This window comes from Caretta caretta, chromosome 5 (assembly GCF_965140235.1).
Source record: "Caretta caretta isolate rCarCar2 chromosome 5, rCarCar1.hap1, whole genome shotgun sequence".
Lineage (NCBI taxonomy): Eukaryota > Metazoa > Chordata > Testudines > Cheloniidae > Caretta > Caretta caretta.
The window spans coordinates 133,797,506-134,085,863 of record NC_134210.1 but is presented as its reverse complement, the minus strand read 5'-3'; the positions used below and the strand labels follow the sequence as shown (position 1 = coordinate 134,085,863).

At 44.4% G+C, this 288,358-nt stretch overlaps 5 protein-coding genes and 1 long non-coding RNA gene across 18 annotated transcripts; 2 read left to right on the top strand and 4 right to left on the bottom strand.

Annotated features, from left to right (window-relative positions):
• Nucleotides 1–22,146: 22,146 nt before the first annotated feature.
• Nucleotides 22,147–25,256, bottom strand: LOC125636890 (uncharacterized). The gene is made up of 3 exons (XR_007356770.2): nucleotides 24,945–25,256; nucleotides 23,196–23,309; nucleotides 22,147–22,364 (listed from the first exon to the last, which is right to left on the bottom strand). It is a non-coding gene; the product is annotated as an uncharacterized LOC125636890 (long non-coding RNA).
• Nucleotides 25,257–40,772: 15,516 nt separating this feature from the next.
• Nucleotides 40,773–91,842, bottom strand: TMEM38B (transmembrane protein 38B). The gene is made up of 6 exons (XM_048850678.2): nucleotides 91,686–91,842; nucleotides 69,834–69,990; nucleotides 59,147–59,331; nucleotides 50,317–50,404; nucleotides 47,993–48,110; nucleotides 40,773–43,678 (listed from the first exon to the last, which is right to left on the bottom strand). The coding sequence occupies exons 1-6, from the start codon at nucleotides 91,789–91,791 to the stop codon at nucleotides 43,469–43,471; spliced, it is 864 nt and encodes a 287-aa protein (XP_048706635.1). The 5' UTR covers nucleotides 91,792–91,842; the 3' UTR covers nucleotides 40,773–43,468.
• A 21,176-nt stretch (nucleotides 91,843–113,018) lies between these two features.
• Nucleotides 113,019–208,350, bottom strand: LOC125636884 (T-cell acute lymphocytic leukemia protein 2). 10 transcript variants are annotated; one of them, XM_075128916.1, is made up of 11 exons: nucleotides 208,015–208,154; nucleotides 204,152–204,341; nucleotides 201,360–201,419; nucleotides 193,165–193,368; nucleotides 189,950–190,227; nucleotides 186,468–186,600; nucleotides 184,076–184,205; nucleotides 182,706–182,839; nucleotides 181,437–181,564; nucleotides 129,560–129,715; nucleotides 113,019–113,055 (listed from the first exon to the last, which is right to left on the bottom strand). In XM_075128916.1, exons 2-11 carry the CDS (start codon nucleotides 204,254–204,256, stop codon nucleotides 113,034–113,036), a joined length of 1,350 nt encoding a protein of 449 aa, XP_074985017.1. In that variant the 5' UTR covers nucleotides 204,257–204,341; nucleotides 208,015–208,154; the 3' UTR covers nucleotides 113,019–113,033. The 10 variants fall into 10 exon arrangements, with proteins under 10 accessions (XP_074985017.1, XP_048706619.1, XP_048706620.1 ...); XM_048850662.2 differs by lacking the exons at nucleotides 113,019–113,055; nucleotides 208,015–208,154 and adding an exon at nucleotides 208,272–208,350 and having other exon boundaries at nucleotides 125,374–129,715; XM_048850663.2 differs by lacking the exon at nucleotides 113,019–113,055 and having other exon boundaries at nucleotides 125,374–129,715.
• Nucleotides 161,490–163,438, top strand: LOC125636889 (myb/SANT-like DNA-binding domain-containing protein 7). Its single transcript, XM_048850679.2, has 2 exons — nucleotides 161,490–162,319; nucleotides 162,909–163,438. Exons 1-2 carry the CDS (start codon nucleotides 161,737–161,739, stop codon nucleotides 162,992–162,994), a joined length of 669 nt encoding a protein of 222 aa, XP_048706636.2. The 5' UTR covers nucleotides 161,490–161,736; the 3' UTR covers nucleotides 162,995–163,438.
• Nucleotides 207,980–211,709, top strand: LOC125636886 (uncharacterized). Its single transcript, XM_048850676.2, has 2 exons — nucleotides 207,980–209,429; nucleotides 210,088–211,709. Exons 1-2 carry the CDS (start codon nucleotides 207,980–207,982, stop codon nucleotides 210,561–210,563), a joined length of 1,926 nt encoding a protein of 641 aa, XP_048706633.2. The 3' UTR covers nucleotides 210,564–211,709.
• Nucleotides 211,710–212,105: 396 nt separating this feature from the next.
• FSD1L (fibronectin type III and SPRY domain containing 1 like) lies at nucleotides 212,106–275,637 on the bottom strand. Of its 4 annotated transcripts, none has more exons than XM_048850672.2 (14): nucleotides 275,492–275,637; nucleotides 267,276–267,371; nucleotides 266,075–266,206; nucleotides 260,671–260,772; nucleotides 256,169–256,191; nucleotides 238,618–238,739; nucleotides 233,038–233,247; nucleotides 232,445–232,543; nucleotides 228,751–228,880; nucleotides 226,477–226,509; nucleotides 221,170–221,270; nucleotides 220,287–220,538; nucleotides 219,010–219,098; nucleotides 212,106–217,294 (listed from the first exon to the last, which is right to left on the bottom strand). In XM_048850672.2, exons 1-14 carry the CDS (start codon nucleotides 275,504–275,506, stop codon nucleotides 217,172–217,174), a joined length of 1,527 nt encoding a protein of 508 aa, XP_048706629.1. In that variant the 5' UTR covers nucleotides 275,507–275,637; the 3' UTR covers nucleotides 212,106–217,171. The 4 variants fall into 4 exon arrangements, with proteins under 4 accessions (XP_048706629.1, XP_048706632.1, XP_048706630.1 ...); XM_048850675.2 differs by lacking the exon at nucleotides 275,492–275,637 and adding an exon at nucleotides 275,154–275,235; XM_048850673.2 differs by lacking the exon at nucleotides 226,477–226,509.
• Nucleotides 275,638–288,358: the final 12,721 nt, after the last annotated feature.

Below are 288,358 nucleotides of genomic sequence, written 5' to 3'. Positions count from 1 at the left end.
TTGATCTAACACCTGGGGAGGCAAGCTAGAGACCAATATATTTAGCGCTGGATAGCGTATGTTGTGCGTGTTTGGATGTGTGTGGTTATTTCTGCCGTTTCATATGCATCTTGCATTCTGTTGCTTGTGCCATACTATCCACAGTATGCAGTCACTATTATTCAGTGTGAATTCAAGGGTGTTTAGTCCAAACAGCTGTTGCAGTCAAAACACCAAGTTCCATTTAAGTCAATAGTAGTTTATGTACTGCAGCTGGGACCATTTCCAAGAAAGCCTGAGGGACTTAGGCACCCAAATCTTATTGAAATGCAATGGGAGCTGGGCGTTTAATTCTCTTAGGCTCCTTTGAAAATCCCAGTCTACAGGCTTTGGCTCTTATCCGAGTCCTAACAATGAGCTGGATCCAAATTTGGATCCAGGATCTGAATCAAATGGCAGAAATCATGTAGGATTTCCATTGTTTATACACCTCCTTCCCCTACTCTGCTCCCCCAGCACACTACTCTGCCCTGGAGACCCTACTCACCATTTCTCTCTTCTATTATTATTTTTATTATCACAGCACATAGAACCACTAGTCAAGGACCAGGATCCCATTGTGCAAAGGCTCAATGTGATGGGCGCCACTCACCGCAATGGCTCCTCTTGTGGCCACCACCCTCTCCTGGTGGTGCCTTTCCTGTCATCTTCTCTGCCTGCAGATCTGCCTCAGTCCAAGTACTCACAGAATCATAGAATATCAGGGTTGGAAGGGACCTCAGGAGGTCATCTAGTCCAACCCCCTACTCAAAGCAGGACCAATCCCCAACTAAATCATCCCAGCCAGGGCTTTGTCAAGCCTGACCTTAAAAACTTCTAAGGAAGGAGATTCCACCACCTCCCTAGGTAACACATTCCAGTGTTTCACCACCCTCCTAGTGAAAAAGTTTTTCCTAAAATCCAACCTAAACCACCCCCACTGCAACTTGAGACCATTACTCCTCGTTCTGTCATCTGCTACCACTGAGAATAGTCTAGAGACATCCTCTTTGGAACCCCCTTTCAGGTAGTTGAAAGCACCTATCAAATCCCCCCACATTCTTCTCTTCCGCAGACTAAACATTCCCAGTTCCCTCAGCCTCTCCTCAGAAGTCATGTGTTCCAGACCCCTAATCATTTTTGTTGCCCTCCGCTGGACTCTTTCCAACTTTTCCACATCCTTCTTGTAGTGTGGGGCCCAAAACTGGACACAGTACTCCAGATGAGGCCTCACCAATGTCAAATAGAGGGGAACGATCACGTCCCTCGATCTGCTGGCAATGCCCCTACTTATACATCCCAAAATGCCATTGGCCTTCTTGGCAACAAGGGCACACTGTTGACTCATATCCAGCTTCTCGTCCACTGTAACCCTAGGTCCATTTCTGCAGAACTGCTGCCGAGCCATTCGGTCCCTAGTCTGTAGCGGTGCATGGGATTCTTCCGTCCTAAATGCAGGACTCTGCACTTGGTCCTTGTTGAACCTCATCAGATTTCTTTTGGCCCAATCCTCTAATTTGTCTAGGTCCCTCTGATCCTATCCCTACCCTCCAGCGTATCTACCTCTCCTCCCAGTTTAGTGTCATCTGCAAACTTGCTGAGGGAGCAATCCACACCATCCTCCAGATCATTTATGAAAATATTGAACAAAACCGGCCCCAGGACCGACCCTTGGGGCACTCCACTTGATACTGGCTGCCAACTAGACATGGAGCCATTGATCACTACCCGTTGAGCCCGACAATCTAGCCAGCTTTCTATCTACTTTATAGTCCATTCATCCACCCCATACTTCTTTAATTTGCTGGCAAAAATACTTTGGGAGACCGTGTCAAAAGCTTTGCTAAAGTCAAGGAACAACATGTCCACTGCTTTCTCCTCATCCACAGAGCCAGTTATCTCGTCATAGAAGGCAATTAGATTAGTCAGGCATGACTTGCCCTTGGTGAATCCATGCTGATTGTTCCTGATCACTTTCCTCTCCTCTACGTGCTTCAGAATTGATTCCTTGAGGACCTGCTCCATGATTTTTCCAGGGACTGAGGTGAGGCTAACTGGCCTGTAGTTCCCAGGATCCTCCTTCTTCCCTTTTTTAAAGATGGGCACTACATTAACCTTTTTCCAGTCATCTGGGACTTCCCCCGATCGCCATGAGTTTTCAAAGATAATGGCCAATGGCTCTGCAATCACATCCGCCAACTCCTTTAGCACTCTCGGATGCAGTGCATCCGGCCCCATGGACTTGTGCACGTCCAGCTTTTCTAAATAGTCCCGAACCACTTCTTTCTCCACAGAGGGCTGGTCACCTCCTCCCCATGCTGTGCTGCCCAGTGCAGCAGTCTGGGAGCTGACCTTCTTCGTGAAGACAGAGGCAAAAAAAGCATTGAGTACATTAGCTTTTTCCGCATCCTCTGTCACGAGGTTGCCTCCCTCATTCAGTAAGGGGCCCACACTTTCCTTGACTTTCTTCTTGTTGCTAACATACCTGTAGAAACCCTTCTCGTTACTCTTAACATCTCTTACTAGCTGCAACTCCAGGTGTGATTTGGCCTTCCTGATTTCACTCCTGCATGCCTGAGCAATATTTTTATACTCTTCCCTGGTCATATGTCCAACCTTCCACTTCTTGTAAGCTTTTTTTTTGTGTTTAAGATCAGCAAGGATTTCACTGTTAAGACAAGCTGGTTGCCTGCCATATTTACTATTCTTTCTACACATCAGGATGGTTTGTCCCTGCAACCTCAATAAGGATTCTTTAAAATACAGCCAGCTCTCCTGGACTCCTTTCCCCCCCATTTTATTCTCCCGGGGATCCTGCCCATCAGTTCCCTGAGGGAGTCAAAGTCTGCTTTTCTGAAGTCCAGGGTCCGTATTCTGCTGCTTTCCTTTCTTTCCTGTGTCAGGATCCTGAACTCGACCATCTCATGGTCACTGCCTCCCAGGTTCCCATCCACTTTTGCTTCCCCTACTAATTCTTCCCGGTTTGTGAGCAGCAGGTAGGTCTTCATGACTCGGCCCTCCGGCCAGGTCACCATCAGTGTTGTCCCCTTCCAGGGGTTAGGTATCTCTGTCCACCAACCAAGCCACTTCCTCTGGGACTAATGGGTGGGCCCAGGTCCCCCCGTTACTCCGCATCCTAATCCAAGGACCCTGTAGATAGCGGCCTCCTGCTGCGTCTCCTTAATTTCATTGAATGCTGCTTCAATTCCTTGGGCCACTTCCCCACAGCCCCAGCACCGTCTTTGCCCTCTTCTCAGGGCCTTTAGCCAGCAAGTCCCAGCAGCCAGCCCGCAGCTCCCCCTTGCTCCCCCACTCCCTGCCAGCAGCTGCTCAGTCCAAGGTGCTACCCTTGCTGCAGCCTGCGAGAAACACAGTCCTCTCTCCTTGGGCTTCCCGCTGCTACTGACCCTCCTCTGCCCTGCAGCTCCTTCTGTACTAGCCCACTGGGCCATGATTGGCTGCTCTGTGCAGCCTCTCCCCAGTTGGCTGCTTGAAGGACTCCCCACTACACTCCTTTCTGGGACAGGGTGTGGAAGGCCCATGAGGCCTCTATTAGCTCATTCCTCTCCGGTGTGGGGTAAACACCCCATCACACTCAACACACTCCGCAGAGGAAACACCAGCAAGCAAATCATGTCACTGCTCTGTGCCTCAGTTTCCCCATCTATAAAATGATAGTAATGATACTGACCTCCCTTATAAAGCACTTTGAGATCTACTGATGAAAAGCGCTATCTAAGAGCTAAGCATTATTATATGAGCAAGCTGCCTCATTCTGCACCAGCTGAAATTGCCAAATGGTTTTCAGAGGTAGCCTCAAGTAGAGCACATATCAGCAATCCAAGCCTGAAGTACAAAAATCATAGATCACTGTGGTGAGGTCTGCACTGGGGAAGAATGGCAGCAGTCTTCTAGTAAAATGCAGATAGAAAAAGCAATTTTGTGCACTGTCATTGGTCTAGATAGACATGGAGAAGGATGGAAATAGCTATCTATTGAGTGTGAAGGCTCCCCATTACTTCACTCCCCCACAGTGGCAGCTAAGCTCTACCCTGTGTAAAAAAGAGACACACACAATATTAAGGGCAAGCAAAAAGGCAAAGCTATTTATTGCACCCAAGTTTGACAGGCAGAATCATGCCCAGGGGAGGAAAATCTCACTGGTATATTGAGGCCAAAGTCCATCCTCACTGGCAAGTGGGCATCACTGGAACACATATTTAGCACAGATAAAACTCTTTATTTTAAAGAGACCAACACTCTATCTTTGAGTTAGTCTCTCTCAAATCTCCCGCTGTCAGTACAAGGAGTCTCTCAGCCTTTCACTCCTCCAGCGTTAGAGGTTACAAGACACTCTTTCCCCACATGCTGTTAAACTCTACGAGCCCCTTTCACTGCACCACGGTATCATCTGTAATCATCATCATTCCACAACGTCTAAGTCCAGAAGCATCAGGGCAGCCTCAGACCACGTGAAAATGACAGAACAAGCCCAGGGGAAAGCAGAAGAGAGAAGGAATATTCACTGCTGCAACACATGCTAGTACCCTCCTTTAGCCTGTTCACTTCGCTCAGCTAGCCTGTTACACTGGGGTGAGTTGGCATTGACCTCAATGGAGCAACATGGATTTACACCAGCTGAGGATCTGGCCCAGCTTTTTCCAAAGCCAGGTAATAAGGAATTTGGGGCAAAGTACATTGGCTGTAACCCTCAGAGCAGGGAACTTTTCGTGTGTTTGTACAGCATTGAATAAACCAATGGAGTTAAATGACTGTTGACGATCTTCAGCATTTCTTTCCCTATTGTTTCTTCTTAAATGATCCAGGCAAGAATGAACCTTTCACCTCAGACAAACAAACCCAAAATAACAGAATTTAGGAGAGCATACAGTGCAGCATATATCATTATAGGCGAACCCAAATTAGCAGACTGAACCCAAACCAATCCAGATTTGGATTTTGGAACTATTCATCTCTTGATATGAACTTCTCAACTTGGGCCTCTACATTTTACTACTGATATCTCAGGGATGGGTCCTTCAGCGTCGTATCTGTGCACTAAATACTCAGCTGCAATCCAGTCCATGTATTTTAGATACAAATGCGGTGTTAAATACCTCCTGCTTTCTCCAACAGACTCCATTGCAGCCGGTGATGCAGGGACCACCATGCAAAGTAGGGAAGGTGAGGTTGAACCCCTGGAAATTCCACCCCACAACCCAGCAGGGGCATACAGAAGGAAGGGGAAAACCCAGAGGCTCTTAACGACTTAGGCTGGGATTTTCAAACACATTGAAATGCACTGGTAGCTGAGGTGCCTAATTCCCTTTAGGCTCCTTTGAAAATCCCCATCCTCAGGAAGAGATGATCAGAGATAAAATGTTCTTAGAAGTGCAGAAGGAGATGAGGAAGGAGTTGGAAATGAAGCAGCAGCCGGAGGAGGAAAGAGTGCAGAAGGAGACGCTGAGCATGTAGAGGGAATTGTAGGATGCACAAGAGAGGCAAAGACTGAAGCTGCAGGTGGACAAAAAGGCCCAAAGATAAAGCAAACACATGGAGCACAAGATCTGTGTGAGGTGCATAAGAGAGCTGAAATGCCAGTTCATCTCAGACAGAAAGATATGGGCTTTACTGCCATCAGACAAACACGAACAGCAAGAATATATTAAGGCTTGGCAGCCTAACACCCCTTTATCCACTTCACATCCTAGAGACTGCCCTGGTCCTTATCACCCATCCCCCTGCACCCTCTCCCGAACCCGCTCCATGCTATGCTACCCCTTCCTCTTACTGCTCTGCTAAATCAGATACTACACATTGCAACTCTGCAGCCCTATCGACAGCCCCCTCAACTTACGTTTGTTTAATTGTTTATTTAAAGGTTTGTTATAAAATATGCTGAAGTGGGGGGGAGGGGTTAATTAGGCAACAAAAAGAGGAAACTGCTGCCAGAAGAGATTTAATGAATCTCCGCATTAGAGAAATCTCACCCAACTGATAATTATACCTCATGAAATCATCCTCATTTCCCTCATCCCCCACCTCTCCACTTAGGATGAAATTATCAAGTACTGCACATAATCAGGAAGCAGGTATCTAAAAATCAGTTAATACACAGCTTCATTTATAGTCCATCATTACCAATATTTGCTATTTGATTCCAGTTCAAGTTTCTCTCTCTTCCTGTTGCTGCACTTGCTGAGAAACGGCAGAGAGAACCTTGTACCACCAAGCTAGAACTCCTAACATCATTGCTGGACAATTCCACCCCACAGGCTGGGAGAGAAAACCTTCCCTCTCACAAATGTTGTGCAAACAAAACTCTGGAATAAGATCAGAGATGCAATCAATGGGCTTCACTTTGCTATGATAGCCCACGTTTTTGGCTTGTTCGCACTGAATACATGCTAGTGGTACACTATATTTGTCACAAGTCCCCATAAACCATTGGCTATTACTCTCCCACGGAGAACTGGACACCCTTCCAGAGAGATTCTTGTTCGAATGTAGGGTCATCCTCCATGTGAGCTAATCCTCCATGTGAGCTAATCACAGAGCTATCCTCATTCAGACATTCTTTAGCTGCTCCCTGCACCCCCCATTTCCTGCATGATAAGTGGATTTGGGGGCCTGCTCCCAAATCTGTGCTATACTTGGACAAGAATGATAGCGGTAGAGCAGGCCAAATGGGTGTTAACATCAGGCTGCTGGAATTGCTGCGTGTCTCAGGGCTTGTCCTGAGACCGTGCCATAAGCCTCATGCCACAAAATTCCGGTCCCCCACCTGTCGTGCCCTAGCAAATTCCACTCCCAGCAGCTGTGACTCTTCCCTTGCCACCCAACTGCATTTGAAATTGGAGGCCATTATACAAAGCATTCATGGCTGCTCTGCAATGATCTACTCACTTAGCCCTTGATCCTGCAAGCTATTCCGCACTTCAAAAGGGAGAGTGCAAAGCTGTTCTGCTCCAGCAAGCAGAGGCCACAGTGAACACAAGTAAGGCCCAGATCCTCAAAGGTGTTTAGGCACTAATTCCCATTGAAACCAATGGGAATTCGGTGCCGAAATGCCTCTGAGTAGCTGAGCCTAAGTGTAAGCCTCTGTACAGAGCAGATGTATCCAGACCCTAATAAGCCAGCTCCTTGATGGGAAATGGTGTGCATGAGGGGGCCTGGGTTTACGCCATAGACTTCAAAAGGCCTTAGCTGCACTCCCCTCTTTAGCCTTACTCATATTTCAAGGCAGGAGTAATGACAGGCATTGCAGCAGTTTTCTCGGTAAGTTCTCCAGTGAGCTCTACCCTGCTCTTCACTTTCTCCCTTGTCTGTATACACATAGCACGCTGCACCTGTGCTCTGACAATGTAAGCCTTTACTGCAGATGGAGCCTATGGGTGAAATTGTAGTTCAACCCCCAACTCACTCAACCTTTCTTGACTACCAACTAATGGCTGGTGATGGTAGCCTCTGTCCCATGGATGCATGTCCACAAGGGTATGTCTACACACTGGCTTCCCCTCGGGTTAACCTCAGCCAGACAGATCAAGGCAGAAGGTGCTAACCTGCATCTCCACTAACGTAAAGGTCAGGATTAGGACAAGAATAGCTCTGACACGTTAGCTAACCTCAACCTACCATCACTTTTCCTACCACAGAAAAACCTTGAGAAATGCACTTTTGCCAATTCATTCCACATAAGCCACTGAACATTCAAAAGATAATAATTACATACTATCCTGGGCTTTGGAGTCTTTAAAAAGTCGCCAAGGAACAGATTTCATGTTAAACTCTAACCTCCTGCAAATTTGCATTAGTAAAAACAAAGCCATAAAGCCCCACTCTTGCCTAGTGACAGGTTTCAGAGTAGCGGCCGTGTTAGTCGGTACTCGCAAAAAGAAAAGGAGTACTAGTGGCACCTTAGAGAATATATGCTCAAATAAATTTCTTATTCTTGCCTAGTGTTGCTCTGCCCATTGGTTAGTAGGAGTTACAGCATATGAAAGAAAACAAAAAAGGTCTGGAGCCCCTCTAAATCCTATTTACTTTAACTACCTCCAATTAAAAATGTTCAAATGGATTTCAACCAGATTTTCACAAAACTACTAATCTCAAGTGGTGACAAGCTTCAAACTGAAACAACATTTAACAGCTAATTTATACTGTTGAAAACCCAATAAGCAAAATATTTGAGGATGAGGGAATGAGGGAAGGTTATATAAATGGCAATCACTGACACAGCCCTTGCTGTGGTCACCTTGATTCACAAATAACACAAAAGTTTTCCCCTGGAGATTTAAGGCCTTGCCTGCACTGAAGTCCAATGACAAGTGGTCTTTGTTAACAAGAAAGCAAGCAACACTGGTGGGGTTAACCTTGTTAGTCACGGATGAGGATTTTTGATTTTTTTTTCAAACAGAAGCATAATATTTTTCATTGCTGATTCTGCCACTCATTAAATTAATGCCACTTAATGTCACGGCAAACCTGGTGGCTGAACTTTGTGACTTTGTCCTCACCCATAACTATTTCTCATTTGGGGACAATATATACCTTCAGATCAGCGGCACTGCTATGGGTACCCGCATGGCCCCACAGTGTGCCAACATTTTTATGGCTGACTTAGAACAACGCTTCCTCAGCTCTCGTCCCCTAACGCCCCTACTCTACTTGCGCTACATTGATGACATCTTCATCATCTGGACCCATGGAAAAGAAGCCCTTGAGGAATTCCACCATGATTTCAACAATTTCCATCCCACCATCAACCTCAGCCTGGTCCAGTCCACACAAGAGATCCACTTCCTGGACACTACGGTGCTAATAAGTGATGGTCACATAAACACCACTCTATACTGGAAACCTACTGACCGCTATTCCTACCTACATGCCTCCAGCTTTCACCCAGACCACACCACACGATCCATCGTCTACAGCCAAGCTCTACGATACAACCGCATTTGTTCCAACCCCTCAGACAGAGACAAACTCCTACAAGATCTCTATCAAGCATTCTTACAACTACAATATCCACCTGCTGAAGTGAAGAAACAAATTGACAGAGCCAGAAGAATACCCCAAAGTCACCTACTACAGGACAGGCCCAACAAAGAAAATAACAGAACGCCACTAGCCGTCACCTTCAGCCCCCAACTTAAACCTCTCCAGCGCATCATCAAGGATCTACAACCTATCCTGAAGGACAACCCATCACTCTCACAGATCTTGGGAGACAGGCCAGTCCTTGCCTACAGACAGCCCCACAACCTGAAGCAAATACTCACCAGCAACCACACATCACACAACAGAACCACTAACCCAGGAACCTATCCTTGCAACAAAGCCCGTTGCCAACTGTGTCCACATATCTATTCAGGGGACACCATCATAGGGCCTAATCACATCAGCCACACTATCAGAGGCTCATTCACCTGCACATCTACCAATGTGACATCATTGGTCATGCCGTCATGTGCCAGCAATGCCCCTCTGCCATGTACATTGGTCAAACTGGACAGTCTCTATGTAAAAGACTAAATGGACACAAATCAGATATCAAGAATGATAACATTCATAAACCAGTCGGAGAACACTTCAATCTCTCTGGTCACTCGATTACAGACCTAAAAGTAGCAATATTACAACAAAAAGACTTCAAAAACAGACTCTAACGAGAGACTGCTGAATTGGAATTAATTTGCAAACTGGATACAATTAATTTAGGCTTGAATAGGGACTGGGAGTGGATGGGTCATTACACAAAGTAAAACTATTTCCCCATGTTTATTCCCCCACCCCACCCCCCACTGTTCCTCAGACGATCTTGTTAACTGCTGGAAATGGCCCACCTTGATTATCACTACAAAAGGTCGCCCCCTCCCCCCCCCCCACTCTCCTGCTGGTAATAGCTCATCTTAAGTGATCACTCTTACAGTGTGTATGGTAACACCCATTTTTTCATGTTCTGTGTGTGTATAAACCTCCTCACTGTATTTTCCACTGAATGCATCCGATGAAGTGAGCTGTAGCTCACAAAAGCTTATGCTCAAATAAATTGGTTAGTCCGTAAGGTGCCACAAGCACTCCTTTTCTTTTTGCAAACACAGACTAACACGGCTGCTACTCTGAAACTAGACAGATACTGGATCCGATGGAAGAAGAAAGTTATGCTTGGCACCCACTGCATTACAGATTGCTCTGGTGAAATTTGGAGTTACAGCGATATGTCCAAAGAGCATGGTAAAAGCAGGAAGCTGCCTAGAGAAGATGTTTAAGTTTATTAATAATTTGGAATTAGGAATAAGCAAAGATTACTCTGTGGCTATCAGTGACCTCCTTCCTGAACAGCCGTGTTCATTGTGCACCATAAAATCAGAACTCGGTATGAATACACTGCAAGCTCTTTGGGGCAAGTGCTGTCATTTACTATGTGTTTGTATAGTGCCTAGAACAGTGGAGCTCAGCCTGATTGGCCTCTAGGTGCTACCACAATATAAATGTTTATAATAATCAATAACTTACAGAGCGCTGTGTTGCTAGAGATGTGTAAAACCAGCAGTGGTTTTGTTTTTACTTTTGCAAAACATCAGCTGTCAAGTTTTGGTTTTGCAAAAAGAAAAATCAATAACATGGGTGGCCTGGAATGAGCTTCTTCCCTTAAACTCCCAGAAAGCTTAGGGAGCTTTGGACATTAACCATATGATGTACTCAGATGGAAAAAGGACAACAGGCAGTATTTCAAGAAGCTAAAAGCAAAATGCATTACAAAAAAATCACCTCACAATGTTGTATTCAGTGTTACCAACTCTTGTGATAGCTTTTCCTTAAAAATTCCAATTCCTGGAGTCATGTGATTATGTGATAATATCAGCTCTTATTTTAAAAAGTAAGTTTCTTGTCTTCGTGTTTGCAGAGAAAAGCTTGAAAACATGAACCCTCTGGTTCAGAAAACAGAAGGCAAATTTTTAAAAAATGCAAATTTAATTATTTTTTTAAAAATATGTAAACCAATCTCATGATTTTGGGGCTCGAACGTGTAAGTTTTAAACATTTGGGATTGGCAATAACATGTACCAAAGATTCGTCAAGTCTAAGGCCAGAGGGGACCATTGTGATCATCTAGTCTGACCTCCAGTACAGCACAGGCCAGAGACCTGACCCAAAATAATTCTAGAGCAGATCTTTTAGAAAAACCTCCAATTTTGATTTAAAAATTCTTAGTGATGGAGAATCCATCACAACCTTCGGCAAACTGTTCCAATGCTTAATTATCCTCGCTGTAGCGTAGTAGAGACTCACTGGTGCGGCGCCTCCTGCTGGTTGCCCTGGGAATTAGCTCAATTCCAGCTGGGAGCACCCTCTGCTGGCCAATGGCTCACCTGTCTCAGGCCCCCGTGTCCCTACCGGAGCCTGGTGCCCCTTACCCTGGGGTTCTGCCCCAGCACCGCTCCCACTCTCTGGGTCTCCCCTCCCAGGGGAACCCCAACCCTCTAAGCCCACCTCACCTCAGTGGCTACTGCCAGTCATCATCTAGCCCCTGTTCAGAGGGGCAGACTGCAATATAATGGCCACTCATCATTGGCAAGGGGGTTTGGACCCTCTGCTTTTCCCTGCAGCCCAGTACCTCTCTAGGCCTTCCTGTCAGGCCGCAGCCTGGGAGGTTGCCAGGCCTGAGCTCCCCAGCACTGCTCTGTCCACGGTACCCTTTGCTCCTTCAGGCAGATAGGTCCATCTCTCTCCAAAGCTAGAGAGAGACTCTCAGCTCCTGGCTCACAGCCCTTTTGTAGGGCCAGCTGTGGCTGCTTCCCCAATCAGCCTAGCCTTTCCACGCTCACTGTCAAAAAATGACACCTTATTTCCAATCTGAATTTGTCTAGCTTCAATTTCCAGCATTTGGATTGTGTTAGACCTTTCTCTGCTAGGCTGAAGAGCCCATTATTAGATATTTGTTCCCCATGTAGGTCCTTATAGACTGTAATTAAGTCAGCCCTTAACCTTCTCTTTGTTAAGCTAAATAGATTGATTTCTTTGAGTCTGTCACTATACGGCAGGTTTTCTAATCCGTTAAGCATTCTCATGGCTCTTCTCTGAACCCTCTCCCATTTATCGACATCCTTCTTGAATTGTGGACATTGGATCTGGACTCGGTATTCCAGCAGTGGTCACATCAGTGCCAAATATAGAGAACAGAACATAAGAAAATAAGCTCTTTATTCCTACCCGAGAGTCCCCTATTTAGCTCTAGTCATTAGCTCATTAGGTTGCAGCATCACACTGGGGTCTCCTGTGCAGTTGATTATCCACCACAACCCCCAAATCTTTTTCAAGTCATTCTGTAAGTGTGGCCTACATTCTTTGTTCCTAGATGCTATATTTACATCTAGCCATATTAAAATTCATATTGTTCGCTTGCGCCCTGTTGACCAAGCAATCCTGATTGCTTCGAATCAGTGACCTGTCCTCTTCGTTATTTGCCACTTCCCGCATTTCTCGTGATATATGCAAACTTTTTCAATGATTAATTTATGTTTTCTTCCAGGTCATTGACAAAAATGTTAAATAGCGAAGGGCCCAGAACTGATCCCGGAGGGACCCCACTGGAAACACACCTGCTTGATGATGATTTGCCATTTACAATTACATTTTGAGACCTATCACTTAGCCAGTTTTTAATCCATTTTGTGTGTGCCATGCTAATTTTACACTGTTCTAATTTTTTAATCAAAACGTTGTACGCTGGCAAGTCCAAGCAGAAGTCTAAGTATGGCATGACAAGACTATTATTTTTATCAACCAAACTCATAATCTCATCAAAAAAAGTTACCTAGTTGACAGGATCAGTTTTCCATAAACTCATGTTGATTTGCATTAATTATATTGCCCTCCATTAGTTCTTAAATTAATCCTATAACAGCCTATAATAGCCACTCCATTTTCTAGCCCAGGTTTGATGTCAGGCTGACAGGCCTATAATTACCCAGGTCATCCCATTTACTCTTTTTAAAAATTGGCACATTAGCTGTGTTCCAGTCTTCTGGAACTTCTCCAGTGCTCCAAGACTTATCCAAAATCAGCATTAACAATCCAGTCAGCTCCTCAGACAGCTCTTGTAAAACTCCTGGACCTGCTGATATTAAAATATCTAACTGTAATAGCTGCTGTGTAACATCCTCCCAGGATACTAGGGGAAAGAAAAGAGTGAGATCATCACCATATGACACTAGGGCATCTGATATTTCCCAAAATCCAGAACAGGAATATTTATGGAACACATCTGCCTTTCCTTTACTATCAGTGGTAATTCTACCATTTCCAACTAGTAAAGGACCAGGACCCATTGTCAGGATTCTGTTTGTTCCTACACATCTGTATCACAGGGTATAATTTGCATAATTATTGCTCCAAAACATATTTTTAATCCAATCAAATGCATTTTAGTAGCTCTTGATTGCATCAGGTGACAAAAAAGGAGTGTGTTTTATATGCCGGATGGGTGGTCACCCGGCTTGGAAGCCAGTGGGCGTTTACAGCGAAGTTCATGGATTGCCTACTACCAACCTCTTAGAGTTCAAAAACCAAGGATCAGGCCTCATAAAACACATGGGACTTGCTTTCAAACCATGAGATTTTTTTACAACTATAAACGGGGGGCGCTCGCTGCTTGCCCTGGTGCGCGAGCCTTCAGGCTGCACATGAGTCATGGCTCCCAGCTTTTCTCCACAAGCGGGCAGGAAGGCTGGGAACCGTGCCCCAAGTACTCCGCCGACTCCAGCAAGCAGGGCCTTCGATGGGGCAACCCTCACGACAGCCCTGGCAGAAAGCGCGAGAGTGGGTTACACGCCCGGGAGCGAGCGTGCGCACGTGGGCGGGGGGGCGTGCAAGCGTTCGCGGCCGGCAGAGGGCGCTGTGGAGCCGACACGCTCTGCGCGGGGGCGGGGAGCTGCGCAGAGGCCCGGCGAGGAACAAAGGCAGCGGGAGCCCGCCGGGGCTCTTTGTGCCGCGGCCGCGTCTCCGGCCCCGCGAGGGCCGCGGGTCTCCGCGCCACGTGCCGCCGGCAAAACCCGGCCCCGGCCCCGCCCGGCGATGGGCATCGACCCGCTGCTGCGGCCGCCCGGGGGAGGCGCGGCGCGGCGCGAGACGCTGCGGCGCGGGAGAAGCAGCCGCGCGCCGGGGCCGCCACCTGCCGGCAGACACCGGCCCGGCCGCTCCGGGGTGCGGCGGGGGAGGCCCGCGGGGAGCAGCCCGGCCACGTGGCTCCCTCCCGCCGCGGGGGAGAGACCGGCCGGCAGCGCGCGCCGGGCTCCTGCGCTACTGCAAGGTGCAGCCCGGCCCCGGGGCCCTGCGGCGGGCTCCGTGCCCGGCCCCACTGCTCCCTGCCCGGCCCCACTGCTCTCTGCCCGGCCCCACTGCTCCCTGCCCGGCCCCACTGCTCCCTGCCCGGCCCCACTGCTCCCTGCCCGGCCGGGGCCCGGCCCCACTGCTCCCTGCCCGGCCCCACTGCTCCCTGCCCGGCCGGGGCCCGGCCCCACTGCTCCCTGCCCGGCCCCACTGCTCCCTGCCCGGCCGGGGCCCGGCCCCACTGCTCCCTGCCCGGCCGGGGCCCGGCCCCACTGCTCCCTGCCCGGCCCCACTGCTCTCTGCCCGGCCCCACTGCTCCCTGCCCGGCCCCACTGCTCCCTGCCCGGCCCCACTGCTCCCTGCCCGGCCGGGGCCCGGCCCCACTGCTCCCTGCCCGGCCGGGGCCCGGCCCCACTGCTCCCTGCCCGGCCGGGGCCCGGCCCCACTGCTCCCTGCCCGGCCGGGGCCCGGCCCCACTGCTCCCTGCCCGGCCCCACTGCTCCCTGCCCGGCCGGGGCCCGGCCCCACTGCTCCCTGCCCGGCCCCACGGCTCCCTGCCCAGCCGGGGCCCGGCCCCACGGCTCCCTGCCCGGCCGGGGCCCGGCCCCACTGCTCCCTGCCCGGCCGGGGCCCGGCCCCACTGCTCCCTGCCCGGCCCCACGGCTCCCTGCCCGGCCGGGGCCCGGCCCCACTGCTCCCTGCCCGGCCCCACGGCTCCCTGCCCGGCCGGGGCCCGGCCCCACGGCTCCCTGCCCGGCCGGGGCCCGGCCCCACGGCTCCCTGCCCGGCCGGGGCCCGGCCCCACGGCTCCCTGCCCGGCCGGGGCCCGGCCCCACGGCTCCCTGCCCGGCCGGGGCCCGGCCCCACGGCTCCCTGCCCGGCCGGGGCCCGGCCCCACGGCTCCCTGCCCGGCCGGGGCCCGGCCCCACGGCTCCCTGCCCGGCCGGGGCCCGGCCCCACGGCTCCCTGCCCGGCCGGGGCCCGGCCCCACGGCTCCCTGCCCGGCCGGGGCCCGGCCCCACGGCTCCCTGCCCGGCCGGGGCCCGGCCCCACGGCTCCCTGCCCGGCCGGGGCCCGGCCCCACGGCTCCCTGCCCGGCCCCACGGCTCCCTGCCCGGCCGGGGCCCGGCCCCACTGCTCCCTGCCCGGCCCCACTGCTCCCTGCCCGGCCGGGGCCCGGCCCCACTGCTCCCTGCCCGGCCCCACTGCTCCCTGCCCGGCCGGGGCCCGGCCCCACTGCTCCCTGCCCGGCCCCACTGCTCCCTGCCCGGCCGGGGCCCGGCCCCACTGCTCCCTGCCCGGCCGGGGCCCGGCCCCACTGCTCCCTGCCCGGCCGGGGCCCGGCCCCACTGCTCCCTGCCCGGCCCCACTGCTCCCTGCCCGGCCCCACTGCTCCCTGCCCGGCCCCACGGCTCCCTGCCCGGCCGGGGCCCGGCCCCACTGCTCCCTGCCCGGCCCCACTGCTCCCTGCCCGGCCCCACTGCTCCCTGCCCGGCCGGGGCCCGGCCCCACTGCTCCCTGCCCGGCCCCACTGCTCCCTGCCCGGCCGGGGCCCGGCCCCACTGCTCCCTGCCCGGCCGGGGCCCGGCCCCACTGCTCCCTGCCCGGCCCCACTGCTCCCTGCCCGGCCGGGGCCCGGCCCCACGGCTCCCTGCCCGGCCCCACGGCTCCCTGCCCGGCCGGGGCCCGGCCCCACGGCTCCCTGCCCGGCCGGGGCCCGGCCCCACTGCTCCCTGCCCGGCCGGGGCCCGGCCCCACGGCTCCCTGCCCGGCCGGGGCCCGGCCCCACTGCTCCCTGCCCGGCCGGGGCCCGGCCCCACTGCTCCCTGCCCGGCCGGGGCCCGGCCCCACTGCTCCCTGCCCGGCCGGGGCCCGGCCCCACTGCTCCCTGCCCGGCCGGGGCCCGGCCCCACTGCTCCCTGCCCGGCCGGGGCCCGGCCCCACTGCTCCCTGCCCGCCCGGGGCCCGGCCCCACTGCTCCCTGCCCGCCCGGGGCCCGGCCCCACGGCTCCCTGCCCGCCCGGGGCCCGGCCCCACGGCTCCCTGCCCGCCCGGGGCCCGGCCCCACGGCTCCCTGCCCGCCCGGGGCCCGGCCCCACGGCTCCCTGCCCGCCCGGGGCCCGGCCCCACGGCTCCCTGCCCGCCCGGGGCCCGGCCCCACGGCTCCCTGCCCGCCCGGGGCCCGGCCCCACGGCTCCCTGCCCGCCCGGGGCCCGGCCCCACGGCTCCCTGCCCGCCCGGGGCCCGGCCCCACGGCTCCCTGCCCGCCCGGGGCCCGGCCCCACGGCTCCCTGCCCGCCCGGGGCCCGGCCCCACGGCTCCCTGCCCGCCCGGGGCCCGGCCCCACGGCTCCCTGCCCGCCCGGGGCCCGGCCCCACGGCTCCCTGCCCGCCCGGGGCCCGGCCCCACGGCTCCCTGCCCGCCCGGGGCCCGGCCCCACGGCTCCCTGCCCGCCCGGGGCCCGGCCCCACGGCTCCCTGCCCGCCCGGGGCCCGGCCCCACGGCTCCCTGCCCGCCCGGGGCCCGGCCCCACGGCTCCCTGCCCGGCCGGGGCCCGGCCCCACGGCTCCCTGCCCGGCCGGGGCCCGGCCCCACGGCTCCCTGCCCGGCCCCACTGCTCCCTGCCCGGCCAGGGCCCGGCCCCACGGCTCCCTGCCCGGCCCCACTGCTCCCTGCCCGGCCGGGGCCCGGCCCCACTGCTCCCTGCCCGGCCCCACTGCTCCCTGCCCGGCCGGGGCCCGGCCCCACTGCTCCCTGCCCGGCCCCACGGCTCCCTGCCCGGCCGGGGCCCGGCCCCACTGCTCCCTGCCCGGCCCCACTGCTCCCTGCCCGGCCGGGGCCCGGCCCCTGCTCCTGCTCCCTGCCCGGCCCCACTGCTCCCTGCCCGGCCGGGGCCCGGCCCCTGCTCCTGCTCCCTGCCCGGCCCCACTGCTCCCTGCCCGGCCCCACTGCTCCCTGCCCGGCCGGGGCCCGGCCCCACTGCTCCCTGCCCGGCCCCACTGCTCCCTGCCCGGCCGGGGCCCGGCCCCACTGCTCCCTGCCCGCCCGGGGCCCGGCCCCACTGCTCCCTGCCCGCCCGGGGCCCGGCCCCACTGCTCCCTGCCCGCCCGGGGCCCGGCCCCACTGCTCCCTGCCCGCCCGGGGCCCGGCCCCACTGCTCCCTGCCCGCCCGGGGCCCGGCCCCACTGCTCCCTGCCCGCCCGGGGCCCGGCCCCACTGCTCCCTGCCCGCCCGGGGCCCGGCCCCACTGCTCCCTGCCCGGCCCCACTGCTCCCTGCCCGGCCGGGGCCCGGCCCCACTGCTCCCTGCCCGGCCCCACTGCTCCCTGCCCGGCCGGGGCCCGGCCCCACTGCTCCCTGCCCGGCCGGGGCCCGGCCCCACTGCTCCCTGCCCGGCCAGGGCCCGGCCCCACTGCTCCCTGCCCGGCCGGGGCCCGGCCCCACTGCTCCCTGCCCGGCCCCACTGCTCCCTGCCCGGCCGGGGCCCGGCCCCACTGCTCCCTGCCCGGCCCCACGGCTCCCTGCCCGGCCGGGGCCCGGCCCCACGGCTCCCTGCCCGGCCGGGGCCCGGCCCCACGGCTCCCTGCCCGGCCGGGGCCCGGCCCCACGGCTCCCTGCCCGGCCGGGGCCCGGCCCCACGGCTCCCTGCCCGGCCGGGGCCCGGCCCCACTGCTCCCTGCCCGGCCGGGGCCCGGCCCCACGGCTCCCTGCCCGGCCCCACTGCTCCCTGCCCGGCCGGGGCCCGGCCCCACGGCTCCCTGCCCGGCCCCACTGCTCCCTGCCCGGCCGGGGCCCGGCCCCACTGCTCCCTGCCCGGCCCCACTGCTCCCTGCCCGGCCGGGGCCCGGCCCCACTGCTCCCTGCCCGGCCCCACTGCTCCCTGCCCGGCCGGGGCCCGGCCCCACTGCTCCCTGCCCGGCCGGGGCCCGGCCCCACTGCTCCCTGCCCGGCCGGGGCCCGGCCCCACTGCTCCCTGCCCGGCCCCACTGCTCCCTGCCCGGCCGGGGCCCTGCTGCGGGGTCTGTGCCCGGCCCCGGGGCCCTGCGGCGGGGTCTGTGCCCGGCCCCACTGCTCCCTGCCCGGCCGGGGCCCGGCCCCACTGCTCCCTGCCTGGCCCCAGCTCCCTGCCCGGCCCCACTGCTCCCTGCCCGGCCGGGGCCCTGCGGCGCGGTCTGTGCCCGGCCCCACTGCTCCCTGCCCGGCCCCACTGCTCCCTGCCCGGCCGGGGCCCGGCCCCACTGCTCCCTGCCCGGCCCCAGCTCCCTGCCGGGGCCCTGCTCCCTGCTGCGGGGTCTGTGCCCGGCCCCACTGCTCCCTGCCCGGCCCCACTGCTCCCTGCCCGGCCGGGGCCCTGCGGCGGGGTCTGTGCCCGGCCCCACTGCTCCCTGCCCGGCCGGGGCCCGGCCCCACTGCTCCCTGCCCGGCCCCTGTTCCCTGCCCGGCCGGGGCCCGGCCCCTGCTCCCTGCCAGGGCCCTGCTCCCTGCTGCGGGGTCTGTGCCCGGCCGGGGCCCGGCCCCACTGCTCCCTGCCCGGCCCCTGCTCCCTGCCCGGCCGGGGCCCTGCTGCGGGGTCTGTGCCCGGCCCCTGCTCCCTGCCCGGCCGGGGCCCTGCTCCCTGCGGCGGGGTCTGTGCCCGGCCCCTGCTCCCTGCCCGGCCGGGGCCCTGCTCCCTGCTGCTGGCCCCATGCCCGGCCCCCCTGCTCCCAGCCCGGCCCCCCTGCTCCCAGCCCGGCCCCCCTGCTCCGGGGTCTGTGCCTGGCTCCTGCTCCCGGCCTGGCCCGCCTGGCTCCTGCTCCCGGCCTGGCCCACCTGCTCCCGGCCCGGCCCGGCCCCTGCTGCCGGGTCTGTGCCCGGCCCCTGCTCCCTGCCCGGCCGGGGCCCTGCTTCCTGCTGCTGGCCCCGTGCCCGGCCCCACTGCTCCCGGCCCGGGCCCTGCTCGGTCCCTGCTCCCTGCCCGGCCCCTGCTCCCTGCTGCTGGCCCCGTGCCCGGCCCCCTTGCTCCCTGCTGCGGGGTCTGTGCCCGGACCCTGCTCCCTGCTGCTGGCCCCGTGCCCGGTCCCTGCTCCCTGCTGCTGGCCCCGTGCCCGGTCCCTGCTCCCTGCTGCTGGCCCCGTGCCCGGTCCCTGCTCCCTGCTGCGGGGTCTGTGCCCGGCCCCTGCTCCCTGCTGCTGGCCCCGTGCCCGGCTCCACTGCTCCCTGCCCGGCCCCACTGCTCCCGGCCCCACTGCTCCCGGCTCGGCCCGGCCCCTGCTCGTGGCCCCATGCCCGGCCCCTGCTCTCTGCTGGTGGCCCCATGCCCGGCCCCTGCTCCCTGCTGGTGGCCCCATGCCCGGCCTCCCTGCCCGGCCCCTGCTCCCTGCTGGTGGCCCCGTGCCCGGCCCCCCGCTCCCTGCCCGTGGCCCCTTGCCCGGCCCCCCTGCTCCCTGCCTGGCCCCTGCTCCCTGCTGGTGGCCCCGTGCCCGGCCCCCCTGCCCGGCCCCTGCTCCCTGCTGGTGGTCCCGTGCCTAGCCCCTGCTCCCTGCTGCTGGCCCCGTGCCCGGCCCCCCTGCTCCCTGCCTGGCCCCCCTGCTCGGTCCCTGCTCCCTGCTGCGGGGTCTGTGCCCGGCCCCTGCTCCGGGCCAGGTCTGCTGGGTTCATGCCCTGCCTGGACTCTATTGCTGGCCCCATGCCCAGCCCTGCGCCATGCCCTGCCTGGCCCTGGATATGCTGGGTCTGTGCACAGACTGGCCCTTGCTGCTGGCCCCGTGGCCAGCCCTGCTCAGTGCCTGGCCATGGCACTGCTGGGTTCAAGTGCCCCGCCTGGCCCTATACCCAGCCCTGCACTCTGCCTATGCTGGGTTCATGCCCTGCCTGGCCCCTGCTGCCTCCTGGCTGTGGCTCTGCTGGGTTCAAGCCGTACCCACGCCTGAGGCTGCTGGGTCTATGCCCTGCCTAGCCATGAGGCTGCTGGTTCCTTACCGAGGCTAGCCCATGCTGCTGGCTGTGTGCCCGGCCCGCTCCATGCCCTCACTGGCCATGGTTCAGCTGGGCCTGTGCTCTAAGTGGCTCCTGCTGCTGAGTCTATTCCCTGCCCGGCCCCGATCTTCGCTCCTCCCTGCTGCTGCTGGGTCGGTGCCCTGCCTCGTGCCTGCTGCTGCTGGGTCGGTGCCCTGCCTCGTGCCTGCTGCTGCTGGGTCAGTGCCCTGCCTCGTGCCTGCTGCTGCTGGAAGGACAGCTCTGTGCTTTGAGCTCAATTTCCACCTCAAGCCCTGGCTGGGGAGGGGTTTTGCCCTCATAGTTATACATGGCTCGAGCCAGGGGGAGTTTACAGGGGCCCCTAAGGGGCCACTTCGGTTTTACTTTTGTGAAACATTTTAAAGGGATATTTTTGTGGAATGTTTTAGGGGCCTGTGCAGGTAGCAGCAGGCTCCAACATAGGGCAGCCATTTTCTACAGCACCAGATAGCCCACACCTTACTGGGTTTAAACCTTCCCGAGGAAGGTGTAGTTTCCAAAATAAACTTTACAGTTGTTTCCCCCACCCTCTTCACTTTTGGGGGGAAGAGGCTAAAGGGAAAGGGAGAGGGTGGAAGCCAGGCAATTACATGTTATAGGATTATGTCAAAACACACAACAATTTACCAATTGTAATCCGATAGGATAACTCCGCTTTCTAAACTCTCCTACAAAACTTGCAAAAAGAAAAGGAGGACTTGTGGCACCTTAGAGACTCACAAATTTATTTGAGCCTAAGCTTTACAATGCTGTGAGCTGAAGCTCACAAAAGCTTAGGCTCATATAAATTGGTGAGTCTCTAAGGTGCCACAAGTCCTCCTTTTCTTTTTGCGAATACAGACTGACACGGCTGCTCCTCTGAAACCTATAAAACTTGGAGCATAGTCATGCTCTGACGGATACATTTGAATCTCCCCCTCCCCCGCTGTTGCTTCCCTATAACGACCCGTCTCCACGCTCATGGCGGCATACAGAGACAGAAGCAGCAAAACAGGAGTTGAGAAAAGACCACCACTCAGGACTCCCCGCATCTCCGCTTAGGACCCAATCCTCTTAAGTGCTGACGGAAGCCAGTGCAAGTGGAGGCTTCTCAGAACTATGCAGGATCAGGCCCTGGAAGCAGCTTAGCTGAGTCCACACCTGAGGTTGCATTACAATCTCTGGCACAGATACCCCTGACTCTTGTCCAGCAAGTCTCCCTGCAGTGCTGAGTTTCAATCCCAGAAAAGAAATGCTTGGGCCTGAATTCTCAATTACATGAAGGTGAAAAGAGGCTTTAAAGTGCACGTAAATGTACCTTATACCCACTTTAAGGCCCTTCAGTTATCGAGCAGTACAATGAAACCTTAGTGTAAATGAGAATCAGACCTTTGTCCACACTTTCCCTTTGCTGTCACTTCTTCAAAGCAACATGCTCCCCCCATCCTTCTGGGGCATAGTGCTGAGGTGAAGACAAACGTATGTTTTCCCACCTTCATATCACAGATCACTTCTTATCCCTTTCTGCGGCAACATTTTCTCCTTGTCGCGCATGTCAAAGAGATAATTAACGTGCCACTGTTTCCAGCAGTACATTGGCCCAGCCAGGAGAGAATGATGTAGACTTTTCCCATGAACAGAGGGGTTTCTTGGTGGTCAGGTGGATTAGTGTAGCCCAAAAAAAACATCCCAGACAGTCTACAGGGGTCGGTAACTTTCCCCATCTCTCTCCCCCCAAGTTGCTTATATTCCAAACCCAAACTTGGTTTTTGAGTTGTTCTTTGTATTGCAACATTGGCTAATACTTTAATATGTGCTGTAATTTTTTTAATTGTTTTTTTCCCCATGCTTGCTTTATCTCGGAGCGTCTCTAATACATGTCGTCCCTCTTTTCATTCTGGGCCACCTAGGTATCCAATTTAGTGAGGTTATGTGAAAGAACTTCAGCTTTGCCATCCAGGGCCATCAGAGCCTTTGCCAGCCTGTTTGGCTAAGGAGATCTTCAGATATCTGTAATCACGGGCTCCTTAGTTTCAGCATCTGAAATCACATTGATAAGGCCAAAGATGGCAGTGGTTGTACTCTAAAATCCTCTCCTCTTTGGCTTTGGGTTTATTTTTTGGCACTGGTTTTTCTTTGTAGGTGTAAGAGCTCTGGGCTTTAAAGTACATAAATCCTGAAGTCTCACTTTACTTTTTCTTTTCTTCAAGTATTACATGATCACTGAGCATGAGCAGGTCTGGAGCAAATCCTTCTCTATGGTGGATATTGAGCTCTCGCTCTCTCGCAGTAGTAAACATTTTGGACTTGGTTTGTTTAAAAATAAGTATTTAAAGCATTTTGTTTTCATTCCAGTGATTTATAGTCTAACCAAATTCTGTAAAACTAAGCCAAAACTAGGTGAGAACTAAGCATGGGGAAATTTCAGCAAAAATAGGTTATTTCTGCTAAATTTATAACTGACTGATAGAAACACCATCTATGAAGAACCTCTGTAAAGTCTCAGCCTTAATTACAGTAGCACTAGTACAATGCCAAAACAAATGAGAAATTTAATACTATGGGCCAGATTCTCAGGTGGTGTCAATGAGCCTAGATCCTTCATCAGCTAAGGATCTGGCCCTATGAATTTTAGGGCGCATCTTTCATTATTCTATTAACTATTTATTTTTATGTTCTATACTATTCTGATAGAACAGTATAGGCTTTTGAGATCCTGCCTACATGCTGGTTTGCCAGTAATGCATTACAAAATATCCCCGTGCAGAATCATTGCTATAAACAGTTCTTTCATGCCACCATCTACATTCTTGGAATTGATATTGTGTTTTTTTTTTTTCCTTACGGGCATGGCAGAACAGATTAGGATACAGCCAATGAAGTCTTCTTCAGGTGTATAGTTCCAACTGGATCGTTGTGGAAGGCCTGGGGTTATCCAAAACATTGTGATATTTTTCTTAATCTTCTATGTCTTCCAGCTGTGGCCTGAAAAACACACTCACGTACAGGTGACACCAACTGTAAATACTCCACATTTGCCTCTCCAAAATGATTGGGGTACTACTATGGTACCTCCTAGTTCTAGGTAGGTACAGAAAGATACCATGGTTACTGCAGGCATCTCTGACAGTAAAGGTTGAATCTTTAATGGCACCCACTCTACAGTGTTAATATTTACAGATGTGTTAGCCATTGTGTGTAGAGTATCCATAATAACGGATTACCTTCTGTGAATTTGTTTCAGTGGCAATGTCTGTTCTTTTCAGAGCCAAGATAACACAGTAATGGGCACCATATAAAGACCTAGATTAGATAAATTCATTGTATGTTCAGGACCAGCTACATCCAGGTGGACTGAAGCCTGCTGCTGAGGGTTATATTTTTACATGTATTAGAGAATTGTGAGTACACAGGGGCAGGGGAATAGAAGTAAATGCCCCTACATGAGAGAATTGTAAGTTTGAAGGAACAGCTGATTGGGGTGGGGAGTCAAGCATATTTTGATGAAAGTGAAGCAAGGAGGCACAGAAGCAGTGGTTTAGCTATGTAGAGACCTGGGAGAACCTTGGATATTCTGTTTCCTGTGATTATAGAAACCAAAGGCACCCCCTGAGTTCATATGTCTAGGGATGGGTGCCAGACATCCTAACCCGAACACAGTGTGCTGGCCAGAAATGGCGGAACAACAGTGCTGTTCTCTCAGGGCGAGGGGGACATTCCAGCCTCCTGGGTCCAGAGTCTGTGATGAAACAGCAAAAGGAAAGCTGCTGAGCTCAGAACAAAGCACCACCAGTCAGCTGATCTGTGGGGTTTATTCTTAGCACAGGCAGGAAGCAGCCAGCTCCCCAAGCCAAAGGAAGGGGACTCAGTAATTGTCGCCATGCAGGAGAACTGAGGAGTAAAAAGTGCACGTGGCAGGAGGAAGAGGTGAACCCTCGGAGTGAAGAATCAGGTATTAATGCTTGACAGGAAGAGGGGTGAAATAAAAAGAAAGAGCAAAGGGAGATTTAAATCAGAACACCACTGCAAACTTAGCCAAGTACTTTATGTAAGTAACTTTTTACTCAGATTAAACAATATCTTGAGGCCCCTTTTAAATGTATTTAGGTGCCTAAGATCCATTGAAGTCAGTGGGTGCCAGGTACCTACTTTTAAAAAAAATCTGGCCCCTCGTTGATGAATGTACTATTCAGGCCCGCAGCCTCCAAAGCAGAGGGTTCTAAGTTAATTCTTCCTCCGTGCAGTGCTTACAGGTTAGAGCGGACGTGGCAGTCAGGACTCCTTTGTGGATTCAGGTTCTAGCTCTGATTTAGGACATTAGCCACAGCCCACTGAAGTCAAATGGAGTCTTTCCATTGATTGCAATGGGCTTTGGATCAGGCCTTTGCTGTGAAACCGTGGGCAAATCAATTAAACTCCCTGTGCCTCAGCTTCTTAATGTGCAGAGTACAGTAATGATTCTCTCATAGGGGGGTTGTTTAAGCTTAATTAATGTGTAAGAGGCACTTTGAGCGGCTTGGGGAAAGGTGCCATGTGTGTGCAAAGTGTCAGTCAGGGTGCAATTATTTCTAGGAATTCAAAGACGCATACAATCAATGGTGCCACTCCTTGTCAAAATACCTGAATATGAGCTGTGGTGCGCAGAACAACTGCTCATCTCTGGCCTCCTGCTCCAACTTTTCAATCACACGGATAGCCATAGGACACATACATTCCTTTGCAAAGAGAAACACGGGTGAGATCCCAAGCCCCAGTTTCCAGAAGTATCTTCCAGAGACTCCAATGAAGGCAGGTTCTTCTCCTTCAGATGATCAGAACTGTTGTAAAGGATTTTTTGGTTGGTTGGTTTGTGGCAGGGTAGTCCACACTTTTAAAGTGACAGCACTAAATTAGCAAAGATTGCAGATTATATCTGGAGATTTCAAAAGATTTCCTTTGAAGCTTCTTACTATCATTATTGGTAACCATAGACTGAGACCAAGCCAGCTGTGCAACAGCTGGAGACACATGGAACGACAGTGGCACAGAAGTTCTTAAAATTATTTGTGGACAGCATACAAATCCCGCCTTGACAAAGGTGTATTTACTTTAAATATAGATCCTTTCTGTGTTTGGAAAACAGGTGTGCAGACCTTCGGGTGGATTGACTCCCTGCCTCAGAAACAAATTTCTGTAGCCTCAAAAGGAAAGAAGTTCACAACAATCATCTGAATCAAATGTCAGTTTGTACTTCTGGGTGTTGGGAGAAGAGGGAATCTTTATGAACTCTCTGACATTCTCTGTTAAATACTTGTGTGCAGTTATGCATAGCTTAGCCAAGTTTGTGGTGACTGGCTCAGCCCAGTACGGAGCCAGCCAAAAAACATGACCTGCCAGGTTTTGCAACATAGATGGCCTCATATATTCAATTTGGTGATGAACAGTAGCCATAAAGTGTTTGTGGAGACTAACACAATAAAGTGTGTATATGTAGTTTGAAAAATAAATCACAATATTTATATATGCAGTTTGCCTAGAAATCAAATATCACAGTCTATGGGCAATAGCCCAGATTCAGTTATCAGGGACACCAGTATTATCAAATAAATCTCAACTGTATTTTAAACAGAGCACAGAGAAACACAGGGCATTTCTTTTTAGAATGTTAAGACAAATACCCTGTTTTTTATATTTATATTTTTATACATATGTACACACACATGCTTTATTCTCATTTCAAACATAAGGATGCAGAGTCAAAGCCTCTTCTAACAGTCAAACAGTATATGTAATTAGTATCTAAAGTGAATGCATTCGTCTACACATGCAAACCAAACTGACAACAGTGATACAGAAGGTATTCTGACCATTTTCTCTCTGGGATCATCCCGTCTGTCATTTGAATTATATATGAGCCTTGTGATTTAAACACATTTTAAGCTCATTTACCAGTAGTTACTAGAAAGGAAAGATGGCTCTGAACCAGAATTGCAGATTTGAATGTGGCAAGCTCTAGAAAAGTTCTGCAGAACAGTCTAGACCTGAATTTTCCTGCAGGCTGCTACCTTTAAAATGGATCCAAACACTTCTTGAGAAAGTTTTGGTCTGGCCTAACATTTCACAACTGGCCCCTTATCTCCATAATTGCTTCAACCAGAATCAAGCTCTGCACACCCTTGGGAGGATTGGATCTGTATACTGATCCAAACTTTGCAGCTCAAGGCCAATTTCAACCAAAAATTGCTAGAAAGGGAGTGGGGAAGCGGACAGGGTAGATGAAAAGCAGAAGGCGTAAGATATTTGCAATATTTACATAGAATTTATTGAGGCATTTCAATAGGTCTTGGTGGAGTTTAAAACAGTGAGGATGAAAAAAATAATTTCCAATAGCACAGCAGAAGGAAAGGAAAGGAAACTTGAGGGTAACAGGCAACAGAATAACATCTGACAGATACCTGCATGCTGCAGAGACTAAACTGATTCCGAGAGCTGATTGTAACTGAACAGTAATGACACAGGGCCTACTTCTGTTGAAGCCAATGGGAGTTTTGCCACTTACTTTAATGGGAGGAGGATTGGGCCGTGGGGATCAGAGTTGGTAGCCCAAGTGCCAGAGATTTTGAAATGGCCCCTTGGAAGGATTCCCAGTTGGTGTAAATCAGCTTGGCTCCATTGGCTTCAAAGGAGCTATGCCAGCTTACATTAGCTGTGGATCCAACCTCCTGTTTACTTACCGAATGGGATCATCATTAGGCATAACCATCAAGGGAAACAGCACTGGAATGAAAGGAACGTGTCCCAGAATGCGGCTGTCTCCAGTCATCTATAGTAGCAGTGTGTCCTTATCACAGTATAATGTTACACTTGTAACATACTGTAGCAATAGGATTTCCTTGCAGAAATACCACCTAGATATTATATAATGCTTTTTATCCATAGCACAAATATTTGACCCAAAAAGACACCAACTTTGGGGGCAATTGTTCACATTTGCCAGGTGCAGATATCAATTTCACCACTCAGCGACTGGATGTAAAGTGACAGCTGTGCTCTCAGGCTGTGTCTGCACTAGGAGCTCGGGGTGCAAGTCCCCTGCTCGTGTACACGTTGGTGCTCGCTCTCATGGAGCCAGCATGAGTAGAAACAGCTGTGATGCCGGGGTAGCCCTGGCTGTGCCAAGTACAGACCTGCCGGAAACCAGTGGGTCTGCACTCAGCACAGCTCAGCTGGGCCGCTGCTGCACGGGGATTAGGCCCTGTAGGTTGTGGTGCTCAAGGAAAAGCGTGGGTGGTGTGCGTGTGTGTCTCCAGTCCAGAGGGGATGATTTTGCAACCTTTGCTTATGCTGAACAGTTCTTACTGATGTGGAGTCGTACATACTCCGTTACAATGGGACTACTCACATGAATAAATACTAAGCAGTGTGAATAAGGGTTGTTGAGTTGGGCCAAAAACGTCTCCATTTATCGTGGGACTCTCTCTTTTACATAATACAGCACCCTGTTTCTCCTGACACAGATTTTAAGACAGAAGGGTCCATCAGATCTCCTGGTCTGACCCTCCGGTGTACACAGTCAATAGAATTTCATCATGTCTAAAAGCACTCTTCCAGTAAGGCATCCAGTCTCGATTTGAACCCTTTAGGAGCTGGAGATCCACGATAGCCTTAGATAGTTTCTTCCTATGGTCAGTCACCCACTCTGTTAAAAAATTGTGCCCTACATGTACCACATGGGTTTCCTCCCTATGCTGCCCCTTTGTTTTTCTTTCAGATATTTTCACCAACAGCAGCTCAGCCCTATGCAGAACAAAATATTGGATCTTAAAATCTTAAACCTGTTCCCCCTCCCTGGCCTCTGTCACATATTTTCCAGCACTTGAATGCTATAAATAGGGGCAGATAGAAAAGTAGGAAGGTGTGCATTTTTATTACTTTAAATTAATTGAACTAAAAGCTTTCAGGCAAAGTGGAAGACTGATCATTATTTTGCTTTAAAAACAGGGACTTGCTCCTCCTCAACAAGAACAGTTGATCTGTAAGGCAGTTAGCTATTTGAATACCATCTTGGAAGTGGCCAAGGAGCTGCTGAAATACTAATTCCTTTTGACGAAGCCATCTAAGATCACTCGAGTTACCACTGGAACTTCCCAAATGCTGCACTTCATCCCTGGCATATATTATACATATGAAGACACAGCGAAGTGGGCCGGATGTCTACATAATATTGCCATTTAAGGGCTCACAATTGGCATATGCAAGCGGGTTCAGACAAGGCAATTATCAACATGCACACTTGGCCAAATTCTCTGTCATACCAGAGCTATCCCATTGAAATCCATGAGGGCTGCATGGGTGTAATCCTTATGGAAAAAATCCTGTGGAATTTAATAGGGATGAGACTGAATAAAAATCACTCTGAAGGTCTATAGACTATCACAGAAAATGATCTCTTTCTATGGTCCTAATCCTTCATCCAGAGCTGCTAGTGCACTCTTCTGCACCTGAATGGAGTACCACTGAAGTCAATGGGATTGTGCGTGAATGCTCAGCTGATCCAATGCTACACTGGGCCTATAAAACTGAGGGATTTGTGTTTCTTTTTTAACTATCAGATAGATCAACAGAACGGATATAGTTCAAGGATGGTACAAGAATCCCTATAAAAAGGGGGGTCATTTCCCTTTAAATTCTAGAACTCTATTCCAGAAGGGTAACTTAGAGCAGAGTGAAAAGGAGGACTTGTGGCACCTTAGAGACTAACCAATTTATTTGAGCATAAGCTTTCATGAGCTACAGCTCACTTCATCGGATGCATGCAGTAGGAAATACAGTGGGGAGATTTATATACACAGAGAACATGAAACAATGGGTGTTACCATACACACTGTAACAAGAGTGATCAGGTAAGGTGAGCTATTGCCATGCATCCGATGAAGTGAGCTGTAGCTCACGAAAGCTTATGTTCAAATAAATTGGTTAGTCTCTAAGGTGCCACAAGGCCTCCTTTTCTTTTTTGCGGATACAGACTAACACGGCTGCTACTCTGAAACCTGTCATTAGAGCAGAATATGGCCCATTGTCTTTCCAGAGGAAATTGCTGTGGCACAAATAGATGATCGTGAAATGCGTGTTTGCTGCTAAATGAGATAGGCACTAACACTGAGCCATCAATTTTTATGCCAAACTCCTCATTGAAATCAATGGTGAAAAGAGCTTTAAAATCAACCAGCATCTCTCTTTGGTTGTTGAGACTTTCTGCTTTGCTTGTTGCGTAGCAATGCAACAGACATCTTAAATGTGCAAAGTTGAACGTCAGACTTCTATTCCGCATCATTTAAGAGCTTCTCTTGCTATAGGGACTTCACCCGTTCCTGGTTCAGGGAAAAAACAGACAAAATGGTTTTCCTAAATACTTTAGCTGAGATCATCAGCTGATGTACTTTGGCATTGCTCCATTGAAGTCTAAGTTGGTTTGCATTTCACTTTAATAAAGAGATAAGAATAAGCATGAATTCATCTTTGATCACATCAAAGGAAAGAATATATACAAAGTTTAATAAAATTATACTTGCGTGGGATTTGAGCTCACTCTCTTTTACAATACGGATCTGGTATTTGGGGCCAAACTTTCCAGCAGCAGCTTAAGTCCATGCTCAGACAATGAAAAATGTGCACAAGTCTGCATATGTATATTCCTTTTTATGAACATAGATGTGGTAATTATGTGCACTCAAGCTGCATGTGAACAATTAGAGACTGGGTTACGGTGTGTGTATTTTCTCACACCGGCTATTCTCTCTATATATTACCACCTTCTAGGGTGAGGGATTGATGATCTAAAACTAGCAATAGCCACACAATGTTTTTCCCAATGATAATTTTCAACAGAGGAGGGCTCCCATACGGTTCCATTTTTGAGAATTAATTTAACCACCCCAAAGACAAAAAACAATACCAACTAAGGGCTATTGTGGTGCTCTGGGGTTCAACCAGACCAGGAAGGAGTTGTGTAACCTTGGGTGCTTCTGTGCTGTGCAGCTTTGGCTCAGAGGCCTGACACCAGCAGCCTGCTCAGAGCACAGTGACCTCACCCTGCCTTCCACCAGCCTGGTTACTCCATGCAGGGTGATACTCACTGCCCCTCTGGTCCTGTGTCTACCCAAAACTGTCTCCCATGAAGTGCTCAGCCCTCCTCATTGTAGCACTCACAAAACCTTATCAAGTTTGCTTCTCCTTTAGACACACAGTACGCAGCATCCGCCTGTTAGCTTGGCTGAGGATTTTACTCTACAGTTTGTAATACCTCACTGAGATGGTTGTGCAATAAAACAAGATGAAGTTTATTAACAGAGGACAGATATTTAAATGATCCCAAGTAGAAGGAACTGGGATCGAAATCATTACAAACAAAAAACTAAAAAATACAGTAACTCCTCACTTAAAGTCGTCCCAGTTAACTTTGTTTTGTTATTAGGTTGCTGATCTATTAGAAAACATACTAATTTAAAGTCATGCAGAGTTCCTTTATAAGGTTGTTTGGCTCACTCTGCTCGCCTGGTGCTCCTGCCAGGGAGTGGGGTCAGGGCGCGGGGGCTTGCCCCGTTCTGCCCACCTGGTGCTCCTGCCGGGGAGCAGGCAAGCCCGCAACCTCACTCCCCGGTAGGAGCATCAGGCGGGTGGAAGAGGGCAAGCCCCATGCTCCAACCCTGCACCCCGGCAGGAGCAGCAGGAGGCAGAGCGGTGCAAGCCCCTGAACTCCACCCCGCTAAGTCCTGCCTCAACCAAGCTTCACAATCCTCGGTGAGTACAGTATTACATTGTTTTAAATTACTGTAAAAACGTATAGTGTGTGTGTGTGTGTGTGTGATAGAGAGTGTGTCTTTTGTCTGGTGAAAAAAATTTCCTTGAAACCTAACACCCCCGCCCCCCATTTATACTAATTCTCATGGGGAAATTGGATTCACTTAACATTGTTTCACTTAAAGTTGCATTTTTCAGGAACAGAACTACAACGTTAAGTGAGGAGTTACTGTATGCTTATAAGACTATCACCTAACCGAGGAAACTAGAGTTCTTTTGTGCAAAGTAGTTTTCTTACCACAGTCAATCTTCCAGCATGGCTGGCCAGTCCTTAGCCAGGATCCAACACAGCAGGAGGAACTAGGTTCCAGGGGGAGGTCACTGCTGTAAGCAGCTGCTGGTGTTGGGGGTTTGAGCCAAAGCTGCAAAGCTCAGAAGCATCCAGGGTTATAAGGCAGGCTGCGACAACCCCGTGCCCAGAACCCCGAAAGCGTCCCAGTTATAAACGGTTTCCTAGTTCATTCTAAGATCTGTGTGTGTAAAAGGTCATGAAAATCAGACTGTTTGCTTCGATAAAAATACAAAGTGTCAAGCGAATACTGTCCATAAATGCCTTTATACACAACACCTACCCTGTTAAAATGATGTTTATTGTGTATTATATTGGTCAGGTCAATATTAATGCACAAAGAAAAAAAGTTGTAATACTTAATATGGGCAGAACAAGTGCCCCCATTCCTTTCAGGCACACATAGATAAGAGGATGACGGTTCTTTTTGTGACTTGGAGTTGAGTCACTACAGTACTATGATTTTTTATAATTATGTATTATTATATAGGCTTAATAGATTTCATCATTTTTCCTCAACGTACAGAGGCAAATTCCTCCATTAGCTCAACTGGAGATACACCAGGGATAAATTTGGCCCACTGTCTTTAATAATATTAGTAAATCAGCAGCATCTCTCTAGTTACTAAATGTAAAATATACACGAAAGGCTACAACTGGTTGGGAATTTTTTGACAAAAGGGATTTTTTGTTGTTGGGAAATCTTGATTCATCTCAACTAAAACGGTTTGTGGGAAAGGGTTTTGATGAATTTCCCATTTTGAAATTTTTTTTGAAAAAAAGATTCAAAATGGTCATTCTGACATTTTTGGAATGAAAGCTCCTATTTTGGGTTGAAAGGTTTCACTGCAAAATCTAAGTTAACTTATTACAAAATGTAAAAAAAAGGGGGGGGTCAAAAATCAAAACAAAAACGGTTCAAAATGATTGAAAAGAACCATTTCAGTTGACCCAATCTATTTTATTTTGAGTTCACAAAGGATTTCAAGATTTCGACGTCTTGTCCCAATGCAGGTCAGGAAAAATGTTCAAAATCTCAAAAATTCTTGCAGGACAGGAAACCCGTTTGCTGCCCAGCTTTACTTGGGAGACGTTATGACTTTCCACATAGCAGCACTGCTCTCCAGCCCTTTCTCATGCCAATAGTCCTTATTCATGGAATTGCCCCCATTGACTTCAGTGAGACTGCTAACATGGGGGAAGGGTGGCAGGATCAAGATTACATCTTCCTCTCCCTTTAAGCCAATGCTCGAGTACATCTCACTGTCTAATACACATGGCCTGCAGCATTGTACTAGGAATGCTCAACATGATGGTGGGGAAACATACACTATGGCAGAACTGTTGAGGCTCTGAAAACCCAAATCAAGCTCTCTTAACTCCCATTGAACTCAATAGCAGGAGCAGAATTCACAAAATTATTCACCCCACTGGAATGCTCCAACTATGGGGCTCAGAGTGAATGGAACATAGGGAGTTGAAATTAAAATATACACACACACAGGGCAACCCAGAGCCAAGCTGCAAGTCCTTCACCCCCTTCAGATATGCAAGTTACTAGCTGTGCATGAAACAAATCCTCAGCTCCTCTTCCAAAGTGGTCTAGCGAGGAACCCCCAAGGGAAGTGAGCTGAGATACAAATGCCACACAGGAGGTTGAGAGGGCATGGGTTGAGAGAATGACAGCAGTATGGCTCAGGTGCCAGGGCACAGAGTGGTAGGCCTTTATATCATATAGTAAATGGGATGATTTCCAAAGAGAGTCAGGCACCCAACTTTGATCCAGGCCAATGGGAACTGGGAATCTGATTTCAATTTGTACCTTCGAAAAATCTTCCTTTCGATCGCTACAGGCAGCAAGATGTGGAGCCAGGAGTCACTGCAGCAGGGCCTTTCCTCCAGCTGGAGCCCCAGCATGCCCATATGGGCTTGTAGGTATATGTTGGAAAAGCTCCAAGTAGAATGTTTGAGCAGTTACATTCTGTTTCGTAAAGACGACTCACTGGAGAAATAAAGGCTTCAAAAATGCCTAAAATGTGCATTTACACAATAGCCTCTAATGGCTTCGCACACATGCATGAGCTGGCTCCCCTTATAAACTAGTACAATAAAAGAGGCATGTACATACATACTTTGGGCCAGATCCTGCAAGGTGCTGAGCACTGTCAATTCACCGGGAGCAGAAGGTGCTCAGCACCTTATGAGATGCGTTCAGGATTAGAGCTTCAGTCTGAGATTTCCAAAGCTTCCTAAGGGGTTTGGATGGACACCCAATGGAGGACTGGGTATTGAAATCCCTTAGATGTCTTTGAAAATCTCACCTTTAGTGTTCACATTAAAACCCCACTGAGCTTTGGTATGTCTGAGGTCTTCAGTGCAGCACAATGCCTAGACACTAAAGAGCATGATTAAGAGGGAGATTCATCTTTTGCTTTGATTTTTTTACCTTTCATAGTTTTAAGACACATCTTAAATATAATCTGATAACAGGGGACCAAATTCTTTGCTAGCATAAACTATTAAAGCCAATGGGTCACACCAGCAGAGAATGTAACCCTGGGCTTTTTTTGTGGTTTAGTACTGTAATGCCATTGGCAAAAAGCCTGAGCAACTGTTGCAAGAATTTGCAGAGCAAGCTCTACAAAGAATTCAGCCGCACTGTCAATGTTCTTCTGCAAACTACAGTACTGGGGCCCAGTGTCAATGTTTTATATTTAAGTGCCCTACTGCTTATACTGTACATAAAAATAGTAAATTAATGTCTTGGAAAGAAGAGGATTTTGAGAAGCTTTTAGCCAGAGAAACTACTGCATATCTACAAATCAAGTGCAACTATACAGTCAAAAGATATCAGCAAGATACAGAAAGGTAGGAGTACAATTTACAGTTTAGATTCTATACAATGAACCATTTTCCTATTTTTCTTGGTATGGACTGAAATGGGCAGCTCTTAATAGGCACCAGAAGGTTACAGTTCCATAGGAGACTGGATGGCTTAGAGCTTTTCTCCAGTTTGAATCCAGACCACGTAACTGAGTCAGCTCCCACAGAATGTAATGGCCCCCACTGATTCCAATGGAAGACGGATTGGGCCCCAGATCAGTAGCAACTTAAAGTTATTATAATCTGCAGGTTGTTCATGGGTCTATGTAAAAAAAGAGTTGATCATGTTAGTCTAATTTCCAGTGGACAGCTGTTCAGATCTCAAAGCACAGTCACAATGGTCACCAGTCAGCACTGTCTACAGAGGCACCAAGAATTGAATAGACAAGATGACTAACCTACCTTCAGTCTCACCCTACAGATGATCCTTTCAGGTTGTTGTAAAGGCACATTATTGGGGCAGAAGCTTGCACTGTGGTTGCTGCTTACTTCATACCTGTTTGTGGCTTGAGGTCGTGGTGCTGTATAGCCAACAACCTTCACATTTCACTTCCAATTGGTCTTTCAAACACGTCTGGTTTAAACCACTAGCCTCTTCCTCCTGCTCAGGAGTCAGATTGCTGCCACTCTTGCACAGTGAAAAGGATCGGGAGATTAATATGCACAACTGTATAACATCAACTCCCAGGCATTGATTAAAACTGTGAAAACCTGATTGTGCTGGATTCAGATCCACATATTCTACTTTAGCATCGGATTAGGATGAGAAGGAATATAGGCAAAATCATTTATAAAATACTAGGGGCTTCTCTAGATGGAGACAAAGCGTGTGGCAAGCTGGAGCATGAGCTACATCGCCCAAGTCTGCTGCATACTAACTGGCTGTATGGACCTTGCTGCCATGCTCCATAGGGAGTTTTGACTTACTGCTGTAAATAAGCCTTAAGGATAAAAATACCATACTCCATTATGTTCCTGGCAGTGATGCTCCATTCACTTGTTTTTACTGTGGTGGAGGAGCTTTTTGCTGCCTAACGGTGTAGTTACTACCTTTGTTTTCATGTAAGTCATGTAATATTTTAAAAATCAGAATGCAGTTAAAGGATTTTGTTTAATTCAAGCCATCAGTAATATTGCCAATGTAATCAAAATTAGCTGGTCAGAAAATGGATTTTTGTGTTTCTTACCTGCAGAATATTTTGATAAACATTTTCACTGAAATTTTTCACAAAATTTTGAATTTATAGCAAAAAAAATCAAGAACCAAAATATTTAGTTTGAAACAAAATTTATTATTTGTCAAAAGAAATCAATTTTCCACAGAAAGCAGATAGTTCAATTAAAAACCCAATTTTTAACTGTAAAACAGTTTCATAATAAACAATTTTCTACCAGCCCTAATCAAAAGCATTCAATGTAATCATTAGAGCTGGTTGAAAATACCAATTTTTCCATCATATTTTTTTAATTGATTCTCCGCCCTCCCCCAAGTCTCACACAGTATCTTCTTGGTTTTGGATGCAAAAATCAAACCAAATAACTATCTTCTAAAGCTATTTTTCGTTCCAAAAAATCAGTATTTTTAAAAAGTTTTCAAAAATCATAAGTGAATTTTTTTCAGTAAAACTGTTTTATTGAGGGGAAAAAATCCAATTGCAGCTTTTTTTTGCAAAAAGTTTTGTTTTGGTCAGAAATCCACTTTGTTGAAAAAAGGTCTTGGTGAAAAATATTGGACTAGCTGTATTAATACTTCACATTTCTAATAGTACCTTTCATGTCAGGATCTGAAAGCATTTCACAAACAATTCATTAAGCTACACAAAGCCCCTGTGAGGTGAAAAAGAATGACACCCATTTCACAGGTAAGAAGACAGAACAAAGAGGTTGATGGCCTCATTTCTAGAAGTGCTGAGCACTTTCATTTTCCTCTGGCTTCAAGGAGTTATGTGATGCTGGCTGGCACTTTGCACAGGGATACATTTCATTCCAAGTGCATTATTTAAGCTGGTTTTCTGCTTCCTGTATATTAGTAAGCATGTCAAGCACAAATCCATTTTTTAAGTCATTGCAGCCTGGTTCTTAACACCAGGGGGTAAAAAATTCAGCATGATGGAGGGGATTTTTGAAAACACATCTTATTAGTAATGTGATATGCTTGATTGCATTCCTGCACATCACACTGAAAATTTCTCCCCAGGGGTCTTACCCTGCTTGACCTCCTTAATTGTTGCTTTTCCTCATAATATTTTGATGTGTTCATTTCACGAACATTTGCACCGACCAGATTCACATTAAACGAGAAGTGTAGCATCTTCATCTAGGTCAGTAGGGATGAGACTGTGTGACAAGCATTAGGGTCCATGGTCTTAGTTTGTTCCTGATCACACCTTCTGGGTTCCCCCTCTTACATGGGGAGCATGCCAATACTGAAGTGAAACATGTCTATCGGCAGTTTCAGTAGCTGTTTATCTTTCTTTGTCCTCATTCCTTGCATGCTTTCAACTTGTTTCACTTTGGCCCGAACCTTGCTTTCCTTCTGCTCTGTATAGTTTGCATTCAAGGAGAGAGATTGCTCATACAGCAAATTGCAGTTTTGATGTGCCTGTTTCATCTAGCTTCATATGGTAACTTCTGTCGGTAAAATGAGTAGCTTTGTTTGTTGTCTACTTTTTAGTGGCTATCTTGAGTGACCATTTAGCATTTATTCATATCTTCTAGATTCTTTATTCAATAAAACTTTCACTGTTTAATATCTGTGTCTTATTCAAGAAGAAAAGACAACTTTTTTTTTTTTTAAATCCCAATGTCTTTCTGGTTTGTTCAGCTTATCAAAATTAGGGGACTTCTCTGGAAGTCCTTACTCAGGGAAAACGCCCATTTGAGATCAACAGATGTTTAGTTTAAGTAAGGACTGGGAACCCAAATCTGACATTAGGTTTTATTTAGGGGGTTTCATTTAAAGAGATAGCCTGGAACCAAAACCCAGATACAAACATGTGAACTGAAGTTTAGATTCCACGATCAGAACCAATATTGGTCTGGATCAGAACTCTAGGTCCTATATCTATGCTAGCTGAAATCAAAGCCTTGGGTTGTGAAACCCACCCCTAAAATTTTGAGGGAAGGGAACTTCCACAAAATTCAGGTCCAGATTTTGGTTCAGGCCAATCCCCATATTTTTCCATGCATTGTCAGACTTAAGTCCAAATCCAGACCCCCAAAAGAGTTCATAAGAAAAGCTATACCTATAAAGACATCAAATTCTACAAGGAGGATGGCACAGCTATGAACTGTAAGGTTATAACTCAAAAGAAGAAATAAAACTAAATAGATAACAGTGGAAATGGATAGGAGTAGGAAAATGGAAGATGTATTAAATGGTCTAAATGGTTTTTTAAAAGCTCATCTATGGTTAAAAACTCATTGGACCATCTGTTATGCCTTCATGCATTTCCCACATAAGGGCATGAAACTCTGCAGGTATCTGCTGATGGATTCACTGGTTCCTAAACTGTGGCCCATGGAGCACTTGGTGGATCCACTGTGAACTGGCAGATCACATGGTGCTGGCTCTCTTCATTTCCAGCTGCTACCTCACATTAGAGAGTGCTAAAAATACATTAAATACCATCCTAATAAATAGGATTGAAGCCATGGAGCCTGAAAGCTAGTACAAAACACAGCAGCCCATCTGCTCAGCAACACAGGTCTGTGAGAATACATCGCCTCAGAATGCTCTTCTAGTCATTGGCTTGACATCTGAATACCAGTTCAAGAACGCTCCTCTGCTGTTCAAAGTCTTTCACAGGATAGGACCTAGCTACGTAAGAAAACCCTTCCCCACTTGCAGCCAATCTTCCACTGGAACAATTGAACTAATGGCCAATAAGGGGAGGCTTGTACATTCAGAAGGTAAAGCTCTTGCAGGAGCAGGACCTAGACTATGGAACTCACTTCTGCAAGAGATGAGAGCAACCAAGGAACTAAATGCTTTCAGAAGAAATGCAAAACTCCTTGGATTTGACTTCCCTCAATATTTCCTTCTCACATGCAAACAAGAACCCTGTTGACCAAACTAATGATTTCCATAACCTGAGAAGGAAGATTTCTATTTTTAAATACTTGGAAGGCACATAGATACTATACGGACAGGAACCACACACATCAAATAGGAGTTCCACCAGCATCTTGGACAAAATTTGGCCTTTTTACAAAGAAATTCTCTTTGTTTGACAAAATGTACCACAGTGCACCATCTTATGGTAGTAAATTCTTCCCAGTTACTTACCTGATTTTCAACCAACTCCCATGAAAATCTATGCACCATTTCATTTTTGGAGGCCTTTTAAAAGTACCAAGTGCCACTGGAATTGGGTTTCCAACATTAAGAATTCCAGTACAAGTAATTGTTAGGTTTATGACTTAATGAACGGCTTCTCTGATCATAGAACATTCTCTGAATTCGTGATTCCCTCAAGTAAAAAACAGTCTTGACCTTCTTTGCAAGATTCGCAGCTCATCTGCTGGTCTCTCCAAAGAAGCTGTAAACACATCAGACTTGGTGGAAGCAGAGAGCTAGGTTAGGATGCTGGCTGTGTTTCTGAGATGCTGTTCTATGCAGCCTACATTCTTCTAATATGCGTTTGTTCACAAAAGCCACAAGATCCATTTTCAAAGCAGAATACAGGAGTGGGAACATACTATTCTTGAGAATATCTGTGTGTTCCTTCTGTACATCACTTTAAACAATTTACCCACATGATGGTACCTACCTTTTGATGGGTGTTCCCTTATCCTTGCTGAGGGTAGGCTTGCAATAAAGGTCTTTGCCTGTCTGTAGTGGCCATTTTATGAACACAAATAATTCCAAGCATTTTGTTTTACATCAAATGTTCTGATTGTTATTCTATTAAATGCTACTTTCGCTGGTGGCCATTCGTTTGGTTTTTTTAGAATCTAGTTAGAGGGATTTATTTTACTCTCCAGCTTCAACTGTTGTTCAAAAACCTTGAATTTGTATTTAGATATTAGTAATGGGCAAGACTCAGGGGTTCTATTTATATAGCACGGTGATGAGTACAGTATAAAAATCTAGATTATTCAGACCTACTTAACCTGGTAAGAGAGGCTGGAATTCTTGAGAGATCACATATATGTCTTTCCCACTAGTTTCTCGTTTTAGCCAAATTAGAAGCAGCAGCTGCTTTTCTTGTGGGCTTTCACTATTTCCACTTCAGTCCAAAAACGTCGTAGTACTGGAAAGAGTACAAAAAGGAAAAATGTATAATCTTCAAAAAAGCATTTGGGTCCAAGTTTTGAGCAATGGTTCTGTTTTGTTATGTTTATGTGAATCACTTCACCCAAGCCTTGATATTACTCTATAACTTTCTTCTATTGTCAATTTAGGCCTCGATTCTGCAATCTGATCCATGCAGGCTGATCCCTCCGCCCACACAGAACCTCAGAAGTCAGTGGGGCTCCCATGCAGATCACAGCCTTAGTTTGTATTAGCAAAAAGATACATTTAAGGAAACAATCTGACAAATGAAAGACAGGAAGTAATTCATATATGGCCCTTGTGCTGGATCTGGCTAATCGAGAATACTTGATCCTGAATCTAGCCAGCACAGCAATTACATTGAATACAGTGTCCGACCTTGCAGAGAAGCATTTAGCAAAGGTACATTAGGGATAACAGCTAAAGAAGGGGATACTTACCTGAACCAATCCACACCTAAGAGGGATGGGATTTGGGGGAGTATTTATAAAGCAAAGTATCCCCAAATTAACTTTTCCAGGACTGTTGAAAAAGTTACTTGACTATGACACAAGAAGATATCAGATTTGAAAGATTAACGAATGAAACAGATGATCAGTAAACTGAAGGACATGCAGGTAGACACCTTTTTACATTAAAAACCAGAGCTGACAAATGTGAAAAAATCTTGAGTGTAGGAGTAATGTTCTTTCTGCTGTTGTGGCTCCAGTATAAGTTCTTCCAAGAAACTGAAAAATTGTTCTTGTTATTCAGTATCAACACATGGCAATGCAGCTTTCGCAGCAAGGGTCAGATTCTTCAGGAGTGCTATGCACCAACAATTATAGCCAGATTTTCAAGAGTGCTCAGCATCGAGAACCTGAGAACAATGGGAGCTGCTGGATATTGGGCATTTTTGGAGTGGCCAGATTTTCATTTAGGTAGAATGGAAGCTGTTGTATGTAGAGTTCTTTTAGAAATCTGTCCTGCAAGATCATTCTCTAAAGTATTTTAATATGAAGAGGTTTCAAAGTTCCCCTGGAATGGGAACACAATTTATTATTAAGTTTTTCAGAAAGATTATACTGCATTTCTATTTGAAAGTAACATTACAGGCTTTGGATTTTATGTTCTTATATTTGTCTAAAACATCTAAATAAGAAAAATCAGGAAAAACAACTGTTTCCACTTATTTTATTAATGTAATTTTTATAAATCCACACTGAATATAAACACACCACATTTTCTGCTTCAAATTACTATAAACTTAAAGTAATTCTAAACATATTTTCACATATCCATTTGGGCTAAAAATAGCCAGATATTGGCCAGTATTTCACAGTAGTACAATAGTCACCTGGGGGGAAAAAAGCGTCTCATACCCACTGTGCCAAGTCTAGGACTATGAAGTATTTGAACACTTGTTCTCAATCTTAATACATTTCTTAGGGATGTAAGAGTTACCTGAAAGTTTTACATGTGCAGGAAGTACTGCAGTTACTGGTCTCTCATTTTTAGCGGCCTGTTAACTAGGTAATTAGTAGTTACTTTTAATGGCACACAAATAGCCCTGTAGAACCTAAAATCATATGGGTACTTAATATTCTGGTATGAGGAGATTCAATGCTCCTACCACTTATTACTGAAAAACAAACTGAGCCCCAAGGTTATAAGGCAAGAATCTGACATTATTTTGTCCTTTAGGCACTAGACTCATACGACTTTTACCCAATGATGAGCTGGATTTCATGTGTTTGTTTCCATGGTGAAGTAGGTTGTCGTTTTAGTTAATAAGACCTGAAATACATGGCCAGTTACCTGGATACTGCCTAAAATCTAAGGCTTACTATAAAGTTGGGTTCTTATCTGAGAAGAGACTTGAAGTAGCATCATGGCATTCTATCTGCATCTTTATTTCCATATCAGAGGTTTGTTGAATAAGGTGCCACATTTGCATATATCCGAACTCAGATTATCTCAAATTCAGAAGTCTACCTTGCAACTGGAATTTCATTTGCAGATTTTAGATCTGACCCCTCAGCAACTTGGATAACTGTTTACCCACAATCATTTTTCAGAGTTGAACTACAGTCTGAGGAGAAATGTACATTTTCTTTCCCTTTTGCCATTTTCACATGGAGATAACTGGTTTAATTTAACTACAGAAATGCTCCAAAAGTGCTCACGGTCAGACAAAAGTTAGGCTTTTGCAGACTGGTGTTGATAGAAGAAAACAGTTTTGACGACAAAATGATGACAGGCCAAATGAAAGATGCCACTCACAAAATGCAACATCTCTGAAACACTAATTCCACCGTCTAGAATTGAGAGACTTTCACTAAGACAATAGCTGCTAGAAATGAGTTACCCAACTGGTGTGCAACATATGCAAGGAACAGGAAGAGGCATTTCAGCAAAAGCTGATGGACAATTACAGCGCATCTTACACTAGGAGTACTCTTACTCATTACCATCAGCAACTAACTGCTCCACCCATCCTAGTGCCAGCATAAGTGGTAGAATAGACAGGGCACAAGTATTTTTATCACCACATCATATGCCCCTAATCTAAACAGGATTAAATGATAGAGGTATGAACACACAAGTTTGGCATCAGTGCTGTTGCCATTGCTACCATTGGTGCAGCTTCACTGGTAGCAGCAAAATGATGGGAGACTTTAATAGAAACACTAGTGCAGAAAAGGCAAGAGTATGGGAGGAGGCGACATTCATGTATTTACCCTACAGCCGCGGAGAAGGTTAAGGTGATAAACATTCTGGATTGGGAAAATGGGTATTTCTTGCAACATGTAATTCTTCTTTCACAATGATGGTCTACCTTAGAAAGCAGGAGAAGAGGTTAGATATTTGGGCTAAGATGCCATGCTAGAACACATCCAGTCACAGCAAAATGAAAATGGAAGAAATACTAAAAACCATATGCTTCAATATAAATGCACATTAACAATTTAACAACAGTAATATTACGTTACTGTCGGATATTACGTTACTGTCGGATTTACTGCCTACAGAACAGCAAACATAAATCAAAAGTTTTCAGCTGACAGTATCAAAGTGAGTTAGCTGGATAAACATTAGTACTGAAAATTTTCTATTTGCCAAATATCTTTTTTTTTTTTTTTTTTTTTGAAGTGCAAGAGAATTTACTTTTATTCTGGAAAGTAGAAAATGAAAAATATTCTCTAGTTTGTGACTAAGAATCAAGATCAGTGCAACATGAATTATAATAGTAATTCACATTTTTTTCTAGGGAACAAAGGCCTTGTTTTTGGCACATTTCCAGTGCAAACTATTTACAATGTTAATTTTTTATTCACGCAATGTGAACGTTTGGTAAAATTTTACTCTAACTCCATTGCTCAATTGAACACGACTACACGAGCCTTTCATACCTTGGAATATGCTACTGTGTGTAACTATCCATTTTATTCAGCTGAAAAACAAGAATCAAAACAGAAAATATATGCAAAAATAAACTATAAAGAAAAAAATAGTCAAATCTGATTGTCATTTTGTTACTAACTTCAGGGGGGTTACATTTAAAAGTTAGTTCTCCATAAATATAAAAACAAAATCACAATAAATCTCTCATTTAATAAAATCATCATCACTATAAAATCTTATTTAGTACCATTTAAGTTAGAAAGGTCTACCATGATACACACATTCCCAACATTTGAATTACAATTTACAAAATATACTTTAAATGCTTCATGGCAGCAGTGCACAAAGCTCATCACTGCTGCCAGTCTGTCACATGTATTTCCTTACATCCTGTTTTCTTTTCCCCATCATTTGAAATAGAAATGTTTCTAAGTGTTACGGTCACATGTAACAAGATAATTATTTGGCCACTTATTCTGTTTTCTTTGCCTGTCTTTTCTTAATGCTTTCACTGGCCTCTCCAGCAGAACGGTCACAGACTGAAGAGGTTCCGTTGGAAGATACTCTGGCCTCACCCTTTACTTTAGATGGAGTTTGTTGCCAACCAAAGAGTATACGGCCCAGCACAGACTCAAAAGGAGCAAATGGAGAAACTGCAGATTGTGTCAACATCATGGTTACCTATAAAGAAAGTGGTCAAATTTAAGTTAGAAAGCCTTAGCTCTCCAAATAAAAAGACTATTTAAGAAGAATCAGCACATATGGGCTGGTCTGCACACAAAAGCACACACTGAAATACCTAAACCAGTTTTAATTCACACTTCTGTTATTTCAGCACAAGTCTGCATGTGGACACTCCTCTAACAGAAGCACCCTATGTCAATTTTACATTACACTCATCTGGTAAAACACAAAGACCTGCACTGAAATAACAAAAGATATATATGAAACTTATTTATTCTGGTGCAAGTTTATGCAGACCATCTCTAAGCTTTCAGAACTCTGAATTCCGTATATCCCTAATTTGAAGACAGTGTTGTATTTTACATGTTATAAATATAGGGCATTTCTAGCCTCTGGTGCAAATCTTTGTCGAAAATAACTGCATTTCAACTAAAAATAGAAGTAAACAATCCTAAAAGTGTAACACTGTTGCAAAAAAAGCAAACATCATTCTGGGATGTATTAGCAGGAGCGTTGTAAGCAAGAAACGAGAAGTAATTCTTCCGCTCTACTCTATGCTGATTAGGCCTCAACTGGAGTATTGTGTCCAGTTCTGAGTGCCTTATTTGAGGAAAGATGTGGACAAATTGGAGGAAGTCCAGAGAAGATCATCATAAATTATTACAGGTCTAGAAAACATGACCTACAAGGGAAGATTGAAAAAAAAATTGGGTTTGTTTAGTCTAGAGAAGAGAAGAGAGGGGGGACATGATAACAGTTTTCAAGTACATCAAATGTTGTTACAAGGAGGAGGGAGATAAATTGCTCTCCTTAACTTTTGAAGATAGGACAAGAAGCAATGGGCTTAAATTGCAGCAAGGGCAGTTTAGGTTGGAGATTAGGAAAAAATTGCCTAGGGAGGTTGTGGAATCTCCATCATTGGAGATTTTTAACAGCAGGTTAGACAAACACCTGTGAGAGATGGTCTAGATCGGGGTGGGCAAACTACGGCCCATCAGGGCTTTGGATCCAGCCCATGGGATTGCCACCCCTGTGGAGCTGTGGGCCCCGCACCACTCCCCTGCAGCCCCTGGGAGAGGAAGGGGCAGAGGGCTCCGTGTGCTGCCCTCGCCTGTAGACATTGCCCACCGCAGCGCCCATTGGCCAGGAATAGAGAACCACGGCCACTGGGTGCTTCGGGCGAGGGCAGCATGCAGAGCCCTCTGCCACCGTGCCCGCCCCCAGGGCTGTGGTGCTGGCCACCTCTGGGAGTGGCGTGGGGCCGGGGCCGGCAGGAAGCCTGCCCTGGCCCCGGTGCATGTCACTGCCACCCCAGAGCCGCTCCAGGTAAGCGGCGCCAGGCCACAGCCTACACCCCAACCCCCTCCTGCACCCGAGCCCCCTGCCGCACCCCACACCTCTCCTGTGCCCGAGCCCCCGACACACCCCTCCTGCACCCCAACCCACTGCCCTGAACTCCCTGCCGCACTCCACACTCCCTCCTGCACCACTGTCCTGAGCCCCCTCATACACTCCGCACCCCTTCTCTGCCCCAACCCCCTTGCCCTGAGCACCTTCCTGCACACTGCACCCCCTCCCACACCTCTGCCCCAGCCCTACATTCATGGCCCGGCATGCAATTTCCCCACCCAGATGTAGCCCTCGGGCCAAAAAGTTTGCCCATCCCTGGTCTAGATAATACTTTCCTACCATGAGTGCAGGGGACTGAACTAGATGCTCTCTCAGGGTCCCTTCCAGTCCTATGATTTTATTTCAACTTAGGTTTATTCATTGCATTTCAGTCTAAGTGTACACACAGAAAATAAACTAAGCTTAATAAATGCATGAAGAGTAAGCCAATGAGAAAGATAAAACAGAAGCTCTCTGTTGACAGAGGAAAAAGTCAGTGGCCTGGTAGACTTCTTTACAATTTTCAGTGCATTGCAAGAATTATTTCACTCATAGTAACATAAAACCAAAATCTGCACAAAAGCCTTGCTATATTAAAACTCATTATGGATAGATGTTTCTAGCCACAATTAGCCACAAAGGATGAATTATTTACCTGTAGCCTTTTTCCAATTTATGGGTCCAAATCTGAAAAATCTCACACTAAGAGGAGACTGTTCATTGAAGTAAAGCTTTGTTGGGTCAGGCCCTAATTAGAAGTCTAAGGAGAACCACATTTCTAGTTCTCTTCTGACCTTGGCACATCTCCAGAATAATACTTCAAACCTTCCATACATTTCAGTCTATTCTGCCTACATAAGCAAGCATTTTCTAGCCTGTTAGATATAGATATGTGACCACATGTATTCGCATATAAAGGTGTAATATAAACTACTAAAATTCCAACTTTATCTTGACCACTGAAATAAAGTATCTTTAAAAAAGTGACATGTATAAAACAAAGCAATAAAGTTACTGTAAAATACTCTAGGGCCTTGTCTAGACTTGAATTATTAGTCTCGTTCTGTGCTAATTGGCAACTAATTAACATCTTAACTAATAAGATTTTTAAATGCTAATACAGACTCTTCATAAATATTTGTTCCAGCACGAATATTAGTTCCTGGTTGTAGTTTTCATCCTAAGGTTCAGCCATTCCTCCCCTGCCTGCTCCCAACACACCTACTGTGCCAGAGGCTGTGGGGAATAAGGCTATGTTGGTTCTACACCACTGAAGACTCCAGGCATTGGGGTAAATCCTCAGAGGGGGCCTGTGGCTGAATTCCACTCCCTTTATACTACTTGAGCAGATCAGAAGGAAGGAAAGAATCTGCCCCAGAGTGTTGTTTGTGGCCCCTTGACCTTGAATTGCCCCCAAGCTGTAAAGGTTGGACATCACTGATTTAGGTAGCATGTATCCTAAAAATCTCCCACATTAAAACCAACTTATTGGGAGAACTTCCTCCAGGACTGGGGGAAACTGACCTGTTTAATAGACCCAATATGGTATTTATAACCCAACACTAAAGACCAGAGTAGTACCCTGATTCTGAGAGAGGTTTCAGAAGTGTCTGGAAAGCAAGACACTACTTCATAAGTCTGTGTGTCAGACTTGCATGAACTGTGTCAGTCTAGCAGTGCATTAGTTACTAGCTGACTTCAAGCTCCTAACAAGTCACCAATGCAGAACTGGTGCCACAAAGCTGTGTGTCACCATACCTTGGGCTTCAGTAGTACAGGGAGTCTGAGGCTGCAGACCCCCTCCCCACACCTAACTATCTCCTAACACCACATCCCTTGTATCCTGAGCGCCTCTGATGTTTAGGTGTTTTAAGAAAAGATAAGTCTGAAGCATTAATGATGATTACTTGCATTACCGTAGCACCCAGGGGACCCAATATCTTAGTCAGATTTTAGAAACATAACGTTTCTAGGGATGCTTTGTGGGAGGCAGGCAGTTCTTTTTAAACCCTCCTCTACAGTTCACCCACTATTTTAACATCTCCTCAAGAACAGAGTGGCAACCTTCAAGATTGTTACAGCTCAGACGATATTGAGATTCCAACTTTGCCTTTTTTAGGGTTAACACAGTCCTGAATATAGCCCAGCTTTTTGGGAGAAGATAAATGCAGAACATGATAGATTAGAGTTCAACCATAAGAAGATTAAAGGGAAGAACAATAAGTGTGCATATATCTCACATGTGTACACATGCATGTGTGTGGATATACATATCCACTTTTTATAAACAAAGAGATAGTAAACACTTTTCATATTATTTTTCTCTTCTCCTTCACCATTATTTTCTATATAGCTGAAAGATGTGTCCAAAACCAAAACTTTTAAAAAACAGCATGAAGACAAACAGAGCATGTTCTATTCACTTATAAACAAACGTATTCGGTGACTAGAAACCCTTGGCCTTTGGCTGCAGTTCATTTTTGCTCTACATGTATTAACAGGTTGGCAAGACAACCTGTTGTGTCTTAATTGTATCTTTCTCTCAAATAATTTAGTAACTTGAAATATCAACTCCCTGTGCCAAATTCCTGAAATATTCTTTTAATACAACTAGCAAAGGTCACAATGCAAAGAGCTTCCTGTCGGTCTGCTTCAGATATGGAAGAGTTACTTAAGGCTCATGGGGGTAGGAGCCTCCACTGGTATTGGGGTAGCTCCGCTGACTTCAATTGAGCTATGTATGCCATTTTCACCAATTGAGTTTGACCAGATCTCTCCAGAAGAAGAAAACTGAAATTAGAATTCTGGTGGCAGGTATAAAGAGAGAAATATTCAACAACATACATCCTACTTTAGAAAGTACAGTGAAAAATATTGCTATATTGCATATGTTTAAATAATTATACATTTCCAAATTCTTACCTTTGTGACCACTAGAAAGGTGGTGTAAAAGAACATAAGGTTGTGTCTTGCTATTGGTAGATTCTGGGCATGTTGCAATGTGAAGAGTACTGCACCTACCAGAGTCACTTTTACAGGGCTGGAAACCAAACAAAATAAAGACAAGCATGTGGATTTTCTCTCCTCCCCCTCCTATGCTGATAGAATACCCCCGCATACAAAAATATAACTACAATATTTGCTTGGCTGAAAGTAAATGATAAAAAGCTTGTGGTAACAATACGGCAACATGTTCACAGGCTAATTACATGCTTTGTATACGTCTATCAGTTTTTAGTTTGCAAGCTTTTAATTTCTTAGATCTTTGTTCCTGAATTTAAAGACCACCACCCAATTTGTCTTCTCCATACTATTATTTAATTTATGCATCTGATATATCCCTTTATTAGTCACCTCTAAATTAAACTGTGCCAATATTTACACTCAGTTTTCTTATGGAAGTTTTTGCCACACCTCTAATCATTTTGTGATATTTTCTTCCCCCTGAGGAATTTCAGCTTAATTTTACTGTAGTTACTATTACTTAGTGACAGGTTTCAGAGTAGCAGCCATGTTAGTCTGTATTCGCAAAAAGCAAAGGAGTACTTGTGGCACCTTGGAGACTAAAATTTATTTGAGCATAAGCTTTCGTGAGCTACAGCTCACATCCGATGAAGTGAGCTGTAGCTCACGAAAGCTTATGCTCAAATCAATTTGTTAGTCTCCAAGGTGCCACAAGTCCTCCTTTTCTTTTTGCTATTACTTAGTGATTCAACTTAAATTATTACTTCAGTCAACTCCTATGTGTTACTTGGGACTGCGTTAAGAATAAGCTCTCCTCATTGTGCTCTAGAACAAGCTGTTCTAAGAACCAATCATTCAAGGTGTCAAGAAACTGCTTGTCTAAATCTTAGACCGCTGTGACATTTGAGCACTTTATAAGAGGCTGATCAGGAAGCCAGTAGTATAACTACTTGTATATTCTTACGATTTGGGATTCGTCAAGTTTCATTTCTTATCACACCTTTAATTAGATTCATGCATTTAGCTTTACGACCAAAGAAGAACATTTGAAAAAAATTGTCAAGGGAATTTTTAACCAAAATAATTTCAGGATGTGAGGACAGTGATCTGTGTCCAACACCTCTCTGTTCTGGCATCTTGCAATCTCAGCTTTTACCCTTCATGAGACTAGATGCAATACCACAATTAACATTTAAAACTCATTCTTCCTTCAGCTAGCACTTTTTTAAAGAAAGTGACTGCAGTGTTTTAAACTAGCAGAATTTACTTGTTTCACTGAGTTTGAAGTATTTAGGTGCAGCTGACACCATAAGCCTCACAATCCTTCCTTTTGGAAATAGTGCTGCTCATAATTTTTGTATTTCTCTTCTGTCATTCTTTACTACCCAGGACAGTTACATGAAACCAGCATCCCTAAATGTTTATCACATCAAAAGTCATAACGCTGGTTTTGAAATAATCATTTCCACAGAAACCAGCTGGGAAGTCACATGGGAGGGCAAAGTGGGCATTTTAAATCCCCTATGAGCTTATCTCCCTTTACAGCAGTAGTTTGTGGCCTGCCAGCCAATTCAAATTCTCTCTCTTGCAGAAGCTAAACTGAGTGCTATGTAATACTCCCAATTTAGCTTCTGCGAGACAAAGAATTGAAACCTGAAACTCAAGTAGCATCTTCTATCTTGCAATGCACCAGAGACATGTGTTGATGTTTTTTAATGCTATATATTTAACAGATGGCTTGCATGTGTGTTCAGAAGAGTGCAACTGTTTTTTCTTTTTTAAAGTATTTAGCGTTGGTAGAATATATCCACTAGAATGACAGTCCTAAAGTCATCTAACTACCTTCAGACTGCGTACCAGCACATGCAGGAATGTAAGTTTCCACTCACATTACCCTGCCACAATGTACTTCATTTCTGCCTTGGATGAACCAGAGCTCTGGGAGAGGTGGTTAATTTTTCTTGCCCATTCAAATGATTGTCCTCTTTGCACAAGTTGCCAACACGTTTACCAATTAGTTCCAATTCTGTGGTAATTTTGTAGTGGAGACAATTATTCATGAGGAAATCATTTAGACTAACTCCTCGTTCCACATAAGTCAAGCCAGCCATCACATAGTAAAGATTTGGACCCACTTTGCTTATAAATTCAAAGTGTCTACTAGCATCTGTTTATAAACGCTGCACCACAAAAATTACTCATGTAGGTATTTGAATGCGGGACCCGAAGAGAACAAAGTTATTACAATTATTCCAGTTCTACTATGGTTTACACAAACTTACTAGGACATCTTCAGAAGTTCATTGCTTTCAGGTTTCCAAACACCTCTCACCAACTGCTCAAAGTTAGAGATTAAGCCACCACCAGCTCCTGAAAATCCAATAAATTATAACAGGTCTCAATGGTATAGTCTCTTAGTGACTAAGGCCATGTCTACAACGGCAATTGAACGACAAAACTTTGTCTTTCAGAGCCATTAAACACCCGCCCCTCCCCCAAAAGACAAAAGGTTTGCCGCGACAAGTACCAGTGTGAACAGTGTGCTGTTGGCAGGAGAGCCGACAAACAGCAGCTACACTGCCCGACGTTTAGTGGCACGGCTGTAGCAATACAGCCATGTCACTAAAAGCTGTGTAGTGTAGACAGGGTGGATAAAAATCAATGACTTAAAAAAATAAAATAAAATAATCTGATTTTTTTGATAAAATGCTTTTTTCCTCAAAAAGCAATCTAAAGATAGTTTTAATTAAGATACATTATAGCTCAAAGATATCTCATCATGGAATAGGGATTATAAATTCTAATTCTATAGTATGAGACAGGTTTCAGAGTAACAGCCGTGTTAGTCTGTATTCGCAAAAAGAAAAGGAGGACTTGTGGCACCTTAGAGACTAACCAATTTATCTGAGCATAAGCTTTCGTGAGCTACAGCTCACTTCATCGGATGCATACTGTGGATGAAGTGAGCTGTAGCTCACGAAAGCTTATGCTCAAATAGTATGAGACAATATATTCACATAATGTTTAAAAAAAGTTTTGTAAATGAGTTCCAATAGTTCATGGATTAGGGACCCAATCTTATGGGGTCCAGGGGCTTCTGTATAGCTTATTTAGGTTAATCTTTCTATCTACCCAATGGGACTCAGTGCTCAGTCTAGAAGAAACCATCAGAGATGCTTAGTTTTGCGGTTCTCAAACTGTGGGTTTGTGTCGCCAGAGATAACATGCTTGTTAACAGCAAAAACGTTTTTAAATAAAATAAAATAAATAAATAAAGGTGAGAAATAACAGACCACAGCCCTATTGTCCCTCTGCAAATTTGTGTACACAGAGTCAATCCCTTATCTCTCTGTAAAAGTGCAACGTTTTAAAAAGTTCAATGAATAGAAGATTGTTAGGGGCAGAATAGATCTGGACAAGAAGCCTGGAGATAAATGTGAGAAGGGAGGGACAGACAGTAGAAACAAAAGTGAAACTGTTTGAGCAGCATATTCCAGAAGTCTTGAGGTCTTTCTGAGTGTAGCCTTCATTGATCTACCATACCATTCTCTCACTAGAAGGGAAAACCTACAATGGCAGCAGGCCGTAAAAGAGACCCAGTTTGGGAATATTTTAATGAAGTTCCTCTACCTGTGGGTAAGACAGGCATGTGTGCAAAATGCAAACAGTGCAACGAAGACATGCAAGGCCCGAATGAAACAACATCATGAGAAGTGTTCCTTCTCAGGAGGAAGTTGCACTGAAGATGATGAAAGGATCTGAACATGCAGGATCTTCAGGTTGGTAAACTTCTTTATTTCATACTTCTTTCTTAAGGACTGCCTGTCTTCCTTCTGGACTATTCTTGAATTCTCATGTTTGAGCAACAAATATAGTTGTTACTCTATGGTACTAGCATTTTAGATGCAGTTGTGATAAAAAATAAATAGCTGAAATAGGCAGATCTTCCTTTTACAATTTCACCTTTAAAGTAGTGCTGAGTGTCAGTGAATGCAATGAGGATTATTCAATGAGCAGTATGGTAATAATAATTAAACAACTGCATTGACTTATTTTGTTTAGGAGAATCCATCCTCAATGTACAGGATTCTGAAGACTATCCACCTTCAAGATCACCATCATTTTCTATAGTTTCAGAGTTATCTGCCAATGACAGTGTTTCAGTCACATCATGTATGTCACTGAGCCACAGTATATCACCTGTAGCAAAAAGAAAAAAAAACCATCATCCAGAGAAAACCATAGATAAGTTTGTGATCAGAACCAGCAGATTACAAAAAGATGAAGAAATTGCCCGGTTTATGCAACAAACTCTCCTCTCCGTATGATTGAAAACCCATACTTCATTAACATGGTTCAGGCATTAAGACCAGGATACAGTGCACCCAACAGAGCGGATGTTGCAGGCACATTTCTGGATAAAGTGTATGAAAGAGAAATTGAGCAGTGTGCAAAAGGTCTAGAGTTAACCTGAGTCTTGATGGGTGGAGCAATGTCCACAATGATCCTGTTGTATGTGCTTGTGTGACAACAGACAAAGGGAAGGTCTTTCTTCCAGAAACAATTGATACAACAGGAAATGCACACACAGCAGAATACTTACAGGAAGCAACAATAAAAGCTATAACAAACTGAAAAAAAATTCAAATGTCTACAACGCAGCTTGGTCACGGACAATGCTGCAAATGTATCCAAGATAAGAAGAAATTATTTAAAGAAGAGTGAAGAGAGTCCCAAGCTAACATACGGTCGCAGTGCTCATTTGATGCACCTCCCAGCCAAAGACTTCAGTGTTACAGTAATAAAGGCTAATGTTGAAATTGCAAAATACATCCGTAACAACCACTTTGCAGCAAGTGCTCTGAAAAAAGTGGGAGGAACCAAGCCAACTCTCCCACAAGACGTGTGATGGAACTCCGTAGTGGACTGTTTTGAGCACTGTATCAAGAACTGACCTAATCTGATGACAGTGTGTGAACAAAACTGTGAAAAAAATAGATGGCCCTGTCACAGCCAAAGATCTCAACAGCAGGCTTAAGAGAAATGTTGAACACATGCTGAGTACCATGAAGCCTATTTCTGTAGCCTCGAACAAAACGCAGGGAAATAGCTGTTTTATTGCTGATGCTGCTGAAATTTGGAAGGAACTGAGTGACATCTTAAAAAGAGAAATATGCAAAGACAGAGTTAAATTACAAGCATTTAAAAAAACAAATGGGACAAGCACTATCTTCAGCTTATTTTCTTGCAAAAATTCTCAATACTTGGTACCAAGGTCAAACTTTAACTGCTGAAGAAGAGGAGTTGGCTAGGACATGGACATCCAGCAATCATCCCTCCATAATGCCAACTGTAATAAACTTCAGAGCTAAGGGTGAACCATTCAAGAAATATATGTTTGCTGACGATGTTTTAAAGAAAGTCACACCAGTGAACTGGTGGAAGTCACTTCAGCACTTGGATTCAGAGACTGTTGACGTGATAATCTCACTTTTAACAGCAGTAGCTTCTTCTGCCGGTGTAGAAAGAATATTTTCTTCCTTTGAACTAATTCATTCCAAATTGAGAAATGGTTTTGGACCTGAAAAAGCAGGAAAGCTTGTTTTTCTTTTCCAGATTATGAACAAACAGGAAAATGGAGGTGAAGACGACAGAGTTAGCTGCAGAAGCCAATATTTTAAGTTTCTCATGCTGACCTGGCAGACAGTTGATTTTTTGTTTTGTTTTGTTTTTTTAAAAAAGTTTCATTTAACTATTTTAGTTAAAAACAATTTTAACAAAAACAAACCTGATTTTATAAAACTTTATATTATAAAAATGTTTTCTGTTGAAGAAAAACATCCAGAATACATAACATTGTTGTTTTAGTTAAATAAAACAATTTAAATATCTGTCTGGTGATGTTCTCCTCCCAATACAGCATGGCAAGAAAATCCTCCAAATATTAACGATTAACCTGTTGAACTGGAGATCGTTCACCTCCCAATGACTTCATAAAAATCTGCTTCAATTACCTTTGGTAAATGAAATAACCAAACAATCCTTCATTTTCTGATATAGCTGTAAAACTAATCTGAAAAGTTTTCAAAATAAATCACTTTAAAAATGTATCGTGTGTAGCTTCTAAAAATGAAACCTACACCCATCTCTGAGTTGTGAAGACTATATATTAAGGTTATAACAACTAATAAGAGTGCACTTTTATGTAGAAATCCATGATTAAATCGAGTCTTCCTGACTAGTGATTTAAATCAAATCCACCCTGAGTGTAGACAAGCCCTCACAGTTCAGTGTGCTCCTCCTATGGCTCTGCAAACTCCCTTTATTTAATGGGGGCAGGATCTGACCCCTAAAGTACAGATTTGAACATAGTCTAAAACTTTCAGTAGTGATTAGTGACATGGGTGACCCTGACACCTTAAAGAGACCTGATTGCCAAGCAGCCGCCATCTGAAAATCAGGCCCCGTTAAGGTGCCTGAAGTTGAGTACACAAAGCTTAGACACCGAAGTCATTTGTCACTTGACAATTTAGACACTGTATTCTTGTCTAACAGGAAACAAAGATTCAGTGTGGGAGAGGGTGCAGGGAGGAGGGTTTGAGGTTTATAAAAACTGGAGAACCTTTTTGGAAAGGAGAAGCCTATTCAGGAAGGGTGGACTCCACCCAAACTAAAACAGAACCAGATTGCTGGCTTGTAAAATTAAAAATGTTGTTGAGGAGGTTTTGAACTAAGGACTGGGGAAAGCTGACAGGTATGGAGGAGCATGCAGCTTAGATGGAACCATCCTGTAGGGAGGCTCTAGTCACAGGGATTCTCTATCCCAGTAAAGAGTAGAGGACAGAAGTTGACAAAGCACAGGTAGGAATTGAAAAGAAGCAGTCAACTGAGAGACAGTCCCATTCAATTACATCACATAATGGCAGACAATTAAAAAATGACAAATTTTATAAGTACTCTTATACAAATGCTAAGATGGGTGACCTTGAGTACCTGGTATTAAATGAGGATATTGATATAATAGGCATCACAGAAACTTGGTGAAATGAGGATAATCAATGGGACACAGTAATACCAGGGTGCAAAATATATAGGAATGAAAATGTAGGCTATACAGGTGGGGGAGTGGCACTGTATGTGAAAGCAAGCATAGAATCAAATATACTAAAAATCTTAAAGCAAAGACTACCATAGAATCTCTATGGATACAAATTTCATGCTTGAATAATAACAGTAGGAATATATTACTGACTATCTGCTCAGGAAAGCGATAGTGACTGTGAAATGCTCAGAGCGATTACAGAGGCTACAAGAATACAAAACTCAGTAATAATGGGAGATCTCAACTATATCCATACTGACTGAATACATGTCACCTCAAGATGGGATGCTGAGATCAAATTTGTAGACACCATTAATGACTGCTTCTTGGAGCAGCTAGTCCTGAAACCCACAAGGGGAGAGACAATTCTTTATTTAGTCCTAAGTGAAGCACACAATCTGATCCAAGAGGTGAATATAGCTGAACCATTCGGTAATAGCAACCATAATATATTCAAATTTAACATCCTGTGGGAGGGAAAAATATCAAAGAAGCCCACTACAGTAGCATTTAACTTCAAGGGAAAGAGGAACTACACAAAAATGAGGAAGCTAGTTACACAGAAATTAAAAGGTACATTCGCAAGAGTAAAAAATGCCTGCAAGCTGCATGGAAACTTGTTCAAGACACTATAATAGAGGCTCAAATTAAATGTATACCCCTAATTAAAAAAAAAATAGTAAGGTGACCAAAAAAGTGCCACTATGGCTAAACAGATTAAAAGAGATTAGAGGCAAAAAGGCATCCTTTAAAAATTTGAAGTCAAATCCTACTGAGGAAAATAGAAATGAGCATAAACTCTGGCAAATCAAGTGTGGAAGTATAATTGGGCAGACCAAAAAAGATTTTGAAGAGCTACTAGCAAAAGATAAAATATTTTTTGTTGTTAGTTTTTTTAAGTACGATCAGAAGCAAGTCAGCCAAACAATCAATCAGTGAAGCCACTGAACGATCGAGGTGCTAAAGGAAGACAAGGCCATTACGGAAAAGCTACATGAATTCTTTGCATTGGTCTTCACTGCAGAGGATGTGTGGGAGAGACCCACTCCTGAGCTCTTCTTTGTAGGTGACCAATCTGAGGAACTGTCCCAGATTGAGGTATCTATAGAATTGGTTTTGGACCAAACTAAAAAATTAAACAGTAATAAGTCACCAGGACCAGATGGTATTTACTGATTAGTTCTGAAGGAACTCAAATATGAAATTGCAGAGCTACTAACTGTGGTATAAAGAAAAGCAGGACTTCTGGCACCTTAGAGACTAACAAATTTGAGCATAAGATCTTGAAAGCTTATGCTCAAATTTGTTAGTCTCTAAGGTGCCACAAGTACTCCTTTTCTTTTTGTGGATACAGACTAACATGGCTGCTACTCTGAAACCTAAACCATGGTATGTAATCTATCACTTAAATCAGCTTCTGTACCAGATGACTGGAGAATAGCTAATGTGACGTCAATTTTTTAAAAAGGGTCCAGAGCAATGTTCCCTCTAATTTTTGACAGGCCGTGCGTGCAAAAAATTTCTTCTGTGCAATTTTATGGGCATGGTGTTTCACCATGTGCATGGGGTTTAGGATCTGTGTTCGCACGCACGTGTGCACAGCTTAGAGGGAACTGTGCTCCAGAGACAATCCTCGCAATTACAGGCCTAACTTCAGTACCAGGCAAACTGGTTGAAAGCATAGTAAAGAACAGAATTACCAGACACATAGATGAACATAATTTGTTAGGGAAGAGCCAACATGGCTTTTGTAAAGGGAAATCATGCCTTACTACTCAATTAGAATTTTTGAAAGGGTCAAACAAACATGTGGACAAGGGGGATCCAGTGGGTTTTGGACTTTCAGAAAGTCTTTGACAAGGCCCCTCCAAAGGCTTTTAAGCAAAGTAAGCAGTCATGGGATAAGAGGGAAGGTCCTGTCATGGATCGGTAACTGGTTAAAGACAGGAAACAAAGGGAAGAAATAAATGGTTAGTTTTCAGAATGGAGAGAAGTAAATAGTGGGATCCCCCAGGAGTCTGTATTGGGCCCAGTGCTGTTCAACGTATTCACAAATGATCTGGAAAAGGGGGTAAACAGGGAGGTGGTAAAATTTGCAGTTGATACAAAATTATTCTGATAATTAAGTCCAAAGCAGACTACAAATAGTTACAAAAGGTTCTTACAAAACTGGGTGACTGGGCAACAAAATGGCAGATGAAATTCAGTGTTGATAAATGCAAAGTAATGCACATTGGAAAACATAATCCCAACTATGCATACAAAATGATAGGGTCTAAATTAGCTGTTACCACTCAAGGAAGAGATCCTGGAGTCTTCGTAGATAGTTCTTTGAAAACATCCGCTCAATGTGCAGCGACACTCAAAAAAGCTAACAGAATGTTAGGAACCATTAGGAAAGGGATAGAGAAAATGACAAAAAGCGTAACACTATATAAATCCATGATATGCTACACCTTGAATACTGTGTGCAGTTCTAGTCACCCCATCTCAAAAAAGATATATTAGAATTGGAATAGGTACAGAGAATGGCAACAAAAATTATTAAGGGTATGGAACAACTTCCATATGAGGAGAGATTAATAAGACTGGGACTTTTCAGCATGGAAAAGAGATGATTAAGGATGGATATGATAGAGGTCTATAAAACCGTGACTGGTGCAGAGAAAGTGAATAAGGAAGTGTTATTTACCCCTTCACATAGAACAAGAACCCGGGGTCACCCAATGAAATTAATAGGCAGCAGGTTTAAAACAAACAAAAGGAAGTTCTACATCACACAATGCAGAGTCAAGCTATGGAACTTGCTGCCAGGGGATATTGTGAAGGCCAAAACTAACTGGGTTCAAAAAAGAATTAGGTAAGTTCACTGAGGATAGGTCCATCTATGGATATTAGCCAAAATGGTCAGGGATGAAACCCCAGGCTCTGTGTGTTTTAAGCCTCTAACTGCCAGACACTGGGAGTGGAAAATAGGGGATGGAGCAGTCACTAATTGCCCTGGTCTGTTCATTGCCTCTGAAGCATCTGACAGTGGCCAATGTCAGAAGACAGGACACTGGGCTAGAAGGACGACTGGTCTGACCCATTATGGCCATTCTTAGGAGAATCCATTTTCTTCCAGGATCATAGATGGCAATTTATATATAGGCATACACATATGAGGGAGAGAGCAAGCGCGCGTCCACACATCCCAAAATAAAATCTAGAAGACTTCCATTATAGGGAAAACAATCAAAGATTACTAGAAGTATGTGTGTGAGAGTGTAGAGGAAATAAGGCATAAGAAGAATGTGCCACTCTCTCTGTTCAGTAAATTCTATAAGAAACCCAACACAAGTTAGAATTACTTTTGTTAACGTGTCTGTGGGCTCCCAAGCAGAGTGGAAATAAACTATAATGCAGAGCTAAAAAAGTAAAGCCAGAGCTGAGCCAGTGATGTCTACTGTAGTGGGATATAAAGTACAAAAGTAAAGCAAACACTGCTGCTCTGAAGTGCACAATACATTTCTAGATATAATATATTGTACTTATTTAATTTAGGAGACAACTCGATTAGATGAGATTGAACACACTAGAGGAATTTTATCTGATTAAAGTATTGGGACATACAAAAAAATTAGAAAAGTAACAATCCTGCTATATAGAACCGCAACTTCTGTAAGAACAGTTCCATTGGAAAGTTAATGATTATAACGATCAAGTTATATAGTAGCCTTGTTGATTCCTTTTGTCATCAACCAGCAAATCCTAAAGATACTTACATGAGTACAGGCTTCTTCCTTCCTAAGGGCTAGACACGGTTCCCTCCAAAGCCAGTCAATGCCATCCCTCATCTAACCAGAGAAATTGCTGCACAGACACACATACCTCGAGGGATAACAGTCTGAATTTAAGGCTACCACTCCCACACTTTGATCATGGTGTTATTGCTAAGACCACATGGTTCACAATTTAAATACCACTTTAAAACTTCACAATTCATCAGAACAAGAGATTTTACACATTACCTCTGGCCCAGCCAACAGCTACCATGATAAGCCAGGCATTTTTGTAGTGACTGTTTGCATGTGCAATTCCAGCTGTTACTTTCCAAGTCCTTGTCACTTCTTTCATTCCTGCAACCATCAGTCGAAGAGGCAGAAAGGAAAAGCATCGGTAGACTATGTCATGTGGACAAAAAAATACAAGATACCTGAAATTTAGAAGAAAATTTCTATTTAAAAATCTCTTGGCAACAAAGTTACACTCCTAAAACAGCTTTTAAAAATAAATTTTGGAGTATAACTAAGAGTTCTTTAATATTATCCCTATACTCCATATATCTTTTAGTGCTTTAGGTCCAAACTGAAAATTAGAATATTCCCTTTTTAGAATTTACCTCATTAAATCTCTTTCTGGGTATTTATACTGCACCCATCACCTGATATTTGAGCACCTAAAATAAGGTCATTACACAAAATATATATTCCCAAACATCATAAATTGTTTATCAAGGCTTCCTTAAAGTACAATAAAACAAATTGAACCCATTCTTGGAATGGAACACATTTCTTTAAGCTTATAGATCACCAAGATTCCTCTCTTAAGTTGCTATCCAGCTTGAATGTTGGTTTATTGTTTAAAAAAAGTAAACTTTGTATAAACATTTGAGCTTCTTTGGATTGTTAAAACAGTATTGGAGCAGAATGAGAATTCATTTATATTTAGACACAGGGCTCTCATACTGCCAGTGACACAAAATTATATAACTTTAGCAAGACTGCCATCCCTTGTTAAAGTCAATACCAGTTGTGATTTAAAGCTATTTTCAAATACATTTCACTTCTTACAGTGAGTAGTGCTTTTAACTTTTTGGACTTTCAGATTATGGGGCTAAGCAAACTGGTGTTGTTTTCTTTAAAAGAAGAACGCTGGTATGCAGTGTTCAAAATTTAAGGACTCTACAGCCATGAGCTCCAATTTATCCAAAATGGGCTCTTTCACCCCACTTGCCATTTCCACCCCAAGCGGACTGGACTTCAAGATGGTCCTTTGTAGTCTCATGTTTTAACAATTCACGGACACTCATGTTCAAACAATTTACTTTTTATAACAATACCAAAATTGTAACAAAAATCTTATATCTTTTACTTTCATAGCCTTTTCATTTTTAGATTATACTACCCTTTTTTTATTTAACTGGGTTTGATTCACAGTCATAGGTCCAGTGCCTTAAACTGAGTGCACTATTGTTGTGGACTGTATACTTAAATCAGTCTTTACAGTTTCATTGCTGCTCAAGATGGGGAATCATGTACTGGACGTGAACTGCAGACCCTTAGCCCAGCCCTAGCCCCTTGGAAATCAGTATAGCTGCTCCAACACAATAGGACAAGAAACAGTTGGTGTGTGGAACTCCGTTTTGTCCCTACTCAGTTCTTCTGGGGAGCGAGTCTTTTGGCTAGGCCCTGAAAGGAGTAAGCACCCTCCTTGCAAAGCCTAAGATCTATCACATCTTCCTATTTCTTGAGACTTATGAAATAGGATTCCAGTACCATTGCCTGTGACTATTCTGAAGACAAAATGCCACATGAAAGCTGTGCTCGGTACTTGCTGGCAGAGGAGCGGATCTAGGTCTTTGCAGGAATTAAACCCATGTCCTTGAAATCCCAAGTGGGAGAAGAGGAGGAATAAAAGGGAGGAAACAGTGACGGGGAAGTTGAAACTGTTGAGGCACATATTCAAAAAATCTGGATCTGCCCCCTATAGTTTTGAATGCCTTCCTCCAGTGCAAGAGTAGAAGCCCTTTCCCAAACAACAGAATTGAAGTTCTGGATTCAATAATTATGACTGTGACTGTATGCAATCACTGAATATATCTGAATAGCAACATAGGATTGAGGATACTTTAGCATAATCTAAACCTTTAAAAATGAGACGTGAAAGGACTGAGTAAAATAATTTGTATGATTTCATCTGCACAATAACCCATTTCTTATGTGCAACAGATGTCACTAGTTGCACTACTGTGTGATTACTGTTCAAATAAGAGCACATCCGCATCCACTTTTTTCTTTTGCACTGACTAGTGATCTGTTTCCCCCCCTCTTATATATGAAAGCAATTATTGAACTTAATTGTTCCATGGTATATAAGAAAGACTGATCATGCATCAGTGCATGACAGTGTAGATGCAGATTGTATGCGCAAAAAGAAAGGGAGGACTTGTGGCACCTTAGAGACGAACAAATTTATTTGAGCATAAGCTTTCGTGAGCTACAGCTCACTTCATCATATGCATGCAGTGGAAAATATAGTGGGGAAATTTTATATACACAGAGAGCATGAAACAATGGGTGTTACCATACACGCTGTAACGAGTGTGGTCAGGTAACGTGAGCTATTACCAGCAGGAGAGAGAGAGAGAGGAAAAAAACCTTTTGTAGTGATAATTAAGGTGGGCCATTTCGAGTTGACAAGAACGTGTGAGGAACGGGGGAAGTTGAAGAATTGCAACTTTTAGGTCTGTAATCGAGTGACCAGAGAGACTGAAGAGTTCTCCGACTGGTTTTTGAATGTTATAATTCCTGACGTCTGATCATCATCAAGGATCTACAACCTATCCTGAAGGACGACCCATCACCCTCACAGATCTTGGGAGACAGGCCAGTCCTTGCATACAGACAGCCCCCCAACCTGAAGCAAATACTCACCAGCAACCACACTCCACACAACAAAAACACTAACCCAGGAACCTATCCTTGCAACAAAGCCCGTTGCCAACTGTGCCCACATATCTATTCAGGGGACACCATCACAGGGCCTAATCACATCAGCCACACTATCAGAGGCTCGTTCACCTGCACATCTACCAATGTGATAGATGCCATCATGTGCCAGCAATGCCCCTCTGCCATGTACATTGGCCAAACCGGACAGTCTCTGTGTAAAAGACTAAATGGACACAAATCAGATGTCAAGAATTATAGCATTCAAAAATCAGTCGGAGAACACTTCAATCTCTCTGCTCACTCGATTACAGACCTAAAAGTGGCAATTCTTCAACAAAAACAACTTCAGAAACAGACTCCAATGAGAGACTGCTGAACTGGAACTAATTTACAAACTGGACACCATTGACTTAGGCTTGAATGAAGACTGGGAGTGGATGTGTCATTACACAAAGTAAAACTATTTCCCCATGTTTATTCCCCCCCGGCCCACTGTTCCTCACACGTTCTTGTCAACTGCTGGAAATGGCCCACCTTAATTATCACTACAAAAAGGTTTTGGATTTTTTCCCCCTACCCCCTCTCCCCCCTGCTGGTAATAGCTCACCTTACATGATCACTCTCATTACAGCGTGTATGGTAACACCCATTGTTTCATGCTCTCTGTGTATATAAAGTCTCCCTACTGTATTTTCCACTGCATACATCCGATGAAGTGAGCTGTAGCTCACGAAAGCTTATGCTCAAATAAATTTGTTCATCTCTAAGGTGCCACAAGTCCTCCTTTTCTTTTTGCAGATACAGACTAACACGGCTGCTACTCTGAAACCTGGCAGATTGTATGGTGCAACTGCTATTTACAATAGCCAATTAAATCTCTGGATATTGAATATATTAACTCTGGCCATTGGTAAATTGTAGTCACATATTGGGGGTAAGAGTTCGATCCAGTACTAAGGCTTTTTTTAACCTGAAGCGTTCTGCAAAAGGCTGCAACTCTGCATGCCACTATGGTCAGTCATGCAAAATAAAAATCACAACTGAACTAAAATACTGAAGTTAAGAATGTTAAATGGTCAATGAACAACTGAAAATCAAGGAGTTCTGCTCAGATTAGTCTTCAGTTTCACAAAATGGTTATCTTTTTAAAATCAAATTAATAATTCAGTGACACTTGATCTGCATGTATGTGCGTATGTTTAAGAATTTGTTAATGAATAAGCCAAGCACTACCTATTGCAAGTGTTATAGGTATTTTTAATCCATTTTATAAAAATTCATGGTTTCCTCCATCCAGCCCAAGGGAACATTTTAATATTTTGTTTCACTATGCCATTTGTAAGTGATCAGTGTAATAATTACAAACTACATATGCAAAGTATTTGTAGCTGAATATTGAATTGCTAACCTTTACTTTCACAGCATTCTCCCATGCTAGTGGTTCCGTCATATAATACTACTGTAGAGTGACAGTATCTACACTGGACAAAATTAATTCTTTTGTAAGCAGGTGTTGCAGTAAATGGAATTTCACCTCTCTACTCCAAGGGATTAATTTGCCTTAATATTTTTGTACTACTCAGCCTGCTTAATAATTAACTTATTAATGGAAGTTATTAAAAAGCCCATAAATTGTGGGGAAATCTAAATGGATTTTACCAGTTTTAGGTGTTTCGTGTTCGTGCTGTAATTATGAAGCATAGTATTTACATTTTCAATATCAAAAACAGAATAAAATAGTTTATTGAAAAACTAGACCGTGCATAGCATTCTGTGGAACAATGGCAGAATCATCCACAGTTCTCTACTTCTTGTTATTTTCTACTATCCTCCAAACACTACTATTTTATGCAACTACCAACAGCTACCAGTAGATGTTGCTATGCCACATAATGTTTTAAAATGTTATTGATCCTAAATTACCAGATAGAGAAAACAAAGTGTCACATTACCAGTTTATATATTAAGGTATGAATTCTGCTTTATTTTACTTTAAGACCAAATAGGAATCATATAATAAGTCAATGTAAAGTTCTAGTAGTGAGCAAGAATGACAGGTTTTTTACATAACTAATAGTTCTAAAGGTTTCATAATGTTTGTACTGAGTCATGAGCAATACACACCATTTTCACTTAAGTCTGATTTAACAGTACATTTGGTTTATATACTGTTGTGTTTGCTCTTTCACATCTTTTGGTGCATTGTCAACATAAAAAAAGTCATTTGTGAAAAAGGTATACCTATTCTAGTCACATGTAACACTCAAGATTACAGAATATACATTTATCTATTTCTTTCCAGTTTGCATACCATTTTACTGTTTTCCCTGGATGCACCCAAACAGGTATCCGTCCTTTATGCATCTCATTCAGCAAGAGTACGAATTTTTTAAAATAAAGGTATTTACCATCCTGATTTTACAGAAGTGATTCTTTTTTACTTTTTCTTCTATTGAAATTCTTCTTTTAAGAATCTGATTGCTTTTTCATTGTTCTTAAGATCCAAGGGTTTGGGTCTGTGTTCACGTATGCAAATTGGTGAGGATTTTTATCAAGCCTTCCCCAGGAAAGATGGTGTAAGGGTTGAGAGGATTTTCAGGGGAAAGACATTTCCAAACGGACTCTTTCCCAGTAATATACCGGTTAGACATTTGGTGGTGGCAGCGATAAAGTACAAGGGCAAAAGGTAAAATAGTTTGTACCTTGGGGAAGTTTTAACCTAAGCTGGTAAAAGTAAGCTTAGGAGGTTTTCATGCACGTCCCCACATCTGTATCCTAGAGTTCAGGGTGGGGAAGGAACCTTGACAGATGGAGATTCCACAACCTCCCTAGGCAATCTATTTCAGTGCTTAACTACCCTGACAGTTAGGAAGTTTTTCCTAATGTCCAACCACAACCTAAACCGCCCTTGCTTCAATTTAAGTCCATTGCTTCTTGTCCTATCCTCAGAGGTTAAGGAGAACAATTTATCTCCCTCGTCCTTGTAACAACCTATTATGGACTTGAAAACTTATGTCCCCTCTCAGTCTTCTCTTCTCCAGACTAAACAAACCCAATGTTTTCAATCTTCCCTCATATATCATGTTTTCTAGACCTTTAATAATTTTTGTTGCTCTTCTCTGGACTTCCTCCAATTTGTCCACATCTTTCCTGAAATGTGGTGCCCAGAACTGGACACAATACTCCAGCTGAGGCCTAATCAGCACGGAGTAGAGTGGAAGAATTACTTCTCATGTCTTATTTACAACACTCCTGCTAATACATCCCAGAATGATGTTCGCTTTTTTTTTTTTGGGGGGGGGGGGGGGGCGCAACAGTGTTCACCGTTGACTAATATTTAGCTTGTGGTCCGCTATGACCCCCAGATCCCTTTCCACAGTACTCCTTCGTAGGCAGTTATTTCCCATTTTGTATGTGTGCAACTGATTGTTCCTTCCTAAGTGGAGTTCTTTGCAACTGTCCTTATTGAATTTCATCCTATTTCCTTCATATCACTTCTCCAGTTTGTCCAGGTCACTTTGAGTTATAATCCTATTCGCCAAAGCACTTGCAACCCTTCCCAGCTTGGTATCATCCACAAAACTTTGTAAGTGTTCTCTCTATGCTATTATTGAAATCATGAAGAAGATATTAAACAGAACCGGACCCAGAACTGGTCCCTGTGGGACCTCACTTGATATGCCCTTCCAGCTTCACTGTGAACGTCTGATAACTACTCTCTGTGAATGGTTTTCCAACCAGTTATGCACCCGCTTTATAGTAATTTCGCCTCGGTTGTATTTCCCAATTTGTTTATGCGAAGGTCATGTGAGACAGTATCTAAAGACTTACTAAAGTCAAGATATCACAAATACCACTTCCCTCATCCACAAAGCTTGTTATCCTGTAAAAGAAAACTATTAGGTTGGTTTGCCATAATTTGTTCTTGACAAATCCATGCTGCCGGTTACTTATCACTCTATTATCTTCTAGCTGTCTGCAAAGTGATTGCTTAATTATTTACTCCATTATCTTTCTGGGTAAAGAAGTTCATCTGACTGGTCTGTAATTCCTCAGGTTGTTCTTATTTCCTGTATTTGCCCTTTTCCAGTCCTCTGGAATCTCTCCTGTCTTCCGTAACTTTTCAAAGATAATCGCTAATGGCTCAAATATCTCCTCAGTCAGCTCCTTGAGTATTCTAGGATGTATTTCATCAGGCTCTGGCGACTTGAAGACATCTAACTTGTCTAAGTAATTTTTAACTTGTTCTTTCCCTATTTTAGCCTCTGATGATACCTCATTTTCACTGGCATTCACAATGTTAGATGTCCAATCGCTAACCAACCTTTTTGGTGAAAAAAACAAAAATGTCATTTAGCACTTCTGCCATTTCCACATTTTCTGTTTCCCTTTTCATTGAGTAATGGGCCTGCTGTGTCCTTGGTTTTCCTCTTGCTTTTAATGTATTGTACAATGATTTCTTGTTATCCTTTATGTCTCTAGCTTGTTTAATCTCATTTTGTGCCTTGGCCTTTCTAATTTTGTCCCTACATACTTGCATTATTTGTTTTTATTCTGATTTTGTAATTTGACCTTGTTTCCACTTTTTGTAGGACTCTTTTTGAGTTTCAGATCATTGAAGATCTCCTGGCTAAGCCAGGGTGGTCTCTTGCCAGACTTCCTTTTCTACGCAGTGAGACATTGCTAAGGGCACAAGAGCAAACTGTCTCTCTGAAAAGGGCCAACTCTCTCAAACTGTTTTCCCCTTGAACTTGCTTCCCATGCAATCTTAACTACCAACTCCGAGTTTGCAAAAGTCTGCCTTCTTGAAATCCATTATCTTTATTGTGCTGTTTTCCCTCCTACCATTCCTTAGAATCATGAAGTCTACCATTTCATAATCTGCTAAACTGCCTTCCACTTTCAAATTCTCAACCAGTTCCTCCCTATTTGTCAAAATCAAATCTAGAACAATCTCTCCCCTTGTTGCTTTCTCCATCTTCTGAAATAAAAAGTTACCTCCAATACATTCCAAGAACTTGGACAATCTGTGCCCTGCTGTATTATGTTCCCAACAGATGTCTGGGTAGTTGAAGTCCCCCATCACCACCAAGTCCTGTGCTTTGGATGATTTTGTTAGTTGTTTTTAAAAAGCCTCATTTACCACAAGTAGGTATATGGGACAAAGTTTCACTACATCGTATGGTAATTAAAGAAAGCCAAGGGTAAACAAAACAAAAAAGTCTCAGAAGCCAACACAAACCCCATTAAATTGATTCCAAGGGTCATCTGGCTCTTTGGTTGTGAAGTAGCCAGACCATGTTAATTAAATCAGACTCTAAATAGTCACAAGTTTTTAAAGTTCTCCAGAAAATAGGATTAGGATTTAAATTTTGCTGTCCAGTAGCAGTTTATCATTTCCATATACAAATATTGTGCTTTCCAAGTTTTATTTAAAAAAAAATACATTTAGAAAGTGCACTTTTCTTAAAGGTTTCAGAGGGGTAGCCATGTTAGTCTGTATCAGCAAAAACTAGGAGTCCTTGTGGCACCTTGAAGACTAAAAATGTATTTGGGCATAAGCTTTCATGGGCTAAAACCCACTTCATCAGATGCATGGAGTGAAAAATACAGTAAGCAGAACATATATTATAGCACATGAAAAGATGGGAGTTGCCTTACCAACTGGGGGGGGTGGGAAGGGGGTCAGTGCCATTTAAAGTAACTAGTGCCATTTTATAATTTGTGAAAGGTTCCAATCCATTTCTTGTTCCAAAGTTTAAATGAAACTTGCATTAGGCCCCCAGAAGATTAAGTGTATTTTGCTGATGATTGTCTGCAATGTCAACTACACCTCTACCCAGATATAATGCGACCCGATATAACGCAGGTTCGCGTGCAACGCAGTAAAGCTCCGACATGCTGCTCTGAGCAGCGTGTTAAGGGTGCCGGGCCGGGGGGTTTGGGTAAGGGGCAGAGGGTCTCGGGGGCGGTCAGGGGCTCTCCTCCACTCCCGGTCTGGGAGGCAGGAACTGTGGGGGGGCACTTTTGGGGGCCCCGTAGTCCCAGAGTGGCCCAGGGGATTAGCAGGGGGCCGGGAGCAGCCCGCTCCGCTTCCCTCAGCCCAGCCCCAGCTATGTTGCTTGGGGGAGGGGGCTTGGGAGAAGGGATCCCCCCCTGCACTCACCGGCAGAAGCAGAGTAGCCTGGCCCCAGCCCTCTCCACTCCACCAGCTCCCAGCCACAGTGCTCCGCTTCCCGCCGCCGGTGAGTACAGGGGGCATCCTTTCCTGAACCCCCGCACTCACTAGCGGTGGGAAGCGGAGCACCACGGATGGGAGGTAGCAGGGTGGAGCAGGCTGGGGCCATGTTGCTCTGCTTCCCGCCACTGCCGGTGAGTGCCTGTCAGGGGGCAGGGGTGTGGATAGGGATCGGAGCAGTCAGGGGACAGGGAGCAGAGAGGTTGAGTTGGGGGTCTCTGGAGGGGGCGGTCAGGGAACAAGGAACGGGGGGGGGGGGCAAAGCAAGTTCGATATAACACTGTCTCACTTATAATGCGGTGAAATATTTTTGTCTCCTGAGGACTGAGTTATATTGGGGTAGAGTTTTTTAAGGAACAGAAATTGATGCTATAAGTTAAGGTTTAGCTTTTGCAAAAATCCAAACAAGTAAAAGGATACTTTTTTTTTTTCTCCTTGAAAGTGGTCCAGTAAGGTCTGCATTCCTCAGCAACAAAATGGTTCAAACCCCATATCTGATAATGATGCATCTCACAGCAATTTAGATATACAATATAGGTTAACTATTGGAAAACTGAGGAATCAGGTTCTGAACTGAAATACTAAAGAAGAATAGATCCTCTGCTCTCCCCTCTCTACTGGAACTCTGCCTTCCTCCCAGCAGCCACTCTTTGGGTATACCACAAATAAAAGGTACATTCTTAACTTTGGTTAGCTAACTCTCATTAATGAACCTGGGTTAAAATAGCAGTAAGACACAGCAACTCTGCTTTTAACTTGAGTTAGCAGCTTAAATTCAACCCCAGACTTCCCTATAGGCTTTAATTTGAGCTGTTAACCAAATTAAAACCTAATTTGCCATGTCTTCAATGCTATTTTAATCCGAGCAAGCTAACCTGAGTTAATACTTTTTTGCAGCATTGACAGACCCTTAGGAACAAAACAAGATCTCCTTCACCCTTCAATCCCAAGATCTGGAACCTAACCCTTTCCCACAGCAAGCCAATTCACAGCCTCTTTCTTATCTGCCTTCCCATTAAACTTGCTGCCGATGTCCATGTAAATTTTTCCCTCACCTTCGTTCCCAAAATGACTCACGTCTCCTGTTAGTTTCATAAAGTCAAGCTGGGATCTGGCAGTAAACAAAGCAGATCACTGCCAGGACGCACAAGCTGAAGGAGAGGGGATGAAATCAGTCCCAGCAAACCCTACTTTCTAGCAGCAGAAAAACACCTACCTCTTGGTTTAATCTGGATGTTCAATAGCTACCTCAAAATCCTTTAAACATAGACAGGCCTCATGTCTCATCTTTCTAGAAATTAACTTACTTCTTAAAAGTAATGATAATAAACACTGCTTTGGACAAACTTACCCCTCTAGTTTCTTTACAAAACTTTGAAGAGACTGACTTATCCACTGACCCACTTGCCAATAATAAATAGAAAACGCCTAAGTCAAATGAATGGCCCTACATGAGAGGGCCTTCCAAAGACAGAGAAAGAAAGATAATCTTGCCCCCTCAAGAGAGGCAAGATGCTTCCATTAATTCCAATCAGCGTTCACTCTGAAGCCTCTCCGACTGTGTCCACAGCAGGGATTTTGTACCTAGGGAGGATTTTTGCTACCGTTACCACACTGTCGCTTACTATCGGTGGTGCTCTAGCAGTTGCATAGACACGACACTTTATAAGTGTGCACACAATACAAGTATGATTTTACTAATACTAAAAACAAATGTACTTATTTTATACTCGTGTGCATGCTTACCAGACTGAAGATGCCAGGAAGACATTAGTGCTGTTTGCAAGGAACCCTACAGGAGGCTCTGCAAGCATCAAGGAAGACAGAACAGACCCACCAAAGCAGTAAAGCATTGCACTAAACCAACATGCAATCGGACTCTGGCGTGACACTTCCACTGCTCCTGAAATAAAACAAAGTAAAAAGGCAACCTGAAAATGACATTTGTAAAAGACAAGTAAGAAGGTATCAAACATACCAAATTTTAAAACTTTTTTAAAATATCAGTAACATTCAAATAATTTTGACACGGGCTTGGTTTGTTTGATAAGCTTACACATCACTGAAGATAAGCACTGAATAGCAGGTAATATTATGAACGATGCTGCAAAATTCTACACATCAATCCCCTTCAAAAGGCAAACCTGCTAAGGAAAGATCAGGAAAAGAGAAACACCTGTGCATGAGACCTTGATTGTCAAAATATTGCTATGAAACCTACCAGCAATAACAAAGCTCTGTACTGTACTCAGCAGTGCCTTTCACAAGAAGATCCCAAAGCACTTTACAAGGGGTAGTATCTTCACCGTGCAAATGAAACAGAAAGTTGAGACACTTACAGTAACACTGGACTGACCTAGTATATTAAGTCCTGTGATCCATCTCACCTGATATCTAGTCTTTCAGTGGCTAGTAACAGATGTTTCAGGGAAAGGTGAAAGAAAAGTTAACCCTTAAAAATATTTACCCTATTTAACATTACTCTGGATGTTACTATTCATTTTAATAGCTAATCCTTGGCTTCACAAGCATCTTGCATCCACAAGTTCCATAGGTTAATTCGATGTTGCATAAAAGGGGTTTAGTCAGTTTAAAATCTTTCAAAGCCTTTTGTGTGTCCCCTTATTCTATTATAATGGATAAAAATGACTGCCCTTTTATACGTCATTTATTCTTTTATATCTGATATCCTCGCATTCATCTCGTCTATGAACTATATACTTTAAAACTGAGAAACCTTGCAATGCCTCTAATCATTGTCATTCCTGCCTCTCCCCCCCAGACCCTTTGTATTTCTGATATATCTAGAGCTGGCCAAATTTTCCAAAGTTACATTTTGATGACATTTCAAATCTTGACACGGTTTTGCATTTTCAACCAGTTCTAATTATATACTTTTTAAAATGAGGTGACCAAAACTGAACAATACACACCAGTAATTTATATAATTGGATCTGAATATTTTCAATATATACTATAATCACTTAATACAACCTAACATTGCCTGTTTTTCTGCCTCCTGCTGAGCATGGTGCAGATGTTTTCACTGGACTATTCACAGTGACAAAGATCTTTTTTCATGAGTAGCTAGAGCTCATTTAGAGCTTATTACTGAGATTAGTTCAAATTATTACTTTCAACATGAACCACCCTGCACTTAACTACACTGAATATCATTTGGCATCATGTCACCAAATTGCCTAGGTAAAATAGGCCATTCATTAATTCCTCATTGAATTCTTGTCACGACTAAACTAAATAACTTTATGCCTCCTTTTATGATGACCTAGATTGGTTCTACGAGCAGCTTCAATAGAAACAAAATTAAACTTAATTTGCCCTCTTGCCAGGTCAAACATAAAAAGGTCTGATATGTCTTCAAACCTCACAGAGCCAGACATACTAGTTTAATCCAGACATCATAAAAGCAATTAGGAACCTCTTATGATGACTGCATACATTTCTTTAGTGGCTAAGATGACATTTGCAAGCAAATGTAACATTCCTGCACAACACGGTCTACTAAAGGGAGATACCACAACCACCAACATGGTTGCTTCACAGATATAGTTCACTGTCATAATTCAAAGCCATGAGCAGCATCCTTTATGCGCCCTGAAGACAATGGGTGTATGACAAGACAAAAAAGTTACCCAGCACCAAAGTGCAAGGCAGATCTTGAAGCATCAAGAATGCCTGCTGAAACAAGACACTAAGGCCTGGACTACAGTATGTGGAATTAGCCGAGTTACCTCTAAATAAAACTGGTTCCGTCCACACGACCAAACCAGCCTCCAGGGGCTATCCCAGAATGCTCCCTTGTGACCGCTCTGGACAACGCTCTGAACGCCGACGCACTAGCCAGGTAGGTAGTAAAAGCCCCGGGAACTTTTGAATTTCCTGTTTGGTCACCATCAGCACAGGTGACCATCAGCACAGTCCACCATCACAGGCAACCATGCAGTCCCGGATTTGCGGACGAGCTCCAGCATGGTCCGAACAGGAGGTACTGGATCTCACTGCATGTTGGGGAGATGTATCTGTTATGGCAGACTACGCTCTGAAAAAAGGAACGCAACTACATATGCTAAAATCTCCAGGGCCATGACAGAAAGAGGCTACTCCAGGGACACAGAACAGTGTCGTACATCAATCAAGGAGCTCAGGCAAGCATACCAAAAAGCCAGGGAGGCGAACGGGGGCTCTGGGTCACAGCCCCATACATGCCGCTTCTACCACGAGCTGCAAGCAATTACGGGGGGGGGGGGGGCGGTGACAACACCACTACCCCACCATTGTCTCGTGGACACTTGCAAGGGGATGGGGGGGAGGAGAGTAGCACGGAGCGAGGAGGGTGAGTTTTTGGAGGACGAAGAGGAAGAGGACAACAACAGTGCACAGACGGCAAGTGGAGAATCAGTTCTGCCCCCTAGCTAGGAACTATTCTTAACGCTGGAGCCAATAGCCTCCCCCTACTCCCAAAGCATGCTCCCGGACCATGACCCTGGAGAAGGCACTTCTGGTGAGTGAGAGCTTGATCGGAGCCATGTAGTGGGGGGAAACCCAGCCATGCTGGGCTGTTCACATTTAGTTTACAGGGCTCATCCCTGCTCAGACCGTCATCAGAGCCCCGCAGTGGGGGGGGGGGGTGCGGGGGGCAGGGTGTTGTGTGAAGCAATCTTCCCAGAGAGCCCATGGGCTGCTTGCAAGCTGAATTCTGTTGCCTGGCGCATGTGATGGCTTACTCACACCCAAGTGGTAGGCACTTCAGTATAGGAGGCAAAATGAGACCTTGTACAGAAAGAATATGTGCTGTGTACTATGAATTGCCTGTTTCACTGAGAAACAGTGTCCCCTTTGTTCTCTAATATGTATCTTTTAAAATACTACTCTCCCTTTTTCTCCTCCTGCAGCAGGTGCAAATGTTTCAATGCAGCCCCTATCCACTCCGTCCCAGGGGCTGGTCCAGATTAGAAGGCGGAAAAAATGAACTTCGGAGAACATGTTTGCTGGGCTCATGCAGTCCTCCTGCACTGATAGGGCCCAGTTGAATGTGTGGAGGCAAACAATTGCGGAGTCGCTTAAAGCGTTACATGAATACGAAGACAGGAGGGATGCATGCGATGAGAGCAGACAGGATGCTATGGTCAAGCTCATGCGGGAACAAACTGACATGCTCCGCCATATGGTGGATCTAATGCAGGAAAGGCAGCAAGACCACAGACTGACCTGCAGCCCCTGAATAACCACCCTCCCTCCTCCCCAAGTTCCATAGCCTCCTCACCCAGACGCCCAAGAACACGGTGGGGGCAGGATACGGGGACCCACACAGTCAACCCCAGAGGATTGCACAAGCAGCAGAAAGCTGGCATATCCTAAATTTTGATTTGGTTTCTGGACTTGTCCTTCCCTCCTCCTCCACCCCCCTAAACCAATACTCCCCCTCCCCCATCTAGCTTCTGATTTCTCTCAATGTTTTATGCAACAAATAATAAAGAATGGTTTTTAAACAATTGTGACTTTATTTCCTTTCTATATATATATATATATATATGCGGGTAACTAAGAGAAACAAACAACTCTCACACCGTACCCTGGCCAGTCATGAAACTGGCTTTCAAAGCTTCTCTGATGTGCAGCATGCCCTGCTGCGCTCTTCTAATCACCCTGTTGTCTGGCTAGCTGTTGCACATTGCAAGCTTCCACAGGGCTATGGCCATTTGCTTCTCAACTGTGAGGGCTGCTCTCATTTTAGTGTCTTTGCGCTTCAGGGCAGGGGACAGCAAGTCACTAAGTTCCATGAAAGTGGCCCTATGCATACGAAAGTTTCTCAGTCACTAGGAATCATCCCATGCCTGCAACACCATGTGGTCCCACCAGTCTGCGTTTGTTTCCCGGGCCCAGAATCGGCATTCCACAGCATGAACCTGGCCCAACAGCACCATGATCTCCCAATCGCCGCATGCCGTGCTTCTAGAAACGTCTGTGTCCATGTCCTCATCAGTATAGTAATGGCGCTGTCATCGATTCCTCGCCCGGTTTTGCAGGTACTGCACATACTGCTGGATAATGCACGAGGTATTTACAATGGTCAAAACTGCAGCAGAGCTCTGATCGGGCTCCATGGCTATGGCGTCTGCACGGGTAATCCTGGAAAAAGGGCGTGAAATGTAGGAGAGCAGAGTGGCAGCAGAAGCTGTGCTGTTCGGTTCACAGTAGCCAAACAACGGCTGAAAAGGGCTGTCTTGTGTGGCTTTCATGGAGGTGGGAGCCCAGGACAGACAACATGGAGAAGCTCGGAAGCGTGGCAATAGCAGGAGAGCAGAGCTGGTGACAGAAGCTGTGCTGCTCGGCTCACGATGGCCAAGCACAGCTGAGTTGGAGAGGTGGACTCATAGTAGCAGGAGAGCAGTGGTGCACCATCTGCTGAAAGCAGTATGGTGTCTGCACGCCAAAAAGGTGCAAAACGATTGTCTGCCGTAGCTTTCTGACGACACACACCCAGAAACACCCGCAAGAATGATTTTGCCCCATCATGTACTGGGAGCTTAACCCAGAATTTCAATGGGCGGCGGGGACTGCAGGAACTGTGGGATAGCTACCCACAGTGCACCGCTCTGACATTCAATGCTAGCCTTGGTACTCTGGACGCAATCTGCTGGATTCACGTGCTTTAGTGGGGACTGTATAAATGCATAAAATACATAAATATAAAATAGCTTCCAAAAATTCGAATAGAATAATTTCTAAATAATTTCGTACTGTAGACGTACTCCAAAGCACATTAACTTAGGTGTTGATACTCTTATAAAATAGTCTCCCAACCTCTCTTCCAGAAGCTGAAATATTCAGGGACCAGTAATCTGGTAACATCAACATTTTAATGACTGCATACCATCATTTCCCTCTCCTGATACTTCCCAAACTACTGAAGTAATGGAGTTTTTCTTCCAGATCCTGGAATGCCGGACATCTGAGTGGTGCAGGCTTAAGAGAGGCTTTCCTAATAAAGGAATCCTTAATCTACTGAAGTTAGTTTTGGTGGTCCCATCTCAAAAAAGATACAGCATATTATAATTGGAAAAAGTACAGAGAAGGGCAACAAAAATTATTAAGGGTATGGAACAGCTTCCACATGAGGAGAGATTAATAAGACTAGGACTTTTCAGCTTGGAAGAGAGATGACTAAGGGGATATTTTATAGACCTTTATCACTCATGAATGGTGTGGAGAAAGTAGATAAGGAAGTATTATTTACTCCTTCACATAACACAAGAACCAGGAGTCACCCAATGAAATTAATAGGCAGCAGGTTTATAACAAACAAAAGGAAACACTGCTTCACACAACATATGGTCACCTTGTGGAACTCGTTGCAGGGGATGTTGTAAAGGCCAGAACTATACCAGGGTTTGAAAAAGAATAAGTTCATGGAGGATAGGTCCATCAATGGGTATTAGCCACGCTGGCAGGGCTGCAACCCCATGCTCTAGGTGTCCCTAGACTGACTGCAGAAGCTGAGAATGGACGACAGGAGATGGATCACGCACTGTTTGCCTGTTCTGTTCATTCCCTCTGAAGCACCTGGCATTTGCCACTGTCAGAAGACAGGATACTGAGCTAGATGGATCATTGGTCTGATCCAGTATGGTGGTTCTTCTGTTCTTAAAGTCTGCCACTTCCAAAGCACAAAACAGCATGTGAAACCTATTTTGCTCCCATAAGCCCCACTAAATTCACAGCCTCTAGCTCAAGTAAACCCTAGAAAGCATTCACCAATCTCCCCCCATTCTCACAAACACAGAGCTAGTGTCTGCCAAGTCTACACACATATAGTTAACACCAAATCACGCTTCCCAACCAGTTGTCTGCCTGCAGCCTATATAGATGCACAACGGGTGACAGACCACCAGCTAGCTATATCACTTTCAAGACAGCATGAACTGCAATGAGAAACTGACAGAGATGCACTTTTAGTTGCTGATCCTACAGACATCCCGAAGCAAAATAAGCAGCAGGGAGAGGGAGAAAAAAATGCAAAGTGGAAAAGACAAAAAGGTTGCAGAGAAGAAAAAACATGCGACAAGACAAAGCAGAAAGATCAGCTGCAGTGACAGGTGTTCACACTTCAACAATGAAAGTGATCTGATAAACACAACCTACCATACAACAGTTTGTTCAGAACGGCATCTAACCTAAAAGTACATTTGGAATAAAGGAGGCCTGGAGAGGGAAAAATGATAGCTACATTCAACAGAAAAAGAAGCAGCAATGGAATCCTCTCCACCCTACTACATAATTTTGCACTTTCGAAGTCATTTACTCCCAAACTTTCCTAAAACCCTGAGGGAAACAAAGCTTCATTTGTATAGGAGACTACAGAACAGTTTGTCTGAACTAGTATTTCTTGTACTGTTAGAATTCATGGCATGCACTAGAAATCATGGAGGAATTCCTCAAGGGCTTCTTTTCCATGGATCTAGATGATGAAGATGTCATCAATGTAGTGACGCTCCTACTCTACTTGCGCTACATTGATGACATCTTCATCATCTGGACCCATGGAAAAGAAGCCCTTGAGGAATTCCACCATGATTTCAACAATTTCCACCCCACCATCAACCTCAGCCTGGACCAGTCCACACAAGAGATCCACTTCCTGGACACTACAGTGCTAATAAGTGATGGTCACATAACCACCACCCTATACCGGAAACCTACTGACCGCTATACTTATCTACATGCCTTCAGCTTTCATCCAAACCACATCATATGATCCATCACCTACAGCCAAGCTCGAAGATGTGACTGCATTTGCTCCAATCCCTCAGACAAAGACAAACACAAGATCGCTATCAAGTGTTCTTAAAACTATAATACCCACCTGCTGAAGTGAAGAAACAGACTGACAGAGCCAGAAGAGTACCCAGAAGTCACCTACTACAGGACAGGCCCAACAAAGAAAGTAACAGAACGCCACTAGCCATCACCTTCAGCCCCCAACTCAAACCTCTCCAGCACATCATCAAGGATCTACAACCTATCCTGAAGGACAATCCCTCACTCTCACAGATCTTGGGAGACAGGCCAGTCCTTGCATACAGACAGCCCCCCCAGCCTGAAGCAAATACTCACCAGCAACCACACACCACACAACAGAACCACTAACCCAGGAACCTATCCTTGCAACAAAGCCCGTTGCCAACTGTGTCCACATATCTATTCAAGGGATACCATTATAGAACCTAATCACATCAGCCACATCATCAGGGGCTCGTTCACCTGCACGCCTACCAATGTGATATATGCCACCATGTGCCAGCAATGCCCCTCTGCCATGTACATTGGCCAAACTGGACAGTCTCTACACAAAAGACTAAATGGACGCAAATCAGACACCAAGAATTATAACATTCAAAAACCAGTTGAAGAACACTTCAACTGCCCTGGACACTCAATTACAGACCTAAAAGTCGCAATTCTTCAACCAAAAAAACTTAAAAAACAGACTCCAACGAGAAACTGCAGAACTGGAATTAATTTGCAAACTGGACACCATTAAATTAGGCTTGAATAAAGACTGAGTGGATGAGTCATTACACAAATTAAAAACTATTTCCCCATGTTAATTTTTCCACTACTGCTACTCACACCTTCTTGTCAACTGTTTGAAATGGGCCATCCTGATTATCAGTACAAACGTTTTTTTTCCTCCTGCTGATAATAGCCCACTTTAATTGATTAGTCTTGTTAGAGTTGGTATGGCAACACCCATTTTTTCAAGTTCTCTGTACATATACATCTTCCTACTGTATTTTCCACTGCATGCATCTGATGAAGTGGATTTTAGCCCAAGAAAGCTTATACCCAAATAAATGTATTAGTCTCTAAGATGCCACAAGTACTCCTCATTCTTTTTTCTGAAGATGGCTATACTTGCCCTACATCCTGCACCTAGAAAACATCCACCACGTAAATCTGTGGTCAGTTTTGGAATACTTGCTTTAAACACTGATATTGCCCAGACCATAAATTTGTTTCTCCTTAAAAATAGAGCTCATTTGGTATGAACTCATACCCACAGCAGGTCTACACATCATAACAAGAGATTCAGCTGATAGAATCATAGACTATTAGGGTTGGAAGAGACCTCAGGAGGTCATCTAGTCCAATCCCCTGCTCAAAGCAGGGGCAACGCCCACTAAATCATCCCAGCCAGGGCTTTGTCAAGCCAGGCCTTGAAAACCTCTAAGGATGGAGATTCCACCACCTCCCTAGGTAACCCATTCCAATGCTTCACACCACCCTCCTAATGAAATAGTGTTTCCTACTATCCAACCTAGACTTCCCCCACCTAGACTTCCCCCACCGCAACTTGAGACCATTACTTCTTGTTCTGTCATCTGCCACCACTGATAACAGCCTAGCTCCATTCATTTATGGATATTGGATTTACTCTTATTATTGTACTTTTGCTCTATAATGGCTTTGCCTAGTTTTGTATTTTAAAAAAGGCTTAAATGTATATCAGTAGACAGTGTTAAACTCTTGATTATTAGTCCCAGATTATGAAACAATAAATTACTCTGATTACTACAACTCCTGAGTGAGAGATAGTTCCCAGGTCAATAATCCAGTTCTGACAGCTATATTCTGTATCATAATGGCAGCCAGCCTAAGGACAGTAGTTTGAGAAATACTCCAGATATGGCTACTGGGCTTAATGGAAATTCTTGATATTGCAAGTATGTAACTAACAGGGAAAATGATGAAAGCATCTTTGATTAAAAGGATCAACAAGTGTATGGAGATAAGCACCCTGCATATCTACGGATGTGATAAAATAACTTTTTGATTGCTAGAAAGACTTATGGATTTTTATCAATTCTACTTTGAAGCATTGCCAGCTCACACCTTGGTTTAGTCACATTAGCCCTAAAATGACAAAAACAATCACTCCCATCCTGTCCCATTTTTGTAATCAAGTTAAGGGCATTCATGCACTGCACTCTCTCAGACTGAAATGTTGGGACTACTGCCCCCTATTACACACTAAAGTATTCTCCCCCCCTTTCCTAGTTTGTAGAGAAGGGAGGCAAAAATTGAATCCCACCTTCAGATCCTGAAATCTTCCCTATAGAGATGCATGAGCATTCATGGAGAAAGTTTTAAAATTGCTTTCCATGCAACTATATGTACATAATTTGTCTGCAGGGATATGGGAGACTAACACTGTGTTCTGACATTTTTCAGAGGGTGATCCAACTTAAATGTGTATCTGACTGCTGGGGGATGGGAGGGAGAGAGGAAGAAGAGAGTATATTTTTGGGATGGGGAGGAGACTAATCTCACTCTCAGCAAGTCTCAGATGGTCAGGATTCAAACGTACTTTCAAGTTACTATTCAAAACATTGCTTTGCTGAACTGGACAGATGAGATGACTAACGTTACACCCCATATTCTTTATAGAAATATGGCTATGATATGAATATGGCATAACTAAGACATACTTTATGCAAGATGACTCGTGTAAGATATCATTGGAAAGGTTATGATTTACTATGAATATCCAATTTGTATGCATGTATCATTTCTGTATTTAAAGTTAGGAATACTGACTATATAACAATTACAACTGTGTGTACTTGGGGAAACGCCGACCAGACAGTAAGCAATCAGACTTACTGGGCCATTAGAAAAAGACAATGAGTCTTTGAAGATGTGGATCTCCCATCTGCCTGGAGTTCCTTCCTGTGGACACTGCAAATAAATCTGGTTTCACAGTTGCTTTGACACTGCAAGGTCAGGTGATAAGATCACCTGACCAAAATACCACCTTGAACACTGCTGGTGCTTTTCCCCTGTAGAGGGATGGGGATTAAACAAAAGTTTCCCACCTTAGGTAAATCCTTTTTAAGGCTGGCGAGGGGGTTAATCTAGACTCTCCTCCACTGCCTACCCAAGAAGGACTGCTGAAAGTACCTAAAGGGATGAAGGGACAAAGGAACTAACCTGAGGGGAAAGGGAGGGGTGAGTACAGATTGAGAAAGGGGTCCAGTCTGTAAGAAGAAATAACTGGAACTCCAAGCTACAGAAACTCTGCAACTTGCCTAAAATAACATTTAGGGTGAAAAATGACTTCTTGAAACCAGTCTCTATGATCTTAAGCTTAGTATGCATGTTTTCTTATATTTGCTCAGTAATCTGCTTTGTTCTGTTTGTTATCCCTTATAATCACTTAAAATCTGCCTTTTATAGTTAATAAATTTGTTTTGTTTATTAAACCCAGTTTGTGCAATTTTTAACTGGGTGGGGGCAAGAAGTTGTGCGTCTCTCTCTTCACATTGAGGGAGACGGGGAATTTTTATGAGCTTGCCCTGTACAGATCTTTCTATACAGCGCAAGACCGTTTTATTTTGGGTTTATTCCCCAAAGGGGGTGTGCATGTGAGTGCTTGGTGAATCCTCTCACAGAGCTCACTTCAGTCTATGTCTGCAGCTGTGTGTGGCCCTAACTGTGTGTGCATGCTGCAAGAGGCCGGAGAGCCTAATTCAACACAACAGAGAGAGGGAATCCAGGCTGGTGGATCAGAAGGGGCTCAGTGAAACCCCAGTACATCAGCTGTCATCCCAGAAAGGGGGTCCAACCCATCCCAATTACCACAACTTCCTTCCACATTTTACCTTTTTAAGTCAGTCTACAATTTCCATTGCAGCTTCTAAATATTTTTGAATTAAAATCAAGTTTTGTTTTTCCCCTTCCTCCTCTTGTAAGCCCTAAACTACATTTGGTAAAGTGAACAGGAGTACTTGTGGCACCTTAGAGACTAACAAATTTATTTGAGCATAAGCTTTCGTGGGCTACAGCCCACTTCATCGGATGTATAGAATGGAACATATAGTAAGAAGAGAGACATACACACACACGGTGGAAGTTGCCACACAAACTGTAAGAGGCTAATTAAGATGAGCTATCAGCAGGAGAAAAAAAAAGTATATATATCTTCTTACTATACGTTCCATTCTATGCATCCAATGAAGTGAGCTGTAGCTCACAACAGCTTATGCTCTAATAAATTTGTGCCACAAGTACTCCTGTTCTTTTTGAGGATACAGACTAACATGGCTGCTACTCTGAAACCTGTCATTTGGTAAAGTGAAAGTGTCCCTAGAGATGTACAAACAAGAAAGCAAGCAATATTAAATTTAATCTCTGCTCTAAGCATAGGAAAAGGAATGGTTGCCAAAGGGAGAGAGAAGAGTTATACCAAGAGAAAAAGTACATTTCCAGCCCACAGGTTATTACAAGCAACTGAAATTCAGAAGATAAAGATGCCCTCTAATGATCCTTTTTAAACTATCCTTGAACGATGAGAAGACCCCTATGGATATCAAAAAATGCACAAGTGGATCAAAGGCAACACACAGCCCTTACTATATTCACTTAATTGGAATATTCATAAAAGGCGGTATTTCTAATCATAGATACAAGCAAATATCCAATAAAGTCAGTTTTTATATCTGAACTCCAGCACAAAAGCCAAGTTTACAAAACTGACACCAACTAGTTTCTTGGAGTTTCAAATTTAAATACAAAATACAGACTAAAGATTTAATATGTATTGCATGATTTGTTTTTACAACACTGCAATAATTATTAATGTTCAAAATCAGAGGATATCTATTCAGCTTGAATACTATTATCAGTGCTTTGGGCATTAAAGTTGCAGTTAATTAAGTTTAATTGTAATTGACAAGGTTAACAAAGGAGATAATGATCTGGGTGAACAATCAGGTTCACTTAATGACACATGTGAAGTGTACAAAAGGGTCATTAGATCCAGATCCCATATTATAAAATGAGGATTCACATACAGGAGGGGAAGACATGCAGAATATGGGGTAGTTTAGGTTTTTTAAATATTTATTTGGATTTCTATGATAATAAAAGGGGCACCTATCCAGAGCTCTTGCCCTGCCCCCCCAAATACATTACAAAACCAGAAATAAATTAAACAGCAGCTTACCCCTCTGCCAGCCAACAGGACTAAACCTCCAACAAAACTATTTCCCCCCCCCTGCATTAAAAGGTACAAATAGATTAACCTTGCAGCATGCCCTTCACATCAGAACAAATGGCTATTTAAGATTGAGGAAAGGAATCTATTACAGAGCTGAGGGACCCTCACAGAGAATACACTACCATCTCTTTTAACCATGCTCCACCTCTTAAATTAAGGAGAATCCACCTAGCACACGCCCACTATTCACAACTGTGGCAATATGGCACAAGGAGAGAGGCAGTATCTCAAGCAGCAAGTTCCTAAGCTATTGAGGGCTTTATAGTTCAAACACAACATTTAAAATTCAATCAGGAAACCAAAAGGTATCCCATGTAAATCACTGAGTACAGGTATCATGAGCTGCAACTGGGAAGTACCATTTAATAGGCAGACTGCTGCATTCTGCACTAGTCTTAGTTTCTGGACTGATTAAAGTTACAGCCCCATGCAGAATGTATTGTACTTACCCAGTCTTGGAGTGACAAAAGTATGTATCACAATAACAGGGTCCACATCCAAAAAAACTGAGTTTTCCAGCCAGGTGCAGACAGTAAAGAAGCATTCTTGGACACTGCTGCCATATGATCATCTAACAGTACTGGGGATGCAGTAACACCACTTCACAAGTGGCAGGCACATCCTCTCAAACAAAGGTGTAGCAATAATCCTTGGCATATCTTCCAATAGCTCTCTTCAACCTACCATCACCACGTCAGTTTTAGCCAGATAGGGGCATGGATAAGAGCTAGCAATCTCCCTCAGACACAGGATCAGGTGTTCAACAGTACTGTCTAGGCCTGGTGTAAACTCAAATATAGATAGAAGATGCATTATAGTAGATGTATAAAAGATCTAAGAGATGACCCACTAAGCTGTCAAACAGATCAGAGTTTAGTAGCTGAGGCTCCTTTTCTCATTCCTGGGCTGGAAGGGAAAGTTTTCCAGCTGATACGGTGTCTTAGATTTTAATAATCTTTGCTTTTTATATTTTGTACCTGCACCTAGACACAGTGATAGAGGTAATGAATAAAATCTCAACAGAACAACCCTATACAGTAAGACTGCCTGCAGTAGGCAACAGCAATCGGTTTTGAGGTGCGGTGGGGGCATCACCAAAATAAATCACGTTTCTGACAAAAAACTGTACGTGCTATTTGTTACTGTAAACAAATAAGATTATACCTGAAAGCTTAGAGAAACATTTTTATTTTTTCTAGTTTACTCTGTGCATTTCTGACAGCATTTTCCAAGTAATCTAATTCACTGTCTCTCCTATATTCTCAGTTTTCTGTTTGACAGGCTTTCTAATAGCAACAGGAGGGCAAAAAACATTTGAGGGTATTTCTAGCTATTTAATGCAGTAAGTGTGTGTGTGTTTGTTTGGGGTTTTTTTGTTTAAGAAGTTAATCACACTCCCTCTTTTGTTCCTCTTTCCCAACCCCCTCCATATGCTTCCCTGACAACTGGCTGCATTCTCCATAGGCTTGTCTACACTGGCACGTTACAGCGCTGCAACTTTCTCGCTCATGGGTGTGAAAAAACACAAGTTTCAGCACTGTAGCGTGCCAGAATAGACAGTGCACCAAAGCTGGTAGTCATGCTGGGAGCTACGCCCACCGTGGAGGTGGTTTTTTTAGAGCTCTCCCCCAGCGCTGTGCCGTGACTGTACAAGCCACATTAAAGCGCTGCTATGGCAGCGCTTTAAGGTTGCGAGTGTAGACAAGCCCCACGACATAATTTCTCCACATCCAGTCCTAAAGGCGATGTCCACACTAGGAATCTTCAGCAAAAGCTTCCCAGTAGTAACACCAATAGAATCCTAATGCAACCAAATTTTCAGGAGTTTCTTGTATTTTTATCATGTGTTAATTAAGAACTGCTTAGATGCTGTATTAATTAACAACACAGTGCTTAAGACTCCAGATGCTGCTGGAATCATATTTACATTAGGGCTCTCACCAATACTGTCAAAAAAAATCCACTAATATTTAGGTTCCTTAGTATAGATACAGACTAGGGCCATGTCGACAAAAATTATGTCAACCTAACTTACGTCAGCATACAGCCAACACAGTTATTAAATCACTTGTGTGTCACAGAGTCATCAGGGCGATGCTCTGGAACTGCTCCGTAGGAAGCCAGTCAGGACTCTGGGGGAGCATGCCTCCTCTCTCTGAGCATACTATCACCAGGGCAAGCAGCTTACACAGTTTCGACCTTCCTGGGTCTGACCTCGGAGCATTCAGCATCCCCTTCCACACTGTGCACTTCCCACAGCGAGTCCACCCAGGTGGGGCTCCTGGGGAAGCCAGAGGGCCCAGCACCACAACTCCACAGTCAGACGTGACTTTCAGCCAGCCAGTAAAAGAGAAGGTTTATTAGTCGACAGGAACACAGCATAGTGTGATGGCATTGAGCTTCCAATAGGAAAAATGGGTTGATCCGATTCTTTGTGGCCTGAGGTCCAGAACCACAGGAGGGGCCCCCCAAGGCTAGTGGATGGCTGCATCATCCCTAAAGCCAGCATGTCTCTGACCTCTGCCGCCAGGGCCTGGGCTGTGTTCCCAGTTACTCTGAAGGGGGCACACCTGATGGGAGGGCCAGCTCCCATCTCCGAACAGTGGACAGCTCCAGCTCTTAGTGAGCCCAGGCCAGTTGGAAAACAGCTGTTGGTAGGAATGCAGCATCTCTCTGATCCCTGCCTGCTGGGCAGGGGTTAGCTGGTCAGAGAGGGGAACTGATTCCAGCAAGGCGCTGGCTCCTGTCTCAGGGAAGAGACCCACCAGGGGATCTTCTCCCTTCTCCCACTGGCCACACACGGCCAGTACCAGCCTCTCCCTGTCACAGTACGGCTCCATCATGTTGACTAGGTACCCTCCGTGGCTGTGAACCTGGTTGGGCAGTTTCACCAAATTATGTCAACCTAACTTACATCAGAATACAGCCACCACAGTTATTAAATCACTTGTGCGCGCTCACACTTGGCTCCTTGTGTCAGCACTGCGCATCCTCACCAGGACCGCTTGTATCGATTATCTTGTCAGCGTGGGGCATTGTGGAATGGCTCCTGAAGGCTAGTAACAGTCAATGTAAGCAGTGTAGTGTCTACACGGACACTACGGCAACCTAATTACATCAACCATGACTCTTCACCACTCAGACAGGTGGTGTCACTAAATTGGCGTAGCGAGGCACTTACACTGGCGGGAGTCAAATTTAAGCGAAGACACTTGTACAGCTAAGAGAACACAAGGCAGCTTACATCGACCTAACCATGTATTGCAGACCAGGCCTAAGGATGGCTCCTATTTAGTCTCCTCCTCATCCACAGCAGCAGTCCCTAGCAGGGGTAGATAAACTGACTGCTTCTTCCCTGTTTCCACCTGCTTTTTCATACTTCAGCTCTTCTTAGCAATCTTTGACGACAGCAAAGCAGCTGGAAACTAAATACTGTATCATCACATGACCAGCCTGCTCCCCAAAAGCCAGCAGAGATCAAAGTTCGGGAATCTCTGCACTAAGCAATAAAAAGTTCAAGTATCACAAACAAATCAAAACTATAAAGGTAGCCCAGCAAAGATTATGCTAGGCATCATTAGAAGTCTCTGGGCTCTAAACACTGGTGTTTTGCAATTCAATCATTGTTTTCTTGCTATAGTGCTGACATAGCTAGAAAGCTTGTTGCTTCAATGCTAACTGTCCTTTAGCATTACTATTGCTAACAACATTATGGGTGGAATAAAACCTTCAAAAACAGAGAAATTCAATTTTAAGTAGGTCATTCACTTACAAATTAACTGTCATTTATGTTTGTCCCATGAAGCATCCTTTAACGCTAATGAGGCATCATGAAATCATGCAGAATGTGATTTGAGCAAAACCAACTAGTCTGCAAATACTGTAGTTTAGGGGTGAAGTTTAGGTTTCAAAAGCAGAGGCTGATGCGGAATACAAGTTTTCTGTTGGTTTTTAAAAAAAATGTTTGACATTAAATAACTATTCTTGTAAAAAAGTGTGACAAAGCCCTGCTTTTCAATGCTCTCCCCTGTCATTTCTTCCTCACTGTCCTCCTCCAACCTACAAAATTAATGATTAATATCACACACCATGCTTGTCTTGGTTATACACCTAAAGGGTGAAATAAAAAACCCTTTTAAAATAAAATACTTTTAAACACTATTTAAGATTACTTAGTTTCCATATCAGTAAGAATATAGTTACTAACAATAACAACTTAGCACTAAAAAAAAAGGATCAGATTCACTTATCAAAACCCTATGCCAAGGATTCTATAATTCTCCTGAAAAAACATCAGCTTATGTGGAGAATCCTATAAATAAAAAAACTCTACATTAAATGTGACTAACAAGTGGCACCAGTACCTCACTCGTGAACACCAATTTCCCTTCACAATTTAAAGAAAATGTTTCTTATGTCACAAAGTGTATCAAAAGTATAGTAAAGAAGTTTTTTTCTCTTAAAAAAAGCTCATACTTTAACAGGTAACCATGCCATTACTAATAAAAGGTACAGTTTCCACAAATTATCCCTACAGAGTACTTAGAAAAAGAATAAATTTGGAGTCCTACATAATACAGATGGTCCAAAGTTTAAGTTGTGAAAACAAAGAAAGCATTTGCGGATGATACTAAACTGGGAGGAGTGGTAGATACGCTGGAGGGGAGGGATAGGATACAGAAGGACCTAGACAAATTGGAGGATTGGGCCAAAAGAAATCTGATGAGGTTCAATAAGGATAAGTGCAGGGTCCTGCACTTAGGACGGAAGAACCTAATGCACCGCTACAGACTAGGGACCGAATGGCTAGGCAGCAGTTCTGCGGAAAAGGACCTAGGGGTGACAGTGGACGAGAAGCTGGATATGAGTCAGCAGTGTGCCCTTGTTGCCAAGAAGGCCAATGGCATTTTGGGATCTATAAGTAGGAGCATAGCGAGCAGATCGAGGGACGTGATCGTTCCCCTCTATTTGACATTGGTGAGGCCTCATCTGGAGTACTGTGTCCAGTTTTGGGCCCCACACTACAAGAAGGATGTGGATAAATTGGAGAGAGTCCAGCGAAGGGCAACAAAAATGATTAGGGGTCTAGAACACATGACTTATGAGGAGAGGCTGAGGGAGCTGGGATTGTTTAGCCTGCAGAAGAGAAGAATCATAGAATCATAGAATATAAGGGTTGGAAGGGACCCCAGAAGGTCATCTAGTCCAACCCCCTGCTCGAAGCAGGACCAATTCCCAGTTAAATCATCCCAGCCAGGGCTTTGTCAAGCCTGAACTTAAAAACCTCTAAGGAAGGAGATTCTACCACCTCCCTAGGTAACGCATTCCAGTGTTTCACACCCTCTTAGTGAAAAAGTTTTTCCTAATATCCAATCTAAACCTCCCCCACTGCAGCTTGAGACCATTACTCCTCGTTCTGTCATCTGCTACCATTGAGAACAGTCTAGAGCCATCCTCTTTGGAACCCCCTTTCAGGTAGTTGAAAGCAGCTATCAAATCCCCCCTCATTCTTCTCTTCTGCAGGCTAAACAATCCCAGCTCCCTCAGCCTCTCCTCATAACGCATGTGTTCCAGACCCCTAATCATTTTTGTTGCCCTTCGCTGGACTCTCTCCAATTTCTCCACATCCTTCTTGTAGTGTGGGGCCCAAAACTGGACACAGTACTCCAGATGAGGCCTCACCAATGTCGAATAGAGGGGAACGATCACGTCCCTCGATCTGCTCGCTATGCCCCTACTTATACAATGAGGGGGGATTTGATAGCTGCTTTCAACTACCTGAAAGGGGGTTCCAAAGAGGATGGCTCTAGACTGTTCTCAATGGTAGCAGATGACAGAACGAGGAGTAATGGTCTCAAGTTGCAGTGGGGGAGGTTTAGATTGGATATTAGGAAAAACTTTTTCACTAAGAGGGTGGTGAAACACTGGAATGCGTTACCTAGGGAGGTGGTAGAATCTCCTTCCTTAGAGGTTTTTAAGGTCAGGCTTGACAAAGCCCTGGCTGGGATGATTTAACTGGGAATTGGTCCTGCTTCGAGCAGGGGGTTGGACTAGATGACCTTCAGGGGTCCCTTCCAACCCTGATATTCTATGATTCTATGATAAAAGTAAAGTCATTTTCTAAAAAGAATGCAGTAAACCCTCAATGTAATAAAATAGGATGCTAAATGCAGGCTGCTGACTGACTATGCTGTGACACAATGGGACACCACATATACTGCAAGTCTACTGACTGAGTTACAGCTGGAATAATTTTGACCCATTCACAACTCCAATATTTATGTTTCAGTTCTTTTGGGGGAGGGGGGGGCGCTCAATGCCCCTTTCCCCACACAGAAAATTACTAATTCCATGCTCAAATTAGAAAATGAGCTATACTTAAACCAAGATAAATACTACAAACACAAATTTATGTATTTTAATTGAAATTTCTAAGTGAATACAATGTGTGCTCAAACCGATTCTATGGTCATTTACAGCATTGTAGTTTGCTGATAGGAGTACGTGTAGAAGCAACAAAAAAATTAAGCAAATACTAGAGAGTATTAATGGAAAATAAATTTTGAATATGTATACATAAGTGTTCCTACCAGAAACCTGATTCTAAAATAGGAAGATTCTAAAATCTTCTTGTATTTAAGGTAGTGGACAGAGGACACAGGAGATTGGGGCTCTATTTCTGGCTCTTCACATACTTCCTGTGTGACCTTGCACCAATCTTTAATCACTGAATCAGATCATCCATCTGTAAAATGTGGGTATTTCATTATGTTTGTGAGATGCACAGATACTAAAGTGAGGCATGCAAAAGAAAAGCAAGTCAGACAAAAAATTACAATCAGGGAACAAAAATATACCCTAAGACCAAAGTACCCAATTTACTCAACAGCTTAAACTTTCAATATCAACTAGCCACAATGAACTGCTTGCAAACGAGTAACAGATGAAGATTTATTCACTGAAATTCGACTAGTAGTTCTAAATAGTAATTATTTTTTAAAATCAAGCTCTGTTCAAGTCTGTCAAAACAGAAAGATAAAAATATGTCAAATGAATAGTTACGAATTATTTGTCCAGCTCTAGCCAGAGCTAGGAAACTGCTGCCACTAAAGCAAACTTTCTAAAATGCAACATTTTACTGAAGCCATACTGAAGATGTGCCATAAGAGGGGGAGAGAAGTAGGTCCTTTCTTCACTAATGTCCATCTCCAATTTGGACCTAATTCCGAAGTTCAGAGGAATTTGGAACTTGAAAGTAATGCAACATCTTCTCCGTTATCTATACATAGGAGATTTCTCACTTTTAAACTGCTTGTTCCTTTAATGTCATAAGCCAATATTTGTGACATCACAATCACTTTTACAGTAGGGAATTTACTACCACAATTGGCTTACACAGAGATGTTACGATCTAGCAGGAGAAGCAAGAGGTTTAGAAAAAAAGAAAGCTTCTATTAACATTACTATTAGAGTAATCAGCATAGATTAGTATCTGTGGAAGACAGAAAGGTGTGGTTTAGGTATTTTTAATGCATCTGCCTACCACACTTTGATATTACGCAAATAACTGACACTGCATATATTTATAGTCTTATTTAGATTTTTTCCACTTATTTTACCTAATTCAATTTCAAATATTGTTGGACACATTGTTAGTAATAAGCAAGCCTTGGCAAATGCACATGCTAATGGCAAACAGTAAAACTTCTCTTGGTGAATTTACTCATCAGTTATTGCAGAATAAGCTTTTTAAACAAAAATAAAGCGTCTAGCCCTTCTGGTAGCAAACAGCCTTCCAAATGGGAAGTAAACAGAGCAATGCAATGGTCTTCCTAAATCTGCCTAAGTCTGATAAAACAGTCATGAACTGCCAAAGACCCAAATATAGGGAAGTTACTCTGGGGCAGAGGAACTTTCCCAATCTTTGAAGTCACTCTACAGTAGTTATTCCAGTCTCAAGGCTGGATTAATCTATACAACACTTGACTCAACTCTATGAGAGGTGAAGGCTAGTTAATAGCCCCAAATCCAATAGTGCACAACAAGCCCCACAGAGCTTGCACTCCACCACAGACTTTCCAAATATTGCCCCAACTCGTATGCAGAAGAAAAATGTTGGAAATGCTACAACATAGCTTTCCATAGCAGGGGAGGATTTACTCTTATAACAGTTGAATTAGCTTCTACATGCCCAAGTGTCATGTTGACTCTGGAGAGTTTCTGGGCCCATCTTTGTTCAATCCTTCAAAAATGCTATGTTTTGAATTTCCAAGGAACTTCAACCACCTCATCCCTTCTGTCCAAAGCCATGCAGAAAAAAAAAAAAATCAAGCACCAATAGCAAGGCTTTCAACCAGCAAGTTACTGGACTTTTTGTCCATTTATTTTCCCTAGCTTGAGAAAATGGGAAGGCATGGCATTGGTAGGAGATCATAACTATGTGCCTTTTGTTGCTGATTTATTGCTATTTGTTGGGAATATGCTGATTAATGAAGGGGTTCTTCATTGTTGTATATTTCAAAACTGTCAAAAGGCACCTAGATAAAAGGATGAGCACTATAATTTTACCTAAAAGAATAGCAGCAAGAGCCCAACCACCTGACTTGAAGTGCACAAATATAAAGTCAATAACAAGAGACTTATCCCTACAAATCCATATAGAACATTTGGGTCTCCCTGCTTGAGGGGCACTCCTTTCAAAGTTTTTTACAGAAAGTTTTCCCCTAATTTGCCACTAAGTTAGACAGGACAGAGGCCACTAGAAATTGTATTGGAACAGACATGAGAAAACTAAAGCTTCGGGAACAGACCTGAGAGAACTGGCAGTTGTGCAACATTATGGGTTTACCCATTTCCCCCCATTTCTATCTATTTAAATGTTCACAGCAAAGACAAATCATGGGCGGGCGGGGGACTCACAAAGTTACAACTTAAATGGGCAACAGAACATGTCAAGACAGACGCGGTAAGCACCCGTGAATCGCCCGGGGGTTCCCCGGCAGCGGGTCGGCCCGGAGCATCGCTCTCACCGGCGTGCTGCGCAGGGGCCGCGGGGAGCGCACCCACGCGGACAGGGACGAGCCTGGCCCCGCCACGCCGAGAGCCCGGCGAGGGCAGGGCAGGGGCAGGGAGCGGCCGGCGGGGGGGGGGGGGGGAGAAGCGCCCAGCACAGGGAAGGGCGCGGGGGGGGGGGGGCAGGCTGGGCGGGGGGGCGGGGCAGAAGTGGATGTGGGGGGCCCCCGCGCACCGCCCCCCAAAGCCCGGGGCCGGCGCTGCTGCAGACAGATGGGGGGGGGGGGGTTACCATATACCCCCCGCCCCGCGGGTTGCGGGAGGCCGCCGGGGGGTCCCGCCCCCGGCCCTGCTGGGCAGCCGTGTCCCGCCGGGGGGGTCCCGCCTGACGGGGCGGGGGGGGCCGCCCGGGGCTCCCGGCTGGGCAGGGCGCGGCGGTTGGGGCGCCGGGGGGGGGGCCCAGAGACCCGGCACGGGGCGGGGGAGGGAGAGGGGGAGGGGCTCACCCCGCTGCTCCCTCAGCGCCATGACGGAGGCCAGGTAATGCGCCGCGTCGAAGAAGGGGAACATGGGCAGGCGGGAGAAGCGCAGCGGCACCTGCCCCAGCTCCATGGCGGCGGCGGCTCCTCGGCCCGGGCCCGGCCCGCCCCGGCTCGCGCGCCGCCCCCACAGCTGGGGGGCGGGAGAAGGGAGGGCGCTGAGTGTTAATTGGAGGGACCAGCCCGGGGGGCGGGACTTGCTGCGGGAGGGGGGGCTGCGAGGGGCGGAGGAGGGGGCGGGGAGCTGCAGGGGGCGGGACTTGCTGGGGGAGGGGGCTGCTAGGGGCGGAGGAGGGGGCGGGGAGCTGCAGGGGGCGGGATTTGCGGGGGGGTTGCTGGGGCAGAGGAGGGGGCGGGGAGCTGCAGGGGGCGGGACTTGCTGGGGGAGGGGGGCTGGTGGGGGCGGGGAGCTGCAGGGGGCGGGACTTGCTGGGGGAGGGGGCTGCTAGGGGCGGAGGAGGGGGCGGGGAGCTGCAGGGGGCGGGATTTGCGGGGGGGTTGCTGGGGCAGAGGAGGGGGCGGGGAGCTGTAGGGGGCGGGATTTGCGGGGGGGTTGCTGGGGCAGAGGAGGGGGCGGGGAGCTGTAGGGGGCGGGATTTGCGGGGGGGTTGCTGGGGCAGAGGAGGGGGCGGGGAGCTGCAGGGGGCGGGATTTGCGGGGGGGGTTGCTGGGGCAGAGGAGGGGGCGGGGAGCTGCAGGGGGCGGGATTTGCGGGGGGGTTGCTGGGGCAGAGGAGGGGGCGGGGAGCTGTAGGGGGCGGGATTTGCGGGGGGGTTGCTGGGGCAGAGGAGGGGGCGGGGAGCTGCAGGGGGCGGGATTTGCGGGGGGGTTGCTGGGGCAGAGGAGGGGGCGGGGAGCTGCAGGGGGCGGGACTTGCTGGGGGGGTTGCTGGGGGGTCAGGGAGCGGCCCTAGGCATGTGGGGAGTTATTATCTGTATGGCCATGGGAGGGCTCAGGTACTGATGGGGCTGGGCTGCTCAAGGCAGGGATTAGGGGGGCTGGGGGGAACATCTGCTTGGGGGAATTACAGAACCAGTATGTGGGGAGTTAGGGACCTGAATGGGAAGGAGGAGGGTTGGTAGGGGGATGAGGGAACTTTATGGTTATGCGAAGGAGTGTATCTATGGCATGGATTAAGAACCAGTGTGGATATGGGGGGTATTTGGGACCTGTCTGGGCACTGGGGGGTTGGCAGGGAGATTAGGGACCTTTAGGTGTATGGGGCGTGAGGGAATCTGATGGGTGCAGGGGATTAGGAACTGGTATGAGGATTGGAGGTGAGGTTCTATTGGGTGAATGGGGATTTGAGACCTGTACTGAGATGAACACTGTAAATTCCTTAAACAGCTTTTGCTTTAATCACAGGTCTTGAGTCCTACATCACTTTAGAAAAACCTCTTGAAGTTCTACCAGAAAATATCAAGTGGTTAGAGGAACCGGAGAGTTCTCTGCCCTGTGTAACAAAGCTTTCCTGCTCACCCTATACTAAAAGTTTATTTACATTACTACTACCTCTCCCTCCACATATGCACAGCAACAGAAGGTACTGGGTGGTTTTTCTTTTAGCAGCCTTGCCTAATGTTTTGACCCTTTAAAATCTAAGCACATTTACAAAAAAGGTGCTTCAGAGAAGTGAACTCAAGTTATGTGCACTTGATTTATTTCTGTTGTGTTAGCCTGTCCAAGGTGACAACAAATATGCTCCTCTCCCACGCTGCTTCCACTGTGAGGCCTCAATCCGCGTTCAGATCCTCGCAGACCCAAGGGTCAAACCATACATATGTGACTGAAGGATCAGGGCACACATATGCTCCATTTATTATTTAAAAAAAAACATTTCTAACTGACACCCCCCAAACTCAGCCTGGGCTCCAAGAGTCAAGCTGGCTTCTGTCCATCTCACCCACCATCACGAGTCATAGGGACAAAGATATCAGCACTTAGACAGTTCTGCTGATCATGCTACAGGAGCCAGAAAAAACCTGGCTCATTTTGCTATAGCTGTATTGGCTAAATTCATGCAGATCTGCCTCAAAACCAGATGGTTATACTGCTTAAGGTGTCATTTTTTACACTCAATTTTTAAAAATGTAAATAGAGCCTAAAAAGTTAGGTTGTATGTTTAGCCAATATTCTCTCTTCATTCCAGAAAATGACATTAATGATGCTTGTGTGAAGTAACCTGTTACTAACAAGTCATTTGGCAATTCATGCCACTCGGAGTCGTTTGGAGCAAGACTTAAGATTCCCTCCATGTGCACAGCCACTCAATTATTTTTTTCATTTTTTGCTTTCCACCAAAGAATCTTAAGGTATTTGGTCTTTGGCTTAATGCTTGTGTTTTGTATGGAACTGAGTAAGCTCTGTGCTTAATAAATAAGTGACTACATAAAGCTAAAATATCCCAGCCTTTAACAAAACTGCTTGAATCCTATAGGATGAGAGAAATTAGAGAGGATGTAGATATATTAAATGACAATCCATCCTGAAAGCATAGGAGGTAATCTCCCCATTGAAGACATACCACTTTAACTGATACTGAATTTGGAACAAATTTCAACACTGGAGTAAGCAGGATTATTGAAGACTATTGAAGTCTGTGGGAATTGATTCTGTTTACACCAGTACACGTCACTGTTTCTCTCTACTTTGTGTTTTTCTGAGCCCAAAACTACAGAGAAGTTACTTGAACTGCATCTTCAGTGAACATACATACTACACTGAAGTCAATGGAGTTACCTTAAGGAAAACAATAGTTGAATCTTGTCAAATAATGTCAGAGTTTAACGAGAAAATCCCTATATGGTCAGAAATAAGTAAAGTACAATAAGCAAGATATCATGCTCCCTTCCAAGACAGAAGGCATACACCAGACTGCTGTTCTATCACCATATCACTTCCGAGAGCAAGGGTGAACCTTTATTGTTGATCCTTTTAATGAAATCCTTACATCTCCCAAGCATCTGATCACATATCTGCACCTCAGTTGCCCTCTACCTTTGTGGGGGTCTGTAATCTCCCACCCCCTGCTGGGCAGATAATGTGGCTTGTTAGGGTTTAGCCCTCCAGCCAAACCTCAGGTATAGTCCTTTCCCTTTCAGGGCTCACAACCATAAATAGCCTCCAAGCTAACTAAGCAGTTCCTTACACTGATGATATATGGGGGGACGTCCTCTCTCTTTCCCTGCTTGCAAGCCCGCTCCCTGAAGCCCCAGAATAAATTGGTAAACCCACCAGTCCTCCAGCTCCTTCTAGTGCCATGTGACTAACTCCCATGATTTTATCACAAGTCTCATGATATACAATGTTTTACTTAAAGCTCCTGCTCCATACAGATCCCTAAATTGTCTGCTTTTGCAAAATAATTACATGAGAAGCTCAACTTTCATTTAAAAAACAAAAGTAAGTTTCTAGCCCTCAGGGATGCAGAGAAAAGCTTGAAAATGTGAGCTGAGTGCACCCAAAGGGCTCAGACACCAAATAAACAGAACCAAAATATGTTTGGCTTTTTTATTTTTTATTTTTGTAAATCCCATTCCATTTTGGGGCCTGAATTGTGATTTTTGAACACCTGGGGTTGGCAGTCCTGCTAATGATACATTGCCTCAGGCCTTTTCCTTCTTGTTGCACCCCCCTCAGCTGCCTTCTATGACCTTCCTTCTCACACACTTTCCACAGCTTCCTGAGTTTCATGCTTCTTTTTCCTCTCTTGACAGAACCTTTTAGGCAGTTTCTTGTTCCCCTGGTTTTTGGGCTTCTTGCCACCAAGCACTTCCTAAATCCTTCTCCAACAATATCACCCCCTCCGCTTTTATATGGCCCGAGTACACTCAACACATGATTCCCTTTTGATCAGGTGATCCAGGAGTACACTTCACTCTTGAGAAACTACATTTTCCAAAATCCCATTCTATTAAAGGGGCCAGTAATCTCCCCCATTTTAACAGGACCTGACCTTAAAGGGCTCACCATGCTCTGCCATACTTCCCATCCTTCCCAGGACAGAAGGACAAAGATTTTAATGTTTGTGATGTAAATTGTACACTGTGGGAGGGGAGTAGGTGATGAATAAGGTATAAAGGATGGGTTGTGCTGTGAGGTGATTGGTTAAGTGGTACACAGAGGTATGATGCCTGTTGAAGGCCATGGTAGAGGAACAAGAAGAGATTTAGTTGGATGGCTGGGTATTCCATGAGCTGAGGGGTATTTCCCCAGCTTCTCCTGGTCCTGACTAGATACCCTTGCCTTAATGTCAGGGCAAGGGTGTGTGATAGGTGCATACAACATCCCTCCAATCCAGCAACGGTCAGTGGGAATTTTAAAATAGGAGGCAGGCTGATCAATTTTGTGATCTAGACTTTGCTTCAGGAATTTTTTCAGTAAACATAGCAAGCGGAGCAAAGGTTCTTGGACCAGGGTATATTCATTAACTATGAGGGATGAGCTGTGGAATAATTCCAGCAACAGAGATGAGATCCAGGTGATGGAAGGCTTGAGGTTCCAGAAGCAACCTGTGTAGGGGAGGGACTGCACCATTCAAAGGACACGCTCAAGTGAGAACCAGTCTAACCCCACTTCTCGCTGCCCATACTCTCCTGACCTCATCCATCACAAACATTCCAATTCCTTCCAGCAGCTGCTCAATCATCCTGCACCCCAACAGTGAGCCCACTTGCTTTGCTTCTTGCTATAAGTGTTATATAAAAAATTCACCCAGTTGGTCTCTGTAGTGATATTCTTAAATTAAAGGAAGCTAGAGTTGTAACTAAGCTGCTTTTTGATTATCCCTGTTACTAGAAGAGAATTTTGGAAAACTCTTATCATTGTTATATTTGTATTATGCTTATGTCTGAATCAGGACTCCATTGTGCCAGACACTACACATATGCATAGTGAGGGACAGTCTCCACCTCCAAGGAACTTATAGTGTAAATAGACAGGACTGGAAAAAGGAGGGAAATACTATTTCCCCAAGTTTACAGATAGGAAACGGAGGCATGGAGAGATTAAATGACTGGACCAATGACAAACAGCCAGTCTGTGGCAGAACTGTGAACTGAACCCAGATCTCCTAAATCTCAGTTCCAGGCCAATGTCATAATCACATGATCATCCTTACTCTCTCTATACAACTATTAATATGAAGATCGCTTCTCGGGAAAAGCTGTTGATGCTCAAATTGTTAATATATTTTGACGTGCCTTATAAAAATGGAAATCATAGGTCATTTTCCACTGTAGAATTTTGCTTAGCAAATCTTCAGGTACAGTGTGATTCAGTAGGAAGTTAGTAAATTGCATTGCTGTCCTAAGGCAGTAATGAGTTAAAATGTAATTTTTTTCGTCCATTAAATGAACTGTGATACATCTGGACAGCTGTATCCATCAAATAATACCTGATCATGTTTTATAGGATGTTAATTACATGTAGGGTGACCAGTTGACAAGAACAAAATATCGGGACACATGGGGGGGCAGCCACAGGCTCACCCCCACCCGGGCCGGCTCTAGGTTTTTTGCCGCCCCCCCAAAAAAAAGAAAAGCCGGAGTGGCACCGAAGCAAAATATCGGGACAAATAGCGACCCATCTCTTCATGTGTCAGTATATTTATGTCTGCATCTGTAACTTTAACTCCATGCATCTGAAGAAGTGCGGTTTTTACCCACGAAAACTTATGCTCAAATAAATCTATTCGTCTTTAAGGTGCCACTGGACTTCTTGTTGTTTTTGTGGATACAGACTAACACGGCTACCCCCGATACTTGACACCATGCTTCTTCCAGTCACTGACTATAGAAAAAAATATCCTTTCTAGGTTACTTCATTCCTTGTAGTACTGCTTCTTTCCCACTGAGTGGCATCAGGTTCATTTCTGAGACGCAAAAGCAATTCAAACTAGCTTGCATGTGGTCATGGGACACGGGGGAGGGAGAGAAAATGGCAACAGGTACATTTAGGAAGCCACTTTAAAAGTACTCATTACATTGTTATACAGTTCCTTTGGATGTTCCTTTGGAGAGGGGCCTTCAGCATGCTATACTAATGATTCCCTCTCTTGTGGAATGAGGGAGACCCAGATGCCAAAGGTGATTAGAGCCCTGCACAGATACAAAATTTGTATCTGCATCCAATCCACAATCCGCAGACATGATTGGCGGATATAAAGCAGATATCAGCAGATTTTCAGGGCTCTAAAGACAGTAATGGGCCATGCCTGACTTTATGGTCTGGGAACAGTTTTTAAATGAAACATCAAAATGAGTGTGGCAACCAGTTCTCTTACTTCCTGGAGGTGTAAGAGAAGGAGCTGGATGCTGGATGTGTACTGACAATTTTAAAAAAGGTTTGCTTCTGAGGCAATGAGAGAGAGAGTGAGCCGGAGACTCTACCAGTGTCCAGTGTTTCCTAATCAAGTTGTTACTGAAAAGCAAGGAGTGCAGCAGGCGGGCTCTTCATCTCATCGTGGAAAAAATTACTTCACTAAAAATAAATCAGACATGAGCAAGACATGGTCAGTGCTAGTGCTGGATTGGAATCTGATCTAGAAAAAACAGCAACTGGCCACAGACTTTCCAGAGATCAAAGATACTTCAAGAGTAATTAGACGATGGCAGATGAAGAGCATATACCTGAAATTAATCATATCCAGCCTTCCACCTGATATGCAACCACTAAGAGGGCTGATGACTCCCCTGGTGTGGAATGAGGAAAAAGAAAGGTGCTGAAGATGGTAGAGGTGCAGGCCTAATGGTAGGCCAGCAGCACTTTTAGATAAACTTCACAATGCAAGGGGGAGTGGGAATCAGACGCCTTTACCTCCTCAGACCTAACAGAAACTGGAGGAGGAGGGGAGCACACTCATCAGCACGGCAAAACATTCAGCTTTAGCAAAACATTCAGCTTTATTGCATGAGTATGGAATTCACGATCAACTCCCCAGAGCACCAGCCTGAGACACCTGCACTTCACTGACCATCCCTGACATGTGCCTAAGAAATAGTTGGACAGCTGTAATTTCCCTTTCTGAAGGAAAATGGGACTTTGAGAAAGGTGTCCACATGCATGTTGACTTTGTGACAGCATATCCCCAAATCCCCCACCCCATCACAACAGAAAGTGGCAGTTTAAAAGACAGACACCATCATCCTGTGACTCTCCAGATCTTACAAAGGAGGCTGGAGACATACACCAAGGTCTTAATTTCAGACCTCATGGTGGAGAATATATCCCATGGTAAAACGGACCGGTTGCTTCTTTTCTAGTAAAGTGCTGCTAGCCTACCATTAGGCCAGTGAAAATTGGATATACTTATTTAACCTTTCATGTCTTAATGTCTGGGATCCTTGTCGAGGGTTGAAGTACGAACCTGGCAACAGGGCCCAGCAGCAAGAGTCAATGGCTGGTGGGTAGGGGAACCCAAGCCTTCCCTGTTTCACCGGGTTCCGATCCAGGACCCTGTGAGTAATGGTTCCACTGTGCAGCCAGAGCTCTCCATGCCTGCTCCCTAGGCTGCTTCCTATCCCAGTTTCCGTTTCGCTGACGCCACTGGTCTGTGTCTGGATTCCCCCTGGAGTTCTCTCTGTTCATGCTCCGAAGGGTTTTCCTCTATCAGTCATGGCCCTGTGGATGAAGGGCCTGCAGTGGCTTGGTCCCAGCCACCTGGAGCCCCAGCAGCATCTCTGCAGGAGCTTAGGCTAGGTTGAACTGAGCTGCTCCCTTTCGAGCCCTGCCTCCACTGTGAGCATGCCCAGCAGGTGCAGCTGGGCAGGGCCTTCTTGGACCCAGAGCTGCTCCTTAACCCTCAGTTCACCAGTGTGGAGCTCATGCATCCCATCACAGTCCTACAGACACCGAGCTGGAGTTTGGGGAGGATGTCTCAGGGAAGGAGGAGAATTCTCCAAGGAGAATTGGAGAATTCTCCAAGGAGGAGAATACTCAAGATTCATCCCCAAACATTCAAATACATCCCATGTCAGATCCCCAAAAACCATGGCATTACAAATATTCAAAAAGTGTTGCGTTTTTTGGTTTGATTTTTGTGCCTTTATGAAGAAGCCTCCCAACCCCCAATCTGTGTGCAGTCATTCCAAGGTCAAATATAACCTTGATACACATTCAAAACCATAGGAGTTCCACCAGCGTCTTACCCACACCTATTCCCTGGTGTGCAGGGAGCTACCAATCTATCCTCCACCATCCTCTCAGCTATCTATTGTCTCCCTCCCTCCCCTCCCCTCCACACACAGTCTCCTGCCTCATTTGCATTCTCCCTACAGGCTCCCACACAGCCGTCTGTGCTCCACGTGCCCCCTATATTCATCTGTTCCCATATTTTCCCCTCACATTCTCCTCTCTACCATCAGCTATCCCCCTGCATCCACTCAGTCTCCCCCTTTCAACTCCCATAGTCTCTTTCCTCATTCCCCATCACCCAGTCTCCTCCTGCAATTCACATTCTACTCTCCCCCTCAATCACTTCTGCACCCCACATTCCCCATCCACAGCCTTTCTGATCCTCACATTTCCATTCCACAGTCTCCCCATGTGTCCCACTCATTGTCTCTTCTGCTTCTCACATTCCTCTGCACTGCCCTCAGTCTACTGCTGCATCCCACATTCACTACATCCCTACTCTCCCTGCTCCACCTCACATTTCCCCATCACTGCCAAGCTTCCCTCCTGTTCCTCCCCTCGCTTCCTCCTGCAGGTCACATTCCTCTGTCTCCTTGCAGTTTTCTGTCCAAGCACTTATTTGCTTCAGTGCTTTAAAGAGTCACAGAATAGGTTGCCTGGTAGTGTAAAGATCAGGCCTTTGTCTGAAGCCATATTGTAAGGCCTAAAGCCTAAGGCCTTTGTCTGCAGCCAGATTAAAAGAGCAGCCGAGCAGCAGCCATTAGCTGAGAAGCAGGAAGTCACATCCTCACATTCCATCTACATTACATTAAAACAATGTACGATCAGGCTGTTAAGAAGGAGACCCCGGTCCTAATGGCCCCCACGATCACCAGATAAAGAAACAGATCCTAAGCTGGTTAAAGAAAACTTAGTTTGATAGCATTCTGTCTGTCAAGAAATCACTTATCAATAGTTGTGGTTGTGAAATCCTCATTTCTTTATTGTTTTGTCATTATGGTCCCCAGTTCCCTATGGTTTGTCTGTATGGTCTCTATCTGGTTCTTTAATTGTTTCTGTCCGTTACATAATTGCTAGGTGTAAATTAATTAAGGTGGTGGGGTAGGATTGGTTAGAGAATTTTGTTACACCGTTAGGACTTATATACAAATGCTTATATACAAATGCACAAAGCCTTGGAAACAAGCAGGGAGAACTGGAGGTCCTGGTGATGTCAAGGAACTATGACGTGATCGGAATAACAGAGACTTGGTGGGATAACTCACATAACTGTCATGAGTACTGTCCTGGATGGTTATAAACTGTTCAGGAAGGACAGGCAGGGCAGAAAAGGTGGGGGAGTTGCACTGTATGTAAGGGAGCAGTATGACTGCTCAGAGCTCCGGTACGAAACTGCAGAAAAACCTGAGTGTCTCTGGATTAAGTTTAGAAGTGTGTGCAACAAGAGTGATGTAGTGGTGGGAGTCTGATTATAGACCACCGGACCAGGGGGATGAGGTGGATGAGGCTTTCTTCCGGCAGCTCACGGAAGCTACTAGATCGCATGCCCTGATTCTCATGGGTGACTTTAATTTTCCTGATATCTGCTGGGAGAGCAATACAGCGGTGCATAGACAATCCAGGAAGTTTTTGGAAAGCGTAGGGGGCAATTTCCTGGCGCAAGTGCTAGAGGAGCCAACTACGGGGGGCGCTTTTCTTGACCTGCTGCTCACAAACCGGGTAGAATTAGTGGGGGAAGCAAAAGTGGATGGGAATCTGGGAGGCAGTGACCATGAGTTGGTTGAGTTCAGGATCCTGACGCAGGGAAGAAAGGTAAGCAGCAGGATACGAACCCTGGACTTCAGGAAAGCAGACTTCGACTCCCTCAGGGAACGGATGGCCAGGATCCCCTGGGGGACTAACTTGAAGGGGAAAGGAGTCCAGGAGAGCTGGCTGTATTTCAAGGAATCCCTGTTGAGGTTACAGGGACAAACCATCCCGATGAGTCGAAAGAATAGTAAATATGGCAGGCGACCAGCTTGGCTTAATGGTGAAATCCTAGCGGATCTTAAACATAAAAAAGAAGCTTACAAGAAGTGGAAGGTTGGACATATGACCAGGGAAGAGTATAAAAATATTGCTCGGGCATGTAGGAATGATATCAGGAGGGCCAAATCGCACCTGGAGCTGCAGCTAGCCACAGATGTCAAGAGTAACAAGAAGGGTTTCTTCAGGTATGTTGGCAACAAGAAGAAAGCCAAGGAAAGTGTAGGCCCCTTACTGAATGAGGGAGGCAACCTAGTGACAGAGGATGTGGAAAAAGCTAATGTACTCAATGCTTTTTTTGCCTCTGTTTTCACTAACAAGGTCAGCTCCCAGACTGCTGCGCTGGGCATCGCAAAATGGAGAAGAGATGGCCATCCCTCTGTGGAGATAGAGGTGGTTAGGGACTATTTAGAAAAGCTGGACGTGCACAAGTCCATGGGGCCGGACGAGTTGCATCCGAGAGTGCTGAAGGAATTGGCGGCTGTGATTGCAGAGCCATTGGCCATTATCTTTGAAAACTCGTGGCGAACGGGAGAAGTCCCGGATGAGTGGAAAAAGGCTAATGTAGTGCCAATCTTTAAAAAAGGGAAGAAGGAGGATCCTGGGAACTACAGGCCAGTCAGCCTCACCTCAGTCCCTGGAAAAATCATGGAGCAGGTCCTCAAAGAATCAATCCTGAAGCACTTGCATGAGAGGAAAGTGATCAGGAACAGCCAGCATGGATTCACCAAGGGAAGGTCATGCCTGACTAATCTAATCGCCTTTTATGATGAGATTACTGGTTCTGTGGATGAAGGGAAAGTAGTGGATGTATTGTTTCTTGACTTTAGCAAAGCTTTTGACACGGTCTCCCACAGTATTCTTGTCAGCAAGTTAAGGAAGTATGGGCTGGATGAATGCACTATAAGGTGGGTAGAAAGCTGGCTAGATTGTCGGGCTCAACAGGTAGTGATCAATGGCTCCATGTCTAGTTGGCAGCTGGTATCAAGTGGAGTGCCCCTAGGGTCGGTCCTGGGGCCGGTTTTGTTCAATATATTCATAAATGATCTGGAGGATGGTGTGGATTGCACTCTCAGCAAATTTGCGGATGATACTAAACTGGGAGGAGTGGTAGATACGCTGGAGGGGAGGGATAGGATACAGAAGGACCTAGACAAATTGGAGGATTGGGCCAAAAGAAATCTGATGAGGTTCAATAAGGATAAGTGCAGGGTCCTGCACTTAGGACGGAAGAACCCAATGCACAGCTACAGACTAGGGACCGAATGGCTAGGCAGCAGTTCTGCGGAAAAGGACCTAGGGGTGACAGTGGACGAGAAGCTGGATATGAGTCAGCAGTGTGCCCTTGTTGCCAAGAAGGCCAATGGCATTTTGGGATGTATAAGTAGGGGCATAGCGAGCAGATCGAGGGACGTGATCGTTCCCCTCTATTCGACATTGGTGAGGCCTCATCTGGAGTACTGTGTCCAGTTTTGGACCCCACACTACAAGAAGGATGTGGAGAAATTGGAGAGAGTCCAGCGAAGGGCAACAAAAATGATTAGGGGTCTGGAACACATGACTTCTGAGGAGAGGCTGAGGGAGCTGGGATTGTTTAGCCTGCAGAAGAGAAGAATGAGGGGGGATTTGATAGCTGCTTTCAACTACCTGAAAGGGGGTTCCAAAGAGGATGGCTCTAGACTGTTCTCAATGGTAGCAGATGACAGAACGAGGAGTAATGGTCTCAAGTTGCAGTGGGGGAGGTTTAGATTGGATATTAGGAAAAACTTTTTCACTAAGAGGGTGGTGAAACACTGGAATGCGTTACCTAGGGAGGTGGTAGAATCTCCTTCCTTAGAGGTTTTTAAGGTCAGGCTTGACAAAGCCCTGGCTGGGATGATTTAACTGGGAATTGGTCCTGCTTCGAGCAGGGGGTTGGACTAGATGACCTTCTAGGGTCCCTTCCAACCCTGATATTCTATGATTCTATGACTGGTTAGTAAAATTTTCGTATAACAATTGGTTAAGGTATAGCTAAAAAAGGACTCAAATGTCACTATATAAACTGGGGTCCAAAAGGAAGTTCTTTGGGAACCAACTCCAGGACAGAGCCCCAAAGATCAGATCTGCCAGACCTCAACCCTCTGCCAATGACATCATGCAGAAACTGGAGTCCCCCAGATGGACATGATCCTGACTGGCCATCAAGAGAAGTTAGTCTGTCTTATTGGGAGTGGTGAGCACTGTATGTATAGCGTGTGCATTCTGTTTTTGGTGACTATTAGTAAATAGAGGTGATGTAGGATATTACTGTGTAGGGCTCTTTCACTGGTAAAAGGTCCTGCACACCTGTAGAAGTAGTATACACCTGGAGTCTTATGTATTGGGAAAGGGTGTGGGCACTTAAATTGACCAGGTTAGTTACACCCTGAGCCCTACGAATTGGGTACCAGTAGGTGCTTTTTGCCTGGAGCCCTACGGACTGAGAAACAGTGGGATGCCTGAATGTGTTCAGGGAACCGTAGAGTAAGAACATGGGAAAGTGAAGCAGCCAAGGCCAGCATCAATCCGACCCCTGTCATAACGTACCCCCCGGTGTGTGTGCTCATTATGGGTTGAGTTTGTGGTATGGTCCCAGCTGAATAAACCAGGGGTCAGCCCATGAAGTTGAGAAATAGGATTTCCTCATGCATCTCAAACAGAAACACACACGGGGCCATTCTGGGTCACACCTGCATCGTAAGTGGGGATCTCATACAACCTTCAACTCCTACCACACTCCATAGTCAAAGTCTCCTCCATTGTGTTTGGTCTCTGGCAGAGTGCAGCAGTGAAGTATATGGGTTGTATATAGGAACACCAGCTCCTGTCTCACCTCTCTCGATATGTATTATCCCCCAGAGTGTCAGCTCTAAATCTACTTCTAGGATCCTTAACTGATCAAATAAAGGCTCAGGTGTTAAAATTGAGAGAGTGGATTTCTTCATAAAGTAACCCCTAAAAACGAAGGGTAATAAGGCAGAACATGGGATTTTCCCAGTTCATAATCTGCTCAAGAAATCTGCTCAAGAAATGATCAGATGGTAGAATACGGGGATCCAGTGCCAGACTTTTGAAAAACTAGTTCACTGAGAATAAGAAAGGCAATTCAAACCCCAAGGTCAGTTCAGATCAAAGCACGTATGCACGTGCACACAGGATGCTGGTGGAGCCCAGATATAGATTTAAAATGATTCCTCCCAGCCCAACACAGTGTCGCTGAGTGGATCCCCTTGATACGGTGCTAACAATATAGGGCTGCTGTGTTGGAAACACCACCTTCTTCCTCACCTCCGTTCATATCTACTAACCTTGAGAGTGTCACCTCTTCCATGCTGGGACCTTTAATCCCTACAACCAGGTGAGTGAAGAAAGTCCCACAAACCTAAAACACACAGTGAGTGTTTATATTTATACACCACGAGGGGTGTGTGTGACCGGGGGTCCTAGTGGGGAGTCAGCTGTGGTCACTCAATTAGAGTGAACTGCAAAGAATGGGGCAGGCAATCCCCATAAAGCTGGTGGATATTCCAGTACTTAGATTACCAGCATAAAACAGCTTCTTTATTACCTTACTGGTTACTCAGAAGTCCAAACAACACAGTTCCCTTACAGTGATCCAGCCTCAGGCCTCCATCCAGGTACCCACGTCAAATATGATGAAGATCTCTGTAAATCTTATTTCATCATATAAAAGAAAAGGTTCTACCAATCCCAAAGGATCAGACACATTACCGCCCAGGTTATTGAATATTCCAGAGCTTACCCAAATACATGCTACAGCCAATTCTTATTAATTAAAATCTAAAAGTTTATTTATAAAAAAGAAAGCTGTGAGTTAAAATTGGTTAAAGGAATCAATTACATACAGTAATGGCAAAGTTCTTGTCTCAGGGTTTGTAGCAGTGATGGAATAAACTGCTGACCTAAGTCAAGTCTCTGGAGTACATCCACAGCTTGGATGGGTCATTCAGTCCATTGTTCAGAGCTTCAGTTTGTAGCAAAGTTCCTCCAGAGGTAAGAAGCAGGATTGAAGACCAAGTGGAGGTGTTTCCAGGGCCTTTTGTAGCTTTTGCCATGTGGAGGGCAGTCCATTGTTCTTATTGTGGAAAATTACAGCAACAAGATGGAGTTTGGAGTCACATATGCAAGTCACATGTTCATGCCCTATTTCCCTCAGTCATTGCAGGAAGCCATTACTTACACTCCAGTCAGACACTACTTTACATGACAGTCCACTCAGTGTAGATGGGCGTCTCCCATGGTCCATAGTCAACCAAGTGTTTCTTCATGAGCCGCTTAATTCAAATAAAAAGAAAAGGAGGACTTGTGGCACCTTAGAGACTAACACATTTATTTGAGCATAAGCTTTTGTGAGCTACAGCTCACTTCATCGGATCCACAGTATGCATCCAATGAAGTGAGCTGTAGCTCACGAAAGCTCATGCTCAAATAAATTGGTTAGTCTCTAAGGTGCCACAAGTCCTCCTTTTCTTTTTGCAGATACAGACTAACACGGCTGCTCCTCTGAAACCTGTCATTAATTCAAATAGTCCCTCCAAGATGTGCTGGGTGTTACCTTGTGGGTGTTACCCCAGGAACAAACATTTGAAATCCAAGTATAGAGCCAATATTTAACTTCAAATACAAAAATGATATATGCATACAGATAGCATAAGCGTAACCAGCAAATCAAACCTTTTCATAGATACCTGACTCGACAACCTTTGTACAATATTTGCTGCAAATATATAACAGTAGTTGCAACAATGATCTATATAGTCATATTTTAATCCAATAATGCCACAGTGTGTAATGGACAAACTGTGCCAAGAAAGTCCCTGCCCCAAAGAGCTCACAGTCTAATCAACGAGAGTTTCAAATCATACTACAAAGAGGCTTTACAATGAAACCCTACATCAAATGTTAATTATATCCTGACAAGATTTTTTAAGAAAGAATATTTCTCCCTCTTAAAAGTATTTTCCCCACCTTTAAACAATTTAAAATTTTCACAAGTGTTTTTAAAAGCCACAGAGATAATGTTTTCCCTCCCTCAGCCTCCTCCCATGCCCCCATTTCCCTGCCTCTACCTCAGCCTCCTCCTGCACCCCCATATTCCCCTGGCCCTCCCTCAGCCTCATCCTGTACCCCACATTCTCCTGCTCCTCCCTCAGCTCCCTCCTGTGTCCTCACATTCCCCTGTACCCACTCAACCTCCTCCCACACCCCCATTCCCCTGCCCCTCCCTCAGTCTCCCCCTGCACCCCTACATTCCCCTGCCCCTCCCTCAGACTCCTCCCATGCCCCCACATTCCCCTGTCCCTCCCTCAGACTCCTCCTGCACCCCCACCTTCCCTGGCCAACTTTCAGCCTCATCCTGTGCCCCACATTCCCCTGCCCCTCCCTCAGCCTCCTACTGCACCCCCACATTCCCCTACCCCTCCCTCAGTGTCCTCCAGTGACCCCACATTCACCTACACCCCAACATCCTCCTCCTCTGCCCCATTTCCCTTCTCCTCCCTCAGCCTTTTTCCACACCCCCACATTCCCCTGCCCATACCTCAGCCTCCTCTTGTACCCCCACATTCCTCTGTACCCCCTCAGCCTCCTCCTGTGTCCCTACAATCCCCTGCACTCGCCTCAGCCTCCTTCCACTCACCCCCACATTTCCTGTACCTCCCTCAGCCTCCTCTTGAGCCCCCCACATTCTCCTGCTCCCCTCTTGGCTTCTTCCCAGACCCCCACATTCCCATGCACCCTCGAGCCCCCTCCTATGCCTACACATTCCTCTGTGCCTCTTTATGCTTTCCTGGCATATCCCCCCCTTTGCCTCACCCAGGGTCCACATTCCCTCTTCAGCCTCTTCTCTCCTGAGTCCTTCTGCAGCCCCTCAGTGTCTTCCTTCTCCTCTTATTCCCCTCTTGCCCCTCGCATTAACATCCCAACCAAGTCTCCCCCTTCTACGTGTCACCCCATGCGCTCGCCCACCTCCTGCACCTCAGTGTAAGGCTCTGTCCCTGTTTTCGTGGTAACCCCCAAGGAGGAGATGTTTGTAGCACCCTCAACTGCAAACAAGAGTTGACCGGCTCTAATCAACACTTAAGCTTTGTTAGGATTCAAATCATGGTAAGTTCAGAGCAAAGTACTGTACACATTCATAATGAGACCGTAAAACAACCACCGGCACAGCCCTGAAAACACGCTCTTCTGTTTAAAGTAAAAATATAAATTTCCTCTCTCAGCTCATACAAGATGGAACATTCAGGCCAGGCTGTGGCTGCTATAGGTTAAATAATTGTTAATTAAGACAGGTTTACAGCTGCCTTTTTATTTTTCATAGCATACCAGTGAATGTCAAATGCCAGCACCGACAAAAAGCCTGATTTATTGGGTATGTCACCATTCCACCAAACAACCCCCTACTACTCTGCCGCTGGATGGGTTGGGAGAGGTAAATTACCACGGGATTTGAAACTGCTGATTGTCTTAGATTTAGCACAGCTTCTCTAAACAGATATATTTATGTACAACACAAACATAGCTCATACAACCAGCATTTGTTTTGGTTCGTATCAGATAGAGACTCAGAGACATTTGTATGTATATTATAAACATAACTTGCTTTGTGTATTTTTCCCTCACATCAGAGAGATGCCAGTTACTATGCAGCAAATCTAAACAATAAACTCTTTATGGTTGAACTTAACCTGTTAATCCTATTTCACTTGTGTGGGGTTTTTTTCCATTGCCTACTCACTGTCTGCTGGAGCTAATATTGTTAAATATTGCTGTATAAATTATCATCCCTCCTCTGAAATAATGTGAATTTAAAGCACCTGTCAAGGCTGATTCCCCACTCTGGCACTTCGAGTGCAGAAGGTGGGGGCCCGCAAGGATTCTAAAAATTAATACTGGCCACTCCAGGCTGGTATTAAACTCCCACGGTTACAGCTTTTCTCCGACCTTGGATGGGTAGATCCTGCCACCACCCAAGTGCAGAACCCCCTTGAGAGCCCAGGAAGGCGCACTTGGGAATTCCTTCCTGTGGGGCACCCTCAAGCCCTTTCACCCGCCGTTCCAGGGAAGAGCTGAGAAAGAAAAAAAAAGAAAGAAAGAACTCAGCTGTTGCCACCAGCTAATTAAACAACATCTGCACAAACCTCTTAAGACACAAACATCCAATTCTGTTCTTTAAAAAAGGTAAATTTTATTTAAAAAAAAAAGAAAGAAAATATATCTGGGAATTCAGGCTATTGCTAGATTTTAAAAGAGCAACTATAAGGATTAAGCACCCTGAATAGCTTTCTTGAGGTCCAGCTCAAAGGTTACAAGCAAAACAAAAGCACCTGGGGTTAGCACAGAGGAATCCACAAGCCATAAAGAAATAAAAGGAATAAACCTAATCACGTCTCCCTAGACATTTCCTGAGTCACTTACATATCGGGGGTTTTAAATGAGTAGTTTCTAGGTATCATACTGATGATTTTTTCATACCTGACCCAAGCTTCTTACAGCATAGCTCTGCCCTGTCCGCCTCTCCCCATGAGATCAATAACAGACAGACAAAAGGGGAGCCTTCTTTCAATTTTAAAAAGTTCTAGCCTTCCCATTGGCTCTTTTGGCCAGGTGCCCACTCACTTCCTTTTACTTATGGATAGCAGTGAGACTTTTTAACCCTTCACAGGTAGAGCAATTAGAGAACAGCTACTAAGAGGGATTTTATAGCTACTGACTGGCTGGGTGTCCATAAAAGGGAGCTACCCGCCACCTTCATTTGTCACAGCACCCACTGAAGTTTAGTTTAATGTGAGAACACATAAAGCATTAGCTTTAAGGAACTCACCTTTCCTCCTCTGTTTGCTTTCATAAAATGGTACCCCTGAATATTCTGCTTCATGCCATGCGGGTGAACTAACCCTGTAATGATGCCACTCTGTACTAGACCGGGTGTGATTGTTGTTAAGGTGGAACACAGAGCACATAAATTCTCTCAATTTCCCTTTCCTCTTGCAACTAGCTGCAAAGAAATTGCATGTAGAGAGAGGAGTTATAGCCAAGAAAGGAACCATCTGAATTTTAGTGGGACACAGGGCGTGGGACTGAGACTGATACATTGACTATGAATGGAGCATTTAAAATCAATTCATCTGTCTTTGGAAAATGAAAGATACACACTCTTTGCAGGTAGAAATTGGTCTCAAACTTCACCAGTTTGGAAGGGTTGGTTCAGGCCCATCTCTTGCTGAAAAGCCCCATTATGATTCCTATCATTTATAAAGTGTGGTATGTGCAGATGTGGTATATACATCTCTATACAGATGTATGGAGACAAAGTCCCTACTCTAAAGAGTTTCCAATTGCAACATAAACATCTCAGTTCCATTTTATGACACCACAATGGGCGAGGACCCAAGCTGGTATAATGATGGAGTTACGCCTAGTCACACCAGCTGAGGAAGTAGCCCAAAGTCATCCCGTATGGACACAATGCCATACAGCAAACGTCACAAAGCAATGCCAGCAGTGATTACTTTAATTCTACATCTGTGTTACTTAACCTCTTAAGTCATTCTTTGCTCAAAAGTTGTCAAACCAAATCAAGCGCTTATTATTATTGTCGTGAAAACTTGGGGAGGCAAAACTACTTTGGAGACGCTATGCCTCATAGAGCTCAATCGTGGTTATAATATTGTTTAAAACTGTTGTGTGGCCACAAACCACAAACTGCCAAATTTTAAGTGGATTTAATGTAGTATCCAACCAGTAGGACCAATGAGGCCGGTTACACTTAGAAGATGTCTAATGTCACAGTCAGCTACCACCCGACTAGCAATTGGTGTGCAATACTTCAGTTACTAGGTTCTGGGCAGGATTAGTTATTGAAAAAGAAAAACAACTTTCAACAGGAAACAGACTTTTCATTGTGCCCCTCATTGTATATTCACAGTGCTGCCCTTTCTGCTCAATAGCGCAGGCCAGTTTCGAACACTCTAAATTGTCAAGAGCTGCGTGGGTTTCCCAGAGTGCGCTTTGTCCAACAATACAGAAGAGTCTTTTTTTGATAACTAACTTGAACTCATTGTCCCTCCCCTCCTCCCGTCCCCACCACCATCATCCCTGCAGCCCAGCCCAGCGCACCCTCCCTGGATCTTGTTGCAGTGTTTGGGTTCATGAAGTACAAATTAGCATAATCAGATTAGCTGCAGGGGTTGTACATTTGAAAAGAAAAGAAAAGAAAAAGTGTTTCACAAAGAGAAGCCCTGAGGAGGGCAGAAGGGGGTGTTATTGCTGTTGTGTGGAGTTTCTGAAAACCTGCACCTGCATTGCCAGCAAGTCCTCTTCTGACTAAGGACTCTTAGATGGTATTAAAACTTGGAACTGGGGGAGGGGAGAAAGAAAGAAAGAAAGAAAGAAAGAAAGAAAGAAAGAAAGAAAGAAAGAAAGAAAGAAAGAATCAGCCCTGCATCCCATTAATTGATTTATCTGGACTGGGAATGTGCAGTGTGCTGACAGTGGGAAATGTCCTTTGATTCCTGCTCTCCATGGAGAGGCGATCAGCCCAGTAATCTGGTCTATTGAGATAACAGTTTTAGAGTCTCTGCAGGAGACTGATAAGAAATATAGTAGGAACAAGGCCCATTGGCTGTTAATATTTTGCTGGTTTTGTGGCTGGTTTGCATTTCTAAACCTGGGGGAATGCTAGGTTTTTACATATTTAATAATTTTATTAAGATAATATTGAAGTAAAAAGAAAACGGCACAGAGTTTAAGCATAGAAGTTTCTGGTTATCAGGGAATAAGGTACAGATTATCAAGGGGTGCAAAATTCGGTTTAGGAACGGGTGGCGTAAGGAATACATAATCTGCAGTCTCCCTGATTGGGGGTAAAAGTTTAACCGGTCAAAGTACAGACATTGAGCTATGGGGGTATGTTGTCCATACAATGGCTATGTTCAGGTGTGGAGTATAATGAGTGGATACGATGATGGGGATGGATCTACCCTCATTTGGTGGGATTTAATGTTCAGTGAGTTTATGGTTCCAGTTCATATATTACATTTCCATCCTAACAGTGTTTTAATTGCCCATCTTTTCATTTTTCATCATTTGGAAAACACATATTAAAAAAAAGACAAAAGGGCAGAAAGATTCAGTTCCATGCAAGAGGTAGTTGGTGGGCGTAAGAAATCAGTTCTGTACCCTTCAAATTTGGTGCAAAGGTTTATGATGATGTTGGAAACATGAGCTGTTTGCTTAGTCACCCAGGTTTGCTACATACAGCCATGTTATAAATTGATTGACATGATTCCCACAGCACCCTGCTTAATTCTCTCCTCTCTGACTTTGCTTGGAGGGGAATGTTCTCAGAACACTGAAATCACCGGCAAAGGTTTTAGTGATTTTTGGGTATCTACATTTGTGAGGGCCCAAGCTGAAATGTAAATATGTTACAGGGATTTGACCTTTACAAAGTGCTGAGCACTCACCTTCTGAAAATCAGACTGTCCAAGTGTCTCAGGGTAGGCACCTAAGATCACTAATCACTTATGAAAAATCTCAGCCCTTGACTTCATCGAGACTTTAGACTTAATAAGAATGTCAGAATTCGGCCCACAGTTATCGTGCTGACTCCAACCTGATGCTTCCTAGAGAAGAGATGCCAACTTCAGTTCAGTTCTACATGTTGTGACGAGCAGGCTAAATAATACTAATCACATTTATCTGAGGAATTTTATTTTTAATACATTTTTGACAAATATTTCTTAAGTTATTTGATTATTGAGCAGGGCAATTAAGTCACAAATATATTTTCCAAATGAAGTATTAGATGAATTTGGATATTTCAATTATGATACTTGATTATTATTTTGTTTCGTTGCTGGCCCACCTTGATTGCTGGGGCCTAAATCAAAGACCATTGAAGTCAATCGGAGGCTTTGGCTCAAGTCCTCGGAGCTCAGTTATTTAATTAACTGCGGTATACTTAGCTGTGTAACTGAAACATGATGTCTCAATTCCATGTTCTGGGGACTGTAGAGCAGGGGCAGCTTCCATTTCGGTGTGACAGTTCCTACACAGAATGTGTCACCATGTGTTCTCTCTGTCTCTCTTTCCCGGAGGCTTTATATTCATTCTTTATTTATTCCTTTTCCTTAATCTGAAATAGAAATAAGTTAGGTTGAAAAAAACAACATGTTCATGGCTAAGCATACGAATTATGATTGTCAGGCTGACTTTGATCCAGGTTTCCAGGGGCAGAAAAAAGCAGGATGTTTGATCTGGTCTGATATTCAGCTCGTTAAAATTCCACTTCACTATTTGCTGTCTAAAGTCACTGGTTCATAGAATCATAGAATATCAGGGTTGGAAGGGACCTCTGGAGGTCATCTAGTCCAACCCCCTGCCCAGAGCAGGACCAATCCCAACTAAATCATCCCAGCCAGGGCTTTGTCAAGCCTGACCTTAAAAACTTCTAAGGAAGGGGATTCCACCACCACCCTAGGTAACACATTCCAGTGTTTCACCACCCTCCTAGTGAAAAAGTTTTTCCTAATATCCAACCTAAATCTCCCCCACTGCAACTTGAGACCGTTACTCCTTGTCCTGTCATCTGCTTTCACTGAGAATAGTCTAAATCCATCCTCTTTGGATCCACCTTTCAGGTAGTTAAAAGCAGCTATCAAATCCCCCCTCATTCTTCTCTTCCGTAGACTAAACAATCCCAATTCCCTCAGCCTCTCCTCATAAGTCATGTGTTCCAGACCCCTAATCATTTTTGTTGCCCTTCGCTGGACTCTCTCCAATTTCTCCACATCCTTCTTGTAGTGTGGGGCCCAAAGCTGGACACAGTACTCCAGATGAGGCCTCACCAATGTCGAATAGAGGGGAATGATCATGACCCTCGATCTGCTGGCAATGCCCCTACTTATACAGCCCAAAATGCCATTGGCCTTCTTGGCAACAAGGGCACACTGTTGACTCATACCCAGCTTCTCGTCCACTGTCACCCCTAGGTCCTTCTCTGCAGAACTGCTGCCGAGCCATTCGGTCCCTAGTCTGTAGCCATGCATTGGATTCTTCCGTCCTAAGTGCAGGACCCTGCACTTATCCTTATTGAACCTCATCAGATTTCTTTTGGCCCAATCCTCCAATTTGTCTAGGTCCCTCTGTATCCTATCCCTACCCTCCAGCGTATCTACCTCTCCTCCCAGCTTAGTGTCATCCGCAAACTTGCTGAGGGTGCAATCCACACCATTCTCCAGATCATTAATGAAGATATTGAACAAAACCGGCCCCAGGACCGACCCTTGGGGCACTCCGCTAGATACCGGCTGCCAACTAGACATGGAGCCATTGATCACTACCCGTTGAGCCCGACAATCTAGCCAACTTTCTACCCACCTTGTAGTGCATTCATCCAGCCCATACTTCTTTAACTTGCTGACAAGAATACTGTGGTAACCTTTGTGGTAACCTCTGTGGTAACCTTTGTGGAAACCTTTTCCAAAAGCTGGAGTTAGGGCACGAATTTGCATGGTGCATGTCTGCAGAGTGGCATTTCCCCCCTGAGACTAGCATTTCCCATGGCAAACGTACCAGCTGGGTTTCATTTTTCAACTGGATCCATTTAAAAGCCTCGGCAACTGACCACTCATGTACTGCAGCTCACTTAGGAATAACGAAAGCAGTCACAGTCGGGACAGAGCCAACTGCGATGCGCAGAGAGGGAAAAGGTTGATTGGTTATTGGCAGTGGGCTGGAGAGCGAACCTGCATTCACCCAGCAGCAGTAGTTCCTGTCCCGCGTGGCTAGGCCTAGATCCCGACTCCAGGCATTGTGACATGGCGCACACGGTGACCTGGCACTGTGACCCATGTTGCAACACATTCACCACTCACTCCAATTTGGCCCAGCTGCGCCTTCTTCAAGAAGGAGGGGCAGCCAGGACAAACCTGAATGGTGGCCCCAGGTCACAATGCCCAGAGCTGGAAGCTGGGTCCAGCCCTGGGGGACAGGAGCTGTCGCTGCCATGTGAGGGCAGGGTAGGCTCATTTTCCAGCCCTGTGTGAAAACATGTGTCATACACCCCCTTTTGTCAATTGCATAATATGGTTGAAAAGGCACCATACATAAACCTAATTCCTCTGAGCTTCCCTCCCTATGAACTCCACCACTGAGCCATGGTGTAATTCAGGGGAAAGGGCTGAAATAGATGCCCCCATGAGAGGGTCTGTGCAATGCTTCATGTTTGCCCATCTCTAGTCTCAGCCAAGTCAATGGAAAATTTGCCTTTTTGCCTCGAATGACCTCTTTTACCCTGCTGTTTAGCCAGGCTGGCATTTTTATGGTCTGCTTCCTCTTAGGTTTTTATTTGGGGTGTGCATTTAGTTTGAGCCACTATTATGGTGTTTTTAAATAGTTTCCATGCAGCTTGGAGGCATTTCATTCTTGTGATTGTTCATTTTAATTTCCAGCTAACTAGCTTCCTCATTTTTGTGTAGTTCCCCTTTTCAAAGTTAAATGTTACTGTGGCGGGTTTCTTTGGTATTTTCCCTCCCAGAAGGATGTTATATTTAATTTCACTAAGGTTGCTATTACTGAGCAGTTCAGCTATATTCACCGCTTGGACCAGATTCAGTGCACCGCTTAGGACTAAATCAAGAATTGTCTCTCCCCTTGTGGATTCCAGGACCAGCTTCTCCAAGAAACAGACATTTCGTGGTGGCTAGAAATTTTATCTCTGCGTTCCATCCTGAGGTGACATGTTCCAAGCCACTATTAGGCTAGCTGAAATCCCCCATTATTATTCCTATTGCATTTGCTGTTTTTGTAGCATCTCTCTGTGCATTTCACAGTCCCCGTCACCATCCTGGTCAGGTGGTCAGTAGTATATTCCTGCTGTTATACTCATATTATTCAAGCGTGGAATTTCTATCCATAGAGATACTATGGTACAGTTTGATTTCATTGAAGATTTTTACTTATTTGACTCTATGCTTTCTTTCACCTGTAGAGTCACTTACAGTACGCTAGGGTCAGAACTGCCCAGGTTCATCTCCAAACTACACTCTAGTGCCCCTGTACAACTCTTGTGAGACAAGTATTGGGTTGTCTAATAAAGAAGGGACTTTGCCAGATGAAAAGCACATTTAAGTACAGCACCAAAGTTAAGTCCTCTTATGCGAGAGCCACTCATCTCCTGAGGAGGTGAATACTAGTTCCACAGCCTGCCCTGTCTTCTTTGAGTGTGCTCAGACATCCTCACCCCTTCCCCCCTTTCTGATCAGTCTGTCTCCCTTGCCCCCTCCGAAGAACAGTCTTCTACCTGCCTAACACTCTTGGTCCTCACCTCACATACCTACCTGTTCTGACGCCACTCCCCACCCAATTTCTTCCCTCTTTGCCTGTCTCACAGCAACTCATATTCCCTACTCCAGAACCTTGCTGTTTCCCAGAACAATGGTTAGGCAGCAAAACGAGGGGAGCCAGGACCGAGAGCCGTGAGTGTTTCTGGAAGTGTGGATTTGTGGGGGAATTTGGTGACCACCACACTAGCCCTGGTCTAAAAGCCATTTCCAGGTGTCATCCACCTAGTAAATGGCCAGTTCTCTAAGTGATCAAGTAAGGAGATTCCAGGGAAGGATAATAAAGTGTCAGCTGTTCTCTCCAGTTCTGAGACACACACTAACTCAACATTCTTCTTAAGGCTTCCCTTTTCTAGTCAGTAATAACAGGAGTTACACGTTCAGTGGAGAACCTACCCACTGAAGCGGAAGGCCAATGGCATTTTGGGCTATATAGGTATGGGCATTGCCAGCAGATCGAGGGACGTGATCGTTCCCCTCTATTTGACATTGGTGAGGCCTCATCTGGAGTACTGTGTCTAGTTTTGGGCCCCACACTACAAGAAGGATGTGGAAAAGTTGGAAAGAGTCCAGCGGAGGGCAACAAAAATGATTAGGGGACTGGAACACATGACTTCTGAGGAGAGGCTGAAGGAACTGGGATTGTTTAGTCTGCAGTAGAGAAGAATGAGGGGGGATTTGACAGCTGCTTTCAACTACCTGAAAGGGGGTTCCAAAGAGGATGGATCTAGACTGTTCTCAGTGGTAGCAGATGACAGAATGAGGAGTAATGGTCTCAAGTTGCAGTGAGGGAGGTTTAGGTTGGATATTAGGAAAAACTTTTTCACTAGGAGGGTGGTGAAGCACGGGAATGCATTGCCTAGGGAGGTGGTGGAATCTACTTCCTTTGACGCTTTTAAGATCAAGCTTGACAAAGCCCTGGCCGGGATGATTTAATTGGGGGTTGGTCTGGCTTTGAGCAGGGGGTTGGACTAGATGACCTCCTGAGGTCCCTTCCAATCCTGATATTCCATGATTCTATGATAAGCATGGTACACATTTCCCCTGTGACTATGACTCTCTTTGCCTTGCTTGGCCTGTACCACGATTTTAAAGTTGATTTCTTTGTGGATTTTGGTGGGTGAATAACAAATGTTATACACGTTGACTATCTAATGCAAGGCCGCTGATGTCTACAGGAAGACTTCCGTTAATTTCATTAAGCTTTGAATCAGGCCCTTAGTCATGAGCAATGATTTCCCCTGCCATGCCCCTCCTTGGCAATGGGGCTTGGCTAGGAAGAACCCCTCATGAGGTGTAATGCTGCTCCCACCCCATGGCTGGCACATTCTTGGAGCCTATGAAGGGTTGTGATAGAGTCTCCATTGCTGGACATTTTTAAAATCACGATAAGACATGGTGAGTGGGGAGAGCCTCCATGCCTAGTGATTGCAGCCCATGGTAGCAGCCCCGCCTGGCAGTTATGGGGTAGGGGAACCCAGGCCCTCCCACTCCACCAGGTTGTGACCCAGGGGCCCTCTTGAGCACCATACTCCTGCAGTCCGGCTAACGCTGTCCCCTGGGTCTCTTCCTATGTCTCTGCCCCACCCCTTGGAGCATGTTGTGGCTGGCGGTTGTCCCCAGTGAACTGGTCCACGGGTCGCAGCTGGGTAGAATGTCAGCTCTGTGAAGCAGAGCTCCCTCTGGGAATCCTTCCTGGCGTAGTCCCTCTGCAGCGGTGAGTGCAGGCCTGCCTCTCTCCTCCCGCTATCCTGCTGTGCTGAAGAGACACCCTTTAAAGTCCTTTCTCCAACTGGAGCATGCCCCGTAGACTGGTGGGGCGGGGCTTCCCAGGCCCAGACTTGTTCCTGCACCTTTAACTCTCCAGTGTGTGGTTTAGCCACCCCATCACAGATGTCTTGCTCAAAGCTATGCTCTAGTTCAAACAGGAATTAACCCAGGGCAGGTCTATGGCCTATGCTGTGCAGGAGGTCACACTAGCTGATCACAGTGGTCCCTTCTGGCCTTGGAATCTATGAATCTGTGGTCCCTCTGTAGGAAGACCCCGCAAAACTTGAATCCAGGAGCCTTGGGCTCCAAGAATCCTGCCTTAATCAACTATGTGGTTTATAATCCCTGTCATCAGACTAAAGCATGTGTAGCTGGGATGTATATTCATACATGAAGGGTGGGGTTTTCAGAACTGCTCAGCATTGGCCTAACTCTGCTCCGACTGGAGTTTTACCATTGACTTGAATGGAAGCAGAGGTAGGCCAACATCAAGCCATAACATACTGATACATCAACAAAAGTATCCGTTATTTCTGTGTTTGAGCGAAACATAGAAATATGTACCTTATGTGAACCTAATATTTATTAGAGTTGATTCTTTGAACCATTCCCCCCTTTGATTCTTCCCTTTGCACCTGCTGCTTTAAAAGTACAATTACAGCAATGAAAACCGATGGATTTAGAGTCTGTTGCTTTATCTCTGGCTTTAAAGATTTAAGGATGTGACTTTAAAGTGACCTCTGACCCACAGGTCAGCAGTTAAGCTGTCCATTCTCCCCCTGTCCTTTCTCACTTAGCCTTCAAAGAACAAAAGTCAGTCGTGCATTGCTCACCCCTGTTTTCACTTGGTCATCTCAGGCAATTCCCTTATGTCTAAAAAATTTCGTAGGGAGCAATCTTAAATGCATATGAATGACTTATTAACCATCTTTCAAATAGTTCCCTGAAACATATCAGACCAGCATCAGTCTTTTCCCGGTCAGTGGTTTCTGGAGTTTCCCAGCAAGCTAAATATTGTCCTTTTAAATATCATTCGAGGATCCTTATTGGTGTCCAGTTGTAGTACCTATTCAGTACCAGGATCCATCACCATAGCCTAAAATCAGAGACTGACAATTGTGTTGCCGTTGCTACACTGCACTCTTTCTCACAATAACCTTTTCAGATCGTGCCTTTGATAGCCTTTTTTTAATCAAATCCAGCAGGATAAGAAATCCACTGATTCCCCCCCGCCCTACACACACTTACACTGCTCAGCTCACGTTCCTCTCATGGTGTTCAGAGTCAGCATAGCTAACGGAGCTGTTGCAGAGACCCTGTGCTAAGCATGGCAAACAACATGCCACTAAATCTCCACTACCATGGAGGCTGCTGCATGAAGAGAGCAAGGACCTACTTTCCATATTTCAGCCAGTAAAGAGCATTTCTATCTGTTGCTATTTACCTGATTGCAGATCTATGATTAATTATTGCCCCCTGCATATTGACTGGTAACCTGGCTTTCTCTGATAGCCAGTGGCTTGTTCCTGCAGTCACTGAAGTCAATAGCAAAACTCCCACTAACATCAATAATACAGAGGCGTGCCCAAAATGAATTCTAGAGCCTGCTCTAAAGTCAATGGGCGACTTTCTAATGCATTCAGTGGGCTTTGGATCAGGCTGTAACCTAGTATGTCTCCTTTCGCAAAAGAAAATAGAACACTATTCTACAGCAATTACCCCAAACCCTGCAATGTCACTGTTGCAAGCTGTACTGTTTTGTACCATTGCACTAGAATTTTGTACAAAGGATCCAATGATTATAAAAATGGGGACATTATCGGTACAAGTCATTCACATTCTAAACGTGCTACATGAAGAACTGGGATGTTTATCAAACACAGAGGTGAAAAATAGAATCCTAGGGCCAAATCCGGAGGCCGTTACTGAAAGAACTGGATTGCCGGGAACAATTCTGCCCTGGGAGGAGATGGCCCAGATAGCTTTCTTGTAAGAGAACAATAGTGTCTAGAGGCCCGTAAGCTCTTGGATGCCTCACTGTGCTCTGTATAGATGTAGTAAGAGACCATTCTTCTTCTGAAGAGCTTACTGCCTAAATAGATATGACAAAGGAAGTATTACCCTGCTTGCTTTACAGATGGGGAATTGAGGCCCAGAGAGGGAGTGACTTGCTCAGAGTCACCCAGTAAGTCTATGGCAGAGCCAGGAATTGAACCACATCTCCTGAATCCCAGTCCAATGCCTTTATCACAAGACTAGCCTTCTCCTTAAACCATGCGTTAGGCACCACTGGGGCTGGTAGCCAACAGTTTTTCTTTACTAGATGGGCACTTTAACTAAACACCCCACAGTGGCCATATAGTTCTTCCCATAGCTAGCTCTTCTGACCTCTAACTGCTATGATACAAGCACTCTATATTCAGAGGTAGGTCAGTATTGAGACAATGGTGAGCAGCCAGAGCTAGGGCGTTAAAATGGACTGACCACCTGTGACGAGGTAGTCTGCCTCCTTAAGTGTAAAATGGTGAGCCGTCAGCCCATGCCCCCATCATGTGGGGTGGCCCTTTGTGATTTTGAAAGACACAATCTATATACACAAGACATAGGAGATATTGATAGGGATGAAGAGGTACTGGGAATGAGTGGTGCTCAGGAGGAAATCCTGTCACTGTGTCTTCAAGGGCCCAGAGCCAGAAGCCTGGCTGAAAGGGCTAGGCAAGGCTCTCTTCTCACCCAACCAATTACGGATGAGTTAGGGGAAGGGATGAGCATAAATGCTGCCTCCTCCCTCACAGTTGGGCAAACACCAACAGGAGAAGGCTGGCCTGCTGAACCCTCTCAGCCTGGGGACTACCTGGGGAAAAGGGGCCAGTGGAGGGAGAAGCTGACTAAGAACCTACAGCTGGCTAAATTACAACCCAGCTCCAAGGATTGTAGGTGTCCCTAAACCTCTGACTGCTAGAAGCTGGGACTGGATGACAGGGGATGAATCACTCAAAATTGCCCTGTTCTGTTCATTTCTTCTAAAGCACCTGGCTCTGGCCACTGTCGGAAGACAGGATAGTGGGCTAGATGGAACATTGGTCTGACCCAATGTGGCCTTTCTTATGTTTCTAAGGAGAAGAGCTGGGGCCTCTTGCTTAAGGAGAGACAGAGGGATGGGTGAACTCACAGCCTGGCTTCCAGGGGAGAGCTGGGAACTCCTGTATTGAGGGAATGACCATTTGAAGCACAACCCCAGTTTGGGGCATCTCCTGAACCAGGGTGAGAGCTGACTAGGACTCTTATATGGACCTAGAGTGGGGTGACCTGGAGCGACTAACAAAGGGATTTATACTTTGTAGAACCACGTAATAAATCAGACCCCACGAAGAGGGTACATGTTCTGAACCAACCTAAGACTGGACAATTGATTGAAAGAACTTGAAGGGTGTTGAGCGCAACACAACTGCAGGGCCAGAAAAGGCCACAAGGGGGGCGTACAGGAAGGGTGTGCCCGCTCACATCACCTTATCTACCAGTGTGCTGCACTCTATTGGTATTTGTTTTTGTATGTTTGCATTTCCCTTAGTGGTGTATGTGTTAAGAATCTTCTGGTCCCAATTTAGTACCTGTGGTAATGGTTGGGGTGCAATCTTTGTGGCACCAGGTCTCTAAGGGTAGGTCTACACTACAATTAAAAAATCCTTGGCAACAAGTCTCAGAGCCTAGGTCAGGTGACTCAGGCTTGTGGGGCTCAGGCTGTAGGGCTATAAAATTGCAATGTAGACATTTGGGCTCGGGCAGGAGACCGGGCTCTGAGATCCCCACAAGTCAGCTGGCCAGGTAGGGTTGCCAATTTTGGTTGGATGTATTCCTGGAGTTTTCATCATATGACATCATCTTTAATTAAAGATTAATCTTTAATTCCTGGAGACTCCAGGCTAATCCTGGAGGTTTGGCAACCATATGACCAGGACCGGCCATGCCCATACTGCAGGTATTTCATTGCAATATAGGCAGTCCCTTAGGGACTCGGGTAGCAGAAAGGTATCCACTACGCTACCTGCTAACATCCACCTTTCTAAGAGAACAACTCAAGCTTGCTCTGGAATAGTGGGCCACAGTGGGCCACACTCCTGTTAATGTACTTCACATGTTGGTTCCAATGGACACCCATTAGAGGGTTCAGCACTAGGTATATATGTACAGCACTGAGAATGTCTGTTTTGTGAAGACATCAAGCTGGGCTACATCAGTCTCCATTTGTACTGGGTGGAAGCAAACAATCCTACCTTTTTGCAACAAGGAGAGCATTGAGATGCCCCTTCTTTCTCTACTTTCCATCCAGTTATTTTGGTTGCTGCCAAGAGATGCCTCCTTAATTGGTCTTAACTACAGATGCTTTCCACATGGCAGGGCATGCTTCCTTCCCTCCCCACCAAAAGTGGTTAATCTCCTCTGTGCCATGTTACCAGATGTGCCCATTACTTTGGGGCATATTCATTTACTTGGGTTACTCTTCTGGGGCAGGGGAGAGGGGGATTCTGTAATTCTATTAATGCGCTGCTTATGTCACTTGTGTGTTCATATGGAGCTCTACTCCTTCCTTCTGCAGGTCCCCTCCCAATGGAGCTATCCTGCAGGACCTAGGTTCCCCAGGACTGGGTTCCTCCAGCCCTAGAACTAGATGAACGTACACGAACACACACACAAACAAACCGGGCAAGTCTGAGTGGACCGGGTCAATCAGCTCTCAAGCTGATCCCCTTATCTGTCCCTGTACTCAGTGGTCTGAGCCACAGGTTTAACACATCCCTATCCCACGTTCACGTCACAATTGTACTGGTAGTAACCCATTTGATGAGCAAACCCCACAGTATTTTTGGGCACCCCAGGGATCTTTAGCTTAGGTAAAAGAAGCGTTGCTGCAGAGTAAATGGGGGAAGCTAAAAACACAAAAGAGTAAAGTTCAGAGAGAGTGAGAGAGAGAAGCAACCAGCCTAACCATGAAAGTTATTTATTGAATAATAGTGATAACTACACAAGGAGGGCTAAACCAACATAACATACATTATTAAAGGTTAATACCTGAGGTAGAAAGGAAAACAGTGAGAGAGAGGAGGGGGATCTCACCCACTCCATGAGGCTTGAACTGGTCGGGGTTCCCAGGTGATGGTGGTGGCTCAGGGTCCTGAGTGCTGGAGACAGGCAGAGCCCCCAGCACCATCAGTCAGGAGATGGAGTCCCAGTGGAACTGATGTGTAGTTTGGATCTAAGCATCAGAACACTTACTTGGGCATAGGTAGGGGTTTTTGTAGAAAAAATACAACGGTTCAAGGGAGAACACTAGATTTGTTTATAGGTAAACTGATGACTCAAGGGTTTTCTTTAGGCTAGACAATAGGAGCTGATCACTCTTGGCTATGGGTGGTGTTTTCTTCCAGGGAGCTCACAATACAACTAGGCTGCTTCAATATTTTGGATATCAATCAAGGATTTGGTCTGTTAATTGCTGAGCTGGGTGTGTGCAGGCGTAGGTTCGTTAACATCTGGAGCAGAGATTCCCATGATGCAGTAAGAAAAGGAGTACTTGTGGCACCTTAGAGACCCTGCTTTTCTGGTCCCCGAGTTCAGTGTGGTTCTCTGTTGTCCATTCTGTATGCAAATTGAGATGACTCCCTGTCCCATCTTTCATGCAGATGAGGCTAGGGGAGTTGTCTCTGTTCTTCATTCTGTATGCTAATGGAGATGTCTTAATCTTGTCACCCTTGTCAGGAGGGGTCTGGGTGTGTCTCCCAAGGCCCTTCACTGCTCTCTGCAAGTTTTTTTCTCTGATGGGTTTTGGTTTAAACAGAGGCTGGGGGGGGGGGGGGGGTTGTCTTTCATGAGTCAGACAGGCTAGATTTAATAATTTTATTAAGATGATGTTAAAATAAAAGAAATGGTACAGAGTTTAAGCTTAGAAGTTTCTGGTTATCAGGGAATAAGGTACAGATTATCAAGGGGTGCAAAGTTCGATTTAAGATCAGATGACGTAAGGAATACATAATTTGCAATATCCCTGATTGGGAGTGAAAGGTTAACGGGTCAAAGTACAGACATTGAGATATGAGGGTATGTTGTTCATATAATGGCCATGTTCAGGTGTTGCACCCTGGTTCCCCAAGAACACAGAGCTGACTGGTATCAGCCATGCCTTGCGCAGGTCACACACACACTGTGTCACACAGCCCCGCTTTACAGAAATTGTTGGTGTCCAGTGGGAAGCTCTGCAGGGGCCTTAAAACTACAGGTCTTATTCTCCTGACACTGAGGCTGCTTTACCCCACACTGGTGATTTTAAGGGGCATGAGTGTAAATGAGATTCAGGCCCCAGATTTTCTTCCTCCAGAGCCCTTTGGCCCGATCACGCTTTTTTCAAGCAAATCTCCCATTGAAGTTAACAGACCCAAGTTCTCAGAGCCTCCATTCCTATAGTTGGAATGAGTCCCAGAGCAGGCATGAGCCCCATCTCCAAGTGACAGGAGACCCTCTTCCCATCTTTTCACCACAGCATTCTCACCACTGGCCTTCCTAGACCCCATCCAACAACCACTGGGGACTAGATTGTAAAACCAACCCTTTGGGAACAGGCATGGGCCAGAAACAAACTCTGGATTCTAAAAAGAAAAGGAGGACTTGTGGCACCTTAGAGACTAACCAATTTATTTGAGCATAAGCTTTCGTGAGCTACAGCTCACTTCATCGGATGCATTTGAGCTTATGCTCAAATAAACTGGTTAGTCTCTAAGGTGCCACAAGTACTCCTTTTCTTTTTGCGAATACAGACTAACACGGCTGTTACTCTGAAATCTGGATTCTAAGCATCACTGAGCTTTGGGGATATTTGAAATTCAAACCTGGATCCCAATAAGAACATGGCAAGTGGCCCCTATCTGAACATCGCAGTCTGTTGGGGTGTTCAAAATCCACAACTGGGTCCCAGTCTTTTGAATTGTGAAATTTTGGGGGAAAAATTAACATTTTTGCAACACATTTTACTGATCTACAACTTTTTGATCAACCGAAGAGCTGGCCATAATCTTTCAAACATTGACACTTTGATGAAACATTGACCAAAAAAAAGTAAGAACATTTTCCAAAAAAATATAGGGACGTGGTTTGGTTTTGTCCTTGGTTTTTTGGACCATCTCTAACTTCTAAGCATTGCCGGTAAACTATTCTGAAGAATCAGAAGCAGCGTGTCAGTGACTAACATGAAAATGGTCCTGGTGTTATAATTCATTCTGCTTTACTATTTGATATCCCCTGCCAGATGTTTTTTGAATTTAAGAGTAAAGTTTAGAAAGATAAAAAGGTTAGTTTCTTAAATAATTTATTTTGAATATATTAGCAGTTAAATAACACTGTATACAACAAAATGTGATCGGTTACACCATATTTGTTCACAGCCATACAGATAAGAAATCACAAAAAACGAAGAGAAGACCTGACAAACAAATCTTTGGTAGATAAATCTAGTCACACACATGCTGTACCTCCGAGTAGGAGATCCTAAATGAAAAGAGAACAAAAACATTTGAACCAAAAATAAGAAAAGTTTTCAATATATAAATAACAAGCATTTCACATTACTTAATTGCTAGGCTTTCTTCCCTTTCCTTGACAACAATACTCAGCTCAAAGAATGGATCTGTTTTGACTTGCTTTGCTGATGAGAAAACATTTCCAATGATAGCAATGGGCTGATGGAAAGAATAGCGCCAACAATCCTCACATGTAAATGTTTACACCTATTTGGCCAAATCCTTGGTGTAACTCCATCGAAGCCAGCAGATACCCAGGATGAGAAGCTAGCCCATTACATTTGAGCCTATGCCTAGAATAGACAATATCAATCCAAGTAGCCACATTCAAGTGGGCATAGGAAAGGATAAAGCATGAACTTCACAGATCATGAAAAAGACTCTTGGCGTGTTTCCACTCAGATGTTTCCACTTCACTCATTTCATGTCCTCAAAGCGCCAAAATCTAGGAGTAACTAGGCTGGAAACCAGAGCTCTTTGAAAAATAAAATTAATTGTTCACTAAAAATTTTTTTGTCAGTATTTGAAATGTTTCTACTAGCTCCACTGTGCAATACAGCAGCAATCACAGAGCCACAGCAGAAATGTTTTTGACAAACTTTAGTCTTCGTAAGTGTTCAGATCAGCAAAAAACCATGCCTGGGCCAAATCTTTTCCTTGTCAGCTCCCCTGAGACAAATGAATATATAGGGAATGTGGACATGTTTGTATGTTAGGTGTGTGTGATTCTGATAGGAAACTGATCATCGGGTGACAGATTCCCTGTGCTACGAGCGTAAATGTTGCAAGCAATGTAATGCATTCAAAGCCCTAACTACAGTTTCTGAAGACGGCTCATCTTCTCACTAGGAGGCAGAAGCAGCCAAGGAGATCGGGCAGAGCACGGGTCACTTCCTCTTGTTGAACCATAATGAATGTACTTCAATCTCAGATATGCGTGCCACCTCCCGATCTCTGTGAACTCAACGGGCGTTTTGTCAGTGACTGCAGCAGGAGCAGGATTTGACCCAGAAACCCTTTACATTTGAATCCCTAGACTTTCTACCTGCTGTTCAAGTTGATTTTTTAACACCTCCGAGCTGTTCAGATCATAGAATCATAGAATCATAGAATATAAGGGTTGGAAGGGACCCCAGAAGGTCATCTAGTCCAACCCCCTGCTCGAAGCAGGACCAATTCCCAGTTAAATCATCCCAGCCAGGGCTTTGTCAAGCCTGACCTTAAAAACCTCTAAGGAAGGAGATTCTACCACCTCCCTAGGTAACACATTCCAGTGTTTCACCACCCTCTTAGTGAAAAAGTTTTTCCTAATATCCAATCTAAACCTCCCCCACTGCAACTTGAGACCATTACTCCTCGTTCTGTCATCTGCTACCATTGAGAACAGTCTAGAGCCATCCTCTTTGGAACCCCCTTTCAGGTAGTTGAAAGCAGCTATCAAATCCCCCCTCATTCTTCTCTTCTGCAGGCTAAACAATCCCAGCTCCCTCAGCCTCTCCTCATAACTCATGTGTTCCAGACCCCTAATCATTTCTGTTGCCCTTCGCTGGACTCTCTCCAATTTATCCACATCCTTCTTGAAGTGTGGGGCCCAAAACTGGACACAGTACTCCAGATGAGGCCTCACCAATGTCGAATAGAGGGGAACGATCACGTCCCTCGATCTGCTCGCTATGCCCCTACTTATACATCCCAAAATGCCATTGGCCTTCTTGGCAACAAGGGCACACTGCTGACTCATATCCAGCTTCTCGTCCACTGTCACCCCTAGGTCCTTTTCCGCAGAACTGCTGCCTAGCCATTCGGTCCCTAGTCTGTAGCTGTGCATTGGGTTCTTCCGTCCTAATCCGTCAGATCTTTGCTGACACAGGAGGGCAACACCGATACTCAAATGAACTGACTGGTGAGGAACATTCTACAGTGCAATTGCTCTCCCACTCCACGTGGTCATCCTTAAACACCTGACAATTGCCTGAGATACTTAAATGTTACCATCTCAGTATCTGCTATATAATTTAGGTATTCCCTACAGCAGTGGTTCTCAAACTTATTTGATTGGGCCCCCCTTCTTCATGTCTGTAGTGGTTTATGTGTCCCCCCCGGTACATATACCACCACCCAGCTCTAAAGGCAGAGCGGAGAGCAGCAGCTGCTGGCCAGGTGCCCAGCCAGTACCAGCACAGAAGCGAGGGTGGCAATGTGAAAAGTTTCAGAGGAGCAGCCGTGTTAGTCTGTATTCGCAAAAAGAAAAGGAGGACTTGTGGCACCTTAGAGACAAACAAATGTATTTGAGCATTAAGCTTTCGTTAGCTACAGCCCACTTCATCAGATGCATCAATATCACCATTCACAGCAGACTTAGCGCCCCATTGCCACCCTTACTTCTGCGTTGCTACAGCCACGCCGACTGACAGTCAGAGCCCCACCACATCCGGGTGAGGGATTGGGGGTGCGGGGAAAGGACAGCCTGAGCCCAGGCTGCCTCGGTGAGGGATTGAGGAGGGGGGAAGGAGAGCTCAAGCCCCGGCTGCCTTCCAGTGAGGGATTGAGGGGGGCGGCAAGGCTCTGCCTGTTCCCTTTATCCCTGCTTCCCGGCTTCTGCACGAGCCCCAGCCACGCGGGACTGACAGTCAGAGCCCAGAGTGCATAAAAAAACCAAACCCACACAACCAGAGTGCCCACATTCCTTGACACATTCCCGTGCCTCCCTTGGGAGGCCCACCCCATCGTTTGAGAACCACTGGAAGCGTGCCAAATGGGCACACATATTTGCTGAAAAATCTGGACTCATGCGGGCCTGTATTCTGGCCAGCAACAGCTTCACAGAGTCCCCGCTTCCTGCTCTTGTTTGGCGTGGTCTGCAGTTGGTGTGGAATTTGCCTAGAGGTTTGCATACAGGGGCCTTTGCTGGGCCAGGGGATTCATGTACATAAGGCTACCTCCTGGCCCTTTAAGTCCTGCCATGGAAGGTCGGAGGAGCAGCCTCTCTGTGGATTTTGAATGGAGCCAGAATGAGGACGGCCAGTTCCTCCGCCCCAGTGCTCCCACAGCTGGGTATAGATTTGCTGATGGACTCTCTCCACTGCATCTGCTGAAACTTCGCCCATAACATTTCTTCTTTCAACATAGCTGGCATTTCTGTTTTAATTTCTTGGTGGCTGGTTTTTTATATTCTCATTTGTGCTTCATTCTGATGTTAGAGAGCCCTTCAGTCTTACAGACAAAGGCAAAGCAAGATCCAGCAGCTGGAAGCGACATGTTAGAAAAATTCAATACAGAAATAAGATGTAAACTCTTAGCTTGGAACTGCTGACCAAGGGATGTGGTAAATGCTCCATCGCTTGGAACCTTTCAGTCGAGGCTGGATATTGTTTAAGTGAAACACGCTAGCTAAGCCACAAGCCTTATGTAGCAAGGAAGAATAATCTCTTCCACTGCAGCTCTCACTGGATGAAATTCTATGGCCTCTGTTACACAGGGGCTCAGATCATACTGGTCCCCTCTTGGCTTTGATTTTTTCCATGAATCTGTGAAATCACTACATTGAATCCTTGCAAATTCCCAAGAGTCCCACTCCCTAGTCATCCAAGCCATTGTCCTCCTTCCACCTCCTTTCCTTTTAAATAAAAATATATTTAATGCAACAGTAATAGATATAAATAGATAAATACTGTACAGAGGCAAACAATCCACACGTTATGCAAAGGGGACGATCAAACTAACACCAGGACTGCATCACTCACTGCCCTGCTACGGAGACGACGACTCTGACCAGCACTCTGCGATGTTGCTGCTTGTGCCCGGAGAAGGGACTCCACAGTCTTCAATCAGAGTCAGTTCCTCCATGCTCTGCAAATGTGGGGCTTGTTGGAACAGCCCCAGTATACTCCCCCGGGCAGTCACTCCTGCCTGAGGCAGGCCCTGCTCCCCCAGGATCTTGACAAGGAAGTTGATGTACCTCATGGCCAAGCGGAGTGTCTCGTTCTTGCTCAGTTTTTTGTCCGGAGGGTGGGTGGGGATGAGCTTCCTCAGCTTGGCAAAGGCGCTGTTGACGTTTTGTTGCCTCCACCGCTCCCTGGTGTTGGTGAAGATCTTTCTGGTCATGCTCAAGGCTCTGAAAAGCAAAGAGGACCATAAGGGGAAGTTAGAGGCCTCAGACCTGCCTTCAGGCTGTATAATGCTATTATTCCATGGGAGATGAGAGTGTTGCTAGCGATTTGAAATGTATCCCTGCCCTGGCTGATGGATTGCCATTCCCAACTATGAATTAACCGTAACCCCTGTGTCCCACTCCCTGCCCACACTACGATCTCAAACACAGTAACTGCAGTGGGATATAGAGAACTAGCTTTGTATTGTCAGAGGATTAGGAAGGAGCACACGTAGGGACAGATCCTGACTTCCCCCAGACAGTGCTTTTATGGTACCCCAAGGGGTTGCAAAGCTGGCTTATCCAGACATCTGAGGGCTCTTCTGGCACGAAGGAATCCCCAGGTAGCATAGAGGAAGTGCCACACCACTGCTCCTCACAGAGCCCAGCGCAGGAGGTCTACTGGGGAGGGGACATGGCCAGAGAGCAGCAGCATTCTGACAATCCCAAGACAGCATAACTGCCCCTCTGGGGACCATTACCAGCTGACACAAGTTACACTAGCCCTGAAATTGCTCTGAATTGTGCTTGGGGCCAAACCACCCGGAGTCCAACCTCTGAATAGGGCAAAAAGGGATAAATATGGCATACAACCACTGCTGCCCACCTCCACCCTGGGTCCTAAACCAAGCAAAGCCCAGCTGGACCCAAGGATTGGGCCCCTGACATCTACCAATCACCATGAGAAATACTCCCCCTAAGGAAAAAGCACTAGTGCATTGTAGCATTGTCTAATTATGACTGAGACTGTAGAATATGTTAGTACAACCCTTCAGGGAAGCAGTGGTCTGCTTCTCCTTCCAATCCACGTTAATCTCTTGTTGCTGGAAGTAAGGACTTCTCAGCAACGGGATGTGTGCTCATCACTAGAACAGTCGGGGCTCAAGGGGTAGGGAAAAGCAACGTGGAAAAGCTGTAAACGCTCAATGGAAAGATACTAACTCTGGTTTTATTTTCACCGCTCAGTGTTGGTGAGTCTGCTATAAATGCTACTGCACTGGGCTCTGCAGGGGAAACTGTGACAAAAAATCTGAGTTTTCAGCTAAAATGTAGCTTTCCTAGCTTTAACCAGCTTATATCGCAGGCTACACAGAGTATAGAGCCCAATTTCCAGACCAATACGGCCTTACAGTGAGCCTAAAGTAATTTGCATTCTATAGTATTTAAATGTGGTTCACAGATAGGATTTCACAAAGTACGCATCATAGGCCGGACTCTGCTCCTATTGATGTCACTGGCGGCAGAGTTAGGCCAATGCTGAGCTCTTCTGAAAATCCTACCCTAAGTTGATTTGTATCCACCATTAGGCGCTTAGACCCTTCTGCTGCTCAGTGATTTACACCGCCCTTCTTTTTTTTCTAGACTAAGTATTCCTTCTCCACTGCCCTTCACATCCATAGCTCAGAATTATCCACTGATTTCATCCCCTCACTGCACAGTCTTTGCTAGGCGATCATCATCATCTTTTCACTTATGAAGCGCTCCTTGTGCAGGTGACATGGTTTGAGCAGGGGCTGGAAGGCAAACATTATGTGACTTGCACAAGTTCACACAGGAAGTCTGTGGCAGAACTGGGAGTTCAAAACCAGATCTTCTAAGTCCTGATCCAGCACCCTAAATACCAAACCATCAGGAAAATACTGTCAGCATTACTATGATTTATTTTACAGTAGTGCTTAGAAGGCCAGTCAGAGATTGATGCCCAATTGCATTAGGCACTGTACATATATACAGTGTTATATAGTCCCTGACCATAGAGCTTTCAATCTTAATGCGTTGGACATGAAAGCATTGAACAGAGATGCAAAATCCCCTGAGCTCTTCACTGAATATGCATCCTTCCATTTTTTAAATATGTTTTCATGGCTAATCCCCAGCTCTGCTTTGGTATCTTCAGTTATATTCAGTCAGGTCCTAGAACATTTGTATTTTGTTATAATTTCGCAGCTGCTATCAAGACCTGATTTTTCTAAACTGTGTTTTACCAGAGGGTAGAATGATCTCACCAAAACACCCTTGTCTCTCTTAAAAAAACAAAAAGCAGAAATGTTGGGTCCTACTGGATTGTTCCTGCAGGGAATCTTCTCTCATTCATTTCGTGCTGCTGGTTTCTTACCTTACGGTTGCACAACAGAGCGTATATTTCATTTATCTCTTGAACCCATTTAAAAGAGCTAGTTTGTACTTTACTTGCCAAAACACTGCAGAAGTCTGGGTATTGCGCTGACTTTGTACATCATGTTCCCCATCCTCATCCCTGATTTGGTACAGAAGTTGCCTGGATGCTTATGCTTTCTCTTTTTAACGAGGTCTTCCTCGCAGCTGCTTATTATAATCATGTGCAGCTTATGCTGGTTGCTTTGCTGAAAGAGAAGTTTATTCTTGTGTGAAAGCAGATACATGGCAACTCTCCAGGGCTGGGCTGTTTATTTTATTAGTGGCAATGGCACCCATTACAGTCTGGACTTCAATAGTGGCATGTGCATTGTAATAGTTCTGAGTCTGTTTAACGCCTACTTTAAATCCAGAGTGCAAATACTGACCAACGGCCTGAGGTTTACTTATAGCACTGAGAGAAATGCTCCAGGAGAATGGTTTAGAATAGATCACTGGCCTCACTTCAGCAAATCCCTCCAAGTATTTGATCCCATCATGGCAGGGGTGTTATTTTTGGAAAGATGAGCACTGCCCACTCCTTCCCATCATTCTTTCTTTGGCTCCCCTCTCTTTTTTCAGTGGAGGACAATACCGGATTTGTGAACACAAGTCCTGTAAGCAAACAGCTGTCTTTATCAGTCCAGCTCCTGTGTGACATATTAAAAATGTACCACTGCATCCCTGACATTTGTTCAAGATCAGCAAACACCACACTCCCGCCCCCCATGAATCCTTTTTACAGAGTCGATATCTACTCAGGGTTTGGGACAGAGATCTCCCCAGTTACAATCAACCTAGTGCGACACAGCAGTAATTCTACTGTCTCAGAAACCAACCACAACTCTGGTCCATTTCTTTCTTTTAGCTCGTTCTTCTACTGCCACATACAAGATATCCCTTAAGGCATTCTGTGTCCCCTACATCTAACACTGCAAAGCGGCCAGCATACCAAGGAATGATCTGCCTTATGTTTCAGCTGCATCAGTGCTTCCTTCCCTGCTCCCCACCTTGCTTTCAAACTATTTGCCACTTCTGATTTATGCTAATATTACACATCTAAGTGCTGTATTATTTATTTTTCTCTGATACAGTATATGGAACTTTTATCATCCACCGGCTGTTTGTTTCTTGTACAGCTACTTATTCATTGCGAATCGGTGTCAAACCACTATTTTTTACATTTATAATACAGGAATATACATTGCACTAATCTGCAGGTATGGCTTCATCATTAAACTCTTTCAGTTCATCTCCACCAGACACAGACAAAAAGTCCTACATTCACCTAAGCAGAAAAAGAACCAGGCAAATGCCAGTTTAGATCCAAGAGAACAAATTCTGCTCTCAGAGGTATAAATCCAGGGTTACTTCATTGGTGGTGTTATTCTGGATTTAAATCACTGTAACTGAGAACAGAATTTGGCTCATTTCCCTTGGATCAGGCAAGCGAGACCCAAAATCATGTGACAGATGCTGGTTCGCGACATGAGAGCTGTATTCACAGAATTAGAGTTCAACCAAGCCACGCAGATTAAATATAACCCCTCCCAGCCAAACTGTGGGTCACTCACAGAGCAGTTCAACTGCAGCAATGAGAATAAACCTCAAGCAAACAAGTATCAGAAGCAACTCGTTACCCCATCCACCTCCTCAGAAAAAAAAAAATTCACACGGGTTCAGATGTAGCCATACAAGTTACACAATGTGGAGAATAGATGAAGATCTCTTTCTCAATAGCAGCAGCTCTCACAGCCTCTCTACGCACAAGCATTAAACACCCTCAATGGGTGTTCAGGCAGAAACGGCAGCGGGAATTCCCAGCACAAAGCGACATTTCTGCTCGGATAGTCCAAAGCGAATGGCTGTTGAAGCTGCGATTAATGGGTGGGGGGCAAACGGGTCTGCAATGGAGGCTGGGACTCAGTAATTACTAACAGGCTGGTTATAAGCAAATATCTTGGACTAAATCTATCCCATGTCTAACACCTTTGACCTCCGTGGAATTACACCAGGGATGAATGTGGCCCCTTGGTCCCAATCCTGAAATCCTTGCTCAATCAACACTCCCATTGACATCAAGGATTGGGCCCCTCAAGAATACACCCACAGCGCAGCCCTGTTTTTCCAACCGGGAGGCCCACTAGCATGTTAACACTCACTATTTAATATTTCACAGTGAGGTTTTCTGAGTCCCCTCAGCCCCTGAATAACAGGAAATGAAACACAAGATGGAGCCTGCTTCACAATCCAGGCAGATACTTGCCAGGTTGATTTAAAACAGAGGCCAAAGAGCCCCAGAGAAACACTTTGTGCTGAGTTTTGTTCAGTGTGCATTAGTGCAATGCGGAACAAAGGAGAAAGAGGAAACCCATTGTTTCTCCCTTCAATTTCATGGTAGCACTGGGCTGTGGAACTCAAGCCAGCAGGGAAGGGAAGATTTGGCATGGATGTCACAAGATATTAAACTGGCCAGCACTAACACCCTGGGTCTTTTGAAGCCCTGGTAGAAAACCCAGTAGAAACGAGTTTGAGTTCCCTGGGACTGGACTGAATTAGCTAAACTGAAAGCAGAATATGGACAGTAGGCTTTTGGGCCTAATGCTCACCAATGTAGGAATAACCACCCATGTCACCACCCCCACTACCTGTCCATAGCTCCTTGTGTCTCCTGTAGAGAGTGGATTCTCCAGGAGCCATGTGCCAGGAGTTCCCCTTGCAAGGATATCAGATTTAAAGGCAAGAAGATAAAAAAGAGGCAGTGATGTCTAGTGGATAGAGCCTTGGATTAGGGATCAAGAAACCTGGGTCCTATTCCCAGCTCTACCACTACCTCTGGGGTGTGGCCTTGGGCAAATTCCTTCATCTCCTTGTGCCTCCATTTTCTTCTCCTCCTTGGCCTGTCTTGTCTAGTTCAGTGGTAAGCTCTTTGAGACAGGAATTGTCTCTTATTGTGCGTTTGTACAGCACTTAGAACAATAGGCCCTGATCTTGTTAGGGGCCTGTAGGAACCAGAACAATAATCAATATTTCTTGTGTTTAACAGAGTTATAGCGACCACCTTTAATGAACTTTAATAAATACACGCAAAAGGGGAAAATAAACAGTCTGAATTAACTGGGGGCTCTTTTGTACTCTCAAGCCACATACCTCCACCATTGTGGCCATGTCACTGTGGAATATCTAAAAGCACAACACTGTGGAGAATACAAAAGACGAAACAAAGCAGCCAAGGCAGAGATTTTGAATGTTTACAAACCCGTGACAAAATTTATCCTGTGAAATCTCGGATCCCAGGAACCTTCCCCTCTGAAGCCAGGGTTTCCTGGAACGCTCAGACTAGAAACAAGTCCTTTTTAAAAGAGAACTGCAGTGTTCTAAAGCAATGGCCTAAAACCCACATGCTTCGATTAGTATTACAGTCTTCTGGGGATACTACTGTAGAATATTCATATAGCTATTATATTTAGAACTTCTGGTGGTGAGAGAGAGAAGCTGTTGGTCTAGTGAAAGACGTTTCCTCACCCACCTTGTGTCTCTAATATACTAGGACCAACATGGCTACAACTCCATCGCACATTTCGATAAGGCATGTTTAACATGATTCAGTGTTGCTTTTCAGCCTAGTCAGATCTAACACTTACTGAGAAATATGGCCGGAATTTTCAAAAGTGATGCGTGATTTTGGGTGCTCCAATTTGAGACCCCTTTAAGGGGCCTGATTTTCAGAGGGTGGATGTTTAGCACTCTCTCTCTCTTCAGGAGGTCTCACGTTGGGCACCTAAAAATTGAGGCACCTAAAATCAGGAGTCACTTTTCGAAAGTTAGGCCGGTAGATCTACCAGCTTTGAGCCTATATGCACATGGCAGAGCATAGAGGGTCTGTTCTCCTCTCAGCAAAATGTGAATTTAAACATTTCAATTAAAGCCAATGAGATTTAAATTCCCTTGCACATGGACAAACAGACCTCTTTGCCCTTGTCCTTTTCCCATTGCTCGCTCATTAGGAACATTCTTTGCCCTCCTTTGTTTCGCTGCACTTATATTTCTATAAAGCCAGACCCCACAGTCCTTTCTCAAGCAAGATTCTCCTCGGCTCCAGTGGGAGTTTGGTGTGAGCAAGGGCTGACAGATTTGCATGGGTATGATGGCCTTTGTTTCAGTGCTATTTATAAAGCAACATTAGTTAAAGATAAACACCTGGGCTCTGTATTCATTAAGCCCACATTAGTGTCAGAAATTATTGTCTGTAAAATATTTTCTTGCCCTTTTGCCATTGTGCTGCTCCCCCATCCTGGAAGGCAGAGGTAACTGACCCTTAACAGGCCAAGGCATGGATCCCTGGTACAAATGGTTTTCTTTAAAGCACAGACTCTCTGTCACATTCATTTCCCAAATATCATATACAAGTGTCACGGTCCAGGCTTTCCTGATCAGAAAGAAAATCCAAGCACTATGTGAATCCTATAGGAATTCTTGAGGGTTAGGGTTGTGGATGAACCTCTGCTCTAAGACCACCCTTCAGTTATACCGCCAACTCATGACAACTGCTGTATCTGGCCGTATCTCTCTGCTTGTGCATCTGTTGCCACAATTCTGACGGGGAAAACTTATTATTGGAAGGGTACCCGTTTGCTTGAACCACCTAGATCTGCCTTGCATGTGAGGAGAGTCCTCCCCTTTCTTAGTGACAGAAGAAATCTGAGCCATGTTGAGAAGGAAGCAGGGATGATGTGTTCTGGATCTAAGACCTCAGCAAAAGAGCAGCCTTCCTTTGACTTCAGTGAGAGCAGGACTGGACCCTGTATATGTATCATATTGTGTGTATTCAGCACATATGAACTTCCAAACACAAGGGGATAAAATCATACGTGGTGCAGCTTTACTGGCTTGTATGGAGTTACCCCAGGAATTAATTTGGCCTGCTGTGTTTAAGTAAAGTTATTGCTCCCCATAATCACTAAGAAACTGGTCCACTCTGGCAAATCCCACCTTTCTATATGAAGATGAAAACTACCAGGAGACAAAGGGCCCAATCCTGATCTCACTGCAGTGTAATTCCATTGACTTTAATGGAGCACTCATCTCCAACGGTGCGAGTGAGATCAGGATTAAGTCTACACAATTCAGGGTGAGTGTGGTCAGAACAATGTTGTTCTGATCACACTCTGCTGGCTGTGCATATTCCCTAGTAATGGCATTTCTGCTGGGATATATGCTTTGTTAACACTGCCTTTATTTGTTTAGGTATTCGTGTTGCAACCACTTTAATCGGAAAAGAGAAAGCTGTTTATATATTGGAATTTTAAGAACAAAAAAGAAACACAAATCTTTAGAGAAAGGATCTAGCATACACAATCCTGGGTCTAATCCTGCTCCTATGGAAGTTTTGACAATTTATTTTAGAAACATGTTCTATTATTTATTCATTTCCTTAGTCAAACATAGCTTTGTGCAATAGACCTGAACATGAAATTTGGAACCACTGTAGACTAGCAGGTAAGAAGCAATTTAAGAAGCCTTTTTTTTTTTAAGTGCTATTTATATTGTTTCTTAAGAGTGTTATTGATATTATTTTTCTCAGATAGACTGGAAGGGGGGAAAAACCTAAATCTTTCCTCCTAGGGAACTGTTCCATTAAATGAAATTCATTCACATATCTATCACACACACAGTATACCATAGGCTACAGGATAAAGGAGTAGTGATGGAATACGGATTTTTTAAATGTATATGTGTGAATCTAGAATTTAAAGCTCTCTCTGTATATCTTTATCTATTGATATTCATAGTATTTAAATACACATTATTTACACACAATCTACTGCACAAATATGCATAACAAGCTGGCTACTTTAGGCTTTCTAAAAGCTTTGTTTTTAAATGTTCAAAGCCATTAGACCATGCTATTGAGTTACATTCGTTTTATTTCTGAAATCAAAGGGTTTTATTTGCTGTGCAGTCATTTACACCCATGTAAAACGAGTGTCAATTCTGATCCAGTGCCATTCTACACCCTCTTTGCACTGGTGGAAATGACTGCACAGGGAGTAGAGCAACGCAGAATTAGGCCCACAGTGTTGGGTTATAAAATCACAGAAGCCAACGTTTTAAAAAGTTTGTTTAGATTTCATATCATTTTTAAATATCCTCACTCCGTTTTTTTTTAAATGATCAAAAGCAGCAAATATTTGCTCCTTGCTTGAGATTTTTATTGCCAAGTTTTAGCAAATTTTCGATAGCCTGAAAAATATAGTCACATAAGGAGTGCAACACAAGTGTCTCTTTTTGGTTGAATTCCGTAACCTGTAAGTAGCAGTTTTCATAGCACTTCAGCTGGTCTGATATGTTGCTTTTTTATTAGCTTTACAGAGACAGGACACAGGAGAGTCATTATTAATAAAGACACAGCTGATGGCAAAAGGAATTCAGGAATTCCTTCTTGGAGGATACAGTTTGCTGTGTATACCTGATGGCAAACTTGTGCACACCCAGGAAAGTTGCAATGCAATCATACAAGCCCCCAAATGACTAGCTAAGCAGAATGCCATTGTCACTTACTTTCCCAAACACAGGTGCTTGCTGCTCTTGAAACCTGGTTCAGCCAGTGAACTTCCAGCAGAATAGGATGATTTCCCCTCCTTTCTCTTTGCTCTCACAGACCCTGGACAGAGAGGCTGCTCTCGCTGCAATCAGCCAATTGCTGATGCTGGCTGCCTCATTTATAGAATGCCAGCTCCTTTGTCTGGCGCGTGTCACCACTAGTCCTAGCAATCCAGGGAGCTTGTTTCGCATCTCCCAGGAGATTCTCTCTGTCCTGCCTTTTCTCTCTACCCTAAACACCCTCTCCTTCCTCTGCAAGGATGAGCCATGCTGCTTGAGGTGAAACAGCAGCTACCAGCCATAAAGATTTAAGCAGGGTCTGGCTGCACTTTGGGGAAAGCTGGACAGGGCATTGCTTGGGCATAACTTAGCAAGAATTTTATTTTCTTAATTGTTTTAGTACACTCAGTGCTTGTGAAAAGTGCCAAAGTGATGCCGGCAGAGACCAACGTTGTGAAGACCAAAACTATAGCAGAGTTTAAAAAATAGATTTGATAAGTTCATGGAGGATAGGTCCATCAATGGCTATTAGCCAGGATGGGCAGGGTTGCAACCCCATGCTCTGAGTGTCCCTAACCTCTGACTGCCAGAACCTGGGAGTGGAACGCAGGGGGTGGATCATTCGATAATTACCCTGTTCTGTTCTTTCCCTCTGGTGCACCTGGCACTGGCCACTGTCGGAAGACCGGATACTTTGGTCTGACCCAGTATGGCCATGCTTATGTTCTATAATCCTCTGCTCATTTTAAAATAAATTTTAATTCAAAAACTAATTAACAGATTTACTTATATTCTCAGAAGATTCATTCTGCAGCCAAAGACTGTGAGTTTAGGGAGCATATGCTGGATTCTTTATACATGACAAAGAGATTGACTCTCTGCTCTAAGTTCAAAAGTCAGCCTGAACTACAGACTCACAGCCAACACCTTCCATTACTCACAAGACAGGTACAGCCTGGGGCAACTGAAATCCCAGCTTCCCCACACTGCCCCACCAGTCTGATTCAGAGAGATCAGCTCTCGGGATGGAGGGCAACATAACTGCAGTCCAATTGGTCCTTGGCTGCCCTGTTGAAGCTGCCAACAAAAATGCCAGTGAGTGTCTATAGATCTTGCACGGTGGACACCTGTTCATTAGCAGCTGGGCAGAGACCACCTATCTCATTCCACACAGAAGGAATGGGTATCTGTTGTTTGTGTGACCGCTACCTTCTCCTGGATAGAATGCCAGAGCTGTTCAAATACGTGTGCACAGCATCATGTTGCCTGCTAGAGGTTTCAGCCATCAGGGGATATGAACCTTGTGTCACAGAGTCACCAGGGCAATGCTCTTGAACTACTCCCTACAAAGCCAGCCAGGACTCTGGGGGAGCCTCCTCTCTCTGAGCAGACTGTCTCCAGGGCAAGAAGCTTACACAGCTTCAACCTTCTTGGGTCTGACCTCGGAGTATTCACCATCCCCTTCCACACCGTGTGCTTCCCACAGCGAGTTTGCCCATGCGGGGCTCCTGGGGAAGCCAGAGGGCCCTGCACCCCAACTCTGCAGTCAGACGTGACTCTCAGCCAGCTGGTAAAACGGAAGGTTTATTAGTCAACAGGAACACAGCGTGCAACAGAAAACAGTGACATTCAGCCAAGTCCATCTTGGGGAGTCCTGGGCCAGGTGGCCTGGACTCCCCCTCTTCCAGTCCCCGCAAGCAGACTGCCAGCTTCCAGTGACCCAACCTCAGATACCCCCGTTGCTCCTCCTCCTTCTCTTTGTCTCGTTTCCCAGGCAAAGAGTCACCTGGTCGTCACCTGGTTGCATCGCCCTCCTGGGTCTCAGGTTATGAAGGGTACCGGTCATAGCATATGTGCAGGCAACTGGAGCAGCTTCACCTGCCCCAGAGGTCTCAGTCAAAGTCACACATCCCTATTCCCACCACTGAGGTATTGGTGCAGCACAGAGGGAAACTGAGGCACACAAAGTATTCACGCAAAACAGTAAAACACACAAAGGCTAAACAGAAAAACTCACATACAACATAACAAGGGGAAATCCCCACTTCGTCACACCTTGGTTCTACCAGAGCTCACAGCCCTTTATCTTTTGTTCAGGCAGAAAAGGCTCTTGTTTTTGAAGCAGAAGGTCAGGAGTTCTACCCTGCTGCCGCATGACTGTGAGGTGAGCAGTGCATATATCTGCATATGATTGGCCACAGATTATTTATTTGTAAAATACAGGGCCACTGAACAGCCCTCAGATTCAGTCACTACAGACAGGGCTGGATTCAAATTGATTTTGCCCTGCAGCTGAGAAACTGGATAGCACATCACCAATCCTTTGAGCCATGCAGTCTCCCATCTTACCAATATCCAGTTCCTTCCACTTAGGGCTAAGCCATGGAGGACCATCCCCACATCCTCTTCTCAAGTGTCACATTGCAGCAACCAGTCTTCTGACCAAGGAGAGCTAGGTGGGACTCTGTTCGGACCCACTGAAGCTCTCAGATTGGCCAGACACATTGCAGCAGACCACTACAGGGTACCCTTGCCCAAAATATCCAAGTCTCCTATGCTGCTCTCACATGGCATCCAAGGGGCCAGGAGCAGTGTTCCCTCTAAGCAGTGCGAATGCACACAGATCCTAAACCCCGCGCACACAGCGAAACACCGCACGCACAAAAATTGGCACAGAAGCACAACAATTTGCACAGAAGAAATTTTTTGCGCACACGGCCTGTCAAAAATTAGAGGAAACATTGGTCAGGAGCTTGGCCTGGTTTGCAAAATACCATGCTTTATGTTTAAAGTAAACAGCACTGGCTTTCAAGAGCAGTAACCTGGATATTTTTCCCAGGTTGGATGGACATGGAGCTTGCTGATCTCTAAGCACACTGACTAAAGAGGGCAGGGAAGGGAAGGTTGACCACTTTTGTGAGGGAGAAAAGACTGAGGGGGAATGAGAGATTGAACTCATGGGGACGCTGAAGAATAACCTCCCTTAGACCCAGGTCAGAGAAACATCCCTGTTCAGCACAGCACTTAACTTTAAGCACATGCTTAAGTCCCATTAAAGTCAACGGGACATGAAGTTAAGCACAAGCTTACATGCTGTCCTGAACTGGGCGCTAAGGAGCCTGCCCTGAATCAAGGTATCGAAGGCTGGAAGGGTTTGCCTTCACCTCTGTCCTTCTGGACTTTACAGAATTTGCTAGTGTTTTATGTCATCAGATTGTGCCCTACACCATTAACAAACCCTCTCTGGAGGGACATTGTTTTCTCGGGGAAGAACAAATCACAGACCCTTGCTGCTGCAGTTCTCTCCCCAAAGAGCTAACGTGGACCTTCAGCCCCTTTGCACAGTAAATTAAAAGCAGCGCTACACTCTGAAAGCTGTGTCAACCGCTTCATTTAGCACAAGTGTTATGTTAACTAACAGCCCTATTCCACAGGGGCCTTTGGCCTCACAGAGCCTAATTTCCATGTAATTTACATTGGACAGTCACAGAATGCATCTCCTCTGTGTAACTTCCTCCAAATCATTATTTACCCACAGCATCCAATGAGTCACTCCAGCCAGTTCACAATGGATGGGGAACGGTCGATGCCATTCCAAAACGGGGAGGAGAGAGAAGCTGTTATCCGTGGTTGCTTAGAATCCTCATTGCTCAGGATTTTCAAAACCAGGCCAGACAAACGCTGGAAAATGTACTGGCGGGAGTGTGTCTGCCATGGCAGGGTGCGGGCTGCATGGACTAATATTAGAATCATAGAATCATAGAATATAAGGGTTGGAAGGGACCCCAGAAGGTCATCTAGTCCAACCCCCTGCTCAAAGCAGGACCAATTAATTCTTCTTGTTCTATTATTTATCAACACAGAGCAAAAAATAAACAGTCAGATCCTGCTCCCATTGCAGTCAACAGGGATTTTGCCCTTGACTTCAGTAGGAACAGCCCAGGTGCCGGTTCATCCTTGCCTTAGGGAATTTACCACCTATAACCCCAATCCTGCAAGCGCATAGGGATGGGCGCTCCCCTTCACGTGTGGAGTGTCGCTGATGTCAGTGGGCTCAGTGCAGGGGCAGGGGTCCACCAACCCTCCTGAGTTCACACAATCAGGGCCATAAAGAGAGGCACAGAAGAAAAGATGCACCACAGCAGGAAGGTGGTGTGGTTACTCTCTACTTCTGTTGACTTTGTAGATTAGTGGTTGTGAGACTTGCAAAGGGAGGGAGTCTCTCGGAGGGATTTGTATGAGGAAAGGTGGTGGGAGGGCCTGGTGCACCAGGGCTAAGAGGTCATTCCCTGCACAGGAAATAACAGAAAGGAAGGTCCAAAGGCAGGAGCAGGAGAAGGAAAGAGGGAGCAACCATGGCTGATGCAGTTGGCAGAGCAGAGAGGGTGTGGGGCATCAGGCCGTCTCCAGCTGTAACCATGATCCCATGACTGGGCCATCCCACTGCATCCCCCCAACCCCGAAGACAAAGTTTGAAATCAGAAATGAGAAAGTTAAAGCTGCCCAAGCACCAATACATGTGCCTAGCCTCAAACATATAGCTCTGCACCCTGCCTCAAACATATAGCTCTGCACCCTGCCTCAAACATATAGCCTCTGCACCCTGCCTCAAACATATAGCCTCTGCACCCTGCCTTAAACACGTGGTCTCTCCCCGCAAGTAACACCACGCACCACTACTCCAGGCCTAGCTTGCAGGTTGGGTGGATGCCACAGAAGGCTACACTGAAGGGCCTGAGAGCATTGGCACCTTGAGAAATCCTTGCCCTTGGAGCGGGGTTTGCCTGATGGGGGCATCCGCAGGGAGCTCCGTACATCATGTCTTTTGCTAGGACTCTCCAAGGGCAAAACCTCTCCTTTTCCAAGCACCTAGCAGGCCCATGCCTCCGTAACCCAGCCACAAAACAGAGCGTGCAGAAAGCCAGCCAGCCTACCTGCTGTTGTCTTTGAGGCAGGTAGCAAGTCTTCTCCTTCCAGTGTCCTCTGGGGTTGTGACAAGTTCAGTCACAGAGACCCCCTTGAGACTGTCACCTGATGTGGTGAATTTGCCTCCGAGCCCATTTTCCCTGCCAGCCTGAGACTCCAGAACCCTGCCTTGTTGAGCCAGACATGCTAGCCTGCTGCAATACAGACCCAGGTCTGGTCCACACCCCCAAAAGCTACAGACTTTAACCAAGAACTGCTCAGCAGGTCACAAGGCGGGAATCCTTTGTCTCTCTCTGGGTTCCCACCCCTCCTTCTAAATGGAAAAGCACCAGGTGAAAGGTGGATTTCAGTACCAGGTGACATGTTCACATGTCCTGGGAGACCCCTAGTCTCCAATCCTCCAGGACTGGCCTGCAGGTATGCAGCGGAGGCTTGCAGGTAAACAGAGCCATCTACAGTCAATTGTCCTAGTCAATGGGAGCCATCAAGATTCCAAACCACAATTAATGGCCCACACTTTGCATAATTACAATAGGACCTCAGAGTTATGCTACACATTTCTAGTTTCAGATACAAGAGTGATACATTTATACAAATAGGATGACCACACTCAGTAGATTATAAGCTTTATAATGATACCTTACAAGAGACCCTTCGCATGAAGCATATCCCCGTTACATCATATTCACACTTATAAACATATTTCCATAAAACATATGGAGTGCAGCGTCACAGGGGTATCTCCCATCTCCCTAGGAAGCCCCACAATCTCTGTCTTGATGCCCCTCCCTGCTGGACAGCGGAAAGAACTTTTAGTCAGGAGACACCCAGGCTGGGGTCTTGACTGAGAGGCTGTAGTGGCCACCATGCAGCAGCTCCCTGTCCTGCGATGTTTCAGAGTAGCAGCCGTGTTAGTCTGTATCCGCAAAAAGAACAGGAGGACTTGTGGCACCTTAGAGACTAACCAATTTATTCGAGCATAAGCTTTCGTGAGCTACAGCTCGCTCCACTGAATGCGTCTGATGAAGTGAGCTGTAGCTCACGAAAGCTCATGCTCAAATAAATTGGTTAGTCTCTAAGGTGCCACAAGTCCTCCTGTTCTTTGTCCTGGGAGAAGAATTCTGTCTCCAACTCGCAAAGGAACCCCCTCCCCATGTGCCAATGTCACTTTTACCCGAGGGGAGGATTTACCTTGCGTGCCCATCCGCAGTTCGACTCTTCTCCCTGTGTTAAATATGCTGGGCAAGATCCCCAGCTGGCCACGGCCTTCATCCACTGAGGAACCCCCACTGAGGTTACCCCCACTGAGGAACTGGCTCTCCCACTGTACCTAATGGGTGGCAGAAACGTGGTCTCTCATGGTACTAAAAGTGAAATCTCCCCCCTTGATCAGATCCTGAAACACACCATACTCCAAACCCTTGCCCATAGTTTAGAATTAGGTGTTGCTCTATAAGGAACAACCACCTTTGTTTGGAATTCTGACAGAATTCTAAAACACGCCTGTCAGTCCTACTGGGTGAAGTCATTATGATTTAACATTTCTACTGTGGTAGCAGCTAGAGGCCGGAACCAGTTCGGGGCTCCATTGTGCTAGGTGCTGTACAAACACATAGCAAAATGATATACACATATTCAGTGCCTTTTTGTGATGCAGTCTGTCTCCAGCTGTCACTTTGCACATTACAGCCCAGTAACTGTAATTCAGTCTTCTCAATTAGAAAAATTTTGGGAGGAAACTCAAAACACAACAGGGGCATTTCTATTTGCCCAACTCTTGTAACCTCATCAAAAAAAGATATCAAGTTAGTTTGATAGGATCTATTTTTCATCAGCCCATGTTGACTGGCATTAATTACATTACTCTTTTAATTCTTTATTAATCGAGTCCTGTGTCAGCCATTCCATTATCTTGCCCAGGGTTCAATGTCAAACAGACAGGCCTATAATTACCCAAGTCATCTCGTTTACCCTTTTAAAATATTGGCACAACATTCGTTTTCTTCCAGTCTTCTTAAACTTCCTCACTGTTTCTTAATTTTGAAAATCAACATTAACGGTCCAGTGAGTTCCTTAGCCAGCTCTTTTTAAAATTCGTAGATGCAAATTATCTGGACCCACTGTTTTAAAGATGTCTAATTTTGAAACTGCTTTTTAACATCTTCCCGAGATACTAGTTGAACAGAAAGTACTATAAGTCTAAGACTTATAAGACTAAAGTCTGCTGCAGTTTCCACGGTAAACATCTGATGAAGTGAGCTGTAGCTCACGAAAGCTCATGCTCAAATAAATTGGTTAGTCTCTAAGGTGCCACAAGTACTCCTTTTCTTTTTGCGAATACAGACTAACACGGCTGTTCCTCTGAAACCTATAATATGTTATGATTACATCATCTGTTTTCGCAAAAAGAAAAGGAGTACTTGTGGCACCTTAGAGACATCCGATGAAGTGAGCTGTAGCTCACTAAAGCTTATGCTCAAATATATTGGTTAGTCTCTAAGGTGCCACAAGTCCTCCTTTTCTTTTTGCAAATACAGACTAACACGGCTGTTACTCTGAAACCTATCATCTGTTTTGTCCCCAAATACAGAACAGAAATGTTTGCTGAACACTTCTGCCTTTTCTGCATTATTACTGATAATTCTACCATTTCCATCTGGTGATGGACCAATACCATTGTTAGGATTCTTTTTGTTCCTGTTATACTTTCAAAACTCCTCCTTATTGTCCTTAACTCTGTTGGTGAGAGTGTTCTCCTTGTGTTCCTTTGCTTCTCTAATAAATTTTCTACAATTCATAGCTTCTTGATTTAGACTTCAATGGGGTTCAGAATTTCACCCACTATTATCCATGATTATTTGCATAACATGGGTAGCTCTCTCACTAATTAATGCAAAGAGGTATAGAGTCACAAAAAAGGTTAATGTGATAGCACTGGGTCATTACATTTTACACCTACTTTAAGGTACTTTCACACTGACAGATTGCTTTTAAGGTTAGTGTAAATAAGTGTCTGTGCTCACTATCTTTATTAAGCTTTCTATTGCACTCACTGTGCTTGGCACTAATAATCCCAACTGGACTTGCTCAGTTTCTTCTTCATTTACTTCTCCTTGCTGCTGATATCAGCACTGGAGCAGAGCAGAATTCCCTGAATAACTTACTGATAAGCAGTCTGCAAAGTCTTATTTCAGAGTAACAGCCGTGTTAGTCTGTATTCGCAAAAAGGAGTACTTGTGGCACCTTAGAGACTAACCAATTTATTTGAGCATGAGCTTTCGTGAGCTACAGCTCACTTCATCGGATGCATACCGTGGAAAGTCTCTATTTAAGCCTAAATTAATAGTATCCAATTTGCAAATGAATTCCAATTCAGCAGTTTCTCGCTGGAGTCTGGATTTGAAGTTTTTTTGTTTTAAGATAGCGACCTTCATGTCTGTGATTGTGTGACCAGAGAGATTGAAGTGTTCTCCGACTGGTTTATGAATGTTATAATTCTTGACAGTGGGGTGGGAGGAGGTATTGTTTCATATTCTCTGTGTGTATATAAAGTCTGCTGCAGTTTCCACGGTATGCAGCAGATGAAGTGAGCTGTAGCTCACGAAAGCTCATGCTCAAATAAATTGGTTAGTCTCTAAGGTGCCACAAGAACAATCCTTGTCCATTTTAAACTATCCTAGTTTCTGACCTTTATGTTTCCTCCCATTTGTGGTCAGAATCAGTATGTTAATTGTGTGCCCCCCACTTATGAAATGTCAGTGGAGCCCAGAATATTTTTGTAACTAGCCATCCTGACTATGGAATTCTGTATGTTATTTGTACTATGGTAGCATGTAATGGCCCCAACTGAGTTCAGGGCTGAATTGTGCTAGGCGCTGTACATCTACATAGTAAGAGACAGTCCCTACCCTGAGAAACTTATTGTCTAAGTAGATGAGATAGACAAAGGGTGGGAGGAAAGAAGACTGATTATCCCATTTCACAGATGGGGAACTGAGGCACAAAGATTTGCCCTATGGTCTCATAGGAGGTTGTTGCAGAACTGAATACAGAACTCCTGTGCCCTGGTCCAGTGCCGTATCCACTTTGACCAACTTTCCTGTTTCCACTTGTGATGTTCGGTCTTGTCCTATTATTTGAGGTAAAGCTCTGGCAAGATGTTCATCATTTTCACTGTTCTAAAGCTCTGATAGATACATTATGGTCAGCTGTTCAGCATGTTAAGATACTGCTGCTAAGGGTGACAGGTACATCCAGATGCAACAACAGCTCGTACTTTATTCTTAATCATTATACAGTGACATAAGTGTACATGTGGTCCATAGAGCAGAAGATAAGAGGATGGACATAGACACTTCAAAGAAGGCAAGCCCATACATGTGACATCTGGGTGTGGATGTCATCACATGAATGAGGTTCCTTGTGTCCATTTGCCACGTCAGCATTTAAATCACATGCTCTGAAACTGCCAAGGGGAATAACCAGGCATCTGAAAGAAAGCAAATCTGTTCTTGGCTTATGCTACTGTGTACTATTCATGTTGTAGCATAAAGGCATCATTTGGCTACCACCACAGTCAGTGACAACTCCTGTTGACTTCAGTGGGAGCAGAAGCATGTGTACAGGAGCACACACAGACATAACACATGGATCAGAAATGAGAAAACGACGGCTATGTCTGTCTATGTCTCCTGCTAGGCCAAATCTTGAGTCCCTTCTTACTCAAGGAAAGCTCTTGTTGAAAGTGATGGGATTCTCTTGAAGCCAATGAGAGGTTTGCCTGTGTATGGACTGAGTGAAAACTGAGCTTAGGCTTCAGAGAATGGCCCCCGGCTTAAAGTACTTTCCCCCTCTTTGGATCCCACATTTGGACCTGAGGACAGAAATGCACATGGAAGTGACTGACGGAGGAGCATGTGTATGCATTCTTGTGTATGTGTGTGTTTTATCACCATACTACAGATGGGAACAATAAGAAACAATTATACACATCTGTTCGAAAGCTTGTCTCTTTCACCAACAGAAGTTGGTCCAATAAAAGTTATTACTTCACCCACTTTGTCTCTTTTAAAAAAAAGTGTTAATCCGTAGAGCTTGAATACAGTTAGTTAGAGAGGCTCCTTGAGGTTCCGATACGAGCTGCACTGTAATATTAAACTTCTGTCATCTGAAGGTGTTTGTAACCTTTTGAATGTCTTATTAGTGGTAACAAAACACTCCCAATGGGGGGAGGGGCAATACTTGGCTTTGTTGGCATACTTTCAACTTAATTCCAGAAGCCAAGTGCTTCCCTTTTAATGCTGAAACTCGCTGATTGACTAGATGGAAATGTTTCGCTGGGGAAGAAACTGGGGACTTGATGTTTCTTTTACACTAGTCTTGGGGGAGGAGGAGAAAAAACAAGAAGCTAATCTGCACTTTATCACAAAGTATCTAGACATGAAAGGACTTCTTGAAAGCAAGGAAGAATAAAGGGAAAATAAATTAAATGCATCAGAATAACACCTTGTCCTAAAACCAGAGTTTTGCATCCATTTTTGTCAGGAGATGGCTATCTCACGAAGCTTGTACGAGCAAGCGCAATTCCCAACCAGTCCACACTATATATAAACTCCTGGCTGGGGTTTGGCTTTCTGAGCAAAGAAATTGACACTGGGTTGACACAGTTTAATGAAGGCCTATGACCCCCAGCTTCCTCCTTCAGGACTGCCCACACCCTCAATCCAAGAGAGAGAGCAAGCCCACTCCCGCTTTCCATATACCCCAATGGGGTAATGAATCATTTGCTTCCAAGAGTCAGCAGAGCCAATTTACTCCAATGTACAGAACACAGTTCAGTCGTCAGCCTCAAGTTTGTGTGCAATGTGACTGAAGGAAAAGGAACTTAACAGGGAAAAATAAACACCTGCAATGGAAGTCTTGTTGTAAAACTCCGCAGCCACCTTTCATATCAGTTATGACCCTGAGAAGCACCTGCCTTAGGGAAGTAAGAGTGGTCCGTTAACACAGAGGACGGGGTACCAGGAGACCTGGATTCTATTTCCAGTTCTACCATTGTGTGAACATGGACAAGTCATTTAACCTTCATGTGCCTGTTTTACTCCTCTGTAAAATAAGGGTAATGACGCTTCCCCGACTTTTTAACATGCTTGGAGTACGACTAGCGACAAGAATACTGTTATGGGTGGGAGTCAGCATGTGGCACTGCTAGAGTCTTACGGGTTCTCTTCCTCGGTGCTTGAGCAAGGTGCAGAGTGTGAAGCCATGCTGTCCTGACATTTGCTTTTGTAGCACAGGTTCTTTCAGGAAAGTCGTTGCAAACAGCAAGGGAGTTTGCTCTGTATCTCAGGCACATGAGTTGGTGCACATGAGTTTGGTGCACATGAATCCCTGCTATTTGCTGCCTGGGTAAACACAACAGTTTAGTCTCCGGAGGATTGTAATAATTTAGTCTTATCCAAATTCCTGGGCTTAATACACGGGTAGCGGGGTGGAGTTTAGCCCCTGTGGTATGCAGGAGGTCAGACTCGATCATCTGGTGGTGTCTTCTGGCATTAAACTCTATGACTAATCCCTTTAACTAGAGTCTATCCTTGGTGCAGATTTGCTCCCTGGGAACGGTGCATGGCTGTTTGGCTGAGATTCCTGAAAGAAGGGTTGAATGTGGGCTGTTTGTGACCACTTCTGTTCTAGGACTGGCATATGTGCCCACATAAAAATAATGGGTATTTATTACATTAATAAAATACACAGACTGTGCCATGGATTTCTCCTCCAATGGCAAACTGACTTGCAAGACCCTGGAATCTGCTGCCATTTGGCAGAGGGATGACGACACATGGGCACTTATATACTGCTTTTATTACAACCTGGAGTAGTTAGGAGAACCCATACTTTAGTACCAAGGACCTCCCCCTATATAAAAATCATGTCCAAGAAATCCAAAGAGGTTTCTCTACTCAGTAAAATTTCATGTATTGTTCTTCAGGGAGATACTAACTCTTCCGGTCAGACACCAGAGGATGCTAGCTTTTCTTACTCACAATGCAGAGTTTTCTTATTTCACTGCTAAAGATTTACCATAAATTTTTTTTTCTTACTCACATACTTCTAGGGATTAATGTTACAGTGTGGATGGGGAGATGTTGCTGTTATTCTAAACCTCTATGTTTATAAATAAATAGGGGTCAGATCCTCTGCTGGTGTAAATTGATATAGCTTCATGGACTACAATGAAGCTGCACCAAATTACACCATTTTAGGATCTGGGCTAGTTATATTTTTAATTTACCCACCACTACTGCCCTCAAATAAAGCTTATCCTGTTGCTACCATTAAATGAGAACACTAGTGTTTATTCTACAAAAAGCCATTTTAGTGTCTACTTCAAACCAGCCCTGCAAAAGTCTACTCAGCCATCGATGGGATGAATACAGTTTTTGAACAGGAGAATGTTTCATTAGTAATGTATCATTAGTTTCATTTTGGCCATTATGGGAAGGGTAGGCAAGTCCTGGCTGGTGCATTTTCATAATGACTTTGGAAGGCTATCTGAATGCTTTGAATATTGCAGGCGAGTATATGCTCCTCTCTCCAAAATGCTGATTTGAATCTGCTCTGAAGAGCAGGCTTTCCAGACTTTCATGCAGCCACATTTTGTTTGCACAGATTTTGGGAGGGGAGTTTTTACTATCGTTTGTATCACCGTGATAATGCCTACAAGTTCTAGTCATGGACCAGAACTCCATTGTGCAGTGCGCTGTAAAAACACAGAACAAAAAAATCCAGAATCAAACAGCAAATTCTGAATATCGCATTCTCAAAAGCATAACTCCACTAGTTCATGAACAAACCTTGGGGCCCAAATATTTTTGTTACCAACAACACCCAAGAGATAAGCACCACGCTTCGTTTATAGGTTAACAGAAAGAAAGGACAAATTCTGCTAACACATATTGAGTACAGTAACTCCTCGCTTAACGTTGTAGTTATGTTCCTGAAAAATGCTACTTTAAGCGAAACGATGTTAAGCAAATCCAATTTCCCCATAAGAATTAATGTAAATGTGGGGGTTAGGTTCCAGGGAAATTTTTTTCGCCAGACAAAAGACGTTATATACATATACTGTACAAGGTTTAAATAATTTTAAACAAACTATTTAATACTGTACTCAACAATGATGATTGTGAAGCTTGGTTGAGGCGGGGCGTAGTGGGGTTGGGGTGTGAGGGCTTGCCCCACTCTGCCCGTCCAATGCTCCTACCAGGGAGGTGGGTCGGGGGCTTGTCTGCTCCCCAGCTGGAATGCGGGTGGGCAGAGTGGGATAAGCCCCAGCGCCCTGACCCTGCTCTCTGGCAGGAGTGCTGGGCGGGCAGGTGGAGCAGAGTGAGCCAAACAACCTTATAAAGGAACTTTGCGTGACTTTGAACGAGTATGTTCTCTAATAGATCAGCAACCTAATAACGAAACAATGTTAACCGGGACGACTTTAAGTGAGGAGTTATTGTAACTGAACTAGCTCTACTGGAAAACCTCACTGCTGGTATGTTGCATCTGCCGTAGGAAAGACAACCTCTGTCTTTGTTATGAACAAAACTACCTGCTCTAACCAAAGAAGGTTACACAGAACATGTCAGCCCAGCTTTCTGGGTAGCTCTAAATGGTGGCACACAGAACAACGAACTTCTGCTTCTGGTTGAAGCCTGACCATTCCCATCTGCCTCAGCTTCCCATTCTGATAGTTCGAAAGGACAGTCACCTGTGTAGAAACATAACACCTTCGTTCCTTGGAACACAAATGAGGAACACTCCTTGAACCAAGTTTCCAGTACTTGCCTCCAAAAGTACAGATTCTAAAATTTGAAAATTACGCTGTTTGTGATGCCAACCCCCCAAAAGGCCATATGCATGCACAGAGTGGCTAATCCTGTGGTGTAAACCAGAACATAGGTTGCTATTAGCTCTTTGGTGCATGCAAATGAGTTTTTGGAGTAAAAATGTCAGTTCTAATAGCATGGCACAGACAGACTCTGATGACATAATGCATACAGATTTTGCATATGTACTTTAAATGGCCATTTTTGATCATTTGGCCCCTTGTTGTCTTGCTTAATCATCTTGAAACTGAAGAACAAAAGTTTGGTCATTGGTCCTCAAATCATAACCCTATTGTGAGTGGCAGAACCTTTCAGATATGGCCACTAGAGGCTTGAACCTTGAATGAGTCTTTAAAAAAAAGGAGGGATGGAAAATCAAACATCCCCTGCTTCGCTTGAGCTTGGAGTGTGTCTGAGCTCGTTATGCTGAAGTAGAGTCCCTGAGCCAAGCACAAAGCCACAGGGATGTCAAGTAACTGCCTCCTCGACCTGTTCCTCAGACAAGTGCTGATACACGGACAGTGCACAGACCTGGCCTTTGATTCACTGCCTTCTTAATGCTTTGCCAGCCAGGAATGCTTTGCCACACACAAACAAAGCATGACTCTACTGCTCCCTTAAAGCTAGCCCATCCCTAAATGGACTGGGTGTCACCACGCTTTTAGCAGAGCTGCCTGCCTTTTTGCAGTTCAGATTTTCCTTTTAGAGCAGCTATTTTGTTTTGCACCTTGGAGAGTGGGGGATGAGAGTTGGGGGGTGTTGAAGTAGGAATTTACATAATCTGATTAAAAGGGGATTATCCAATGGCTGCTAAACAGCCTTAGTGTGCTTGAGCTAAAAACCTTACTATTCATTGCTCTCACCACCCCGCAGAGAGATTGCACCTGCAGCACTGGCTAGCTCTCTACTGGGATCTTCAAGGTGGGGAGGAAGGGGATTTTAGAGACATGCTGCTTCATGTGTACATAGCCTTTAATTGAACTGTCTCGATTAGTTTTAAGGAAGCTAAAGTGAAAGCGGGGCCAGTTAGCGTTATCAGGAAGGGTCATCAGTTTCTGAAAAGGGCCAACTTGCATCGCTCCTCGTTGGTTTCCATTTGGGTGATTTATAATGTTAGATTAGCCAACAAGAGTTGCCTAGAAGATAATTCAGACCGAGATGCCCAGCATGTGCAAGAACTAGTGTCCACCAGTCTTACCCAAGTTTGTAAGTGGCCAGTGCTAAAGAGGGCAGAGTAAACCATGTAGTAACCATCTCAACCCTGAACCCAACTGGCCAGTGGCAGAAGATCTGTACATCAAATTAGCGAAAGCATCCTTGGGTGGGGGCCATGCCAGCTTACTCCCCAGAGAAGGGGCAGAGGAGAATATCAGTGGGGGGCCATTGTGTAAGGCACGTACATAAACATAAAGAATGACCCCTCTCCCAAAGAGCTTAAAAACTAAATAGACAACACACAGAAATAGGAAACAGAGGCATTAAGAGGTGAAGTAACTTGCCAAGGTCATACATCAGGTAAGTGAAAGAGGCAGGAATAGAACCCAGACATTCTGAGTCCCAGGCCAGGTCTCTCCCAACTTGACTACACTGCTGCCCATGGAATGAGGTGCTAGAAGCCCTAAGTGTCTGGCTTCTCATGATGTCCCTGGGAGAAAGAACATTTTCACTGAGAACAATCATGCTGCTAAATGGACACACAGCAGCATCTGTTGTCTCCATCCCATATTCCCACAGGCAGATCCTTTCAGATGTTACCCTGAACTTTGCTGTGGGTTAATAAAACTTCCTTTCATTCACCGGTTTCAGAGTAGCAGCCGTGTTAGTCTGTATTCGCAAAAAGAACAGGAGTACTAGTGGCACCTTAGAGACTAACCAATAATTTGAGCATAAGCTTTCGTGAGCTACAGCTCACTTCATCGGATGTCATTCACCATCACTCTTTCTCCATGACTCTGTGCCCTGGGGAGCTTTCAGATCTCTTTATCTGCCATCCATTCCCCAGGTACACAAAGTCGACCTCCCTGGAAAAACAAAATGAGCAAGAAAGGAAAGAAAAGCTTCACTTGAGCAGCAGGTACATTTCTCACCATAAATCTCAACCCCCTTCTCCCCCCCATCCCCCCAGTCCTGCAAACAACTGTGGCTGCTTGGTCCAGCACCCAGCAGAGCTATGGAGCAATTGCCATGACAAGGAAACACATTTAACCTCAGGGCTATTGTGGACAGTGTCCGATAGACATAAGTGACTAGAATGGTGGTGTGTGGTGTAGCAAGCGGGTGGGGGGAAACGGATGTTGTTCCTGTAACTAACCTGATGTGTCGCTTGTTTCTTTTATCGAAAAGGACACCCCGTAGAGAGCACCCTCCTGTCTCTCCCGCTCCATTTGTTTGCGCTGCTGAACAACTGCTCAGCAATCGAGGACAGTTCAGTTCTGAAGGCCTTATGTTATTTATGAGGTTGGAAATCAGAGACATTTGGTTCATCGCCAGTAAATGGCACTGACTGGAAGGCAGGAGGGGAGGGCTTGTGCTTGGCTCTCCATTCCCTATTCATTGTGAAAAGGAGATCACTCCAGCTAACTGGCCCATGGAGATAAGGATTTCAGACAATCTGCATTAGCCTGATAAGGACTGTTCGCATTGCAGAAAGATTATTTGTTAAGAACCTCAGTAAAATAAAATACAGTCAAAGAGCTTATCACAACTCATTTCCCACTCACCAAGCATGCTCACCCCCATGAATTTTTCTATAAATAAAGCCCCCTGCTTGTGTCCCAACTATCTAGGGACGGTACACAGATTGGGAGCCTCGTGCCCGGGGGAGAATATCCTGGAATCACCCAGTCTCTCTTGTTCGCTCTCTCATTGTTTGAATTATTGCTAGGATTCAGATTATCTGGAAGGGTAGAAACATGTTGTTCTTGCTTAAAAATACAGCTGATATAAGTCACTATGAAGTCACCAGCACTGCACCAGTTTGCACCAGCAGAGGGCTGTTTCTCTCTCTCGTTTTACTGCTCCCCCTCCAAAAAGTAAATCCCATCTTTAACATACAGACCCCGGGGATTTCTGAGCCCCTTGCAGCCCTTCCCTTCCCCCCTCACACAAAGCCAAGCAGGTGTTTGCAAGATGCTGTGTTGTGACTCCTGCTTAGGGAAACAGCCAGGGGTTTTGCTATAACCTCCCTCCCCCAACTTTGGAAATCGTCTAAAGGAAACCCCCATGCTCATAGCTTTACCCCCACCCCCTATCCCCTCCCCCCCACACACACACACACTCTTCCAGCCAGGAATAGGAGAGGTCTTCCTGCCTCCTGTTTTCTTTATTGCTCTTTCCTTCTATCACATTCCAGTGTTGTGCAGCGGCTGTTCCCCATCCCCCTCCAAATCACAAACCCCACTGATATCAATAGTAAGACAATCCCCCCTCCCCCGAGGTGGATTAAGGTTTCCTAGGGCCCTGGGCCAGAGCAAATGGGGGGCCCTCCCCACCCCTTCCACCTGTGGTCCCGCCCCCTCCACATGTGACCCCACCCCTTTCTGCCCCTTCCCCTGGGCCCCACCCCTGTTCCACTCAGGGTCCCCTCCACTGCAACCCCAAGGCCAGAGAAGCTCTGTTCCCCCCATCCCTGAGGATGCAGCAGGAAACGAGACCTCCTCCAGTCCTGGGGCTGCAGCAGGGGTCCCAGTGGTGGGGCTTCCCCTGCTGCTCCCCAGCTTCTGCCAGGAACAGGGGGTGCTGGGGGCTTCCCTGCCACTCCCCGACTACTGCTGGGGACAGGGTCTGGGAGCACTGGGACTTCCCCACTGCCTCCCAGCTGCTGCTGGGGATGGGGGACACTTGGGCTTCCCCTGCTGCCCCCACCTGGCTGCCAGGAAGTGGGGTCAGGGGCACGGGGGTTTCCCACATCCAGCTGCCAAATAGCGGGGTTGAGGAGGTGCTTCCCCCACCACAGTGCCAGCCTGCCCACCCAGCGCTGCTGCCAGGGAGCAGGGTCAGGGCGTGGGGGCTTTTCCCGCCTGCCCAGGGCTCCAGGGCCCCTCACCTGGCCAGAGCCCCTGGGCACGGGCCCCGTAGGCCCAGTGGCTAATCCGCCACTGACCTCCCCCTCCCCCATGCATTCAATGGACTTTGGACTAGTCCCGGAGATGCAGCATTCAGTGGATTATCCTGATTTCAGACAACCGGAACGGGGGCAGTGCCCTGATCCTGAGGCGGCAACAACAGCACCCAGAGAAAAACATTCGTCCCTTGTCCCGTTCCTCCCCATTGGTCTTTTCCAAGCGGAGAAGTGAAATGACAAACTGACCTGTCCTGAAGGCTGTGTGGCCAGAGTAGCGTTGAGAGCCCCATAGCTGCTGATGAAAGCGCCCAGCGCCTCCCAAGGGAGGGCTCAACCCCGGAACAACCCGAACAACTTGTCTCGGCAGAAGACTCCCTCTCTAATCAGGGCCTGAGTAGTTCCACTGGAATAAGCAGGACTAACCACAGAGTCAGGTATGACTCAACATAAGGGTGGCCAAATCTGTTCCTTAGTTAGGGGAGTTTCCAAGTGCCCAGTTGGATAAACTAATAAGAAACAATTGTAATAATGGCAGCTACCTGTCAATTATGGCTCAATACATTGCCTGAAGGAAATGAACGTATAAAGAGAATACAGGCCAGTCTACTCTCTCTCACTACTGGCTCAGGACACAGTCGTAGGAGGTCTGCTAAATACACAAGCACAAATGTATGACAGACTTCAGAGAAGTGATACCAGGCATGAGCTTGTCTCCCAGCCTCCTGTGTTATTAAAGCTATTTCAAGAACATTTCCTTTAGGCCGGAGGAGGACAGAATAACCATAGCCTGCAGCAGAGTAATGGAGTTTCCAGGAGATACACACACCTGTTTGTGAACACTGAAAACACAGGACATCATCCAGAACATTGCCCACTTAAGGAAGACGACCTTTCTCTTCTAAATCAACTGTGGGCACGTCTGATTGTAAATCATGAGCTGCTGATCTTGGTCCAGATTCTAGCAGACAGGTTTTTATTACATGGATGTCATCATTTGTCATCAATATTTCAAGCTATTCTAAATTTTTCTAACCAGACCTATTCAAAGTCACCTATGGACATACGACATGAGTAACTTCAGCCATCATTGCTACACTCACCCTTGTCATAGGACTAGTGAATTTTGCTTTGGGAAGATCCTAATGGACCAGAAAATACAATAAGTACATTTTATCTCTCCACTTCACAGCTTCCCCTTATGTTTTAATGTTAGTTAAACTTTGGTACCTAACACTGCCAGTGCGTTCTGCCAATAGGAGTATTTTTCTCTTCTGCATCATCTTCCATCAGAGTATCCCAAAGCACTTTACAAACAGTGAATGAAGCCTTCCAATACACATGCAAGGCAGGAAAGTCCTATTTTACAAGTCGGTCATAAACTGAAGCCCGGCAGGTTGTGTGACTTGACCGAGATCATAGTATGAACGACTGACAGTCAGGAATAAAACAGAGATCAGATTCCCAGCCAACATTCTACCCAGGCTCCTCCTCTCCGTCCTTCCTAGGATTATAAATCACACAACTGTAGATTTTCTTTTGATGCATAGATCTGAGAGCTAAATTATTCAGTTGGTTTGAATGGCTATTGCATAGCCTCAGATTCTTGAGCACAGTGGATTCTGTGGCTGCACAATAAATAGGCCCATGTGACGATAGGTAGAAGAATGGATGTACCAAAAAAAAAAACCCCGACTTGAAACTTTGTTCTTACTTTTAGCTCTGGCCTAATACACAGATTTGGACCAGTCTAAACTATTCTGGTAAGAGTGGTTTTTTTACCAATACAATCACATTGATACAACCCTGAGTGCAGATGCAGTTATACCAGCATAAAGGTGTTTTATATTGGCATAGCTTATTCCCTTCCCCATATGGGAACAGCTATACCAGTATACCCGCATTCAGCTAGGGGCATTGTACCACTTTATACTGGTTGAGTTGAAGGAGGGCAATTATGGTGTGTAAACAAGCCCTTAGGCTTTCTGCATGTTTTCTCTATGGCTAAGGCTGAGAAGGATGTAGAAAAATAATTGTCAAGGCACAATGTTTACAAATAAAGAAAAACAGATTCCCCAGGAGATCAGGCACCATATGTCTGATCAGTCATAGAGCCAAGCTGAGACCCACCCGCACATAATGGCTTCCCGAAATAAATATTTCGGGCTTGCTCTTGTCTCCAGCGGCTGGCACCTTTTTAATCGGCTCACCCATGCAGTGTTTGCTCAGTACTCCCTCTTTCAGTGCAGCTGGGAAGGTTGTTACTAACGGGCGACCAAGCCTGAATGCTGACAATGGAGGACGATTATAACCGCCCGAAGAGTAAACATGCAGACTTTTCATCCAGAGACACTGCTGCTGCCATGCCAGAGGCTGAGATATGGCTCCTGACACACAGAGTGATAAGTGGGGTGTAATGTCAGTTCAAGATGAGAGGCTACAAAAGTCAAACAGCAATTCTATTGCACTATAGCTACACTCAAGAGTCTTGACTTCCCTGGCCGGAGGTGACTGGCTAAAAAAGCCAAAAGCAGCATTAATTAGCTTATTTGTGGGAAAAGGGGCTGTTCAGTTTATTTTTGTAGCAACAGCAACACTAACGGCTGAGTCAGGGAGAAGGGAAGAGAGTTGGGCACTGGAGGGACAGCTTCAGACTTTTAGCATTCCAGTCAGTATCAAACAGTCCTAAGGACCTTATCCAAAGTCCACTGAAGACAATGGAAAACTCCCATGGACTTTAGTACCAAAATCCATTAGCTATGTGCTTAGTGTTAGCTTGTGATTGTGCACTTTGCTCTGATGCAATTTCATTGGAGTATCTAGAAGGCATTCCTTATACTCCATATACTCCTAATGTCATCTATTCAGATTTATCAGGCTCCCTTCAGATTTCTCCCTAACCGTAGATGGAGACTAACCATGCTGTGGATCTACTGAAACCAGAATGACCAGCCTAAGACCGCAATAGAATGAGATCAGTGTAGTTAACAGCAAACCCTGGCCAGCTAACACCATGTAAGGTTTTGGAGTGGAAAAGTTCCCTTTTAGTCCAATGCCTGGACCCCAGTGGTCTGTGGCTCTCTCCCAGTGGAGCACCTGCACCCCAGAAATCTGTGGTTAGTTTTTACTCCTGTATCTTTGAAACACATTTCAAACAGATTTACTATTGTTGCTTGCTGCTCTTGGTTTTCATTTCTTCCCTCTTAAATCCCGATTTGATATTTAGGGATTAATTTTCTAACACAAGAAGCTAAGTACTCATGAGATCAGCAAAAAGGAGAAGCTGCCCTTACAGTGTAAGGAAAACGAAGGTGCCCCTGTTTGAAAATTTAGCCTGTAGTATTTGTAGATTCCTGAGTGTGGCAGTTCTTAAGAGAAATTTTTTAAAAATGAATTTATACACAAGATTTTTCCCATTTTCTTAGCAGTTGACTCACTGAACACACACATTTAGAATTTCATATTGGAATCACCAACATCAGATAGTCATGCATCCATCAGTGACATGGTGCTCACAGTGGAGGCGACCATGGCATATGGATTAGACATGGCTGAAATCTGAAGCACTTGAATACTCAGGTATTCCTGCCTTAATTATGCAAATTATAACTAATTTTTTAAACCTTGGATCAAGTTTCTCAAATAGGTTTTGACATTATTAGTTTTATGTATTATTGCAACACCTAGAGACCACACCTGAGATATGGGCTCCATTGTGCTAAACATCATACAAACACAGTCAGAGATAATCCCTGCCCTGAAGAGTTTACAATCTTAATAGACAAGACAGAGAAAAGGTGGGAGGGGAAACTGAGGCAGAGCGAGGTGACGTGACTTGACTTGCCGAAAGTCACACTGCAGTGCCAGGAACAGAAAAGAACAGTTACTTACCCCACAGTAACTGTGTTTTTGAGATGTGTGGTCCACACAGATTCCAGGGCCCCATGTGTGTGACACTGGATGATTTTGGCCAGCAGTGTTTGTTGGTGCCGTGCCTTTGCCAGAGATCCTTATGCTCCTCCACATAGAATCATAGAATATTAGGGTTGGAAGAGACCTCAGGAGGTCATCTAGTCCAACCTCCAGCTCAAAGCGGGACCAGCACCAACTAATCATCCCAGCCAAGGCTTTGTCAAGCAGGGCCTTAATCTCTAAGGATGGAGATTCCACCACCTCCCTATGTAACCCATTCCAGTGCTCCACCACCCTCTTAGTGAAATAGTGTTTCCTAATATCCAACCTAGACCTCCCCACTGCAACTTGAGACCATTGCTTCTTGTTCTGTCATCTGCCACCACTCAGAACAGCAAAGTTCCAACCTCTTTGGAACCCCCACTTCAGGTAGTTGAAGGCTGCTATCAAATTCCCTCACTCTTCTCTTCTGCAGACTAAATAACCCCAGTTCTCTCAGCCTCTACTTGTAAGTCGTGTGCCCCAGCCCCCTAACAGTTTTCGTTGCCCTCCGCTGGACTTTCTCCAATTTGTTCACATCCCTTCTCTAGTGGGAGGACCAAAACTGGATGCAATACTCCAGGTGTGACCTCTCCAATGCCGAAAAGAGGGGAATAATCACTTCCCCCGATCTGCTGGCAATGCTCCTACTAATACAGCCCAATATGCCGTTGGCCTTCTTGGCAACAAGGGCACACTGCTGACTCATATCCAGCTTCTCATCCACTGTAATCCCCAGGTCCTTTTCATGAGGGCACAAAGGGCAGAATGAGCCCAACCATCCCTCAGTTCCATTGCCAATACAGACTCCCGTAGAAGGACTCCATTGTGACCAGGAAGAAGAGTGGTAATCTAGGTGGACAATACATCTCAAAGAACCACACTTACTGTAAGGTAAGCAACTGGCTTTCTTCTCCAAGAGATTGTCCATATGGATTCCATACTTGGTGACTAACAAGCAAATGTCTACTTGCCCAGAGATGGGTAGTAGGAGTCCTAGCTAAACAATGACTGCAGGACAGCCCTACCGAAACAGGCTTCAGTCTCCATGGATACTAAGCCCTGGTCTACGCTAGGACTTTAGGTCGAATTTAGCAGCGTTAAATCGATGTAAACCTGCACACATCCACACAATGAAGCCCTTTATTTCGACTTAAAGGGCTCTTAAAATCGATTTCCTTACTCCACCCCTGACAAGTGGATTAGCGCTTAAATCGACGTTGCCGGCTCGAATTTGGGGTACTGTGGACACAATTCGATGGTATTGGCCTCCGGGAGCTATCCCAGAGTGCTCCATTATGACCGCTCTGGACAGCACTCTCAACTCAGATGCACTGGCCAGGTAGACAGGAAAAGAACCGCGAACTTTTGAATCTCATTTCCTGTTTGGGCAGCGTGGCAAGCTGCAGGTGACCATGCAGAGCTCATCAGCACAGGTGACCATGATGGAGTCCCAGAATCGCAAAAGAGCTCCAGCATGGACCGAACGGGAGGTACGGGATCTGATCGCTGTTTGGGGAGAGGAATCCGTGCTATCAGAACTCCGTTCCAGTTTTCGAAATGCCAAAACCTTTGTGAAAATCTCCCAGGGCATGAAGGACAGAGGCCATAACAGGGACCCGAAGCAGTGCCGCGTGAAACTGAAGGAGCTGAGGCAAGCCTACCAGAAAACCAGAGAGGCGAACAGCCGCTCTGGGTCAGAGCCCCAAACATGCCGCTTCTATGATGAGCTGCATGCCATTTTAGGGGGTTCAGCCACCACTACCCCAGCCGTGTTGTTTGACTCCTTCAATGGAGATGGAGGCAATACTGAAGCAGGTTTTGGGGACGAAGAAGATGATGATGAGGAGGAGGTTGTAGATAGCTCACAGCAAGCAAGTGGAGAAACCGGTTTTCCCGACAGCCAGGAACTGTTTCTCACCCTAGACCTGGAGCCAGTACCCCCCGAACCCACCCAAGGCTGCCTCCTGGACCCAGCAGGCGGAGAAGGGACCTCTGGTGAGTGTACCTTTTAAAATACTATACATGGTTTAAAAGCAAGCATGTGAAAGGATTACTTTGCCCTGGCATTTGCGGTTCTCCTAGATGTAGTCCTAAAGCCTTTGCAAAAGGTTTCTGGGGAGGGCAGCCTTATTGCGTCCTTCATGGTAGGACACTTTACCACTCCAGGCCAGTAACACGTACTCGGGAATCATTGTAGAACAAAGCATTGCAGTGTATGTTTGCTGGCATTCAAACAACATCCGTTCTTTATCTCTCTGTGTTATCCTCAGGAGAGCGAGATATAATTCATGGTCACCTGGTTGAAATAGAGTGCTTTTCTTCAGGGGACACTCAGAGGAGCCCATTCCTGCTGGGCTGTTTGCCTGTGGCTAAACAGAAATGTTCCCCGCTGTTGGCCACAGGGAGGGGGGAAGGTTGAGGGGGTAGTCACGCGGTGGGAGGAGGCAAAATGCGACCTTGTAACGAAAGCACATGTGCTATGTATGTAATGTTAACAGTAAGGTTTACCCTGAAAGAGTGTAGCCACTGTTTTATAAAATGTGTCTTTTTAAATACCGCTGTCCCTTTTTTTTTCCTCCACCAGCTGCATGTGTTTCAATGATCACAGGATCTTCTCCTTCCCAGAGGCTAGTGAAGCTTAGAAAGAAAAAAAAAACGCACTCGCGATGAAATGTTCTCCGAGTTCATGCTGTCCTCCCACACTGACAGAGCACAGACGAATGCATGGAGGCAAATAATGTCAGAGTGCAGAAAAGCACAAAATGACCGGGAGGAGAGGTGGCGGGCTGAAGAGAGTAAGTGGCGGGCTGAAGACAGGGCTGAAGCTCAAATGTGGCGGCAGCGCGATGAGAGGAGGCAGGATTCAATGCTGAGGCTGCTGCAGGACCAAACCAGTATGCTCCAGTGTATGGCTGAGCTGCAGCAAAGGCAGCTGGAGCACAGACTGCCACTGCTGCCCCTCTGTAACCAACCGCCCTCCTCCCCAAGTTCCATAGCCTCCACACCCAGATGCCCAAGAACGCGGTGGGGGGGCCTCCGGCCAACCAGCCACTCCACCACAGAGGATTGCCCAAAAAAAAGAAGGCTGTCATTCAATAAATTTTAAAGTTGTAAATTTTTAAAGTGCTGTGCTTAAAGTGCTGTGTGGCATTTTCCTTCCCTCCTCCACCACCCCTCCTGGGCTACCTTCGTAGTCATCCCCCTATTTGTGTGATGAATGAATAAAGAATGCATGAATGTGAAGCAACAATGACTTTATTGCCTCTGCAAGCGGTGACTGAAGGGAGGAGGGGAGGGTGGTTAGCTTACAGGGAAGTAGAGTGAACCAAGGAGCGGGGGGTTTCATCAAGGAGAAACAAACAGAACTTTCACACCGTAGCCTGGCCAGTCATGAAACTGGTTTTCAAAGCTTCTCTGATGCGTACCGCGCCCTCCTGTGCTCTTCTAACCACCCTGGTGTCTGGCTGCGCGTAACCAGCAGCCAGGCGATTTGCCTCAACCTCCCACCCCGCCATAAACGTCTCCCCCTTACTCTCACAGATATTGTGGAGCACACAGCAAGCAGTAATAACAGTGGGAATATTGGTTTCGCTGAGGTCTAAGCGAGTCAATAAACTGCGCCAGCGCGCCTTTAAACATCCAAATGCACATTCTACCACCATTCTGCACTTGCTCAGCCTGTAGTTGAACAGCTCCTGACTACTGTCCAGGCTGCCTGTGTACGGCTTCATGAGCCATGGCATTAACGGGTAGGCTGGGTTCCCAAGGATACATATAGGCATTTCAACATCTCCAACAGTTATTTTCTGGTCTGGGAATAAAGTCCCTTCCTGAAGCTTTTGAAACAGACCAGAGTTCCTGAAGATGCGAGCATCATGTACCTTTCCCGGCCATACCACGTTGATGTTGGTGAAACGTCCCTTGTGATCCACCAGAGCTTGCAGCACTATCGAAAAGTACCCCTTGCGGTTTATGTACTCGGCAGCTTGGTGCTCCGGTGCCAAGATAGGGATATGGGTTCCGTCTATAGCCCCACCACAGTTAGGGAATCCCATTGCAGCAAAGCCATTCACTATGACCTGCACATTTCCCAGGGTCACTACCCTTGATATCAGCAGATCTTTGATTGCGTGGGCTACTTGCATCACAGCAGCCCCCACAGTAGATTTGCCCACTCCAAATTGATTCCCAACTGACCGGTAGCTGTCTGGCGTTGCAAGCTTCCACAGGGCTATCGCCACTTGCTTCTCAACTGTGAGGGCTGCTCTCATCTTGGTATTCATGCGCCTCAGGGCAAGGGGAAAGCAAGTCACAAAGTTCCATGAAAGTGCCCTTACGCATGCGAAAGTTTCGCAGCCACTGGGAATCGTCCCAGACCTGCAACACTATGCGGTCCCACCAGTCTGTGCTTGTTTCCCGAGCCCAGAATCGGCATTCCACAGCATGAACCTGCCCCATTAGCACCATGATGCATGCATTGTCAGGGCCCATGCTTTCAGAGAAATCTGTGTCCATGTCCTGATCACTCACGTGACCGCGCTGACGTCGCCTCCTCGCCCGGTATAGCTTTGCCAGGTTCTGGTGCTGCATATACTGCTGGATAATGCGTGTGGTGTTTAATGTGCTCCTAATTGCCAAAGTGAGCTGAGCGGCCTCCATGCTTGCCTTGGTATGGCGTCCGCACAGAAAAAAGGCGCGGAACGATTATCTGCCGTTGCTCTGACGGAGGGAGGGGCGACTGACGACACGGCTTACAGGGTTGGCTTCAGGGAGCTAAAATCAACAAAGGGGGTGTCTTTACATCAAGGAGTATTTCAGGCAGGACTTCACGGAGGGTTCCAATAAGAAATGGTGCACTTAAGTTATCGTTCTTATTGGAACAAGGAGGTTAGCCTGGCCTCTGATTGATACATGGCTAGATTTACCTCGCTGCACCTTCTCTGTGAGTGACTGCAGTGTGACCTAGAGGAATGAGTCCCCTAGACAGGGGAGGAGGCAAATGAGTACAAAACAAATCTGGTCTATTTCTTGTTTTGACACACTCCATCTATCTTTTACATCTTTGGCTGGCAGCAGACGGTGCAGAAGGACTGCATGCCATCCACATCTCATGGCTGCTCGGCAGAAGATGGTACAGTACGACTGCTAGCCATCCTCATCTCTTGCCTGCCTGGCAGAAGATGGTACAATACGACTACTAGCAATGCTCATCTCTTGCCTGCCTGGCAGAAGATGGTACAGTACGACTGCTAGCAGTCCGTATCGCCTGCCCGCTCACCATAAGACGGTTCAATAGGACTGACTGCAGGACTAAAGAGAATGACCTGGTCAAGTCACTCCAAATTTAGTCCCTGTGCCCATGTCTGCCCAGGCGCTCCCAGCCGACGTGGCCAGGAGCACCTCGGACACGACGAGGACAACTACCAGTCGTATTGCACCGTCTGCTGCCAGAAGGCAATGGGTTGCTGCTACTGTGCAGCAAAGCCGTACCGCGTCTGCCAGCACCCAGGAGACATAGGGTGACGGTTACCTGAGCGGGCTCCATGCTTGCCGTGGTATGGCGTCTGCACAGGTAACTCAGGAAAAAAGGTGCGAAACGATTGTCTGCCCTTGCTTTCACGGAGGGAGGGAGGGAACGGGGGCCTGACGATATGTACCCAGAACCACCCGCGACAATGTTTTAGCCCCATCAGGCATTGGGATCTCAACCCAGAATTCCAATGGGCAGCGGAGACTGCGGGAACTGTGGGATAGCTACCCACAGTGCAACGCTCCAGAAGTCGACTCTAGCCTTGGTACTGTGGAAGCACTCTGCCGAGTTAATGCACTTAGAGCATTTTCTGTGGGGACACACACACTCGAATATATAAAACCAATTTCTAAAAAACCGACTTCTATAAATTCGACCTTATTCCGTAGTGTAGACATACCCTAACAGGCGCAACAGTTAAATTTACTTAAATATTTTAAAAGATAAATAGTGATTTTCCTTGTATTTATCAACTTCTGCACATTATTTCTATATCTCATTTTATCTATATTTTCAACCCAATATCAGTAACCTACTAATGACTTCTAAGTAGCACAGACTGGTGTGAGCTCTCAGGATGCATGGCCTTGCACAGTTAACAAAACCCCCACCTGTTTCTTGTCCAAGAATCCCACCAGGTTACAATGTCTTCAACAGGACTATTCATATGGTTAAAATTAAACTGTGCATAAATGTTTTCCTGGATCAGGGCCAGAGTACTTGGCACCTTGCAGGATTAAGCACTCACACTGTTGTAGTGAGATCAGAACCACACCCTGCAGCCTACAAAAATTTTCATTTTCAAAAATAAGGTGGGATTTTTAGTTAGGAGGACAAAAAAGAACAAATCTGCAAAATCAAAAATGCATCTGGGATTAGATTGTGTGTGCCACCCTCACAATTCAGTGCTTCATAAGAGAATAAATGCAGATTTTTAAGTCTGCCATTTACTCAGAAGTGATGATCAATACTATTACACAGTAGTCCAAGATCTGCATTTGGCATTTGCATAGAGCACTAACATCAGAAAATGTGACTTCCAGTATCAAGGAATTAATTTTATCACGCTGGCTCTGGTTGTCAAGCTTAAGTGACAGCAAGAGCAACACACCATGTGGGGTGATCGGAGCACAGCTACAACTCATCTCCAGCATGATAGGGTAAGCCAGGATAAGGCAGCAGGAAATGATTCCAGTGTGAGTATAATGTACCATTAATTTTCTACTTTTCTATCTTACTGTGTGTCTGTTGAAGACATCATCTGATCTATCATCAGAGGAACCATTTTCTGATGTGGAAGCTGCAATAAGCTATTCCTATTTCTCCTAGGAATATTCTGCAAAATGGATGCAACTACATCCTGGGTTCAAACCTGCCCTAGTATATTTGCTTGCTGCTTTTGGTTCTGCTCGTGGTTCTTCAAGAATCTTCTGCCTCTTTCCTTATGTTGTTTCACCATGTGGCATCAGTTGTAATAAGTTTAGATTTTATATTGCTGGAAGCAAAAAATAGGCTAACAAGTAAAGAAAGCAGACCAGGAGAGTTCCATAGGTAGAACAAAGTGTGTAGATATCGCTAAAAAGCTACCAAATTTCTGACAGATGTGAGGAATCTGTTACGCTTGCTATTGCCCCTCTGCAATCTTATGTGGGCATAGCAAATACAGAAAGAAAGCAACGCAGGTAAGTGAAAGCTACTCACATTTTACTTGGCAAGAGTGGGTAAATAAATCAGTGAATGTCAGAAAGGTTTGCAGCAGGAGCTGGCACAAATTTTTCCCTCACTTACACCTGTGCAAGCACAGTGAAGTCAATGGGATTGTACCAGTGTAAGTAAAGGGAGAATCTAATCCAATAATAATAGTATCACCTATTTCTCAGATACAGTAAATAATTTCTGGTATTTTGTACAAATAACAACATTGTTTTCACAGAGTTTATTAAAAATAAAAGCATAAGGTAAACAATTAAATAAAGAATTTAGAAAAACAAAGATCAAAAACATTCCTCTTCAAATTATTCCACAGTAAATAGTAACACTGAACCGTATGTTAAAAATGCTGTCCTAGATAACAAAACGTAATTGTACATTAGCAGACTGAGTAGAAAATTAAACTCATTCATTCAGGCCATGTCTACACTAGCGAGGTTACAGCAGCACAGCTGTATCAATGCAGCTGCACCACTGTAAGGCCTGGTCTACACTACGAGTTTATGTCTGATTTAGCAGCGTTACATCGAATTAACCCTGCACACAACGAAGCCATTTTTTTTTTTTTTTTTTTACAAAAAGGGCTCTTAAAACTGATTTCCATACTCCTCCCCAACGAGGGGATTAGTGCTGAAATCGACATCGCCGTTTCGAATTAGGGTAAGTGTGGACGCAATTCGAAGGTATTGGCCTCCGGGAGCTATCCCACACTGCACCATTGTGACCGCTCTGGACAGCACTCTGAACTCAGATGCACTGGCCAGGTGTACAGGAAAGCCCCGGGAACTTCTGAATCTCATTTCCTGTTTGGCCAGGTGAGCTCATCAGCACAGGGGACCATGCAGTCCCAGAATCGAAAAAGAGCTCCAGCATGGACCGAACGGGAGGTACCGGATCTGATCGCTGTATGGGGAGAGGAATCCGTGTTATCAGAACTACGTTTCAAAAGACAAAATGCCAAAACATTTCAAAAAATCTCCGAGGCCATGAGGGACAAAGGCTACAGCAGGGACGCAACACAGTACCACATGAAACTTAAGGAGCTCAGACAAGCGTACCAGAAAACCAAAGAATCAAACGGATGCTCCGGGACAGAGCCCCAGATATACCGCTTCTACGTTGAGCTGCATGCAATTCTAGGGGGGGCCCACCACCACTACCCCATCCCTGTCCGTGGACTCCAATGATGGGATACTCTCCGCCACGGCTGAGGATTTTGTGGACGGGGAAGTTGAAGAAGAGGAGGACGAGCTTGAGGAGAGCACACAGCACACCGTTCTCCCCGACAGCCAGGATCTTTTCATCACTCTGACTGAAATACCCTCCCAACCCAACCAAGCCGGAGAAGGGACCTCTGGTGAGTGTACCTTTTTAAATATAATACATGTTATAAAAGCAAGCATTTTTTAATGATTAAGTAGCCCTGAGGACTTGGGATGCATTCGTGGCCAGTACAGCTACTGGAAAAGTCTGTTAACGTGTCTGGGGGTGGAGCGGAAATCCTCCAGGGACATCTCCATGAAGCTCTCCTGGAGGTACTCTAAAAGCCTTTGCAAAAGGTTTCTGGGGAGAGCAGCCTTATTCTGTCCTCCATTGTAGGATACTTTACCACACAATGCTAGTAGCAAGTAATCTGGTATAATTGCATGAAAAAGCCTGGCAGCGTATGGTTGCGGTGTTTGCTGGCATTCAAGCAACATCCGTTCTTGATCTCTCTGTGTTATCCTCAGGAGAGTGATATCGTTCATGGTAACCTGATTGAAATAGGGGAATTTACTTAAGGGGACATTCAGAAGTGGCCGTTCCTACTGGGCTGTTTGCCTGTGCCTGAAAAGAAATCCTCCCCGCAGTTAGCCATGCGGTTGGGGGGGAGGGGGCACTGGCGCTGAGCTGTTCGCATTTGACTAGCAGGGATCTTCCCTGATACCAGCCACGCAGTGGGGAGAGGGGTAAAGCGATCATCCCAGAGAATTTGGATGGGGGGTGCGGGGGTTTAGTTTGGTTTCTGCTGCTGCACCTCAACAGGAAAACCGCAGCAGTAAATGGCCAACTCAACGTGCTTTGCTTGGTATGGGAGAGGAGGGCGCTGCTGTTATGAAGGTTGCAGAAACCGAAAGACTATGGCTTACCGTGGCTGCCTGCAAGCCGAATTCTGTTGCCCGGCACTGCGTGTGTGATCTCTAGCACGAAAGCCGCAGGCAATATAAGATGCAAAATGCGACTTTATATCAAAATCACATGTGCTATGTAACGTGAATAGTGTTGTTCACCGTGAAAGAGTATAGCCATTGTTCTGTAAAATGTACTTTAAAATACTTCACTCCTTTTTTTTCCTCCAGCAGCTGCAAATGTTTCAAGCCTCCCTCCTCCGTCCCAAAGGCTATCTCAGATAAGGCAGTGGAAAAAATGCACGCACACTGAAATGTTCTCTGAGCTCATGCAGTTGTCCAGCACTGACAGAGCTCAGCAGAATGTGTAGAGGGACACAATAGCAGAGTATAGGAAAGTGGCCGATGAACGTGAGGAGAGGTGGCGGCAGGAAGATCAGAGGAAGCATGAGGCAACGCCGGGGCTACTGCGGGATAAAATGGACATGCTCCGGCATCTGGTGGAGGTTCAGAAACGGCAGCAGGATCACAGACTGCTGCTGCAGCCCCTGTTTAACCGCCCTCTCTCCTCCCCAAGTTCCACAGCCGTCTCACCGAGACGCCCAAGAACGCGGGGGGAGGCTCTGGGCACCTAACCACTCCACCCCAGTGGACAGCCCAAGCAACTGAAGGCTGTCATTCAAGAAGTTTTGAAGTGGCCTTTTCCTTCCCTCCTACCCTCCTCCCACACCCCACCTGGGCTACCTTGTCAGTTATCTCCCTATTTTTATAATCAATTAATAAAGAATACATGTTTTTTGAACGATAGTGACTTTATTTCCTTTGCAAACAAGCTATGATCGAAGGGGAGCGGAGCGGGGGGCTTACAGGGAATTTAGAGGCAACCAAGGGGGTGGGTTTTCATCAAGAAGAAACAAACAGAAGTGTCACACAGTACCCTGGCCAGTCATGAAACTGGTTTTCAAAGCTTCTCTGATGTCCAGCACTTCCTGCTGTGCTCTTCTAACTGCCGTAGTGTCTGGCTGCGCGTATTCAGCGGCCAGGCGATTTGCATCAACCTGCCACCCTACCATAATCGTCTCCCCCTTACTCTCACAGAGATTGTGGAGCACACAGCAAGCAGTAATAACAATGCGAATATTGGTTTCGCTGAGGTCTGAGCGAGTCAGTAAACTGCGCCAGCGACCCTTTAAACATCCAAATGCACACACTACCACCATTCTGCACTTGCTCAGCCTATAGTTGAACAACTCCTTACTACTGTCCAGGGTGCCTGTGTACGGCTTCATGAGCCAGGGCATGCTGGGTCCCCAAGAATAACTATAGGCATTTCAACATCCCCAACAGTTATTCTCTGGTCTGGCAAGTAATTCCCTTCCTGCAGCCATTTAAACAGACCAGAGTTCCTGACAACGCGAGCGTCATGAACCTTTCCCGGACATCCCATGTCGATGTTCGTGAAACATCCCTTGTGATCCACCAGTGCTTGCAGCGCCATTGAAAAGTACCCCTTGCGGTTTATGTACTGGCTGCCCTGGTGGTCCGGTACCAAGATAGGGATATGGGTTCCGTCTACAGCCCCACCACAGTTAGGGAATCCCATTGCAGCAAAGCCATCCGCTATGACCTGCATGTTTCCCAGAGTCACTGCCTTTGATAGCCGCAGCTCAATGATTGCGTTGACTACTTGCATCACAGCAACCCCCACAGTAGATTTGCCCACTCCAAATTGATTACCGACTGACCGGTAGCTGTCTGGCGTTGCAAGCTTCCACAGGGCTATTGCTACTCGCTTGTGAACTATGAGGGCTGCTCTCATCTTGGTATTCTTGCGCTTCAGGGCAGGGGAAAGCAAGTCACAAAGTTCCATAAAAGTGCCCTTACATATGCGAAAGTTTCGGAGCCACTGGGCATCATCCCAAACCTGCAACTCTATGTAGTCTCACCACTCTGTGCTTGTTTCCTGGGCCCAAAATCAGCGTTCCATGGCATGAGCCTGCCCCAGTAACACCATGATCTCCAAACTGCTAGGGACCGCAGTTTTAGAAAATTCTGCGTTCATGTCCTCATCACCACACTGCTGTCGCCTCCTCGCCTGGTTTCTCAGGTGCTGGTTCTGCATAAATTGCACGATAACGCGCGAGGTGTTTACAATGGTCATAACTGCTGTGGTGAGCTGAATGGGCTCCATGCTTGCTGTGCTATGGTGTCTGCTCGGGCAATCCAGGGAAAAGGGAGCGAAATGACTGTCTGCCGTTGCTCTGACGGAGGGACGGGAGACTGACAACATGGCTTACAGGGAATTAAAATCAACAAAAGGGGTGGCTTTGCATCAAGGAGAAACAGAATGGCCCCCTCAAGGATAGAACTCAAAATCCTGGGTTTAGCAAGCCGTTAATTTCACGGAGGGAGGAAGGAGAAAATGAATACAAAACAAATCTGGTCTATTTCTTCTTTTGATCCACTTCATCTATCTTTATACATCTTGCCGGCAGCAGACGGTGCAGTACGACTGCTGGCCATCATCCTGTCCTGGGTGCTCGGCAGAAGATGGTGCAGTATGACTGCTGGCCATCGTCGTCTCCTGGCTGCTCATTAGAAGACGGTGCAGTAGGACTGCCAGCAGGACTGAATCCCCATGAGACAAAACTTAAAAGGGAAATGAACTGGCTGAGACACTCCCATGTTTGCCCAGGCGCCCCAACGACCTCACCCAGGTCAGCTAAAAGAGCACCCTGGAGTACGGCGACGATGGCTACCAGTCATACTGCACTGTCTGCTGCCAAAAGGCAATGAGCGGCTGCTGTGTAGCAATGCAGTACCACGTCTGCCAGCACCCAGGAGACATACGGTTACTGTGAGCTGAGCGGGCTCCATGCTTGCCGTGGTATGGCGTCTGCACAGGTAACCCAGGAAAAAAGGCACGAAACGATTGTCTGCCGTTGCTTTCATGGAGGGAAGGAGGGAAGGGGGGGGCGCCTGATGATATATACCCAGAACCACCTGTGACAATGTTTTTGCCCTATCAGGCATGGGGATTTCTACCCAGAATTCAAATGGGCAGCGGAGACTGCGGGAACTGTGGGATAGCTACCCACAGTGCAATGTTCCAGAAGTCGATGGTTGCTTCGGTACTATGGACGCACTCCGCCGACTAAATGCATTTAGAGCATTTGTGTGGGGACACCCACAATTGACTGTATAAAAACGCTTTCTACAAAACCGAATTCTATAAATTTGACCTAATTTCATAGTGTAGACATGGCCTCAGAGCGCTCGCCTAGCTGCTCTCTGCCGATGGAAGAGAGCTCTCCCAGAGACATAATAAAACTACCTCAATGAGTGGCAGTAGCAATGTCATCAGGTAAAGCTCTCCGCCGACATAGCAACGTTCACACTACCGCTTAGGCCAGTGAAACTTATGTTGCTCATGGGGGTGGTTTTTTCACACCCTGAGTGACACAAGTGGTAGTGTAGACATGGCCTTAGTCAGTGTTAAAGAATATCTTTTTCTCTTCAGAAGAAAAGTATTTTAACAGCCTGGACAATAAGTTAAACACACACACATATACAGTATTGTAGTCAGATATTTTAAACATTCTCTTCTGCTTAGGGGATGAGTATTTTTGTTTTTGCTTCTAGCCTTTCCATTTACAAATATAAAATCACAAACTTGTGACAGGATTGCACATTTTCTATCCTGACACTATCTTATCTTTCCATTCCAAAGCTCTATCACATTGTAAAAACAGAGAGCAACTGTACCGTATTTAATAACATAGTGCTGCATAACACAGAGCTCTGAATAATACAACCAACAAAAGGAGATTGGCTTTAGGTCATATGTAACAACAACAAAAAAGAATGCAAGAAGTACCACCTGAAAACTCATCCCTCCACAGACTCAGTGCTTCACCTCATCAAGTAAAAACATTACTAGGATTTAACCTCTTCCCCTCCCCAATTTGGCAAAAAATATTGATGTTTTTGTAGTGTTTAAAAAGCCAGTAGTAATTAAGGATGTGACAAATCCATTTTTTAAAGTACTGGACAAATTCTGAGTTATTTACTGCAGTATTCAGTGGCAGGAGAGTTCTGGAATTAGGAGGGTTGGCAGGAATAAAGTGTGTCACGCACTCTGTAAATACCAGGGAAGCCCCAGAGTGCACCTGGAATGGTACAGCAGTAAAACAGTCACTCAGATGCAGCTGTGTTAGCTACTCAAAACTGTACTAACTTGGATACATAAATACTGAATTTTTCAGGTATCTGTATCAACTGAATACAAAACTAAGATCTGTCCTATCTGTAGCCAGTAACTGACAAAAAAGCCGTGACTTGTAGATAACCGTCATGCTCAAGGAAAGAAATCTGGAGTACAGCCTTATTATACACAGATATGAAAGCATCAAATTGCTTAACTACTTGACATTGGCACCATGAGTGCTCCAGGGTCAGTGCCAGTACACGTGGTATTCATATTTTATTAACAACCCCAGAGCTCGACTTGCCCACTGAGAAGGAGCCGAACAAATCAGGGTCATTTAGCTTCACTGACTTCACTTTGGGAATACTCTAGATCCATCTCGCTAAACGGATTCAAGCACAGGTTCAAACAGAACCTATTATTCAGCAATCCCTCCCCAAAACAAAAAACAGTTTACTGTACTGACCAAAAATGCAAGTAGTAATGTAAGGAGATACAGCTGAGAGATTTTTATATCCAGTGACACACGAGCAGTAGCCTTTAGATTACACTACTGTAAATCTGAGGAAGGAGTTGGCAGCTGTATACAAATTAACAGCTTGGGATTTACACTTAAAAGATGAGGGTAGTGATTCTCAACCTCGTCCATATTATGACCCCAGGTTACAATAACAATAAAGAAGTTTCAGGACTCTGCTCCTATCTAACTCTAAAAAAAGGGAGGGTGATTATGACCCTATAAAATTTGTTTACAACTCCCAGGTTACTTGAGACCCATGGTTTAGAGCATCAAAGATCAGAATTCTGGACTCTCCTTTTATACAAAGTGTCCCCCTGTAGCATATGGCTCCATGTTCAAAAAACAAAGCGTGGATAGCATTCCTTGACATATCTACATAAAGTGGTTAATAGAAAACGTCTCTACTTTTAACTGAGCCCCAAGTTCAGGGTTTCCCAAGGGCATATTAGGAAAGCCCACACCTCCTCTGATGTGGATAGGACTCTTCAGTGTCTTACCCTACCTTTTCATCCAGGGCTGCCTTTGTATCCCTATCTTAGCTGTGCCCCTTCACAAAGCAGTGACTCCTGCTCTGAGTAACTGGACAACATTCCAGTGACCTCTGAAGTCAGACTGACTGCCACAACCACTGGGGGATGCTTCAGATCAATGTATCTATCTATCTATGTAAGGTATTTCTATGGTGCCCACCACTCTAGTATTTCAGTGCTGAATTTCTAAGCAAATGACATCCTTCCCCCCACAAGACAAAGCATACTGAGCCATTTGGTCTGGGTTCAAGTTTAATTTTTCCTACCTATATCCCCACTTCAATCTTTCTTACACTCCTTTTGTACCTCTTTCCTCTCAGATAGTCTTCTCAGTTCACACATACTTCCTTCATTCTCTTCCTTTAGCTGTCACAGAGAATGCCAGATGTAAGTGTCGTGAGTAGTACACACACCACCTATTATGCCAAAAAAGATTCAAGATCTCCTTAGGAAGTGGATGAAAACTGATCTCAACATCTTGGGGTTAGGGAAATTAGGCATGGATAGGTCCAGTGGTACCAAACAAATCCTGGTTACATCCATGTGATCAGTAGACTTGAATGACATCATCCCATTCATCAACAGGCCACATCCCATTGGACTGCACATTGGATGGAGAGCTTTTCCAGTCCCACATCTTCACAGGTACCTTCCAGTCCTTGCCATAGTTGGCTTCGACATATTGGAGGGTTTCACAAGGCACATGTACCTTGAGTTCTACAAACTCAGTCCAACACAGTGTAAACTTAGGAAACAGGTACCTATGTTACAATAAGAGAACACAATAGTTAAGACTCAAATATAGGTATGATATTCAGTAAACAAAACCTTGGAAGCCACTACAACATTTGATTTTTAAAATTATGAAGGAGTACAGATTGTGTATTGTGGCCAGAGCATAAGACAGAGTCTTCATCTTCATTTCAATTCCTTCCCTGCCCACGAATGGCTGCATGATTTTGGGCAAGTCACTTAACCTCCCCACTTCTGTTTCCTATCTGTGAAATAAGGATAATATTGACTTATTTACCTTACAGAGATGTTGTGAGAATTAACTAGTTAATGGTTGTCAAGTGCTTTGAAGCTGGAGTTTTATTATGGCTACATGCTCAATATGCTCTCCCTGATTGCTTCTCTGCAGGTGCAATGCCCTTAAAAATAAAAATCACAAAGAAAACCAAACCTGCCATGGGGCACTGAAGTAATACGAGTTGCCAGACCTATGCAGAATGCCCCTCCCTCTTCTCACACCTGTGGTAGAATGAGACATACCAGCAATGCCCAGGTGATCCAATGGAGAAGATACAGACCACGGAGCCTAGGATCTACTTCCAACTTTGTCACTGACTTGTGATGCAAACCCAGGACAAGGGAGGAGGGGAGGGATAGCTCAGTGGTTTGAGCATTGGCCTGCTAAACCCAGGGTTGTGAGTTCAATCCTTGAGGGGGCCATTTAGGGATCTGGGGCAAAAATTGGGGATCGGTCCTGCTTTGAGCAGGGGGTTGGACTAGATGACCTCCTGAGGTCCCTTCCAATCCTGATATTCTATGATTAAGTTACTTCGGGTTAGACTGTAACCCTACAAGCTGACCTGGACAAATAGTAGTCAAGCAGCCCCAGAAACAGCACATGTGCCGCGCATATTTTATTTTAATTTTTTTGCAGAAAAAAGCGTCTGCTGAAGAGTTGCTACAGTTCCACCTTTTGCCCACCAGAGGGCGCTGTAGCATCAGAACACAGCAGCTGCTCCCAGCCAGTCCCAGCTAGGATAGGGAAGAGAAAGAGCCTGCAGTGCCTTCTTCAGAGCACCTGTTGGGCCAGGCCAGGAGACAGGGGATATGGGGAGACAGACAGCATGGGGCTGCTGGGGATCAGACAGGGGCCCATAAAGGCTAGTGGGGGAGGACAGACTGGGCCAGGGGCTGAATGGGAGTGGAGGCGCAGGGCCATGGGGGGGGGGGGAGGTGCAGGGCCACATGGGCAGAGAGGGAGGGGGTGCAGAGCTACAAGGAGGAACGGTTATGGCTGAGTGGGGCACAGAGACACATGGAAATGAGGGAAGGGGGCTGGCTGAGGGGTTCAGAGACACACTGGGATAGGAGAACGGTGTAAGCCAACATGAGGACAGGAGGGTGGCTGAATGGAGGCCACAGAGACACATGGGGACAGGCGCAGATGTGCCTCACAGAATGGGAGAGGCTAGGGGTCAGCAAGGGTCTGCATGAGGGGATGCTCCCTAACAATCCTTCCCCACCCCCCAAAAATACGTGTTCCATATTTTTCCCACCCACACCCAACAACCCTTCAAGTTCATACCCAGGCTCCTTCCCAGCAATTACTTCCCTCTCCCACACCGACTCCTCTAAGCCTTTGCACTGCTTCTGAGGGGTGCAGGAAATATGGTTCTGTAGTTTCAATGAATTATTACTCAAGAGTTCTGTATTAATATGCCTAGTAAGGAATCTATTTGTCAAAAAAACATTTTCTGATCTTTTTGTTTTCTATATTGTTACAGACATACTTGCTGATAGGTATTTTGAAATAATTTACCAAAATAATGGAAACTGGTGTGATTATATTGTGTTATTTTGACAAATAAAATATGCAGAATCTTTCAGAATTTTAAAATAGTGTGCGCAGAATGTTTAATTTTTTGGTGCAGAATTTCTCCAGGAGTATCATGTGCATAAAGTTAATCACAATATATGTGTTTGCACGATTGGGGCCATACTCACAAAACTGTCTATTCAAGGCATCTCTTGTGGAAGTTAGGAAACCAGCTCCCCAAGAACAAAATATGACTACATGAAAAATAGCTACAATTCTAAAAAATTAAAACAACATGTGCCAAATATAACTGCTCAGATACTTTGCTTTCCTTTCCCATATCCTTAATCTATATTTTGGCTATTCAAATTATGCATTTCTTGGAGTAGGGACCCTGCTTTTATTCATGACTGTAAAGCATCAAGATCAATTCTAGTATGATGTAAATAACTGGTGAGCATTCTACACTGGGCATTTACTCTGTGTGGTAAAAATGACACTATCTGATCATACCAGATCCCTAAAAGAAGTCTGCAACAAGCCTTAGTACACACTAGTTAAGGCACAACACTCCTATGCTGACTGTCAAATTAAGTGATCCTTAAGTGATCACTCTGGTTACAGTGTGTACGGTGACACCCATTGTTTCATGTTCTCTGTGTATATAAATCTCCCCACTGTATTTTCCACTGCATGCATCCGATGAAGTGAGCTGTAGCTCACGAAAGCTCATGCTCAAATAAATTGGTTAGTCTCTAAGGTGCCACAAGTCCTCCTTTTCTTTTTGCGAATACCGACTAACACGGCTGCTACTCTGAAACCTGTCAAATTAAGAGTCTCTCAAATGCCAGTATAAAAGTCACTGCTGCTCAACCAGCTGCACTGTCCTTATAATTCAGAGGCAAAAACGTTGTTAAAATACTTATAGTTGTAAATAATTATACAACTACAATTGTTCCAATACAATTTTACTAAATTAATGTTTGAAAATGAGGAAATTCATAGTGTTCCTATACTAATATTATTTACCCTAATGCTAAGTTTTTTGTTAATTTCCCAATGTGATTTGTTTGTTCAGTTGGTTGATTTAAATCTAATATATCTTATTGTTTCTACCGTGAAATATTAAGTTGTTGCTATACCACAGTAACTTCAGAGCTTCTAAATTCTGCAGCATTCACTCCCAACCATAGAAATTCTGGTACAGTAGAACCTCAAAGATATGAACACCAGAGTTCTGGACTGGACACCATGTGAAACCGGAAGTAACCAATCAGGCAGCAGCAGAGAGAAAGGGGGGGAAAAAAAAAAAGTACTGTACTGTGCCTGTATTGCATCTTAAAGGTAGGCACATCTGGGCTGCCTGTCCCCACCCCATCCCCACCAGCAGGGCAGCCACTTACAGCAAGATGCTAGGGCTGCCAGACCAAGGCAGCTGGAGCCAGCAGAGCAGGAGCAGCGCTGGGGTCCACACAGCTTTTTCCCCTCCCTGCCAGGAGCGAGATGAGCTGTTTTTACCCCCACCCCCAGCTGGGAGGGGGGACATGCTATTTTCTCTCTCACACACACACACGCCCCTGGCTGAAGGGGCCAAGCTTGCAAACTCATGCCGGGGCTGAGAAGGGAGCTCAGTTGCTGCTTGGAGTGTCAGCTGTTGGATTTGGAGCCCAAACTGCGCTTTGTTCAGAGTTACGAACATTTCAGAGTTACACACAACCTCCATTCCCAAGGTGTCCATAACTCTGAGGTTTGACTGTATCACCACCACTTATTCTTGAAGAACAGTCAATTCAGAGATCATTTAATGTATGACCATAGAGTTCCAGTGGCTCAGACCTAGTCAAGGTCACTTAGAGATGCAACAAAATAAAAAGTTAAATGCGAGCTCTGTATGTACTTATGATAGAGCTTCTAATTTCTGCAGCAGTAACTCTATAGCTTCTAAACTCTATTAGTTCTCACTTTGATGTTTAGAAACTCTCCCATCCGCAGCCTTGTACAGCTCTGTTTTTAAGGTGATAACAACTCTTAGAAATTCACTCCAAGCTGAAGAATTAGATTCTAGCATGACTTAAACAGAATAACTTCTGTCTTGGTTGACCAACCCCATTTCCTCCCACGTTTCACAATCATTTTGAAAGAACAAAGTGAAAGCACCTAATGGTGGTGGGTATCACAGCCTTTAAAGTCAAGAGTAGTTAATAATAAGGTTTAACGGCAAATAAATAAATAAATAAACTAAAATAAAAATAAAAAAAATCTCCCCTTGTATCTCTCCTTTTGAGAAGGTATTTAATACAATGGAAGCTAGGTTAAGACATTCTAAACAGGTACATTCTGTTACTGATCAAGAGGACTAATTTCCATGCCTCTTTTTGGTATATATTAGATATAGTTTACTACACCTAGAAAGCACCTCTTTAGGATTTAACGTTTTCATTATATTGACTTCTTTCTAACCACACCTATCACAGACCAAACTTCCACACCAGCCTCTCTCCAATTCTGCTTAAAAAGCAAAAAAAGTATTAGAACAATCATATTTTTGTCTTCATCTGTGAAAGCTGGAACATCTGTACCATATCCAAGAGTGCAGCACCTTGGGCACAACACTGGAGCATGAATTCAAAGCCAACATCCATTCTCACACATGGGAGGCATTCTGCCTTGTGCAGGGAGAAAAAACACTGCTTTCATGCTCCTAATGACTGGTGCACATATATAATTTTGGAAGAGAATATCAGCTCTTTTGACAAGGAACTGGATGTCACAACATAGGTACAGCACAACTTTTGGCCCACACAACCTTTATCACTGGAGATGAGGTATCAGATGGAAAGAACCCAGTCTAACTCTCAGAACCCAGGCTGAGTTTGCGCGGCTGACTGTTTATATAAGAATGACCATACTGGCTCAGACCCAATGATCCATCTAGCCCAGTATCCTGTTCCCGACAGTGGTCACCACCATATGCTTCAGAGGGAATGAACAGAACATGGCAATTATTGAGTCATCCATCCCATGTCATTCAGTCCTGGCTTCTGGCAGTCAGAGGTTTAGGGATACCCAGAGCAATGGGTTGCCTCCCTGACCCTCCTCGCTAACCGCTATTGATGGACCTATCCTCCATGAACTTAACCTGCATGCTTAAATCTACATTTACCTGCATATTTGATACAGAAAAGAGCAAGATGCTGTAAATGGGGTTCCATGTTTCCTAAGCCACTTTCATAACAGGAACATACTTTAAAAAACATCAAAGGCATTTGATAGTAAGGGCTCATATCACTGCAGAAATGCTATTGTGAAATGTACTGTTGTGGACCATTACAGAAGAATCTCAATGAGTTGGGTTATTTTGCAAGGGACATGTGAGCCCCCGTGCCATAATCTCTAATCACACAGATAGATGACTGAACCCTCAGTGCTACAAAATAAATAAAAACAAGCACTTGAAAGAAAAAAATGGTAGGCTTGATTCCCCTTTTCCATTTTTATTGAACTAGTGCTGGTCTTAGTCCAGATGACATCTGTTTAACGATTAGATTCCAAGGCTACTGCAGATTTTCAAAAGGGCCTGCTGACAATGCTGAATATAAAAACAATTTGACGAGATACTTAAACGTCACTTTTCAGAGTAGCAGCCGTGTTAGTCTGTATTCGCAAAAAGAAAAGGAGTACTTGTGGCACCTTAGAGACTAACCAATTTATTTGAGCATAAGCTTTTGTGAGCTACAGCTCACTTCTCTCTTCCCATTTCTCCAGCCCTCACTGTGCAAAATCTCTACAAATTCTTCTCTTCCTGAAGCACCTTCTTGCTTGGAGGATAAAGCTAAATGTCAACTATTATTTCTAAAACATTGCTATTACATAACACATAGTATTTAATAACAGCATCTAATGCGGTAACAACTTGTTCAACTAGTTTTCCCTTCTATAGGTTTGAAATGAATTCATACTTAAATTTCTTGCCCGATTTGGCTTGAGTTCCTCCATTCCATATGTGGTCATCATCTTCATAGAAGAAAAAAATATCAAGTTTCACACCATCTTCTCCCTGAAAGGATAGTTCCAAGCTGTCTTCTACCTGTGAGACAGTCAAATACACCTCATATACTCATAATACAATCAGGAAAAAAACAGTAAGAGGTTGCCTGTGATTTATTTGTGCTGACATGTTACAGGGGAGTAATTGCCTTGTTACAATCTCGGGTGTCCCCCTCAGTGGGGAACACATGAAGGGTAAAAAGATAAAAAGAATCTGGTCACCAAGGAAACCCTTTAACAAGCCCTCTCTAAGACCACAGAAGACCAGTTTCCATAGCTCTATCCTGTATACAGATTTGCAACAATGCAAGTGTAACCACATTTCTTTAGCCAGATCTCACAGCAGGAGTATTTTATTAGAACTAAAAATGCAAAACTGTCTTCAATTTGAGAAGGAGATGGATTCTCACATAAAAGAGCAGAATAACCTCAATGAATTACTTTTTAACATTCCTTCCTTTTAGTTTCGTAAGTCCATTAGCACCAGTTAATGATGAATCTCCTGGATCCAAGCTAAACTAAGATTGTTTGTGAGATCAGACGCTGGCATAGGGGTTGTATACAGCCCCTGATAAAACACTTATAATTATATTTAATTAACAATGTTTTTTTTAAACTCGAAGGTCTTCCGCATCTCTGTCCAAGACCTGTGATTTTGTCTCTTCACTCCACCCTTGTGACCCTGCACTGTAGCCATTGACTCTTTGGAGTCTAACAATGCTGTTTCTTGAACCATCTGGGGGTTTCTGATGGGCATCCTGAGGTACTTCTCTTGCAGCCCTTCCAGCCCCTGCCAGCTGTAAGCACTAGTCTATGCAGAATGACACCCCTATAAGCAGGCCAAATCAATAGCAACAGAACACAATTCACCTTCTTATTTAAGGTTCTCTAGTGACACTAAAACACAATTAGAAACCCCTTTAATATAACAGTATATACAGAATAGAATTCAGAGGCAGGATCAGGATTCCATTATGAAAGGTGTTTCCCTAGCCCAGAAAGTGCATGAAGTCAATAAGTTTACACATGGGTAAATTAAATGTGCACAAACATTTGCAGGATCAAGGCTTACGAGATCCTCTCTTATGAAAACTGTTTTTAAACACCTTCAGACAACCAGAACCTTGAGAAAATGTTATAATGAAGGTTAAGTTCACAGTTCAGATTTGTTACCTACTAACCTTGCCAAACTTGTGCTTCAGTGATAGTCCTGCCTTCTGAAATGCTGGAATAATATCAGATCTATAGTCTTGTATGAAGACCCCCAAATCCACATCTTTGCTATAAGGAATAATACTGCACTGTCTATACCAGCCTAAAATGGAGAAAAAATGAAATCAGAGACATGGTGAATACACAGCTAGAGCTGAAACAAAGTAAGAATGAAGTTTCATGTGCCACTAGCTGAGATATCTTTGAGGGAAGCCACTCAGCTGCCCCCTACAGAGACACCTAGATTGGAAGAGGAGGAGCATAGGGAGCTACTCCACTTGTGGCCCAGCTGTCTCCCCTGGAAAAGTTAGGATTGTGAAGGGGCCCTATCACCACTTAAATAACAATCCCTCAATCTCTCCTAAAGGTATGTTTTCTAACTTACATTTTTAAAAGAAAACGATTCCTGATCTAAGCCCTTTATGTAATATTTATGGAGTCACAATTCTATTTTTAAAAATGGATTACTTCATTTCAAATACTAGGTATTTCTGGGATGTAAACTGTCTACCCACTGCTGTTGGGAAATGGTGAGACTAGAAACCCAGACATGCTTCCCCCCTCCCCCTTTTTGTTTAAGCCACATCATAGGGAACTGCACATCACTAAAATAATACTCCATTTAAAGGCAAAAATAAACCCTAACATTTAATGAAATGCTAACAAGAATTATTAAATCTATGGCTATAATCTACTTTGGAATTTAACATTCTCTTTCACCAATAATGAATTTGAGATATTGCTTTCAACCTTGATACAGTCAATAGGTTACCACATGGTCCCCCCTCTACTGAAGTTTTATAAATAATTTATCACATTAAATACCAAGTTTGTCTGGGATGGAGGAAAATCTGCACCCAAAATAAAAGATAACTGAGAAGTAAGATTCCTCTGCATTTTCTTTCAAGTACCTTTACAAATTATTATTAGTGACCTGGTCCTGCAAACTGCTAAGAGTTTCCTGAGAGGTGATCAATGTACTGACGTACTATTGACTTAAATGGAAACGCTCAACATTTCATATGAAGCATGCCCAGCATCTCAAATGGCTGGGCTCTAAGTGTCTTCTGAAAGGAATCTTGGAAATAAAACAAATACTGCTTTATTTTATTGTAATTTGTGAATTCCTCATTTTGACTTAGTAGTGAAGTTATTTTATCTGTGCTAATGTACTGGACTCCTGCTTCACACACCTATCAGATACCACCTACTAACCTGAAGCATTCAGCTGTCAATCTCAGCCACCAGCACTGGAACTAAACAGGATTAAATGTTTCAGATTTCGAAAGGGGCTTCAATGAGTTTGAAAAGCAATACGATATAAGCTCAAATACTTTACCAAGGCACGTTCCACTGCTCAGCCAGAACCTCACCCCTAAGTTATTTAATGTCAGGGCAGCCAGATGCAGCAATGCTTTTGCTTTTCTCCTAAACTCCACTGCATCAAGAGAGGCATCATCAGGGTACAGCTAAAGGGATAAGGAATATTAAACTACTTTCAGACATAAATGCACCTTAATTTTGAAAATGTTTTTGGTTTAAAAAAAAAAAAGGCAATTTTTTTCAAGACTTTGATTAGTTGCTGGACACTGTCCATATCGCCATCTTGTGGCTGTTTGGCAATACAAATGGTGAAATGAGAAAAGTAAAATTTAAATGCCTATACAAGAAACCAGCGGTTCTCAGTCGGGGGTTCGTGGCCCCCTGGGGGTCCGTGAGCCCTTTCAAGGGGGCTATGGGGCCACGCAACTAAAGCCCTGATTCCTGGCGCGCCGCATGGGGCTGAAGACGGACTGAAGCCTAGAGCCCTGATGCTCCCTGTGAGGCAGAAGCAGAGTTGGGGACATGGAGGGCGTTCCCCCACCCTCCACACACCCCAAACTGCAGCACTAGATTATGACAGTCCCAGGGGCAGCTCTGCACCTCCCCCCCCACATCTCCTCTCCCTGCCCCTTGGCCACGTTGCAGGTGGAAGCTGGAGCTGGGCAGTGCGGAGCAGCTGCTGCTCTGGCAAGCGCCATGTAGTAGGCAGCAGCAGCGTTCCTTCCTCTCCTGCTGGTGCCCCAAGTTGAAGCTGCTCCTCAGCGATTTGCTCCAGCAGAGGCAACCGGTAAGAGTCCCCCCAAGGTGGAGAGACCCAGCTCTGTGGCTGGCTGACCCCTTGTGGAACAGGGACTGCAGGGGAGTCCTCCCAGCACACAGCCCCTAGTACCCCTCTCCCTGCATCCTGAGCTATCTCCTGCCTGCACACAGACTCAGCTATCCCCATCCCTGCATCTAAGCTACTTCCTGTCTGCACACAGCCCCTAGCCGCCCCCTCCCTGTACCCACAGCCACCCTGTGTGCACACAGCCCCTAGCTACCCCGTCCCTGGACGCTAAGCTGTTTTCAAACTTTTTGAGCTAAGCCCCCCAACTTTGAGTTATAATTTTGGGTTGCACCTGCCCCCCAACCCAGACAGGCTGGGTGGCCTACTGAGGTGAGTCAAGGGGTGGAGGTGGCACTTCCTCCCTGGACCCCACCATGCAGAGGTGTTTCGAGCACTGCTGGCCCCTCCCCCCCCAAACAGAAGTAAAAATACGCCTATACCCAAGGCCCCTCCCCGAAGCCCCTCCACCCCCAAGGGGCCATGGAGTTTTTATAGCATGTCGAGGGGGGCCTCAGATAGAAAAAGGTTGAGAACCCCTGTGATAAACCATCCTCTTTGTTATCTTTTCCAAACTGATAAAATGTAAAAGTCAGTATTAACATACTACTGGAATGATCCACACCAAAACCAAAAAGATGAATGTATATATTAAAGAAACAAAATATGTAAATGCTGTGATTAAACCTCTGCAATGCTTACAACTTTTCAACAATAACGCACATTGAGCCTGATCCTGCTCTCACTAAAGTCAATTACAAAACTCTTATGGATACCAACTGGGGACAGAATTGGGCTCACTGTGGTTATTTTTAGCACATCTTTTACAACTTGTTTGGTGCCACCAAGTGTTAAAATTGTGTAGTGAAGTTACAAGTTTACACTAATTTCAGTTGAGGCACAGTCATTTAAGAGCAGCAGTGCATTTTCAAGTTATCAGAGCACAAAAAAGCATCTTAACAACAAAAAGTCTCTATCCCATTCTTGGATAACTCTGGTACCAACTCTCCAAAACAAAATTTTTTTTTTCTTTGCTCTGAACAAGCTTTAAAAAGATTCAGCCCAATCAATCACTTCAAAAGTTACAAGCCCCTGAAAAAGGGGATTTTGAATGAATATACTTTCAAATTTAAGTATAATACCACAAATGTGCTGTAATGCATGGTCAATCCTACTGTGACCAAAATCAAAAAATTACCAGAAAATTGGGACTCTCATTTACACTACGGATACTTTATACAACTCTGACAGAGTAGAGGGGTCTTAAAGTGTGTGCAAATTTATATATTATCATTTATCTATTCTCCATATGATTTCAAATGCAGAGACAAATGCACCCAGAATAGAACCAAACAGATGAAACAACTTTAGTTATTCATAGAAAAAAGTTCTAGTTATACGCTCAATTTTTAAAAAAAATTAGTTTCTTTACTTTGTGAGAACGAAGGCCACCATGCTGCATTTAGGCAAGAGTTTAATTTTAAGCCTATGAGTAGACCCATTCAAGTCAAACACATACCTACGTTTTTGCAGGATGGTGGTGTATGAGTGGAAATCTACTTTACATTTCCTGATTACCACTCACCTGAAAGAAAGCCCGAGCTTCTCTGTACCTACATTCAAGAAACCTAGAGTGTGACATCTCCTCTAGAAATTGGGACAGATTTTTTGGAATCTGAACTTTTAAGTCATCAATGGAAAGTTGTAGTACTTCTGGCCTGCAGTGAAAGAAAGACATTATATTATCCTGGCCAAGAATGCATCATCTGTGACTAATCAAACGCCACCTCCTATCTCTGGCCCAGGTTATAAAGATCTAAAACATGTTGAGCACTTGAGCGGTTGCTACCTATATCCAAATGTATTACATCTGATTACACGAAACCAGAACCTCTTGGGTGCAACAAAATCTACAAGCTACTCTCCTAGGCAAAGATTTTCAAAATAGGAGCTAATATTAGACTCCTAAATCCATATTTAGACAACTGAATAAATCACCTTATTTTTCAAATGTGCAGCTCACACTGCAGCAGCTCACACTGAGTTAACTGGGAGCTGCTGTTTGTTCAGAGCATTTGAAAAACGAGGCCATTTATTCAGTTGCCTAAATATGGATTTAGGAGTCTAATATTACCCCCTATTTTGAAAGTCTTGGCTCATATTAATAATTTAACAATAGTTTAGGCCTTCATGACAACTGAAATGTTGAATGACATTTGATAGTTAATGTCCTGGATTTTAAATGTTTATGCATATAATAAATACAAGAGTCCAAGGTATAGAGGGGACGTTTAGTAACTCAGTAATTCTTAGCAAAAATAAATCAATGTGTTTTCCTTTTTTTTTTTTTTAAACTACAAGTGTTTGTTCTGTTCTGGTTGTTGTGACAATTTCAAGTAGACTGCAGGAATATTATTCTCACAGTCAGGCTGTATGCATCTTGCTTCCCCAAGACTGCAGCAAGTGCGTAGATTTGCCATTTTTCATATGCTACTGAAACACTGCATAAGTGAAAGCAGCCTAGTTGTGGCTTAGAAGGCTGGGCTTACAATACAAAAGTACACATTGCTCAGGGAAGGCAAAAATAGAAGGAAAGATAGAAAGAGAAATTGAGACGCAAAGAGTCAAGTTACAAGAGTTCCAGTCAACCATTACTGAGCTCTTTATCAGTTTCCCAAAGGCCTGTCCCACGGATGTTACTCTCTGTGGACTCCCACCCTCCTTTTTTTAACCTTCCCTTATTATAACCTTATTCTAATTATTTCTGACACTACTATTTTACCATGTTTACTGAAGTGAATGAAAGAATCAGGCCCCTATAATGAAAAAAATAAATAAAGTCACAGTACAGCAAATGTGAAGTCAATTCTCTCTCAAAACCCACCCTCAAACTCCAGATCTGATCACCCTGGAAATCTGGGGAAGTTCAGAGCCAGGCCACCTGTTTTTGACCAATTTTAGCAGAGGCACTTTCATGTCAAGTTCCTATTTCAGTCACTTACAGTAACTTTAAAAATGGAAGAGAAGCACAGTTTAAGCACAAGACTGGGGACAAACAATTCATCCCAGATCTGACACAGACCTTGCACATCTACCAAGGCAATTCACTTAACCTGGCTCCTTCAGCTTCCCAATCTGTACAGTGAGAATACAAGTACTTCCTACCTGATGGGGTGTTGTGAAGATTAATATTTGTGAAGTGCATTGAATATAAAAGCACTATAGGCTTGATCACGGTTCCATTTAAGTAAATAGCAACACTCCCATTGCTTTCAATGGTGCAGAAGCAGATAATACGTTACTATTCCTATTCTGGCTGAAACTGCTTGTGCTCGTTCAAAATTTTATTTTTGGTGGGAGGCTTTTGGTAAAATTCCAGTTGGTCATTTCTGAGGTAAGCGGGCCTGCAAAACCACTGGTTTTCAATAGTCCATATATAAGCAACTAAATAAGTGGACCTAAATCTACTGCACCAGCAAAACCCCACAGCTGTGTATAAATATGGGTTCCCTTATTTACATGCACCAATATGGGGGAGGGGTTTGATGCAATGGGTTCAAATGCATTTCTGACCCAGCTATGCTGGCATAAAAGAGGTCTCTCTTCAATATCCTTCCACTTTAGTCACTGGGTCAGAGGTGGGCAAACTACGGTCCGTGAGCCACGTCCAGCCCACAGGACCCTCCTGCCCGGCCCCTGAGCCCCTGCTGTCCCCCCTACCCCGCAGCCTCAGCTCACTGCACCGCTGGTGCAATGCTCTGGGCGGTGGGGCTGCAAGCTCTTGCTGGGCAGCACAGCTGCAGAGCCACGGCCTGACCTGATGCTCTGTGCTGCGTGGTGGCGTGGCTGACTCTGCGTGGTGGCGTGGCTGGGCGGTGTGGCTGCCTGTGCTGGTGCTCTGGACGGCGCGGCCGCAGCGCCGTCAGCCACCAGTGCTCCAGGCAACGCAGTAAGGGGCCGGAGGGGTTGGAAAGTTTGGAGTGGTGGTCAGGGGCTGGGGGTGTGGATACGGGTCAGGGTGGTCAGATGGCGGGGAACAGGGGGGTTGAATGTGGGCATGGGTCCTGGAAGCATCAGGTCAGGAAGGAGAGTGGGGGTTGGATGGGGCGGCGGGGGGCAGTCAGGAGCAGGAGTTCCAGGGGCAGTGAGGGGACAGGGAGAAGGGGTGGTTGGATGGGGTAGGGGTCCCGGGGGGGAGGGGCAGTCAGGAATGAGAGGAGGGGTTGGAGGGGTGGGGGTTCAGGGGCGGTCAGGGGACAGGGAAGGGTGAATGGGGTAGGGGTCCCAGGGGGCAGTCAGGGAACAGGGGGTTGGATGGGGCAGGAGTCTCGGGGGGGGGGGGGGGGGGGCCAGGCCACGCCTGGCTGTTTAGAGAGGCCCAGCCTCCTCTAACCGGCCCTCCATAGAATTTGGAAACCCAATGTGGCCCTCAGGCCAAAAAGTTTGCTTGCCCCTGCACTAGGTACTGTTACACAGTCCTTTGTTGCAAATGTAGTCTCCCCTTTTCTCAATGCTGAGAGTGTCACATATGAAGTTTTCTGACCAAGTTTTGGCTCTGTAGCATAATACAAAACGTACGGAAAGAGGTTACTAATATCAGATATTGTGGTTACACTTCTTTAATATCAGATATTGCTAATATGACAATCCCTATCTTGCCTGACATATATTTACTTCAAAATATTTCAGACATAAGCTGACAAGCAGAGTCATTCAATTATCTGCTGGCAAGATGTGCTACTATACCTCTTTGGAAATCAAAATATCCTACCACAAATCAATGCTGGGTTGGCCCATTACTGGATCTCTCACGCCCAGGTTAAGCCACTTAACCTCTCTGTGTCTCAATTTCTCCATCTGTAAATTGGGGAAAATACTTGTTTTACTATTAATATCACTGGATCTGTCACCTTAAACTTTTGATTCACCTGCATTTTAGTGAACACGAGATGAATTTCATAACTTGCTCTATAGACCCGTGAATTACTGATTTTAAGACAAAGTGGTAGTATTTAACGTGCTATAATAGACTTAAATCCTCCTTGTTGTCCTCCATTTATAACTTACTTGTTGTAAGCTCCAGGGTAGTGACCAAAGTGTAGCTTTCGAAAAGGCACAAACTTTCTGTCTATGTTTTGTTTCAGCCGCAATGGGCCATGCCAGACATAGTTACCACTCCTCTCATAAAAGACCACCAGGTGGATGGCATGAGCTGCCAGTTTGAAGATATAGTGGAAGGGAATTTCAATCCCAGAGAGGTCATCCATCCCTTCCAAACGGGGGTCTTTGTTCTGTATCTTTAGCCACTGGAACCCCATTTTTTCAGCAGCTCTCAACAAGCTCACCTAAACATCAGAGAAACAACACTTTCTGTGAAAAGGACAAAAACAAGACTTCAACACTAAGGGCCAATTCTTCATGAACTTACGTGACTCCTGATTTACAACATACAACTTAGATCAGAATCAGGCCCTACCTATTCCAGAATTTCTCCTAAACCTTAAAAGGATGGTAACTGTCTATGCACATTTTCGTTTTCTATTTGTTTTCACTTCACCTACCTTAATCACAGCAATACAAAAATAAACAGGTTAAGCTTTTTTTTTTTAAATGTCCCCATTTCTCCCAGTTTTGTAGCGCACAATGAAACCATATGATGAGTTCCCTCTTTTGGTGAAAGCCCTGTAATCATACAATAGAAACTGGGATATGACACCTATTCCACTACTTAGGGCTTGAATGTTTAAGACCAGGTATACACTATACACATTGGTATAACTACGTCACTCAGAGGTGTGAAAAATCCACACCCCTGAGCGAAGCAGTTATACGGACCTAACCCCCCGCGTAGACAGCGCTACTTTGACAGGAAGGCTTCTCCTGTTGACATACCTACCGCCTTTTGCGGAGATGGATGAACTATGTCAAAAGGAGAAGCTCTCCCGACAGCAGAATAGCTTCTTCACTAAAACGTTCTATGTGTAGACAAGCCCTTAGTTTGCAGCAAGCTGGGGTGTGAATCTACTCTGCACTAGTCTGCAGCACACCCTCAGTGTGGATCCTGCTGACATGCATTAGCAGTTCGTTATTGCACTTTGATTAGTCCCATTTCAAAAAGGACGAGATCAATTCACATTAACGAACTGTTAATGTGCGTCAGCAGAGCGCACATTGACAGCACACGGCAGGCTCGTGCAGGGTAGAGTCACAGCCCAACTTGCTGCGAACTAAACGTTCATATAGACAAGCCCTTACTTAAATCCAACTCCCACAAAATGTTCGAAGAAAACTGCCACTGTATAAATATATACGCACAGATTTTTCACAGGAATGATTATAAATGTTTACACTGAAGCTGCCAACCTCTGTGCTACTTTACAGATTCTACTATGCAACACTGTACCCTTTCTGATACCTTATGCAAGCACTCAGCTCCCTGGTATTCTTCTCTTCTTGTTTGAATCCTACCTCTTTAGCCATTAAAACACACACAAACAAACCACACATGTAGAGATTTCACATCTTTCCATCCACTACCAACATCTCAAAATGTTCAGTGTTTCATTCTCTTCATAATCTAGTCTACATAGGTTGTTATACAATGGTCATCACTGTAGTATCCAAGTGACTTCCTGAAGTGCATTAACCAATGTGACTAACATCTGTCATGTGTTTGTTATGACTCCAGATAGTCTTTGCTTTGTGAAGAGACTAGATAATTTCACTGCTAGATTAAATCATGATCATCACTTCATCCTTCAGCTTTCTCCATTCACTCTCTGACCCTTTTGTCTCCCATCTATCTTTGCCTGTCTCAACCATATCCGCCCCAGCGAGATCATAACTTCCTCTAAAACCGAATGCTTCAAAGACTGTAGTCCTTCTACAGAGTAAAAAGTCCTCTTTTTCCCATTGTCTCGCTATTACTTTCCTTAACTCAGACCTTTACTTTGCATCCAATGCTGAAACCTTGAGAAAGTCCTTGACTTTGAATTTACTTGTTTCCTCCCACATCACCTTGTCTTTAGCTTTGGATCACTCTCAGGTTCAATGTAGGGATGAATTCTGGCTCTTCTGACATCCTTATTTATCCCTTGATTATATCATGACTTGACTGTTGCAAATCCTCCTTTTATGATCTGCATAAACGTTAGACTAAATTTCATGAGTTACATGAAGCCAATCAGCTTTAACATATTCCAAAGGGAGCGGAATAAGATGATGACTAAAGAGAAGAAGAAGATCACTCAAGACTTAAACAGCTCTTTTCAACAGCAAATCCAGAACTGTAAGCTCCCCTTTTACAGATGGCATCAAAGAGGGAAATCTAGAATAGTGTGCTGACTCATGGCCCCATACTCAGTTTCTGTAAGCTAAAATTAGCATTGGCAAAGAGAAAGAAAGAAATACAGCTGGCCTTCCTTACTCAGGCCCAAAATGCCACCACTTTTCACTGTGTTTGAGTAAGAGTTTTACATCTGCCTGTCTCACATATTTTTCTCCTTTCTTAAATAAAATTATTTAGATTTTTATTGAAGTCATGTTCATACATCTTGTGCTAGTTAATCAAATAATACACATTTCCAGAATACAGTAATTTTGTACATCTAGCTTTTCTTTTTATCATAAAGCCCCAGCTTTTTCTGTCAGAAAGAGTTTAGTTAAAGTCTTATAATATAAAAAGTAAATGACAAGGTACCAAACATGCATCAATATATGGTTGCTGTACATTATGAAACAATCATATCAATGCACATTAACAGCTCTGCTACCTCTGCAATGGATACTACTCAGAATTTACTAAGGCTATATGTATGGTAAGTTTCTATTTCTTTTTCTTCTCCCTTTCTTACAGATCTCTCCCTCTCTTCCTTCTGAAAGTTGGTCCCCTCTCACCTCAGTCTATGTATGTTGTGGACTGTGACCCAACTATCTTTGGGCTACCTGATGAATTCTCAATTCACTGAAACAGCCATTGAAACATTTTATCTGAGCTTCCTTAAAGAGAGTTGGCAGAAGCTACTCTCTCCTAGGGACCTCCCTGCCATGTGCCTTGCATCTTGAACAGACTGTTGCATGACTTCCCTTTACCTCAAGAGGTTTCAAAATAAAATAAAATAAAATAAAAATAAAATAAAATTTAGGTACACCACCACCTTTAGACCAGTTCCACATCATGAACTTTAAACCTGGAAGTCTTTAAGTATGTTCTGTTCAACCATTAATCCTATAATGGCTGGGTGCATTACAGCAGACAAAACTGAAAAGGGAGAAAATCTTACTTCATGTTTCCATGTTTTATCCAGTAGTGCAAATGTGGTGAAATCCCGTGGAACACAGAAATACTTGCATTCTGGGCTCATGCCATCAGAAGAGCTGCTGAGCTGTTCAAAGTCTTTATGAATTAATCCCAGAACCAAAGGATCAATGAGATACACTGGTACATTGTGACTGGACACTAAACCAAGGAATTTCTTAATCACGTGCTGTTTGGAAGAGCAAAAAATAAGAATCAGATCACCCTACCAGTGTGTAAAAATTAACCTTTTAAAATTATGAATCCATTAGGAATTGATCTCTCCCAATAAGACTTCTGCAATGGGAACAGAAAGTGGAATAAGCACCAAACCTGATAGAAGAAAAGGAGTACTTGTGGCACCTTAGAGACTAACCAATTTATTTGAGCATGAGCTTTCGTGAGCTACAGCTCACTTCATCAATGAAGTGAGCTGTAGCTCACGAAAGCTCATGCTCAAATAAATTGGTTAGTCTCTAAGGTGCCACAAGTACTCCTTTTCTTTTTGCGAATACAGACTAACACGGCTGTTACTCTGAAACCTGATAGAGTCAAAGGAGTTTACAGAGTGAAGTGTGTACAGTAACTCCTCACTTAAAGTCATCCTGGTTAACGTTGTTTCATTGTTACGTTGCTTATCAATTAGGGAACATGCTCGTTTAAAGTTGTGCAATGCTCCCTTATAACGTGGTTTGGCAGCCGCCTGCTTTGTCCACTGCTTGCCGGAAGAGCAGCCCGTTGGAGCTAGCTGGTGGGGGCTTGGAACCAGGGTGGACCGGCAGCCCCCCATCAGCTCCCTGCTCCCCTAAGTTCTCTGTGCAGCAGCTGCCAAGCAGGCTATCAATTGCTGGCAGTTCAGCTGTCCCTCCCCCCACTGCCATGTGCTGCTCCCACCCTCTGCCTTGGAGCTGCTCTCCAGAGCCTCCTGTTTGCTTGGGGGGCAGAGGGGAAGGAGGAGGAGAGGGGGGCTAATGTCAGGGTGTCCCCCTCCCTGCTGTTTACTCCATCTCCATAGAGCGGGGGGACACACGACAGGGCTCAGGACGGAGGGAGCTTCCTGGCAGCAGCTGCCGTGGGTCTCAGCTTGCTGATTAACTTAACAATTTAGCCCTGGTCTACACTAGGACTTTAGGTCGAATTTAGCAGCGTTAAATCGATGTAAACCTGCACCCGTCCACACGATGAAGCCCTTTATTTCGACTTAAAGGGCTCTTAAAATCGATTTCCTTACTCCACCCCGACAAGTGGATTAGCGCTTAAATCAGCCTTGCCAGGTCGAGTTTGGGATACTGTGGACACAATTCGACAGTATTGGCCTCCAGGAGCTATCCTAGAGTGACTCCATTGTGACTATTCTGGACAGCACTCTCAACTCAGATGCACGATTGTTTGCCGTTGCTCTGACGCAGGGAGGGGCAACTGACAACACGGCTTACAGGGTTGGCTTACAGGGAGTTAAAATCAACAAAGAGGGTGGCTTTACATCAAGGACTATTTCAGGCAGGACTTCACGGTGGGTTCCAATAAGAAATGGTGCACCTAAGTTATTGTTCTTATTGGAACAAGGAGGTTAGTCTCGCCTCTGATTGATACATGGCTAGATTTACCTTGCTGCACCTTCTCTGTGAGTGACTGCAGTGTGACCTAGAGGAATGAGTCCCCTAGACAGGGGGCGGGGGAGGTTTGCAAATGAGTACAAAACAAATCTGGTCTATTTCTTGTTTTGATACACTCCATCTATCTTTTACATCTTTGGCTGGCAGCAGACGGTGCAGAAGGACTGCATGCCATCCACATCTCATGGCTGCTCGGCAGAAGATGGTACAATAGGACTGCTAGCCATCCTCATCTCTTGCCTGCCTGGCAGAAAATGATGCAATAGGACTGCTAGCAATCCGTATCGCCTGCCTGCTCACCATAAGATGGTCCAGTAGGACTGACTACAGGACTAAACAGAATGACCTGATCAAGTCACTCCAAATTTAGTCCCTGCGCCCATGTCTGCCCAGGCGCTCCTGATCGACCTCACACAGGCGACCTAGGAGCACCTCAGACATGACGATGACGGCTACCAGTCCTATTGCACTGTTTGCTGCCACAAGGCAATGGGTTGCTGCTGCTGTGTGGCAATGCAGTACCGTGTCTGCCAGCACCCAGGAGACATACGGTGACAGTGAGCTGAGCGGGCTCCATGCTTGCCGTGGTATGGCGTCTGCACAGGTAACTCAGGAAAAAAGGCGCGAAATGATTGTCTGCCCTTGCTTTCACGGAGGGAGGGAGGGAACGGGGGCCTGACGATATGTACCCAGAACCACCCACGACAATGTTTTAGCCCCATCAGGCATTGGGATCTCAACCCAGAATTCCAACGGGCAGCGGAGACTGCGGGAACTGTGGGATAGCTACCCACATTGCAACACTCCAGAAGTCGACTCTAGCCTCGGTACTGTGGAAGCACTCCGCCGAGTTAATGCACTTAAAGCATTTTGTGTGGGGACACACACACACTCGAATATATAAAACCGATTTCTAAAAAAACGACTTCTATAAATTCGACCTAATTTCGTAGTGTAGACATACCCTTAGTGTACTTAAGAGTGGTGTCAGTGTACTTAAAGGGGAAATGTGCATCTCTCTCTCTCTCACACACAAGGTGTGTGTCTCTGTCTGCCATGCTGTCTCCCCTCCTTCCATTCCTGCTGCCTTGTAGAGCGTGAGGCTACATTAACAACAATTAGTTAACCCTTGAGGGCTCAGCTAATTGCTAGTTCATCATTTAGCAGTAAGGCATTCCCTGGGAAATATCCCACCCTCTGACTCCACCACCTCAACCAAGCTTCACAACCATCATCGCTATGTACAGTATTAAATTGTTTGTTTAAAACTTATACTGTGTGTGTATATATATATATATATAGAGAGAGAGAGAGAGAGAGAGTCTTGTCTGGCAAAAAAAAATTTCCCTGGTACCTACCCACCCCCCATTCACATTAATTCTTACGGGGAAACTGGATTCACTTAACATTGTTTCGCTTAAAGTTGCATTTTTCAGGAACATAAATACACGTTAAGTGAGGAGTTACTGTACATAAAACAACAGGGTTGTCCCGTGACACACATTTAAAATCCTTCACTGACTGGCTATACTTTATGTGTAATAGCATGTGTATGATGTAGTCCTTATGTGGACATATAGGTGCTCTCGTGTCCATATATTTTTAAGGACTCTAAGCTCACATTTTGGGTTCAGTGTTTCTGGCCAGTGCAGTTCTTGCTGTACAGCAGAGCCCTCTACTGGAAAAAGTAGGGCCAGACTAGCTTTTGAGACAATGATCGTTAGACAACAGCAGCAAAATTAAGAGTAAATTGTGGGTTTAGTGAAATGTACTGGCTTTTTTCACTTTTGAAATAAGTTAACAAAAATATATTATTTTCCTGAAAGCACAAATTGTGATATTCATACGAATTAGAATTAAAATTCTTTACAAGACTACTTTTAAAAAATCCCAGTCAACAGGATTATATAATCATGTGAGCTAGTCATCTTACAAAACGGTCATTCAAATTTGGGAGGAAGAGGAGTTTATTATTACACTTAGTAGATACTTTATGCCATAATAATGATTAGCATGTATTCACCACTTTAGGTCTTCAAAGCACTATACATGTATTAACTAATTAATTCTCATCAATATGACAGAAACAGATATATATTCTTATCCTATTTTACAAATGGTGAAATGACAAGAAGAGTGAAGGAAACTATCTTTGATCATAAAACATGCTCATGGTAGCACTATTTCACGGTGTCTTTTGCTGTGAAACTGGCAAAATCTAATCAGGAATTTTTGCTTATTTATTTTTGAGGGGCAAGGGAGAAGTATTAGCAGGTGGATTTCAAGAGTATCCTCAGCAAACTGGGACATTTGGTCACTCCATTAAGGGGAACTGCACAATTCATGCCATCAATGGTTTCTGGTATGTACAAAATGAGCATTGTTCAGACAAGCATATATGTAATGCACTCTTTGTTTTGTCTAGACCACTCTGATGTTTTTAAGTATAAAAAAAGTACTGTAAGGACTAGATGCTTCAGCAAGATTATCCAGTCTCTAGGTGGGTGATTTGTTAGCTTGACTCATACACAGGTATTCTTTCAATTAGATACATTCACATCTCCATGGAAGATGAAAAATCAACAAACATTTACAGCAATTTATTGTACTGTGACAACGATTAAAAGTTCATCTAATTTAACACTGCAGAATGGATTAAATCAATTACAAGCAAATGCCTTAATGTGCAGTTCTGCTCTGAAAAGTGAATGTAAAAATGGCATGGCAGGATTGCATGTTCATCATACCTCAGTGATTCCAGATCAAAGGTGTTCCGTCAAGAGACTTTGCCCCACCCTCCAACTACCACCCTGCAATCTGAACCTGGCATTTGAATGTCAAGCTATGGTTTTGTTTGGGTCATACATTGTGTCCAATAATATACATCTGTGGGCCATATTCTGCCATCTCTAGAACATGACTGGCTTTAACAGGGATGCACAAGTGTAAGTGACAACAGAATACAGCTCAGCAAATTGAATTTATGCACCAGTTCTATAGGAGTTTCACAAGGAGGGATGAAATCCATTCCCCCCGTGAGCTCTGCAGAGCCAACACAACTACTAGGAAGGTAAAGTAGTAAAAGTATTACTTTTGTCATTAAAGTGAGCAGATTTGCCTCTGAATATCAGGGAATAAATCTGTGGGAAAAGGAAGGTGTCATTTTTACAGCCACTGTTTACAGAGGAAATGCTCTTCAAGTTTAGACTTAAAGAGGGTGACCAGACAGCAAGTGTGAAAAATTGGGACGGGGGTGGGGCATAATAGGAGCTTATATAAGAAAAAAAACCCAAAATCGGGACTGTCCCTATAAAATTGGGACATCTTGTCACCCTAGACTTAAACAAGAGGTAGCGGGCGATAGTCCTGAAGTCAAGAATTTTCAGGTATTCAGAGAAGTTGAATAATTTAGGGCTTTATCCTGCAGGATGAAAGCTGAGAAACAACTGCAATGAGCCACCAGCAGGATAAGTATTCTGCTTTGTTACTAACAATCCAAGTAAAGTAAAGTAAAAGCTACAAGGGCACTATTCCTGCAGGCTGTTGAGCCAGAAAGAACATCACGTCCAGTACATCTCACAAAGCACTCAGTAGCTGGCTATGAGAAATGCCACTTCTTAGAATCATCACATATTCTGTGTAAGAAGGCAGTCCTCGCAGCTGCTCCTGCTTTGACTTTCCCCAAATACAGCTCTTGAACATACCAGAGTAGCCATTACACCTGGCTGGCAGTACCTAAACATCTTTAAAATGACTACTATGCACATCGCCTGCAAGCGCAGGACCGTATTTAAACCAAAGGACACAGCCAGGGCACATTCTTAAGGTTGCCAGGCATCTGGTTTTTGACCAGAACGCTCTGTCGAAAAGGGACCCTGGTGGCTCTGGTCAGCACCGCTGACTGAGCCGTTAAAAGTCCAGCTGGCGGTGCTGCAGGGCTAAGGCAGGCTAGTATCTACCTGTCCTGGCACCGCACTGCGTCCTGGAAGTGGCCAGCAGGTCTGGCGCCTGCAGGGATGGGCACGGGGTTCCGCACACTGCCCCCGCCCTGAGCACCCGCTCCACACTCCCATTGGCCGGGCGGCGGGGGTGGGGGGGGGAAGAAAAGAATGCGGTGCCTGCTTGTGAGAGTAGTGCGCGGAGCATCCTGACCCCCCCACCTAGGAACCAGACCTGCTGGCCACTTCCGGGGCTCAGCGCGGAGCCAGGACAGGCAGGGAGTCTCCCTTGGCCCCTCTGTGCCGCTGACCGGGAGCCGCCCAAGGTAAGCCTGTGCCCCAACCCTCTGGCCCAGCCCTGAGCCACCCCCGAAAAGCAGAAGCCCTCATTTCTGGCCCCACCCCAGAGTCCGCACCCCCAGCCCAAAGCCCGTACCCTCTCCCATACCCGAACCCCCTGCCTCAACCCGCAGCCCCCTCCCACATTCCAAATCCCTCGGCTCCACCCCCCCCAGCCTGAACCCCAAACCCCTCATCCCCATTCCAGAGCCCGCACCCTCAGCTGGAGCCCTCACTCCCCTCCCACACACCAACTCCCTGCCCCAGCCTGGAGCCCCCTCTCGCACCCTGGGGTGGGGTCTCGGGGATGGGGCAGGCCAAGAGGCGGAGCCACAGGGAAGGGGCGGGGCTAGGATATTCAGTTTTGTGTGATTACAAAGTTGACAACCCTACACAGTTTCCCCCTTACATCCACTTTTCTCCATAACCATCAGTGTGGTGTTCATTGCAGGCACAGAGATTTGTTCACAACCCACTTTTCTAAGCAGGTTCTGAACAAATACCAAGCATAAGCATCACAACTTTGGCTCTCTGAGCTTCTTTCAGCAGTGCTCAACAGCCTGCAGGATTAAGCCCTAAAAAAAGCAGCCAACCAAAACATATCTTGATATTGAAGTAGTAATAAGACCCAGAAAGGTAACTTTGCCCCCTGTTTGTGAAGAGCTTTATAAGTCAGCATAAACAACTAACATGAAGCTAGAGTGACAGCAAGCAAAACAAGGTCAAACAACTTGGAAGAGTGTGCAGTATTATGTAATGTAACTATCTGCCAGTAAAAATTTTAGCTGGTGATTTTGTGCCAGCTGCAGAGTATAAAACAAGCTGGAATTCCAATAAGCAAAGCATTTCAATATTCAGTTTGGAAGGACACAAAGGCATGGATCAGAACTTCTGCATCAGACAAGGAAAGACAAAGCCAGATTCTGCAGCAATGTTTCTTAAAAGGTGGAAAAGTGTCTTAAGGACTACACAGACAAAAGAATCTCCAAGGTCCCCAAACCCACAAACCTAGCTTAATACCTCTGTTTCAAAAATAGGGAATTTCAACCGATGTCTTCAAATGCTTTGTAATATTGCTCACCTGACAAAGGCATCATCTGGTACATATAAATATTACACTGTATGGTGATCCAACAGAAGGCATTTTTTACTTTACCCAGATTTTTGAAAGGTGAACATAGATACAAACATTTCTGGTATAAAATTTAACCAGCAATGGCAAGGACTCTGGACAAAAATCCAAATACAAATAATTGCATAATTCCACACTTGCTATCAACTCTTTTTAAATATTCAATTTTGGATTCTTCATGAAGGCTACTGAGAGTCTTACTGTACTGTAGCATATACACAGGATTATGAACTGTAGTTAAAATAAACTATTTCCTAAAAGGTAGATAATTTGGCATGACAGTTTGCATGCTCTAATGATCCCCAGAGGCTGTGTCAGCGGGGGCTTTTTGCTCCTGGTAGGTTCAACCATGCCGGACTGTTTTGTCAGTATGTGGCCTGAGTCCAATTCCGATGAGAGAGAAGTTTACATCATTGTAAATTGTCACAATTGGCTCAAACTGTGACCTGTGCTGGTTGTCTCATCAAAAGGGGCCAAGGATTGAATAGACATGGAAAATGACTTCCCTCTGAGCCCTGAAGCACCATTATATTAAGCGTCAAACAGAGTTGAACGAACAATTTAAACCGTTCCAACTGAAAAGGTTTTGAAACCAATATATTATAGATGGGGGCACAGGAGCTTGGGGAAGCTCGCACTGCACTCCCATTAGCATGCCCAAGTGTATTCTATTGATAAACAGAAGACTTCAGAAGACTTTCAGTGTTCAAATCCGTCAATCTGATACCTTTCACAAACACTAAATTCACTTTTAAAAAAGGTAAATTAAAGATTTCCAGTTTCTGTGTTAGTGTCTTGGCCCAATTCTAATCAGGTTAAATTACATGCTGTTTATCTAACTTGTCCCTGCTGTTTTAATAGGATAAGTTATTCTTCACTTCCTGTATCTAAACTATTTTGTTATACTGATGCCACCACTACAAGCCTAAGTTCCACTCTAGAAACAGGTGCATGATCCTGAGACAGCCGAGCACTCAGAAATCCCCTTTACTTTAATGGTCATGCTCAGGGCGGTAAGATCAAGGCTGCTTCCATTTAAAACAACAAAATTCCCAATGACTAAACTGGATACAGAAGAGGACCCATAATTTGCAATTCTATAAGAGTTTATTGATACTTACACGGATGCGGTATAAATAAATAACATTGTACATACCCATTGTATGCCGTCTTGTCCTGACTGGCTTCCTTTAACTTTTGAAAAAACAGCTCCATTCTAGCAAGAACAAGGACAAAAGATATTTTGAAACCTAAGATGTCCCAAATGGTGGTTTTGTTTAGATTTATAAAAGGAAATTGTACATATCTTTTTCACAAACACTTTACATTTCAAGGATTGCAGTTTTAAGTCACTTATATATGTTACATGAAGTAAAAATCATGCCCAGGAATATTCACTTAATATATTTAGAAGGACCATGCAAGGACTGCTGGATCTAGCCTTACGTTTCCAAGTCAATAGGACAATTAGTAAAAGAAAAAAGGACAGGGTGGGTAAGAATAAACAAAAGGATTTTTTTAAAATGTAAATTAAATATAGGTTTATTTAAAAAAATAAACCTATTTAAAATTACATTTTGGATAACAACCTGTGTTTAGGCCTAAACTTATTATAATCTATTAAAATCATTTAAATTAAATACAAAAAATAATATTAAGCAGTACATTTAGGGGACTGGAACACATGACTTATGAGAAGAGGCTGAGGGAATTGGGATTGTTTAGTCTGCGGAAGAGAAGAATGAGGGGGAATTTGAGAGCTGCTTTCAACTACCTGAAAGGGGGTTCCAAAGAGATGGATCTAGACTGTTCTCAGTGGTAGCAGATGACAGAACAAGGAGCAATGGTCTCAAGTTGCAGTGGGGGAGGTTTAGGTTGGATATTAGGAAAAACTTTTTCACTAGGAGGGTGGTGAAACACTGGAATGCGTTACCTAGGGAGGTGGTGGAATCTCCTTCCTTAGATGTTTTTAAGGTCAGACTTGACAAAGCCCTGGCTGGGATGTTTTAGTTGGGGCTTGGTCCTGCTTTGAGCAGGGGGTTGGACTAGATGACCTCTTGAGGTCCCTTCCAACCCTGATATTCTATGATTCTGTGTTTGCTGCCAAAGTATTAAAGAAAGTCAAATTACTGAACTCGTGGAAGTCACTGGCTGAGGATCTGAAATCAGATTATGCTGAAGTGCTAAACCAGCTTTTGAGAGCAGTAGCCTCTTCTGAGGTTGCAGCGAGAATATTTCCTTCATTTCAGTTTGTTCAGCAAGTTCAGTGCACTCAAAATTAAAAAAATAATTGGGAGTTAGAAAAGGAAAACAAGCTTTCTTGCTTTTCAATCTATGATTAAAAACAACGTGAGATGATGATATTTACTACTGTTAAATGAAGACATGGTAACCAGAAACAATAAGTTCAATTCACTAACTACAGATAATACTTCGTTTAATAAATCAGTTAGTTTTAAAGGCAAGATATGTTTTGATAATTATTTTCTTATGCATCCAGGCTATTTAAGGTAGTTTTATTTAATTTAAAATGCTGGTTGTCTGCATTTTAAATGTAATTTGAATTTCCATCCAACTAGGACTGGATGCAAAGTGCAAGTAAAAAATTAACCTAGTGAACAAGAAATGCATCATTCACCATTTTCTAACAAAAAAATATAAAAATTAAATAACTTCTTTAAAGTTTAAGCAATATACTAAAATGTACAAATGCAAAACACGATTAAAACTGATTTTTTAAATCTAGGTTTCCTATTTGTTGATTAAAATCAGTGATTTAAATCAACCCACCCTGAAAAAGGAAGATGAAATAATTCCAGCAGCCCCAGAACACTGGGGAAAAGTCATACCTTAGGTTCACTGGTGCAGCCTGTCAAAGATATGACCCTCAATGGATAAGTTTGAGAAGGAAAATATTTGTGTCATAAGAAAATATTTGTGTCATAAGAAAATATTTGTGTTAAAGCCTCAGATTCCTAGCTACCTAGAGGACAATGATTTCTAATTCACAGCCTTGCTGTGGACAGCATATGAGCTGTCAGACTGTAATGTCATGTAACACTAAGAAGACTTCAGACTGAATAAGGGTTCCCCACACCAAAAGAGCTAAGCAGGAAATTAGATACCAACAGACTTTCCTTCTAAAGAAGGAGTAAGTGAAGACATACTGTTGCCTTCAGTTCTTGTACTATGTGTACTGAAATCTAGAGATAAACCATGTAATCCTCATGAGGCAAGATTTCACTTCTAGCACCATCTTAGCTAATTATTGCCTTTATTTTCCCATTACGGAAAGATTACATCTAGCCACATGTGCCTCTTGGTTCTCAATCAGAATCATAACTACAGGAATTTACATTTGGTATCTAGAAAGCTTTACAATAGAACCCCAGAGACAGGTTAAAGGTGACTGATTCTGCAGAAACAGTAGCTTCTTTTAATTTTAACACATCTGTTGAAGATGCTGCAAACAACAAATTGCATTTTACTTTTTTGCTTCCCTAAACAGCCTTACAGAAACTCAAGGCTGTCTCAGGTTTCAACACAGAATCATACATCAGTCTGGGTTAAGTAAAGGTGCATGCACTTGGGAAGTTTTAAAAAAAACTTTTGATGTACCAGACCGAGTTCGAATGTGCAGAAAAACCTGGAATCGCGGAAATTCAATCCAGTGTCTGATTTCATTGGTAAAGTCTTTGTCTAGCTGGCAGAGTTGCTCAGGATTGAGAGTAACATTCTAACCTCATTTTTTCTATGGTACCTACTCACTGTGTCCTGTTGGGTAATGTATTTAACTTTTGCAAGTCAATCTTATGGTAATAGTCGTCAATCCCACAGGGATTTTTGAGTAATAATTAGTTAATATTTTTAATGTACTTGAGCATAATAAGTACTATTTTAATCCCCCCCCTCCCCGCAAATTCAAGTCTTTAAAGTGATATTTTTTACCTTTGGAGATAAGTAGTACTTATAATAGTACAACTGGAACAGGAGAAACACTGAACTTGTCAAGGTAAGAAGAGCCAAAACCACGTTCTTATTAATTCTCTGCATTAGTCTTCAGGGCTCACTTGATTATCACTTGAAAGCAGGTCAGTCTTTTTCATCTTTTCAGATTGCGTATTACTTCTTTGCTTTTCTGTGAGAAAAGGAAGGTCACTTAGTTTAAGTAAAAAAAAAAATATATACAAAATCTACTTTTTAAATACCAAGGTATAACAGTTCTGAAAAGCTAATTGAAACTATAGTAAATTGTGTGAGCATAAAGTACTTACGGAAGAAAAAAAAGAGTAATGCAAATTATGTGTAAATCCACATGAAATGGGTGCTAATCAGTGAAACTGCTGGGTTTCTAGTCTTATCTTTGAAAAAACATATTTTAAACAAATAAAACCCCTTCAAACTACAGCCAATCTAGATGCAATCCTAACTATATAAGCAAGACATCTAGGAAAGCTACTGGAGTGAGAACACCATCGAAGCGCAACTATCATGTTTAATAAGAAACAATCACCTACTGAAGGGGAAGAAATGCCAACTAAATAAGAGAGACTACCTAAAAAGACTCATTGGCTGGGGAGAGGAACAATGTTTGCATTGAGACCATTTTGTTATTTAAAATATTTAACTATAATGGGAGAAAGAGGAAAAACAGATCTAAAACAATCAGAGCAAGAAACCAGGATTGATTAATAGGAAAGAGAACGTTTTCCTCTTTTGTGTGTTATTTTTTCTTTCACTTGACCAGAAATAGGGGCATCTAATGAGAATGCAGTGAAACTTCATTCTGTGAGAGAAAATCCTGCATTTGAGGAGACACCAGACACTAGAAAGTCATTTATACTGTGATTACATCTCTGATTATGTCTCATGTATTGTGTTGTTCAGAGTGATAACATTGGTTCATTTCCTTTCTTCAATCCTGCTCTTCCTCAGCTAAATAGCTTCCATGGTTCCCTGTCCATATAAAATGAGCTTAGAGTAGTACTGATGATGCTAGTCAACCAAGCATAAATCAGAGCTTTAAACACAGTGAGTTTGAACACTAACATTTAAATCTAGCACTAGTAGTAGAATGCAACTACCATTCAGGGTATCAAAGTTTGAGACTCCAGTTCAATCTGTCACTTCTCAGCTGGCATAATTTGGGAAATCTGCTGGGTGGGAAACACCTATGGCTCTTCTCTAGTAAGGTTTTCAGATACTTTGTAAATTGGATTCTATTCTGGCACTAACACCAGCACACAATCAAACTCAGCAGCGTCTGATTTCATAAGCAAAGGATTTCTCTAGTTGGCCCAATGGTCTGAGCTCAGGATGGGGAGTCAAATTCTAATCTCATCCGTTCTACCTACTCACCATGTTTTAGGTAATTGAAGCATGTCAGTTTTATTATAACAGTTGTAAATAATCTCCCTGCCCAATGTATTCTGAGAGGACTTTTTTTTTTTAATCTCATTCTTCTTAAGCATCATGGGAGATCAGACACTGGACAGGGAGGGCTAGGACTCTGAGGTAGCACTGAGCATTCTCTCAGGTGGCTGGCTGGCTGGCTGGATTTTGCTCACATAGTCAGGGTCTAACGGATCATCATATATGCGGTCAGAAAAGAATTTCCCCCCAGATCAGATTAGCAGTGCCCGGGGGTGTAGGGATGTCACCTTCCTCTGCGGAGTATGTGTGGGGGTCACTTGCCAAAATTATCCGGCCATATTTCACTTAATCCCTCCCATTGTAGGGGCCTCAGACATTGGTGCACTCTCCTGTTCTCTGCCTGGGGCATATAACAGTCTAGTCTCCTGTGGACCGTAATACTTGGGTCTCATTTTGGTCATCGGTTACTGTGCAGGTATGGGTGGTAGCTTGTGATCTAGAGGTGGTCAGACTAGATTTGTGGTTTTCAGCCATTTTTTTATTTGCAGACCCCTAAAAAATTTCACATGGAGGTGTAGACCCCTTTGGAAATCTTAGACATAGTCTGCAGACCCCAGGAGTCCGTGAACGACAGGTGGAAAAGCACTGGATGAAATGATCTAATGGTCCCTTTTTGCCTTAAATTCTATGTTCTGAGGAACAGTTAATCTTTGAAAAGCATGTTGAGCATATTTAGGATTCCCAACCCTCCCGGTCTGGCCAGGAGTCTCCCGGAACTGGGCTCGATACACCAGAGGCTACTGAAGCTAATCCTGGAGACTTTAAGCCGCTAGAAGTCCGGCAGCAGAGCAGGGCTAAGGCTGACACCTTACCTGCCTTGGTTCCGCGCCGCTCCTGGAAGCAGCTGGCATGTCCAGCGGCTCCTAGGAGGTGGTGCGGCCAGAGGGGTCTCTGCGCACCGCACCAAGCGCCAACTCCGCTGCTCCCATTGGCGGGGAACAGGAAACCATGGCCAATGGGAGCTGCGGGGGCAATGCTTACAGGCAGGGGCAGTGTACAGAGCCGCCTGGCTGCCCAGGAGCCGCTGCTGCTTCTAGAACCCGTCTGAGATCAGGCACCCACCGGGCGGCACTTCAGCCCAAACTCCCTCCCAGAGCCTGCACCCCAAACCCCCTGCCCCAGGTCAGAACCCCCTCCAACACCCAAACCCCCTCCCAGAGCCTGCACCCCAAACCCCCTGCCCCAGGTCAGAACCCCCTCCAACACCCAAACCCCCTCCCAGAGCCTGCACCCCCAACCCCCCTGCCCCAGGTCAGAACCCCCTCCAACACCCAAACCCCCTCCCAGAGCCTGCACCCCCAACCCCCCTGCCCCAGGTCAGAACCCCCTCCAACACCCAAACCCCCTCCCAGAGCCTGCACCCCCAACCCCCCTGCCCCAGGTCAGAACCCCCTCCAACACCCAAACCCCCTCCCAGAGCCTGCACCCCCAAACCCCCTACCCCGGTCAGAACCCCCTCCAACACCCAAAACCCCTCCCAGAGCCTGCACCCCCAACCCCCCTGCCCCAGGTCAGAACCCCCTCCAACACCCAAACCCCCTCCCAGAGCCTGCACCCCCAAACCCCCTGCCCCGGTCAGAACCCCCTCCAACACCCAAACCCCCTCCCAGAGCCTGCACCCCAAACCCCCTGCCCCAGGTCAGAACCCCCTCCAACACCCAAACCCCCTCCCAGAGACTGCACCCCCAACTTCCCTGCCCCAGGTCAGAACCCCCTCCAACACCCAAACCCCCTCCCAGAGCCTGCACCCCCAAACCCCCTGCCCCAGGTCAGAACCCCCTCCAACACCCAAACTCCCTCCCAGAGCCTGCACCCCCAAACCCCCTGCCCCGGTCAGAACCCCCTCCAACACCCAAACCCCCTCCCAGAGCCTGCACCCCCAACCCCCCTGCCCCAGGTCAGAACCCCCTCCAACACCCAAACCCCCTCCCAGAGCCTGCACCCCCAACCCCCCTGCCCCAGGTCAGAACCCCCTCCAACACCCAAACCCCCTCCCAGAGCCTGCACCCCCAAACCCCCTGCCCCAGGTCAGAACCCCCTCCAACACCCAAACTCCCTGCCCCAGCCCAGGGAAAGTGAGGGGGGGGGAGAGCGAGGGACGGAGGCAGCGAGCGGGGTCGGGGCCTCGGAAAAGCGTGGGGGCCGCGGGGCGCTGGGGAAGGGGGGTCTGTGATCAGACAGCTGGCCGCGCGAAGCATGGGAAGGCCCAAGTCCTGCTGTTATTTTGGTTCCATTCCGGTCTCCGCAGAGAGGCTGGCGGGAGAGGGCTGTGCGGCTCCCCCCTCAGGCGACAGGCAGCGCTTCTCACAGCCCGCCGGGGCAGCCCAGACCGGCAGCCCCGCCATGGGCCGAGACGCCCGCGGCCCGCCCCGACTCACCCCACGCAAGCGGCGGAGGAGGCGGCTGCTGGGAGGACGCTTCGCTCCCGGGCAGGCCGCAGAGCCCGCCTCGGGGCCCGGAGGGAGCGAGCCCGGGGTGGCTTCTCCCGCAGCGAGGCGGGGCGGAAGGTGCCGGGGGCCCCCGCCAACTGACCAGAGCCGGGTCCGCCCCGGGGCTGCAGTCGCCGGAGCCGGCCCCACCCCCACCCCGGCCCCAGGGGGGCTCGGGCAGCCCCTGCAGGCCGCCATCCCGTTACCTTGGCTGCCGCCGCCGCGCGCCGCTTGCGCCCGCCAGGGGGGCGTGGTTTGCAGCAGCCTGCGGCGGATAGAGCGGCGGGGTCGTCTGCGCATGCGCCAGGCAGGGCGCGAGGCCGGGCCCTGTGTCGCGCCTCGGCCGGGCGGTGCCTCGGAAACCTTGCCCTCGAACGAGCCCCGCACGCCGCGGCCCCTGTGCCCGCAGCCTGGGGCGGTGCCGGGGGCGGGGAGCCCGCCTGGACGGGGCAGGTCGGCGCGGGAGGGCAGCCGTTGGTTCGAGGCGGGTAGGAGCACCCTACGCCTGCGGGCCCCTGAAACAGGCTTTCCCGTGGGCCCGCCGGCGTCTGGCGCTGCTCAGGGGGACGGGGTCTGTAAGCCGCCGCCGCCGCATCTGAAGAAGCGGGTGTTTTTTTACCCGCGCGTGGCTGCGCCTGCGAGTCAGAGCGCGTGGAAGCAGCGCCGGGCGCCCGGGCTCACGCCGCGTCCCCCTGGCCAGGCCCCGGCTCTGAGCGGCCTCCAGAAGCGCCCCACGCTGCCTGCTCCAGCCACTCTGGTCATCACCTTGAACTCCTCTGCCCTGCCCTCAGGTGACCAGTCGTCACACCCGCCCTTTACATTCTCTGGGGATTTTGAAAGTCCCCTTCCTGTCTGCTCAGCCAGGTGTGGGGTGCTCTCAGCGACTCTTTCCGAGGAAGCATGCCTCCCCCCGCCAGGCAATCCCCGGTATGGAACAATGGCGAGGTGCTGGACCTCATCAGGGTTTGGGGGGAGAAAGCTGTCCAGTCCCAGCTGTGCTCCAGCTGTAGGAATTATGATATCAAGGGACATGATGGAAAAGGGCCATGACCAGGACACGCTGCAGTGCAGGATTAAAGTGAAGGAGCTGTGGAATGCCTACTGCAAAGCCTGCAAGGCAAACAGCTGCTCAAGTGCTGCCCCCTTGACCTGCTGTTTCTACAAAGAGCTGGATGCAATACTTGAGGGTGACCCCACTTCCCCTCCAAGTACCACCATGGACGCTTCAGAGCCCAGGTCAACAAGGCAGGAGGAGGAGGGAGACACCTTGACATCCCTAGCTGCATGCAGCCAAGAGCTGCTCTCAAGCCAGGAGGAAGGTAGCCAGTTGCAGCGGCTGGTGCTTGGGGAAGGACAAACACCCCGTAAGCAGCTTTTTTTGGGGGGGGGGGAAAGGAAGTTGTTCAGTGTGAGCTCTTGGGGCGAAGGCTGCATGCATGCCTAGATGTGGAATAGGGCTTTGATGTGCTCTCTCACATCGTGGTAAGCAGCCTCAGTGATCTCTTCAAAGGTCTCATGCAGAAGCTGGACAAGCCGCTTGCACAGGTTCCTTGGAAGAGCTACTGTGCTCCTTGTCCCAGTCAGGCTAACATGTCCACGCCACTGTGCCATGAGGGGCAGAGAGACCATTGCTGCACACAGGCAAGCTGTATAGGGGCCAGGGCGGAAGCTGCATTGTAGAAGACCCTCCCTTGCTTTCCAGGTCACCCTCAGCAGCGAGATAGCTTTCAGGCCAAACTCCTGTGGAAAATGTGGGGACAGTGCTCAGTACGGGGGCCCCCTGCAGCTGTTGGCTCTCACCAAGGCACAGAACCCCAGAGGACAGTATGGCCAGGAAACAATCAGTTGCCCTTGCCCCTGTACTTACCATTTTGGGGCTCCTGTGGGTTATGTGTACTTGCTTTGGGATAGGCAAATTCTGTCATTGTGTAGACTGTGGTTGTCTTTAAGTACAGGCAAATCATTATGCTGTCTAGTGTGAACAGTGCTACCTCTGTTAAGTGTTGCATTTTGCCTTTACAGATGCAACCTTGAGATCTCAGCTGTCTGTGTTATCGCTGGCCGAAAGACTCCAAAGAATTAAGAAGAGGCCACGTAGAAGCAAAGAGGACATGTTGCCTGAAGTAATGCAGCAGTCCCTTAATGAAAAATCAAAAAGCACAGGAGTGGCAGGAGAGGGAAAGGAGGGTCCACCAGCAGAATGCGGATCACTGGCACCAAAGCATGGAGCAGCTGCCAAGCATTATGGAGCACGAAGCGGACGTGATACAGGTGCTTGTAGCCATGCAGGCAGAGCACTACCATGCTCACCCCCTCCTGCAGTCCTTGTCCCAAAACTTTCCCTTGTGCCCCCATGTCACCTCCAACCCACTCTCCCCCACATCTGGTTCTTATTGCCACCAGCTGCCTCCAACACCTATAGCTTCACCACCCAGACCTACAACCCTTGCCCACTGCACTCAACCCCCCCATCACCCTGCATTTTAGTCACGTGGTAGCCATTCCCCGCATCGGGGCAGGGTTTTTTTCTCCCAGCACTGGTGCTGCAACTACACCACCACCTTAAAGCGCTGCTGACCACATACCCTTAGATAAAGGTAAGCTGGCAGAGACTTAGTTTGTACAAAGGGAGGCACTGAGTGTGTTAAGAGAAAGTGGGGTGATTGTCCTTCCTATCCTCCTTTCATTAAGAAGTTTTCAGTTTGGGGTCCTGCTGGATCCTCAATGACACCTGGAAGTACAAGTAGCACCAGGGGCCCAAAGCATCATTTTACACAGGTAAGTGGGGTGTCTTAGGGGATGGGGAGAGCAAGGTGGCCCTGGGTGGGGGAGTCATCACATGGAGGGTCATGTACCTGCCCCCCTTGTGTCCCTCCCATGAGGGCAGTACTGGCAAGAAATGATTTCTGCTTGCACCACTGCGTGCAGGGCTCTGTTCATCTAACTCCATCACTGTGAGAGGTGGGCTCTAAGAAGTGACACCAGCTATATACAAGAGCTGGCAGCATTGGATGTGTAGGCAAAGCAGGGGTTAAAGGCCAAGCTTGCAAAGTTAGTACTGTACTCCAGCTAAATTTCATATCAGCCCATTCACTGCATGCACAGGCAGGGCTTCACTTTTTGGCCACCTAGGAGATAGTCCTAGCATTAAAGAGCTTATTATTTACAGACATGAACTTGGGACAAAGAGGCTAGGGCTACAGTCCTATAATAGAAAAAAATAGTTGGGCAAGGAGAAACATACAAGTGACATAGATCAGGTGGACTAGCTACCTTTAGTCTGTCTTCACCCATCCTATAAATAGCTGTTAAATAGTTTTTTGGGGGGAGGGAAGTAGGCACCTAAAAATAGGAAGGGGAACTGGATAAACCTTTCTGTGACAGGAGAAAACTTGCAATGTGCATTTGCCAAGATGCAGATATGAATTGACAGTGTATTGCCCCACATGGGTCTGACAGCTCAAAACAGTAGGAAACTACTTATGATCCAGTGTTGTATGGAGTGTAAGAGACAGATCCATTAGTACTTCAGCTTACTACTGGTATGACCTGCCTCCCTCTGGGTAGAGCTCTCATTTACTGTATTCAGCAGCTTTTATGCTATGCTACTGAAAAACAATAAAGTCAGTCTGACATTAAATGAAGAGTGCAGTTTTGCCTGACATTTAAGTAGATTCTTACAGCTATAACAAGGCTCCACCTTGACAGTGTTGAATGTACCTCTTTGAATGTGAGTTTCATATTTTTAATTAAAAATGATGGTTACCTTGAAACATTAGGAAAATATATTGAAGAAATAGTATTTAAGACTGAACAGAGCTAGAGAAAAGGTGAAGTAGAATGCTGGAATTCAAAAAAGGTAACTATAGGATGGTCACTCATTCTGTTCAGTAGACCATGTAATTTCTACAGGTTTGGTTTTGATCTAATCTAATACTTGCAGTGTAAAATACACACCAATATCTTAATGCTCAAGTAGGAGCATCTTTCAACCTCCACAGTTCATATTTCAGCCAAAATAAGATGCTGTGACAAGGGTATTATGCAGCTGTTTCAAAATTAATTTATTAATACAAAATGTTTGTAAGACATACACAGTTTGAGTTAAAGACACAGCAAATAAAATACTTTGTGGGCTCTAAGGCACCCCTGTAGTGCTGCTATGACAGGTCTGTTATCTTGGGATACTTTATACAAAGAATGAGGAATGAAGCACTGATTACAGAATACCTGAGGTATTGTCAAAGTGATGTACATGGAAATCAATGTGCAATCTGTAAAGTAAAAATCAGTGTGACAATTCAAGTTCACTAAGTACACTCACATTATGCCACAGCAGGAGCATGGATTATAGCTCCACTTATGAAAGGCACATGCAGCAAAAGGTGTTAAACAATGGAGGGAAATGAAAAGCTTTGCCTGATAGTCAGATATCCATAAAGCCCGTTTCACAGTGGCTGGGAAAACAAATGCCAGATTTCCCCTTCCAACAGTCAATAAAATGTTTGGAAAAAATCTGAGTTTAGGTGGAAGATCACACTTGAATTAGTCTACCAAGATGATTAAAATCCATAATGTACTATGCTCAGAAGAGTAGAGAGTTACCTTTTTTTGTGAAGCTGAATATTTTCCCTAAAGCAACTAGTTAGTTTCTTTACCTTGTGTGTGTGAGGTGTGAAGGATCAATAATTTAGAAAAGATGTAGGAAACCTAGGTGTATGCTCCTGCAGCCTTGTTACACAGGGCACATACTTTTCCTACTTACAAGCTTTTTGAAAGACCATGGAAGTAAGTCTAAACTGAAAATTCAGTTACTGCCCTTTATATCCTGCACCAGAAGACAAACTTAAGGTATGCATGCACGTAAGTTATCAACTATCCATTTCCAAAATTAATAACCCTTAAACTTCAGTAGTCACATACTTCCACTGCCTTTTTATGCAAATTTTTTTACAGTTTACCACTATATTAAAAAACCCTTATTATGTGCTGTTAGATGTAATTTACAGAGACTAACAGCAGTCCCTTAACCAAAAACTTCTGTAAATAGCAGAAATACATTTAAAAGATAAATCACATTTTTACAAGAGAACTCAAATTTAGCTACAATCCTTCCCCCTCCCCCCCCGAATACTTGAATTTTACAATGAGCAAGGCCATTAAAATTACTTACATACTTGGAAATGCTGTGCTACATGCAAAGAATCTAGCACAGCTCTAATGGGAGCTGTGCCAGCACCACCATTCAAGAGGGTTGCAAATTTGCGCAATCAAATCAAGTGGCAGAGTAGCCTCCAATAAAATCCGCTTGCCAGAAACAGTCTCAGGGTATTCATACATTCTTCCTATGTCAACTCATTCTGAAGCTGCAGCTAGTACTTTATCTTTGCTTACACTGTACCTAAAAATAGCACCAAAGATGCTATGCAATACCATTAATATACCTGCACTTTCCACAAATGTAAAAAGATCTGCAAGATGTTACCACAAAAACCATAATCCAAGAACGAACATCTGAAGCGCTTAAGGCAATTCCTCATCTCCATATTCTATTTACTAAAAAAAGGGGACTTAACAAAAATCCAACACTTGTGCATTAACTACTGCAGAGTAACTTCAAACTTTAAGGGCAAAATAACCCGTACGTTATTATTTGGAACAGCTATATCTTGGATATCAAAATAAACCTTGTGCAGCATAAATCACAGTACTAAATACTTCAGCTTGTTTCAAAGTAAGCTACCATAATAGTTTAAGAAAAAAATAATCAAGAATTCCACTGTCTACATCTTGTGCATAATCAAGTGTACCTTGCAGGTTTCCTTACAATTTGCTAAAATGTTCAAGTAAATTATGTATCTGCACTCAATTTTTGGGTTTGATTCAATGGTTACTGGTTTTTTCCTTATACATGTTAAGTTTTCCTTTACTTAGTGTAAAAGTAAGTGTATGCTGCAAGGTATCAGGAACTGTAGCTAACTATCCCACATTGAAAAGTTAAAGATGGACAGATAGGAACAGAAACTAACCTTTACTACCATCAACTTAAGAGTCTCAAAATAGAAACAAAGCTTACTCTTCCCTTCTAAAAATCAATTTTGTGCCCCATCCTGCATGCTTCTAAACTCCCTCAATTCACTGGACATTATGAATGCTCACATTGCTGCATTAAGGACCTGATTCTCCAAACGTGAAGTAATTAGGATGATGGCTTCACAAGACAACATGGACTGTCCCAGAGTACTATGATAAGCCGATTCAGATGATGTTGAGCTCAATTAGCACAAAACCCTTTGCCAATCATTTGAAATTGTTTTCAGTTTTGTACATTTAAATTGGACAAGAAGTTCAGCAAGGAGAGAAAACATACTGGAAGCTGTTTTCTTTCCTCTTCCCACACAAAAAAGATTTGTATAACCATATTATAAAAAAGCATGGAAAAGAAGCCACGAAAAAATGTTGAATTCATGTATAGAACTGAATACCAAAAAAGGTAATTCACTTATCCTCCGTTTCTTAAAGGAGTAGCAAATGCTGTGCAACACTACTGGAGATCATGGGCCAAATTCAACTATGTATAAAACAGATTAAATACATCTGATTTTGCCTGTGATCTCCACAGTTGTTGCACGAGATTTCTTCACTCTACTTTCCTTCAAGACGAAGAATTGAAATGCTCCTAAACTTAGAGGAATGTCTGTTTCCAGGGACTGAATGTGCAGAGTGCAAATCATCCCTCCCTACATCATTCGGTTCAACTCCCAAGAAGGGAGGCATTTCAACACAGCCACCAGCATTTTGCTCGAAGAAAAGTCTTAGTGTGACTGCACCATAAGAGACCTCTAATTACAGAATTAAAAATTGGTCACAATATTGTCCATCATCTGCAGGTCATTTTGTGGGACCCTGGACTAGAACACGAAGGGAAACACTGATTAAAAGTGGCTAAAATAGATTTAACACTAGTACAAAACATACTTTTATACTAAAATGTTTTCTCTTAGCTCTCTCCATTAACATGAATAATTTTTCTACTGTATGCAAAGGTTTGCTGCTAAGGACTAGGATCACTAGATATCCTCTCCAAGATCTCCAATTAGCAACTGGTTGCCTCAATGGGGAGAAATACATGGAGAGCAGACATCCATATGAAATTGCTGTAGGAGGGGTCTGAATCTGTTCAATGTATCAAACAAAATCCCTTATACTGAAGAGTGATTCTACTGTTTGTTAAAACGATTGAGTGCAGTATGTGTCTCTCCCAAAGCAGCACAAGAACCATAAGCAGATTTTATAAAAAGCAGTCTAGATTAGCAATCTTTACAAAGGAGTACAAAATAACCTAGAAGTGGCAACCATAAAAATGGGCGGAGGAGGGCTGGTGCAGTGGTCTAGTAACAGTTTAATGCTTTGTCCTGTTTCAGGGAAGAACTCCAGGACTGGAAAAAGTAGATACATTCAGTCCCATGAAAGGGGTGAAAGGAGGAACCTCAGCATTGTTTAGTGACCACCTCTAATAAGCACGACCAGAATTATTTCATTCTGGAGATCACAGGCAGTAAGGAAAGAGTTGCTTGGGGAGCCTTTCAGATGGGAGGGTGCATTTAAAAAAATAAGAGCTTGAGGGGGTTCAGAACTTAAAAAAATCCAGAGCATTCAAAGATACACAAAGTGGTCCTACCCAGTTAAATTATGCTCTTAAAAATACAAGCTCCTAGTAGCTTTCCAGTTTTGTAGTCTCATTCTATTTAGACAATGTTTTGCTAGTGAGTAGTTTTTACTATTCACTATCTACTTGTGTTAGAAGTGATATAGGTGGGGTTGAGCAGTAAGCAATGTGCTGCCCAGTCTAACTTTAGAGATATTCATATGCCTTCCTTTTTTGAAAGAAGAGTGCCTATAGTAGATTAAGTATGATGAACTAATCTACTACATTAATGTGCATGATCACTATGTAATTTAGTGAAATTAGTGGTACTCTTTCTTCATTAAAATGAATGTAATGTCATAAGTGCAACATTGAATGAATGTTGGGCTGTCTACTTTAAGCTTTAGCTTAGCTGCATTCTTGAAGTCTTAAAACACCTCATCACCACCACTGCATGTTTACACACTTCAGACTCATTAGAAAGCTTTAAATTATATAAATCTGGTTGAAACAGGACAAAACCTTATTTAAACTGCATATTAAAAACAAGACACTTAAATATAGAAAGCATGGAAGCACTTTAAAGCCTACCCGTACTCCAAGCTGGATGCTTTAAAAAAAGTAATAAATATAGCTGAAAGCTTATTAAGGGTAATATTGGGGAAGTGTGTTATGCATATCTCCCCAATAATCTAAGTAGAGGGCTCACACAGTAAAGATCAGGAATGCTCTGAAAACACTGGTGTAAAATTGATGTGAAGTCTTCATTTTCACTAAAGTGATGCAGGATTACTGAGCTCGTGTTCTAACTATGAATAGCCTATAAAGGGATATTCAGCACTGCCCATTTAGACAACTAAAGACCACCACAAAATGATGCACTATTTATTCAACTAATACCAGAGGGTAGCCAACCTGTGTCAAAATGACATTAGCTACTCTAGGAGAACATCTCAAGTCTCAAACTTGCATTATGGCATATCCATGTGTGGAAATTTGGGGGACTGGTTTCTTCAAAGGGTCACATATTTAAAGCTTCCATTTAGGACCTCAAAAATGGACTCCTTTTCAGGGTGGGGGAACAAGGAGTGAAAAAAGTGTTCTTAGTAGTAAGTGCCGTTCAAACTAAGATCATACCTGCCATGTGCAGTTATACTGAAATGATGAAGTATCTAATACAATCAAATTCAGTCTAATATAAAAGCACATAGCTACAGCTCCTGACTTCCCCATCCAAAGCATCAAAAAAAGTCAGTCTCGCTTTCTATCTGGCTTTCTGGATTCACAGTAAATTTCTGCTAATGCTTCAGCCCAGAACTTTTGCACTATTGGTGCCCAGGCCTTAAAGCAGCAGTGGGGTAGCAAAGCCAGTTAATCCATTGCTCACAAGCTCCTGTAAATAGCAGCTGCACAGAAAAACCCACTCAGAAACAGGAGTATAGTATCCAAATAGACACATTATTGGGTAACATTGGTCAGGCTGGTAGCTGAACCACTCAATCCATTTTCACTCTTCTGGAGCATTTTCACAGCACTTGGCACTTGCAGTCCAGTACTCAATGCAAGTCCACCACACCAGACCTAGAAGATAAACCATTACACAAAGCTACAGTGAGTCAATGTTTCAAAGCCAGTAAAATCCATTTTTCCCTCCACCCACATTTTCAAATGCAAATTAAAGATGACTTCACATGCTAAAACTACAGTTGTCCCTTTCAGGAGATTCCCTGTCCAGTATGTTGACTGAAGAGTAGGAAGTGGGTATTCTACTTAAAATAACCCTCAAGTGTCTATGAGAGGCACTGCCTAGTACACAGTGATGTCCTGATGAAGATAGTCAGAGGGGACAGGGGAGTTAAAGCATAGAAATCAGAAGTGTGTTCTTCTCTTCAGGAATTTAAGGAAAAACGACCCAGAAATTGGGATAAATACAACATAGGTAGATTGTACCAGACCAATCTGATCTCTAAGATACTGATTTTTCAGACAAAGGAAAATGCAGCAGATCTACTCTACCTGGATTTCAATAAGGCATTTAACACAGTTCCATATGGGAGAAGATGGGGATTAATATGAGAATTGAAAGGTGGGTATGGAACACGTTAAAAGGTCATGACAGACTAGGTCATACAGAAAGGTGACCTGTCAGACTGGGGGAAGGTTACTAAGCAATGTTCCTCAGGGATCAGTTTTGGGACCAATCTTATTTAACATTTTCATTAATGACTTTGACACAAAAAGGTGGGTGTGCACTAATAAAAAGGTTGCCCATATGATCTTAATTCTGCCAATTTGTGCATTCACCCTGTGTACTGAATAATGCAGAGGTCCTAAAAAGAATATATTGAGAGACTGTGCATATGCATTATGATATGAGGGGGAAGAATTTAAGGATGCCTGTGCAACCTAGATTCATAGATATTTAGGTCAGAAGGGACCATTATGATCATCTAGTCTGACCTCCAGCACAACGCAAGCCACAGAATTTCACCCACCACTCCTGCAAAAAACCTCACACCTATATCTGTGCTACTGAAGTCCTCAAATCGTAGTTTAAAGACTTCATGGAGCAGAGAATCCTCCAGCAAGTGACCCGTGCCCCATGCTACAACATTTAAAAAAGTGTGCAACCTCACTTCTGGTATTTCTTATCTTGAGCGTTTGACTGCAACCTAAATGTTTTTGTAATGCCCATGTTTTTAAAAAAAAAATAAAAGGAGTGAACAAGTTTTATTGTGTGCAACTCCCTCCCACAAAATCCCACAACGCATTCTGAGCAGGGTTTGAATCTTCAGTATTGCATCAAAGATAGCAACCTTGTCCTGTAACTCAAGAGGTAGTAATCCCAAAGGAGGATTGCTTGGTAGGAGAAGCCCAGACAAGTCCAGCAATGTCCCTTTACATGATGTGAGCTGGAACTGCTGCCCCATGTGGTTCCCCCAGCCTGTCTCCTCTCCCACACTGCTGCTCAGGGATGCTCCTCTCCCACTACTGCTGCTCTGACAGCTGCTAGAAAAGTGTGCTCTGCTGCAGCAGCAGCAGGATGAGCCAAACTAGATACACAGCATGCTTGGTGATTTTGGCAGGCAAGAAGGAAAATGGTGATTTTTAAGCTTCTGTTGAGATATAAACTTAAACTTCCCCTGCTGCACAATGAAGGGCTGCCACAAACAAAAGATGAGAGCTTCTCAAAGAAAATGCTCTCAAGAATCCCATATGCCAAGTGTTAGACAACCAAAACAGAGGTCAAAACATATTAGTGCTAAAAATAGAAGTGAAGTTAATTGGATACTGACCATGAAGCCTGGTAGTAGTGGTTGGGTAAATTTTGTTTTGAAGGTGTATAACAACTGCTTTGAACTTGCATTATAAAATGAGAGCTGACCTGAAAGAGAAAACCAAGTTTTAAAAATTATATATGAAACTTGGTGTTAACAAGAGGATATAAATCCAAAATTGTTCTGAACAATGAAGAATTGGAGCCCCAAAAGAGGATACAAAGTGACAGGTACCACTTAGGCAGTCAACATACTGCAGATGTCAGCAAGAAATTTGTTACTCTTCATTCCTGGAATTTGGAGCTGTATGATGTGGGTTTTACATGTGTAGTTCACAAGCTCTTATACCTGCTATTGTTAGGAGTTGCTTTGAGGAGTTGGTACTTGATAAAAAAAAAAAGACATCTCTTACTAAGGTAAAAGGAATTTCAATTAGTGCCATATAGTCCACTTCCTTATTTCAGCAAACAATCAAATACTACCCTCTTTACAGAGCTGTGTGTTAGCCTGGTTACCTTATTGCATAGAAAAGGTCACCACCTACTGTCAGTGGCCAAAGAGTACAGTACAGATGTAAGAACAGCAGCTGTCCAAAATATCTGTGGCAGCATTGCAAAGTAAGGGCTGAGAAGGCAATGCAAGTCAGTTCGCAGAACTTGCAAGGAAAGAGAAAGCCCAAGGCCGTAAGCCCAGGTAACCTCCAAGCTTAGTTTTATTCTAGTGGCAGTTTCCACAGTACTGGTTGTCTAGGTAGTATTTAAAAGTCTTATTTTATTGCTCTTTCCATTTGAGAAATAGCTAAAGTCATCTTTTGGTTAATCCAAGTTCATCTGGGTATCTGAAAATGGAACAGCGATTTACAACATATTGCCATTAAACAACTACTTTTCTGTTCATAACCCTTCACTACTTATTTATCAAGTAAGTTGTGAGAGGTAGGACAAGGTGTAGGTCTATTTCTCTTAGTTCCATATTCGCTGAATGTTTTCGCCATTTTTCAGAAGTCTCCCCTCACACATTATATCCAGACTTTAAATTTGTGTTACAGAAAAGTTTCCAGTGTTCATGGCTCCATTTGAAAATCAGAGTTAAGTAATTTGACAGTTATGTACAGTACCTTCATCTCTCTCTCAATATGGTCTCCCTCCTCACCATGAAAAGGCAGATTAGTGTAAACTAAGGTTGAATCCTAATGTATTTCCACAACATTTACAGTATTATGTACTCCTGCAATTTGGCAATACCCATCCATTACTAAATTTCAATCTATGAAGTCCACAACAATATAAAGTTACCTCCATCAAAGTCACAGTACACTCCTATTCTGTCCGGAACAGTCATATCTAGGGCTTTGGCTTTATTATTGTGCTTTGCAGCAAAAGTGGTTTGTAGCCAGTTGTTGACATGGATACACCAGCTTGTGTTAGTCTTTCCCAGTTGATCAAATTTTCCCAGATTTTTATATGCTACTCCCACACTGTAGGATTTGCAGTCCTTCTGGGCTCTCACCTCCCAGTAGTGCTGTCCACTTTCAATAGCAGTGTCTCCTGTAACAGACCACAGATGTAGAGGTTTTTTTATTCTTTACGCCGACGCATGCAGTACAGGATAGACTTCTCACTGGGCAAAACAATGAAGCCTACTCAAGAAATAACTACTAGGTAAAGACTTAGAGGTTGTAGACAGTGAGCCTAGTGGAAACAGACCAAAATCCAATAAATTTAAGACTATTAGAAACCTTGTGTATATTCATCACATTCAGTAAAGGTGGAACAGAGAGGCTTTTTCTGCTCTCTACCGAAAACAGGTAATTTAACAGAATGTTGTATTTAACAAAACAAGTGCACCTTGATGCTATTACAATTGGCACATTAGAAAAGTCATTTAGCAGAAGTATTTTAGCTATCTTTTGGATAACCTTACAGTAAAAGACTACTTCTTAAATGCTAGAATTTCCTGCATACATAAGTATCTTCACTCCCTGAATGAGCACAAGGATCTCTGCACAGATCTGAAAAGGAGAATCTAGCGTACAGATCCCAGTCTGAGCCCAGGTTGCAGAAGTCATTGTCAGAAAAACCTTGGATTACAAGCTACAAATTGTCTCCTGATGGAAACCCAGATCTATCTGCCCTTGCTCAACACTAAGTAAGAGTTAAAGCAAAAAATTCACCCTACCCAACACTGTGTACGATTCACCAGTAAAGCGATCTCTGCTGCCCCTTATCGATGGTGACCTCGAACTAATAGATGTCCTCTTTGGAGATGGTGTGCCACTTCTATAAAAGAAATAAAATAATTTGCACTCCGGTATGGGGAAGTTTATAGACCAGTCAAATAATGGACAGGAAGTTTTATTTCTCTTGCAGGATACAGATTATTTTATGTGAATCATGCCTGAAGTGTTAGGTGCTTGTGTTGCAATTTCAAGTGGCATGCTGGACCAGCCATTAGCTGCACTATAAACCCTTCTATATATAAGTGAGCTAGGGATCATGCACAAGGAGGGCTGACTAAGAGGGAAGATGATGAAAAGCAAACAAAAAAGATTTAATGAAGATGAGGTAGTGAAGAGGAAAGCCAGGAGAAGTTGAACAAGTGAATGGGAGGAGAGTAAAATCAAAATTTAGAATTTAAATGAGCCATCTGTCATTCAAATTATATGCAAGAGGTAATAAGTTTCCCCCCATTGCTTGCAGAAACCTAGAAAGTTTTGATAACAAATTTAGATGTTGGAAAATGGCAAATAATGAACATGGCAGGTCACTTATTGATATTCAGGTGTATTGTGAAGCATGAGACAAAGTGTTGATGTTCATCACAACACAGCCTAGAATGTCACTGCAATTTTTAAGTTGCTTGCAGAAAAAAGTAGCAGGTCTATCCACCCATTGATAAATCCTATGTGCACTTTATTATATTTTTAGAGAAGTTTAAGACTCCAAGAGGCAAACAATGCTACAGTAACACTGAAGAGAATCTTTTAAAGGAGATATTGAAGATCTAAAGTCTTTTATGGAATATAATGGGCCTGATGCTAGTATTTCTGTAAATATTAGATACAATAGATGATGGAGGTGGAAAAAGCTTGCTAAGATTCAGCAGCTCAAGAATTTTTAATGCATTAAAACCAGCTTATAAAGCAATATTCTTCCACTCAAGAATGATGATCAGACCAAAAAAATGTAGGGGAGTAGATATGGTCTACTTGTTACCGTACTGGAGAAGCCTCTCAAGGCTGTTACATTCATTAATATATCTACTCTCAGACATGTAGTGTGAAAGTACTCAGAAGTCCTATGAAACAGAACCTTTAAAAAAAGGGGGGTGGGGTTCATAGGGCATTTTTCAGGTACTAAAGCAAGACCAATGCTCTCTAATCAGACTTCAAAAGAGAAAAGTGCTCCAGAAATAACAGGACAGGGTAAAGTTTTGTTTTTGTTTACAGCATTTTATCCCTCTTTACAGAGGGAATCAGTTGGGTGGGAACCAATATTTTAGAAAGAATCTAGTTAGACTAAACATTTTACTGTTCTTTAGGTAAGCCCCACACCACAACAACTCTAGTAATTCAGGCCTAGACAGGGCATTTGAGGAGGTTATCTTCACCTAAAGTGAAGATTTGAGAAGGGAAGAGTCTGAACAGAAAATGAGATTTCATTGAACTTAAAAAAAAAAAAAGACTGCTTAGTTAGGCAACTTGGATTAAAGTTTACCTTTCACTACTAATGCAATGTTTTGCTTTTCATTCAGATTAGATGACTTAGGCTGTATCTTCACCACCACCACAAAAAAAGAAAGTGTTTTTACAGCGAGAACATACAGCTTAGTTATCTCACTGCAAAATCCTAGCAGAAACAATGTTCTGTCGTTTACGCCACAACGCAACTAGGCAAGGTCAACTATGAATGTGGTGGCGGGTATGGTGTTGACCTTGTTTAGGTACAATGCTAGAAAGATCACCTGTGCCTTGTCTCCACTGACTTTACAACTAGGTAATTAATTAATTAATTGTTAGTATCTCATTGCTAGCACAACACTGCAGTGTTTCTGTTGCTGAGACTGTAGGATGATGTTTAAGTCCATGGTTATTTCTGAAAATTCACAATAATTCCTGTTTATAAAAGTTTAACACTTTTTCCTCATGAATTATTTCTAATCTATACTGAAATGACAACATCTTTTTTAACTATAACATCACTCTGTGTAATGGCAGAGTAATGGAATTTTGTTCCTCAAGTGCATGCCTATAGTCTCAAGGTTCCAGCATTTAACTGTTCAGAGACCAATTCTAGCATTTTGCATGACAGATTAATAGTGTTCTCAAATTGTGCTAATACACTTGGTCATATCCCCTGACCTGACTGTAATTTAGATACACCTTAAGAAGCAGGCTTGAATTTGCCAGATTGTAGGATATCATAGCAGCTCCTAAACGGCTTGCAAAAAGAGGAACAAGGTAGGTGGGATAGTCTTTTATTGGACCTACTTCTATTGGTGAAAGAGACAAGCTTTTGAGCTACAGACCTCTTCAGGCCTGTGTTTCACCAACAGAAGTTTGTCCAATAAAAGATTATCTCACCAACCTTGTCCCTCTAATATCCTGAGACCAACATGGCTACAATACTGCAAGAAGAGGGTATAAAATAAGATAATGGTACTTTAAAAGCAGCATGTAACAGTTTCTAAGCAAGCCAACTGAAACATTTTAAAGGCTTGTGATAAATAGGAATAAAAAGTAGCAGTTTACTTACCAAAAGAAAAGGAAATAAGTGAAAGCATGAAAAACAGCAAAGCCAAGAATTAAAGCATATTTTCAGAGGGGAAAATATCCACTGCAACATTCCATCCTGCTCCACGTACGCCACTGCTGAGAAGCCATCCGCTTCTGTCTATCAGAAGCGAGGGCTTAGATTTTCCTTTAGATGATTTTCCAACAAGATATGCAGAAAGTGACATGGTCATTTAGAGACTCATTTGACAGACAAAGGCAGCATAATAAAAGCAGACATTTTGCAAGTTGGGATTTTTCCTCCACTCAATTTTGAACAAGTTACTTCAAACTTTGAAAATATGCTACTTTATTTGAAAAAAAGTGGTCTGTAAATGACCATTTCTTCCAATGGTTTGACCTTATCCACATGACTCCAACAGCCTTTAACAGTTCACACAGTAACCTTTACTATCTTGGATAAAAATGAGTAAATAAGATAGTGTATTTTTAAAAAATTAAGCTGTCCTTTTCACACAAACTACCAATCAGAGGAGTAAGTCTGGGATAAAATGGGCACAAAACAAGTTTGTTAGCTTATCACTTGCTGTTGGGCCTTCTTCAAATTTTATTTGAATGCAGGTCTTGGAAAGACAGTCCAGAACAGAAGGTAGGGCAGTAGCTTCTCCCAAGCCTCCAGCATGAAGAACCAGAAAGCTTGTCTAATAGCTTCTCCTGGAATAGAGCCTACCTTACATGCTAGACTGGGCAGGGTGACTGGCTCCTTCCGCAGAGAAAAATATCGAGAGTTGGCTAGAATTTTTCTATGCGTTGAACAATCTTATGTCCATGAAGGGAGCAGTGCACAGAAATCTAAGAGATAACAGAACAAGTAGTGGTGGTCTCTAGAAGCAGTAGCAGAAAAAGAAGTTACTCTTTGGCATGGTTCCTGAAACTAAAATTAAGGACAATATACTAATCTCAGGAGCAGTTTTTCCCCAAAGCTGCTGACCTCCCAGGCAGTCAAGTTTATAACATGTATGCATGATGAGAAGTGCAAGGGGGAGGAGAGAGAAAAAGAGAAGGGGGAGGAAGATACAGGAGATTCTGGGCAACAGTGTATTTCTATTTTGATCCCATAAAACAAACAAACAGAGGTCTCTGATGACCACGGAGGAGCGGAGCCCCTTGATGCTGGAGAGCGGTGCCAACTGGGAGACCGGAGTGGCTCCCCCACATGGGTCGCCAGTGCTGCAGGCCGATGCGACGGAGACTGTGGTCTTATGGCAGACATCACCACCGGTTTGCCCACAGAATATATGGTGCCCGGAACCGGTGCCGGCGACCTCACCTGCCTAGGAGGTGAAGGTGGTGCCGTAAGCGCCAAAAGGTTTGCTGCTGCCTCAAACGCCTCTGGCATGAAGGGAGCTATAACGCCTTGCGGCAGTAGGCCGGTGAGTGGTGCGGCCCGGACTCAACTGGACTCGTCCCAGGGCAGGAATTAACGGAGTCCCCACTGAATGTGTGCCCGATGGGGGCTTGCTGGCCAACTGGTCCTTAGACCTGGTCGGGGAGTGTCCTCTGTCGGCCTTTCCTTTTGAGGGGCACTGGGGAATGGGAACGGTGCCTCACCGATGTCTGGGACCTGTGGATGGAACCATGGTGGTGCCGAGGGTATCTAGCAGAGTCCTTCCTCGGCACCAGCTCACACGTTGACTGTGCTGAGCACTGCGAACTGAGGATGTGGCACTCGAGGCCGGATCTGCTGCGCCAGGTTCCAACTGAGGCCAAAGTGCTGCTTCCATAAGTAACACTCGGAGGTGCTTCTCCCTGTCTTTAAGGGTGCTGGGGTGAAAACATCTACAGATTTTGCAATGGTCTCGAAGGTACCCCTCACCAAGACACTTCAAGCACGAAGTGTGCAGGTCACTTTTCGGCATAAATCTGCCACAGTCCGAGCATTGTGTAAAGCCTGGAGATGTAAGCATATGCTGGTGTCCCCCAGAAAATATCAGGGGGACCCCCCCACAAGAAAAACTATTACACTAACTAACTAACTAACACTAACTGTATACATGAACATTGCAAACGCACGCTTGCTGAGGCGAGAGAAACAGGGAGTTCCAACTAGCTGTCACAGGTGGTAAGACGGAACAGGGGGGCGGGGAGGAGGAGAGAGGTTGGCAGGGCCCTATATTGGGCACCATGAAGGCGTGACTCCAGGGGGTACCCAGGCCAAATCTACAGATACTGGAAGATTTTTTTCCTCTAGCTTCTGTCATGCACATGGCACGCACACACCTGACTGGAACTGACATGAACAAGCACTTGAAGAACTAAGAATTAAAGACAGTAAGCTGTTTGGGGCAGGGGTTGTCTTGTTCTGTGTCTGTTCAGTACATAGTACAAGGGGACTGGACTGGGGCTTCTAGGCACAATGGTAATATAAATTAATGTTAGATTGTATTGAAACTTGAGCATGTACAGCTCCATTTGATTCAAAGGAGTTATGGCATATCCCACTCTTAGGGTAACAGGCTGTTCTCCAGAGAACGGGGACTGCATCAACCTTCCCCATGGATGAAGATTAGATTACTAGCCCATTAAATAAAAGCAGACAAAAAAAAAAGGTACTGTCTTGGTTACTGATGAAGGCTGTTGGATAGGCTCATGTTTTATCTAGAGAAAGAGCAAGTATTAAAAAGAAAAACTCTGAAGATTTTCAGCAAAGCTAGAGGCTAGATCCTAGAACTAGAAAAGTTGTAAGTTATCACCTTGTATTGTTCTTCAGTACTGTAATCTGGCCACTGTCAGACAGAAATAAGCAATCATTAAAAGAGGTTACTACTAAAAATTGTACACATTAGCTTTAGAGACAAATCTTATCAGCCTTTCAAAACTGGTCACACCACTGGCAACCACCAGCAGCCAGGAAGGCATTTATTGTTTTAATGTTAGGTAACTGAATGTGTGTCACATTAGATGTTCGTAATTATACAAATAAGTCTTGACTAAGTAAGATTTTATATGATATTTAGAGAAAAAGATAATTTAACTAGATTTGGCCTTCTGGTAAAGCTTAATCTTTAGTAAAGGCTACAATCTTTATTGCACAGCCCTCTAACTTTCACAAAAAGAAAAGGAGTACTTGTGGCACCTTAGAGACTAACCAATTTATTTGAGCATGAGGTGCCACAAGTACTCCTTTTCTTTTTGCGAATACAGACTAACATGGCTGTTACTCTGAAACCTAACTTTCACAGATATTTTACTCACCTTGCTATCAAAAGATGTTGGTAACCTCACTGACAATAGTTTAGAAATATCAGTATCCTTTCTCCTTCATTCATCAACTATGGTTCCATGACGCAGCCCAAACTGGAATTGCATCCTACTATGTGAAGTTCATTCAATTTTTTAATTGACAGGTTACCCATTTCATCCCTTACTGTCCATATCTGATGCAAGATAGTAAGTTTAGAAGTTGAAACAGCTGACAGTCATGGGGAATGCCTCATCAACAGTGATAAACTGACAGGCAGTTAAGGGCAGCCAAAACACCTCTATATACACCACTTGTAGGTATGACAGATCTTATATAATTAAGGCTAATACATGAATAGACTCAAGACTACTCAAGTACAAGACTCTGCCTCTTCCCCCTTTCCTTTATCCAGTGTGTTTGAGATGACCTCAAGCTTGAAAGTCTAGAGCAGTGGTTCTCAACCAGGGGTATGTGCATCTCTGGAGCTCACAGCAACTCTAGATATTTGCCTATTTTACAACAGGCTACATAAAGAGCACTAGCGAAGTCAGTGCCAACTAAAATTTCATACTGACAATGACCAGTTTGTACTATATGCTGAAATACAAGTATGATATTTATATTCCAATCCATTTATTTTATATGGTAAACATGAGAAAGCAAGCAATTTTTCAATATTAGTGTGCTGTAACACTTGTTTACAAAATCAGATTTAAAAAGTACACAAGTAGTTAAGTGAGGTGAAATTGGGGTACACAAGATAAAAATCAGACTCCTGAAATGGGTACAGTAGTCTGGAAAGGTTGAGAACCACTGGTCTAGAGTACTTAAACAAAAAATGGTATTTATACAATGCCATGGAAAGCAATCTGCCTCCATGGTTGAGAACAGCAGTCTGGCAGACAACTGATGCAAAGAATGTAGCATGACTATGGAGATGGAAATGTCTGTCAAGGACAGCTTTTCAGGGTATGCCAATACACCTCTACTCTTTCCAAAAAAGGGCCATGGATTGGTTCTCTTTATGCCGTTTTTCTTTTGTTTTATCCAACTCCATCCATCTACAATACAATATTAGCAAGACTGACTCAGTCATTCTTAGAACTGGTGGTTCTACCGTACCTAAGTGTGTCAGATCTGAAGCTCAGATAATTACTGTCCAAAAGTGAAATAATTGGAGATGGCTGAATCTCTTTGACTTGGGCCACATTTATTATACAACTCCTTGGATTCACAAAAGCAGATTGGTAGGTGTTAGAAGGTCTTGAATCTAAAACTAACTCTTGATTTGGCTTCTTTTCAAATATTTGAAGTGGCTTATTTGAATGTCTCCTCTTAGTGGGGCTACATGCCTTATCCTTCTCTTGGGCCTTCCCCATCCTATATCACAGCAACATTTCTTCCAAATAGAAATGTCCGGATGAAATTTCCTTCGGTGTCCACAGTTACACCAACCAGATGAGTGACTGGAGATTATAAGGAGTAATGCAAACTCCCACAGAGGCAGGAGTGTGCCAGCTACGAATACTACTGACTTTCCTCCCTTCACTTCCTGGGCTGTGTCCACAGTCCAAGAAGTCAGGAATACCTGACAACTCCCTATTTAAGAATCTTTAATACAACCCTATGGTCCAGGGAATCAGCGTTTCATGGTATGCTAATTCAAAACTAATATACTAAGTATCTTAAGCAAAAACAGTGCCCTAAAATAGTTTGCCACTCTAAACATATTAACCTTATTCAATCTAAGACTTCAGGTTACAGATAGAGTTAAAGTTCTCACCTGCCTTTATTCTCTTTTCCTTTTATTTTGTTTTCTTGGCCTTTGCCTCCAGTAGGATCCCACTCAACATAAGAATCTTCAACTTTCAGGTTCAGATGAGACGATGTATTGTCCAAACTGAAGACAAGTGCTGGTCAAGACAAGATTTCAAAGAGTAAAAAACACATGGATTATCTCCCCCTGCTGTCTACAAGAAAAAAAATTAGGAGTAGTAGACAACAATGCACTATAAAAAAAATCAAGTAATTATAGTTAAGGCTCCATATTTGTCATGGAGGTCAGATTCTGTGACCTCCGATTTCTGCAGCAGCCTGGCACGGCTGGCCCGGGGGCTGCCTGAGCAGCTTCGGCAGCCCTTGGGACCGTCGCACTGACTGCTGCTGGGGCAGTCTTGGGTCTCCCCTCACCCCACTACAGCAGCAGGAGCTTGGGGAGGGGGCAGCTCCCCAGAAGGGCAACAGGAACTCCCCTTCCTCAGCTCCTAGGTCCACATGCTGCCTCTGCCTGCAGACACTGCCCCAGCAGCTCCCATTCGCCACAGTTCCCAGCCAATGGGAGCTGCAGAACTGAGGCTTGGGACGGAGTGGAGGCAGCACATGGAGCTAGGGTCACCACTTCCCAGGAGCTGGGTAGGGAGCCTGCCCCCGCCCCACCCCCACAGCAACCCCCAGGCTGCCCCCAGACACCCAAGTTTTAGTAAGGAGTATATAGTAAAATTCATGGACAGGTCACAGGCCATGAATTTTTGTTTCCACCCATGACCTGTCCATGACTTTTACTAAAAATACCTGTGACAAAAATGTAGCCTTATAATTGGTCTGACATTTGTAACTATAAACAAGTGAAATCCAGCCAGTCCAACTGTAGTCTTGGGACCATGCCACACAGAACACCTTCAAATCGGTGAGTCTCAGCAATTAAAATGTTAGTATTAAATCAGAGACGCTTTCTATACTCCAAGATTTATAATTTGAGAGATAGTGACAAAAAAACTAAGCCCATCTTCTGCACTCCATATCACACTGTCTTCTGCAAGCTATTTCTGTGATGAAGATTTAACCGTCATAATCTGTTGATTACAATAAAGCTGAAGCAACAGCAAATACATAGGGACAGTCGAACTGCGAAATGACCTGCAGAGATTAAAGCAGGCATTAGGATGTAAGCAACTAAAGAAGACTCAGTAGTAATTAGTGTCAAATCCTTCACCCTGGGAGAGAAAAAGACAGCATAGAATAGACATAGCCAACCGGCTGCATCCATCATTTTAGCGATTTGATTTTCATCTCTCCTCTGAATACTGTCCTGCTATCATCATCAAGTACTATATTTACTGCAGGGAGAAGTGTTTAAGATCAAGGGGTCCACAATTCACAAGCTTGAACCACAGCAATATGCAAACAGATTGAGATCAGAGGCCCATGCTACCCAATATAAAACCAAGATAAAAAATTATGCCAATACTTTGAATCCAATGTCTCACTGGAATTTAAGCAAGTTCCATCTTTGTTATTGCTGACTAAGCAAAATAATTGAGCCTCTTGGGAGTTATGCTTCTGAAGCTAAAGGAAGGAGCCTAACAGTGATTGCCATATTAATAGGTACTACTTAATTAGAACACATTAGAGACTTCCATTTTGCATTTCAATATGCCTATTTTTTAAATAATTGCTTTAAGAGTTGAGATTGCAGTAGAGTTCAATTGAAAGACAGTACAACACAGTTCAAATGCAGCTGTCCATCATGAAGCAGCACTTACCAGAAGCAAAATGAATTAGCCAATTTTTCTAAATTAATTAACCCCCTGCTCTCCAGGATATCCACTGTGTTGCAGCAAATCCTTGTAAAGATTACTACTATTGTATCTGATTAAGTCCTGAAAATTGCCTCCGCTTTGTTTTAGATGTTTCTCTTGAAGTTTACATAGTAGTAGTGAAACAGCCTTTTATATAGATTATCTAAGGTAATAGGTGAGGTCCTGCTGCTATAAGAGCACATGCTCAAGATCCATCAGTGATCTCTGGGATTTGGTGTAGGTTCCAAAAAGTGTTTAGGAAGCACAAGCAGATACAGCTAGTTTCTTTTTGAATGCGGACCATATTTTAAAGGCATTTCTTTCCATTGTTGGACCTCAATTTAATGCTTAAGTGTGACAGGAACAGCAAACTGAAAGGTCGGTAAGCCAGCCAACATATCAAACTAGAATACCCATGTCATAAAAATAAAGGGAAGGGTAACCACCTTTCTGTATACAGTGCTATAAAATCCCTCCTGACCAGAGGCAAAACCTTTCACCTGTAAAGGGTTAAGAAGCTAGGATAACCTCACTGGCACCTGACCAAAATGACCAATGAGGAGACAAGATACTTTCAAATCGGGATGGGGGGGACGGACGGACGACAAAGGGTTTGTCTGTGTGATGCTTTTGCCAGGAACAGATCAGGAATGCAGGCTCAGAACTTCTGTTACTTAGTACATAATCTAGCTAGAAATGCGTTAGATTTCCTTTTGTTTAATGGCTGGTAAAATAAGCTGTGCTGGATGGAATGTATATTCCTGTTTGTGTGTCTTTTTGTAACTTAAGGTTTTGCCTAGAGGGATTCCCTATGTTTTGAATCTGACTATCTGTAAGGTATTTACCATCCTGATTTTACAGAGGTGATTCTTTTACCTTTTCTTTAATTAAAGTTCTTCTTCTAAGAATCTGATTGCTTTTTCATTGTTCTTAAGATGCAAGGGTTTGGGTCTGTGTTCATGTATGCAAATTGGTGAGGATTTTTATCAAGCCTTCCCGAGGAAAGGAGTGTAGGGCTTGGGGGGATATTTTGGGGGAAGACGTCTCCAAGTGGGCACTTTCCCTGTTCTTTGTTTAACATGCTTGGTGGTGGCAGCATAGGGTTCAAGGACAAGGCAAAGTTTGTACCTTGGGGAAGTTTTTAACCTAAGCTGATAAGAGTAAGCTTAGGGGGTCTTTCATGCAGGTCCCCGCATCTGTACCCTAGAGTTCAGAGTGGGGAAGGAACCCTGACAACCCATCAGTTTGATCTTTTTGGTTTTCAATAAGAATTAAGTCTAACAGACTAAAAACCATCTACTTGGTCATCTTTTTTAGAATGCTTCAGTATAAAACTGAGCACCTTAATTACAGCTATGAAGTTCTTGAAAAGCTACTTTTAAACTCTTCTTCTCTATAAAAGATTGTAGGTCTAGTAATAAATGCCTTGAAGGTTCCAGAAAGAGCTAGATTTAAGTAGACTGGAGGTTGTGACAAACCCTCAAAGACCCTCCCAAGAGAAAAAACCCACACAAAAACAAAACAAAAACAAAACCACACATGCAATCTAAAAAAAAAGTTAAACCTTCACTGTCAACTGTAAGTGAGAAACTGCAGTCTGGAAAACTGACAGCATAATATTGGAGCTGAAGATTTTGATTTAAAAAAAAAAAAAAAACACAAAAAAGGAATAAAAGAACCCATGACTTTCTTGAAAGGACATATGGCTCCAGAAATATTTTAAACTGACAGGGTCAGAGGTGACAGCTTAGTGAGCTAGGTCTAAGCTTAAAATCCCTCATCTCTCTGGAACCAGAATTTCAAATCCATTAGCCTGACTAGCTAAAGAGTGCTAAATTCTCCTCAGCGTTTACAATATTATTTTCTACACATTCATGCGAGACTGTCATGTCATTTTACCTTTAGTCTCCAAAGTCATTGGATCAGAGTATTCCCCTGCCACAGCCTTGTTGCAAGCTCTTACCCGAAAGTTCATATATTTTGAATCAAATTTCAGTCCTGAAAAAAATTTTGAAGCACTTAAAGTTAGACATAATTTTTGTGGTTAGTTCCTTATATTCTAGATTAAGAAAATAAGAGGAAAGTTTATTTAGTATATAATGAGGACTAGTAGCTAAAAACAAGGTGACCCAGGTCTGCATAGGAAGGCCCTGTAACTGACCAGTTATCTGGAGGCTACATTCATTTACTGAGTAGCATTTTTGTTTGCAATAAGGATGCCCCCTCAACGGAAAGCGTTTTGTATAGTTGAGCATTCTATGTTTGCAGTGTTGTTGTAGCCATGTTGGTCCCAGACATGAACAGCAGCTCAGTGTAAGCTCAAAAGCTAGTCTTCCACCAAGAGAAGTAGGTCCAATAAGTGATATTATCTCACCCACCTTGTGTCTAATGTACAAAAAAAAACCAAAAATGAGTGTTTGCGTTCAGAGTCACCTCAAGAGCAGAAGACTTTTTAAGGAGGGTAAATGACTTTTTAAGGAGGGTATCTTTACCAGATAATGTATATTCAGTGCCCTTAATATAGTCTATCAGCTCCCAGCATGTTTCATCTTTTACTCGAGGAAGCCCATCAAAATTAGTTTTCCTATATTCCAGTACAAAATGATCAATTTTGTTGTCTTCTTCTGGCATTCTCCATACTATTGTTACAGCGTTGTCAGCTACCAGACACTCTACTGGGTCTATCTCCGGAGCTTTGGGGACTGCAAAAGAACAAAAAAACAAAAGAACATTAGAGTATTGATGAAAAAAATGTTTGCCACCCCAGTGTTGCAGTCTGTTCCTTTGGATCTACACAAAAGAATCAGAAATTGCCTTTGGTTCAGTAGCACTCAGACCTTTCAAGGATTTTACTCAATTATCTACAAATTGGAACTTAAACGAAATACTCTGCCTGTAAAGTGAATATATTAAACACAAAATTAGCACTTTGCTAACAAATATGCATTAGCTCTAGGATTAACTTCTACCATTCTCATCTTTGTTCTTCTGATAGTACAGGTCAGGCTGACCTCCTTGTATAAACCGTAATAAGTAAACAGAGCTGGCAGGGACTGGCAATTGTGGTTTCATGGTTTTAAGGCTCTTTCAGCTAGATCTTTTTACAGATCATTCAGAGCTAGAGCCCTGATATAGGATCATGCAGCAAGAGCATGCTTCCATCACTTTAGAAAAAAGGTTGGTTTATAATATTTGGATACAAGCACCACTACACAGATTTACAATATAAAACATTTCCAGAGAAAACAAGGTACACACAGATACGACAGTGACCTGAACACAAAGCATTTACTAATGAGTTAATGAGTGTGTGTATATCTATATATCAAGATGGTGAACTTTTATCACAACATTTTATTCAAAACACAAAAAAAGTCTACCAATGATTATGGTTTATTTTCTGTAGTGTATTTTCTAGCAAAATCCAAGCAAAAGGATAGAGCTAAAAAGCAAACTAGCTTCTCACCACCAGGACATTGAGGAAAGTATGTTTGCAATAATCATAATTTAAGGTTTACTCAAATTACTGTGTTTTTATTGTTATCCTCCAAGTCCTCTAATCTCTCAGATCATCTTATGCCAACTTAATCTACTGATTTCACATTCTATCCTTCAAGTACCATATTAAAAAATTCAACTTCCTTTACTAAGTCCTACTCATTAAGTTTCTGATTACCCTTACACTAGAAACAAAACTCACTCCTTACTCCCAGTGTGATATCGGGTCATATTGCAGACCCTCAGCATCTCATGACACCAGCTCCCTAAGAAACATATCAGGGCACATTCTACAACTTGAACCAAATTTCACTATATTTCTCTTTCCCATCTATATCCCCAAATATTAACATCTGAGGCACACATCATGCGTGGAGCAGGAAAGAGGCATCAGAAGATGGGTGCATGACAGATAGTAATATACTAATGGATAGCAGGTAAAGTAGGATTTAAAACCAAAAACAAAACCCAAAACAAAACCCAACCTTACCAGTGGTCTATTTTAATCAAAGAAAATTTCATATGTTTCTTTCTGAACATAGAACAATGCATAAAGCAAGCAAAAAAGGTGAGTAGCTAATTACAGCTGGAGTCCATGACCAAAACCTTATTTCATCACTAAGCTGAAACCAAGAACTTTAGGAGTCAAATTTACATTGACAGGAAAGGAAAGTAGTATCCATGCGTTTCTTGTTCAAGAATCTGTTTTTGCCTATAAAGGAAAACCATTCTCTACCTAATACTCAAACAACTTCGGCAGTTTTCAAAGGGGTCCTAAAAATAGTTTTTGAAGTATGCTTGTTCACACCCCATTAGGTATTTTATTCCCGAGGCTTGTCACTTTGCAGTAAGCTATTCCTCTTACAAGTCACATAAAATGCATTAATGGAGTTTCACGTTTAGGCCTCTTTCTGTGGAAATACATTCCGTTTACAAAGAAGGTGATTCCCACCCCCCGCCAAACACTCAGCCCTCTAAATAGTCTGAGTTCTGATTCAAGCATCATTGGACATTCTTCAGTCTAACTTAGACCCACAATTAATCTTGAGAATCTATGGTCTTCAAATTGGCAGAGTGTCCTGTGGCACCTTACAGACTAACAGACGTGCCACAGGACTCTTCTGCTGCTTTTACAGATCCAAACTAACACGGCTACCCCTCTGATACTTGGTCTTCAAATTGTGACTTAAGTTACATCTGTAACACTGCTGCTTTCACTGGGTTTTCACAGATGTAGCCAATTGGAACTTGGTAAGCAGTTCTGTTGACGCACAGGATGCAGCAGAAATTTTTAGCTCACTTTTAACTATCAGCTCTGCAGAGTGAGGATGATTAAGCAATAAGAACTTTGTCATTCAAGCCAGCAAATACAGGGTTATTTCTCCTCCCCGTCAAAACCCAGTGAGTTTGTTATGTTTTTATTTTAAATGAAGACATATGCATACAAATTACTTAAGTGTATTTAATCCTCAGAGGGCACATTGCCCAAAATGATCAGATTGCAACTTCAGGCAAGTTCACCAGCAAGCATTCAGTCTACTAATTAGGATCTGACCTCAGATCCCAATATTTTCCCAACTTGTTTGGCCTGGCAATAGGTGTGCCGAAAAAAGCAGTCTGAAAGCATTAACACCATGTGTGGTCACACTGGTCTGGCTGGACACACATCCTAGTCATTTGAAAGTTCAACTTCCCTGACGTGTTTAATTCTACCTACTAGCCATGCTCCTCTCCAGTCATCACTGACTACCTATTCCCCTTTAGGTTCTAGATAGAAAAATTGTAAAAGCATCTGCAGATAAGCATAAGAACTTTTATATTAATTCTTTTTCAGCTTTTGAAGATGCTGAAGTTAGAAGTCTAATATTAATATCAAAAGGTATTTAAATTATATTCATGTAAATACTTCAGAGTGACAAACATTCAGTACCATTAGGTTGGTTTTGATTTCTAACATGAAGTTTTCCCTGTCTGAATACACAACAGTAGCACATTTACCAAGTAAGGAGGTGCCATTTTCTGTCACTTTTTAGAGCTGACCACTTGGTTATTTAATCACTATGCCTGTCTCCAGTTCAGTGTGCTCGTTCCATATATCCCAAATGAAGGTCAGTCAGAGACAGACACCACCACTGAAGAGAGACAAGACCATTTATTGGGGAATTTACTGAAGCTCTTCATCAGTGAAGCAAACACCATTCTTTTGGCTGATGTAGTACAGCTTAAATTACAGCATGCTTAAAAACAGTGATGCACGCTTCAGTAGAAGAGTGCAAGTTATAATTCAATGATCCCAGCAGGTGTGTCATGAAGTGCATGAAACATGTCGGAGTGACTGAAATTTTAGGTAATTCTTTTTATTTGCATTGAAGACCAGCAGACATCTCTCAAATCTCTGAAAAGCTTAAAGTTTTGCTTTTACTGTATAGTTTCTCTTTATGCAAATGGACCCTAGTCAGAGCATGAGGGGAAAAAAGGATATTCCACTTGAAGTTGCAAAACAAAGAAGGTTTGTGAGTGCAGAAAACACTCACTCCAGCTCACTTCTTATAGCATGAAATGAAGGTAGCATTAAGCCAGAGTGTTGCACATTTATAACTTGCCAAGAGGAGATACTTTATTAGCCTTCCCAGCAGAAGCAGAAAGTCTTCAGTCTATGTACATATCCCATGCAGCCAGCCTCCCAAGCATGCCATTTTGAAGAGTTACTGAACATTTTTAAATATCACAACTTAAGTGTAAATGCTTTTCACTTCTCACAAGGGTTATTTGAATAGAACACAGGACAAGTTGTGGTCATAAGACTTGATGTTCCAGCAGGGCTCGTGGTTTACAAAATGTTTGGGAATTTCTGTCTAAGTTGTATAGAGATTGAGAACAAAGATTTATGAAAGTAGTAAGCTAAGTCTTAGAGAATCACAAAAACAAATCTAACTGGTTTAAAGAGAAATATAGTAGTATTTGGAGAGAAGATTATAGAAGTCAGCCAGCAACAGGTTAAGAGTTTGAGAGAAATACTAAGACATCTATCATTCAGAGGCCATGCCAGCAACTTTTGAAGCACCTACCTCTACCCATTATTTTTGGCATCTTCTTATATACCAGATAGAAAGATGAGATTCTTTCATGTGTTTACTTTTAGAAGTTGTAAGATACTCCTGTACCATTGTGATGAGCATTATCTAGGCGTTTAAATATCACCACCTCATCAAGTTTGGGATTTCAAACTGTCTGAATCAACACCCAGTTTAAGTTTTGCCTACAAGAATCTGTGCTGCTATAAGTAGTGACAGAGCTCTATACCAAATAGTTACAAGCTATTTAAGTTATCCACCAGGGAGGGGGAAAAAAAAAAAATCCAGTGATATCCTTACAGTTGATCTTTCCACATTTAAATGCCAAGTGCCGGATTATCTTGTATGAACAAGAATGTAGCTAACCAAAATTATGTTAAAAGAAAAGGAGGACTTGTGGCACCTTAGAGACTAACCAATTTATTTGAGCATAAGCTTTCGTGAGCTACAGCTCACTTCATCGGATGCACACAGTATGCATCCGATGAAGTGAGCTGTAGCTCACGAAAGCTTATGCTCAAATAAATTGGTTAGTCTCTAAGGTGCCACAAGTCCTCCTTTTCTTTTTGGAAATACAGACAAACACGGCTGCTACTCTGAAAACTAACAGCACTGGTCACTCAAGTCCTCCATTTGTCTCCCCACATAACAGGTACAGTATACAAGCAGCATTTCAATCTTCCTCCCTTATCTAGAAAGGGTAAGAGGATAACTGAGTTACCATTTTCATCCGGAGGCTAAGGACTGAAATGGTAATTTCAGCACAGCTCATCGTGAGTTGCCAATTAAGCACCATGATAGTGATTTGAGACAAACGCTAAGCACAGGACCAAGATTACCTCCACATCATACAGCAAAAGGGACCATGACTGCCAGCAGGAGGCTTAATAGTTCTGGAAACAGTGTCGAGGTGGTTATTAATTCCCACACCAAAGGAAAGGCTTCCTTAAGTTGGAGCTCAGGCTGTAAATATCAGCAATTTAAAGTTTAGTGGACTGTTACCTTTGAGAATCTAATATCTAATCCAGATATCTAATATCAAAGATCAGATCATCTTTTTAAAAGAAAGTACAAAAAGGAAGTCAGAGGAACTTGAACACTCTTGTCTCTACACTTATATCCCTGGCATTTTGTGAACTGAATGTGAAGGAGTAACATGTCAAACAAGACTCAGCTTGTGAGTATGTTAAACACTTGATACCTTGCCAGTGCAGGAAGGATCTTAGGCAATTACCTATAACGGTGAAGTACAGGTCTGGGAGCAAAGAACAAGTTCCATTCCCACCTTCGTTGACTGGCCCTTATACTGTATAAAGGTTTATATGCGTTACCACCTTTATGAAGTAGATGATCTAGATCTGATATTTGCCAAGTAAATATTGAAGAAACTGTTTAAGATAGCTGAAAAAAATCCACATATTAAAACGCATTAAACGAACTATTGTTTATCCCAGATATCTTATAGTATAAAAATTCAATTCACTACAGACTTAACTTTACCTGGCAAAAACTTTAAAGCCTGGAGCATCTGCCTTTCCTGAGAGAAGTCCACCATCAAGTGAGTCATGTTATCACTGACCTTTGGTTTCAAAGAGATGCGGAATGCTGAAGCCATTGTGACTCTACAGAAAAGAAAGGCTTATTAGGAAAACGTGGTTCATATTTTGGAAATTCTATACTCAGGAAGTTAACTTTGAGGTGTGTCAAAACCATGTGATTTTTTATAATTCACTTCAGAAGTTGCTACAGGTTTGAGTGCACTGTTCTTCCCTTATATTTGAAAAAAAATCAGCTCCCACATTTTAAAATGGTGGTGTTAACCAGTTTTCTGAAGTTACAAGAAGTGTTTCACTGCTCAAAAGATCTGGTGTTAGTTGCAAGTGCCTCCCTCTCACTTGATCTGTGACATTATGAGTCTCCATGTAAGAATCTAGAAGTGACTAAAAAGACTTCAGGCCTGATTCTCCCAGGCTTCGTACCTGGGGTATTCATTTAAACCTGTACACACAGTAACACTAGCCACTGAAAGTGAAAAATTCTGATCTGGTAGCATTTTACAGCCACTTTGCACAAGCCTAGAATCATAGGACTGGAAGGGACCTCAGGAAGTTATCTTGTCTGGTCCTCTAAACTCATAGCAAGACTAAGTATTATCTAAACCATCCCTGACAGGTGTTTGTCTAACCTGCTCTGAATCTCCAACAATAGAGATTCCACAGCCTCCCTAGGCAATTTATTCTTAACTTTCTGTCAGGGTAGTTTTTCCTGCAATGTCCAACCTAAACTGCCCTTGCTGCAATTTAAGCTCCTTAACCTCTGAGGATAGGACAAGAAGCAAAGGAGAACAATTTTTCTCCCTCCTCCTTGTAATAGCCTTTTATGTACTTGAAAAAACTTATGTCCCCTCTCAGTCTTCTCTTCTCCAGACTGAACAAGCCAAGTCCCCCGCCCCCCAAATCTTCCTTCATAGGTCACATTTTCCAGGCCTTTACATCATTTTTGTTGCTCTTCTCTGGACTGTCTCCAATTTGTCCACATCTTTCTTGAAATGTAATGCCCAGAACTGGACACAATACTCCAGTTGAAGCCTAATCAGCATAGAGTAGAGGGGAAAGAATTACTTCTCATGTCTTGCTTAAAATGCTCCTGCTAATACATCCCAGAATTATGTTTGCCAGTTTTTGCAACAATGTTACACTGTTGACTCCTTTAGCCTGTGATCCATTATGACTCCCAGACCCCTTTCTGCAGTACTCCTTCCTAGGCAGTCATTTCCCATTTTGTATGTGTGCAACTGACTGTTCCTTCCTACTTGGAGTACTTTGCATTTGTCCTTACTGAATTTCATCCTATTTACTTCAGACCACTTCTCCAATTTGTCCAGATCATTTTGAATTTTAATCCTCATCCTCCAAAGCACTTGCAACCCCTCCCAACTTGGTACCATCAACAAACTTTATAAGAATATTCTCTATGCCATTATCTAAATCACTGAAGAGGATATTCAGCAGAACTGGACCCGGAGCTGATCCCTGTGGGACCACACTTGTATGCCCTTCCAGCTTGACTGTGAACCACTGATAACTACCCTCTGGGAATGGTGTTCCAACCAGTTATGCACCCACCTTACAGTAACTCCATCTAGGCTGTATTTCCCTAGTTTATGAAAAGGGTCTATCACCTGCCCACCCATCCACAAAGCTTGTTACCCTGTCAATGAAAGCTATTAGGTTGGTGTGACATGATTTGTTCTTGACAAATCCATACTGACTGTTACTTATCACCTTATTATCTTCTAGGTGTCTGCAAAATGATTGCTTAATTATTTGCTCCATTATCTTTCTGGGTACAGAAGTTAAGATGACTGACTGTAATTCTCTGGGTTGTCTTTATTTCCTTTTTATAGATTAGCACTATATTTGCCCCTTTTCTAGTCCCCTGGAATCTCTCTCATCTTCCATGACTTTTCAAAGATAATCACTAATGGCTCATATCTCCTCAATCAGCTCCTTGACTATTCTAGGATGTATTTCATCAGGCCCAGGTGACTTGAAGCAGGACCAAATGAAAGACACAAGGCATTGAAGAATTAAGGCCTTAATCTGATTCTCAAGTATCAATTTATGTATCCATAATTAGAAATGCACTAGCTACCAACACTGTAGAACACAAATTTGTTCCTCAATTACAGAAGATCATTAAAGATTTCACTATAAAGCACCTTCACTCTTCCATTGAGGAAAATTCCAGTTGTCTCTTTAAAATGCAGATTCCCATTTTGAAAGTACTAGACATGACTCAGAAACAAAGTCTGTTTTCTGCTGAATCAAATAGCATGCTTTATTAGCACCACCCTACTCATCTAATTTAGGGGATAAGGAGAGGTTAGTTGTATACATTTGACTGTACATATAACCAGGATCATGGTAGAGACTGGAGCATAAAATAGTTAACAGCTTTCATGTTCACTCTCAGATCTGACTTCATAGCTCCAGAATCAGCACGGGTATGATAACATCACCAGTCCATGTAAGTGGGAGGCAGTAGGAAAAGGAGAGCAAGGCCTGGTCTACACTACGAGTTTGTCGAATTTAGCAGCGTTACATCAAATTAACCCTGCACCCGTCCACACAACGAAGTCTCTTTCTTTTGGACATAAAGGGCTCTTAAAACAGATTTCTGCACTCCCCAACGAGGGGATTAGCGCTGAAATAGACATTGCTGTTTCGAATTAGGGTAAGTGTGGACACAATTCGAAGGTATTGGCCTCCGGGAGCTATCCTACACTGCACCATTGTGACCGCTCTGGACAGCACTCTGAACTCAGATGCACTGGTCAGGTGTACAGGAAAAGCCCTGTGAACTTCTGAATCTCATTTCCTGTTTGGCCAGGTGAGCTCATCAGCACAGGGGACCATGCAGTCCCAGAATCGAAAAAAAGCTCCAGCATGGACCGAAGGGGAGGTACCGGATCTGATCGCTGTATGGGGAGAGGAATCTGTGCTATCAGAACTACGTTTCAAAAAAGACAAAATGCCAAAACATTTAAAAAAAAAAATCTCCAAGGCCACGAGGGACAGAAGCTACAGCAGGGATGCAACACAGTGCCACATGAAACTTAAGGAGCTCAGACAAGCGTACCAGAAAACCAAAGAATCAAACGGACGCTCCGGGACAGAGCCCCAGACATGCCGCTTCTACGTTGAGCTGCATGCAATTCTAGGGGGGCCACCACCACTACCCCATCCCTGTCCGTGGACTCCGATGATGGGGTACTCTCCGCCATGGCTGAGGATTTTGCGGATGGGGAAGATGAGGAGGAAGATGAGTTTGAGGACAGCACACCATTCTCCCCGACAGGCAGGATCTTTTCATCACCCTGACTGAAATACCCTCCCAACCCAACCAAGCCGGAGAAGGGACCTCTGCTGAGTGTACCTTTTTAAATATAATACATGTTATAAAAGCAAGCATTTTTTAATGATTAAGTAGCCCTGAGGACTTGGGATGCATTCGTGGCCAGTACAGCTACTGGAAAAGTCCGTTAACGTGTCTGGGGATGGAGCGGAAATCTTCTAGGGACATCTCCATGAAGCTCTCCTGGGTGTACTCCCAAAGCCTTTGCAAAAGGTTTCTGGGGAGGACAGCCTCATTCAGTCCTCCATGGTAGGACACTTTACCACGGCAGGCCAGCAGCACGGTGTCTGGAATCATTGCATAACAAAGCATGGCAGCATATGGTCCAGGTGTTTGCTGGCATTCAAGCAACATCCATTCTTGATCTCTCTGGGTTATCCTCAGGAGAGTGATATCGTTCATGGTAACCTGGTTGAAATAGGGGAATTTAATTAAGGGGACATTCAGAGGTGGCCGCACCTACTTGGCTGTTTGCCTGTGCCTGAAAAGAAATCCTCCCCGCAGTTAGCTACGCAGTTGGGGGCGGCGCAGCACTGAGCTGTTCGCATTTGGCTAGCAGGGATTTCCCCGATATCAGCTACACGGTGGGGGGAGGGGTAAAGTAATCATCCTAGAGAACTGGATTGGGGGGGTGGGGTTAAGTTTGGTTTCTGCTGCTGCACGTTAACAGGAAAACCGCAGCACTAAACAGCCAACTCAACATGCTTTGCTTGGGATGAGAGAGGAGGGCACTGCTGTTATGAAGGTTGCAGAAGCTGAAAGACTATGGCTTACCATGGCCACCTGCAAGCTGAATTCTGTTGCCCGGCACTGCGTGTGTGATCTCTAACACAAGATGCAAAATGCAACCTTGTACCAAAAATCACATGTGCTATGTAATGTGAATAGTGTTGTTCACCGTGGAAGAGTATAGCCATTGTTCTGTAAAATGTACCTTTAAAATACTTCACTCTTTCTCCCTCCAGCAGCTGCAAATGTTTCAAGCCTCCCTCCTCCATCCCAAAGGCTATCTCAGATAAGGTGGCAAAAAAAAAAAATGCATGCACAATGAAATGTTCTTTGAACTCATGCAGTTGTTCGGCACTGACGGAGCTCAGCAGAACATGTGGAGGGACACAATAGCAGAGTATAGGAAAGGAGCCAATGAAGGTGAAGAGAGGTGGTGGCAGGAAGATCAGAGGAGGCATGAGGCAATGCTGGGGCTACTCTGGGATCAAACGGACATGCTCCGGCATCTGCTGGAGGTTCATGAACAGCAGCAGGATCACAGACTGCCGCTGCAGCCCCTGTTTAACCACCCTCCCTCCTCCCCAAGTTCCATAGCCTCCTCACCCAGATGCCCAAGAACGCAGGGGGGAAACTCCAGGCACCCAACCACTCCACCCCAGGGGACAGCCCAAGCAACAGAAGGCTATCATTCAAGAAGTTTTGAAGTGGCCTTTTCCTTCCCTCCTCCCACACCCCACCCGGGCTATCTCCCTATTTTTATAATCAATAAAGAATACATGTTTTTTTAAAATTATAGTGACTATTTCCTTTGCAAGCAAGCTGTCATTGAAAAGGGGGAGCGGGGGGGGCTTACAGGGAATTTAGAGGCAACCAAGGGGGTGGGTTTTCATCAAGGAGAAAAACAGAAGTGTCACACAGAACCCTGGCCAGTCATGAAACTGGTTTTCAAAGCTCTAACGCGCAGTACTTCCTGCTGTGCTCTAACAGCCCTGGTGTCTGGCTGCGTGTACTCAGCGGCCAGGCGATTTGCATCAACCTGCCACCCTGCCATAATCGTCTCCCCCTTACTCTGAGATTGTGGAGCACACAGCAAGCAGCAATAACAGTGGGAATATTGGTTTCGCTGAGGTCTGAGCGAGTCAGTAAACTGCGCCAGCAACCCTTTAAATGTCCAAATGCACACTCTACCACCATCCTGCACTTGCTCAGCCTATAGTTGAACAGCTTCTTACTACGGTCCTGCACTTGGACGGAAGAATCCCATGCACCGCTACAGACTAGGGACCGAATGGCGAGTCAGCAGTTCTGCAGAAAAGGACCTAGGGGTTACAGTGGACGAGAAGCTGGATATGAGTCAGTGTGCCCTTGTTGCCAAGAAGGCCAATGGCATTTTGGGAAGTATAAGTAGAGGCATTGCCAGCAGATCGAGGGACGTAATCGTTCCCCTCTATTCGACATTGGTGAGGCCTCATCTGGAGTACGGTGTCCAGTTTTGGGCCCTACACTACAAGAAGGATGTGGAAAAATTGGAAAACATCCATCGGAGGGCAACAAAAATGATGAGGGGACTGGAACACATGACTTATGAGGAGAGGCTAACGGAACTGGGATTGTTAAGTCTGTGGAAGAGAAGAATGAGGGGGGATTTGAGAGCTGCTTTCAACTACCTGAAAGGGGGTTCCAAAGAGGATGGATCTAGACTGTTCTCAGTGGTAGCAGATGACAGAATGAGGAGTAATGGTCTCAAGTTGCAGTGGGGGAGGTTTAGGTTGGATATTAGGAAAAACTTTTTCACTAGGAGGGTGGTGAAGCACTGGAATGCATTGCCTAGGAAGGTGGTGGAATCTCCTTCCTTACAAGTTTTTAAGGTCAGGCTTGACAAAGCCCTGGGTGGGATGATTTAGTTGGGGATTGGTCATGCTTTGAGCAGGGGGTTGGACTAGGTGACCTCCTGAGGTCCCTTCCAACCCCGATATTCTATGATACGGTCCAGGGTGCCTGTTGACGGCTTCATGAGCCAGGGCATTAAGGGGTAGGCTGGGTCCCCAAGGGTAACTATAGGCATTTCAGCATCTCTGTCAAGGTTCCTTCTCCACTCTGAACTCTAGAGTACAGATGTGGGGACCTGCATGAAAACCCCCTAAGCTTATTTTTACAGGCTTTGGTTAAAACTCCAAGGTACAAACTATTTTACCTTTTGCCCTTGGACTTTATTGCTGCCACCACCAAGCGTCTAACAAATATGTAACAGGGAAAGAGCCCGCTTGGAAATGTCTTTCCCCAAAAATCCTCCCCAAACCCTACACCCCCTTTCCTGGGGAAGGCTTGATAAAAATCCTCACCAATTTGCATACATGAACACAGACCCAAACCCTTGGATCTTAAGAACAGTGAAAAAACAACCAGGTTCTTAAAAGAAGAATTTTAATAGAAGAAAAGGTAAAAGAATCACCTCTGTAAAATCAGGATGGTAAATACCTTACAGGGTGATCAGATTCAAAACAGAGAATCCCTCTAGGCAAAACCTTAAGTTACAAAAAGACAAAAACAGGAATCTACATCCCATTCAGCACAGCTTATTTTATCAGCCATTTAAACAAAACAGAATCTAACGCGTATTTAACTAGCTTACTTACTAAGTTCTAAGACTCCATTCCTTTTCTGTTCCTGGCAAAAGCACCACACAGAGAGAACCTTTGTTTCTCCCCCCCCCCAGCTTTGAGAGTATCTTGTCTCCCCATCGGTCATTTTGGTCAGGTGCCAGCAAGGTTATCCTAGCTTCTTAACCCTTTACAGGTGAAAGGGTTTTTCCTCTGGCCAGGAGGGATTTTAAAGGTGTTTACCCTTCCCTTTATATTTATGACACCCCCCAAAAATCACAGATAGGGTGAAACGCTGGCTGTGATTTCTTCCTGGAGCTCTAGGAAGAAACAGAGTTAATAAGACAGCCGCACCTCTAAATATCCTACCAAGACTAACAATATTTTCCACATCTCAAGGACGATTTTAACCAGTTGATTCTGGGAAACTTTCAAGGGAGAGTGCATCAGCCACTTTGTTAGAAGCTCCTGAGATGTGCTGGATGTCAAAACCAAAATCTTCGAGAGCTAAACTCCACCGAATAAGTTGTTTGTTATTTCCCGTGGTGGTATGAAGCCACCATAGTGCAGCATGGTCGGTTTGCAGGTGGAAATGCCATCCCCAAACATATGGGCGTTCAGCTTTTCCAGAGCTTAGACAATGGCGTAACATTCTTTTTCACTGACTGACCAGTTGCTTTCCCTCTCAGACAGCTTCTTGCTCAGAAACACTACAGGGTGGAATTCTTGATCCGGTCCTTCCTGCATTAAAACTGCTCCCACACCACGCTCGGATGCATCTCTGGTTACTAGGAACGGTTTGTCGAAGTCTGGGGCCCTTAGTACAGGGTCAGACATGAGTGTCGCTTTAAGCTGGTTAAAGGCCTTCTGACACTCTTCTGTCCACTGAAAGGCATCTGGCTGTTTCTTTTTGGTTAGGTCTGTCAGTGGGGCGGCGATTTGGCTGTATTGCGGTACAAGTCACCCGTAATAACCGGCCAAGCCTAAGAAGGATTAGACCTGTTTCTTTGACTTTGGGACAGGCCACTTTTGGCTAGCATCCACTTTGGCCTGTAGGGGGTTGATAGTTCCTTGACCCACCTGGTGTCCAAGGTAAGTCACACTGTTTAGGCCTATTTGACACTTCTTAGCCTTAACAGTTAATCCTGCCTCCCTTATGCGCTCAAGGACCTTTTGTAGATGTTCCAGGTGTTCTGCCCAGGAATCCGAAAATATGGCCACATCGTCAAGGTAGGTGACGGCATATTCTCCTAATCCCGCTAGGAGACCATCTACAAGTCTTTGGAAGGCGGCAGGTGCATTCCGCAGCCTGAAAGGAATTACATTAAATTCATACAGCCTGACATGCGTGGTGAAGGCTGACCTTTCCTTGGCGGATTCATCTAGCGGTACCTGCCAGTACCCCTTGGTTAAGTCCAAGGTAGAGATGAACTGGGCCCGCCCAGTTTCTCTAATAGTTCATCTGTGTGTGGCATTGAATAGTTGTCTGGGCAAGTTACAGCATGTAGCTTACTGTAGTCCACGCAAAAACGTATCTCCCCATCTGATTTGGGAACTAGAACCACTGGAGATGTCTATGCACTGCCAGAGAAGCAGATTACCCCCATTTGTAACGTATCCTGGATCTCCTGTTCTATAGCAGTTTTAGCTTGAAGAGACACCCGGTAAGGTTGGACTTTAATTGGGTGAGCATTACCTGTGCCAATGGAGTGGTATGCCCGTTCAGTCAGTCCTGGGGTGGCTGAGAACATCGGCACGTAGCTAGTGCACAGCTCCTTGATCTGCTGTCACTGCATATGCCCAAGGGTCATGGAGAGGTTCACCTCTTCCACGTCACTAGCACTTTTCCCTTCACAGTAGACACCTTCAGGCCATTCAGCGTCGTCTCCTCCCTGGGCTGTAAACTGACAAACCTTTAATTCTCTGGAATAAAAGGGCTTTAGAGAACTAATATGGTACACCTTAGGCTTTCGGTTGGAGGTAGGGAATGCTATGAGATACTTAACAGCTCCCAGGCCCTCCTGGACCATGAATGGCTCTTCCCACAGCGCTTCCATTTTATGGGCCTGGAGCGCCTTTAAGACCATGACCTGGTCTCCTACTTTGAAGGAACGCTCTCTGGCATGTTTATCATACCAGGCTTTTTGCTCTTTTTGAGCATCCTGTAGGTTTTCTTTAGCAAGGGCTAAAGAGGTTCGGAGGGTGTTTTGTAGGTTGGTTACCAAGTCCAGAATGTTAGTTCCTGGAGAAGCTGTAAACTCCTCCCATTGCTGCTTCACCAACTGTAATGGCCCCTTAACCTCATGGCCATATACAAGTTCAAATGGGGAAAACCCTAAACTGGGATGTGGTACAGCTCTGCAGGCAAAGAGCAACTGCTGCAACACTAGGTCCCAATCATTGGACTGCTTATTTACGTATCATGGCCCCCAAAGTTCCATTAAACTTCTCCACCAGGCCATTTGTTTGATGGTGGTAAGGAATGGCAAGCAAGTGATTTAACCCATGAGCTTCCCAAAGGTTTTTCATAGTTCCTGCCAGGAAATTAGTTCCTGCATCTGTGAGGATGTCGGAGGGCCAACCTACCTGGCAAAAAAGTCTGCTAGTGCTTGGCACACACTTTTAGCCCTGGGGTTGCTTAGAGCTACTACTTCTGGCCATCGGGTGGCAAAATCCATGAAAGTCAGTATGTACTGCTTTCCTCTTGTGTCTTTTTTGGAAAAGGACCCAGAATATCCACAGCTACTTGCTGAAATGGAACTTCAATGATGGGGAGTGGCTGGAGAGGGGCTTTGACCTGGTCTTGGGGTTTTCCCACTCTTTGGCATACGTCACAAGACTGGACATAGGTAGAAACATCCTTGCCCAGTCCCTCCCAGTGGAATGACCTCCCCAAAACAGTCTTTGGTACTGTTCACCCCAGCATGGCCACTAGGATGATTGTAGGCGAAGCTCAAGAGCTTGACCCGGTACTTAGTTGGAACTACCAACTGTCTGAGGATGCCAGTCTTCCTGGTGTCCACCAGAAAGAGTTTCCTTGTATAAAAGTCCTCTTTCTACAACAAACCTGGATTGATTAGAAGAGCTGAGAGGCAGTGGATTGCTCCATGCCACCGTCCAAGCTCTCTGGAGGCGCTCTTCTGCTTCCTGTTCAGTCTGAAACTGTTCCCTTGATGCTGGAGACATCAGTTCCTCATTAGATTGTGGACCTAGGCTTGGTCCCTCTGGAAGCGATGTAGGGGATGGGGCTGTTTCTGTTGACTGTGAACCGCTCTCCGCTGGTTCACTATGTTGGGGTTCAGGCTCCGGCTGAGCCTCTGGTGTAGGGTTATCAGCTGCTGCCGGTTCAGGTTTGCTGGGGCCCTCTGGTGTTGGGGTTGCAAGTACTGGATTCAGTGCTGGCAATGCGTCTGGTGCTAGTTATTCTGCCGGTTCCGGTTCTGGGACTGGCTCTGTCTGGGTCTCTGGGACTGGATCCACTACTGCTGTTGCATACCTTGGCCTCGGATCCAGGTCCATCACCTCTGACCAAGTCCTGGTAGAAGTTTCTGGAACAGAGCTAGGCATGATGGCTTGTTTAGCCTGGCTGCGGGTGACCATTCCCACCCTCTTGGCTAGCTTCACATGATTGGCCAAGTCTTCCCCCAACAGCATGGGGATGGGATAATGGTAAAAGTCCATGTTCCTGATCAGCCCTTGTACTGGACAGGCAACTTGGCTGTAGGCAAATTGAAAGAGTGACTTGAAGGGTTGAATTGTCACTTGGATCTCTGGGTCAATTCAATTGGGGTCCACTAACGAAGCATGGATAGCCGACACTTGTGCTCCAGTGTCCCTCCACGCGGTGACCTTCCCGCCCACACTCAGTTTCCCTCCGCTCCAAGGGTATCTGGGAGGTATCTGGGCCTGAGGACCTCCGGTGCAATGAACTGTAATCTGCTGGGGTTCTTGGGGCAGTTGGCCCTCACATGCCCCGGCTCGTTACATTTAAAACATCGTCCAGCCGACGGATCACTGGGGCGAGGTGGGTGGCCGGAGAATGGTGTGGCAGGACGATAAGGTGTCTGGTGTATTCCTTGGTGTATAGTTGGGGCCTTGGGCTGCCCCTGGTAGTAGGGTGTGGTCCGAGGGTGTCCCTTTTGGGGTGTCCCTCCCTCCAACTGTGACCAGGGTTGTTCTTCTCTCCTCCCTCCACCCGTTTTGTTCTGGCTTGCCCCACCTCTCTGGCAGTCTGGGACTGCTCGTATCGATCAGCATAAGAAGCAAGACTTTCTGCTGAGTCCATTTCCTTATCCCACAAACACTGTTTTATTTCCTCCTTGGACATATTCAGGAATTGCTCCTGAGCCATCAGATCACACATTCCATTAAAGCTAGTGACCCCCCTTCCTTGGACCCATTTATTTAACAGATCCTTCATCTGGTTTAGATAAGCCATATTACTTAGTCCAGGCTCTCTTAAGAGTTTGAAATGTTACTCTGTACGTTTCAGAGGTAATTTGAAATTGCTTTAAAACCAAATCCTTGAACTTATTATAGTCAGAAGCTTCATCAGTAGGCATCTTATTGAATATTTCCAGAGCTTTTCCAGTCAATTTTGCAACCAATGTGGTCATCTTGTGAGCTTCAGGAATTTTATGGAGTGCAGTGTCTCAAAGGTGAGAAAATATTCAACAATATCACTGGATTCATCATACTGTGGACATCACTGCTCCCATTTGTGGATTGTTGGGGAAGGATTGTTAGGGTTATCCAGTAGATTCTGCTCAGCCCTTACCTTCTCCATCTCCAGTTCATGCTTCCTCTCTTTTTCCTTTTCCGCCATAGCTCTCCTGTGAGCAGCCTCTTGGTTCTTTTCTGCCTCCATAGCTCTCCTGTGGGCAGCCTCTAGGGCTTTTTCTGCCTCTTTCGCTGCCTCCAGTCTGGTTAACTCCAATTTGTGTTGTGCCTTGGTTTCTGTCATGTTTGCCTCGGTTTTTAACTAACTTCACACCCAAGAGTTAGAAATAAACAAGCAAGCAAAAAACTTGGCTTGTCAAACAAAATAGGTTGTGCTGTAATTGGATATCTATGTTCTCTGACAGTGGTTGTCAGCCTACAGAAAAATCCTTAAAAAAACCTAACACCTTTGTCTCCAGGCAAATAGACAGAAAACCCCTCTAGCTGCTCTTAGGTTAAAAAAAAAAAACAAAACAAAAACACACACACACACGAACTTCAGGTCTGTGAAGACTTGTGAATTTCCCTGCAGGAGGTTAACTACCCTGCCTTTAGGTAGAGAAAACTCCAGCTCATAAAAGACAATTCCCTTTTGTCTCTGCTCTGGCCCCCAAGCAGAGACAAAACTAATTGCTTTCTGCTAAAAACCTGCTTTCCAGCAGCCCAAAGGAAAAAAAAAATTCCTTTTTAAAATCTGTGCTTCTTGTTCAAAAAAAAAAACAAAAACAAAAACCTCAAATTGATCTCAAAATGATTTCAAGGTAATCCCACCACTCTGCCACCATGTCAAGGTCCTTCCCAACTCTGAACTCTAGGGTACAGATGTGGGGATCTGCATGAAAACCCCCTAAGCTTATTTTTACAGGCTTAGGTTACAACTCCCCCAAGGTACAAACTATTTTACCTTTTGCCCTTGGACTTTATTGCTGCCACCACCAAGAGTCTAATATATAACAGGGAAAGAGCCTGCTTGGAAACGTCTTTCCCCCAAAATCTTCCCCAAACCCTACACCCCCTTTCCTGGGGAAGGCTTGATAAAAATCCTCACCAATTTGCATACGTGAACACAGACCCAAACCCTTGGATCTTAACTATGAAAAAGCAATCAGGTTTTTAAAAGAAGAATTTTAATAGAAGAAACGGTAAAAAGAATCACCTCTGTAAAATCAGGATGCTAAATACCTTACAGGATAATCAGATTCAAAACAGAGAATCCCTCTAGGCAAAACTTTAAGTTACCAAAAGACACAAAAACAGGAATCTACATTCCATTCAGTACAGCTTATTTTATCAGCCATTTAAACAAAACAGAATCTAATGCATATCTAGCTAGCTTACTTACTAAGTTCTAAGACTCCATTCCTTTTCTGTTCCTGGCAAAAGCATCACACAGACAGAGAGAACCTGTGTTTTCTCCCCCGCTCCAGCTTCGAAAGTATCTTGTCTCCTCATTGGTTATTTTGGTCAGGTGCCAGTGAGGTTATCCTAGCTTCTTAACCCTTTACAGGTAAAAGGGTTTTCCCCCCTCTGGCCAGGAGGGATTTTAAAGGTGTTTACCCTTCCCTTTATATTTATGACAATCCTCAGTTATTTTCTGGTCTGGGAAGTAAATCCCTTCCTGCAGCCGTTTAAACAGACCAGAGTTCCTGAAGACGCGAGCGACATGAAGCTTTCCCAACCATCCCAAGTCGATGTTGGTGAAACATCCCTTGTGATCCACCAGTGCTTACAGCACCATTGAAAAGTACCCCTTGTGGTTTATGTACTGGCTGCCCTGGTGGTCCGATACCAAGATAGGGATATGCGTTCTGTCTATAGCCCCACCAGTTAGGGAATCCCATTGCAGCAAACCCATCCACTATGACCTGCACGTTTCCTAGAATCACTACCTTTGATAGCAGCAGCTCAATGATTGCGTTGACTACTTGCATCACAGCAACCCCCACAGTAGATTTGTCCACTCCAAACGGATTACCGACTGACCGATAGCTGTCTGGCGTTGCAAGCTTCCACAGGGCTATTGCTACTCGCTTGAGAGCTGTGAGGGCTGCTCTCATCTTGGTATTCTTGCGCTTTGGGGCAGGGGAAAGCAAGTCACAATGTTCCATAAAAGTGCCCTTACGCATGCGAAAGTTTCAGAGCCACTGGGAATCATCCCAAACCTGCAACACTACACGGTCCCACCACTCTGTGCTTGTTTCCCAGGCCCACAATCGGCGTTGCAACAGCATAAACCTGCCCACCACGATCTCCAAATTGCTGGGGACCGCAGTTTTAGAAAATTCTGTGTTCATGTCCTCATCACTGCACTGCCTTTGCCTCCTCGCCTGGTTTCTCAGGTGCTGGTTCTGCATAAACTGTACGATAATGCGTGAGGTGTTTACAATGGTCACAACTGCTGCGGTGAGCTGAATGGCCTCCATGCTTGCTGTGCTATGGCGTCTGCTCGGGCAATCCAGGGAAAAGGGCACAAAATGATTGTCTGCCGTTGCTCTGACGGAGGGAGGGGAGACTGACAACATGGCTTACAGGGAATTAAAATCAACGAAGGGGATGACTTTGCATCAAGGAGAAACAGAATGGCTCCCTCAAGGATAGGGCTCAAAATCCTGGGTTTAGCAGGCCATTGATTTCACAGAGGGAGGGAGCAAGGAGAAAATGAATACAAAACAAATCTGGTCTATTTCTTCTTTTGATCCACTTCATCTATCTTTATAGATCTTGCCGGCAGCAGACGGTGCAGTACGACTGCTGGCCATCGTCGTCTCCTGGCTGCTCATTAGAAGACAGTGCAGTAGGACTGCCAGCACGACTGAATCCCCATGAGAAGAAACTTAAAAGGGAAATGAACTGGCTGAGACACTCCCATGTTTGCCCAAGAGCCCCGACCCACCTCACCGAGGTCAGCTAAAAGAGCCCCCAGAGTATGTCGACGATGACTACGGTCATATTGCACTGTCTGCTGCCAAAAGGCAATGAGCGGCTGCTGTGTAGCAATGCAGTACCACATCTGCCAGCACCCAGGAGACATACAGTGACAGTGAGCTGAGCGGGCTCCATGCTTGCCGTGGTATGGCATCTGCACGGATAACCCAGGAAAAAAGGCACGAAACAATTGTCTGCCGTTCCTTTCACGGAGGGAGGGAGAGAAGGGGGGCCTGACTATATGTACCCAGAACCACCCGTGACAACGTTTTTGCCCCATCAAGCATTGAGATTTCTACCCAGATTTCAAATGGGGGAGGAGACTGCGGGAACTGTGGGATAACTACCCACAGTGCAATGCTCCACAAGTCGACAGTTGCCTCGGTACTGTGGACGCACTCCACTGACTAAGTACACTTAGAGCATTTGTGTGGGGACACACACAATTGACTGTATAAAAATGCTTTCTACAAAACCAAATTCTAGGAATTTGGCCTAATTTCGTAGTGTAGACATGGCCTAAGTGCCTTCCAGCTAGGTCTTTAGCACCTTATAACATACAAAGTTGTACAGCATTACCCTGGAGTGTTGTCCATCTGTCAAATGCACTTCTGAAATCAAATGTTCACTCTATCCCACCCATTTTTTTAAAAAAAAAATGAAAAACTGAAGAAAAATCAAGTTCTGAAAAGTAGTAACTAATGACATGCTGTTTCAGAAATCAAAAGTTGGACAAAAGAAGCATTTTTACCAAATTCACACCCAGGGATCTGTGACATCTGAGAAGTGGCTAGCAAATCGGATTCTTAAGTGTTTTTGTGAAGGAACAGGAGCAACACTTCTTCCCATACACTCCCCATGAAAAGAGCCAGTCTTACTGAAACTACAGTTACAATAGTGAGTGAATGAAGCACAAAAAAGGGTTTTAGCAGTGGAGACAGTGAGGAAAAAGCAGCAACAGATCCTAGAGACTTGATGGAGAAAGCAAAGAGTACAGAGGATGACAGGTTGCCGGGGGAAAAGGACAATGTAGTTGGCATTGAAAAGAGCAGACACACTGTGGCCATTTCATTGCCAAAAATAGTGTGGAAATCAAAAGTGGAAGATATTCCAGTTCAAAAGGTTACTAAACTTTGAGCTATTACAAGATCAATTCCAACTCTGACCCACGCCACAATAACCTTAGATACCTACTTAAACTTAATTTTATGCCAACCTTCCTAAACAGTGGAGAGAAATCAGAGATTACAGCTTCAATTTGAGGACAAGAGAACTAAAGTATCAATGTTTATAATAAGAACATGAATTCCTAAAGATGGAATTTTAGAACTGTAAGCCATCAGTTTTAGACTCTATGAAAATTATTCAGGATTGCGATAGCTGTGAAATAGTTAAATCTCAGAAACTGACAGGGGCCTCTCAAACAATCTCTGAATGAACGGGATTATATACCCGCTACTGGAGTACTTAAACTATCTCGTCTTGACCAGATGGTGAAGTGGTGTCAGTTATCCATGTTTTGAGTTTTTACTTCTTGACCATATCCATTTTTAGACTTACATTCTTTCTAAGTTTGCAGCCTGACTGGAACATCCTCAAAAGTTTTTTAAAAAAAAGTAGCATTTCCTGCAGAGAATTTTACAGCTTGCTGGTAATCCTAAAAACTACTAATTCCAAGTGGCGGTACCCAAGAGTCAAAAATAGGATTTAATTTGACCAGCAGCTCAATATCCAATACCATAGCCCTGTAGCTCACAACTAAGTCAGAAGTACTTGAATTTTCCCCATCACCAACTTTCCAGCGTGCATCACTAGCAGACCCACAGCTATCACTGCTCAGCCAACAGACTAAGCTCCAAAAGTACAACAGCTTGATTGACCTTAACAGAACCTTGTGTTGTCAATAGTTACAAGTTGTCCAAGCAGAAACTTCCTATAACTACAACCTAGTTGTGAAACTTCTGCATGTCTGGCCAACAGAACAGCTGTATAGAGATTCACTGTTCAAACTGGCTGCAGCAGAGTGGCTGAATGCTGCTAGAGTAGCTTCATGAGCTTGGAAGGGATAACCGGAGGCGTGCTCCTGTTCAAAGAACCGAAGCACATTAAACAAAACTTCTGCCACCACCATTCCTAAATTTCTTTCTACTAAGGGTTCTCTATTTCTGCTTGGGCTTGGATAGAAAGCTTAGTTTCCCATAGCAATCAACACTGAGTTTACCTTGGACACAAATTCCAGCATGAAACTAGCTTTTTTTCTTTGGCAATTAACTTGTTAGTTCTCATGGAAATGTTTTACTCAACAGCCAACCTGCTGGGTCAGTGGAAGCAACATATTCTGGAAACTCTTGGTCGGGCTGGTCTTCCACATGCTGACTACAGCTTGTGTCTAAAAGTTTTAAAAGTGCTTCCAGTCTCCATTGAGACCCACTGATATACCTGAGTTTGCTAGGCATGTTTTGAATAGATTGTCCTGGTCCAGAAGAAAGATGTGCTTACCTTAACATTGTTTCATCATAAAATACTTGGCAGATTAGAAGTTTTCCACTCTAAAAAAGTTGGTTTAAGTATGTGTTGAAGACTCTTCACATCCAAAAAGAAATCACCTTGGCAAAAAAAGTCACTAATGCAGGCAGTGAACCCACTGGCATCAGTACTGGTGATACCACCAGAAAGACATTCTTTGTCAACACTAGAATAACTTAGCTAGAAAAAGATTCTAGCTGCAAGGCATCCCCTCACACTCAAAACAGATCATTAAGCCTGCAGAAATTTTTAAGTCAGAATCCTATATTTAGGAATTTAAGGGAAACCGTCAACTTGATAAAAATAGATTGTAAAAAATGTTTTCAAATTTTACACCCACGTGTCTGTCCACGTGGTTTTCTCACCACACTTTCTGGGTTGTTACCCATTTCCCTCCTCCTGTTGCTGTGTGAAAGACTCACACAAAAGGAGAAAGGTTAACCAGCTAGACAGGGGAGAGTAAGAAACTGACTATATGGAATGCTGTCAAATAATGTATATAATCTTTCAATTGTGATACTCTTGTAAGCAATACCTAAGAGCATTAGAAAGTTGACTGTTCCCCTTTAAGACTGTACTTTTGAGTTCCGTGAAAAGATATTAACAATTACAAAGCAAGAAGTTTTGTACCGTACCTATCTTTGATCTGTCTGGCAGCCTTGGTGCATATCAGGAAGAAGAGAGAGAAGGTAATTAGTGCTTCCATGCAAGTCTCAACAGCAGTAACATGCAAGAAGAGTTAGATTATGAATCCCACAGCTATGCAGCTCAGATTCAAACACAAACAATATTTTACCACTTTGATGTAAGATTTTTCTTTCCATAAGCTTGTGTTAATGCACAATGGTTAGAAATGCTGTAATAAGTCAGATCAGAGCAAATCAACTTCAAAAGCCACACCAAACCAACTCCAAATTACTGGGCTTTTTCTTCTAGTGTAAGAGCAGATATCCAGTTTATCACTTTAAATTTCTTTCCTGCATCCATAATTCCAAATTTAAAAGAAAAAAGTACAAAGACAGCAGCATTTACTTAGGTTCTGCTCTTTTGAATCAATAGTGTAAAGTACTTGTTTTATTGCCAATGGTGTTTATCCATACCATAACCTGTCAGAAGCCTAACTTCTTATAGAACAGGTATCAAAGAGGAAAGGAAAATTTCCCTCTGAAAGTTATTGTACTGTTTCTTCAATCCTACTTTACAGTAGATTTTCCCCATCTATTCCTCAGAAGCTCCAATATATGGAGTTGCACAATACTCAACTTCCTGCTATTATTGTAGTACACCCAGAACCAATATGGCTGATCTACGGCTATCAAAGTCTTAAATTTACCATTTGAAAACAGGGAGGCCTGGTCACATTTAAGAATAAAAAGGTTATTGAACAAGTTAACAATGAGAAGATGGGTGGATTCATCTTTCACCTAGAGTTTCTAGTTGGTTTGAGGTTGCCTTCAACTGAGATTTTTATTTTGGAGGATTAACTCTCAAGGAACAGCACCAGAAAGCTTAGGACATTTCTCTGGACATAAGAGTATTTTACAAAACCTAAGAGAAAGGTTTTTGTAAATTACAAACATGTTTACATAAAAATATCTTTCCTATCAAACCAATAATGTCTCCAATGGAAAGTCTTGTAATAAAGAGATTATACTACAATATCACATAAGGGATCTTATGGTGATTGTAATTGTACTAGATGAATATCAATATGCTGTACATAGTTGGACTATTTAAACCTACAAAAAGCAGTGAGGCTGAATTTCACTTCAATTTAGAATACCTGCAGAGGACCCTCTGAGCAAAGGTGAATTTCATTCTAAGTGCCCTTATTTGCTAAATATCTGTTGTGTAAAGTATACTAAAAATAGAGAGTTTGACCAACGACATTCCTCAAGGGAGGAGATCCTACTTTGGCAACCCTAGTAGGGTCTTATGTAGCAGCTCTTATTTACAATTCCTCATAGCTGTGCCTTTAAAAAGGTAGGATCAACTTTTTGAAGGGGGGGCACGGAAAACAAAAAACAAACCACTTCTCCTAGAACAAGGATTTAAGAATGTTCCAGGGAAGACCCAGAATCCATCCTGTCATTTCTCTAATGAAGCAAACATTTAGCTCTCAATCTTGCAATTACCCCTTCAAAAAAAAAAAAAGTAACACCTGAAAGAGGTCAGTGTAGTTTTCTGTACAGAGAAGGAAGATGAACATCTCATTTTAGAAATGAGAATTGCTGATCTAATGAGCTGGCTCAGCAGACTATGCTAGGAGACATTTTGCAGTTGATCCAGTTCTCTTCTCCTAGCTACATTCCTTGTCAGTCATGGTTGTCTTTAGTGCTGTTCATAATTTCACAGTGAGCAATTTAGATGAAGTTTTTCAGCTTGTTTCAAAAATTCACAGAAGCCTAATTCACTAAATATCACTTTGACAAAAGAAATCCATCCTCAATCATAGTTTAAATGCAGTAGACATGAATAGGATTTGACATCTCCCCCCACATTGAGATAGCTGTTCTCAAATTAAGTGATTAACTCTGAAAACAAACAGAAGATCCCCTGTTCTATGGGGTTTTACATGTTATTGAAAGCTGAATGACTCATTAGCTGGCTAGCCATACAAAAACTGTATTTGGCTCTACTCAGCAAGGAACGTGAAACATGTCAAAATAGTGACTTGCATCAATTCATCAGCGTGGCCATAAGAGACATTTAAATTTAGACTTGACACATTTGATCAGTTTAAATGCAGTTTGTGTATAAAATTAAACAGGAAACTTGCAAGAAAAGTCTTTGACTGTTCTTGACTGGACAGTGAGCGCAAATCAGTGCCAACCCTGCTTCATATTGCTGTATATGACGTGGGTCACTTCGACCATCTACAGCTGAGACAGGACAGTAGAAACATTTAAATGAAGTTCTCTATAGAACTTCAGACCATTACTATGGTTCCCAAGTAGGTATAAATATCCAATTACTGATAGTATAGCATGTGGTTGCTATCTTCCCCTCTTAAGTTTTTACTTTATGGACACATGAAAATAAATGTAAAAGTTGTGCCCTGTATAATGTAACAAAATTGCAATGGCTGGAATATTTGTCAGGCAACTCTACTGCTCCCATTTCATTTAACAACACTTACATCAAGTCACTGCCTATGATGCATCTCTAAAATGGGGAGAGACTTGCTGTACACAGAATCAGTCTTGATGCACTGTTTTACTGATAAATATTCCACAGCGAAAAGAATAAGTTCTGCAAAGATAGTATACTGTTATGTCAGGTAGAGATCTGCAGTGCTTCAACATTAATATTCAGCCAAGTACCAACATTGCACAGTCCTACAATGGAGATATGCACTAATTTAGTGTATGCAATTTTTACTGTATTTTTCAACTAATATCTCCACACTTGACTGTAATTCTGTTTTTTTAAGAAACATGCTTCCATTAAGCAAGCAGTTTCTCAGCCTCTTGGATGGTTGCTTAAGATTGGTATCTACAGTGAAATCTGAGTCCCAATAGTCATGACATCCTAAAAAGTGGATTCATCTCAAGCCTAATTATAGTATTGCAGTTTTAACCTAAAAATAAGCTAAGGCACGCACCATGGTGTCCACAACAAATGGTGTCCACAACAGATGCAGCCAAGTGCTTACAAATCAGCCCTACTTCCCAGGGGATTTCATTAGTGGGTTTTGTTTTGGTTTTTAAACTAAGGGTTTAGTTTGAATAAAAAGATTTCCAAGGTATTAGCTCTTGCATACTGCAATTAAATGTAAGAAGGTCTTCATTTTTTCTGTACTTAAATATTAAAAATGAGTACTTCAAAAGGCAGGGGCAGTCTTGTCTCCCTCTGCAACCCCTTCCAAGTATTAAAGCTCAATGAAGTAAAAAATCCACTGTCATAGCTGTGGGAGCATGTAGACCAGAACAGAGCCCTACAGCTCATGAAAATCTGTGCTCACAGAGAGCTGAAGTGGAGACTACAGCCCAGGCTAACAGTGCAAGTTACAAATACTAGATTCTAGCAGACTACACTTGTTCTTGGTACCTTGAATACTGCAGACTTTGTGATCCAAATGCCAAAAGAAATGGTCATTACAATTAGTGTAAGATGATTTCCATTAATAAAGTGTGTGCTTTCCAGTTGACTCTAGCTATAACATAGCTTTGGGTACAATACTTCAAGAGCTGTTTAAGATCTGACCCAGTTTTAACATGTCAAGAAATGACAAGTCATAAGCCATCATGTATTAGGCTCCCTAAATTTTAAGTACTAGATAGATATTTAGCTTTTAACTTGTCAGTCCTTCGGGGAAAAAAATTAAACAAACAGGTTTCAAGAGGGGAAAAGCAAGAACTCACACTGTCACTTTAAGACTAAGATTGTCCTTTTTACTAGAACATTTCCAGTATCCTTGTTATCAAGTGAAAATTAAAATGGCAGAAAATACAAGTAATTGGGTTTTGGATTTGATGTGGCTCACTGCATTGTTAGTACAAAACAAATATGGTACGTGACATTGACAAAGTCAAATGTGGGATATCCTAGTAATAGATCTGAAGCTGCAGTAACTGGATTGCCAGCATTTTACCAATTGTATTGTGTTTCCACTCCTCTACCTTTCCCTTGGTGCATTTCCCCCACTCAATTGTAAGTTTGTTAATGGTAACGTACATATATTGTTTGTATTAGCTACACCGAATCACTCAAACAGTCTCTGGACTGTCATTGTGCTGGAGATTTGTACAAAAAACCCATACATTAGAAGGTCTGCAAGGCATATGGTAAAAACTGCCCTGAGGAGCTTACAGATGCTAATGTAAGATTTTAAACAGCAGTTAAATCAAATGGCTATAGCAGCTGTCATGGTTACAACCCATCAAAACCAGGAGTTAGCAAAAAGCAATACTAGGGTAGTTTAGAATGAAAATATACCAATATAGCTACTGATTTTTTACCTTTTAACAGCCAACTTGGCACTATGGCTCGAGGCACTAGCTCCTTTTCCAGATTCCTCTCCTCTTACACTACTGTTACGCTAAGCGGTTTGTAATGACAGATTTATGATAAAATCCCATTCAAGTTAAGAAAACAGAACTGTGTTTTCCTTATTCACAGCAGTTTAATTTTCTACCTTTGAGAATTCCTCAGGGTCCTTTATGTCCAGTGACCGTGCAGCAAATTCTAGTAGTTCTTCAGAATTCTCCAAGGCATTACTACATTGGCTAAGTTGATTCTAGGGTCAGAAAACAGGAGAGAGTTCCAAGTATTAAAATTTGGAGAGTTGGTAAGATAGTTTTGACAGGTTCCCTCCGGGGTGCCACTTGGAACTGGGGTACAAGTGAGCCTGCCTGACCCACCAGCCTGGACTCCCTCTCATACTGTGGTGCTGTGATAAGTTGCCAAGCTCTCTGAGCTTGCTCTTTCACCATCATACACACAGATAGGGACACACCGAGCTGCAGCTTCACACACAGATGCTGAGATCAGCTCTGCATGGGAAGGCTCAATTAAAGCACCTCCCAGTTGCTAAGGCACGCACCCCCTTCTGGAGTGTGAACACAAAATACACAGGCTAAAAATCCCTCTAGCCTGGGACCATCACTTCCCCCAGTTCAGTCCTCGGCTCTCAGGTGTTTCCAGGTGTGTTGTTGTAGGGAGAGAGGTACCATCATGTCATTATCCCCCTTGTATATCTTCTTCCCACTTGCTGGAAAGCTCTTTTGCTGTGGCCTGGGTCAAACAGTTCCCACTGTGCAACGATATCTCAGAGGTTTCTACTGCACACAGTTCCGGGGGTAATCCTTGTGCACATTTTCTCAATTAGCCATTAATATTGTTTGACCTTTTTATTGTTTTACCTGAAAGACTGTTTGTGGGGGTTTTCAACCTCCACAACATGGTTCAGTAACACCTACATAACCAAACTTCATAACTTCACATATGACAATAGCACATACAATCCAATGAGATATTACTGTCTAGCAGATGAAGACTTTTAGAATGATACCTCACAAGGCACATTTTGTACAAAACATATCCTAATTACAAGATAGTGGTGAATATTGGGGTGCCAGGGTTTCACAATAGTGAGTACTAGTATGAACAGCAGAATTTGGACATTCATCCCAGCTGCACTATAAATGTTACTGAGTATCAGCTCTGCCACCCAAAGGTTTTGGCATCCTTCTTGGCAGGACACATCTTAGCTAAGTAAGTTTCTACGGCTGAAACTTAAGGATGTGTACTATGCCCTATGAAACTAAGGAGCAAATAATTAGTTAGATGGCACCCGTAAGGCCCGATGAATGTATAACTGCAGTCTACTGCTCTTAACATACTAAAAATTGTAAACATTTTACAGAGTGTGCCAAATAAATTAAAGTGTATGTTGCAGATATGGTTAAAAAGCTTTCAGTATGGCTTGAACCATGCTTTCCAGTTTTAAAAATCTTAGTTCAATATTATGGAGATACCCCTTCAAATGTAATTTAGTACTGTGTATAATATCTTAACTGCAGGCCAAAGGGTAGGGCAAGGGAGACATGAGTTTTGTCCCAGCTCTGCCATCAACTTGTTGCAGTGTAGGTCATTTAATCTGCATCAATTTCTCTGTAATGTGCTGCTTACTCACCCTTGAGATCTAGGGATACAGCACTGCAAGTGCCCAATAGATCTGCTGATACTGTACAGCAAATAAATGTAAGTCTCTTCCCTGAATAGCTTCCAGTAGCAAACCAAAAAAATTGCACAATACAGAACTTGCCTCTTTCTAAAGAGTGACACTCATGCCAGTTTCAAAGCCCTTTGTTCTCAAAACTAGAGATGTAAATATCTGTTTAAAAACTATATAATTTTAATTGTTTAACTGATAAACCTTTAACCGAGGTCCCTCTGGCCAGCTGCAGCTGGTCCACCGGGGTTAACGGTTAAGGTCAATTAACAGCAAGCCTAATGCTTACTAGTTAACATTTTACATCCCTATCTCAAATGCTGCATAAATGTAACTAGTTTTTGCAGAGTGATGTTCAGTGAGAGGTTGAATCCATCTAGACTTTTTAAGTAAGACTATTAAAAAAAGTTTAGGATTTAAGTAACTGTCTTTAGTAGCAAAAGATTGTTTGAGACCTCAAAGTTTATATCAATTTTCTGTGATTTCTGACTGAATTAATGCAAACTTCCCTCAAGCCAGTCAATGTAGCTTCTGTCCACTGACCCACATGTGACTGTTCTTGATATATCAGCTTTGATACACAGTTCACAACATTGCATAATATTGCCATAGAAGCAGATCTCAATAATAGCAGTGTTTAGCTAAAGGCATCTCTAAACAATTTGCCAAGATACAGCAGACAGACACTAGCATTAGCATTCCGGATGGATGCATCAGTATTTGGGAACAGAAGGAGTCATGTCAGTTGTAAACAAGTGTAATTAGGATAGATGGCCCCACAAATAAGTAGTGTTTCTTCCAGCCTCACACAAGTTTTAAAGGGTGGGTTCCAGTTATAAGCATGGGCCTATAGAAGAGTTCAATATTCTTGTGAGATGACATCAACTTTAGAAGAGAGTTAATTAAAATCACTCACATTACAATATCTGGTAGATCTGTAATAAATCTACTAATTATACAGACATGACTGTGCAACTTACAAGTTCTTCCCATTTAAAGGCATGGAATAGGTAGTTTTCCAATCCAGACAGTATCAGGAAGACTGCCTGCGTAAATACAGCACAAACACTTCCTGGTGACAGTAAAATTAGGACACATTGCTTCCTCAACTCCAATCAAGAGACACACCCAGTTAAACTCTAGACCAGCATTTCTCAAACTGGGGTCTGTGAGGGTACTCCAGGGGGTCCACAGGCTCTGCTGATCAATTCAACTCCTCCCCCTCCCTCCCAGCACCTCCTGCACACTGGAGAACAGCTGTTCAGCAGCATGCAGGAGGCACTGGGAGGGAGGGGAAGGTGTGGGATGGGGCCTTAGGCTGAGTGGAGGGCTTGGGGGTCCGTGAAAAATTTCAAAGTGGTGGTCCTCAGGTTGCTAAAGTTGAGAACTGCTACCCTAGACTAAGCTTCATTATTTCAGCTATACTTTTGTACAGTTGACCTATATAGTGCATTGTTAGCCAACAAGGAGTCCAGCATGCAGTCTTGACTAAAAATTTGATTTATCAATTAAGGTACATCTAGAATAGTCAATATTATCCTTTATCTGCTTTTAGTAGGCCTTTGGAGATTCATAAAGTGCAGTTCTATTCTGAAACACAACTCCTCTCCATCCCCCTCCAAAAAAGTACTATGGAACTCCTTGAATCATGAGACATTGAAGGTGATCAAATTTGAAGATTAAGAAAATAAACATTTCCAGGGCTGGTAGCTATAACAACCTTCCCTGAAAGGCAAGCCGACAAAACCTGCAAGTATTCAGTCACCAGTAACATTCCACGGGCCCTCTTTTTTCCTTCGGATATCAAGAAGTGGCAGTGCAGTCATACAATACATAGGTTTCAGGTAACAGTTGTTGGTTCAACTGTACGACACTGACAGACAAGCTTTCAGAATGTCAAGCCCTCTGTTAGGTCATGAAATTAAGTTCCTTAAATTAAGTTTTCTATATGGTATGATCATAACTGTGGATTTAAACCCTCCTGCTTCAGATCATGATCTGAGCAATGACAGCCCAGTTAGGGATTTCTTGCACCTTCCTTTGAGGCAACTGGTACTGGCCACTATCAGACGTGATACATGTCTAAATAAAGCACTGGTCTAATTAAATACCAGAACTCCTATTAGGTATACATGCTGTTTGCTTCCACAGCTACCCCACCCCAACCATTAAAATATTGAACACCTTATAAACATTAGTGATTTCACCCACACATGTGAAGTAACAAGGATTATCCCCATTTTTTAAGACAGGAATCTGAGGCACAGAAAAGTGACTTGCCTAAGGTTCTATAGGAAGTCTCTGGCAGAGTTAAGTGCCAAGCAGATCTGCTCATGCTGTACAGTGAGTAAATGTTAGCCTCTGACCTTAAAAGCCTCGAGTAGCAAGCTAAAAAGTTTGCAGAATACAGAACTTGCCTCTTTCTAAAGAATATCAGCCAGGCCAGTTTCAAAACCCTTTGTTCTCAGTCAAACACTACATAAATGTAATTAGGCTCTTGACTGGAACTTCAGTAACTAAACTTATTTTAAGACTAAAAAAATCTAAAATGACAATACTAGCTCTTGTATTTGGTATGAAATTTACAGTTCTTGCTTAAGAAGGATACAGGAAAAACCTGTATGTTAAAACCTCTTGGCTTGGTCCCGGAGCTCCAACGCCAGCACTGCTATGAGGGGGCTAGAAGAGTATAATGAGTAAAGACAAGAAAGCACATCAAGTGCCTTAGTCAGAGTCTATTTGCAGGAATTCTGGAACAAAAGTTGAGCGGCTGATGTGGGTATTGAGATGCAAACGACCACAACGGTCTTCCAGCCCTATTATTTCATAGCAGTGCTAAAGAATAAAGCCAGAAAATGTCTCTTTCCTGTGTACTCTGGAAACTGTTTTGTGAAATTTAATCCAAGTTTAGCTGCCAAACCTTTGAGTATGGATATTACTAGTGAACAGGCCCCTAAAGGAGCCATGGAAATTTGTTCTGAGAAACACAGTCTAGGACTTAAAACAAAAAACAAAAAACACTAGGAGTAAGGGGAGCATATCCTTTCAGAGCGGGAGGGTGAAGAGAAAAGGTAGACAGACATTTTCACAATAAAGGAAAATAAGGATACCATTCCATCCACATTGGAGTCCTCCTTAAAGCAAATTCAATGTTAAACACAATAAGGTTTTTTAACTAGAGGAACAGCAATTAAAAAGATAAGATTCACAGTCCCTTGCAACATATGCCAATGTTTATCTTTCCAAAAGCTACACTTTATTTTCTCCAATAGTTTGTCATGGATACAAAGTTGATGTCCAGTTCAGAAAGTCAGTTGTTTTGTTTATATGTCATCCCACTCCCACTCCCAAAGATAGTCCCCTACACAGGGTTTAACTGTAGAATACCTGTTCTTATATCCAACACTTCAGAAAAACATAAGTATTGGGAACTGTGTCGCAACAAGTACCTCATACTTTTCCAGTGGAGGACAGATAACGCCTTATGTGTAAAGAGCAAGGAGGAGGAAGTATGGATCAGTAAGTAGGTGCTAGCCTAGGACTTGAGACCTGGATTCAATTCCTAGGTCTGTTACAATCTGCCTGTGTGGCCCTCAGCATGTCACTTAGCTTCTCTGTTCCATCAGTAAAATGGGGGAACAGCACTTCCTTATACTCAACATCCATGTGAGTTAAATATATTTAAAAATTTGAGGGACTTATGCAATGAAAGCCAAGTAATTAAGATAGAACACACACCTTAGCTAGGAGTAAACATTTGTTATAAATACTTGCTGCAAAATCATTTTGCGTTGACTAAAACTAGCTAATTTGTCAAGAATTACATCCTTAGTACTTCAAAAAACTTTCAGATGTATGTAATTACCTGTAGCTCTTGAGATTTATGAGCTTGTTCTTGCTTAATACTGTTGGTCATACTTTCCTTCATCTCATCCAGTATAGAATACAGACCATCAAATTCCTCATCCAGCTCAGCAATTACATTAGAAGAATTAGCCTAAGAAGAGAATCGTAACTGTGTTTTAGTTGTGCAAGAATAGTGATGCAGTCTTCTAGAGTGAAAGCTTCCCTGCCCACCGCCCCCCTCCCAACTACAATTTGCAATGATCACTCTGCATGTTGTCATGCTACCCCATCTCATAAAAATTTGCTAGTCATGATGCAATTTGTATGGTGGGCCTCTCTTAAGCAGACTAGAGAATTTAGAATATTACAGGCCACCAGTTGGTTATGTCAGCAATGCTACAAACAGAATCCTGCACAGCACACAGGTATGTGTAAACATTAGTTATCCAATAGTACAAACCTCTCATTGTCATGAGTCTCAAGCTCTCACACACAAAAAACTAGTAGTTCTCACACACACAAATGTAATTACCTAGTTCTATGAGCAGCAATTGGTTTTATTTGCCACTACTTAAGAAACTTGCTTTTAGATTTACAGTGTTACAGACATACCAATGCTGAGCAAAGAGCACAGAGGTATAAGCATCAGGCAGTAGATAAATTAGAAAAAAATTAATCCTTGTTTTAGACTGAGAGAAGGGGTAAAGATACAACACAAGTCTGACAGTCTGTTATCTTCCAATTTACTGATTTAAAAGCACTAACCTGAAAAGCAAGACAAGTGTTGATGCTCAGACCAAAGAAATCTCAACATGTCACATGAATATTGGCTTTTCAGAAGAATGTGATCTGGATTTAACTAGGAAAAAAGTTCACACACAACTACCACAACTTCCACTTCACACAAGGTGGCAGAAGCTTCAAAATCATTTAGACTCTTCCCTATAGTTGAGTCCAGTCTCAGCATTTCACAAAAACAGGGATTTTTCAGTTTCAGAATTGAAATTTATACTTGCATTTTACTTTCAGTAGAATCACCCATAAACAGAAAAACCACCACAACAGCTTTCCTTTTTGGTTTTAAGAATTGTCAATAGCAGCTCTTTAGACACCAAGAATATTTTTAAGTGAGCATCAATAATCCAAGTCTGACTGACCTCCCACCCCTCAACTTCATCACATTTGCAAATATAATGATTTGCAGATATTAACACATGTACCTGAACACCTTTTAACGTATGGCTCAGTGTGTCGATAAAGTTCTGGATTTCATCATTTTTGTTCGCCAGAGTAGAGATAATCCTTTGTAGAGCTTCCTGGGATTACAAAGAAATTCAAAAGCGAATTCAATATTTGTATAAAGATTATATATAATTTTCTATCTTGTGAGCCATTTTAAATAGTTTGCTACCCCAAAGAATGTTTATTACTGAATGAAAACCTTGTCTGCCTATCACCACTTCCCACTGCAACACCAAAGACAATACAAACATGGATTCAAGTCCTAATGTGAAATTAGAGTTTTGTTTCAAAACGACAACGTTTTGTTAAAGCTAGGAAGGCCCAAAACAGTCAAAGATGTGAAATCTAAGACAGGGGTTCTCACAAGAAATTTTTTGGTGCCCTCAGTGTGTGGCCACCAACTATTGCTGGTAGCCGCTCTGCAAATTTTTCCTAAAATACTTCATTGTAATTTTTTTCCTCCCCTCAAGTTAATTATTTGGACATATATGTGCATATTTATGTAGGTTTTTTGCAGACTCAAATAAAAATGATGTACAATTTTCTCTGTTCTTTGACCTCAACAGAATAGAAACAAACAATGTGTTTTGCATATTCTTGTCCCTTTTTGTTGTTTCTTTTGCTTTATGTGGTTGCTTATTTTTTTTAAGACTTGCTAGCTACTAAGTCTGTCTGTGTGAAAACAGATATTTGTACTTTGTTACTATCACTTCAGCAGACTTAGTAGCTAGCAAGGAGGCAGCGAAAAGTGATATTAACAGACATACAAATATTTTTCACAACAGACTTACTCAGCCCTGGCAAGCTGGGGGACAAATTAAGCCCTGGATGTGGAGGTGGGAAGGGAGGCAGCTCAGGGTCAGGGATTATGTGGCGGTGAGTCCAGGGACTAGAGCCCTGAGCAATGGCTGGGGGCGAGCCTGGGGCCAGGGGATGAAGCCCGCCACCACACAGCTGGAGTCTGCTGCCTGACCACCCCAAATCTGAAACCCGAGCCCCGCCGCCTGCCTGCTCTTCCAACATTTGTGGCCCCAGAGGGGGACAAGACCCAACCCCTACTGGCAGCCCTAGGAGGGGCCGTTGCTTTGCCCCACCGCCCTCCCATATCACCACCCAGGAGAGGCTGGGGACACACGAAAAGCCCCTAGTAGCAGCATGCAGCCACGATTGCCGCATTGAGAAACGCTATCTAAGAGGTGTTCCACCAAGGTATATGGCTTTTTCCTTATTTTAAGAAGTCTTTTCTACTCCTTTACACATTTGATCATGTAATTTGTATAAAGCGTGGCTAAAAGTTCAGTGTTTTTGGCTTGGCTGTTAACAGAAGTTGGTATATAAGCAACTGTGTTTAAACTAACATTTCTTCCTAGTCCCATCCTTAATTCATTCTACAAATTCATCACAGGAAAATTTATTATTTCTGATCTCACAAATAAAGTGTGTGTATGATTCTCCAGTTCCTCAGAAATATTTAAAAAAAAACTTGGAACTGGGTAACTGCCTAGAAACAAGTCAGCTGATCAACCTTGTGGTATAGCACTCGGGTAACTAAAACTGGTGGGATGCTGTCCACTATCTCTAGAGGGTATGCCAACATCCAGTTCAATAGAATATTGAAAGGTAAGCTATGGAGAACACTAAGAACTGAATTATACTAGTATCCACCTACCTGCACTCTAAGGATTTTAATATGAGATACATCACTGATCAGTGTTTCAGTGGAAAAAAAATCAGCAAGCTATCTACAGTCCCTGCTTCCTGCCAGAAGGCCCTTAGGAAAAGATACCTTCCAATTTCAAGTTTGGAAAGTTTACCTTTACACCTATCAAGAGTTGGCATGAGGTAGTCATGCAATACTATTCTGGTTAATTGTGTGCAACTGCATACAGTTGACAAATCTTTCCAATTTTTATTACTCTTCAATAAGGACAGTCAAATTGCTATGGTGATGTGTACCAGGATCCATTACTTCCCTCAAATTACTGTTATGAATGTTTCCACCACTTGGTTTAGAATAGAAGGTTTCCCATTGATTAAAGTATTATATAGGAGTATTATGGACAAAGTTGTTTTTAAGTTATTCCCTCAGACAGTCTAATCCTACCAACTGCTTTCTGGTTCACTACTGACCAGGAGCAATTGTGCTTGTGTCAGACAAGCCCACAGCTAAGCCTTAGATCCTATAAACATAACCATCAGTATGGATGAGTCAGAAAACTCCCAATCCTCTTGACTTGGATTTATGAGATCCTGTTGGTTCTGCCGTTTGAAAAACATTTTATAGCCATGTACAATAAAGTCTGAATTTACCTGAAGGCAAAGGTCTATCTAGGTAACATTCAAATAAAGTCCTTTGCACAGCCACTCCTAAAATACAAACAATGTATCACTCCCATTTTCTACTTGCTAACAGTTGTCTCAACATAAACAAGATTGTGCCAATGATCCTAGAGTTAGGACTAATGGGGGGGGGAGAGGGAACAGGAGGAGAAACAAGGATCGGCAAGACTATTAGAAATAGTACATAAAACTTTCAAGGCTACAGTTTCAGTTTCATCAAGCAGGAAGGAATACCATGAAGTTCAGCTAACTTTAATCCTAACCATATATTTTTCCTCATATTGGTGAAAAAAGGCAAAGGCTGAAAAATCCACTAATGGAGTGAGTAGCTTTCCTTGGCAGGTGTTGGGGCCCAAGCCATCAATTTCAAATAAAAAAGAGCTAGAAGTCAGCAGCTAGTATTTTGTTTGCAAATAATCGTCCAAATGAATAGTAAAATGCAAGATGAAGCAGACTGCAGCTCATCTCCGAAGGCTGGCAGCTCCAGCCTCTCTTCTGCTGTCCATAATTTCATTAAGATGAATTGTAGGAAAACAGAGGACCAATCTATACTTAAAAGGCTGCTGTGGCACAGTTGAAGATCTTCAGTGAAGATGCTAGTATGCCAACAGGAGGGCTTCTCCCATTGACACAGTTAGTCCACCTCCCCCAGAGGCAGTAGCTATGCTGATGAGAGAATTAGCACTGTCTACATCAGGGGTTAGGTTGGTTTAACTGTGTCGCTCAGGGGTATGGATTTTTCACAGCCCTGGGCAACATAGTTATACCAATGCAAGTTTCTAGTGTAGACCTGGCTATGAGCAAAAGTAGAGGCTTACATCCCATCGGAGAATGGCCTAACAAGCAAGTTGCAGGGAAGCCCCTTGGCTAATTCCCCACAGAAGGGGATTCAAACAACACTGCACAGAAGGTAAGCATTGTGTTTATCAGGCATTGTCCTGGATGTCATTGGTGAGCCCGTTCATTTTTGTACTTCCTTCTGGCTAGTAGGCTTAGTACCCCAATTAGTACATGTTCATGGAGTCACTGAAGTCCTAAGATAAGGTTTAGATGTGTTAATATTGTACGCTAACAATCTGTTCATAGCAAATTAATTACAGTGTAATTTAAGAATTAGATTTAGTGCCTCTGAATAGCACATTAATGCCCATGAGTTACATGATGTGATTGGATACATTTTGTATAGAGGGAGTGCAGGCTCAAATGGTTTGGTTGTGTAAAGCACAGTCCTGACAACTATGTGGGTAAGACCAACCCATCAAGATAGAAGGAAAAAGAGGCCAACCCAAGAAGCGATTGGCAAAACTATAACCTACCCTCATGAGAAGATGGCATTGGGCTTTCTGATATGTAGCAGTGAGTCTCAGCTGACCCGATCAGCTCAGTGCACCCCACATACTTATTATATTGATTTAAAGGATGTCTTGTAATATATCCTTGAAAAACTAGCAACTCACCAATTAGTATTCTTGTGAGATTATGTATTGTTAATATAAAAATTATAAATGTGCTGGAAATGTTTTTAAAATGTGGTAGGGCTTAAGGCACCCCGTGTTAGACCAAGGAACGTGGCTCCACCTACTTGTATTGTCTCCAATGTAAATTGATCAAGGAGAGGCAATGAAGTACATTTACATAAAATGTAAACAAAGCCATCAAAGAGGAGGAGACAACAAAAACAAACAAAAACACATGGCATCAGCTCTCTGGTGGACACAGCAAGCTGAGCCCCCTGGAAACAAGGATGAACCTTGAGAATATGAATGGAGAAAACAAGCCATTTTGGCATTCTTCACCTGAAGAAACAAAGATATCAAGCACTTTGAGATCGGAGTTGGATCCTGCCTGAGGACTAGCCAGCCCTGCTAGAAGACTTGTTAAAATGGACTATGGTGAGAAAAATCAAAGATTCCAGCTTGTTAAATTGGCTTTTAAGCATTAGAAGCACTGTCAAAGCCGATTCCCCACTCTGGCACTTTGAGTGCAGAAGGTGGGGACCTGCAAGGATTCTAAAAATTAATACTGGCTACTCCAGGCTTGTATTAAACTCCCAAGGTTACAGTTTCTCTGACCTTGGATACATAGACGCTGCCACCACCCAAATGCAAAAAACACATATCCTTTGAAATCAGAAAGGCACACTTCGGAATTCCTTCCTGTGAGGTACCCTCAAGCCCTTTCATCCGCCTCCGGGGAAGAGCGGAGAAAGAAAAATAAAGGAAATCAGCTGTTGCCACCAGCTAATTTAAGAACATATGCACAAACATCTTAGGACACCAAAAATCCAATCCTGTTCTTAAAAAAGGTAAATTTTATTAAAAACAAAAAAAAGAAAATACATCTGGAACTTAGGCTTTTGCTAGATTTTAAAAAAACCCACTTACAAAATTTAATCCTCAAGAATAACCTTCTTGAGGTCCAGCTTAAAGGTTAAAAGCAAAACAAAAGTATTTGGGGTTAGCACAGAGGAGTCCACAAGCCAATACTAAACAAACAGAAATAAACCTAATGTGTTTTTCTAGACATTCCCTAGTTTACTTACATATCTGGGGTTTCAGATAAGCAATCTCTAGGTATTATCTGATGGTTTTTCATATCTGGCTTAAGCTTCTCACTGCATAACTGCTCCCTGTTCCATTTTTTGCCCCAGAGAATCACAACACCTAGACAAAGGGAAGGTTGTGGGTTGTTTTTTGTTCCCCCCCTACCCCCCGCATTTTAAAAAGTTCTAGCCCTCCCATTGGTTCTTTTGATCAGGTGCCCACTCCTTTCCTTTTACTTGTGGGCTTGTTAACCCTTTACAGGTAAAGGAAGCAGAGAACCACCACCAAGAGGGATTCCATAGCCAACTGAGTGTCCACAAAAGGGAGCTACCCCCCCCCCCCATTTATCACAAACATATTTTCACTTTTGTTTATTTGGAACCTTTTCTATCCCAATTCCTTCTGTTTGGTATCATTTAAGTATCTGCCCTTTGTTAATAAGGAATCTCAGTGGAGCGTTTTAAACTGAAAGAGTAAAATCCACAGTCAAACTAACAGGCTGATGCTGTGTATGGTCTTCTCATTGTAGTACTCATAAAACCATATCAAATTTGCTGGTCCTTTAGAGAAAGGCTGAGCACTGCATGGGAGACAGTTTTGGGTAGACATAGGACCAGAGGGGCAGTTAGTATCACCCTGCATGGAGTAACCAGGCTGGTGGAAGCCAGAGTGAGGTCACTGTGCTGTATGCAGGTGGCTGGTGTCAGGCCTCTGAGTCAAAGTTGCACAGTACAGAAGCACGTAAGGTTGTAGGTGACACTTTACTGGTCTAGGTGAAACTCCAAAGCGTCACAGTGGAATATCATAAAAGACGACATTAGAATGTGGTGTAATAGACTAGAGGACATAGCATTGAACAGAGCACTCTGGAGAGAGAGAGGACTCGTAAAGCGGACTCCATTAGATGGGATTAACAAAAAGACAATACATTTTGTGTATCTAAAGTTTCACAAGCAAGTCTGTCATACTACACTACAAATATACAGTAATAGACATGACAAGATATTTTGTAAGTTTACAGATACACAAGATGTCCCTTCCTAAAGGACACTTGATTTATATGCATTTCTATGGCACTCACATAGCAACTGAACACCTCAAATATTAATGAAATATACATAAGGTTATTCATTTGGCCCTAGCAAGTATGGGTCTAGCTCTGAGTCTGAGCCTCTGCAAAACCTTTCATTTAAGAATGAGGTTTCAAGACATTACGATTTCAAAGGTAACTTTCCAAATGTGAACGAAGCATAAACCAAGCTACTGCCCTCCTCAAGTCTGAAGATAGCTGTAATATTTCTGCTACTGTTCATAGCTTCTCCAAGCAGCACCAAAGGGAGATTAACAATACCTATGGTCAGTTTCAAGGATACTATGCAGAACCCCATGGGGCAGCAGTGAAACTTAGAAGTCATGTGAATGCTACTGTTTGGAAAAGCTCTGACTAGCAGAGACAGGCACTGAGAGGACCACCCAAAATAAAAAGGCTCCAGAAAAGGGTAAAGCAGAAGCCACTACTTAAGACTGGGAGAATCAGTAGAATAGCAGAGGCCCTCTCCCCTACTCCCACCGCTTGGGGGAGGGGAGAAGAGAATAATTCCTTTTCTCTTCCAGCAACTAAAGGTGGATGGAGGTTCAATTTTATACAACATTTAATGAGGAAGACTTACAGAAGTTCACCCCCTTACCTCTTCAACCAAAAGGCCCCCGTGAGAGCACCCCGACAAGAGTCTACCACAGAGCTGGCTTAACAACCAGTTATGTGGTAGCATTTCTCATCTGCATATTTCAAAGTAGTAAGCTTAGTCATCCAAACAATAGGTGTGTGAAGTTTTTCAAGCCCCCAAAAAATCAAGGTACAACTCATAGCTAACAATAGTTCCAGTGTTTCTGGGCTACTGCCAGTAGTTAGGTGAGATCCTAAAGGAGGAGGCAGGGAAAAATCCTTCCTGATACCTGGCCAGGGACCCACAAAGTTGGGTCAAGATTACTTGCAGAGCTTATGCTAACTTTTTCCTGTTGGCGCAGTCTCCTAACCCAACCACTTCTCTGCAGGTCAATAATTTGATTGGGTGGGGGACAGGCAAGGAAGGAGACAGAAGGGAACGTGGCCAACAGACACATTTTAAAAACATACAAGAAATATAATTAATTTGTCCCCTTCAATGCAGTTTCACATTAACAGTAAACAGAGGGATTCACCTATGTCAACAATCTAATTACTGGTGGCCAAAATGCACAATAAGAGAGATCTATTCCAGACTGGTGTTTTATAACATACCATTAGCATCCCAACAAGCAGGATACTAAGTCTTTTGTTAACTCAACATTTACATTTGTTGGTTTACAACCCCTTTACATCCCTCTGGTAGGAGGGATCAGACTAATACTGCAGAACACTTTCCATCTATTTTCCCAGCATTTTTTCCTAGTAGCTCTCTCTTACACTTGATCATTTTGCAGTATACCAAATTACTGATAAGAATTTTTCTTCCACTGCTGAAACATTGTCCTATTTTCTCACTAGTACAGGCAAATCCCTTAGGGAAACCTGCTACTTCCCAGGAACTGTTGCGCATGTATGCTGCTCCGCTCTCCTCTCCTCCCCTCCACTGTACCTCGCAAGGGAGTTTCTTGTCAGCCATACTACACAGTTTTCATACAACCTCCCTGTGAAAAAGCCTCCTCCAAAGCTACAAAAGTTAGAATAAACGGCAAAGGAGAGAGAGAGAAATGGAGAGCGTACAGACAGAAGGATGGATTCCCTCTCACATGAAGATTTTCAGTTAGACGCACTTAATGGAAGCTACGTTTAGCGGGCAGCTACACTCCACCTCAGCATCCCCCCTGCCTCTAGCAACAGGTCCCACGGGACCCAGCCGGCTGCAGGGACCCTAACGCTGCCCTCTCGTCTGAAGGCAGCTTCCAAGGGAGCCCTGCTCCGCGAGCCCGCCGCCGATACCCAGCACTTACACAGCAATTTCCCCCGCCGGCAACTCAGCTTCGCCTTGCGGCAACACAAAGCTGAACAAAAGCCTCTGACAGCCCCCAAGGCTGTGACCGACACCCGCCGCGTCCCCCAGACCCACCCCACGGCTCGGGTGGGGCAAAGAGCGAGTCACCCCAACCTGCCTCCCCCCCGCAGCCATTCCCGCTATCTCCTCACACCTGCCGGGGAGGCCCCCCCCGTGAGGGTGGGCGCGGCCCGTTACCGCCCGAGAGGCGGGGAGGGGGGACGCGCGGGGGGCGGGAGCCAGCCCCCCCTCCCCCAGCGACACTCCCTCACACCAGTCTCCCGCGCGCCCACTCACTTTCTGGGCATCCATAGCGAGGCTGCGGCAGGCGCGCGCGGAAGACACCCTCTCGCTCAGCCCACCCGCTAATGAAAGTCGCCTGCGGGAGAGAGGCTCGACTCTCCCACCCTCAGCGCGCGTCGACCGGCACTTCTGCGCCTGCGCTCTCCTGTCCCCCACAAACCCCTTCCATCCCCGCCCAACGTGCCCGCCCTTTCCCGGGCAGGACGCACCGCCCCATTCCTTGCTCGTCCAATAGAGATGCATCGCCTCGACCAGGCACCGCCTCCTCCCGGGCCTGTCTGACAGGGCGCCCCGCCCTTCCCCCCCCCTCCCTCGGTCCCTTACGTGACTAGGAACGTCTACTTCGAGGCGGGAGGGGAAAGGCGAGAGAGATGGAGGTGGGAGCTGCAGCCCTGGCGCCTGCGCAGTGGGCGTGATGCACACCGGCGGCTCGGGCGGGGTTTGGCCTGGGGGCGTCTCACGCTAAAGGAACGAGGCTTCCCCACATGCCCTCGAGTCGCAGGTTCGCGTCCAGCCGGCGCGCATGCTCTGCCCAGTGCAGGAACCAAACTCAGTCCCAGCCAGGCCTGGGCTAGTCCCAGGGCACAGGGGAGTGGAGGGTGTATTGACCTGGTAAAGGCCAGCAGTGGAGTCTGTATCCACGCCATAGCCGCCCCCTCAGGGGCAGAAGCCATTTTCGTTCTGGCCTGAGTTGACAAGTGACCAATGATTTTCACTGGCCAGCAGCTCCAAGATGTTAAAGAAATCATGAGTCAGGCCCCCAAAATCATGTCATTTTTAAAAAAAATCTTAAACTTTTAGTTATTTTTATTTTCCTCTTGCTTTCAGAGCCTGTAGGGCACACTTGGCTCATGGCTTCAAGCTTTTTTTCCACATCCAGGAGGGCTAAAAAAAAAGTAATTTTATTTTAGTGAAAACTGAGATGCCTACAGGAGCTGGGTCTTTAAGAAAAGCAGCAAATATTTCAAGACTAGCAATAAAAGCAGAAGAGTTGGCAACACTGGATTTTGGATTGCCTCCATTTCTGTATGTCCGGCTGGGATGCCTCAAAGGGACCTCATTTCTAGAGAGCAGGTGCTCAGCACTTTCTGAAAATCAGGCCCTTATAAGGCATCTGTCATAAATATAAAGGGAAGGGTAAACCCCTTTGAAATCCCTCCTGGCCAGGGGAAAGCTCCTCTCACCTGTAAAGGGTTAAGAAGCTAAAGGTAACCTCGCTGGCACCTGACCAAAATGACCAATGAGGAGACAAGATACTTTCAAAAGCTGGGAGGAGGGAGAGGGACAAAGGGTTTGTGTCTGTCTGTGTGCTGCTCTTGCCAGAGACAGAACAGGAATGGAGTCTTAGAACTTTTAGTAAGTAATCTAGCTAGGTATGTGTTAGATTATGATTCCTTTAAATGGCTGAGAAAAGCATTGTGCTGAATAGAATAACTATTTCTGTCTGTGCATCTTTTTTGTAACTTAAGGTTTTGCCTAGAGGGGTTCTCTATGTTTTTGAATCTAATTACCCTGTAAGATATCTACCATCCTGATTTTACAGGGGGGATTTCTTTATTTCTATTTACTGCTATTTTTATTAAAAGTCTTCTTGTAAAACACTGAATGCTTTTTCATTGTTCTCAGATCCAAGGGTTTGGGTCTGTGGTCACCTATGCAAATTGGTGAGGCTTTTTATCCAACATTTCCCAGGAAAGGGGGGGTGCGAGTGTTGGGAGGATTGTTCATTGTTCTTAAGATCCAAGGGTCTGGGTCTGTAGTCACCTAGGCAAATTGGTGAGGCTTTTTACTAAACCTTGTCCAGGAAGTGGGGTGCAAGGTTTTGGGAAGTATTTTGGGGGGAAAGACGCGTCCAAACAGCTCTTCCCCAGTAACCAGTATTAGTTTGGTGGTGGTAGCGGCCATTCCAAGGATAACGGGTGTAATATTTTGTACCTTGGGGAAGTTTTTGACCTAAGCTGGTAAAGATAAGCTTAGGAGGTTTTTCATGCAGGTCCCCACATCTGTACCCTAGAGTTCAGAGTGGGGGAGGAACCTTGACAGCATCTCAAGTTGGACACATAAAAATCACTAATTACTTTTGAAAAGTTTTGGCCCCTGAGCCTGACAGAGGCTCAAGCACATTACCAGTGCTTTTGAAATGATAATTGTGGGTACACCTGTGAACATCACCATATTTCTGAATGTTTCAGGATAAGTATCAACTTTCTAAGGTTTTCACCCACTTTGGTGCTTTGTCTTGTATACAGCAGTCAAACTTTACACATTAGGAATCTTCTCCCTAAACCTAATATGTATTTAGTTTGCCATACTTGTAAACAAGCTTTGTAGTATTTCAGAGCCTTCTGACCCACAGAATAAAAAGTGTGTCATACAGCTTTTGAAATGTGTGGTAACTCTTCACATCAGTGACATTTAACAAATATATAACTATAAAAACATTCACAGTATTTGAGAGTATCTGTGACTGTATCACTCTTGATTGGGGCTTTGGCATTATTGTAATGTAATTGATTGATAATAGTATAAACTCTGGTTGCAAAGTAAAAGAAAAGAAAACCGCATTATGGTAACTCTCCAGGATTACCTTCACTACTACAACATCACCACTTAAAGGTAAAAAGGATTTATTAAGCCAATTTTGGCCTCGGTTTGCTTTATTTATTTAGGGATGAACCCCCATTTTTCCTTAGTATCATTGATTTTTCTAAAGTGTTACGGACTTCCTACCTTCATGAGAGTCAATCAGGCACTCAAAGGAAATTTTATAAAACTAGATACCTAGTAACAAGAGGAAATGAATTCTCTGGTGAGGTAGAACTCCACACCCTTTTGTTATTAGTATTGTTTAAGATTTGTGAGATCAGGACCCCATTGTATTAGACACTGTAAAAACACATAGCAAGAGACAGGTCCTGCTTCAAAGAGCTTACAATGATAAATATGTGACAAAGGGTGAGAAGGGAAATGGGCACAGAGAGGTGAAATGACTGGCCCAGTGTCACACAGGACCAGGCAACAGAGCCAGAAATACAGCTTAGGTCTCCTAAATCTGAAAATGATAAGGCTATGGAACCACTTCTATATGAAGGGAGATTAAAAAGACTGGGACTATTCAGCTTGGGAAATTGATGTCTGAGGGGGAGGGATAGCTCAGTGGTTTGAGCCTTGGCCTGCTAAACCCAGGGTTGTGAGTTCAATCCTTGAGGGGGCCATTTAGGGATCTGGGGCAAAAAAAAATTGGGGAGTGTGCCTGCTTTGAGCAGGGGGTTGGACTAGATGATCTCCTGAGGTCCCTTCCAACTCTGATACTCTAATAGGAGGCATTAGCAGGAGTTAAGATAGAGGCCTATAAAATCATGACTGGTGTGGAAAAAGTGAATAAGGAAGTGTTATTTACCCATTCACATAACACAAGAACCAAGGGTCACCCAATGAAATTAATAGGCAACAGGGTTAAAAAAAACACAAGGAACTACTTCTTCATACAGTGCACAGTCAATCTGTGGAACTCATTGCCAGGGGATGTTGTGATGTCCAAAAGTATAACTGGGTTAAAAAAAGAATCAGATAAATTCATGAAAGATAGATCCATCAATAGCTATTAGCTAAGATAGTCAAGGCTGGAGCCCCATACTCTGGGTTTCCCTAAAGCCCTGACTGCCAGAAGCTGAGCCTGGATGACAGGGGACAGATAATCCAATAAACTGCCCTGTTCTGATCACTCCCTCTGAAGCATCTAGCAGAGGCTATTGTCTGAAGACAGGATACTGGGCTAAATGGACCATTGGTCTGACCCAGTCTGGCTGTTCTTAGATTGCAGCCTCATGCCTCATGTAACAGGCTATGCTGCCTCTCAAGGGCTGGAACTGTTTTATTGTATGATTCTGAGGGTCTGTGTTTTGTTTTTCCCCCCAAATCACACACACACAACTGTGCACATAATTACCATGCCCGTGTGAGCAAAAAAGAATATTAGTGTGAGCAAATCTAATAGACAATTGACTAGTTGCCCATTCAAAAGCAGTAATTTTGCATTGAGATTAGCCATGTGATTGTGCATGTCACCATATAAGTAAAGAGACCCGAAGAAGAGCTCTGTGTAGCTCGACAGCTTGTATCTGTCAGCAACAGAAGTTGGTCCAATAAAAGGTATTACCTCACCCACCAAATATGCTAGGACTTACGGCTACAACAACGCTGCAAACATTGTGAAAATAAGTCCCTTTATGTTCATGTAACCTAAAGATAAAGAATCTGTGCACATGAAAATGAAACACTAAGGTCTTGGAGACAACTCTTGCTTTTTTTCTTATTGCAGAGTCTGGTGGCTCATACCAGTTTACATAGCCATTTGTTTCCACTTAATTTCTCTTGATTTATTTTGTAATCCTAAAAAAATGTAACCCTCATTTGAAATATAAAGGAGAGCAAGAACATCTTTAAACTGGAGTCTGTTTGAACACACCACACTTTGAGTGATGAGTTCCAAAGAATCTGTGCCTTTGACTACACTCTCCTGATTTGTTTTATTGCAACAATAGCAGTGAAGATACAATACGCTCATTCAAAGTGTCCCAGATTGTTTTACTGCAGAATGTGGACATTCATCCTGTAAAACAGTATAACTGTATAAAATAGTTTGTATGTTATGCGTCAGTTCATAATGTAGGCGGCAACAATCCTTTTTCTCTTAAATATGAACTTTCTGCATTCCTGGTTGCAATCTACTCTGCTGTACAGAAAAGTTCACATGCCACTATTAGGAAATGGTGTTATCACTGATGTTCCATTGTACAGTGATTAGTTCAGTTGATTGGTTCAGTATTACATACCCTCCTATTCTGTCAGCCAATCTGTCACTCCTACACAGAAAAAAATTAACCCTATTTTGACCAAAACCTGGAACTCTCTTGAAGCTAGCGGGCCAGGGCTTTAGCTGGTACAAATCAGAATAGATCTTCTGAAGTCATTTTACACTAATTTACACCATCTGAGGACACAGCCTATTAGTGGGAACATGAAACAGATTTAGAACCACATCATAATTGTAACTGTTACAGAGCGATCTGCACATGCCGCTTTCTCTCATTCCATGTGTTCTTCAGGTATTTCATCTCCTTAATTATGATGCCCTTTAGAACGGGACTTTGTATTTTAAACTGTATATGCGCATTATATCTTTATGAAGGCTAAAGAATGATAAAGCTATGTATCTTGTAGTTAGAACGAAGACTGATAATACAACTATGGGTTTAAAAATAAATGCAGTACTTAACACTTCTGTGCACAACTTCTTAAAGGTTACTCTGAATCTGTAGATCCATTGTGCCCATAATCACTGATAACAAGGGTTATCAACCGTCTTTTTCCCAAATAGTGCAAAACCAAATAATAAAAGTCAGTGGAGTTTAAAAATCAAATCTGCTTTTTGCTGGAGCTAGAGGGAATCCAGAAGTTCAAACAGCAGGCCACTGGAGGGCAACACCTAAGCTCAATCAGGAGCCTTAGGCTAAAGTTTATATTGCCTTATTTTTTATGAGTTACCAATAAAACCAAATCCCAGGAAGTTTGGGGTCCAAATGGCCTGGGTCAAAGCCCACTGAAGGCAAAGGGAGTCTTGTAATTGATTTCATTGGGCTTTTGATCAGTCCCTGACTCAGGGTCTGAATGCTTTGTCTAAATTCAAGCACAAACCATCAGATGCATGTGCCTTCGCCAGTGCCGGATTAAGGTATAAGCTAACTAAACTACAGCTTAGGTCATCGCAATAGGAGGGGCCTCTAAAGCAGAAAAAACAGAATCCATTTAAAATTTTATCAAGATCAGTTGATAAAGGTGATATGGGGAAAAAAAGATTCTCTCTAAATATAGACATTTTCATTCAAATCTGACAAAAATATACACATCTGGCTACACAAATACCCTTACCCTACCCTTACCCTTCACTAATTGTTCATTATTGACAGGAGGGAGGCCAGGGCTGAGGGAAAAAAAACAACAATTGCACTTGTAAAATTAGTATTTCTACAAGTAAGTCTGTTAGCAGTCTCCTAAGGCAGTGTTTTGTTGGCCAGCTGCTACTGGTAAAATTATGACCGTGCCCTCACAGTTTATTTAAATAAATAAATAATCTCACTGCTGATAAAATCGGGAAAAATGTGAAGTCAGAGACGGCAGTGTCGTGAAGCCGTCCTGCGTAGCTCATACTTGTATGTTAGCGTGTTCTTTCTCCTTTTGACCTGTACATACGGACAATAGTGTATTTTAGTGCACACGCCACTTTCTGCGTCATGCGCTATCCATGCTTCACATGGACTTGGGTCGAGTGGATCTTGAGGAGGATACATTTTTGTTGGCTCCCCTCTGTCAGTTTCGGGAACCTTCACAGTAAATATCAGAGAGTGCTGACGAGAGGATAAATAGAGGGTTTTGAGAGAAGTGAAGGAAGACAAAGCCCTGGCTGGGATGATTTAGCTGGGGTTGGTCCTGCTTTGAGTAAGTGGTTGGACTAGATGACCTCCTGAGGTCTCTTCCAATCCTAATCTTCTATAATTCTCTGATTCTAAGATATACATATATATCAAAATATTTTGAGTACTTGGTGAGCAAGTTATTTGAAACTATGTGCATATGTGATTTATAGGTTATTAAAGCTTATAATATTCATTATATTTGCTTGAATATAGGCTAGTGTTTCTCACTTTCTCAATGCCTGTCTCGAGATTACCAGTCTTTTTTCTGGTAAATTCTTTCTTTCTCTTTCGCACATACAGACTGTTGTCACTCTGTGTGTCTGAGGTTTTTACTCGAGATTATTAGTGGTCTTGGGGAAGACAGAGGATAGAGAAGAGAACATGAAGAGAGATGTCTGCCTAGAGAAAAGACTGGGATTTTCTGCTCGGGGGGTTTGGAGCGCGCAAAATAATATTTTATTATTGGTAGTATGCTCTGTAAAAATTCTTATATAGACTTATAAATTACATATCATATGCATAATACATTGTATTTTTATATTATGGCAAAAGAAAAATCCCAACAATTCATTGTTTCGTAGCAAAAATTAAATCAGAATAAATATTTGTAAATATATTTTATATATAGTCTGGATACACTTTGTATTTCTCTAACAAAATTAATCAAATGTTTTTTCATTTATTCAAAGAAGGATAATTTTCCTTATTCATGGTGTAAAAAAAATTATATATCCTCTCTTGTTTTCATGTGAGAACATAGACAAAATAGCACTAACTTTCACAGAAATATCCTGGTAAAATAACACAGGTTTTCGGCATATATATATGAATAAAAATATTATTTGTTGTATAAATATATACATCTCAATATTTATAATATACAATTATTTTTTATTGGTTTCAATAAAAACTTTCTGCTACTAATTTTAATATCAATATTAGGTATTTAAGCACAACCTCCTATAAAAACAAAACAAATCAATTTGTTGGAACAATACAACCCGCATACAATTTACTGATGGTTTGCTTATTGCCTGGGTGTAATTCATATCAATATAAGTAATAGTTGAGCTTTAAGCTTGTGGGTGATCTGCATCCTATATCCTCTATTGCCTCTTAGACAGAGGATAGAAGATGTCAATAGAGGATACAAGAGTGTCATTGCGTATTCAGACAAGGAATTCCACAATTTAGATGCCCCAACAGAAAAGAAAAATTTCCTGAGAACTATTCTAGTAAATTGTATTATTTCCTATATTATTTTTATTTTTTATATTGTATTGTTTACTTCCACTTTACTTACATGCGCAATTAGTTCAAAGAATGTGTCTAAAATTTATTTCTCTCATGATGCCATTGTTACAGAGAGGGCTGCTGAAAATGAAGATTATTATTCTATTTTTACAGTTTCGCTTTTGTATATACACAAATATAAAGCTTTCATGTTTATATATTCAGTGTCCTTTTTGTGAAAATAATAAATACTTTCTTTTTATGGTGTGGGGCCTCTTACACTTGACATAGTTTAGGGCCTCACAATGTCATAATCCAGCCCTTGCCTTCCCACTTCAAAATTATGCTCAAGGTGAGGATTAAACTGTATACCTTTATGGGGATCTTAGAGCCTTTTATAGGTGTCATATACATAAATCAGTGGTGAGCAACCTGCGGCTCGCGGGCTGCATGTGACCCATCAAGGTATTCCACGGGCTGGCCATCAGACAGTTTGTATACATTTGCATGGCCACCCGCAGCTCCCAGTGGCCACGGTTCGCTATTCCCAGCCAATGAGAGCTGTGGGAAGCAGCGCGGACCGCAGGGACGTGCTGGCTGCCGCTTCCCACAGCTCCCATTGGCCTGTAATGGCAAACCGTGGCCACTGGGAGCTGTGGGCGGCCGTGCAAAAGTAAACAAACTGTCTGGCAGCCTGCCAGCGGAATACCCTGATGGGCTGCATGGGATGGCCGCAGGTTGCCCACTACTGACATAAATCTAAAAGATAAATACTTGACAGGTAAACTTCCAGGTCATGTTTCCAGTATTGTGCCTATTCTCTTTTTTTCACAGTGACAAATTAGAAATCCTAAAAAAAAAGATTAGGGGCTGGGGAGAAAAAGTCTTTCAACAGCTCTGCTCTGCTCTGCTCTGCTCTTCCAAGAAGAGCCAGAGATGGCATGCTAAAGGAGTATACACTGCATATGGATCAAAACTCTTTGCATTTCCATTTTCTGCAAAAGTGTGCTCTCTCTCACCATCAGGAATAATTTGAAAAACTTCATAGTAACTATTGAAGCTGATTTCAAATGAGAATAGAATGAAATAAGATCTCTGAAAAAGGTGGACACTGAAAGAAAACAAGAAAGATCAATATTGCTTTAGAATTCTGTCATATAAGAGAGTCTGCTTTGGATAATCAATCTAAAGTATGAGAGGGGACACGGACAAAGAAAATGGTTTTCAAACTTTTTGGTGTCGGGTATTCCTTAATACATATTTTTCATTCTCTAATTTCATATGAAATCCCCACTGTACCAGGGAATGTGGGCCCTTTATAGGCACAGCCAGGCCTGTTCCACTGCTAGGAGTTATCAGCCCCTTAAGTTCAAAACGAGGCATTCAGGGTGGTGTGGTACTGAGAAGGAGCCCCTGACTGGACCCAGAGTAAGACATAAAAGCTCCCTGCCTCAATCTGAGGATGGGAGAGCCAGCTGTTGGGCTTCTGGATGTGAGTGTAACTAGGGTGTAGGTAGGACTGGTGCTGAGCAGCTGACGGAGAGAGAGATGGCAAAGGGGTCATGGTGGGAAGTAGCCTGTGGAAGCTAGAACAGATAGCTGGTCCTCTGTATGCAGAGTCTAGGGGCTTGTTCCTGGTCTAGAGTCATAGAATCATAGAATATAAGGGTTGGAAGGGACCCCAGAAGGTCATCTAGTCCAACCCCCTGCTCGAAGCAGGACCAAATCCCAGTTAAATCATCCCAGCCAGGGCTTTGTCAAGCCTGACCTTAAAAACCTCTAAGGAAGGAGATTCTACCACCTCCCTAGGTAACGCATTCCAGTGTTTCACCACCCTCTTAGTGAAAAAGTTTTTCCTAATATCCAATCTAAACCTCCCCCACTGCAACTTGAGACCATTACTCCTCGTTCTGTCATCTGCTACCATTGAGAACAGTCTAGAGCCATCCTCTTTGGAACCCCCTTTCAGGTAGTTGAAAGCAGCTATCAAATCCCCCCTCATTCTTCTCTTCTGCAGGCTAAACAATCCCAGCTCCCTCAGCCTCTCCTCATAACTCATGTGTTCCAGACCCCTAATCATTTTTGTTGCCCTTCGCTGGACTCTCTCCAATTTATCCACATCCTTCTTGAAGTGTGGGGCCCAAAACTGGACACAGTACTCCAGATGAGGCCTCACCAATGTCAAATAGAGGGGAACGATCACGTCCCTCGATCTGCTCGCTATGCCCCTACTTATACATCCCAAAATGCCATTGGCCTTCTTGGCAACAAGGGCACACTGCTGACTCATATCCAGCTTCTCGTCCACTGTCACCCCTAGGTCCTTTTCCGCAGAACTGCTGCCTAGCCATTCGGTCCCTAGTCTGTAGCTGTGCATTGGGTTCTTCCGTCCTAAGTGCAGGACCCTGCACTTCTCCTTGTTGAACCTCATCAGATTTCTTTTGGCCCAATCCTCCAATTTGTCTAGGTCCTTCTGTATCCTATCCCTCCCCTCCAGCGTATCTACCACTCCTCCCAGTTTAGTATCATCTGCAAATTTGCTGAGAGTGCAATCCACACCATCCTCCAGATCATTTATGAAGATATTGAACAAAACCGGCCCCAGGACCGACCCTTGGGGCACTCCACTTGATACCGGCTGCCAACTAGACATGGAACCATTGATAACTACCCGTTGAGCCCGACAATCTAGCCAGCTTTCTACCCACCTTATAGTGCATTCTTCCAGCCCATACTTCCTTAACTTGCTGACAAGAATACTGTGGGAGACCGTGTCAAAAGCTTTGCTAAAGTCAAGAAACAATACATCCACTGCTTTCCCTTCATCCACAGAACCAGTAATCTCATCATAAAAGGCAATTAGATTAGTCAGGCATGACCTTCCCTTGGTGAATCCATGCTGGCTGTTCCTGATCACTTTCCTCTCATGCAACTGCTTCAGGATTGATTCTTTGAGGACCTGCTCCATGATTTTTCCAGGGACTGAGGTGAGGCTGACTGGCCTGTAGTTCCCAGGATCCTCCTTCTTCCCTTTTTTAAAGATTGGCACTACATTAGCCTTTTTCCAGTCATCTGGGACTTCCCCCGTTCGCCACGAGTTTTCAAAGATAATGGCCAATGGCTCTGCAATCACAGCCGCCAATTCCTTCAGCACTCTCGGATGCAACTCGTCCGGCCCCATGGACTTGTGCACGTCCAGCTTTTCTAAATAGTCCCTAACCACCTCTATCTCCACAGAGGGCTGGCCATCTCTTCCCCATTTTGCTATGCCCAGCGCAGCAGTCTGGGAGCTGACCTTGTTAGTGAAAACAGAGGCAAAAAAAGCATTGAGTACATTAGCTTTTTCCACATCCTCTGTCACTAGGTTGCCTCCCTCATTCAGTAAGGGGCCCACACTTTCCTTGGCTTTCTTCTTGTTGCCAACATACCTGAAGAAACCCTTCTTGTTACTCTTGACATCTCTGGCTAGTTGCAGCTCCAGGTGCGATTTGGCCCTCCTGATATCATTCCTACATGCCCGAGCAATATTTTTATACTCTTCCCTGGTCATATGTCCAATCTTCCACTTCTTGTAAGCCTCTTTTTTATGTTTAAGATCCGCTAGGATTTCACCATTAAGCCAAGCTGGTCGCCTGCCATATTTACTATTCTTTCGACTCATCGGGATGGTTTGTCCCTGTAACCTCAACAGGGATTCCTTGAAATACAGCCAGCTCTCCTGGACTCCTTTCCCCTTCAAGTTAGTCCCCCAGGGGATCCTGGCCATCCGTTCCCTGAGGGAGTCGAAGTCTGCTTTCCTGAAGTCCAGGGTCCGTATCCTGCTGCTTACCTTTCTTCCCTGCGTCAGGATCCTGAACTCAACCAACTCATGGTCACTGCCTCCCAGATTCCCATCCACTTTTGCTTCCCCCACTAATTCTACCCGGTTTGTGAGCAGCAGGTCAAGAAAAGCGCCCCTCCTAGTTGGCTCCTCTAGCACTTGCGCCAGGAAATTGTCCTCTACGCTTTCCAAAAACTTCCTGGATTGTCTATGCACCGCTGTAGTGCTCTCCCAGCAGATATCAGGAAAATTAAAGTCACCCATGAGAATCAGGGCATGCGATCTAATAGCTTCCGTGAGCTGCCGGAAGAAAGCCTCATCTACCTCATCCCCCTGGTCCGGTGGTCTATAGCAGACTCCCACCACTACATCACTCTTGTTGCACACACTTCTAAACTTAATCCAGAGACACTCAGGTTTTTCTGCAGTTTCGTACCGGAGCTCTGAGCAGTCATACTGCTCCCTTACATACAGTGCTACTCCCCCACCTTTTCTGCCCTGCCTGTCCTTCCTGAACAGTTTATAACCATTCATGACAGTACTCCAGTCATGCGAGTTATCTCACCAAGTCTCTGTTATTCCGATCACGTCATAGTTCCTTGACATCACCAGGACCTCCAGTTCTCCCTGCTTGTTTCCAAGGCTTTGTGCATTCGTATATAAGCACTTGAGATAACCTGTTGATCGCCTCTCATTCCCAGTATGAGGCAGGAGCCCTCCCCTCACAGACATTCCTGCCTGTGCTTCCTCCCGGTATCCCGCTTTCCCACTTACCTCAGGGCTTTGGTCTCCTTCCCCCGGTGAACCTAGTTTAAAGCCCTCCTCACTCGGTTAGCCAGCCTGCTGGCAAAGATGCTCTTCCCTCTCTTCGTAAGATGGAGCCCATCTCTGCCCAGCACTCCTCCTTCATGGAACACCATCCCATGGTCAAAGAATCCAAAGCCTTCTCTCCAACACCACCTGCATAGCCATTCGTTGACTTCCATGATTCGACGGTCCCTACCTAGGCCTTTTCCTTCCACGGGGAGGATGGACGAGAACATCACTTGCGCCTCCAGCTCCTTTATCCTTCTTCCTAGAGCCACATAGTCCGCAGTGATCCGCTCAAGGTCATTCTTGGCAGTATCATTGGTGCCCACGTGGAGAAGCAGGAAGGGGTAGCGATCCGAGGGCTTGATGAGTCTCGGCAGTCTCTCCGTCACATCGCGAATCTTAGCCCCCGGCAAGCAGCAGACTTCTCGGTTTTCCCGGTTAGGGCGGCAGATAGATGACTCAGTCCCCCGGAGGAGAGAGTCCCCGACCACCACCACCCGCCTTCTCCTCTTGGGAGTG

What these genes read in the sequence shown, in the direction of transcription:
- TMEM38B (XM_048850678.2), bottom strand. Translation starts at nt 91,791, where the DNA reads ATGGAGCTGGGGCAGGTGCCGCTGCGCTTCTCCCGCCTGCCCATGTTC. An exon ending in AGCTGTTGGCTGGGCCAGAG is followed by an intron (nt 50,405 to 59,146) that starts GTAATGTGTAAA and finishes TTGGATTTTCAG; the next exon opens with GAGCTGGTGGTGGCTTAATC. An exon ending in CCTTTCTAGTGGTCACAAAG is followed by an intron (nt 43,679 to 47,992) that starts GTAAGAATTTGG and finishes CTTTCTTTATAG; the next exon opens with GTAACCATGATGTTGACACA.
- LOC125636889 (XM_048850679.2), top strand. Translation starts at nt 161,737, where the DNA reads ATGCAGAGCTCATCAGCACAGGTGACCATGATGGAGTCCCAGAATCGC. An exon ending in AGGCGGAGAAGGGACCTCTG is followed by an intron (nt 162,320 to 162,908) that starts GTGAGTGTACCT and finishes TTCCTCCACCAG; the next exon opens with CTGCATGTGTTTCAATGATC.
- LOC125636884 (XM_048850662.2), bottom strand. Translation starts at nt 204,256, where the DNA reads ATGCAGAGAATTAATAAGAACGTGGTTTTGGCTCTTCTTACCTTGACA. An exon ending in GACAAGACGGCATACAATGG is followed by an intron (nt 193,369 to 201,359) that starts GTATGTACAATG and finishes TCTTCCAAACAG; the next exon opens with CACGTGATTAAGAAATTCCT. An exon ending in GAGCAGTGGAACGTGCCTTG is followed by an intron (nt 182,840 to 184,075) that starts GTAAAGTATTTG and finishes TCTCCATTTTAG; the next exon opens with GCTGGTATAGACAGTGCAGT.
- LOC125636886 (XM_048850676.2), top strand. Translation starts at nt 207,980, where the DNA reads ATGGGCCGAGACGCCCGCGGCCCGCCCCGACTCACCCCACGCAAGCGG. An exon ending in TGGGGAAGGACAAACACCCC is followed by an intron (nt 209,430 to 210,087) that starts GTAAGCAGCTTT and finishes TTGCCTTTACAG; the next exon opens with ATGCAACCTTGAGATCTCAG.
- FSD1L (XM_048850672.2), bottom strand. An exon ending in GCCAGACAGATCAAAGATAG is followed by an intron (nt 238,740 to 256,168) that starts GTACGGTACAAA and finishes TCTTTTCTGTAG; the next exon opens with AGTCACAATGGCTTCAGCAT. An exon ending in TGAATCGTACACAGTGTTGG is followed by an intron (nt 220,539 to 221,169) that starts GTAGGGTGAATT and finishes GGTCTGTTACAG; the next exon opens with GAGACACTGCTATTGAAAGT.